The sequence below is a fragment of the Geotrypetes seraphini genome, chromosome 14, assembly GCF_902459505.1.
Source record: "Geotrypetes seraphini chromosome 14, aGeoSer1.1, whole genome shotgun sequence".
Classification (NCBI taxonomy): domain Eukaryota; kingdom Metazoa; phylum Chordata; class Amphibia; order Gymnophiona; family Dermophiidae; genus Geotrypetes; species Geotrypetes seraphini.
Genome location: NC_047097.1, coordinates 27334464 through 27578256, shown reverse-complemented (window position 1 = coordinate 27578256; position 243793 = coordinate 27334464). Strand labels below are relative to the sequence as shown.

General features: G+C 41.8%; 1 protein-coding gene across 1 annotated transcript; it reads left to right on the top strand.

Moving 5' to 3' along the window:
• The first annotated feature begins 4033 nt into the window (after positions 1–4033).
• Positions 4034–205720, top strand: PPIP5K1 (diphosphoinositol pentakisphosphate kinase 1). The gene is given in 34 exon segments (XM_033919568.1): positions 4034–4538; positions 18824–19086; positions 25749–26274; positions 41911–42106; positions 46372–46462; positions 52827–52912; positions 53208–53362; positions 60823–60924; positions 63886–64047; positions 65055–65176; positions 70243–70344; positions 75600–75686; positions 78146–78221; positions 78975–79084; positions 84212–84297; positions 92242–92367; positions 97613–97734; positions 104515–104697; positions 106951–107092; positions 108789–109012; positions 111663–111790; positions 117647–117761; positions 120763–120870; positions 122133–122249; positions 125680–125844; positions 127918–128067; positions 135889–135979; positions 151634–151722; positions 151724–151763; positions 163548–163610; positions 192714–192893; positions 198377–198514; positions 200134–200220; positions 202949–205720. Coding segments are annotated over 32 exon segments (4515 nt in total). The 5' UTR covers positions 4034–4538; positions 18824–19086; positions 25749–26115; the 3' UTR covers positions 203662–205720.
• Positions 205721–243793: the final 38073 nt, after the last annotated feature.

The window sequence follows — 243793 nt, the reverse complement described above, 5'->3', positions numbered from 1 at the left end:
GAGCCCCAATCTGAAGTTCAGGCTGTCCAGAGTGCACTGCCCCGCAGCCAATCCCCTTGAAGCAGACAATGTAAAGTCTGCGATCTCCCACAGTCAGAGCAAGTATGGGAAAATAACCCAATAGTCCAGGAATAGAGTGGGATTGTACAAGAATATCAGTCTTGACCAGCGGGAGGAAAAAGTGAGCTTGCAGTCCTGTAAAACTTGGTAAAAGACCACGTGGCTGCCCTACAGATTTCTTCAAGTGAGAAAGCTCTAGCCTCCGCCCAGGACTAGACGTTGTAGAGAGTAAGATTGAGGAAATCAAGCCCAGCCCAGAGTTAGTGGAGGAGAAGCAGAATATGTAAATTAGGCTCTTTAGATTTCATGGTAAAAGAGGGTAAATACCTGCTGGTCAAGACTAATATTCTTGTTGTACTAGAATTGAGGCTTACCTCCTCCTAGCTACAGAAACCCGCTTACCGCACTTCTGACTGCTTCATAGTTTACCAGCACTTAAAATTCAGGTCTTTCTGGGACTTTCAAGATGAAGAGGAGGGGGAAGACCAAATTCTGAATATGATTTGGTCTCTCATTTGGCAGTGCAGTAGATACCAGCTGGACCATTTTGAATTTCACTATCTGTACAACAAATTCTAATTAAGAAAGGGTCTTCATGTTGGTTGGTATTTTCCACACGATGGCAAAACTGAACCTCATTTTAAGTCAGTGTGGGCTATATAGGATTTCAAAGTTTTAAATTTACTTATAATATTCTTAATACTTGATTGTGCCAAAAGAGATTCCTTCTAGAACTCATTAAAGAGTGACGTTCATTCCTATTTTGGTATGTACATAACCCGTCAAGAGTTTTGGAGGAAAGGCAGGAGAGGGGAGATATGATAGAGACGTTTAAATACCTATGTGGCATAGATGCTCATGAGGCAAGCTTCTTTCATTTGGAAGGAAGCTCCAGAATGAGAGGGCATAGGATGAAAATTAAAAGGTGATAGGCTCAGGAGTAATCTAAGGAAATACTTTTTTACTGAAAGGGTGGTAGATGTGTGGAACAGGTCTCCTGGTAGAGATGGTAAAAACAAAGACTGTCTGAATTCAAGAATGCATGGGACAGGCTCGTGGGATCTCTTAGGGAGAGGAGGAGATAGTGGATGTTACAGATGGACAGATTGGATGGGCCATTTGGCCTTTATCTGCCATTATGTTTCTATTTTCACTAGGAAAAATGAGGGCAAGCTTTCAAACGTTATTTACATTTAAAAGGGCTCTTATACAGTTCGGTCATGCCTAAAAGTATGCATAAAGCTAGTATGTATTTGTAGGCTTGTCAGGGGAAGAGTTTAGGCTAATAGGCAGTCACAATTTTCACAAACCTACTCTACAAGTACATGCTAGCTTACATCAGTTAATAGAAAAAAGTGGGGTGACTAATATAGAATATATAATGAACGATTTCTAATCATATTCTGACTGCCATTATGACAACACTTCCATGATCAGTTAATGATAAATATTTTTAACCATGCCGTTTTTTTATATATATACTGTTTTTTTCTTTGAGCAAGTCATCATTTGAGAAAAGTAGTAAAAACAGCCCAAGAGAAACACGACCCACAGAGGATATATTTCCCGTTAAAGAAGTTGAGCCATGCGCCATAAAAGTTGGTAAGCGTAGCACACTTTTTTCTGCACATGATTTTGCTTTTTAGGGAGTTTTCAAATTTCAACAATTTGACTGACATATTTTTACTCTCCTTCCCTGTAAAAAGATACGACATAGGTTGTCGGTAACAAATAAAGGTGTTTGTTCACACACGGTTTGAAAAGATTGGAATAACAGCATAGATATCTAAGGTAAGCAATATGGTGGACTTTTGGTGAAGGAAGTCTAGTAATACGGAATGAGTAACGGATAGTGAGTAAAAATTATTTAGGATGTTTCATTCATTAGAAGCTTTTTCAGCTAGTGGACTCTCATGCATTTTTGATTTTAACAGTTGTTGAAAAAGAATTTTCACGTTACCCTTTTAGTTTTGCATACATTTTTTTATACACACACTCTTCAGTTTAAATATAGATAATTAATGATATAAGGACACAATGCAGTTGGTTTTCCAGGAGGTGAGAGGACTTATCACAGTGAACAGTTTAAACACATGCGTAAGGATAATCTAGATGATACCATTAACAATGCTAGAAAGTTCCACCATTAACTGCTCTTGAGAATTGTAACTTAAAACATGTCATGGAGTACCTATAATTGTTATACACACTTTATTTATATCCAAAAAAATTTTTTTGTACAGAAAGGCAGCTTACATGCTACACCCCCCTCTGACCATTTGGGGTTGAAACACCTATAAAAATCAAGGGCGTCGGGAACCAGGAAACATCAACGTCGACGGTGGCAGGGTCCACCAAGTTCAAAGATAAGTTTTGCCTTTCGTATATTAATTAAACATCAATTGTTATATAAATTTATTGAGAGTTTAGCAAAAATAGTAAAAAATATTTAAAATAGTTATTGGTAGGTGGAGTGGGCATAAATGATTATAAAGTCTTACATGACAGGAACTTGAAATGATATACATATCATAAGAGGTTCTAAAGATCGATGTCTGTAATATTTATGATATACCCACCAGTTTTATTGCTCAAAGAAAAAAACTATATATATATAAAAAAACAACACGACTTTCACCCTTGTCTGGGTTTTCTTTCCTGTCCCTCATCTACTTCTAGCTCCACTGAAATGTAATCTTCAGGCCTGCTGCTGTCAGCCTGCCTGGAAGTCACCTCTCTGGAGCATCTTGCCTATATGGGAACAGTAAGTCGCTCCAGAAAGGCAGCTTCTGAGGCAGGCCGATGGCAGCAGGCTCACTTTAGTGCTGCAGCCAGCCAACCCAATGATTACATTTCAGCAGAGCTAGAGGCAGGTGGGGGATGGAGGGAGAGAGAGAAGCACCATCCTTTTGGGGGGAGGGCAATGAGGAAGGAGAGAGAAGTATTCATAGGAAGGGTTGGAGGGAGAGAGAGAAGAACCTGCATGGGAGGGGGGTTGTGGGGACAGAGAGAAAGAAAAGCCCCCTTGGGGGAAGTGAGAGAGGGGGGTTGGAGGGAGGGAAAGAGAAGCAATGAAAGCATTGATCATTTTACTACAGGCCTTATATTGAAGAATTTTTCTATATTCCTTTTCATACTACAATTTTTGTACCACTTTGTACCATGCAATATGTTTGTTACCTTTGTTGTATGTTTATTTATTAAATTTCAGTAAAATAATTGAACTTAAGAAGATACAATACAATCTTTATTTATATACCACCAATACCTCAAGGAAGTTCACAGTGGTTTACATAAAACAAACAAACAAATACAAAAATTGTGAACTGGTTATCCTACAGTTATAACTTCTTAAGTACAAATTCCTCAAAATGAAAGGTCTTCAGATCTTTTTAAAACTCTTAAAGTTAATTTGTTGAATAAGATGGGAAGGGGGATTAAGAAAGAGGTGAAAAGTGGGGTGGGTGAGACTGCTGGGAGGTAGGCCCAGGATGGCGTCAGGGGTGAGACAGGTGTCATGTGTCCTTTTTTTGACTTTACAAATAAGGTAACCCTAGTTCAGAATGACCTAACTGCAGAAATGGTACCTAGTGTCGCTTGAGGGCACTGATGTTTATGCTTGCTCAAACGGACGGATTGTGACATCCGGGTTTTATTTCCATTGCTTTCAATGGAAGTAAAACCCAGATATCTCAATTTGTTTTCCTTTTTCTGGAGCTATATGGTAACCTGAGCAGACCTAAATATGACCAAGCATAAACATTAGTGGCCACAATCTATTCCTCAGCAAGCACCATTTCTTTTTTTTCCCCCCAATTTTTTATTATTTTCAATAATTACCATTAAGTGTCAGTAAATACAAACATTTTATATCCAAATTCCACACTTAATATTCTTATAATATCCATTTCAGAATTATATCCCCCTTTGTGTGTTTTTATAAAATAGGCTTGCAAAATAAGTTCCCTCAATATATCCTAGCAAAATGAATGGCTGATGGCACCCATATCTTTCAGTTCTCTCTTCTTGGTATATGCTCCTTTTCTGTCTCTTTATCTACTGATACTTTTAGTCAGCAACCTTCTTGTGTGAGGTAAGACTTGGGGGGGAAAGTAAAGGACGGATTCCCCGGATCCTCTTGCTTTATTTTATACAGCAGAATTGAAGTGGTGGCCCCCCCTATGGCCGAAGCACAATACTGCAAACTTTTGCACAGCACAGTGATTTCTTTTTATAGGCAGTGTCATGTGTGGTTTTGCAGGGGTTTTAAAGTACAATCTTCGAAGCTGGCGAATAGCACGAACCAGAAACTACCCCTTTAAGGACAGGCCTGCACCCGCATACTGATTCCCTCACGTCAGGCGGCAGCCACCGGGGTCAGCGTTAGCCTCGCTGGAGAAGCAGCTCGAGCTCGGCTGCAGCTCGCACACGTCACCTGGAAACGTCGGGAGCGCGGCAGCGGGACGGCCGGCGCAGAGGTGAGCGTCCGGGGCGGGGCGAAGGGAAGGCACGCTCTCCGGACTGCAGGGAGAAGGCGCCGCAGTTGCGATAGAGGCGGCCCTCGGCGAGGAAGGGAGGCCGGGGAAATTGCGCTCGGGCAACGAGTCTGGCGAAGTGGAGGCCGCCTCTGCGCTGACGTCACGTGCTACGGAAGGACAGGGTGGCCACGTTTGTAGTCCCGTGAAGGACTACAAACATGGCCGCCCCATCTCTTCCTTTTCAGCCTTGAACGCTAGTTTCCGGACATCTGAGCAAGCCTTTACGGAAGAAGAGAGCGGGGAGAGCGGCCTAGAGTAACAAGCCCTCTGGTTTCCTAAGCCAACTTCTCCTCTGCAGGCCGCACAACTGTTAAAGGGCTTGTTTAAGAAATGATCTTTTTAAAAGGGCAATTTAATTTACGTTGGCGTCTTCTGTCCCGCTCGATACCTTACAGTGCTGGGCGGTTTGCAAGAAATTAGTCTGGGCGTTCCCGGGATCTGAGAAGGGTCGATACGGTTTGGTTAGATCATTTGACAAATTTCTTGCATAGTATGGGTTTCAGTTCTTTCCTGAATGTTTTGTAGTTGGGCGTTGTGGTCAGCAGATTTGAGAGGGGGGGGGGGGTCTAGGAGAGCTGAACTTGAGATGTAGTTATTTGTTTTTGTTTATTCGTTTCTCAAACAGTACTAAAACAGCAGCAAACAGAAACAAACAATACTAAACTGATTAAAAATGTATGTTAGTGTAGTATATTTAAGCTGCTGTTTACTAAATGATAGTTAGGTCAAGCAATATTTACCATACTTTGTTTGATACACTGCAAAATCTATCAGAAATCTAAGCCACATCTCATGTCATTGGCAATTGAAAAGCAGAAACCTCCCCTAAACTTAAAAAATAAATGTTTATCAGTAGTAATGTAGCACACACTTTCAAAGAGCATGTGCTTTGTCCTGATAATGTATGCATGTTCAAGTAGTGTGTAAATGCATGCGTGCAGTATCAGGAAAGCGCTTGCATTCTTAATGAAATTTCTCCTGTGATGACAAAATGGGATCCTCCCCCCCCCAAACAAAACAGATATTTCCAGAAACAAAAATTTTTTGACAGCGCATCTATCATAATAAAACTCTTAGCACGCATGCACACTTAAAACGTGATCCCTGCATCCGTGATCCGTAGCTCGGTGTCTCCGCATGCGTAGTAGAAGGACCCTGTGGCGTTTTGCATTCAGTGGGTTTTTTTTTTGCTCCTTCTACTGCACATGCAGAGGCATGGAGTTTGAAGTGGCGAACACCGCGGCAGTGACTCCCCCCTCCCGCCCTCACTTCGTCTAACACTAAAGATATCCGCCGATGAGGAGGACTGTGTACTGGACCAAGGAACCACGGGGAAGGAGGATGGCCAAACAGCCCATGATCCTCAACGTGTACGACATGGTGAGGAAAACCGCTAAAACTTTAGGAACCCTGCAGGCAACAGGGTTGCTTACCGGCATCAGGGCACTCAGCACCAGAGTGACCAAGTGGAATAATAAAGTGTTTTTGTAATTTGAGAAGGAGGGTAGTATAATAGGTTATTAAGGGGAGAGAGACAGAAAGAAAGACACACAGACAGTGGCCAAGGAGAGAGATAGAAAGAGAGACAGACAGCGGTCAAGGAGAGCGATAGAAAGAGAGATGGACAGCAGCCAAGGAGAGAGAGAGAAAGAAAGAAAGACAGTGGCCAAGGAGAGAGACAGAAAGACACACAGACAGCGGTCAAGGAGAGAGACAGAAAGAAAGACACAGACAGTGGCCAAGAAGAGAGAGACAGATGGACAGCGGCCAAGGAGAGAGATAGAAAGAGAGACAGACAGCGGCCAAGGAGAGAGACAGAAAGAAAGAAACAGCGGCCAAGGAGAGAGACAGGAAGACACACAGACAGCGAGCGGTCAAGGAGAGAGACAGAAAGAAAGACAGCAGCCAAGGAGAGAGACAAAAAGAAAGAAAGACAGATGGACAGCAGCCAAGGAGAGAGACAGAAAAAAAAATAAAAGACAGAGAAGGGGGCCAGGGTGAGAGACAGAAAGAAAGGGGGGTCAGGGAGAGAGAGAGAAGAACAGAAAGAAATAAAGGAGACAGGGAGAGAGAAAGAAAGAAATGCCTAAGTCTACACATCTATTCTAGCACCCGTTAATGTAACGGGCTTAAACACTAGTCCTTACTAAATGGTATAAAGCCTTTAGTAGATAAGGTATTCAAGCCAGGGCAAATCTTTCTGGTCATCGTGGTATGCTGGCATGCATCTTTACTTATATGGACAAGATAACTAGGCAGGCTGAATGAGCCAAGTAGTTTTTTTTGCTTAGCTGTTAAGAGTAATGAGCTGAGAACTAGTAAAGACTGTTCTTTAGCACTCTCCAGACCAGTAGAGGTTAACTTTACGAATGGGTATATATCTAATCATGACCAGCAGGTGGAGACTGAAAACAAAACTTTGGGACAGTATATACTATCCTCCCTTCTCTATTTCCCTCAGTCTTCTTTCAGTCTCCAGCAGGTGTTGAGTGATCTGTACCCATCTCTCTTGGTAGGGCTGTTGGAATTTGTTTAGGGGTTTATTGTCCCTGTTTTTGGCCGGACGGAGCTTGGTCGGGCCCTGTTTGGGGGTCCGTCCGACCTCGGGGGTGTCAAACCCGGCGGGTCACGAGCGGGGTCCCTCCCCCCACTTCCTCCACCTCCCCACATTTTTTTAGAGGAGCCTCAGCAGTAAGCCTTGCCCCCTAAGTCAAGCAAGGCATATTGCTTCGAGAGCCTGTGGAGTCTGTTCTGTAAAAAAAAAAAAAAAAAAAAATCCTGAGGTAGTGCTGGTCTGAAGGGTTGTTTCCCTTTAAGAAAACTGTATTTTACTGTATTTTTTCATGTAACCAGCACTTTTTTATAGCTAGGTCGCGTCTGGAGCAATTGTGCCCTTCTCCGGGGGAGTAGGCCACAATTTTAGTCCAGCCGCGAGGCACTCGCGGCCGGCCTGAACTCGGCGGTTTGGGTCGGTGAGGTGGTGGAGCTCCGTCGGCAGCGGCTGCAGGCGCCCAGAGCTCCCCGCCGATGGTGCCTCGCGAGTCGGCTTGGAGCAGTGGGGAAGCCCGGTCTTCCACAACCGCCCACGGAGGGATTCCCCGAAGGATTCCCTCTCAGCTGATTTTTTGACAGCTGATGCCGACTTGCCTGTCTTAGCGGCTGGGACTGTTCAGTCTTCTCAGCCGCTACAGGCCATGGAGGGAGCATTTTTGGCGGGAACTTCGCCATTTTCTTTGTCTGGCCCCTCCATTTTGTCTGCAACCTCAGGTGACCTTCCCCCTGTATGGCGAACACAGGGGCAGGTTTCAGCATGGACCCCTGCTGGGGCAGGGAGTCCCTGGGGACCCCCAGGGGTTTTTTGCCCCCAATTTATTTTCTTTCTTTGTGCGGACTTTTGGGGGTCCCACGTGCGCCTGGGGGGTTTCGGGGGGGGTTTCCCTCCGCGCCCCCTATGGCTTTGCCTCCCTCTTTTCGTTTGGCGTCCCCTCTTCCTCCTCCCTCATCCAAGCGCCCGCGGGGGGGCTTGGATTGCGAATTGGTGGGCGGAGGAGCGTGTTGGCCTGGTTGAGGACCTGGCTGCTTTGGCGGGCTTCCAGGATCCTCTAGAGGGGACGCCTGTTGGCAGCGGGGCGGCGGGTTTCCCGTCTTCCAGAGCAGATGCGTCCGTGGTGCGCTTTTTTATTCAGAGGGATGAGCTTTTAGACCTGTGTAGCAGGTCTCCTTGGTGCTGCATTTTTGCAGTGGCGCCGCCGGAGACCCCGCGTATGGGGGCCCCTCTGCTTCAGGGGGTCTGTCCTGGTTCCCGCTCTTTTCCTGTGCGTCAGGATTTGCGGGATTTTGTGTTGGCGCAGTGGCCTATGGGCGCAGTTTCGTTTGGTGTGCGCCTTGGCTCTTGGGTATCCCGTCCCGGAGGGAGGTAGGGCTACCTTAATTTCGCCAATGGGGAACGCGGTGGTCTCGGCACTTCCTAAGCGGCATACCGTGCCTGTTATGGACGGTTCTGCTCTTAGGGTCTCGGAGGCGCGTGCGTTAGAGACTCTTCTTAAGTATGATTTTGATGTCTCTGCCTTTGGGGTCCAGGCGGCTGTTTGTGGGGAGCTAGTCGCTCGCGCCGTGTTTCGGTGGGCTGAGCGTGTCCTGGATCGGGAGTCTGATGACTGGTCTCTAGTGGATCAGGAGGTAGCGAAGATTGCGATGGCTGCCTCGTTCCTCTCAGATGCTCTTTATGACTTGGTGCGGATTTCGGCTAAGTCTATGGCATGGCCGCGCGGCGTATTTTGTGGCTGCGCGCTTGGGCGGCGGATTCTGCGTCCAAAGCTAAGTTTACTAAAGTTCCCTTTAGGGGGTCTTTTTGTTTGGAGAGGAATTAGATGAGTTGATTCAGACTCTGACGGACTCGAAGGTGCCCCGTCTGCCTGAGGACCGTGCCCGCCCTGCGTCTAGGTGTGGGGCTGCCCGGGGGCGTTTGCGGGAATTTCGCAAGTATCGCCCGGGGCGTGGGGCTGCTTCTTTCCCGGCTCAGGGTTTTTCCCGGGGTCGGTTCTTCCAGCGCATGCAGCCCTTTTGGGGGGCCCGTCGGGGGGCAGGGAATCCCTCCGCCGGTTCCCCCGCTTCCCGTCCTGCGCAATGACTCCTTGCCGGCGCCCCCTTTGGTTCCGGTGGGGGCCCGGCTGCGCAAATTTTTCCCCAAATGGGCCGAGATCGCGTCCGATCAGTGGGTCCTTGAGGTGGTGCGGGACGGTTACGCTCTGGAGTTTACCCGCTCTCTGCCGGACCTTTTCCTCGCTTCTCCATGTCAGACTCCATGGAAGACGCAGGCTTTTCGTCAGACCCTTCAGCGTTTGCTAGATCTCGAGGCAGTGGTGCCGGTGTCCCCTACGGAGTGGGGCACCGGCAGGTACTCCATTTACTTTGTGGTGGCCATAAAGGAGGGGACCTTTCGGCCCATCCTGGATGTCTCTCGATCTGACGGAGGCCTACTTGCAGGTTCCAATTCGGGCCTCTCATCAGCACTTCCTTCGCTTTGCGATCTTGGGGCGGCACTTTCAGTTCTGTGCGCTTCCCTTTAGTCTGGCCACGGCTCCTCGGACGTTCACCACGGTAATGGTGGTCGTCGCGGCAGCCTTGCGGTCGGTGGGCATCCTGGTTCTCCCCTACCTGGACGACTGGTTGATTCGGGCAAAGTCGTTGCAGGAGAGCTCCCGGGTTACGGCTCGGGTGGTGGAGTTTCTCCGGTCGCTGGGCTGGGTGGTCAACCTTTCCAAGAGTCGGTTGGTCCCGGCTCAGCGTCTGGAGTGCCTTGGGGTTATGTTCGACATCTCCTTGGGGAAGGTCTTCCTTCCAGAGGCCCGGGTGAGCAAATTGCAATCTCAGATTCGCCTGCTTTTGGCGTCCCGGGGTCCTCGGGCGCGAGATTTCCTCCAAGTCCTGGGGTCAATGGCGGCGTCCCTGGACGTGGTGAGGTGGGCGCGGACCCACATGCGTCCTCTTCAGTATGCTCTGCTCCGGAGGTGGTCTCCCCGGAGGCAAGATTTGGATGTTCCGGTTCCCCTGCGAGGCTTGGCGCGCTGCAGTCTGCGCTGGTGGCTCCGGACCCCTCACCTGGTTCAGGGGGTGGGTCTGGATCTCCCGCAGTGGACGGTGCTCCTTACGGATGCGAGTCTCCTCGGTTGGGGGGCTCAGTTTATGGGCCACTCAGCTCGGGGCACCTGGTCCGCGGAGGAGGCCTCCTGGTCGATCAACGAGTTGGAGACCAGAGCGGTCAGGCTGGCGCTGTTAGCTTTCCACTCCCTTTTGCTGGGCAAGTCGGTCAGAGTCCTGTCGGACAATGCCACGGCGGTGGCTTATGTCAATCGTCAGGGGGGCACCAAGAGCACTCCTGTGGCGCAGGAGGCGGCTCGGCTCATGGTTTGGGCGGAGTCCCATCTTCTGGACCTCTCGGCTTCTCATATAGCCGGGGTAGAAAATGTTCAGGCAGACTTCCTCAGTCGTCACTTCCTGGATCCAGGAGAGTGGTTTCTCGGCGCCGGAGCATTTCGGTTGATAGTGCAAGATTGGGGGCAGCCCCTGATGGACCTGATGGCCACGAGTGGCAACGCCAAAGTGCCCCGCTTCTTCAGTCGTCGCAGGGAAGGGCTGGCCGAGGGTCTGGATGCTCTGGTCCAGCCGTGGCCAACGGAGGGGCTGTTGTATGTGTTCCCTCCTTAGCCGCTGGTGGGCAGAGTGCTTCTTCGCATTGTTCACCATCCGGGTTTGGTGGTGCTGGTGGCTCCGGATTGGCCTCGACGTCCGTGGTATGCGGATCTGGTGAGACACCTGGTGGCGGTTCCTCTTCCTCTGCCTCTCTCGGACGACCTTCTGATGCAGGGTCCCATTCCCTTGTTCGACCCGTCTCTCTTCTGTCTTACGGCGTGGCTCTTGAAAGGGGTCGCCTTAGCAAGAAGGGATATTCAGACAAGGTGATCGCTACACTGTTGGGGTCCCGGAGGCTTTCTACCTCTCGGGCTTATGTGCGGGTTGGGCGTCTCTTTGAGGAATGGTGTCGGGCGCGGGGAGTGACCTCTTTTCGCGCTTCTCTGCCTAACATTCTAGAGTTCTTGCAGGATGGCCTGGATAGAGGCCTGGCTTGGTCTTCTCTCCGGGTTCATCTTGCGGCCCTGTCGACCTTTCGAGGGTTGGTGTCAGGTCAGCGTTTATCGGCTCTTCCTGATGTGATTCGGTTTCTGCGGGCGGCCAAGTTGCTTAGGCCTCCCCTACGGCCCTCGGTTCCCTCTTGGGATCTTAATCTGGTTCTCTCTGTTTTGGTGCGCCCGCCTTTCGAGCCCTTGGACGACTGTTCTTTGAAGGACCTTACTTTGAAGGCGGTCTTTTTGGTGGCCATTACTTCTGCTAGGAGTATTTCTGAGCTGCAGGCTTTCTCTTGTAGGGCTCCCTTCTTGGAGTTGTCTAGGGAGCGGGTCGTCTTGCGGCCTGTTCCTTCCTTTCTGCCGAAGGTTGTTTCTCCTTTTCATGTCAATCAATCGGTGGTTCTCCCGGTCTTGGGTGGTCGGGAGGGCTCTTCTGAGCAACGGCAGCTGCGCAAGTTGGATGTCGGTCGGGTCCTTCGCTCTGATGTGCAGCGGACCCAGGAATTCCGGAAGTCCGATCATCTCTTTGTCCTCCTGGCTGGTCCTCGTCGGGGAGCTGGCGCTTCTAAGGCTACTATTGCGCGCTGGATCAAGGAGACGATTGCTTCCGCTTATCTTCTGAAACAGCAGCCTGTTCCGGAGTTTCTCAAGGCTCATTCCACTCGGGGTCAGGCGGCTTCTTGGGCTGAGTCGTCGCTCGTGCCTCCGGTGGATATTTGTAAGGCTGCGGTTTGGTCCTCCTTGTATTCTTTTGTTAGACATTATCGGGTAGATGTTCAGGCGCGTCGGGACGCGGTGTTCGGTGAGCGTGTTCTGGTATCGGCCCTTCGGGGGTCCCGCCCGTGAGAGGGACTGCTTTGGTACGTCCCATTCGTAAAGTTAACCTCTACTGGTCTGGAGAGTGCTAAAGAAGGAGAAATTAGGTTCTTACCTGCTAATTTACTTTCTTTTAGCTTCTCCAGACCAGTAGAGGTCCCCACCCTGTCTGTTGTTGTTGTTGTTGTTGGGGCTGTTTTCGCGGGCAGTTTTTGTTTTTTGCTGCGGGTTCTAGTATTTTTCTAGGGCCGGGGAGAATTAAAGAACAGCGGCTGTGGCTCGGCTGGCTTAGCTGGCGAGCTGTGGGGACATTTTCCTTCGGGTATTTCTCCTCTGCATTTTCCAACAGCATTTGGGTATGTTATTTGTTACTCCTGTTCGGAGTATTGTTTTCTTCCTGTTTTCCAGTTCTTGGTTCTGCTTGGCTATTCGGCAGACTGAGGGAAATAGAGAAGGGAGGATAGTATATACTGTCCCAAAGTTTTGTTTTCAGTCTCCACCTGCTGGTCATGATTAGATATATACCCATTCGTAAAGTTAACCTCTACTGGTCTGGAGAAGCTAAAAGAAAGTAAATTAGCAGGTAAGAACCTAATTTCTCCTTTCTTCCTGTGTGATCTTGGACAAGGTACTTTCCTCCTCTTTCCATTACTGGTCACCTAAATGTTATGTGAAGTCTTATATCTTGCCGAATCCTATAGAGTTCTAGGTGGTTTACAGGCAACATATTGTTACATAGAATTTTGTATAGAGTTAAATATATTACAAAAATATGTTAAAAAAAGAATTATATATGCTACATAAAGTTATCAAATTCTACATCATAGTCTGAGGTAATATATCATAAATAGCAGTTGACCATTAACACTGTAGGTTCTATTTGTGTGCTAACATTTATAGACTACTGACATTTACTTGGGTATTTGTACACTTAACGTTGTAAATGGTAGCAAGCTGCTCAGTGTTTGTTTAGTAATGTACCACCCTTGACAACACTAAACAGAGAGGTTTAGAAAACTAGAAGAAAGGCAGAACAGGAGTGTAGGCATGCAACTTGCTTAGGATGTAACTGGAAGGGAGCATAGTGGAGCTTAGGTGAGGCATGAGTGTGTCTCTAATTACCGGTACATTGAAAGTGGACACACCAAAAGGTTGGCATGCCAATGCTGACTTGTACTAGTTCTCTGGTGCTCACTGCTTAGATGTGGTTACAGAATTAGTGCTTAGTGTGGCATCAAGGTGCCTACACTGGGGCACCTAGTTATAGACTTGCCCCCCCCCCCATCTCGTACTAATTTAGGCCCTCTTTTACTAAGATGCAGTAGACGTTTCTACCGTGGCCTACAGTGCTAAATGCTCCAACGCTACTCCGACACTCATAGGAATTCTATGAGCATCGGAGCAGTTAACGCTCTGGGCTGTGGTAGAAACCTCTTCCGCAGCTTACTGAAAGGGAGGGGGAAGGGTTACATTGCAAGCTCACTGGAGCAGAAACATAGGTATTCAGGTACAATATCTTCACTATGAAGCTATGTATATGTTTGCTTGGGTTGCTCCAAAATTTTGGAATATATTACCAAAAGTTATTAGGGCGCAGTCTTCACTTAAAACATTTAAAATTGCTGACGATATATTACTTTGAGCTACCTTTTAATTTGCAGCCTAATGGGGACTGCAAGATTTATTAGCGTACTGGAGGAAAAATAAAAAATGTTTAAATTTTTTTCCCCTTTTTCTTTAGGTAAAAATGATGTAGGTCTTTCCTGTTTTGAAGTGGCATTCTTTTCTTCATTGTTTGATATTTTTTAGTGTTCTGTAAACTGTTGGGCTTAGGCAGTACAGTAAAACCTTGGATTGCAAGTAACTTGGTTTGCAAGTATTTTGCAAGACAAGCAAAACATTTTATTAAATTTTAACTTGATATATAAGCAATGTTTTGCAATATAAGTACACACAGTCTACACATGTCACAACTGAGCCAATGGTTCTTCTCTCTCTGACACTGCAATAGTGTAGTGACTGTTCTAAACAAGCAAAGTCTTGCAATACGAGTACATCAACACGTGTCACATCAGAGTAACATAATAACATAGTAGATGACGGCAGATAAAGACCCGAATGTTCCATCCAGTCTGCCCAACCTGATTCAATTTAAATTTTTTCTTCTTAGCTATTTCTGGGCAAGAATCCAAAGCTCTACCCGATACTGTGCTTGGCTTCCAACTGCCAAAATCTCGGTCAAAACCTACTCCAACCCATCTACACCCTCCCACCCATTGAACCCTTTCCAGCCCATCCTCCCCCAAACGGCCATATACAGACACAGACTGTGCAAGTCTGACCAGTTCAATATTTAATATTATTTTCTGATTCTAGATCCCACGCTTCTTTGAACTCAGTCACCGTTTTCCTCTCCACCACCTCTCTCGGGAGCGCATTCCAGGCAACTAAACCGATGGTTCTTCTCTCTCTGACGCTGCGGGAGTGGAGTGACTGTTCTAAACGAGCGAGGTCTTGCAATACAAGTACATATAGTATTTTGTATTAAAGTTTTTGGGTTGTGGAACAAATCGTCTGAGTTTCCATTATTTCCTATGGGGAAATTTGCATTGATATGAGTGCTTTGGATTACAAGCATGCTTCTGGAACGAATTATGCTCGCAAACCAAAGTTTTACTGTATATCAAATTTAAATAAACTGTAAACTGATCAGCAGTGCTATAAAAATAATAATTTGTGTTCCTCTCTAAAGTGATTGGACCCATTACTAGCCACAATAATCAGTACCGATGGAACTCTGATTCCTCTCTCCCTGAGAATTACTAAGAACTAGATGCACTAAACAGGCTTGAAAAGACCATGTGGGTTTTCTCCGATCCGACTTTTGGCTGATTTTAAAAGAGCTATTGAATGGACTAAAAATTTTGCATGCAAATAATTCACATGGAGGTTCGTCATAATTCCTGTTTCTCCCAAGCGATTGATCACTGTGAGAGTGACTCTCACACATGTGCTGAGCCAGCAGTGGAAGCCCCCTGCCACTAAGCTGTTCGGGGCAGGAAGCCTTTTTTTTAATAGGCAGATGTTGTCAGTGTGTTATGCTAGTAAAAATTGTCTAGTAAAAATTGGCAGGAGGAATGCCCAATCTCTTCTGCCTTGCCATGAGAAAAAAATGACAGGAGGTATGCCCACTCCCTTCTGCCTTGCTGAACCCCCCCTCCCCAGTGCAGGAAAAAATCATCAGGAGGAATGCCCACTTCCTCCTGCCTTGCCAACCCCCCTTCGCATGAGAAAATATCAGCAGGAATGCCACCCTCTCCCAGCCACCCCCCCCCCCCCCGAGCCACCCGTGCCTTTTCAGAAGTTAGGAGCAGAAGGGAAGCGTGGTACCTCCAGCTCCAAGGTCCATCGATCCAAAATGGTGAGCCTGCCCTTCTTTGTGCATCATGTAGTGTACGGGAAGGGGCCTAAGGCCCGGATTGGCTCAGGTGCCTAAGGCACCCTTAGGCTCCTTCCTCTATATCCTGGGATACACAGTCAAAACCTTTCTACAGTTGTTGTATCTGAGAGGTTGAAGAACTAGATATTTAATTTTGGTAAGAATTCAGTTTGCAGTCAGATTACTAATGTTTGTGAAGTTTAAATTAAACTTAATGTTTGAGGTAAACCGTTGGTGGTGGATTGACTGTAATTGGCTTGGAAAAAGTAAGTAGAGATCACTTTGAGAGGTAAGTCTTTTTGTGTGGGAATAGAGGCAGGTATTTTCTTCCTGCTCATTTGTGCTAGGAGCTAGGGCTGGGAACAGCTCATTGAGTATTCATTGAGCATTTCTGGCTACTTGCGTGTTTTTATCCTTTATTTTATGGACCTAGTCGTCATAGCAGCAGTTCTGGTCTAGACATTTTGCACCAGGGCTCCTTTCAGATCCTGTAGGTATGTGTCCTATTCCAGCCACTAGATGTTGCTGTTGATTCAGATGCCCTAACTCCAGCTCTGGCCAATCCGAAGAATGGAAGTCTTAGCCTGGGGATTGAATTGTGGACGTCTTAAGGCAGTGCACAGTACTGCTACTGGTCTGGCCCTCAAATGTGAAGCATTTCATCCAGTTGGTACTGAAATAGTTCCAAAGAATATAAAAGGAAGACATCTTGGGCAGAGTCCATGGCTACATGACCATTGCCTGGTAAAAATGTTCACACTCTTGTACATTTTGCATTAAAGTAGGCATTTGTTTCATTGATCTGTACAACGGTATCCACTAATATCCACTAATAGTTTGACTTCAATTTATATAAGTATGTCAAAAAAAAATTAAGTCCCACAACTCCATGCCCATTTTAGTGACTAATAACGTCAGTATAATCATTTGTCCGTTTCCTCTCTGTGTTGTATATTTAATCATTTGTTAAACAGAAAACTGAAGCTTTATCATATTGGTTGTTTCAAAATGAACAGTTGTTCTGACACATTATTATGCTTTGAGCTTGCTACTCTGCCTCAGGTAACCTCCCTCCCTCCTCTCCTGCATGCCCTTACTGTGCTATAGGGATCATCTCTCCAGTCTTACAGCCCACAGTCAACACTGATGGGAGATTAGTTGATATTATTGTGCTGATAATTCTCCTGGGGTTAGTTGGATTATTTTGGGTTTCATTATGTTCATGACATATTCTAATTAAGAATAAGAAACAAAAGTGTTGATTTCTTAAATCTTCACAAACTCAAATTAGCTTCTATTCCAAAAATTGATAAGGCCTGTAATAAATGGAAAATAAGTTTAGCCAATGGTCCATAGTTACTGAAAACTCAAATACTCAAAACACACTAATAGAAATATGAAGCCTGCTAGTTGATTTGATTCAAATATTTCTATATGAAGACTCGGCATCTTCTATCAAACTGCGTTAGCAGTTTTTAGCGCAAAGAGCCGCGCTGAATGGCCTGCGCTGCTTCCAATGTTCATAGGAACTCTATGAGTGTCGGCAGCAGCGCGGCTCACCTCGCTACAAACAGCGCAGTTTGATAGAAGAGACCCTCAAGCTGCTAATAGGATGGTGACAGTGTGGTCCACTGCTGGCCTTGGGGCACTCTGTGAAGGGAGGTGAGGTGACATGCACCACCTAATTTGAAATAGGATAACAAAGCGAGTTTCCCCATGGGAAATAATGGAAACTCAGACGATTCGTTCCATTACCCAAAAAGTTTAATTCAAAATATTATACGTACTTGTATTGCAAGACCTCGCTCATTTAGAACAGTCCCTACACTCTTGCAGTAATCAGAGAGAGAAGAACCATCGGCTCAGTTGTGATGTGTGTATACTGTATGTACTTGTATTTCTTGTATACCAAGTTAAAATTTAATCAAATGTTTTGCTTGTCTTGCAAAACACTTGCAAACCAAGTTACTTGCAATCCAAGGTTTTACCGTAATTCGTATCATCTTGTTTGCTTTTTTGGCCACCACCAGTGTTGAATTTGTGTTGCCTTTGGCCTGCTCTGAAGCTTTTCCTCTGATCTGTTCTGGACATTCAGAAACAGGAAGTGATGTCAGAGAAGTGGGACGGGACAAAGAAAAAGCTCTGGACAAGGATGCAGGCAGCATAAGTGTAACGCTGCCATGGATCAACAGAAGTCACCTCTAAAATGTTAATAAAAAGGCTTAAACTCACAACTGTCAGATACATCCCTGTAACTGATGAGAGTACCGATGCATTCATGAACTTTAGACATCTTGGCTTTTATCATCTTTATCTGATTCAGCCTCCTCTTTGTCTTCTGCATGTATTTTCTCCAACAGTTTATAACACCTGGTAACCAGGTCTGTGTCTGTATATGGCCGTTCGGGGGAGGATGGGCTGGCGAGGGCTTCAATGGCTAGGAGGGTGTAGATGGGCTGGAGTGAGTTTTGATGGAGATTTCGGCAGTTGGAAGCCAAGCACAGTACTGGGTAAAGCTTTGGATTCTTGCCCAGACATAACTAAGAAGAAAAAATTTAAATTGAATCAGGTTGGGCAGACTGGATGGACCATTTGGGTCTTTATCTGCCGTCATCTACTATGTTACTTTAAAGGTAGACTAGCATGGGAGGGTGAGTGATGTTGAATCGCAGATGGGGGTGGAGGAAGATGTCAGTTTGTGCCAAGGATAGGGACTTGGAGCAGAAGAGATGTTTGGAGGAGACAGGAGATGCTACAATGTGCTTAACTTTTTAAAACACAATTAATAATTAATGCATTAATCGCAGCGTTAACGGTGATTAAAATGCAACCCTAGTTGGAATTGTTGCAGCTTTTGTCAGCCCATTTGGTATTTTGTAGTCTTTGTAGAGCAGATGTGGTAGCACACTGACGAGCAGTGGGTGGTCATCCACTTTAGTGGATGGTCCAGGAATTGGTTAGTAGAACTTGAACAAAATGTAAACTTCATTAATAGTTTTGTAGGGACACCCTGAAATATCAGTGACTATTCCAGGAAAATGAGCTTAAACAATTGTGATACATGCTTGATTTCCTCCCACCGGAGAGTTCAGCATTTGGTCTCTGGATTTATTTTCTCCTGTGAGCAAACTGATATTCTATATTACATTGCTGAGCCAGCTGTCTTTGTGGGAGGAGAACTGGGGGAATGTTTGGGAAGGGGTTTAGAGAAGTTAACTGCTTTATCAGTGTGATCTGCTGAGTTTGCGTCTTCTTTTGCAAGGCATGTGTACACAGGAGCTCTATGTATGCGATTGTTTTTGGTGGCCTTGCACTGTCCCTTTTTCTGTGTTTTTTGCTTTCAGAACATCCTGTTTGAAGGGCCAGCGATCTCCTCTAAAATAGACTCTTTCCCTCAAAGGCTTATGCCCAGTACATCTGTATTTCTGTAAGGTATCTTGTGTCAGTTTGCCTGCTTAAATCTCATGGAAGCTCCAGTAGATGAAGTGAATTGAAAAGACAGCAATTGCAAACATGAATCGGAGAACTTAGGAGGCGAAGCAGAACAGCATCTTTGGCTGGTAGGGCAGAAGAACTCGGATCTTCTCACTTGTTCCTGATGAGAGAGGTAAAACTTCTCAAAGTTAGTCAGGAAATGTATTAAGCTAGCCCAATAGAAAGGGTCACGTGGCTGTCTATATTCTGCCATGAACAGATTTGTTTTTATTTGGCCAGAATGAGTATATCTGAAGCCTGTTGATTCTGGAGAAATAATACTTAATCATTTGTTGACTGTCTTGGTAACAGTATATGTTGGGATTGGCTCCTAACATCTGGTGAGATTTTTCTGTTTCGGTCCTTAAATCGCTAAACTTCTCTGTATCTTGTCATGTGAGAGCTGATAATCCAGTTTCATCGTTACATAGATACCCTGTTTATTTAAAACTTCTAGCCTACGTGATCTAAAAATCTAAGCAAGTTATAACTTATCTCCATCTAGTCTTTCATTTCTGTGGTGTACTTGCTACCTTTCCCCCCCTTCTTTTTAATATTGACTTCCATGCTACTTGTTTTCTTTTCCCTTTTCAATTTTACACTGCTCGAAAAGGAAGGTAGTCTGCAATCAGGGCAGTAGTCTGTTTTATCTCATTGTACATAACTCATAGTTGTGATGCCAGAGTAAAGAGGAGCCTGGGATTGTCTGCCCATAACATTTGCTTTCCACATACTGTACCTTAATCATAGAGTTACGATACGACACTCTCAAATTTCAAAATTGTGCCAAAGAAACTATCCATCGGTATGCTTTTGTAAAAGGCGAAAACATACAGAGAAAAAACAGGAGAATTTTTGATTATTTCATAATATACCACCTCTCAAACAAAATAGTTTATCAGTATTTACATTATAAAAACTTGTGTTCTAAAAAGATAAACATAAAACCAAACCAAGACAACACCACTTATGCATGGGAGACTCAGCTTTTATTTATTTTATTTTTTTAACAGTGCTGTGGTTGAAGTGTGTTTTAAAAAAAAAGTGAATAAGATTGTGTGTGGATGTGTGTACAGTACACCCCCGCAAATTTGCAGACTCAGTAATTTGCGGGGTTTTCCGTGCTAGCGTTACCACTCTCTCCTCCCTGTGGTCTACCATCGCTTCCTGGTCTCCTTCTCAGACTGCCGGATGCGATCTGCCAGCTCTCCTTCAGACACCCTCTTCCTTCACCGCCTATCTCATGTCCCGCCTTGCCGGAAACAGGAAGCAACCTCGGAAGAGGGCGGGACCCCAGAGAAGGGAATGATGCGGGTGAGAAAGTACTACACAGGGTAATTTACAGTATTTGCGTTTTTTTGAAATTCGCAGGGACTCTAGGAATGTAACCCCTGTGAATTTTGGGGGAATACTGTAGTAGCGAGTACTGGGGTGGCAAATGCAGCACAGTCCAAAGGAATCGAATGGCATTACATTTGCTATACAGGAATTGCAACTGGATCGGTTTCATGGGGTCCGTGAGGGTCAGATAAAAATGAACATTTATATTCACTATATAGCCTGGTACTGTGGATAATTCTCGCAGATAACGAGAGAGTAGATTTAGTAGTAGTAGTAATGGTAGTAGAAAACGTAGGAGTAATAAATCTGTTTTAATTTGCATAAGAGGATTGAATTTCAGATTTATAATGAGTGGCCATTACTCTTTGCATAAAAAAGAAGTATTGTTTTTTTTATTACTTTAAAGTTTAATAATACTTTGTGTATATCATATATGTATGAGACAATGAAATCTCGATAAATAAAGTACATTATATTCATTCCATGCAAAGTTGTGTTTATGTGAATATTTCTGGGGAAGCGGGGCCATAACTTATATCAGATTATTAAAGGGGTCTGTGACTCAAAAAAGGTTAAGAATCACTGCCCTAAGAGATCCCACGCTTTCTTGAATTCAGACACAGTGTCTCCACCACCTCTACCGGGAGACTATTCCATGCATCTACCACCCTTTCTGTAAAAAAGTATTTTTGTAGATTATTCCTGAGTCTATTGCCTCTTAACTTCATCCTATGCTCTCTTATTCTGGAGCTTCCTTTCACACGAAAGAGACTCGCCTCTTGTGCATTTATGCCATGTAGATATTGAAGTCTACAAAATCCTAGGGGACACTCGATGAAGTTACAGGGAAATACTTTTAGAACTAATAGGAGGAAATATTTTTTCACTCGGAGAATAGTTAATCTCTGGAACGTGTTGCCAAAGGTTGTGGTAAGAGCAGTTAATGTAGCTGGTTTTAAGAAAGGTTTAGACAATTTCCAGGAAGAAAGATCCACAGACATGGGAGAAACCATTGCTTGCCCTGGATGGGTAGCATGGAATGTTGCTACTACTTGGGTTTTTGGCAGGTACTAGTGACCTAGATTGGCCACTGAAGATAGGCTACTAGCTTAGATGGACCATTGGTTTGACCCAGTAAGGTTTTTCTTAGTTTTGAATATCTCCCCTCGCTCGTCTTTCCTTCAAAGTATACAGTACATATTGAGATATTTACATCTGTCCCCATACGCCTTATGATGAAGACCACCAACCATTTTAGTAGCTTTCCTCTGGACAGACACCATCCAGTGTTTATCTTTTTGAAGGTGTTGTCTCCAGAATTGTAGGTCTCACAAGCGTCTTATACAGTCCATCACAACGTGATGTAACTATCTCCCCTTCTTGCAACAATGGAACCTTTCTCTATAATATGTTGTAACTCTTACCCCTATTGTAACACTGTAACCTTCCTCTACAATGTGATGTAACTAAACTAAACCTTAAGTTTATATACCGCCTCATCTCCACAATCGTAGAGCTGGGCACAGTTTACAGGAGCTTAGTAAAAAGAAGGAACTCATAGTAGGGTTACAGGAGCTTAGTATAAAGAGGGAACACCGTATTAAGGGTTAGAGGAGGATTATAGAGGGAGGATGCTGCATGGGCCTCTTATCTTGTAAATTGCCTTGAAACCTGTACTGCATATGTGCGATTAAGAAATCCTGATTAGATTAGATTATACAGGGGCATCAATAGCTCCTTTTTCTTACTGGCCATTCTCCCTATGCACCCTAGCATCCTTTTAGCTTTAGCCATTATCTTTTCAACCTGTTTGGCCACCTTTAGATACTATGAACCTAAGTCCCGCTCCTCTTTCATACACAGACGTTCTTCACTCCCTAAGCTGTACCATACCCTCACGTTTTTGCAGCCCAAATACATGACCTTGCATTTCACAGCATTAATTCTTAGCTGCTAAATTTAAAGTCATTTTTCAAGGTTCACTAGGTCCTTCCTCATGTTGTTTACTCCATTAGGGGTGTCTACTCTATTGCAGATTTTGGTATCATCCACAAGGAGGCAAATCTTACAAAAATGTTAACGAAGAGGCCCCAAAACTGAACCTTGTGGCACACCACTGGTAACATCCTTTTCCTCAGAGCTATCTCCATTGACCATTACCCTCTTGTCGCCTTCCTGTTCCTGACTCAGTCTGGGGCCCATCCTGAGGGCACTCAGTCTATTTATTAGACGCCTGTCTGGAACACTGTCAAAGGCTTTGCTAAAATCTAAATTCACTACATCTAGGGCACTCCCTCTATCCAATTCTCTAGTCATCGTGTCAAAGAAATTGACTATTGATATTTGAATATGTAATGAAGAAGTGCATCATTTTGTATATTTTCCAATAAAAATTATTTCAGCATAAAGACTTGAGTTGGAGGTGCAGTGTTGCCTTTGCTGAGAACTTCCAGCCTGTACAGTGTATAGTGACTTTTTTTTGAGAATGGGACTATTGGAGATTCAGAGGAGTTTCCCTATTTTAGTCTCTCTTTGGCAAGCATTTATTTTGATTTAAAGATGGATGCTTGCAGGAGAAAAATAGGTCACAGAGCATAGAAATCTACCAAGGAAAAAAAAAAAAAGTAAAGAAAACTAACCTTCATGAATCTGTGTAAAAATGCATGCTTAGAACTTTTTAGCACAGTTGTTTGAAGTTCCTTATGTGGTAAGTGATCTTTACAATGAACATCTACTGTATAGTACATTACATTAATGACTTTTTTTCCGCCTGTACCTTGCAGTTCTGGGCGGATTACAAAAGAAACAGCTGGGCAATAGTAGAGTCTGCAAAATGATGAGGATTATTTTTGTAAGGATGTCACTTTGTTTCAGTACGCTAAAGGCATTTAAAAACAGAATGTTCCTCAGCAGGAGAAGTTTGTTGTGCTTGAACATACAATGATTATGATTAATTGGAATTGCAGTCAATTGTAAAAATAAATTGTGGGAACGCCTTAAGGGGAGATTGTTTCTGGCTGTGACCTTGTGAGAAGAGGTGTGCTTTATTGTGGTTTAAGAATGGTGTGCTAGTTACCATTTGCCAAGTTTCATCGTACTGCCGTTGGTTCGGTATCTCCAGATTTACAAGACTACGACTTCCACAGCTTAGTGGGAGGAGTTATTTATTTCTATGGATTTATTAACAGTCTTTATGAAGAGATTCGCACAATTAATTTTTGGTTTAGGTGTATGTCCAAGCACTTGATCAAATTTTTGTTTGTAAAATAACTTGCACAATTCTCTTGCCTCCATCCACTCCGTCACTGAAATGGTAGTCTGTCTTTTTTGTTGCGTGACTTTACTAATTGATTTATCTTGAAAATTGCCATCATATAACACAAAAAAGGGGGGGCCACATTTGCATATAGTCTGTGCCCTTGTAAGCCTTTGGCGTGGAGGAGGAGCCCAGCGGTTAGTGCAGTGGACTCTGATCCTGGGAAACTGGGTTCAATTCCCACTGCCAGTCACTATGGACCTGTATATAAGATGAGAATGTAAACCACTTTGTGTGTGTGTTGTTTACTTTCCTTACCTCAAATTCATCTAGTTTTGAAATCAAACTGCTATTTGTTTTGGAAATGAGCACTGGTGATTATTTTTAGCCATTTGAAATTAGCATAATCCTACATCTCCTGTATACATAATAGTACAGAGCCAATATATAGTGAATTATTTCTCATGACCTTGGAGAAGGGAAGGGAGAATTGACCGTTCAAAGGGTGGGAGCATAGTGTAAAGGAAGCTACTGTACCTTCAAGGGAGAAACATGAAGGATTTCCACTTCCACAATATTCACTCACCTATATGTGATGATGGGAAATGCTATAAGTCTGCAGCAGTACTGGGAAATAGTTTGAGGTTGCAGGCTATGGTATTTTATCATTGTCAAATCCTATTTTAAAAGAATTATAAGTGTTGCATCAAAATCAAGTTTTGAACATGATGTGATTCTGTGTATACATTATGGAAATGCTACTTTGCCAGTGTCTGCTTGTTGATTGGTTGGTTGTATTCTATTTTAATGTAATAAAATTTTATAGCACAGTGGAACCTTGGTTTGCGAGCATAATTCGTTCCAGAAGCATACTCGTAAATCAAAGTGCTCATATATGAAAGTGAGTTTCCCATAGAAAGTAAGGGAAACTTGCATGATTCGTTCCACATCCCAAAAAGACCCTTACAGCCCCTCCAAGGCCACTGGTGCGCTTCCACCCCACCACATCCCAAAAAGACCTCTGAGGCCACTGGCGCGCTTCTATCGCCCCCCCCCCCCCATGAACCGGCATTGCCCCCCCCCCGCTGCCCGCCCAAACCCTTACCTCAATCGGGCACCGGCACGCAGCACCAACCCACAGGACATGCCAGTGTCCGATCGCGGTAAGGGTTTGGGCGAGGAGGCAATGCCGATTCGCGGGGGCGATGCCTCGCATATCGCATCAACACTTGGTTTGCGAGCCAATATTTGCGAGAGTGTTAAATGGAACATACCTTCTTTATAAGAAAGAGTAGCTCTTTGTACCTCTTTCTGTCCTGGTGAGATTTTAAAAATAGAATGCTTGAATTTTAGTTTTGCAGGCCACCACCAAGGGATATTTAATGGCCATTGCAGAATGTGGTTATAAATTCAATATGTTTGAAAATGTATTTTTCAAGTTTCAAGTTTATTTTAAAATTGGATAAAACACTTATAAAAAGAATTTCTAAGCGAAGTACGTAGAAATAAGAATACCAAACAATTAAGAATAAAACAGACTTAACGAATACAAACAGAAATAAGGCGGAAAGGGGGGATAGAACTTCAGTGTTTATAGGAGAGATAACACTAATGGAAAGAGGAATGTGTGATATGCTGCTCTTCTTACAATGTGAACCAGAGCAGTTTACATAGCGACGTTAATCATAAACAAACCATAAAATGCATATATAAAATTAATTATGACCTCCCACCCCCCTAAAAAAATGGGAGCAATTTCTATTATTTGATTATTGTCTCACCTTAAAAGTTTGTACTGGTATTGTACTATTTCTTTGTTTTGACTAATAACTATGTCAATATTATAAAATGAAAATAAAGAATTAAAAAAAAAAAAAGAGGCAAAGCCTATTCCCTCCAGTACTGATTTGTCATCCAGAAAAGCTGGATTGAAATAATATGCTTTGACACGTAAATGTAAATATTAGTTACCATTGGCCTTAATGTATTCAGCAATTTGACAACAAGACAGTAGTTCCCTGAAGCAAAGTCATTAAGGGCTTGGTGGTAGAGGTGAGGTTTGGAATGTAGTATAATAAGCTGCAGTCCAATTATACAGGGAACACTTTTCAAATGTTTGCTACAGAACTCTGCTTTTCTTTCTGTACCTAAAAAGCAATATAATAATGTGTTCAATCTTTCTTTCTTTCTTTCTTCAGCTCTTCTTGATGGATGTGATAAGAATTTCTTTGGTGCTTTTAGAACTCCTACAAGACCCTTCTGGTGCCCTCAAATGCTAACCTGCTTCCATAATTTTAGCCTTTTCAAATCCAAAGCCTCTGGCTCCTAGCAGCTTTGCCATAATTGCACGTTTTCCCTCTCAGACCGTGGTGGCACGCTTACACATGCAGGTTAATCTTTGTCCTCCCCCACACTTAAAGTATATGCTTTGCACTAGCCTCGCTCACCTACAGCTGATCCTACTCATCTTCTTCATCAGAGGGCTTAAAAACAGTTTGTTTTTTTTCATCACTGTTGTTTCTAAGTGATGATTTTGGAGCGGGATGGTAGGCCTGCTCGGCTGTGATGTCATCCCTGACTCCCCCCAGTGAGGGCGACAGCTCTGCTCCCAAGTTTTTTGTCGGTGCCCGAGATGATGAGACAGACTTCCTGGAATCTAGCATGAATCTGGATGAAGTGCACTTCTATGAGGATGAAGAAGAAGATGATGAGGAAGAAGACTTGGTAAGAAATTTACTTATTTTCTCTGACTTTTCAATCTGTTTTGAAGTCATTTTTATGCTGCTGAGAAAGTTGTCTTTCCATAATTTCTTGCACTGATTCTTGTTTAGAAAACTAACGTTTAGATTAATTTTAAACATAGTAGAACAACTGTGGTATGTTCTTGCAAATTTTGAATGGATTGAAGCTTTCACTCAGGAAATTATCTCCATGTACAATCAAGTAGAGAAGTGCTGTACTCTATACTCTGCAACATTTGTGTTGATATTTCTGTAAATTGGTATATATCTATAGACTTCAATTTATGTGTGTGAAAAGGGGGCAAGAGTAATAATGCTTAGCTTGAAGGATCTTTTGTTTACTTTTATGATTGAGTAAATTTGTAAGAAAAAACAATATAAGGACATGAGAAATTCTGTAAAATGTTAGCTTTGTCTTTTTTTTAAATGTTGGCGTCTTTTTGGTATATTTGTCTTTTTTTAATCCTCAAATAATGTAAAAGGCATTGTGTTTTAAAACTTTCTGGGGATAAGATGTGCACTCTTATTTCAACTTTGGCTTCTGGTTTCAAAATTCTCCTTCATAATATCTGTAAATTATTCACACTATATTCAAACTTTGTAAGCATTACGAGGATGCTTTGAAAAGTTTGGTCCAGTGAGTTTCCAGGTTTTTTTGTATCGTAGGATAAATAGCTTACGAAAAAACTAGAAACTCATTGGACTAAGTGTACAGTATAGCCCTCGAAGGCGATTACATTGTTTAACTTGCTTTTTTTACCAAGCTTTTCAAACCACCATCGTATTCTTCATCTTACATGGGGTTCTGCAATGCACCGATTTTGCTTTGATTCATAATAAACAAAGGTAGGTGGGAGAAGTGTGTCCAAAATCTCTGCGTTCTAATATCTCTGCTGCTATTATTGTATATAGAAGCAAAAAGAATGATTTTAATGTCATTTCAAATTGCAGCTAGATTGTCTGGTGTTGTGGGTTTGTGTGTGTGTTTTGGGGGGTTGCTATTACTGCTTTAAAGTTCTATATTTTATTTAACTTTAATAAAAGAAAATAACGATGCTATACTGTATTGCAAATAGATTACTGAAGCTCACGTTAGCTTTATGCTTCTGTCAAATCAACACAGTATCAAAAGACTCCAAGAAAAAACTGCCAGAAGATACATATGTAAAAGCAGTAAATAAGTCAGTAGGGTCTGAGAAATGTGTGAGCACAGGGCAATACTTAAAATATTTTATTTATATATATATATATATATATATATATATATATAAATAAAAAATTTTTTTTGTGAAGCGGGATATCCTCAATGTGAGAGGTCAGCGAAGGGAGGAGAACCTCCAGCGCTTAGAACGGCAAGGCAAAGGCTAACAAACCCCTACCGTACACCATCATCAGATATCTCTCGTGTGCCTCAACAGAAATAGTGAAAAACAGTGTAATAAATCATTATAATAATCACACAAGTGAATTAAAGCCAGAATACCGCTCTGAGAACCCCCCAGCCAACTCCCCAAAATAAACTCAGACTTAGCTTGGATTAGATGAAAACAATTTCCTTCGATTAAACAGGAAAGTCCAGGAACTTCTGTCAAATCAACAGCACCAAGAAGATGCTGCAAAAATTGAAAAAAATAGTTCCCTTTTCTCTAATATTGGAGTGATAAAATACAGCTTTAGATGCTCCATTTTCTGCGAGGTTTAAACATCTTGGTTTTGGTCAGTATCCAGCTAGGTAACTACACCAGTGTGGTTTAAATTGTAGGGTATTAAGTCCTCATAATAAGAGATCAGGTTGATCCCAGGGGAACTTAGCTTTGATTATCTTGGTTTAACCAGAGCTCATATAGTTTCATTTTCCCAATAGGGTTAGGTGGCAAAATATTAACTCCCCTCCCATACCGTATTATCTGGATTCTTTTGTTTTGACTAAATGACCAAGCTAGGACTCTCTCTTTATGAAAGAATTTCACTTGTACTTGATCTTATTCCAGAAAGAGGCTAATCATCTCTTTTTTTAAGTAACAGGCTTATTTCTGCTTTGGCCATGTTCGATTATTGTAATGTCATTTGTTCTGTCTCTCCACAATTTGCCCTAAAGAAACTTTAGAAGCTCCAAAATGTAGCCATTTGGCTCCTCTGCCATGCTTGTAAAAGAAACCGGGTCTGTCCCTTACTGAAAGATAACCATTGGTTATTTATTTAAAAATGTACTATCTGCAGCATCCTACACTTCTGCGCAGGGTATAATAAGAACATACTCGGTAAGATCAGGACATATAAAGTTCTCCTATTAACATTAAAAGCTTTTCTATCTATCCCCTATACCTTTGCTCGCACAATGCACTCTTATCAATGACCACTGAATGGTTCTCCCTGAACCCAAAATGGCACAAAATGAACAAACCAGACACTGCACTCTCCCCAGCCCCATTGTCTTCTTCCTTTGAAACAGCTTACCTTGTGAAATCTAGAGTGAATTATCACTCATAAGTTTTAAGGCAGCCATCGAGTCATGGTTGTTGCAACATGCTTCTGATGTAGAGGAAATTAGGGATTGTCCATGTTTGCACTTCTTCCCCTGCCTAGCCACGCACTTGTTTCTCTTTGTGAAGCATGATACTCTTGGTATGTATGTGAACTTTCCGATCCCCTTAGTCTGTACACCACTTTGCTCTGCGAGAAAGTTTAAAGCATTATAATAAGTACAAATCAAGTAAAGTAAGTAACATTTTTATTTTCTCAGTGGGGTTAAGTTAATGAATTGAATTCTCAAGTAAAGTTCTGGGTGTCATTATAGACTCAACACTTTCATTCAATGCTTCTTTAATCTCCATATGCTGAGGCAGGTGAGATCCTGCTGTCCTTGTTCAATCAATCATTCTTTCGAGGTTGGATTATTGTAATTCGGTCTAAGTCTAACCAAGAAAAGTCTCTAAACCGGAAGTTGCGTCAGAGAAGAAGCTTCCGCCCACACACATGCGACTCCAGGGTGGCACAGACAGGCTTCACCGATTTCAGTTTCTTTTCTAAAGCGCTGTGAAGGTAAGGGGGAGGGAGGGAGATAGATTTGGCCGGAGGTAGGGAGGGGGCCACGCGCCTTCTCTCCCTTAACTGCGGGGACAAGGCCATTCACCACTCTACGGGGCGGTGGATGGCCTTGTCTCCGTGCCCGCAGTGAGCACTTCCCCCCCACTGTTTCAGCGGGTTACCCTTGGCTAGCCGTGGGTAACTGCCACCATGTCATTCTCTAGTTAAAACTTGGATGATGGGGATAGAAAGGGAGTAGTGAGGGAGGAAAAAGAAATAGCTGACAAGTTAAATGACTTCTTTACGTCGGTCTTCACGAGGGAGGACACATCCAACATTCCGGAACCAGAGGAAATAGAAAATGGAGATCAAGATAACAAGCTGGTCAAATTAGAGGTGAGCCAGGAGGATGTCCTCAGGCAGATAGACAAGCTAAAGAGCGACAAGTCGCCAGGTCCGGATAGCATTCACCCAAGGGTGCTCAAGGAATTAAGGAATGAAATAGCAGAGACACTTCAGCAAATATGCAACCTATCCCTAAAAACTGGAGAGATCCCGGAGGACTGGAAAATAGCTAATGTCACGCCCATCTTCAAGAAGGGTTCGAGGGGCGACCCGGGAAACTATAGGCCGGTAAGCCTCACATCGGTCCCGGGAAAGATGATGGAGGCACTGATTAAGGACAGCATCTGTGACCATATCGAAAAAAATGGACAGCTAAGGTCGAGCCAGCATGGGTTCTGCAAGGGTAGGTCGTGCCTCACAAACTTGTTGTACTTCTTTGAGGGGGTAAACAACCGGGTGGACAAAGGAGAACCCATAGACATAATTTACCTAGACTTCCAGAAAGCCTTCGATAAGGTACCACATGAGCGGTTGCTCAGGAAGCTATGGAACCATGGGGTGCACGGGGAGGTCCACCGATGGATCAAAAACTGGCTGGCAGACAGGAAGCAGAGGGTTGGTGTAAAGGGCCATTACTCGGACTGGCAAGGGGTCACGAGCGGGGTTCCTCAAGGATCGGTGCTGGGACCGCTCCTGTTTAACATATTCATTGACGACCTGGAGGAGGGAACAAAATGCGAGGTCATCAAATTTGCAGATGACACCAAACTATTCAGCAAGGTTGAAACCACGGTTGACTGCGAGAATCTCCAAAGGGATCTTACGACATTGGAAGAATGGGCGAAAAAAGTGGCAAATGAGCTTCAATGTAGGGAAATGCAAGGTCATGCATATAGGGAGAAGGAACCCGATGTTCACTTACAAAATGGGGGGATCAATGCTAGGGGTCAGTAATCTGGAAAGAGACTTGGGAGTGATGGTAGACACGACATTGAAGGCGTCGGCACAATGCGCCACAGCCTCGAGGAAAGCAAACCAAATGTTAGGTATCATTAAGAAGGGTATCTCGACCAGAACGAAGGAAGTCATCCTGCCACTGTACCGGGCTATGGTGCGCCCGCATCTGGAATACTGTGTACAGTACTGGTCACCGTACCTCAAAAAGGACATGGCAATGCTTGAGGGAGTCCAGAGAAGAGCAACTAAACTGATTAAGGGTATGGAAAACCTTACATACACTGACAGACTGAAGAAGCTGGGGTTGTTCTCCCTGGAAAAGCGGAGACTCAGAGGAGATATGATAGAGACCTTCAAGATCCTGAGGGGCATCGAAAAGGTTGACAAAGACAGATTTTTCAATTTGAAAGAAACCACAAGAACAAGGGGTCACTCGATGAAATTGAAGGGGGACAGGTTTAAAACAAACGCAAGGAAGTACTTTTTCACACAGAGGGTGGTGGACACATGGAACACCCTTCCGGAGGCCGTGATAGGAAATAGCACAGTACAGGGTTTCAAGGAAGACCTGGATAGGTTCCTGGAAGACAAAGGGATTGAGGGGTACAGATAAGAGCAGTGGAAGGTTTAGAGATAACTGTAGAGGTAGGCAATAAAATTAGTCAGGGACCGCTGACCAGGCAATATGCCTGATGGGCCGCCGCGTGAGCGGACCGCTGGGCTGGATGGACCTCTGGTCTGCCCCGGCGGAGGCGACTACTTATGTACTTATGTACTGGCTCCCAGTAATCTCTAGGGTTTCCTTGAAATGTGCCTGCCTAACATTTAAGATCTTGCATGGCACTCTTCCTCCTTTAATTCCTCTATCCTGGAATTCTGCGAGACCTGATATTACTAGATCTATTCAAAAGCTTAAATTATCCTTCCCCTCGTTAAAAGGCGTTATCTATATTGGAAAATTAGGGAAATCTCTTTACTTTAAAATTACTGAGATTTGGAATAACTTTTCTGTCCAGCTGCGTAACTTGGGCTCTTTCCAATTATTTCAAAAACATCTGAAAACGTGGCTATTTTCAAAAATGTAAATTCCGCTGCTCTCCATACAATCACTAATTCTTATTATATTTTCCACTCTTCCAAACTCTTGTAAACCGTGCCGAGCTCTATCCTTATAGAAAAAATGCGGTATATAAGCTTAAGGTTTAGTTTAGAGTAATGGGCGCTAACCTTCCCTTATTGTACATTCTTTTTTAGCTAAAAGGCCAAAAAAGGACTTGCCTTTGATTTTAGCCAAAAAGAGATTGAGAGGCGATCGGCAAATGTTCATATTTTTGATTGCTTAGGCTGCACATTTAAGTGTCATGCCATTGGTGTTGTCACACCCTCCTTTTAATCTTTCTCGACATTTTGATCAAAAGGTGGCCATTATGCTTCATTATTTCTCTGTATACCCAGCTTTCTTTCATTTATGTTTCTATATCTTTTTTTTTTTACTCAGCAATTTCCTTTTGCTCCTTTAAACGTTTTGCTTAATAAAAACCAGAAATTTAATCTTGCACAACAAGCCTTCATTCACAACTACCGGGAGCCTCTTTTTTTGTTTTTTCTGTTTTATGCCTCTGAAACACACCTAATGTGATCATTTGCAGTGGTAGTACTTGGCAGGAAGCCATACACCGGTAGTAACATACATGCCACTTGTAAACCACAAAACCATATAGATCCTTGCAGTTTACAATAAGCAAGAGAAGCTAAACCTCAAACAGCGAATTATAATTAGACATAGCATAAATTATCATGTAGATAAGTCTTGAGTAGTTTTCTAAAATTCGCATAAGAAGTGGAAGTGGAAAAGAATTGGCAAAAACAGGATCCCAAGTAGCTGCCTGATATAAAAGTAATCTGTTATGGAATCTTTAGTAAAGCATCCCCTAACCGACGGAAAGTCAAATATTGTTGGTATTCGTAAGGAACGTCAAGCACTAGAGGAATTAAAATGCTCAACTAAATACCCTGAGGCCAACCCATACACTGCCTTATAACGTAGACATCCAACTTTAAACAGCACCCTCGCCTCAAAAGGTAGCCAGTGTTTCTGGAACACTGCAATCATGGGGTTTGAAGCCAACCACTAAATATTAACTTTATTTTCATGTCATCACCCAGCCTGCTCTCTGTTTTCCAGCAATTTTTGTTCTATGTGTCTCAGTATGAAAATTGTTACTTTATAGTTTATTTATTTGAATCTCACCTTTCCCAAAGCAGGTCACAACAAATAACATATATAACCAACAACAAACAATTACAGTACAAACAGTAAAAAGGCTGATTAAAGGGCCAGCACTCTTTCATACAATTTGAAATGCAAGATTCAAATTCCATACTTCATTTTGCAAAAAAAGGTGTGTTCAGTCATTTTAAAAAATTCTGTAAGTAATTCTGCTGGCAGTTATATAAATGGGAGCCCAAGACCCCTGTGTTGATGGGTGGAATGTAACACGGGGCTGGTTGGCCCCAGTGTCGCCCATTGGCCGGGGGTGGGGGGGGTTGTCAGATAGTTGGATGGGGTGAGGGAGTAGTAAAAAGCAGGGATTGGGTGGTGAGCCCATCAGTATAGGGAATTTAAATTAATTGGTGGCAGGCAGGGCAGCGTGCGGGAGCAAGGTGATAAAGCTGGGACCCTGGAGGACTAGGCTTCTTCTGGGGTCCTCCAGGGCGGCTTTTCGGCACGTCAGTGGTCCGTTGCGGTGTGAGGGGCGATGATGGCGCGTGGGATTGAGGCAGCGGTGGAGTCGGATGGTGAGGCCGAGATGTCGATCCTGGCAGGAGATTCCTTTAGGGAAGGCCTGGAGGAGTAGGTGGGTGCCAGCGGTGCGAGGGAGTGTGGCAGGCCTGAGCGGCAATCGAAGTTGGAGGTGCTTTCAGCCCTTGTGATCGCCGGCTCTGGGCAGGGTCTGTGGGGCTTGTGGCAGCTGCACATTGTGGATGGGATACGTCGGGCGGGAAGAGTTCTTTCTGGTTGTTGGACCGCAGCTCACAGGCTTCTCCTGCTGAGCTGGAGCAGGAGGGGCTGGAGTGTGCAGCTATGGGGCGTCCTGCTTCCTCTATGGTGGAGGAGCAGATGAGAGCTGATGAGGCAGGGTTTCCTCATGGGGCAGCAAGGGTTTCAAGGGATAAGGAGGGGGGTGAGGCCCCCCCTTGGGTGAGGGGAAGCGTTGGTGATGCTGGTGGTGGGTCAGGGATGTTGCTGTCCCAGCCCCCTCCCCTGTTGGGTGGGGGGTCAGGGCCATGGTATGGGGGTTCTCCTGGGATGTGGGGAGCTCAGTGGGGTCAACCCCCTTGGTGGTCTGGGCTGCCCAGCTGGGAACCTGGTTCGTCTGTCCCTGTTTGGGGGAGTGGGGTGTCCCCAGGGGGGTCCGGTGTCAGGTGGGGTCTGTGGTTCTGACTGGAGAATACCTGGGGGTGGCTTTCTGGGTGCTGCTCCTGGCTTTGGTTTCTTTCCTCAGGGTTCTGCATTGGCGCCAGAGTGACCCGTCAGTTCGGCCGGGTTGACGTGGGGAGCTTTGTCCAGCAGCGGCAGCACCTCGGAGCATCGGCAAAATGAGATCGCAGCGGTGCGGACAGCGAGGGATTCTGCTTTAGAGGTCGCAGTTGCCGATGGTGACGCTACAAGTTCTGCAGAGGATGTGGTGGCTGCTGGCAATGGCGCCACTGGTTCAACGCAGAGGTCAAGGAGCAATGCAGGGATTGCTGCAGGTGGTGTCTCTAAGGCGATGGCTGCTGATTCGGGAGCTTCAACTTTGGGTAAAGTGGTGTCTGCTTCGGCTACTGGGGGAAAGAAGTCTTGGCGGTGGGGGAGGGATCGGCATAGGTGGTGGAGGGGGTCCTCGGTGTCGTCTGGGTCTTCCTTGTCTGTGGCTGCGCCCAGCGGAGAGAGTGGGTCCGTGGCAGGGGGGGGTGTGGCTCGGCAGGGGGAGGCCAGTGCGCGCCAGTGCTCGTGGCGTTGATGGAGCTTTGGGAGAAGGTTCCGCACGACTTGTGACTGAGCTCGGATCTTTGCTGGCGGCTTAACAAAGCTAGCTGCCCCTTCTCTGACTGTCAGTTCTGGCATGCATGTTCACAATGTGGTCATCCACATTCTGCCCTCAAGTGCCCCAAGAGACCAGGCAGTGGACCTATTGGTGCTGGAAAGCGAGACGAAGTGAGGAACAGTGCCCACGCCGGTGCGGGTTGATGTGCAAAAGCCGTGGTTGCGATGCTATGGGAATGTTCGCACGGCGGGTATGTTGGAAAGGGGTTTTCGAGTGGTTTTGAGAATCCTTTTCGGGGTGAATTTTCTGCTTCCCGGGTGCGTGCAGTGGTACGTAGTAAGTTGGGGGAGGAAGTGCAGTTGGGGTGGATTGCAGGTCCTTTTCGGGTGTGGCCCTTCCCGGTTATGATGATTTCGCCTTTGGCGGTGATACCTAAGAAGGAGCTGGGTAAGTTCCGCTTGATTCACAATTTGTCTCGACCGTTGGGGACTTCTGTGAATGACACTATTCCACGGGACTTATGTTCGGTGCGGTATTCGTCAGTGGATTGTGCGTTGCGACTGGTTCTTAAGGCTGACCGGGGTTCCTTTGATTGGAGGGAATAGTAGTTTATGTATTTACCTCATAGAATCAGAACGATTGGAATTAAACAAACGTGGAAATAGTGGGGAAAAGATCCCATATAGACTATATATGCTATATTTACCTTAAATGATGTAGAGATGAAGGAACTTAGAATTATTTACTGTATTATTCTGAGCTAGATGAGCTTTTTGGCTTCTTAGGCTCACTTGACTATATCCACAGGGGGACGAGCAGACATTACAGGACAAAAAAAGTCAGCTTTGAGCTGCTTCCTGCTTTCCTACTGCTCCTGGATCACAGTTTCTCATAAACCTCTAAAATGTTAATAAAAAGGCTTAAACTCACAACTGTCAGATACATCACTGTAACTGATGAGAGCACCGATGCATTCATGAACCTTAAACATCTTGGCTTTTATCATCTTTATCTGATTCATCCTCCAATGAAGTCGTCGGCACAGTGCGCAGCGGCCACTAAGAGAGCGAATAGAATGCTAGGTATAATCAAGAAGGGTATTACAACCAGAACAAAAGAAGTTATATTGCCGTTGTATCGGGCGATGGTGCGTCCGCATCTGGAGTACTGCGTCCAATATTGGTCGCCGTACCTTAAGAAAGATATGGCGATACTCGAGAAGGTTCAGAGGAGAGCGACACATTTGATAAAAGGTATGGAAAATCTTTCATACACTGAGAGACTGGAGAAACTGGGACTCTTTTCCCTGGAGAAGAGGAGAATTAGAAGGGATATGATAGAGACCTACAAGATCATGAAGGGCATGGAGAAAATGGAGAGGGACAGATTCTTCAAACTTTCGAAAACTACAAGAACGAGAGGGCATTCGGAAAAGTTGAAAGGGGACAGATTCAAAACCAATGCTAGGAAGTTTTTCTTCACCCAACGGGTGGTGGACACCTGGAATGCGCTTCCTGAGGGCGTGATAGGACAGAGTACGGTATTAGGGTTCAAGAAGGGATTGGACAATTTTCTGAAGGAGAAGGGGATAGAGGGGTACAGATAGAGGACTACTACACAGGTCCTGGATCTGTTGGGCCACCGCGCGAGCGGACTGCTGGGCACGATGGACCTCTGGTCTGACCCAGCAGAGGCACTTCTTATGTTCTCTTTGTCTTCTGCATGTATTTTCTCCTCCAGTTTATAACACCTGGTAACCGGGTCTGTGTCTCTATATGGCTGTTTGGGGGAGGATGGGCTGGAGAGAGCTTCAATGGCTAGGAGGGTGTAGATGGGCTGGAGTGAGTTTTGATGGAGATTTCAGTAGTTGGAAGCCAAGCACAGTACTGGGTAAAGCTTTGGATTCTTGCCCAGAAATAACTAAGAAGAAAAAATTTAAATTGAATCAGGTTGGGCAGACTGGATGGACCATTCGGGTCTTTATCTGCCGTCATCTACTATGTTATCCTTAAATAAAATTTAAAATTACATTGGTCTACACATCCTTTTATGCAGCATATGATGAAAATCAGTTGCTTCAAAATCTTTAAAGTCATATTCAGGATCAGTGTCGTTCAATAACTTTTTCCAGCTGTTGGCTGAAGTTGTGAGTCATCTTGTGCTTCCATACAGCTGCAAAGTTCTGAATTTCCGACTTTATATTGTAACTTTTAATGTTTTGAAGAGATTTTTGACCTCTAGCATCATGTAACATGTCCTTCTTCTCCAGCACAGCAAGCACTTCTTGCAGGTATCTTCTCCAATACAGGTGCTTATTTGATATAATAACACTTTGAGCCATGCGTTGGATCATAAGAACATAAGAATTGCCATACTGGGACTGACTGAAGGTCCATCCAAACCCAGTATCCTGTTTCAAACAGTGGCCAACCCAGGTCCCAAGTATGTAGCTAGATCCCAAGGAGTAAAACAGATTTTATGCTGCTTGTCTTAGGAATAAGCAGTGGATTGCCCCAAAACATCTCAATAATGACCAATGGACTTCTCTTTTAGGAAAATTGTCCAAAACATTTTTAAACCCCACTAAGCTAACTGATTTCATTACATTCTCTGGCAATTAATTCCAGAGTTTAATTGCACATTGTGTGAAGAAATATTTTCTCTGGTTTGTTTTAAATCAACTACTTAGTAGCTTCATAGCATGCACCCTAGTCCTTGTATTTTTGGAAAGAGTAAACAAGAGATTCACATTACCCTTTCCACTCCACTCAGTATTTTATAGACCTCTTATCATATCACTCTTAAGCTGTCTCTTCTCCAAGCTGAAGAGCCCTCGCTGCTTTAGCCTTTCCTCATAGGTAAGTCATTCCATCCCTTATATCATTTTCATCCACCTTCTTTGTGCCTTTTCTAGTTCTGCTACATCTTTTTTGAGATACGGCGACCAAAATTGCACACAGTGTTCAAAGTGTGGCTGTACATTTTCATCTTTTCTTTTTCATTCTTTTCCTGATAATTCCTAACATTCTGTTTGCTTTCTTATTCACTGCCTTACATTGAGCTGAGGGTTTGAATGTATCCTCAACGATAACACCTAGATCCTTTTCCTGGGCAGTGACCTCTAACAGGGAACCCGGCATCACATAGCTATAGTTTGGGTTTCTATTTCCCATGTGCATCACTTTGCACTTGCTCACATTAAATGTCATCTGTCATTTGATACCTAGTCTCCCAGTCTCCCAAGGTCCTCTTGCAATTCTTCACAACACTCTTGCGATTTTAACATCTTTGAACAATTTTGTGTCATTGGCAAATTTAATTATCTCACTATTTAATCCCATCTCTAGATCATTGATAAATATGTTAAAAAGCAGTGGTCCCAGCACAGACCACTGGGGAACCCCACTGTTTATAATCAATCCAAAGAAACCCTTTACCAGCCAGAGATGATATCAATAACAAAAAAAAAGCTGATAGATTAATGTTTGAATCGAACATGCAGCATATAAACACTTGTTTCAGGAGGAAAAGCCTCAGATCCCCATTAGGGAAAACCTCTCTCCAAAAGCAAAGGATTAAATAACATCACTGGCAAAAACCTCCTTCCCATCTGTGTTTACAGGTTTTCCCTAATGGGGATCTGAGGCTTCTCCTCCTGAAACAAGTGTTTATATGCTGCATGTTCAATTCAAACATTAATCTATCAGCTTTTTTTGTTATTAAATTCCACTATTTACCCTTCTCCACTGAGAATATTGACCATTTAAACCTACTCTCTGTTTCTGTCTTTCAACCAGTTCTTAATCCATAATAGGACATTACTTCCTATCCCATGGCTTTCTAATTTACCCAGAAGTCTTTCATGAGGTACTTTGTCAAATGCCTTTTGAAAATCCAAATACACAATATCAACTGGCTCACCTTTATCCACATGTTCATTTACCCCTTCAAAGAAATGGTCAATGAAGTGATTTTAAGGGGTAGAAGAAGAATGATTCAAAATGTTATGTGATCGTGGCACCGAGGTACCCCCCCCCCTCTTCAAACCCAACATGCACCCAAAAAGAGGGAGAAAAAGCCTCAGAGTAATATAGCAGTATAGAACCAAAAGGTACAAATCAAAACTGCTTTTGATACTTTCACTGGCAAAAAAACTCCCTCCCAGAACAGCTCATGTTTAGAAAAGGGCAAAGTCACCTGGAGGCACGTTCAAGGACTTAGCTGACAAAAGACGACTTGAGCTCCAATGCTGTCACGTCTTCTCCGATCTTCCCAACAAGCGACTTTGTTTCACCAATGTTTTGGCTCATTGGGGGAACAAACAATACAGCCTTGAAAAGTGCAGTCATGCTGAGACCATCCACGATCACACAATATGAACATATTATAGGATGTGCGTCCTCGTATAATTTGTTAACACATTGGTAGAAAAAGAATGCAATTCTCATCAAGTACCAATTTGCCTGCTTGAGGCGAGCTGGTGGATTATGCATCTTCTGCAATATTCCTTAAAAGCTCCGTTTGATAGAGATGAACCTCAGGAACAAAGTGATTGAAAAATCACCAGAGGCTGGTTTGATTGCTCGTGCCCAGCTCATGGCAGTTAGGTGTTCAAATGCAGATATTCTATAACGCTGCCTAATTTCTGGCGCTCCCCTGACTCGCTCGTGCCCCTCCCATGGCCTCACTGCCTTTGGAATCCCTTGCGATTAAATTTGGGCACTTAGGTTAAACAGTAGGGCATAGGGCAGATCCGCATGTAACTCTTAATTACTGCCAATTAAGTGCTTTTTAATACTAATTATTACCTAATTAACTAATTTGTGCGCAAACCTGTGATCCACACCCAACTTTGGACGACCTGTACGGAATCTGAGACTTTGTGCTGGAAGAATGATTGCAAGTGTTTGCTGCAGTTGGCTTTTTTTTTCCTGCTCTCCTGTAGGAATTCTCCTTTGGCCTCTGGTATGCCTTTCAAGTCTAGGGTTATTTGGACCAGCTGATTGTAGAACAAATAGCTGAGAGGCGCATAAGCTGAAGAACTTTACCCTCCTGCTTAGAGTATAAAAGGAAGGGCAGCTGACGGGTAAGATTTCAAAGGTTTACTGGTAAAGGCTGCATCTCTGCAGGAAGCAGAGCTGTGAAAACAAAGTGGATCCAGTTTCCCTCTGAGAGGGAGGAGGGTGGGGAAAAAACTTCCTTTGTAAAGAACGCAAAAGAAACATATACACACAAAAAAAAGACTTTTGGGTTGTGCTGAAGATGAACCATTCTGCTGTGCCAGATTTTGAGAAAAGGCTGCGCCCTGGAGATAAGGTTTCAAATTAACCAAATGAATTCATAGGAGAATCACTGAATGGGTCCTTCCATGCTCTAAATACAGAGTAGTTTCGATATTGTCAACAGGCCGAGCTTTCTCTGTCTTTCTTGTCTGATTTGACTTGTTGGTTTTCTTTCTCTCTCTGCCGTTAACTATATATTTTTATTTATAGTTGCCTACTATATTAGGTGAAAATAATGATAGACCATGACAGTGCATAGTTGGCAAATCTGGACGTTTTAAAGGACTTTGCCTGTAAAAGCTGATGATAGCTGAAGTACATTTAATGAAAATGTTTGCACATATTCTTGAATATAATTTGAGGATTTTAAGTGTGGTTTGTGTGTTTGCATGATATTTTGTTTGTGCACAATTGACATGGAGTTTGCAAACAGCTGCAATGGGTTGTGATGCATGAACATTATTATGCCCATAGGTCTCGATAACTTTCAATCATTCAGAATATATAAAAATATAGTCCTAGGTCAGTCCACAGTGAGGTGCTTTTAGTGTTCTTTATTAAACTGTTCGAAATTCAGTCAGTATAATAACATTTCACTAAACCAAATCGTTTAAAGTTTTTTGCCTCTGTTGAGCATTATGGAAATAAACCAGTGGTCTCAAACTCACGGCCCGCCAGGTTCCATTTTGAAGCCCTCGGTATGTTTATCATAATCACAAAAGTAAAATAAAACAGTTTCTTCATCATATGTCTCTTTAGCTATAAATGACAATATTATTATTAAGACTTAGCCAAAAGGAAAGATTTAATAAGACATTAACTATTTTTTCTGAGGCCCTCCAAGTATCTACAAATCCAAAATGTGGCCCTGCAAAGGATTTGAGTTGGAGACCACTGAAATAAACATACTGAAAACAATAGCTATTTTCTTGCACTCCGCTCTCAGATTGAGCTAGGCACAGCACCCTGCAATATGACCACCTTGATGAGCATTACTTGTACAAAGCTCTAGATCCATCACCAGCCTCAGACCCTGAATTGAGAGAGAGTACCTTTTGGGGGATTTTTCTTTTGGTTCAAAATTCTCTTTTCTCTTTCTCGTTTGTTTAGTTTGATGTAAAATGATGATACTTCTATGGTCCTATTTACTTTAGAAAAAACCTTTGAGTGAGATGTCTCTCGACTCTAGTGGCTCAGGGGTTTGAAATATTTTGAAGATTTCTAAAGTCCTTTAAGAAAGGAATGGCAACTTCATTATTGTGCCCAAAAGACCCAGCTTCTGCTTTTGGCCCAGTAACATTATAATGGATAAAGTATGTGCTCTTGAGGTATCAAAGTGCCACTCTAATATACAGTATGACCAACCCCACCTGCCTTCAAATGATAGTGGAAAGATGCCATCAGGATTTGGAAGACTGGCTTTAAAGCCTCTAATCTAAAAGGTTGCTTGAGAACCAGATCCTTAGTGGAAGAGTGGCCTAGTGGTTAGAGCAGCTGTCTCAACTCCCTGAGGTTGTGAGTTTAATTCCCACTGCAGCCCCTTAGTCACTTAACACTTCATTGCCCCATGTAAACCTCTTTGATTGTGTAAACCACACAGACAAAGCAGTATATCAAATCCTATCCCCCTTTACCCTGAAACTTCTTGAGGGAGTCTCTGCATTTCTTGTGACCCTACTGTGGCAAATAACAATTAAAAACTGTAAGGCCCCTTTCTTTCTACACACATGATCAGGTGTCTAGGCTGATATTTTCAGCACACAAATGTTTTATGTATAGGTGCTGTCAAGGAGGAACAATTCCCAAATGCTGGTTCATGTTGCAGGGGGGAAGCCAAGGAAACAGGAAAAGACACTGAATTTCTCTTGGCTAACATCAGCATCTTGAAGTAAACATTTAGACAGAGAATATTGTTTGAGAAAGCTGCTGTTTCTTCATGGATTTCTTTCTGTCTGTTTGTGATTTCTCATGCAACAGCCTCCAGAGCGACAGATTGTGGTGGGAATCTGTGCCATGACCAAAAAGTCCAAATCTAAGCCCATGACCCAAATTCTGGAGCGGCTCTGCAAGTTTGATTACATCACTGTGGTGATCATGAGTGAGGATGTCATCCTGAACGAGCCTGTGGAAAACTGGCCTATCTGTGACTGTCTCATCTCTTTCCATTCCAAAGGCAAGTGTCATGGTTAATGTTACAAATTGCACTGCAAAGATCATACATGGACGCTACTTTCAGATGTGAAAAGATACGATTTGATTACTGGGCAGACTAGATGGACCATTTGACCTTTATCTGCAATCATGTTTCTATGTTTTCCCTACAGAAGTAAGCAGAAAGATCTGAAAATGCAATCTGTGTACTTTTTCCTTTCCTGAACTAAATACTTCCCCAGATATGCCTCATCTCAGTATGGCTAAAAGATGACATGTCTTCAATGCGCAAAATCTAAAATGTATGAGGAAGGGTGATTTTCAGACAGCTGATTGATATGGATAGAATACACTGAACACTGAGCCCTTTATTCTCTAAAAATGAAATGATTTAGCAGTTGTATCAGTGTTTTCTAAATTGTGGGTTGTAACCCCAAAGTGCACATTTGGGATCATGACCATGATTTGGGGGGGGGGGAGGAAACACCATTTTCCCATGCAGAACACGATAAGTAGGCTTGCATAGGCTCGATGGGAGATGGGGATTACAGCAGCAATAGAAGAGCTGAGAAACATGACACAGGCACAAGATAGGACTAGGCGTTGAGGGTTTTTGTAGCCACATAACATTTGACAAGCACTAAGTTGCACAGTGTAATGTTTCTTTGAAATTTGGTGTAAAATCATTGGGCATTGTGGATTTTGCATTAAAGTGGATAGTTTTGTTTTTTTAATTGCCTCCTTATAATGTTCAAAGCCAGTGTCTTGTAATGTAACCACATGTTAAATATTTATCTTCAAAAATCACCTTATATAGGTACCAAACAGAGGGAATAAACTTTAGGAAGGAACTTAAAACTATTCTATTTCTGCGTACTTATAGCAGTAAGTGAATTGCCAAGAGTTATTTCTCAGTCAAAATATGGGAGAGTGAGAATTTGCCATGCTACTGGGATATTTTATGTGATGTTATGTTATGTTATTTTAGGTTATTAGTTTAAGGTTATAATATGTTACCTGTATGTTCATGATTCTGAATGTTTTACTGTAATCCACATAGGATTGTGGGATATGTGGAATATAAAATTTTAATACAAATAGAAAATAAAACAAATTACAAAAAAAGCAGCATAGTCCACCAAAAGAAGGGATAAAGGAAGCAAATTTATTGAGGACCTGACACGGCCTGCGTTTCTGCAAATAGCTGCATCTGGTGTCATTCGATTAGAGTAAATCTTAATGCAATATGATGAAAAACACCAAAATGATGGTATATTGGATGGATCCTCTATCAGTCTAACAAACAATTTCAAAAACACTTCAGTGAGGCAACAATAAGTTCCCTGTCAAAGCGGCAGTAACTTATTTTTTTAATATATTCACAAATGTGAGAGACACTTTTTTATCCTACCCAGTTTGTCTCGAGGAGTTAATACATTTCTTCTATGTGCACAGGGTATGAAATCTACAATCCTTTTGGGAGTCTGTGGGTGTAGAGATATTTGTACCTTTTTTGTTGAGAGAAGAAATGTACAGTGAAATTTTTCTGGTTGATGCATGAAGAATTTAAGAACTGTTCATCTAGCCCAGTATCCTGTCTTCGCGGAGGCCAATCCAGGTCACAGGTACCTGGCAAAAACCCAAATAGTAGCAGCATTTCATGCTACTGTCCCATGTCTGTCTTGACAGCAGATTAGAATTTGCTGTTTATTTTGTATTAGATACGCTGGGCTTCATTTATTCAGAGCATGAAAAAGAGAGTCCTGGGATGTGTTTTCCAGAGTCTCAAAACAACAAATTTTAAAGGTTTTGTTGCGATTAGCATGTAAATTGTGCATTTTAGATATTTGTCCTCCTGTTTTACTACCACTAATTCCATCTGAGATTTTATATTGGTTGACTAACTTCCCCCTCCTTTATTAACACATAGCGCGCGTTTTAGTGCCAGCAGTGGCTGTAACTGCTCCGATACTCATAGGAGTTCTGTGAGCATCGGAGTAGTTACCATGGCTGCTGGCGCTAAAAGGAGGGGGTTTGTTAATGAGGTGTTAACAGAAGGAGAATATCCTGTTCAGTTTATACTTATACCAATACCAAATGCATCAAATGTTGCTTTTAAATAAAGTTGAATTTTATCGTCCAGTGGCCAGTATTGCATAGCAGGCCAAATTGTTGGAATTTGTGGTATAGTAACATAACATAGTAGATGATGGCAGATAAAGACTCAAATGGCCCATCTAGTCTGCCCAACCTGACTCAGTCTAAAAATTCAAGTTTCAAGTTTATTAAAACCTTATTATACCGCCAAATCAGACTTCAAGGTGGTGTACATATCTTATTAAAATACAGTGTTTAAAAAATACAGGGTACAACAAAGGTATATCGTACAAAGATTTAACAATACAAGACTGACAGACAAACTGGTTTAGAAGGGAGGTGGTAGAACTACATTATTTAAAGAGAAATAACAAGTGGAACGGATAATAGGAGGGGAGCAGATATCACATGAATCAATCATGTTCAGAGAGAAAAAAAGCGTCCTTAACAGGACGGTTAAACGTTAAAAGGTTTTGAGATTAGACTTGAATTCTAAAATAGTCATGTTTTCTCTTAAATACTTTGGAGCAGCGTTCCACAAAGTGGGAGCAGTAATTGAAATATTTGTTGGGTTTTTTCTTATTTTTATCTATTTCTGGGAAAGAACCCAAAGCTCTGTCCGGTACTGTTCTTAGGTTCCAACTACTGAAGTCTCCATCAAAGCTCACTCCAGTCCATCTGAACCCCTCCCTGTCATTATATCAACAATTTTTTGATTACATATTTTCCAAAGGTTATTTACATACAATTTGAGCTACAAAGATCGCCTCAGAAAACTGGGATTATTCACCCTTGAGAAGAGAAGACTGAGAGGGGATCTGATAGAGACTTTTAAATTGCTAAAAGGAATCGACAAAATGGAGCAGCAGGGGGAAAGGATGGTGAACAAGAAACAGCGTTATTCACATTGGCAATTGTGACCCAGACTCAGACCAGAGGTCATGGCCTGAAGCTGAGAGGGGACACGGCCAGGACAAATGTCAGAAAGTTCTGCTTCACACAGCGAGTGGTGAACGCCTGGAACTCTCTCCCAGAAGAAATGGTGGAGGAAACCACCATTCTAGGATTTAAGGGAAAATTGGATGCACATCTTCTTGCAGGACACATTGAGAGATACGAGTGACTTAAGATATTCGCCAGGGTACGCCTGGCTGAGCCTCCGCGTGTGTGGAGCACCGGACTGGATGGACCCCAGGTCTAATCCGGTGCAGGCATTTCTTATGTTCTTATGTTTAACCCAACATGGTTTTTGTCCACTCCACAGCACGGAAACCTTATTGTTAATTTTGGTCTCTGAAATTAGAAAAATTAAAGTTCATGATATATAGAGTAGAACAAGTTATTTCAGTTCAGGAGTTCAGCAATTGAATTGATTTATATTGGTAGACTAAGAAGTGGCCACCTTTGAATTCCAAGGACCCAAAGTCTGGACCGAACACCCAAGCAGCTTACGACGACTTACCACACACTTCCAATTCAGGAAGGCGCTGAAAACGCATCTATTCACTTCACTCTGCATTGCCCAGTTATAACGTATTCATGTGAATGTGGTCTATACCTCTGTATCATTTCTAATATTATGTAAGCCGCAATGATTCCTAGTTGACATTTGCAGGATACAAGAATCAGTATGGTATGGTAGAGGCTCATTTAAAGGGGGCTACAAAGGGCAGTTTTCAAGTAAAAGAAATAATTGAAAATTGCCTCCTTGAATGTACTTAACACTATATGTGCTCTTCCCCTAATGGGTTTGGCTGAGAGAGACACTGCACATACACCCCCCCCCCCCTTTTTACAAAACTGTAGCACAGTTTTTAGCGGTGGCCGCAGCAGTTACAGCTTTGACCACTGTGGCTGGTGCTAAAAACCACGCCGTAGTTTTGTAAAAGGGGGGGGGGGATAGTTTTGTATTTTCAAAAGTATTCCTCCATTCCTCCCACCCACCCCCCAGAACAAGCTGGTTCCAATTTTAGGCGGGGGGGGCACTGTTTTCGGAGAAATTTTTCAAAGAAAGTGTTTTATTTCTCTTTCCCTCTGAAAACTGGTGCGAAATTCAGGGGTAAAACACATTTGTGGACTTATTCTGGCCTGCAGAGTTTTAAATACCCAGCAATGTACTTTATACTGTGAATCCTCTGCCAGGTTTTTTTTTCATGTGCTGTTAAACTATATTGTCTTTGTATTTTTTAGGATTCCCTCTGGATAAGGCAGTGAAATACTCTAACCTGCGGAACCCAATTTTGATTAATGACTTAAATATGCAATATTATATCCAGGATAGGTAAGGATAAGCTAATCGGATCTTCTTCATTACCTTTTCCTTCTCCTTTTTTATTGGTTTTGCTTCTCTCTCTCTTTTGGCTACTCTCTTATCCCCTTACCATTGTCTTTCTTTGTTCTTATTTTTCCTTTAAACCCTCTTAGCCAAAGACAATATTTTATTTTGGGCAAACTTCTTGTTATTCCTGACAAACAGGAATTCATCTCAGGCAAAAATCGAGCCCAGCTGCAGTATAAATGATTTCTTCTTTAAACATTTCTAAATTAAAATCTAAGTGAGCATCCAGTTTATTTATCTAAAAATGTAAAAAAGAATTTAAACTTCTTAACACCAAATGATGTGAGAAAACATCGTACATTTGTCAGTACCCTAGTGTCACCAAAACTTCATGAGCCCTCAAAATTGCTGAAGTATCTAACTGTCCTTTTAAAGGGAAATTTTCCATATATTGTGTGATTGACAGCTAGGCATTGGAGGTAAAGTTTTCATTTACAAAAGATTATTGGAACTATCCCAATATTACAAACTTCTATTAAAACTGTATTTCTTTTTTTTTTTAATAATAATCTTTATTCATTTTTTACATCTTACAAGTGTATCAATAAATTGACAATTGAAATACTTAAAATAAAATAAATTTCTGTCTACCTTTATTGTCCAATTAGTATAATTTGAAAGTTAGATATATATAAAATTTCTAACCTAAATTCAATAACTTTTTAATTTAAAACTCCATTAATGTTCCTTTTATTTTTGTTGCGAAATATTTGAACTCAAATCGTACTGATTCTGTCACCAAATTCCACCAGTGCAAGCTCTGCCTGAGTTAATGGCCCTTATTTTAGAAGCAATCCAGAAACTGGCTGTAACAGCGCGAGCAGGTTTTGGGTTTTGGGCCTGTGCACACAGCCAGACGCAACCATTAATAGTACAGAAAATCTCTTTATTGACTTAAACAAAACCTTCCTGAATCCTATTACTGTATATACTTGAATGTAAACCTATCTCAATGTAAACCAAGGTACTATTTTTTTGCCCCGCTTTTTAGGGGAAAAATGGTAATTCAAATATAAACTGAGGGTTTATGTTCTACCATTCCTTCGTTGTGATGCCCTACCACCCTCCCTCCCGCTGCAAGCCTCCCCCGAACCGGCAGACCTTTGATACAGCGATCAGGGCATGCCCACATCCCGCCTATGCTCCAACCCCACCGAAATGTCAGCTAATGCTTCCTTCTTCATTCCCAAGCAAGAGTAATGCCTGCACCTGTGCCCCAACCCCCACTAGAACATTCACTACTGCTCCCTCCCAAGACAGAGGAACACCCGCACCCCCATCTGTCAGCTAGCACTCCTGCCCTCCCTAGCAAATGAGACTGACACCCCACCAAGCCTACCACGATCTCCTGGTGGTCTAGCGGTGAGTTGGTGCAGAAGTGATGCCCATTCTTCCTCCACAATAAAAATGGCTGTCTGGACTTCCAGCAGCAGTCTCACGAGTTCATGGATTCTGTGATGGTCAGTAATCCTAAAACCCTGCCTGTTAGCAGGCCCTCTAAGGGTTCTGGTCGCTCTAATTTTCATGGCTGCAGGTATTATCACTCGTATTCCAGCACCATGTCTCAGATCAGAGCTCCAGGCAGAGGTATTCCAGCTACAAACATGCCCAGCCATCTGGCTCCCATTCTGCGTCCCCTGCAAGAAGGTGCAATGTCACCAGGCTGGGGGACCCCCCTCTACAGATAGGGGGCAGGCTGTCAGTTTTCCTGCTGGCTTGGGTTCTGGACTTTATTTGGTCAGGCTCCAATTGGAATTTGCCCAGCCTCTAACCAATTGGTTCATAACTCTCCCGCAGGGCACCCAGGCAAGACGCTTCAAGTGTAGGCCACTGTACAGCACTTGCTGGATATTCAAGCTCTAGAGCGGGTGCTGCTCGACTTTTCAGGCTCCAGCAGATACTCCATATACTTTATCATGCCAATGAATGGCTCAGATGGTTGGAGGCCTGTTCTGGAGCTGCAGCATGTATATGAGGCTCACAAGTTTCCACACTTTCGCATGGAAACAGTGCGATCTGTCATAGGAGTAATAGCCCTGGGAGAGTTCCTTGCCTCTTTGGATTCATGGGGGCATACTTGCACATTCTGATCTTTCCAGCCCACTGCAAATACTTCTGGTTTTGCACAGCCATTACCAGTTTTTGGCTCTGCCCTTTGGACTAGTGGCTGTTCCTCACTGAGGCGATGGTAGTCATAGCGGCTTATTTAAGTAAGATGGCTCTGCAAGCACACCCTTTCTTGGACAACTGGCTAATCAGAGCTCCCTCATTGGCCGAGGGTCAACACACGGTGAATCTGGTGATCCAAATGCTAGAGGACCTTAGTTGGATTGTGAATTACAGAAAGGGCAGTCTTTCACACATGCAGTCTTTGGAATACCTGGGTGTTCTCTTTGACACTCCTGCGGGCTGCGTCTGTCTTCCAGGGGCATGCAGACAGAAACTGTGTTCCCAGATTTCTTCCCTTCTGGGTCTACCAGCTCCTGTGTGGGATTATCTTCTGGTCCTGGGATCCATGGCTGCCATGTTGGTTGCGGTTCCTTGGGCAAAAGCGCACATGCATCCTTTCCAGCATATCTTACTCTCTTGCTGGGCTCTGCACAGAGATGTGTTACAGACCAGTCTTCACTGCACTCTGGAGGCTCAGGCCAGCTTCTCCCACGATTGCTATACAAGGGCATACCACTGCGGATTGCATCGTGATGATGATAGATGCCAGCCTTCAGGGCTGGGGGAGCTCACTGCACATGGTGTCCCATTCAGGGGTATTGGACGCCTTCTCAGTGGTAATGGTCGATCAACCGGTTGGAGCTCAGAGCCATTCGGCTGGCTCTAGTGCACTTTCAGAAGACTCTGAAGGGCAAAGTGGTCAAAGTCTTCTCTGACAATGCAACCACAGTAGCCTATGTCAATTGCTAAGGAGGTGCCAGGAGCAACTGTCTGGCTCAGGAGGCCCGCCTTCTCTTTCTGTGGGCAAAACACCACCTCTAGGTGCTCTCAGCAGCGCATGTGGCGGGAGTCGACATTGTTCAGGCCGACTTCCTCCGCAGACAGCCCTTGGATTAGGGCAAGTGGGCCCTGGCCTTGGTGGTGTTCTGAGCCACTGTGCGGCGCTGGGTTTGGCAGAACAGTTATTTATCTAATCTAATCTAATCCTTAGGTTTGTATACCGCATCATCTCCACGTTCGTAGAGCTCGACGCGGTTTACAGTAGGAGAAATAGGAAGGAACTACAACAGAAGGTTAGAGGTAGAAGTGTGAAGAAAATTTAGAGGACTTGGGATGCCAAGATATAAGAGTTTCCTTGATTCCTATGTTGGAGGGAGACTTACATTTTTTGAGAAAAGCCAGGTTTTCAGATGTTTGCGGAAAACTTGGAGAGAGCTCAAGTTCCGAAGAGGGGAGGTAAGGTTGTTCCAGAGCTCAGTGGTTTATGACCTTGATTGTTATGGGAGTCTACTTCATGTTGGTTTGGTGGCTCTTGGTGATTGGGTACTAACTGTAAGTGGAGCTACGGAGCTCAGTGAAGTACAGAAGAGGCACAGAGAAAAATTTGAACTGGATTCCTTCTGCAGATGGCATGCATCCACGAGGATACTACCCACTTGTCTAGAATGTCTCACCTATCTACTATAAAAGAGCTTACCAGGGTAAGTACATAATCTTTTTTTTTTTTTTTTTTTGTATGGCAAAATGGGCAAAGTCAATTCTAAAAGGGAATACCAAGGATTAGTTTTCGTGCAGTGTGTCTAGTGGTCCTGAAACAATAAGGTTCTGTATATCAACTTGCAAGTTGCTTGCATGAAACTATTAATCATGTTTTCAACTCTGCCTCCTTCCCAGGTTGCTGCTCCTGCCCCCTCAGTTAGTTTTCTGCAAGCAAGTTGCTCAGAAGTGCTTCTGATCTACTCTGAAGTTTTATTATTTTGGGGTATTTTTTCTCAGTGTTCTTTTGGAGGCTCAGTGCCCAGAGGTTCCCACTTGTTGGGTCTTCTGCCTGGAAGAAGATGCAGATCTGCATGGTGGAGGTCTGCTGCTAGCAGGATCAGCCCTTGGGGATACCTAGCTAGCCATCCTATTTTATATTTTGTGAGCTCAGGAGCCATCCCCTGCATAGCTGCTTGCATCCCTGATTTACTCAGAAGCTTGAGCACAGGCTGTTTGGCTCCTTCCTGGCTTGGCCGAGACTAACAGTGGGCCAGACGCATGGTCATCCCCCTGGTCTTTTGGGAGTTGAGGCTCAGTCTGATCTCGGTCCAACTGGCAATCATAAGACCTGGTTCATCCAGCGAATCTGTAAGGCAGATTTCTTCTTCATTGATTCCAGCTGAAGCAGGCAGGCACCACATGGCACAATATATAAGGCCTATGGGGAAAACCAGGAGGGTCCCCAAAAGTTAAATCCCTTTCCCTATGTTATTTTTCTTTTTGGGGAAGTCTTCACAGGCCATTTTGGTGCAATTTTTCTGGCAGAGATCATCTTGGATTTTAAATGATCTTTTTTTCTGTAGCCTTCATCTACCTCAAAACCCATCACTTTTACTTAAAATTGACAGGGATGGTATCCATAGGCCTTTTTACTCCTGTTTCATGCCAGGTTTGTGCTGGATGGCTGGCTGAGGAGTGTCATTTGTGGTGGGGTGGGAATGGGGAGTTGTCGTTGCAATGGACACCCAGTCCAGGGACATTGGTTCAACAGAAGTCCATAAATTGCCTGGAACTCAGAGCCATTCATTTAGTGCTTCTGGCACTGGAAAAGTCTCTGGAAGGTAAGACAGTCAGAGTCTTCTCGGCCAATGCAACAGTGTAGCATAGCTCAACAGGCAAGGAGGCACCAGAAGTGCCCCATTACACCTAGAAGCTCGGCTCCTCTTCCGATGGGCAGAAGCTAATTTGCAGGCTCTCTCAGCTGCACGTGGCAGGAGTAGAAAATGTACAGGCTGACTTTCTCAATCAGAAGACTCGAGAACCAGGGGAATGGTCATTTCTCCACAGGTGATTGACACCATAGTTCGGTGATGGGGGGGGGGGGGGTCTCCACAGATGGATCTGATGGCCTTAGTGGTGAATGCCAAGATGTCTCACTTTTACAACTGCAGGTATGAGCTCGGACGTGAAGGATTGGACGCTTTAGGCCAACTGTGGCCAGAGAATAAGTTTTTGTATGTGTTTCTCATGTGGCCCATGCTCAGTCGGATCATTAGCAGGATCATAATCCATCCTGGATTGGTAGTCCTAGTGGTACCTGATTGGCCTAGCAGATCATGGTATATGGATTGGAGGGCTCAACAGTAGAATTTATGGCCGAGAGGGTGATCTGGGGATGGGATTTGATATACTGCCTTTCTGTGGCTATAATCAAAGCAGTTTATATTGTGCACAGGAACTTATTTTGTACCTGGGCAGTAGAGGTTATGTGACTTGCCCAGAGTCACAAGGATCTGCAGTGGGAAATACACAATTAAATAAAATAAATAATCACACAAGTAAAGGTCTTTTAAGCACAATGCAGCTATGGTCTGTTTATAAAATGGTTGCAGTTGCTGAGCATTCTGACAAATACACATGCACTCCTGCATGTTCTTATAGAGAGTTTTAAAAAAAGGGCCCCGGGTTCACCAGATCTTTTGTAAAATATCACTGGAAATGTGCACATCCTGACCTAGACTTCTGAATTCCAATTCTGTGTAAACCGGTCTTTCACATCTAACATAGAAACATAGAAGATGACGGCAGAAAAGGGCTACAGCCCATCAAGTCTGCCCACTCTGCTTCCCCACCCCCTGTCTATGCCCTATTGACCCAATTTCCTTATCTTGACCCTCGTAGGGATCCCACTTATTCTTCAAGTCTGGCACGCTGTCTGCCCCGATCACCTGCACTGGAAGCTTGTTCCAATGATCAACCACTCTCACTGTGAAGAAATACTTTCTGGTGTCGCCATGAAATTTTCCATCCCTGAGTTTGAGCGGGTGCTCTCTTGTGGCTGAGGGTCCCTTGAGAAAGAAAATATCATCTTCCGCTACCTTGCATTGTGTACCACAAGCCCCGTTTATGCAGTAGGAACTATTTATTATTAATGTGTTAACAGCATTAGTGTGCTTGAGTAAATCTGGCCCTAAATTTGTATCTGATGCAATGAAGGGTCAAGTAACTTAGTTGCCCAAGGTTACAAAGAGCATCAGTTGGAGAAATGGGATTTGAGCTCTGACTTCCCTGGGTATCAGTCCATTTCTCTAACCCTAGGCTTCTCAGCTTGTGGTTGCATAGAACATATAATTCATATTGCCCTGGGTTTTCTTTGCAGGAGGGAGGTGTATCGGATCCTACAGCAGGAAGGAATTGATCTACCACGTTATGCTGTACTGAATCGAGATCCTGACAAACCGGAAGGTAAATACAATGTAGGATTACAATTGCATCTCCTCCTCTGCCACGTGAATTGTTAAGCTGTTGAAGAGGATAGGTGTACCGTGCAGGAAGGCTTGGACCTGGTTTTTCTGGGTTATCTGCAGGTGATGGTGCAATGTGTATGGAATAAGATTAAAAGTAGCTTTTCCCATCCATGAATCGTGTCTGCTGCTCTTCCTCTGTACTGCTTGCATTGAACCTGCTAGATGTGGTTTCCCTTCTCTGTGTCCCTCTGCTTCACCGGAGCTAACTGCAGCTGCTATGCTTCCATCCTCAGAGTGTAACCTGGTGGAGGGGGAGGATCAGGTGGAGGTGAATGGAGAGATCTTCCCAAAGCCCTTTGTAGAAAAGCCGGTCAGTGCAGAAGATCACAATGTATATATTTACTACCCAACGTCAGCTGGTGGAGGCAGTCAGCGACTCTTCAGGAAGGTAAAAGAGAAATACTGCTAAAGGACAGCCCAAGTTCAAGCTGCTGTTGGTCTGATCTTTGTGTTAAGAGAAGCAAATTTTGTGCAGTTTTTTTCAAATTCGCATGCCAAAATTCAGCTAAACTGCTCTCTCTTTTTCTGTCCGTGTTGTTTTTTGATTCATCTACTTCAGATTTCTTCTATAGAGTTTGGCTCTTGCACATTTTAAGCTGCATGCATCCTCGGGACATTCCTTTATTACTGGGCTTGGGTTCTCCATGCCTGTGCTGGCTTTAGGATCTTAGCTGTGATCTTTCAGGAGATCCTCAGGCTGTCACATTCTCATTCAAAACACTTTGTTTATTAATGTATCCTCTTTTGGGACTGTTGTAAGGTTATCTTGATGGATTCTCAAATTAGTTTGGATTAAATTAGGGGCATGTTGGGGTAAGATTGGGGTTGTGTGGTTTCAGTGGTTGTTTCTTACATTTTTTGTTGTTGTTGTTGTTTAGGGGCTCATTACAAAACAGAAAAATGTCCAAATGGCACAAAGCAGCAGGCAGATGGTTTTTCACAAGAATGTGCAAATTGCTAGTTTCAGAATTTATTTTAAAGATGTTTTTCTCTGCAGTTCGTCTAAATTTCAAGGGGGCGTGTTTTGGGCAGAGCCAGGGCAGACTAAAATTTTGACATTTTACTGCGATAATGGAGTATTGTAAAAACATCCAGGGCAAAAATATATGATGTTTTTGGCTAGACCTGTTTCAATAACGATTAAGGCCTCCTTTTACAAAACTGTGATAGCAATTTCTAGCGCGAGGAGTCGCGCTGAATGGCCCACGCTGCTCCCGACGCTCACTGAGTTCCTATGAGCATCGGGAGCAGTGTTGGCCATTCAGTTCGGCTCCCTGCGCTAGAAACTGCTATCGTAGTTTTGTAAAAGTTTCAAGTTTCAAGTTTATTAGGTTGCTTGTTAAATCGCTTAATCAGATTTCTAAGCGATGTACAATAAAATATACATGTAAGGAAACAACAACATTACATACAATTTCAATTATAACGTAAACAAAGGGTAAGAGGGAAAGAAATACATTTTTTATAGTAAAAAAAGAATTTACAGGGAGAACACATAAGGAGATTAAAAAATGGGTAAAAAATAATTAACTAGAGTAACACTGTGTAATAAAATTTAATTAATTTGCAAATGCGTCTTTAAACAAAAAGAGGGGATAAGTGCCAAAAAAGGTGCCCAAACTGACCAGATGACCACTGGAGAGATAAGGCATGACCTCCCTCTTACTCCCTTGGTGCTCACTGACCCCCTCCCACTCCCTCTAAGAGGTGAAAGTGCAAACCAGGCTCTAGAGCTGCAAACCCAGGTCCCTAGAGTAGCCTAGTGGACTATAGGGAAGGGGACTTAGACCCATATCCCTCTTTAACTGGCACACTTGTGGTATAAAGTGTGAGTGCCTAAAATTCACAAAATGCCTACTGAACCCACCCATAGGTGACGCCTACAAGCTTAAGGACTCTTGTAGTGGTGTACAGTTGGGTACAGACGTCAAAATAATAGAAGGTCTAGTGGCACAACAACTATCCATGTACCTAGAAGCCCACAACATCCTACATCCATCCCAATCTGGATTCAGAACTAACCACAGTACAGAAACTCTTCTGGTATCTTTACTAGACATAACCCGAAGACACCTCAGCCAAGGAAACAGATTGCTAATCATCCAACTTGATCTCTCAGCGGCTTTCGATCTAGTGGACCATCCCATACTTCTCCAGATTCTAGACGCAATAGGAATCTCAGGTAAAGTGCACAACTGGTTCCAAGGCTTCCTTAAAACAAGAACATATAGAGTCAAGTCAAAAGAAATTCTATCAGAACCATGGTCTAACCCCTGCGGAGTGCCACAAGGCTCTCCCCTCTCTCCCACACTTTTCAACCTATTCATTGCTTCCCTAGGCAGCACCCTAGATGCCCTAAACATAACTTCATTCAGCTATGCGGATGACATAACCATCCTCCTTCCATTCGACATCCACGACCCCATCTCCACAGGACGCCTGAAAACTATAATGGAAACAGTAGAAAAATGGATGACAAATCATAAGTTGAAGCTGAACACGGACAAAACTAAATTCCTACTACTAGAGAAGGACAAAAAACCATCCCTAACAGAACTGGAAGTAAACTCAATCAAGTACCCAATACAGAGTTCCCTCAAAATCCTGGGAATACAACTAGACAGATGCTGCACTATGCAAACACAAATCCATAAAATCATCCAAAAAGCATTCTTCACAATGCGTAATCTGAGAAAAATAAGAAAATTCTTTAATAAAGACCAATTCAGGATCATTGTCCAATCCCTCGTACTAAGTATGGTAGACTACTGCAACAGCCTTTATCTACCGTGCCCAATCAACACAATAAAAAAACTACAGACCGTCCAGAACACAGCCCTCAGACTCATATACTCACTCAGCAAATACGACCATATTACCAAAGCATACTTAGAATCTCACTGGCTACCAATAAAAGCAAGAACACAATTCAAATTCTACTGTCTCCTATTCAAAGTAACCCACGGCACGGCACCCAGCTACCTAAATAACCGATTTCACTACTATCTCTTATCCAGAAGAAGGAGAACACAGAACATTTTCACCTACCCTCCTCTCAATGGTACTCGACGTAAGAAACTTTATGACAACCTACTAGGGACACAGGCAGCTAATATTGACTCCGACATCTCAAAATTACTGATCGAAATTACAGACATAAAAGAGTTCCGAAAAGAAATAAAAACACTACTGTTCAAAAAATATCTCCCATCAATCTAAACCGCCATCTAATGAGTTCTCAATCAACTCCTTGGGAAAAGAATCTCTTTACCCAACCCAAACTAAACACCACTACTGTCCATATCAACAACATTAATTAACCAACATCATGCAATCATCAAAACAATAAATACACCCCGCTTATAGGCATATGATGCTACTCAACATCCTAAGAAACTTGACTCAGCTCATGTAACAACTTCTGTAATCTAGAACATATTGTAATTCCTTATTCTCCACCAGTAGTAAATTGACTCAGCTCATGTAACATCTTCTGTAATCTAGAACATATTGTAATTCCTTATTCTCCACCAGTAGTAAATTGACTCAGTTGCTATTAACATCTCCTGCGATATTGAATGTACTATAATTCTTCAATATAAACTGTAATTATCTCTTCCTATAATGTAATTCTACTGGAAACGCCCAGATATTTTCTTTATTGTAATCCGTGGCTATGTTACATCTGCTGCGATATTGAATGTATTGTAACTCTTCACTGTTACTTGTAATCTACTCTTCTCCTGTAATGTAATTCTACTGGAAATGTCCAGATATCATCTTTATTGTAATCCGCCTAGAACCGCAAGGCACAGGCGGAATAGAAATCCCTAATGTAATGTAATGTAATATTATTTCCTTTTTATTCCTGGAAGGCTCACCATACAATATAAGAGAGTTGTGATATGATGTGTGAAATTTTGGGCAGTATACCCTAGGCTGCCCTACTGCTCTGCTGGGATGTTTGTGGCCAGTCTGTTAGGACATCCCAAAGCCTTGTTATACATTTTCCCCTTGGGCGTTTTTGGTTAGAAAATGGCTCTTAAAGATGCACTGAGCATAAAAACATCTAAAATAGGACACTTTTTTTTTAACCAAAAAGATGGATGTTTATCTGGTTCAAAATTGACCATATTTGGCACTGGATTTTTGGATGTTTTTTTGCAAAACGTCCAAAATTGGATTTGGATGCTATATTCAGAAATGTCCCTCTTAATTTGCTGTATTTTCATCCATTTGATTTTGATAGTTTTATATTTCTTATATTCTAGTTTTCCATTTTTATAGCTTTGCATGTTGACTGCCTCTCATATAAAATTTCACTGCAGGAGCATTAGCTTTTTGGCATGTGTGAATTTTAGCATGTCTTAATGTAAGGGTGATAACTGCAGTAAGAAGACATCACACTTCCTAACCAAGTCAGTACCATGGTAAGTATTGAAATTCACCCAGATTTTTTTAATCGGAAACTCAGCAAGTGCAGAAAGGAAGCTTTAACTGATTGAATACCAGTGAAGGAGAACTGTGAAGCACCACATGACACTTGCAGTTGTGGCAGGTTTTTTAGTTTGAAAATTTAGCTCTAATTGTGTGAATAAAGCTTTATTTATTTATTTTTACACTTTGGCACCCACAGGCCTGATTTGTTTCTGTTCCAGATCATTTCTTGGGCATTCTTTCACAAAGTGTTTTCATAACATTTTTGATCTTTATCTCTTGCCCTGCCTCTGCCATTAATCATTTAGATTGTATGTGGGTGGGTGTGGATTTTAAGTCTGGTTTACCTTTGTTCTTTCTTAGATGCTTAAACCTTACACAATTTATTCTGAGTGCTCACCTTGAATTTTCTTCAGATTCTACTCTTTAGAAAACAATTGCATATGCAGTAGACTTTATATGGAAAATGATACAAAATAATTCAAGGTCCTTGATTTCTTTATCTTGCTTTTATATGAGTTGTAGTACAGTCGACTCTGCTTAACTGCATGCCCTTCGGACCAGGTCGCCACGTGCGCTTAATAGGAGTACCACTTGTTAGTCATAAAGAATTACAGTACGCTGTAGTCAAATGCAATAAAACTTTTATTCAACCAAAAACGCACCAAATACAATGTAATATGGTACAGTTGTAGAAACAATACTGTTCATTCTAATGCAATACAACTTTTTTTTAAACCAACATTCTACTGAAATAATCAGTCATTGTTTTCTGCACGCAGATTGCATGATTCAGGCTGCGTATTTGCCTACTGATGCTGTAAATCTGTCCCTAGTCATGACAGCCATTTGTCTCCAGATAACAACGCAGCGTGTGTAGGGACTTCAGCGCGTCCTAGAAGGAAACAACCTCTGCAGGTGGTTCATTAGTCGTGATGACAGCAGCAGCAACTCCGTCATCATCAGACTCTTGGTTATCTGCAGTGTCCTTTATATGACTGTACACATCGACACGTTCAGCCAAAGACAATGATTTTTGTCCATGCGACACCATGGTACAGTACTGTAGTTCCGAATACCTGGCTAGGCCTAGGCTGCAGTTCCAAAACATGTGGCTTATCCACGTCAGAACATGTGATTGCATTTAACTGGCATGAGTGAATGGTGATTGGACCTATAACATATGTGCGCATAAGTGGATTGTGTGCTTATCAGAAATGCAATTATCTGGAGTTTACGTCCATTGACTTTAATGTAAAAAACAAACAAACGGGATCATGGTGGTCATGTGCGGATAACCGAAGCTTGCGCTTAACTAACATGCATTTAGGTGGAGTCGACTGTATATCACAGTATAACTTTGAGTCACCCTCCTTTTCTTTTATCTGTGAAGACAATTCTTTTAACACAACGACATTTCTCTGTTCTTGATTAGTATATGCATCATTATTCTGTTGACCTCTTAGCTGGGCTGTAGTGGCACATTATGGGTTATGTTGCAAACCTGCATGTTTTCCTTTATTGATGTCTTTCTCTATCTGTAACTCTGAGCATTTCTGTATTCCTGCTGGTTACATTAGTGTCTGGAATTCTAGGTACATGAGTTTTTAACATAGAAACATTATGGCAGATAAAAGGCCAAATGGCCCATCCAGTCTGCCCATCCGCAGTAACCATTATCTCTTCCTCTCTCTAAGAGATCCTACATGACTATCCCAGGCTTTCTTGAATTCAGACACAGTCTCTGTCTCCACCACCTCTTCTAGGAGACTGTTCCACATATCTACCACCCTTTTTGGAAAAAAGTATTTCCTTAGATTACTCCTGAGCCTATCACCTCTTAACTTCATCCTATGCCCTCTCATTTCAGAGCTTCCTTTCAAATGAAGAGACTCAACTCATGCACATTTATGCCACATAGGCATTTAAATGTCTTTATCATATCTCCCCTCTCCCGCCTTTCCTCCAAAGTATACATATTGAGATCTTTAAGTCTGTCCCTATACGTACGCCTTATGAGGAACACCACGCACCATTTTAGTAGCTTTCCTCTGAACTGACTCCATCCTTTTTATATCTTGAAGGTGTGGTCTCTAGAATTCTAAATGAGGTCTCCCCAGAGTCTTATACAGGGGCAACAATACCTCCTTTTTCCTATTGGCTATATCTTTCCCTATGCACCCTAGCATCCGTCTAGCTTTCACCATCATCTTTTCAACCTGTTTGGACACATTAAGATCATCACATACAATCGCACCCAAGTCCCACTCTTCTGTCGTGCACATAGTTCTTCACCCTCTAAACTGTACCGTTCTTTTGGGTTTTTGCAGCCCAGAGGAAGGCTACTAAAATATTGACGAACAGGGACAGACTTAAAGATCTCAATATTTATACTTCTGGAGTAAAGGCGGAAAACAGGATGTTTGATAGATGTTTAAATACCCATGTAGCATGAATACACATGCAGCAAGTCTCTTTCAATTGAAAGGAAACTCTAGAGTGAGAGGACATAGGTTAAGAATTGATAAGCTCTGGAGTAATTTAAGGAAATACTTTTTTATAGAAAGGGAGAGGGTGGTAGTTGAGTAGAGTAGTTTCCTAGTAGATGTGGTGGAGACAAAGACTATGTCTGAATTCAAGAAAGCGTGGGATAGGCATGTGGGATCTCTTAAGAGAGAGGAGGAGTTAATGGAAGTTGCAGATAGGCAGACTGGATGGGCCATTTGGCCTTCACCTGCCTTCATGTTTCTATGTCGTGCTCTGGTTATTATGTGTGAATGGTATGTAGTATGTCACTGTTACGTGTGTTTATGCATGTCAGTGTTGCATGCTCATGTTTATTCATATCAGTTTCTTTGTATATGTTGGTATAAGCTAGCTCTTGTCTGTTTTGATGCTTTGGGTTGCTGTGACATCTGTGACTTTTGGTTTATGTATTGTTTCATGAGGTTGCACTTCAGTTGAATGGATGTGTTTAAGAATGATATGCCCTTGCACATGCTGGTTTTCTTGGTTGTTAGGAAATAGATATACTAGCTCTATGTATATACACTAATGAATATTTTGGAATTCATGCTTGCTGTTATTAGCTGACTGTGTAAGTAATTTGCAGGCTGTGGTTCAGTTCTTCCCGCTTCTTTCTTTTCTGCTTGCAATTCTTTGCAGGCATTTTCTTGTGGAGCTTAGCTCTGCTAAATGATCTTCTAGTCTTCTTGTTCTGAGATTATTTCACAGTTCCTTTTATTGCAAAGTTTGTTGTATTTTAGTCTCTGTGCTCTCTCTCCAACTCTTCCCCACATTTGTAGCCATCTAAACTAGGTTTTTCTATGAGTTTCTATCATTTTGTGATGTTTTTCTTCTTTTCTGTTTCTTAGCTCCTATTTGCAGACAAGTTCTTTCCTTTCATTTCAGATTGGTAGCCGCAGCAGTGTCTATTCCCCTGAGAGCAGTGTACGCAAAACTGGCTCTTACATTTATGAGGAATTCATGCCTACGGATGGCACTGATGTGAAGGTATTGAGGTGTAGATAAAAGAGAATGTCTTGCTTCATTCAGAGGATCTAAACTTTCAATTTTGGGCCTCCAGCTCAAATAGTGTCAACTAACCAGTTTTGTTTTTTTCCATTTTTAGACATCCTTTAAGCAAAGACTATATGAACACTTTTAGGTTTCTGACTACTTGTCTTTCTTTATGATTATTTTAAATCAGCTGTTATCCAAGCTTTCTGTGTATAAATTATCTAACAGAAAGACACACAGGTAATGGGAAATCATGCCAGTAAGTTTAACACTATAGATAAGAGCGGGAAGAGCTGCTGGCCCTATGAGCCAAAGATTTACCCCCTTCACATTCTTCCCCACCCACATTTCAAAACACCTTCTTTACATACACTGGCAGCCCTCTAAGCTACCCCACATGTACATTTCAAAAATACAGAATTAAATAGCACAATACTTAATATAAAGTACTTATTTGGAAATTGTATATACAATTGAATGATGTTAAACTTGTATTGTGTTTTAATTAATATTAATGATAATAATAACAGTTTATATACCGCAGGACCGTGAAGTTCTATGCAGTTTACAATGATTATAAGGTATTACAGATTGAGTGGAATAAACAAAGTTCAGAGTGAATAACAGTTCTAAAGATCATTTGTTGAGGACTAAGATTGTATAGAACAGTTACCTAAGTACTTCAGGAACAGATGTGTTTTTAGGCGTTTCCTGAATTCCCTATAAGTAGTAGGCACGAGCAGTTGTTCCAGGTCTTAATTTTATCATCTGCTTTGAATAAAAACAGAATATAAATAATAAACTAGAAATGGAATACACTTTTCCAATTTATTAAAACTGTACCACCTCCATATTCTAGTACAGTTCTTGGATCACACTATTTGTGTGGCCTGAGTCTGACTACTAAGTATTGTTGGTGAGAAATGGCTCAAATTGCAGAGTATAAGATGCCCAGCTCTGGTATCAGAGCCAAATTTCTCACATCACAGTGTGTGACTCTACTACTGACACTTTGAGCTGGATACTGCTCTAATTTTAAGCCTGGGCCTCCAGCAAATGTCTTGAACTTTGAACTGATCTCTGCTTTGCCTTAAGGCATATGTAATTCACTGAAGATAGAATGGCAGCTGCGCTGCTCGATGACATGATAAATAAATTTATGGGATTTGGTCATAGGACAGTTGGTCATAATTCTATGGACAATTGGTCATAAGCCATAGTCACTCATGTTATTTGTCATAAGCATGCAGGTCATCATGGTTTATGGTTGTAGGATTATTGGTCACTTGAAATTGGAGTCTTCACCTTGGGTTTTGGCCAGGTACTAGTGACCTGGATTGGCCATCGTGAGAACGGGCTACTGGGCTTGATGGACCGTTGGTCTGACCCAGTAAGGTTATTCTTATATTCAAGACATGGGGGAAGCCATTGCTTGCCCTCGATCGGTAGCATGGAATATTGCTACACCTTGGGTTTTGGCCAGGTACTAGTGTCCTGGATTGGCCACCGTGAGAACGGGTACTGGGCTTGATGGACCGTTGGTCTGACCCAGTAAGGTTATTCTTATATTCAAGACATGGAGGAAGCCATTGCTTGCCCTTGATCGGTAGCCTGGAATCTTGATACTCTTTGGGGTTCCAGAATGTTGCTACTCTTTGGGGTTCCGGAATCTTGCTATTTTTTGAGACTCTGCATGGAATCTTGATACTTTTTGGGGTTCTAGAATCTTTTGTTACTCTTTGAGATTCTGGAATGTTGCTGCTGCTTGGGTTTGGGCCAGGTACTAGTGACCTGGGTTGACCACCGTGAGAACGGGCTACTGGGTTTGATGGACCATTGGTCTGACCCGGTAAGGCTATTCTTATGTTCTTAGTGGGCCAGTTAATTGGTGTTAATTAGTGCCCAAATAAAGTTGCACATGGATTTCCCTTGCATACCATTCTGTACCTTGGTGCCTAACTTTTCTTATGTGCAATGGAAGGGGCATGGGGGGGCCGTGGGTGTTTCCAGATGTTAGGTGCCAATTATAGAATTTGACCAATCTGTACCTAACTTTGGATGCAGGACTTAAAATCCGTTTCTGTCAGTAAGGTGTGCTATACTGGTATTCTATGAAGGTTAGGCACTCTGATCCTTTCAGCACTTAAATTTTGGAACTATTTATAGAATTTCCCTCTATGTGTAGAAGGTACCAGATGCTAAGGACACCCCAAATTCCATAATTTACACATAAGCATAATTTAATTAAAACCACTACAAGCTATCCCCCCTTTTTTTTACAAAACTGCATAAGATGTTTTTAACGCCAGCTGGCGCACTGAATGGTCTGCGTTGCTCCAATGGTCATAGAGTTCCAATGAGTGTCGGAGTAGCACAGAGCATTCAGCACGCTGGGTGCAGCTAAAAACCTCTTGCACAGTTTTGTAAAAGGGAGGTACATGTTGAAAGAAATTTGAAGATGCTTTCAGCATCTAGGGATGAATTGAAGCTGAATAAAGTGATAAAATTAGAATCCTTTAACCCATACCCAGAGTATACTATTACATTTCTAAAACATTCTGCAACCAAGACTCCTAGTGAGTTAACTTTTAAAATATTAAAGTAAATTTCTTGTTCTTTATGACTGTTTTTTCAGCTGATTGAGGTGAATTGTTTCTAGAACTCTTTGTAATGTCAACCGGCATTTTTTATGGCGGGTCGTAGCCTCCTGATGTTCTGGCGGTGCATCAAAGGCCCGTCGCAGGGCTTGATTTTTCTCAGCTGCTGCTAACACATGGAGGGCTGTGTGCTAGAGTATTTCAACAATGTATTTGTGCTCATTATTTTAACACCTGGGAGATGCATTGTAATCCTTTAGATTTTCATCTTGTGTTTGCCTATGTAGCTCTGTGCTTGCTCATGCAAAATGTTTGTGAATGTGGAAGTGATGACGTACATTTTAAAATCTATATTCAGGTGTACACAGTGGGACCTGATTATGCTCATGCTGAAGCTCGTAAATCCCCAGCTCTAGATGGGAAAGTAGAGCGGGATAGCGAGGGTAAAGAGATTCGCTATCCAGTCATGTTGACAGCAATGGAAAAATTGGTTGCTCGCAAAGTTTGTTTGGCATTCAAGGTTAGTAACTCTCCTTTTAGAGGATCTGGAATTTTTCATTTTTTTTCCTTTGCTCTAAGGCTCAGATTCTGTAAACGGTGCCTATATAAACAGCGCCGACCCATATCATTCACACTTAGGAACTATTAACAGAATTGCAGCTACCAACACCTAAGAAAAACTTAGGCGCCAGTAATGTAGGCCAGAGTTTTAAAGGTCTATGGGCAAGATTCACAAAGCAAACCGATCGATTTGCGACCATATTTCCCTCAGGCCCTATTCACTAACCTCTCCTGCGATCCGTTCATGTAAATGAGGAGAAACGCATGCGGGACGCGATTCACTACATTTCACGATCCGACCAGGTTGGCCGATCAACTCAAGAAGCTACTGCTGGAGACCAGTCGCAAACCTTCTTTTCCCACTGTCCAGCGCTGCCCTGCTCTCTGCTGCCCCGATCTCGCTGCCTTTAAACTGTTTCAGGGGCTGCAGAAGCCCTGGGGCCGGGGGGAGAGCAGTGCCTGTTGGCCAGTGGCGATGCAACTTTAAAATTCCTCTCGCTGCCGCAGTGTAGCCCTGCTTTAACCCGCGGGCTCGCACTGCATGGAAGGTGGCAGAGAGCAGGAGAGTCTGGGCGGTAAGAGCAGGGCTTGTTTAAATTATTTTTTCCCTCCTTTGTAATTATACATCTGCAATATATCTGGCTGTTCAGTAGTGACAATCCTGCTTGGCTTTCTTCCTGTCTCTCAAAACAATTTGCTAGTAGCTGTCGGCGCGTGTCCACATTCCAGTGAGGGGAAAAAAAAATCTATGTCGGGCCTGGAGGTCCATCTACAGATGGTCTTCACATGCGCTGAGATCGCTATCGAGCAATCCGAGCAGGCAGATGGGGGCATTTGAATCGCATCCAAGCATGCATACATGAGCTATCCAAGTGGTAGTGCTTCTTTAGCCAACATACTGCTCCCAGTATATCTTATTTGTGGGGGGACCTTCTCCTCAGTACTGCTTTCCTTTGTCATTCACAGCAAACTGTGTGCGGTTTCGACTTGTTACGAGCAAATGGACATTCTTTTGTTTGTGACGTGAATGGTTTTAGCTTTGTGAAGAACTCCATGAAATACTATGATGACTGTGCAAAAATACTCGGGTATGTACACTCTTGGGATGTGATTTCAAAGAGGGATCAGGGACCACCTCAGCTAGTTCACTTATTTCAAAGTTGGTAAAACACGTACAGTCTTTTTGTTCATGATATTTGAGATTTTTGAACTTTCCTCAGGCTAAAAATTTCTCATACAGAAGAAATGTCAATTGCTCAGAGTTAGTATATTTCACAGTCTTCTCGAGTAGAAAGTTCCATTGAGGGTGCCATGGACACAATAGGAGGAGTTAGTTTGATCTTACAAATTTTCTTGAAAGTTCTAATGATATTGTCTCCACTAGAGTTAATCTCCTAGTGACTTTCACCTCTGAGAAGAATAAACTAATAAGTAGGGTATTCTCTCCATGCTCATAAGCCGTGCAGAAAGAATCCATCCTGGGTTTTCAACTCCTCCTCCTCCAGAGGGCTCTGCTGCCCCCTTCAGTTTTTCCTTCTACATGTGAGCCGGAAGGTGTCTTTCTGATCTGCACTGTATATTTCTTTAATATTTTGCCATTTTTTGCGGTTTTTGTAGCAAACGGTGCACCAAATCTCCCCATTGCAGGGGAAAGCTCTGCCTGCGTGGAGAAGAAGCAAACTTGGGTTTCCAGCTGGCAGGTTAATCACTGGGGGACTTGTTTGACCAGCCCGCAGAAAACTTTGTGGAGCTCAGAGTTCGTATCCCTAGTAGCTTAGCTTACCTACTGAATTGCAGGGCTTGAGCATAGGCTGATTATCATCCACAGGGAATTGAGCAGGGCTCATCAGGGTGCCGGCTGCGATTTTGCCTCCCTCCCTTTGCGTGCATAGTTCCGTGGGGTTTTAGGATCAGTCTGACTGGCAGCCTGACGATCTTTTGCATTTGGAGAACTAGGTGATTGAGGCAGGGATTCTTTTCCCAGATCCAGCTACTGCTTAGAGCTGAGGCAAGCTGTAGCATCGTCAGATCACATGTCACAGTGAATAAGGCTATTACAGCCTATGGGCAAAATAGGAGGGGTCTGAAAAACTTATTTTGAAGGTTTCTGCCACATCCCCTAGGGTTCCCCACCTCTAAAGTCCTGTTTTCTGAGATTTTACTTTTAGTAAAGTAATTTTTTAGCTTATTTTTTATGCCAAGATGTGCCGCGATGGCCATCTTAGATTGCCTAATTATTGTCCAAAGTTTTCTAGATCATTCAAATCACCTCGCTTTGCTTCAAAACTGTTAAGAGATGGAGCCTTCAGGTTCTTTTACCCCTAATTTCTGCTGGATGGATGCCAGAAGAGTGCCCTTGCGCCGCACAGTACATGAAAGGGGGGCCAGAGCATTGGGCTGAGGAACTTTTGGGGAGCCTGTCTACAGGGAGAAAATACCTCCTAGAACCCCAGAACAGCGGTGAACCTAAGCTGGAGCCCAAGAGACATAAGGTGGAGTTACCTAAAGAGTACACAGTTCAGCCTAAAAAAGCCTTTTCTCCTGAATTTGTTAATTTGATGTGGAGAGCTTATTTGGATAGCCAGGATGCTCACATGAGGTTTGGCAGTGAACCAGGGGTCATGCAAGGAGACTTTGGCTCCTAGGGCACATCAGTGCATTGGTAGAGGCTGACCCAGGATCCTGTGAACCTTTCTGACAGGGCTTCAGAAGGTGAAGGATCAGTTTGTATGACCTTGCTGTCAGGGCAAATCTTCCCTGATGGGGGATATAGGGTTGCAAACAGGAGCAAGTGCACAGGAAGCAGTAGTGACCCTTGATCAAGGGGAAGATCCCATAGTAAGCCAGCTGTTCAAGCCTTTGACACTATTAGAGCTCATTACTGATTCTCTACGGGAATTAGACTCCTAGCAGGCCTCTTCCACTCAGTGTTTTATCCCGAGTGGAGTGAGAGCGCAACCCACATCTTTTCTCTGGCATCCTGAAATGAGAGTTTTAGTCACGGAACATTGGGATGCTCCTGATGGCTCTTTAAAGGTAGCCAAAATAATGACTATGCTGTGTTCTATGGCACAGGAGTGGCAACAGATGTTTGCTCAGCCTAAAGTGGATTCCTTGGTAGCTCAGGAACCAAGTGCACATCCCTTCCAAGTGAAGGATCCCTAGTCTTACAAGATACACAGGTTTGCAGAGTGAATGTAGTCCGAAAAAGGCAGTTTGTAGCTTTGGCCTTAGGGATCAAAGCAACTGCAGCAGTCTCTTTTGTGGCACGTGGTTGTCATACCAAGATGCGTGGACTCGCCCTAGTAGAGGGTGAGCCTTTGCCTCAGCTGCTGCTAGCAGGAGTGGATTATGTGGCCAATGCTCTCTACGACATCATTTGAGTCATGGGCAGTCTCAGCTTATTCCATTTCTGACTTCAGAATGCTCTGAATCAGGCAATAGGCAGGAGATTAAACCTCCAAGGCTACTCTCAGCAGAATCCTTTTCAAAGGACAGATGCTGTTTGGAAAGGGTCTGATGGACATTCTGATGGCCAGTGTGGCAGATCACTGGCTAAAATCTCTGCCTGACAGCAGACTGCAAACCTCTGGAGGTTCTGGGCGGTCTAATTTTCGTAATTCCGGGCGCTTTTGACAGTATGGTAGAGGATAGTGGTTAGAGCTACAGCCTCAGCACCCTGAGGTTGTGGGTTAAAACCCCGCGCTGCTCCTTGTGACCCTGGGAAAGTCACTTAATCTTCCACTGCCCCAGGTACATTAGATAGATTGTGAGCCTGTTGGGACAGGTAGGTAAAATGCTTGAAGTACCTGTATGTAAACTGCTTTGAGTGTGGTTGTATAACTACAAAAAGGCAGTATACAAGTTCAAATCCCTTTCCCTTCTCAGGAGGAGCTTCATATCAGAGATTCTATCAGGGATCTACAGGATCTAGACGAAACCAAGCCTCCAGTTCATCCCATTCAGGAAGTCTCTATGTACCCCTCCTTCTTATGTGTTCCCATATAGGGCTATCACCTGCTTTGGTACAAACTAGAGAATGATACAGGGATAAATTTGTCTCCATTCCCATCCTGTCTCCACAAGTTCTATCCCTGTCCCTGTTCTCATCTCTGCAAGCTCTGTCCTTTTCTGTACAAGCCTTAAATACTTATGATTTTAAATTGTTTGAGGCTTTTGCAGATGAGGACAGAGTTTGCAGGGATGAGACAGAACTTGTGGGGATGGGGCAGGGATGGAGATAGATCCTACAGGGATAACCTGGAATGGATTCCTTCTGCACGGCTCACAAGCATGGGGAGAATACTCTACTATCCAGAATGACACACCTATCTAGGAGAAAAATTATTAGCAAAGATGTTTTGTTTTGTGGCCATAAGATTCATGTCTTTCCTGATGTGGCTAAGGTTATTCAATTACGTGAGAAAATATTTCTAGGTCTTAAACCCTAGACCTTGGCATTGGGAGCCACTTTGTTTTTTTAACAGTTCCCTTGCAAATGTCTAGTGGAATGGCAGGGGAAGACTTTTATGTATTTTTTGACTCAACTCAATTAGAAAGTTCTGGATGTTAATAAAGATACTTCTAATCTAATGGCTAATTAGGTGGTATACGAGTTATGTTCTTATCATTTCATACTCTAAGAGATGAGTTAGAGTAGAGCCTCCATTTGTTGGGGACATTGTATGATTTTCCTAGCTTGTTTTTTCCCCTTTTTTTGTTAACTTATCTTGACTTTCTTGATGTAGACTAAACGGACATAATGCATTTCTTAAGAAAAGTTTTTTCCCTTGTTTGAATTTCATCCCATGTTTCTTGCCACTTATGCATACATATAATTTGAAAAATTCACATTCTAAGGTACTATACATTCTTTGAGGAAGTTTCAGTACAGTTGTAGCAACAAGTAAGGCTAATACAATATAAATGTAAATAGCACAAATATTAAAGAAATACTGTACTTTCTAAGCAGTGAAATGTGGACACCATTTTTTCTCTTTCTATTTGCCTGCACTGAATGAATTTGGGAGCAGAGTTTCCCATTTGTCTAAGGTTAAGATTGGAGTTGAAAGGGTAAAGCTGTCAGACTAATGCTGGGTGACAGGTCAATTGCGCGCAAGACAATCACGCACGGACAAAAACGCAAAGACAACTCAGCACAAAGACAATACCGCGCCTGCGCACAATTGTCTATGAACCCTAATGCTGTGTTAGTATGGTGTAGACAAAGTAACAAAAGTACAGGCTATTTTGAGAACAAATGAATTTTTTTTCCTTACAGGTAAAAGTATTTTATTTATATTCATTCTCATTTCTGGTATACCACTGAACAAACAATTCACAGTACAAATCACATTATAAAATGTCACGCATAAAATTTATTTAACCTAAATTGAACATACTATATACCTGCCTGTGGGTATTTTGTATTCATGGCGCGTATATTGTCCACATTTTAAAAGAGAAACCTCATGGGGAATGTTCTCTTAGAAATGAGTACATAATAATAATAACTTTATTTTTATATACCGCAATACCACAAGCAGTTCAGAGCGGTTTACAGAGGAAGAGACTGTTATACAGACAGCGATGTTACAAAAAAGACTTTCAAATTACATTAGCATGCCAAGAGTAGTCAAGATTTGTCCGGAAGCATTTCAGAGACAGCAAGGCAGGAAAGGAGTCAGAGAAATTTATCTAGGAGATAGGTTTTAATTGATTTCCTGAAGGTTTGGTAGGAGGGTGCATTTGAAATGAAGATGATTAGCCATTTTTTCCATTTGCCTGCTTGGAATGATAGTGATCTGTCAAGGAATCTCTTGTAGATACAGCCCTTCAAGGATGGAAAAGCATACAGGTAGGCACTATGTGTGCAAGTGGTGCCTGGAAATTCAAAATGGTGCGACAGGTATGGGGATGAATCAGTTATGGTTTTGAAACAGAGGCAGGCAAACTTGAAAATGACCCTTGCTTCCATCAGCAACCAGTGTAGTTTTTTGTAATAAGGGCTTACATGATCTGATTTTTTGAGGCCATAAATGAGATGTAATCCTGCAGGGACTATGAAAAGTATCCCTTTTGGAATAAACTGACCATCATTTGTTCTTTCAAAGTAGAGAAGATGTTTTCTTATAAGTATGTTCTTAATTTCTAGGAATATTATCATGAGGGAACTGGCTCCACAGTTCCAAATTCCGTGGTCTATCCCAACAGAAGCAGAAGATATTCCCATTGTGCCAACTACATCAGGCACCATGTAGGTAACTGATATAGCTCCCTATTCTGTCTGAACAGTTCTATAAAGGGACTGAAATGAGTAAATGAATGAATAACTGAAATGTAGTGGTGTTTTCTATGCTACAAAACGATATTCAGGTTAGCATGAGTTTTAAATTTTGCTTTCTTCTATCGATTGTTGATCCTAACATTGTGAAAGGGACTTGTCTGTCTCCATCTCAACTCCATCCAACTTCTAATCTAATCTTTAATGTCTGAGTTGCTCTTTACCTATCTAGGTGACTTACAAATTAAGGGTTTACATTATAAATTGGAGTTACATCAATTAAATGAAAATGTACTAGGAGGAAATTGCCAGATGTATTAAGAAATGTACACAGTTATGCCATTAGAGATTACAGTAAAGCGGTTTAAAGTACCATACAGATTATGCAACATAGGGTTTGGGTGGGTGGAGGGCTGTGTAAGTTGATGTATATTTAAGTGTCAATACTGCATATTTTCTCAAAAGGACAGGTTTGTTTTTTTGTGAAATCTGAGGTAGGTAGGTTCTGTCTTGATGATTATTGGAAGATCATTCCAGGTCTTGGTGACAATATAAGTGAGGGAAGAATAAGTTGGAGTGTTTTGCGGTTTTTGGGTAATGTGGACCAGCAGTTGGTGAAAAAGTTTGAGTGGCTTTGCTGAGTTCGCGTATAGAATGTGATATATTACACATGATAGTTTAAGGATAATTTGAGCATTGATTGGTAGCCAGTGTAATTTGCTATAGTAAGATGAGATGGAATCATATTTCTTCAGTTAAATATCAACCTCTCAATGCTGTGTTTTGGATCAGTTTGCAATTTGTGCATAGGGATTTAATTGATGCCAGCATAGAGAGAGTTACAATAGTTGAGTTGGGATAATATAAGCATCTGTGTCAGTATGGTGAAATGATGTTCATGGAAGAAGGATCTAATTAGTCTAAGTTGTCTCATGGTATAGAAGGTTTTTTCACATAAGTGATTATTATTTGGTAACAAATTGCACTCTCCAAATTAATGATAAATATTACTAGCCAGCAGTGAACCACATTTATTAAGCTCCAAGAGAATCACATTTATCAAAAGAGTGGAGAAAAAGTCTCGGGGTCTTTTAATAGAGACAGCAATCAACATAGATGTTTAGCCGCTCATTTTTATCATAGGCATAAAAAACTCCACTTCAGAAAAATGCCAGTCTCAACCAGGAACTAAGCCCACCACTGAATGTTGACATTCCACATAGAGAATGACACGGGGAAAAAATTTGGCCCCCTTGACCACTGTCCCCGCGACTACTGTCCAAGCAGCATCCATACAAGCCTCAGTACTGCAATATTTAGCTTATTCCTTCCTTATAAATCAAAGTTCTGGCTGCTGAACTAGAGAAAGAGATGTTCAGCTGGCAGGGCTTTGTTTATAAATTTTTATCAACACAACTAATATACTACTTTATCCTAAAGCAAAAAAGAAAATAAATATAATTTTTTTTTCTACCTTTGTTGTCTGGTTTCTACTTTCCTCATCTTCTCATTGAATTCCTTTCATCCACTGTCTGTCTTCTCTGTGTGTCTTCCATTTGCTCTGTTACTGTGACCCTCCCCCCCCCAACACACAGTGGTCTGGCACCCATCTTCTTCTCTCTGCTCCCCCCATAGTCTGGCATCTTTGTCTTCTTCCCTTCCAGCATCTTCTCCCCACTCTCTGTTCCCCATTTCCCTTCAGTGTCTGTTCCATTCCTTTCAACCACCACCCTTCCCTCTAGCCACCCCCTTCAGCACCTCTCGCGCAGTCCTACCATCTCCCTCCCTCCCTCCCTTCCTCTTACCTTCGTGGCGCGTTACAATGTAATTTGTGCAAGCCGCTGGAGCATGTGAGCATAGTCCCCCGTCCCATCCCCATAAACCATCTCACTTCTGTGTTCCTATTTTTCCCATTTCTAATATCTCCCCTCTGTATCTGGCATTGCCCCCCTCCCCCCTGTGTCTGTATACCATCCCCATGTATGTTCCCTTTATGTCTCTGTCCCTATGCCCCCATGCACATAATTTCTCCTCTTTTACCTTCCTGTGTCCAGATTTCCCATCTCTTCCACACCAATGTGTCTCTTCTCTCCAACCCCATCTAGCTTCTTTCCCTCTTTCTCTCCCCCCACCCTGCTTCCAGCATCTGGCTCACCTGCCTGTCCTCCCCTTTCTTTCCTGCCTGTGGGATTAATATTTCTCTCCCTCTTCATCCCCTTGGTGCAACATCTCTATTTCCCTTTCACTCCCTCCTTCATAGTGTGAGGGAACATGTGCAATCACGGATCAAGCCCCCTGCCGCCCGATCATCGCATCCTGCCATCTCCCTCCCTCCAACTTAGGTGCTGAGTCCGACTTCAATTATTCTTCTCCCCCCTGCCGTACGCTTTCGATAAGCTGAGTGTGTGGCTGCTTGAGCTATTGAATCTTCCCCTCTAACCCAACTTCCTGTTTCTGGTTGCGTCAGAGGAGAAGATTCAACAATTCAAGCAGCCACGCACGTGTGGCTTATTGAAAGCGTGCGGCTGGGAGAAGAAGAATTAAAGTCGGACTCGGCACCTAAGGTGAGGTGGAGGGAGGGAGATGGCAGGACGTGGGATGCGGCGATCGCCTAGACTACTACAACCTGTTTCTTACTGGCCTTCCACTAAACTATCTCTCTCCCTTCGTTTTGTTCAGAACCCTTCTGCACATTTCATATTCTGCCAATGTTGCTATGCCAACGTTACCCTTCTCCTCAAGTCACTTCATTGGCTTCCTATGTGTTTCTGCTTACCATTCAAACAACTCTTAATGATCTACAAATGTATGCGCTCTGCATCTCCTCGGTATCTCTCCTCTTTCATCTCTCCCCACACTCCCCCCCCCCAAACACTCCACTCATTGAGTAAGTCTCTCTTATCTGTACCCTTGTCCTCTAAGGCCAACTCCAGACTCCATCCCTTCTACCTTGCTGCACTGTATACCTGGAACAAACTGCCTGACCTGGTATGTCAAGCTCCATCTCAGGCAGTATTCAAATCCAGACTCAAAGCCCACTTCTTTGAAGTTGCTTTCAAGTCCAAATTTGAACCCACCTGCTAAGCACCTATATCTGTAATTTCCCCACCTGAGCACTGTGTATTGATGCATCTTCTTGTCCAGTTTATCTATCTTGACTAGATTGTAAGCTCTTTTGAGCAGGGACTGTCTCTTCTGTGTTTTCATGTACAGCGCTGTGTATGTCTATGAGCACTATAGAAATGATTATTAGTAGTAGTACCTATGTTGCATTTATAAAATAGATTTAGAATAGGCACCTTCTTGCTCTTCTCATATGTTAAGTTGCTATCGACTTGTTTTCGAGTCCTAGCAACTTGATGAAAATCATCATGTTTTCGAGGCAAAATACAGAAGTAGATTGTCGGGCCTTTCTTCAAACACAATCCTCCACCTCCAACACTGCCCATCTGCTGCTGCCCAGATGAGTGGTGCATCGTTAGTCTGACACCTCTGTTGAAACTTGTCCACCTTGGGAGTTCCTGCTGGTAGAGAAACTACCGACAGCATAACTTTCAGCTTCCCAGAAATGCGCAAGCCCCAGTGCCACAACAAGCCCATGCACTGTGATTTCTCATATAGGTATCCTTTTTTTAAAATCAAGCTCATATGTAGCAGTACTTATATGTGCAAAACCCTTCTTAATACCACTCCTTTTTTTTATTTATTTATCATTTCAAATAATTACATACACAATTGTATAGGAAATACTGAATACATTTCTTCAATTCATCATATGATAAATGAATATGAAACATAAAAAGAAGAATCTTTAACATAGTCCACCTGTGGAGGGAGAAAAAGCACAAGGTGGTTTCTTGATGCTAATACCACTCCTTTTCTGAACCTTTTCTTTTGTAAACTGGTGTCTTCTGGTATGCATGCCATGAAATACATATTTTTATGGCAGCACCGATTGTATCTTATAAAAGACTCCTTGTTCAACAAGCCTTTATAAAATGCTAGCGGTCTTTAGAATGCATAGAGCTAAGCATTAGAGAATGACATGGGGACAAATTTTCCCCATCCCCGCGGGAAATAAATTTCCCGTCCCTGCCCCATTCCTGCAAGCTCTGTCCTCATCTGCACAAGCCTCAAACACTTTAAAATCCTAAGTAGCGACATTCTAGAGCTCAGATTGTGATGTCATAATGCCTCATTCCACCAATGCCTCAGCTCCGTCCTCATCTGCACAAGCCTCAAACACTTTAAAATCATAAGTAACGACATTCTAGAGCTCAGATTGTGATGTCATAATGCCTCATTCCACCAATGCCTCAGCTCCGTCCTCATCTGCACAAGCCTCAAACACTTTAAAATCATAAGTAGCAACATTCTAGAGCTCAGATTGTGATGTCATAATGCCTCATTCCACCAATGCCTCAGCTCCGTCCTCATCTGCACAAGCCTCAAACACTTTAAAATCATAAGTAGCAACATTCTAGAGCTCAGATTGTGATGTCATAATGCCTCATTCCACCAATGCCTCAGCTCCGTCCTCATCTGCACAAGCCTCAAACACTTTAAAATCATAAGTAGCAACATTCTAGAGCTCAGATTGTGATGTCATAATGCCTCATTCCACCAATGCCTCAGCTCCGTCCTCATCTGCACAAGCCTCAAACACTTTAAAATCATAAGTAGCAACATTCTAGAGCTCAGATTGTGATGTCATAATGCCTCATTCCACCAATGCCTCAGCTCCGTCCTCATCTGCACAAGCCTCAAACACTTTAAAATCATAAGTAACGACATTCTAGAGCTCAGATTGTGACGTCATAATCCCTCATTCCACCAATGCTTAAGCTCCGTCCTGACCTGCACAAGCCTCAAACGCTTTAAAATCATAAGCGGTCAAGGCTTGTGCGGTTAATGCAGAGCTTACAGGAAGGGGGCAGGGACAGGAACAGTGACAAAACTCGCGAGGACAGAATGGGGAAAATGAGTTCCTGCATGAATGGGGAAAAATTTGTCCCCGTGCCATTTTCCACTAAGCATCTCTCTCTCTCTTTCTTATTCCTAAACGCGGTATGCAAAGTTACGTATTAATGTTCACAGTTTTATAATGCCCTTACTTGCATTTTTCCTGTATTTTGATTGAACAGATTTTGACTTTTCCTATAAGTTCTGACTTCAAAACTCCATAAGTGTTTTTGAATATTGACCTCCTTGTTTTCCTCTCTCTGTAGGATGGAACTGCGATGTGTGATAGCTGTCATTCGTCATGGAGACCGAACTCCAAAACAGAAGATGAAGATGGAGGTCCGGCATCCCAGGTAAAAGACAGAACATTTACATAATTACTTCTATTATTTACTACTACTATTTATTATTTCTATAGCGCTGAAAGGTGTACGCAGTGCTGTACATTTTAACATACAATAGACAGTCCCTGCTCAGAAGAGCTTACAATCTAATTTAGACAGGACATTTCAGGGTTGGGGATGTTATAGTGGGTATAGTTAAGAGTTGAAAGCAGTTTCAAAAAAGTGGACTTTTAGCTTGGATTTGAACACTGCCAGGGACGGAGCATGACTTATTGATTCAGGCAACCTGTTCCAGGCATATGGCGCTGCAAGAAAGAAGGGACAAAATCTGGAGTTGGCAGTGGAAGAGAAGGGTAAAGATAAGAGGGGCTTGCCTGACAAGCAGAGATCACAGGGTGGGAGCATAGGGAGAGATAAGCGAGGAGAAATATCGGGGGGGCTTCAGAGCGAATGCACTTGTAGGTCAGCAAGAGGAGTTTAAACTGTATTTGGGAATGAGCGGGGAGCCAATAAAATGACTTGAGGAGAGGGGTAATGTGAGAATAGCAGCTCTCACGGAATATGAATCGCGCAGCAGCTTTTTGAGAGCTTTTTGAGATTGGAGAGGCGAGAGACAGGCGCGCGGGAGGCCCGCGAGAAGTACGTTGCAGTAGTCTAAGCGTGAGGTTTTGGTTGTGTGTTCAGAGAGAAGAGGACGGATTTTGGCAATGTTATAGAGGAGGAAGCGACAGAATTTAGGGATCTGAGCAGAGCAGGAGAGAGAGGAGTCAAAGATTCTAGGAGCCTGGGCCAATCAGGCCTTAGGCTTATTGGGGATGGGTCGGAAAGGAGCGGGTCCGCCTCATTTTGATGAAGTGGTAGCAAGACCTGTCCAGCCGGCCAATGATTAAAGGTAGTGGTGGGGGAGTTAAGGGGGGGCCCGTAGGGGGGGTCCATAGGGGGGCATCCTCCAGCAGGAGGGTTTGGGCACCCTCCTGCTGGCGATTGGGGGCGTTGGTGGGGAGGGGTGGAGAGACAGGTGGCCACAGCCTCTATATCTGTTGCGGCCTGGAGAACCCTTGCTGCAATAAGTGTAGCGGCTGCATCTACTCTAACCCGATTCTGTAACCGGCGTCGGTTACAGAATCGGGGTTAGTGTAGGCCTGATTCTGTATAGGACGGTCCTCCCTATACAGAATCCGGGCCTTTGTATTCGAAAATGACCAAAAAAGGTAGATGTACTAAGGGCCAAAATGTCTAGATAGATCATTTAAAAAAAAGATAGATATCTTGCTGTTTTGAAAATGGACATTTTTTCTACTGGATTTCTGGATGTCATTCTCAAAATATCTAAACTTGGATGTCCTATCAAAAATGCCTCTCCACATCTCATTACATAAAATGGAACCTGTGCTGAAGTAGCACAAGTTAGAGGTAAAATGCCCACATTGATAACTACATCCTTTAGTTGGCAGTCGTCATGATCTATTTAAAATGCTCATTGCCACAGGTTGAATATTGACCCATCTTGCTTTTAGAATCATTTCAGGAGTCAAGGTATAGATCAGGCATGTCCAACGTACGGCCCAAGGGCCAGAATCTAGTCCACCAAGTTGTTATTTGTAGGCTTGAGCTGTGTGGTGCTGGAGTTCAGATTGGTCTTGTGGTTGTCAAATTTTGTGAGACTTCAAACCACAAGACCAACTTCCGGCACCATGTAGCACCACAGAGAGCTGTGTTACGATGGGGAGTTAGAAATCCTGCCATTACTTCTGCACCTAAAGCTAGGTGAGGGGAAAGAGACTAGGCAAAGATGAGGTGGGGGTCTGTATGTGAGAAAAAGAGAGAGCGCATAAGCGAGACTGGGGAGGAAGAGGAGGCAGTGCTTCATTGTACTTTGTCACTGTTTGACAAAACATGTGGTGAAATACAACAGTGCATATTTTGACCCTCCATATGTTGTAAACTCTAAAATGTGGCTCCTGATAGAAAAAGGTTGGACAAGCCTAGTATAGATGGAGTAATATGTCTTAGAGAACTTTCTAAGAATTTACTTAGTAATGCAGAGGCAGATGTATGAGATTAAGTTTGCTGTGTGTTTTCAGGAACCTACTGGAAAATGTCCTAGTGTAGGTTTATAATGTAAATAGAAAAATGCGTACAGACCTCTGTTATGCTACTGAAGATTAAAGATAGACCATACTTGCATCAGAGACGGTCTATAGTTCTTTGACATTTCTTAGGTAGATTTTCATCTTTTAAGCACTACTTTCTTAGGTTTAAGAGAAAATTCATGCAGAAAAGTCTGTTAAAGCTTTAACTCGAGAATTAGTTAAAGATGTGGGTGTTTTGTATTAGGCAGAGGTGGGAGGAGTATTATATATATATTGGATAGGAAGACTGGAGGGAGTAGTGTTGATATATTCCATTAGTAGAGAGGCTCCCTATTTAATTGAACTGACAGGAACTGTCTTTTGTTATTTATTTAGATTTTTTGAATTATTTGAACATCATGATGGTTATAAAACAGGGAAATTGAAACTGAAGAAACCAGAGCAGCTTCAGGTATTTACAGATATTAAATTCAATTTTTGTGTTTTGTATAAAATGACACCTTGTGAGCATGACGATATTACAGCGGTGCAAGTATATGTGTCATATCCGATTGCGTCGGAGGATTCAACTGAAGCAGCCGTGCCCGTGCACGACTTGCTGAAAGCGTGCTGCTGGAAGAAGAACAATTCGGCACATAGGGTGAGGGAGGGAGAGAAATGGCAAGATGTGGCAATCGGGCGGGAGAGGGATCCTAGACCGCGTGATCTGTGACCGTACGTCGTGTTCCCTTCACTGCAGAGACAAGACCATTCACCACTCCACGGGTCGGTGAATGTACTTGTCCCCGTCCCCGCGGTGACTACTATTTTCTCGCTCCAAGTTTCAGCGGGATTCCCATGGGTCCCCGCAGCTAGCCACGGGTATCAACCACCATGTCATTCTCTAAGCACAATATTGAAGCATCCCTCCCCTCTCGACAGCAATGCTGTTGGAGAGGATATTGTTTATAAGTAGTGCTTTTATGGACTGTTAACCATAAATAGCTCCAGTGTAAATTCCTCATTGCACATAAAGACTTTGAAACCACCAGTGTTTAGTATGGAAGCAGGTGTCAGGTTGTCAGCTGATAAAATAATAGCCCCTTTAGTCAGTCACCTGTGAAAGGACATCTCTTCCTGTGTGGTGTAAAGCACTTTCATGTTCTGTGATTGGATGTGTGATCTCTAAATAAGAATTTGAGAAAGCTGCTGTTCTAATCCACAGGAAGTTCTGGATATTGCTCGCTTGCTGCTAGCAGAACTTGGGACTCATAATGACTGTGAAATAGAGGAGAGGAAAAGTAAACTGGAGCAACTTAAAAATGTCTTGGAAATGTAAGTACGGGACCACCATCGTAGTAAATCACTAAAAGTTTACACTACCAGCATCTTTCTTGACAAGCTAGAAAGCTGGTAGTCTAGCATTAAGGAGCATGTGACAGGGCATTTATAAGATTAGGCTTGTACAGTGACTCATACAAATTTACACATGTTCCAAAGAGGGAGTAAATGTGCACTTGTGCTCTATTCACGTAAATGTCATATATGGATGCATTTTTAAAAATACACAACTCTACTCCAACTTCAGAGTAGTGTCCCATTTTGCACATGCTTATACATGCATAATTTTATAATACAGTAGACTGTTAGTTAACCGGCAATCTCAATCAACCTGAAAAAAAATTGTCTCTTGCTCTTCTCAGACAATGTCCAAAGTCGTGCTCTAGACCCAACACCTTCCTTCCAGGACAGTTTTCCCAGTGGTCAGAACTGATGTAAAGTTTTGAGCATACCATCCTTAGTGGTCTCCTCAGTGGCTGTGAAAACAAAGGAGAAGGGTGATGGAGGGAGAGAGAGAGAGTTGTCAGACTACTGGAAGTGGAAAGAGAAAGGAAGGAGAGGAGAGAGATGTTAGACCATGGGAAGAGGGAGGGAAGGAGAAAGAGATGCCAGACCATATGAGGGGATAAGAGGAAAGACAGAGATGTCAGACCATGGGAGAAATAGGGAAGAGATGGAGGGGAAGGGGAGAGCGAGGGAGAAGAAATTCTTCTTATGGGATAGATGGAAATAGAGGAGAAGAAAGAGAGAGAAGATGGTACACATGGATAGATGGGAAGGGAAGGTAAGACATGGAAAAGTAGATTTTGAGAAGAAAGCAGAAAAATGTAACAAAGTTAAATGTTAAAAGTTAATGCCAAAGATGAATGTAGACAAAATACCAAATACCCAAAGGGGAATATCAGAACTAAGGAAAACACAAAAATCCCCAGATATAAACCAAGAAAAGGAGGTAGCACTGCAAACAAACTACCAAAACCCCCAAATAAGGGGAACAATAATATATAAATATATATATATAAATGTGAGGTCTCAGTGCGATAGTGAAAGGACCCGCGGCGACAAGAGGGCATCTGGAAAATCAAGGATGGGAAATTTCATGGCGATACCAGAAAATACTTCTTCACCGAAAGGGTGGTTGATGGCTGGAATAATCTTCCACAACAGGTAATTGAGGCCAGCAGCGTGCCAGATTTTAAGAAAAGATGGGATTGACATGTCGGATCTCTTCATGGAGGTAGTTAGGGGGTGGGCCATTAGTGTGGGCAGATTAGATGGGCCGTGGCCCTTTTCTGCCGTCATTTCTATGTTTCTATCACTACCAGTGCTCCTGGCTTAACATATTAAAGCAGGCTCTCTCTCAAGCCTCGCTGTGCACCATCACGGGCCCCACATGTGCACAAATTATAATGATATAAATTTAACAGTAAAGTGCAAGTGCAATAAATAATTAAATTTCCACAGGTATTAGAATGCAGTGCTATCAACATTTCAAGGTTAAGACTCAAAATCAGCGAAATACATGGACTTATCTGCGGTAGCTGGCAAATGAAAAGTTTGTGTTCAGCATTTTCAGAATATTTTTTCAATTTCCAAATGAGGAGAACCAAAGTCACAACATTGTATGTTCAACAGGTCCAGTTTCAAGTAGAATAGTCTTCTTCAGGAGCTAAGGAGAGAAAAAAACCTTTTGTAAAGTAGGCATTATGTCGCGTTGCAGATCTTCGCAATCCCCCTTATCTTCACTACTCTGAATAACTTTGTATCATTTGCAAATGTAATCACCTCACTCGTCGTACCTATGTACAGATCGTTTATAAAGATGTTGAAGAGCAAGGGTCCAAGCACCAAGCCCTGCGGCACCCCACTTGCGAGTCTCTTCCAGTCCGAGTATTGTCCATTTACCTCCACTCTCTGTTTCCTATGCCCCAGCCAGTTTTTAATCCATATGAATATTGGCTTGCAATTTTTCAAAGAAGTCGTTCATGGGGAACCTTGTCGAACGCCTTCTGAAAATCCAGATATATAATGTCGACCGGGTTGCCCTTGCCTATCTGCCTCGAAGAAGTGCAGCAAGTTCGTCAAACAAGATCTGCCTTTGCTGAAACCGTGTTGGCTGGTCCTCATCAGACCGTGTCTGTCAAGGTGATCAATGATACGGTCCTTTATCAGCGCCTCTACTATCTTTCCAGTACCAAGGTCAGACTCACCGGTCTATATTTTCCCGGATCTCCCCTCAAACTTTCTTGAAGATCAGCGTAACATTCGCCACCTTCCAGTCTTCCGGAATCTTTCCCAATTTGATCGACAGATTGGCTATTAGTTGAAGCAGTTCAGCTATAGCCCCTTTCAGTTCCTTGATGACCCTCGGATGGATGCCATCTGGTCCCGGAGATTCATCGCTCTTATCCAACTGCACACCAAGAATTTTAATAGTGGATAAGTTCTCCTAACCAGAACTTAGACTGCATTAAAGGCCTTCTCAAGAACCATCTGTTTAAAGAAGCCTTTACTATCTAATCCCTTTTCATTCTTTTCTACATCAATCCTTTTAAAGAAACAATAGGCAGGTTCTACCCTCCTCATGTCCTTCCCTTCAATGTTACCTTTCCTTTTTTATAATTGTATTTCCTCCCTTTTCACCTTTCGTTTCCTGTATAATATTAAGTACGCCATTTAATTTATTTTGTTTTTTATAATATTGGTGATTTTTTTTATTTTTTATGAACCCCTTCATTTTAAATTGTTAACTCGCTTAGAAACTTGAGAAGCGATTGTATCAAATTTTAATAAAAACTTGATATTCAAAGGCACCATCCAGATGTTGGCTCGGAACATCCTTACAGATTGCTTCGGTACTGTGGAGGCAATTCTATAACCAGGTGCCTCCATTTAGATTCCATGGTAAGATGGGGTGAGAACCTGAACCATATGGACACTTGGGCACTCAAATCTTATTGATTACCTGTGCACTTGTAGGCATCCCCATTTCTGCTGACATTTTTCTGGTGCAAGTGGGGTTCGTACATATAGCAGGCATGTGACTCATGATGTCTAATGTGGGGAGAGCTTGGAGGAGATAGGCATAGTCTGTACCTACCCCTCTCTTGTTATTTTAACTGCATTCTTAATCTTTGAAGATTTTTCTTGTAGTCTAATGGTTAGTGCAGTGCCTGGGGAACCCCGGGTTCAATTCCCACTGCCACACCTTGTGAATCTGGGCATGTCACTTAACCGCCCCATTGCCCCAGGTGCAAAATAAGCACCTGTATATAATATCTAAACTGCTTTGATTGTAACCACAGAAAGGCAGTATAACAAATCCCATCCCCTTTTCGTTTGCTGGGAAGGGCAGTCTATAACATTGCAATAAATCGTTCATAAATTTCTGTCCTGCTTATGGCTTGGCCAAGCTGTCCATTAGTGAATACCACTTAGGTGCCCAAATTACATTTTTTACAGGTAAATGTGCACTTAGGGACATAAATGTCCTTTTTATTCTGCACATTTTGGCACACAGTTAGTATGTAAATGTAAGTGATTTGTTATAGAATTGCCCTTTACTTGCAGATCCTGGAACTATTTCGGATATTGGCAATATTCAGTTTCTTATCCAGATAACAGGACAGAGAGAGGTTGTCCCAAGTTATGCGGATAAGTCGTCCAGATAGTATAGTGAATATTACCACTGTCTGGATAATTTCCAACACTGATCACTATTCGTATAAGTTGAGCCCTGGCCACTAACTGGCATTGAATGTTTGGATAAGAACATAAGAACTGCCATCTCCGGATCAGACCCATGGTCCATCGAGTCCGGCGATCCGCACACGCGGAGGCCCAGTCAGGTATACACCTGATGTAGTTTTACCACCCATATCCCTCTATGCCTCTCATAAGGAGATGTGCATCTAATTTGCCTTTGAATCCTAGCACAGTGGATTCCTTAATAACCTCCTGTGGAAGAGCATTCCAGGTGTTCACCACTCGCTGCGTAAAGCAGAACCTCCTGACATTTGTCCTGGACTTGTCCCCCCTTAGCTTTAAACCATGTCCTCTTGTCCGTGTCACGTTGGACAGTGTAAATAATTTGTTTTTCTGCTCTATTTTATCGATGTCTTTCAGTATTTTGAACGTCTCTATCATGTCCCCTCGCAGCCTCCTCTTCTCAAGGGAGAACAGTCCTAGTTTCTTGAGTCGTTCCTCATATTCCAAGTTCTCCATACCTCTTATTAGTTTCGTTGCTCGTCTCTGCACCCTCTCCAGCAGTTTTATATCCCTCTTTAGTTTGGGAGACCAATGTTGGACACAGTATTCCAAGTGTGGTCTGACCATTGCTCTATAAAGCGGCATTATGACTTTCTCCGATCTGATTGTCACAGCCATAATTTAAAACAACAACAAAACACTGACCACTGGAGCTGAATATTGGCCTGAAAATTTCTGTTGAGCTCTGGGTACCATCTAATGGAAAAGATTGGGTGGTAGTGCTAGCAAAAGCGTGTACTACTGTTTTATTTCAGCTCATGTACCTCGTGTGTAAAATCATTGTAATGACTCAGACACCATAGAATCACTTTGGAATGGAATGGTAAATGAAACATCATCGATGGGAAGAGTATGAAGTGGGTATTAATATTAGCAGCAGTAGCCTGTCCATGATATTGACAGCAGTTTCTGAGTGAGTTTACTACACCTGGCTGACTAAGTGATCCTATCAATCAATGTTTTTTTTTTTTTTTAAGATCATATTCAGTAGTGCAGTTAAGAGATTGAAACCCCTCAATGCAGGTAGTTTACCGAAACACGACCCGTGTTGGGTTCATTCGAATTTTGCTGCAGACTTTGTCATCAATAAAGTATCACCAGCTTGGAGCTCACTCTTTTTGATTTTTTTGTGCACTTTTTTCTTTCCTTTTTTTTCTCATTTTGAAGTTTTATCCACAGTTAAGAGTTACTCTGGTCATTAGTATATGTACAGTAACTGTTGAAGGCAATGAAAAATTGCATCACGTTATTTTACTTTGTGTCTATAGTTCTGCAGAATAAAAACAAGTGTGATGATGAGAGATCAAACCATAAGTATTATAACTAGCTGAACTACTTCCCTTTTGTTGACAGGTATGGACATTTTTCAGGCATTAACAGGAAGGTACAGCTGACATATCTGCCTCATGGGCATCCAAAGCCCTCCAGTGAAGAAGAAGGTAGGTGATCCATTACCCATCTTAGCTTTTCTTCTGAATTCTCTGTTTAGTTGTGTGTGTTATGTAAATTGCATAGACCTTAAGCAGTTCTGCCTATCACTGTTCTTCACTGCTACTAAAAGACACATGCTTAACTTTTTCTGGAGTTTCAGTGCATATGTTTGATTATAGCTGACAATTCATGAGTCAAAAAAAATTAAAAAATCTTTCTGGTAATGCAGTTGTCTACTCATGGGCAAAGTTCATTTCTTTGCATTCATTTCGACTAGGGACGTTACCATTTATTTTCTGATTTCCTGAGCCAAGATGAGAATGGGGGGGGGGGAGAATAAGTCTTGTCTTTATTCTATTAAGTTTATTGTGCTGTAATGTTAATATTATATGTAAATGCATCATCTCTTGTGCACAATTGAAGTTTAAAAATGAATAAAGAATTTTTTAAAAAAAGAAAATGTCTCAAGTTTCATGAAGTCCTTCTTTCTCAGAATTTTCTTTAGCATCCTGCCTGGTATCCTTGGAGTCATAACTCCAGTAATTGTCAGCTGGAAGGATTTTTATCACACAGAGCACGTGTAAATAGTATGCACAAGTACCATGAGATTTTCAAACTGAAAGTATGCGTGGATTTCTGTTTTGAAAATTACCCCAGAAAATTTATGTGCATACGCTTATACCTGTGTTTTACTAATGCAAATATTATACAAAACCACAGATTGCTGAATCTCATGGTAAAACAATAGACCTAGTTGCAAGCCAGCTTGCAAGCAGTATTATTTTATGTGCCTGGGAGCTTTGGGCCTGAAATTCAAACTCCACCCCTCCCTCAAAGACATCCCTCCCCACCTTCAGCAAGGGCCTCATGACCCTTTGCCTGGTAGTCCAGTAGGTCCTGGACAGGAGCGTTCCCCTTTGCTAATGCCTGTCTGCCTGGCACTACCTCCAAAATGGTGCCATAGGGGTGGTTTTCCTTTACTATTGCCAGGAGTCATTTCTGTATAAAAGTCCAAGAAGCGGGGGGGGGGGGGCATCAAGCCATGGGGATGAATGGTGGGGTGCAGGGGGGGGAGGAGGGGATGCTAGACTGTGAGGGAGAGGGGAGAGAAGGCGGAAATTAAGATAGCTGGGACCTGAGGGAGAGAATTGGACCTGGGACTAGAGGGAAAGGGTGTGGGGAGAGAGAGAATTGTACCTGGGGCTGCTTGGGGAGAGGGGGGAAGAGGGAGTGTTAAGCCAGGTAAAAGAGGAAGAGAGAGAACGACCTGGGAGTGAGGAACTGAAGAAATGAAGATATTGGGGAGCCCCCTGGAGACCTAGGCTCCCTCCAAATTTGCAGTACCTGTTCAATAGCTGGTGGAGTAGCTAAAGCCCCATCAGCCAAAGAAATGTGCAGCCTAAATTTCCCTCTTCCTCCCCATACTGCCTTTGGAGCAGAGAAGTTGGTGGTATGCCTCTAACCATTAACATTTGCAATCCCCAAGCATGCTCTGTTTGTGCATGAACTGTGCATGCTTGAGGAGCACTGGCATGGCATCTGGAGGTGCCTTGCTGACTTACCCCCTTGTGCTGTCTCAAGAATGAGCAAAAGTATGAGACCTAATGTGGGAGGAGGGAGAGGACATACATGGTCTCCTAGTCACCTCCTGTGCCCCACCCCCATGGAATGCTGGCTATGTCCTGCCTTTAATCACAATTAAATATTTTAATCAAAATATAACTCTAGATTTAATACTGTAATGCTGATGGAAGTAGCTGAGCGACTTAAGGAAGCACAAAATAGGTTTTTGTGTAGCTGCATTTTAAGCTACTAATTAAAAGCTATTTATTTAGGAAGGAAAGCCTCAACTATTGTGTTTCCATGGGTCAGAACCCAACTATTGTGTTAATCCATGGGTCAGAACCCAAGTACTGGGAATTCCCTATATTCTAGTGCAAAAGACATGAATCTTGAACCAGTGACTTATTCTCCTTTACTCGTGAGTTTGCAGAAGGCATCCTCAACTTTTTTCTCTCAGCTTCACCTCTTAAATCTCTGGGCTGTGCCCCATCTCCTTAAGTTTTTCCTTCTTCAAATGAGTTGGAAAGTGTCTTTCTGATCTGCTGTGATTTAGATTTTTTTATTTTGGGGTCTTCTTCCAAACTGTGAGACTTGCTGTGCTTTAGAAGTTCCCAGTTTGACAGAGGCAGCTCTGCCTGGGAGAAGACAGACTCTCTGGTCAGAAGTCTGTAGCCAGGAGAGCAACCCTTTTACAAGGAACCTGCCTGGTCAACCTGCCTTAAAACTGAGCACAAGCTGTGAGGCCCCATGCTGGTTCTGAGGGCTTTAGTGGGTGCTGGCTGTGTTTCACCCCCCACAAGATGCGTGAGTTGCTGTGGGGGTCTGGCGTTTAGGCTCTTTCAGGATCTGACTGGCAACTCGGAGAGAAGTTTCTTGCTTGTCTGAGACAACAGTCACCTCCAAAAACCACTTTGTTGAATTTTCTATGCTTTTATTTAGCTCTCCTTTTTTATTTTGGTGCTAAAATGCTGTGGTAGCCATCTTGGATTTTCCAATTTGATTTCAAAAGCCTCTTTTTGTCTCAAAACACCTCCGTTTTGCTTAAAATCATTCCAGATTGACTCTTCAGGCTGTATTAATGTGGATTTATGCCAGATTAGCGCTAGATAGCCGGCTGAGGAGCGTCTGTTTCACGTGCCACGGGAGCACTGGGCTTAGCCTCCTCTGGTCTCTCAGTTTGGGGGTCAAAAAATCGCAAAGATTCCTCAGGTAGGGACTTGGTGTATTTGGCAAAACACAGATGCCTGTGGACCCACGAGGCGACAAGGTAAATTCCTGCAGGAGTCCTTGGCTCCCTGGTCAGGGGTTTACTCCAGATTTTGTGAATTTAATGTTCTCAGCCCATTTAAATTATCAGAGGCTACAGGCAGCATCTGGGGGTCACACATGTGATTGCGCAGGGGGTTTTGCCCTCTAAGAGTGTGGTTTTCCTGCTTAAGAGTCAGCTGTTGGACACAGAAGTCCAGTCGGTGAAGGACTGGGAGGAATAGGGATCAAAGTCAATGCCCTTAATACCCCAGCCTGAATCCTCAGCCAGGAGACCTGGAGAGCCCTGGATCAGGGGGAAGACCCGATGGTGTGCTGCCTTTTTAAGCCAGCGGCATTGCTAGAGTTAAATACAGAATCCTTGCAGGAATTAAAGCTTGAGCACCTCCCCCCCCCCCCGGACATCGGAGGCTTAGCTTTCAGTTATGAGCAGCTCTAAAACTCAGACCATATTTTTTCCTTCATATCCAGATATTACCAAGATGCTGACAGAGCATTGAGTGACTTCTGAAGATCTCTGGAGAGTTGCCAGGATGGCTCCAGATTTTCAGCAACTGTTTGTCTCGCCTACACTGGATTTACTGGTAGTGTAAGTGACTAGACTAGATGTATTTCACTGCCTAGTGAAGGCAGAGTAATTTTAAAGGATATGCAAGACTGCAGAATGAATTTAGTCCTCACAAATCAATTTGAGGTCTTAGCCTTAGGTCTAAATGCAACAGCTGTGGCTTCTTGTGTTGCACATACTTACTAGAGAATGACACGGGGACAAATTTTTCCCTGTCCTGAGAACTCATTTTCCCATCCCCGCAAGTTCTTTTCCTGTCCCTGCCCGATTCCTGCAAGCTCCATCCTCATCTGCACAAGCCTCAAACACTTTAAAATCATAAGTGTTCGAGGCTTGTATGGTTAAAGCAGAGCTTGCAGGAATGGAACAGGGACAGTGACAAAACTCACAGAAACGGGATGGGGAAATTGAGTTCCTATGGAAACATGGACAAATTTGTCCCTGTGCCATTCTCTAATACTTACCATACCAGATCATGTCAAGCCCCGTTGGCGGAGGACAACACATATTCACAGTTCTAATATCGAGAGTGGATTATGTAGCAGATGGTCTATACAATGTTTTCAGAGTTATGAGCAAGGTTTCTGCTTATTTGATCTCTGCCCATAGAATACTCTGGCTCAGACAATAGGCGGGAGATTCAGTGTCCAAGGCCACTTTCATCATGTCCAAGAAAGACTTCAATGACTGGAGACCAATCTGGGATCTGAAGTCAGTTAATGTAGCACTCAAGTGCCCTGATTCCTAATGGACACTGTGTGTTCAGTCATAGCTTAGGTGGCACTGGGGGAATTTCTAGCCTCTCTAGATTTGGCAGAGGCGTACTTACCTATTCCCATATTTCTGGCTCACAGGAAGTTCTTGAGGTTCCATGTACTAGAAAGACATTACCAGTTCACACAAACTGAAACTAAAATGCCAGATTTAGGAGATCTTGGTGATACCAGCTCTCGTGGCTTGGCACTATCTTCAAGTGCTAGGGTCAATGGTGGCGACCATAGAGATTGTTCCAGGGGCAAAAGCTCATCTGTGTCCTCTCCAAGACATACTTTTTTCTTGCTGGTTTCCACAGGCAGCTTCTATACAGAAGCCACTGACCTGGACAGCCGAAGCGCATCAAAGTTTGTGTTTGTTTCTCCAGCTGGAGTCGCTGGAAAAAGACGTGCCGCTTTGCATATCCTCTTGGGTAATCCTCAAGATATTGTGAGGGTCACTCAGCTCAGGGCTGATAGCCACCCTTGCAGAGGAACAACCGTTTGGAGCTGCAAACCATTTGACTGACCCTACAGATGTGGGAGAACACCTTGGAAGGCAAAGCGGTCAAGTTTTCTACATCAACAAGCACGGAGGCACCAAGAATGCTCGATTGAAACTGGAGACTCAGTTGTTGTTTCACTGGGTAGAAGTCCACCTGTAAGCTCTATCAGCAGTGAGAATGGACAATGTACATGCCAACTATCTCAGCTGACAGACCCTAGACCTGGAAAAATGGTCCCTGTCTTATAGGGCCTTCAATAACCTTGTGTGTTAGTGGGGGGCATCCAACATTTGATTTGATGATATCAGCAGTCTACAAAAAAGTCTCTAGATTCTTAAGCTGAAAATTCAAGCCAGGAAGCGCAGGCATGGATGCTGTAGCACAACAGTGCCCAGAGAACGATCTGTTGTACATTTTCCCTCCCCTCCCCATGGCCCATGGTGGGCCAGGTCTTGTGAGGAATAGTGAACCATTTGTTATTGGTAATCCTGGTTGTCCAGATTGACAGTGTCAGCTTTGGTATGCAGATTTGCTTTGTCTATAGAGGGACAAGTGTCTTAAACTGCCACTTCATCTGATTCTGCTCTTGCAGGGTCCAGTTGCCCTGGAGAGCACTTTAGGCTCCCGGCATGGCTCTTGAGGACAAGGGCTTAGCGTAGAAGAGTTTCTTGGAGGTGGATGATGCTAGTCTCCAGCGGCTGTCACGGCCTATGCTAAGGCTTGGAAGATGTTTCAAAGCTGTTGTGTTAAGGAGAATATGGAGCCGGTAAAGGCTGCAATGTCAGTGGTCCCAGTGTTTCTCCTGGATTGTCTTGAGTGGGGTTTTGCCATTGGCTCCCTCAAAATACAACTAACAAGACTCATGTTTTAGGACTTGAGTACAAAAGACCAGATGTCGCCAGATCTGAAAGGTGCAATGTGGCTGCGTCCTCATCCTGATGTGGAATCTTAACTTGGTTCTGCAGGCCTTCAGTAAAGCTCCATATGAGCCTTTGTGAGAGACGTCTCTGATATTACCATTAAGACTTTTTTTTCCTAGTAGCTGTTGCTCCAGGAAGAAGTGTTTTGGAGCTACAAGCTGTCATGCAGAGAGAGCTCTTCCTCAGGTTTATGGAGGCAGGGGTCCCCCCTCCCCCCCCCCACTTTCCCTTCTGCCAAAGTGGTCTCTCAGGAAGTCTGAATACTCGCGTTCCTTCCCACAAGTTTGCATGCTGCTAATCCAGAGCAAGCAGTGGCTTTTCCCAATCTGTCTCAATAACAGATTATGGATTTTTCCTCCTGGAAATTGTCCAAACTTTTCTTAAAACTAGCTATGTTACCTGCTCTTACCATAACTTCAGGCAATGCTTTCTAGAGCTTAACTATTCTCTGAGTGAAAAAAACATTTTCTCCTATTGGTTTTAAAAGTATTTCCCTGTAACTTTGAGTGTCCCCTATTCTTTGTAATTTTTGATGGAGTAAATAATCGATCCACTTGTACCTTTTCTACACCACTTGGGATTTAGTAGACTTCAATCATATCTCCCCTCAGCCGTCTCTTTTCCAAGTTGAAGAGCCCTAACCTTTTTAGTCTTTTCTCATACAAGAGGAGTTCTATCCCCTTTATCATCTTGGTCACTCTTATTTGAACCTTTTCTAGTTCGGCTATATCTTTCTTGAGATAAAGCAACCAGAATTGAACACAGTATTCAAGGTGAGATTGCACCATGGAGTGATACAGATAATTTAATAATAATTTATTTATATACCGCAAAACTGTGAAGTTCTATGCGGTTTACATCATTTAAAATACTTCATTTAGTATACAATAAAAGTTGAAGAGAATTAAAAAAACAATGGCTAAAAACTCTAAAAGATATGATTATTGGCTAATAAAATTTTTTTATTTTTTTTTTTACAAATTAACCATCTAAATACTTCAGAAACAAATGTTTTTAGATATTTTCTAAATTCCCTATAAATCTTGGTAAGAAGAAGCAGTTGATCTAAATCTTTGCCCCATGCTGCTGCCTGATATGAAAGTCTTATTTATTCAATTTTCTATATCATTCTCCCAGGGGAGCTCAGAACGGTTTTCATAAATTTATTCACGTACTCAAGCATAATTCCCTGACTGTCCCAGTGGGCTCATAGTACCTTGGGCAATAGGTCTTGCTAACCATTCCTTTTTTAATAATTCCTAGCATCTTGTTTGCTTTTTTGGCTGCCACCACATATTGGGTGGGAAGATTAGGTTCTTACCTCGGTTATTTATTTCATTTTGTATCCTGTTTTCCCCAAAGAGCTCAGAACGGGTTACAGGTTAACATACATAATATACAATTAACAGGTTACAATTTACCACTAGTTATAGTACAAGTTGTTTGAAACAAGTTTTTCTCCTAACTTGATACATACTAGGGACCTAATACCAATATACATAATATACAGTTTACAGGTTGAATTTGCCATAGTTATAGTTCAAGATGTTTCAATACAAGTTTTATCCTAATGTGACGTATTTCGAGGATCTAGTTCCAATATATATTGCTTTTGGTCCATCAGTCGTTGCGGGAGAGTTAGGTGAAGAGGTACTGCTTTTCTAAAGTTGAGGAGTCCTTCAAGGGATCTGATCTGCGAGGGCAGACGATTCCAGTGGCTTGGTATGAAGTGGGAGTAAGAACGTCATTTGGCAGTTTGCAGTTGAAGGGTATGACCAGGGAGCATTTTGAGGTGTAATTTTCTTTCTAGTAGAAAGGTATATGAGTCTTGAAGGCTCGCCCTGTCAGATTTCAATTAGTTTGTTTGCGGGCTCAGACATGTATGTATTTCTGGATGTTGGTGTCTTTCAGCAGACAGGTCTGAAGAGAACCAATTTATCTCTGTTTTAATGAGAAAAGCAAGAGACTGGGGAGCTACATAAGTGTTAGAGCTGATGGCACTCAGGTAGGTGGCTTGTTAATTTCCACCTTGTTTTCAGTTATGATTACATTGATATTGACTTGTTGCAGATCAGAACAGAATTGGTTTGTATCTCTCCTCTTATATGAATTAACTGCTTTGAAACAAACTGAGGAGATGGGGCACAACCCAGAGATGCAGGAGGAAAAAGGTAGATGATGCCTTCTATAAACTTGTGAGTAAAGGAGAATTAATTATCCATTGATTCAAGACTCAAATGTCTTTCTACTAGAAAGAAGATTATCAAGGTAAGAACGTAATCTTCCCTTCCACAAACTTTTGGAACAATTGATCTGGTTTTACTAAGTTCTAGTTCTTCTAGTCTTAATTTGATACTTTTTTGATTTATTTTTAAAGCTGCTCGTAAGGAGGGCCCATCTTTACTACTGGTGCTGAAGTGGGGTGGTGAATTAACTCCTGCTGGACGAGTGCAGGCAGAAGAGTTGGGACGTGCATTTCGTTGTATGTACCCCGGTGGTCAAGGTGAGGACTATGCAAACTAATTTCATGTTTTTACTTTCCTCTGCTTGTTTTTGACATTCTCTGCTTATTTCTTTCTCTATCTCTTTTTGTCTGTCTCTCCTGTTTTTAATTGCCTCTTCAAACATCTGCTCATTCGTTCTGTAGCCTTTCACTGCTGCTCCTGTTTCACTCTGATTCTTCTCTGATCTTCTCCTTCATTTTCTGTCTGTTTTTGCCTTCTTTCCTGTTCTTTTTACTCTTTATTCTTGTATTTTTTGGCCTCTTCCATTTTTCCCCTTCCTTCTTCTGTCTTTTCCCATCTTCTGTCATATCTTCTCTGTCTCTCTCATTTTCTATATATATTGTTTTTTGTTCCCTTTCTGTCGGTCATTTTTATCCCTTCCCCTCTCATTCCCACAGACATGATTTATTCTCTGGTGATGAATGATTCAAGAGATTTTCCTGTCTCTTGGCTTATAAGGGGCTTATGTAATAGGATAAGGGCTAAGTGAAGAGTTTAACTCTTTGTCATCTCTTTCCTGCCTTTGACCTGTTTTAGTGGATGGTAACAGCAGGGCTGTGGGCTGTAGCTCTCCTATTGACTGCGGTAAGGGTGCTGAATGCTAGTGTGGTCTGTATAGTTCTTATAACTGTATTTAGGAGAATCTGCTTCCATCACATACTTAACAAACTATTATCCTAACACCATCCATTGCATAACTAATTCCTTTCCAACTCTGGGGTTTTCATTTTCTTAACCTCTTCCTTTAACTATTCTGCATCTTTCATCTATTTTGCTAGAGGCAAACAAGAACCAAGAATATACTTAAGGAATTAGTGGAGCTGTTCATTGGCCATGCACGCAAGTGTGTCCAAATCCTTTTTTGAAACCATGCCAAGTCGTAGAACGTAATTATCTCATTTCAGTATGTATATCCCAGAGATCATAAATATGTGACATCCATTATTTTGATCTTGTTGAAGGATAGCTCAATATAACTCCCTTTCTTTTTAGGGAGTTTCTTGGTTTATATTAAGATATATTAGTAAATCTCATTATCAGTGAAAGAAATATAAAGTGCCAAAGAGAACTCCTGGAAGATGAAATTGAGTATTTTTTCTATCAATGATCATGGGTATGTTTTTTTGCTTCCTTGTGTCTGTTTTACGGCTATGTTAATTACCGTATATACTCGACTATAAACTGGGATTTGGGGGCAAAAAATTTGCCCAAAAATAGGGGTCCCAGTTTATATTCGGGCCAGCACACCCCCCTCCCAGACTTATTGTAGGCCACCACCAGACTCTGCACCTTGCCCCCCTCCCTTGTCCATTGTACCTCTTTGGTGGTCCAGAGGCACAGTGGGCAGAAGCGAGCTTTCCGTGCTCCTGTCCCGCTGCTAATCTGGTAGGTCGGTGGCTGCCTCGAGTTCTGGTTTTTTCAGCCGTTGAGCAGCTCTGAGCCGGAGCAGCTTCCTGAGCACTTAGCGGTTAAAAAAACCAGAACTTGCGGCATCCACCGACTGACCAGGTTAGCAGCGGGGTAGGAGCGTGGAAAGCTCGTTCCTGCCCGCTGCACCTCTGGATCACGAGGGATCAGCAGAGGAGGTATGACAGACAATGCAGGGAGGGAAGGACAGGGTGCAAACCTGAGAGGGAGGGACACAGGGCGCAGAGTCAGACAGGGGAGGGAGGGGGGCTGGGCGCAGAGACTGACAAGAGAGGGAGAGAAGGGGGCTGGGTGCAGACCTGACAGGGCAGGGCAATTGAATATTAAGCTGCCTGACTTATATTTGAGTCAACCATTTTTCCTCCTTTTAGGGGAGGAAAATGGGGGTTTCAACTTATATTCAGATCGACTTATATTCGAGTATATACGGTAAGCGCTAGAGCCAGATAAACACATTGGAATTTTGCTTAATGAAAACCACCAGTAAATCTGGTTTGTTGTTTTTAATTATTGATAATCAATAATGAATGTCACATCTGAACATTATATCATTTCAATTTTTATATAGAAAATATTTAATAGTATATAAAAACCAAAAAATAACCAAAAAACCCCAAACTAATGTGTCAAGTATCCAGTGGTGGCGATTATCAGCTAAATTAGACTCAGATATTCAATGCTAGGCCATGTCTGGGCACCAGCATTGAATTTCTGGGTCTTCAGTGACCCTAGAAGTTTTGTGGATGCCAGCCAATAATCAGAACTGGTATGTGCATAGCTAACTGGGCAAAGACAGGATCCAATTTACGGGGTCCTATTTGCTTGGCTAGGTATGCATTCACTGGTATTACATATAGCCAGTGTTGCCATAATTTGTGGGTCAGCTGCAACTCTGCTCCTGGATTGTGCTGGGCCAGTCAGAGCTGATATTCTGTAGCACTACCCGGTTAAGTGTCGCTGAATGTTGATGGCCGGCCAGTTCAACGTGGTTTAAGCCAGAGGTATGGAATAAGGGCCGCAATCCAGTTGGGTTTTCAGGATTTTCCCATTAAAGCCTCACAAATCACTATTTGCTACAATATTAATTATTCAAATTTTAATATATTCACAATAATTTATCAGATCAATACAATCATTTATAAAACAAATTAATTCACACAAACTGAAAAAACACCATGAACACCTTCTTTCACATCAGGCAGCATTATGGGGTAAAGATCTAATCTAAATCTAAATCTAAACCTTAGGTTTGTATACCGCATCATCTCTACATTCGTAAAGCTCGACACGGTTAACAAGAGTTAGGGTAGAAAGGAACTCCAGTGGAGGGAAGAGGCAAAATGAAGAGAAAATTTAGAGGACTAGAATAACCAGAGAGGGAGGAGGAGTTATATTTTTGAGAATAACCATGTTTTCAGATGTTTACGGAAGAGTTGGAGGGATCTAGAACAATTACTCTCGCCCACTACTTACGAGTAATTCAGAAAGCGCCTGAAAACATATCTGTTCCTAAAGTATCTAGACAACTGACCCAATCATCTCTCTCTCCTCAACAGTTCTTTTGACCTATTACCACTTTCTTTCTTTCACCTTTTTTAAGTTCAATCAATTTGTACCTTCTTTTAGTCTTTTGTAAACCGCATAGAACTTCACGGTACTGCGGTATATAAACTGTGTAGTGTTGTTGTTATTATTAATTTATTTATTTAACCCATCCTCCCAAAGCCCAGAACGGGTTACAGGAGTACATTCATAGTATGGATAGGACAAACTTTAGTGAGAAATAGACTTTACAGCATTTACAGTAAAGACAAAACATACAGACTTAGTAGGCATAGGGTGGATTAAATTGCAGTGTTTACAGTGTAGTTATAACATGGAGGAACATTAGCTTTCCTAGCAGATGGGTTCAATTCAATCACCCAAGTCCACATTTTCACCAGTTAGATCTTCTTGTGAATCAATGCCATTATAATCCCTGTCAGATTTCTCCGGTTTCAAACATATACCACAGTCTCACTCTCAAGATTTCTCCTTGTGATTTTGTATTCTCTAGTTTTTAAGGAGCATTTTCAGCAATTCAGCCCGACATAGTCCTATGTTTCGCAAATGATTCATCTTTAGGAGCTGAAGCCGGGGGGGTCTCCTTCGTACTACTTCACAGCCTAAGTTCGGGTTTATTCCAAAAACGAGTGATCAGCTCAGATCTATTCCAAACATGGGTGATAATTATTCTCCAACATTTTGTCACCAGAATGAGTATCACCCGTGTTTGGAATAGATCTGAGCTGATCACCTGTTTTTGGAATAAACCCGAGCTTAGGCTGTGAAGTAGGAGGAGGGAGACACCCCCAGCTTCAGCTCCTGAAGACGCATTACAATATTTGCATGACATACAGTTTAACTCTATTAGGAGTCAGAGTGGTGTCGGCACATTTTTACCAATTCCAACTCCAGTAATCTAAATATTGCCTCCGACTCCACAGTCCTGCTTCTAGAGGCATGACTCTGTGCTTGATGGACCTTTTCATCTGACCCAGTATGGCATTTATCTTATGTGACAGCAAAATTGATCTGGATAAACACAATATCCAACAAACATTCGAGTTTCAGTGGGTGACCTGTATAGACCAGATTAGTTGGCCAGATTGAATGGACCACTTAGTAGTTATCTTTCAGTACTATCTTAAAGGGATTGCAATGACCTGCCTGTTGCTTTAGGACAGCCTCTGCAAGTTGAAATATGTTCGTCAATGGAAAGAAATAGGACGTTAGTGAATGCACATAAGAAGAAAGAGAAGTTAGTAATTTTAAAAATAAAGCTTTGTGGTGACTCAGAGAGAGAGAGATGATCTAGTTCACAGCATTTTTTCAGTAGTTGAGGCAAGTTACATGTGGAGAGCCTGAGCTGCTGTGAAGGCTTTATTTATAAACTATAAGGACAGGTTCTGGAAGGAACTATTAATTGTGATCCTAGACAAAGACCCATTGCTGCAATGACTGGGCTGAACTGGGTGGGGAATTACAAGGAGGAGAAAATTCCTCAAGCTGTTGCACATGATGGTTTATGATCCCAGAACATAATAAAAGCTGATTTTGATCGAGAAGGTGAGGGAAACTGCTGGGCTAAAACATAAATAAAGTTGTGTTCTTTAATGTTTCAGAATTGCATAGAAGAGACTGATTCTCATTCTGTGTCAGACAAAATTGCTAATATGTTGTCGAAATTGTCAGCATTATCAGCACTACTGCAAAAGTGATAGCGTTTGCTATGGCTGGCTCAAGGGACTGTGGCACCCTGAGTCCCCCCTACCCCCATGATCTATTAGCTCTCCATCTATCTAAAGTCTCCCTCCCTAATGCTGGTGATAAAAGGTGCCAAAATCCTGAATCCCAATCCAACATCTCTCCTTCTCCTCCCACAGAAAGGAGGGAAGAGAGAGGGCTGGATGCCAGACTGTGATTTTGATGTCCTTTATCGCTGGTGCCCTGGGCCAGGGCCTCACTTGGTGCATAGGTTGAGCTGGCCCTGGCATATGCCAGTGAATCCATTGACCAATCTGGAATTCTCTCCACTCTTTTGTTGTGGCTTCCTGTTCTGCAGGATGAAAGACAAAGGGAATGAGACAGGGGGAGTGGTCAACCCCAGAAAAAGAGAGGTGCTTCATGTTGATATGCACCCAAACTTTTATCTTTGTATTGTGTTTTGAGATGCACCCTAAGGATGTGAACCTGCCCTATATTTAGTGGTGTTTTGAGACTCTCTACATGATAAATATTTGAGATATTTTTATACTCTTTTGTATATAATCACAGGTGACTATGCCGGTTTTCCTGGTTGTGGACTGCTCCGTCTGCACAGCACCTACCGGCATGACCTCAAGATCTATGCTTCAGATGAAGGACGTGTGCAAATGACTGCAGCAGCCTTTGCAAAGGTACTTCTGGCTATTTAGTGTATGCCTTCCACACACCACTTGACCTAGCCATGGTAAATGTTGACAAAATAAGCCAATCTCCTATAGAATCACATACAAAATTGCATCAATAACCTTCAAAATCCTACTATCAAATGCACCAATATTTCTTGACCGTCTTCTTATACCATATACTCCATTTAGGACATTAAGATCAACAGAGCAGCATCTATTGACTATTCCTTCTCTAAAAGTTATTGGTACAAGGAGGACTACTATTTTTTTGGTCTTAGCTCCTCAGCTATGGAATACTTTCCCAAGCTATTTGCGTGGAGAAACATCATTAGAAAAATTCAAAGTCTCTTTAAAAAGCTTTTTAAGATATAGATAAGACGATCAGACTATGTTTAAAAAAAAATTAAATTTTATATTTTAACATCCAACATATAATCAGGACTTAAATTTTTATCTTTCTCCCTTTTTCATTACTCTTCCCTTTTCCCCCCCCTCGATGTGTTACCCATATATGTTCTCTTTTTTTTCTTTAAGTATTGTAGTTTATCTCTCCTTCCTTTTGTACCTGTATTGAATTTTTGCATGTATATATTAGTCTGTATTAATCCACTATAATAAAACCCTTAGCGTGCATGCACAGTTGAAACTCCATGCGGCCGTGATCCGTGGTTCCGTGTCGCCGCAATTGCAGTAGAGTTGAACTCTGCCTGCGGCAGTTTCCCCATCGCCCTCCCTCAGCGACGCTGCAAGCGTCACGCTGCCGACCGCATGGGTCCCTGCCCACCCCCTGAAAAGGCCCGCTGAAGCACCTGCTGGACAGGGGGAGCAGGGAAGGGGTGCTGCTGGACAGGGGGGAGAGAAAGAAAAAGAGAAATAAATAAAAGAAAAGCCTAGGGAGTCACGTGATGACGTGAGCCGGCGTGCACGCAGCTCAGCCAGCTCCGGAGCTCGTTCCCCGCATTTGCCGCGAAACGGGACGAACGGCGAAAATACACTTAAAACAAAACTCGGCGCTTCTAGTGGAGAAGTATATGGACAGATTTCTTATACAACCGCAACAAATCATGTCCACTAAATCGGCCAAGAAAGACAAGGAGAGAGGCAAACCTGCGGAGGACAAAATGGCGGAAGCAGCATGCGGGGTCCTGAGACAATTCACGCCAGAGACGCTGGCGGAGCTGAAAAGTATAGTCACCCAGGCATTATCCCCCAGCATGGAGCAACTGTCTGCCCAACTTACAAAACTCGAAGGAATAATGGAGGACCACTCAGCGAGGGTGACTGAGCTGGAGGAACGAGTGTCTGCAGTGGAAGATGAAACCCACAGTGTAACGTCTGACCTGGCCAGCCTGAAAACACAGATAGACCAACAACAAGCTAAGTTGGAGGACCTAGAAAATAGGTCTCGTAGGGGGAACTTAAGATTTATGGGGTTCCCAGAGACAATTGCAGATTCATCTCTTATAAATGTGTTGGAAACATGGCTAGCTAGTGAAATGCAAATGCCTGCTAACATAGGCCCAGTGCGCTTTGAAAGGGTACACCGCGTGGGACCAAGACCAGGAACTGATCAAAGACCAAGGGTGGTAATTGGAAAATTGCATAACTACAGGCACAAAATGGAGATACTTAAAGAATTTCGCCTAAAAAGGGAGTCCTTGAATTATGAATCCATACCCATTCGAATTGGACAAGATTATTCTGTTGCCTTGACAGAAAAGAGGAAAGTATTTTACCCTCTGTGCAGGAAGTTGGCTGATCTTAAATACCGATTCCTTTTTCTGTATCCAGCTATACTGAAAATCCAATTGGAAGGCAAATGGCATGTGTTTGAATCAGACGTACTGGCAGGGGAATTCATAAATAGGCTGGGGAATCCAGGACCTTCAACAACTTGACTAATGGAAAGCTCACCAGAACTCTATATGATATCTCACTGTATAACTATGCATTTGCTGTTTCTCCCATACTGATTCTTTTTCAGCTTACTAAATGAGGGGGACGAGTTTCCAAGCATCAGAGACGTGCTCTGCCTTCCTGTATCCTAGTGCTACAGGATGGGTCTCTGTATTGGGGGGGAAGTTCAGGAACAGGGGATTCAGGGGAAGGTGGGGGGGATATTGGTAAGGGAGGGGAAGAATACACATGCTGATTGTTATGTATTGTTAGATTCATCCTCTTATGTAGTATATCAAAGAGAATTCATCGCATTGTGCGGGTTCAGGAAAGGACTGAGCACTGAGGATCCCTCAGGTGTAGGCTGGGCGCCTGGGGTTCTCCTGTTAATAATGTTGCGTTATGCATGTACCTCAGGTTATGATGAGCGGTAGGACGCTTAGAATATTGTCCTGGAATGTAGGGGGAATAACATCACCTATGAAAAGGACTAAGATCCTTGCCAGATTGAAACATCACAAGGCAGATCTTGCTTGTATTCAGGAAACCCGGCTGACTGTGACCGAACATGCCAAATTACAACGAGGGTGGGTGGGACAGATTTGTTCGGCCTCCTCTCCTAATAAACACGCAGGAGTGGCACTACTGGTGCGTAGAGGATTTCAAGGGAAGGTTGAACAAATATATGCTGACCCTATGGGGAGATCTTTGCTTTGTAGGGTGACCACACCAGATCAGAAATTTCACCTTCTGATGGTATATGGCCCTAATCAGTATGATCATAAATTTTTCCAAGGTTTGGTTAAACTAGGCCAACATGACCCAACAATATCATTGCTACTTTTGGGGGATTTTAATCAGGTCATAGACCCGGTACAGGACCGTACTGGACCGGGAATGACTCATTCTTCAGCACCACACAGGGGCATACCTTATTTGTGTGACGCCCTAGACTTGGTGGACCCCTGGAGGTTATTGCACCCTCGAGAGAAAGATTTTACACATCAATCTCGGGCCCACCAATCTTTTTCCAGAATAGATTACATATTAGCGTCAACTTCCTTCTTTTCTCATGTTGAGACAGCTGAAATTGGTCCTCTCTCTATATCTGACCACTGTCCGATATGGTTGGATCTGTTTACTGGGATATCTCAGAATTTGGGAGGGTGGCGGTTCCCTTCTTATTTAATTGATAATCAAGAATTCAAAAATTATTTAATGGAAAAATGGGAAGATTATCTTCGCTTTAATGCTCAACATAGAGACACACCCCTTCTGTTTTGGGAGGCGGCCAAATCAGTCCTTAGAGGAGATATTATATCATATGTAGTGGCCCACAGAAAGAGGTTGGCACAGGGCATCATACATTTAGAACGGCAATGCTTACTTCTTAAAAAACGACACCTAGCACATCCGACGCCCCGCTCAAATGAACAATTGACATCAGCACAGATTGCACTGAACGCTTTGATTCATGAACGCACAAAAAAACATCTCTACTTCCTACAACACAAATACTATAGATACGGGAACAAACAGGGCAGATTGCTTGCCTCTCTAACTAAGTTGAGACGGCCAGATAGGTATATTTCTTGTCTACATATGCCGGATGGCACGAAAGTGACGAAAACAGGGGAAATATCGGAAAAATTCTTTAGTTATTATAAAAGATTTTACTCCTCGGTAGAGGATGTTGGGGGACCAGACTCTGTGGATTTTCTGGAGGATGCGGGGATGCCCAAATTGACATCCACTATGCGGGACACACTAAATAGACCTATCCAGGGGAAGGAAATACAACTAGCGATAAAACAACTAAAAAATAGAACATCCCCGGGCCCGGATGGGTTTACTCCGGAGTTTTACAAACTCCTCATATCGCAATTATGTGGACCATTAGAGGCGTATTATCACGCAGCAGACGAGGGGGGAACGTTTCCGGAGGGATCCAATCATGCATACATTACACTAATTCCGAAACCTGGGAAACGAGAAACGGATATAGAATCATACAGACCAATATCCCTACTAAATGTAGACATTAAAATTTTAGATAAAGTATTGTCCAATAGGTTGGCGACACTGCTTCCCCAATTGATTGTCCCAGAGCAGGTAGGCTTTGTAAAGCAACGACATTCGGTCCTAAATGTTCGGAGATTATTGACGGCTGTACACAGAGCTCAACTAGAGGGACAGGAGGGAATATTAGTAAGCCTAGACGCGGCTAAAGCCTTTGACAAGGTTAACTGGAAATACCTATTTTCAGTGTTAACATATATGGGAATTACAGGTTGGTTTTCCGACATGATTAGGTTATTATACACATCACCCACAGCTAGCATATTGGTAAACGGGACACGGACTCCCCCGTTCCCGATTGCACGGGGAACGAGGCAGGGTAGTCCTCTCTCCCCTTTGTTATTCTTGCTATATTTAGACCCATTTCTGAGAACACTGCAGAAGGATGATGGCTTGCAGGGCCTCCCGGAAGGGAACTCTCAATTATGCGTACTAGCGTATGCTGATGACATGCTACTGACATTGGCGGACCCCCAGGCCTCTCTGACCAGAGCTTTAGCGATACTGGATGAATTTAGTCTATATTCAGGAATGGTTCTCAATTTGCAAAAATCATTGGTACTTCCTTTATCCCGAGATGTCCCAAATAATTGGAGGGGACCGTTTCCATTGCAATGGGCAACCACGTCACTGTCTTATTTAGGAATACACATACCTATGAATCTAGCTAGTTTATATTCCTTGAATGTCCTACCGCTCATCACTATTACGAGACAGAAATTGTCAATTTGGAGGGACTTTCCTATATCGTTAATGGGTAAAATTGCATTATACAACATGGTGTTGCTTCCCAAGTGGCTATATATATTTCAAATGCTCCCACTCTTGTTGTCCTCTAAACATGAGAAAGAAATTAGGAAATGTTTAGCATCATACTTGTGGAATGGTAAAAAGGCAAGAATTTCCCTGTCTATTCTGATGTTGCCAAAACAGCAGGGAGGATTGGGACTGCATAACCTCCGAATGTTTTCTCAGGCGTGCCAAATGCGCCACTTGAATGACTGGTTCAGAGGGACGAGTCATTTTTCGGCTACTCCTGCGGAACTGGCATTATGCTACCCATACCACTTCAGCTACTTATTGCACACCTTACGTATTCCAGGGGGACCACCACCAGTTGGCAAACTATTATATCAACCGCTGCGTCAGGTGTGGAGGCGTTTATGCAGACAATTAAAGATAAATCCTACAGCCACAGCATATTTGCCATTTATAGATAACAATGATTTTCAACCTGGGACCTCGAGATTTCCTACTTCGGTGTGGAGAACTTCTCACCTACAATATATTTCACAGGTGATAACAGCACAGGGACTGGTGCCATCATTCACTGTTATGATGGCTGAATATAACTGGACTTCTAGGGACTGGTTAGCTTATGCACAGATGACATCTTATGTTAAATCACTACCACCGGCAGGACTTACAAGTCATAGTCAGGAAGTTATCTCGGAAGCGCTATGCCTGACGGCCCAGACTCATATCCCATTGAAATTCCATTTACGTTTTTTGAGAGAGAGTTTGGAGCCCATTTCCTACGACAACTATGCAGCCCGTTGGTCAGGGGATATACATTGTGAGGTGACTGGACAGCATATCCAACAGGGTCTTCAAGCAATCTTTAAAATAACGGGACAAGTGACCCTTATTGAATTGAATTATAAATTCTACCTACGACTCTATAGAGCACCGACATATCTATATCGTGCTAAAATCAGTGCGACGGACACGTGTGCTAAATGTGCCCAACCAGGAGCTTCTTTGGGACACCAATTTTGGACTTGCCCCCTGGTACAGGGCTTCTGGAAACAATTACAACAACACATCGCTTCCATGTGGCACCATGGCTATGTTAATTGTCCTGAACTGTTATTCTCAATGGACTCCATTCCTCGGTTCTCACCGAAGGGATTTCGAGGTTTTATGACCCGAACATTCCTTTTGGGTAAGAAAACAATATTACACTGTTGGATAACATCAGATCCGCCGACAGTATCACTCTGGAGAATCTTGATGCTTCGTCAAGCATCAATGGAGCGATTATCCTTGACTTCATTGGATACCCCCACAGGACGAACATTTAGTTCTATTTGGGAACCTTTCTGGTTAACACTGACTCATAAAGCTCGAAGTAACCTATTGAACCCGTAATAATTGAACTGATGGAGGATGGAATCTTGTTCGTTTAGGAGGTTGGGGGGGGGGGAAGAGGGCAGGGAGGGGGAGGAGGGGGACTCTACTTGTTTGGAATGATATTTACTGTTAACTTTGTTAAAACCAATAAACATATTTCAACATAAAAGAAAAGCCTAAATCTACACATCTATTCTAGCACCTGTTAATGTAACGGGCTAAAAAACTAGTCTACTATAATGTTTTCCCCCCATTTTTAAATTTGTAATACACTTTGAAATATTGACAATGCATGCGCATCAAATTTTAACAAAAACTTGAATAGCTTATTTCAAGTCCACAAGATGGCCGGATTATTTGAGGGCCTTGGTTTGTGTTTTGGGTAGAACATAGTTAAACTCAGAGGTTTTTTGGGGTTTTTTTTTTTTTTTTGAAGCCTTGAGTATACTGTATATTTTGTTAGGAGTTTAGGAAGGAACACTTTCTCTTTCAAGGAACACGCCCTCTGATGGTACTAGGAGTCTCTTCTGTCTTCTCTTTCAGTGTGCCTCTGTACAATTCAAATAAAAACTACTAATTATAAAGGAGGTTCTGGCTCTTGTAATAAATTGCTGTTTGTCTATGTTTGACAAAGAGGTTCTTTTTATTATTTTTGATAACTCTTTTTAACCTTTGAAGGGTCTCCTTGCTCTGGAAGGGGAACTGACCCCAATCCTGGTGCAGATGGTAAAAAGTGCAAATATGAACGGTCTGTTGGACAGTGACAGTGACTCTCTCAGTAACTGTCAGCAGAGGGTAAAAGCACGTCTCCATGAGATCATGCAAACGGATAGAGATTTTGCTGAGGAGGACAACGAGAAGGTAATATTAATTTCTTTAGCAGCTTTCTTCAGACAATACACAGAGTCAGTATTTTCACTAGTGCAGATTGTCTACTGAAAAGGAATGAGCTAAGTCTAAATAAATATTATATTTATTTCCTTGTTGCACCTACACTTCTCCCTCCGTATCCACGAGGGTTAGGGGCAGAGCCGGCCCGCGAATATTAAAAAAACCGTGAATAATATTCAGGCCGGTTCTGCCCCCTAACCCCCGCTTCCCCCCGGCTATTTTAAGCCCTGTAAGCTCCCCCCCCTTAAGCCTTACCTGGTGGTCTAGTGGGTTTTCGGGGCAGGAGCGATCGTCCCACGCTTCTGCCCTGTGCAGATCGCTCACAGAAAATGGCCGCCTTGAGCTCCCGTAGTCTCCCGAGCCATTTCCTGTGAGCGATCTGCACGGGCCAGAAGTGTGGGACGATCGCTCCTGCCCCGAAAACCTGCTAGACCACCAGGTAAAGCTTAAGAGGGGGCTTACAGGGCTTAAAATAGCCCCCAAAATTAAAATGGGTTTTTGGGTTTAAAACCGCGAATAACCGAATCCGCGGATGCTTTATGTTCTGTTAAATTTTGCTGTAACACATATATGATCTATTTGTTTCTATATCAAACCTCATAAAATATACTCCAAACTGTGTAACAACAGTGGAGGCAATGGACATCTTCGCACCTTAATGGGAATGGACAGTAATGTGACTTGTCTGCCTTATTTTCATTTTGTTGAGGGGGTTTTCGTTATTGGATGTATTGTTATAGTTCAGTCTTATATTGAATGCTGTCACTGATCGACAGACCAACGAATCCCACAAGCTGCCTGATGTTAGATATCTTAGTTGGGGGAAGCAGTACCAGATTAGTATCTTAAGAATAAAAAGATTTTTATCAGCCTCATTTATCCTTTTTATTAAGCCCAACAGCGTGAGTCAGCACGGTAAATGCTCCAATGCCCATAGAAATTGAAAATGCATTTGCTGGAAAGCACTCGGCTGCATGGCTTAGTAAAAAGGGATCTATGTATAGTATGTTGCATTCTTATACTGCGATGTATGTTATTATGCATAGTTTGATGTATTTTTATGATGCATTCTGTTGTATAGTACTTATGAATTACTGTAAACTGCTTTGGGAGGTCATTTGTATGGTACTAGAAAGGCAGCATAGAAGTTTGGAATAGAAATAGAAGTCCTAGCCATGTGTTTTGCTGATTTAGTGATGACCACAGGCGTAAATTTAAGCACATTTGCTCATATCTCTCTTGCCTTATAATAATTTCTGAAGAAATAGCTATAATTTCCTTTTATTTTGTGAATAGAGAGGTCTTTACCAACTTGCTGTAGTGATAGATTCCTAATATTTATGGACACTTCTGTTCCAGGGCAGTAATCACCCTTTATACGAGGTCTGTTCAAAAAGTTCCAGGACGGTTTGACTTGTGCTCCAACAAGAAGTTCTTTTGAGATGCAATAGGCGGCGTTGAGTAGCTTGAAACCTCACGAGTAACCTTCTTTTTTTCCGTTTGTTGATATCTGTTTTGTCTCCAAGCTAAAGCAGTTTTTGTGAAAATATGTTTTCATGATCGTCTATTTCTCATCATGTATGACCACCATGAGCAGCACTATAGGGTGAAGCTCTGTTTTAAATTGGGTAAGACCACTACAGAAACTTATGAAACGTTGAAAGTGGCTTAGGGGGAACATGTTTTGAATGTGTTAAACTTAAAATTCACAAATTTTTGCACAAATTCTTCTCCAGCCACCTTACTCTTCTGACTTTGGCCCCTGCTGACTTCTTGTTTCCTAAACTTAAATCCACGCTGAAAGGAAAGCGATTCAACGCCATTGAAGACAAAAAAGCCAAATTCAACGCAGCAACTTTTGGCGATTACTGGAGATGCGTTTAAGGACTCTTTTCAGAAGTGGGATAAGTGTATGCCTAGGGAAGAGGACCCAATGAAATAAGTTGTAAGATTGTTTAAGAAATTTTTATATAATCAGTCCTGGAACGTTTTGAACAGACCTCGTATATATTAAGAGGTCCTGATGAAGAGCAAGCCAACAGCAGTCTGGTTCACTGCCATTTTTAGAAGAAGGATACTATAACATATATATCGTCCCTACAGTGGGATGCAAATCAGAAGGGAAAAGAGGGTTTGTAATAGTTTTAACAGCCAATTGAATTAGGTAATAAATCCTGTTTTACTGGTTCTGTTGGGTTTGTTTTGGTTTTTGTATTTTTACAGCTGGCTCCCACAAGCAGTTCCTCTGTGCTCAATTCCATGACACACATCAAAAATCCAGTCAAGATCTGTGACTTGGTGTATTCCCTGATACAGAACCTCACCTCACAAATTCAGAAAATGCTGGAAGACCCCAAATCAGCAGGTGGACACTACCATTTACATCACTTTCTCAGCTCAGTTAATGCTTTTGAGGTCTGACCCAGGCTGCTTTCATTAGTGTTGCCATATTTCTAAACTGAAGGGTCATTCACTTTGGAAGCTAATATCGTTTTGGTTGCTAATTCAAGCCTCCTTTTACAAAGCATTTTAGCACGGGCCGGTGCGATACCTGCCTTGAAGCCGCTTTGTGAAAGGGAGCCTTAGTGTTTAGGAAATAGTTCAAAATTCAGAATTAAATAAAGCAGAACACGTTTTGGTACAGAATATAGCTCTTTCAGACTTTTTAAAAGAACTTTAATATGTTGTATGTTTTCAAATTCTAGGAAACTCTTATCTATAATTTAAATGTCTAAAATAGACCATTAAGGATTAACTGCATCTCTGAAAAAACAAACAGACAGCCGATCTGCAAAATCTGTAAGATCCAGTCCGAACTAGAGGTCTGCACGGGAACGGGGATCGCGGGAGTCCCGGGGATCCTGTGGGAATCCCCCCTAACCCACGGGGACCCCCCACTGGCACACGGGACTCCCACGGGGATGGAAGGCTTTGAAGCAGGGTTCATCCATATAATATAATGGACACGTCAGCCTTAGTAAAAGAGGGGGTTTATAAGTTAATTACCTGAACAGAAAACAAAAAAAGGGTTCCACCAAAGAGATTCCACAAGGAAAACAGCAGCGCAAACACAAAAGAAACTGTGGAATTGATGATCCTGTCAGAAGGAATTGCTGCTTTTTATGGGGACGGGCGGGGATGGGTGGGGACAGAGAAGATCCTGATGGGGGCGGGTGGGGATGGAGAGGATCCTGGCGGGGACGGGTGGGATTTCTGTCCCCGCGCAACTCTCTAGTCCGAACTTAAACACAGCAGATGACCATGATGGAAATATAAACAGTATTTATTAAAGCACTTCTTAACCCGACATGACCATGTTTCATCCCCCCACCCCAAACCTTGGGGCTGCATCAAGGACTGAATTACACTAGAAAGTGCTAATCCAAGAGCTCATTTATCTGGCAGTTGCAAGTTGTTGCCAGTCCGATCTAGAGCACAGCATACTATGTAGGAGATCAAGGGGGGGGGGGGCGAAACATGGCCATGTTGGGCTAATAGGAGTGTTTTGATAAATATTGTTTATATTTTCATCATGGTGATCCGCTGTGTTTTTTGTTTGGACTGGATTTAACTGTTCTGCCCTCCCCTGAGAGAATGGTATAGAAGATTGAATAAATAAATATAGACAACCCCCTGATATTCAGCGCTATTTTAACTGGCCAGGATCAGCTGCTGGCTGGTTAGTCAATGCAAGTTAGCCGATTATCTCCACTAAATATGTTTCAAATGAATAAGGATCTTAAATAATTGTTGTGAATATCTTGAAAATCAAATGTAGTAGAAGGTGTTGGTTACATTTAGACGTTCCTGCTTTACTTTCTTCTGATAGGCTTTGTGAACGCTTTCACTAGATTGGGGGCAGGTCTGCCTTCTCAGTATTGGCCTTGGAGAATCCGTGTTTTCATATAGGAAATGAGAGTTCAGTCTTAGGCTTTAACCTCATCCTGTTCCACTAATGTCTGGAAAGGGGAATCCATCTTTGTGTGCTGTCTTTTAGTTCTACTTGAAAAAGAAGGCTATAACTTCTCTATTTAGATCTGATTTTTGTGCATATTCCTCAGATCTTCAGCTGTACCACAGTGAGACCCTGGAGCTGATGCTGCAGCGCTGGACCAAACTAGAGCGGGATTTCCGCATGAAGAATGGGCACTACGACATCAGCAAGATTCCAGATATCTACGATTGTGTGAAATATGATGTTCAGCACAACAGTTCACTGAAGCTGGAGGGCACGGTTGAACTCTTGAAGCTTTCCAAAGCACTGGCAGATATTATAATCCCTCAGGTAAACCCTACAGGATATTAAAGTGCCTTAACCAAAAATAGAACGAGACCTTCAGCTCCTTTAATAACGTACAGAATGCTCCTGATTTCAGTCATCAGTCCCATATAGGTAAAAAAAAAAATGGTAATTAGTATGGAATAGCAAAGGTTCATGTTTTTGAAAATGGATGTTCAGTGCTAGAGGCCTGCACAAGAACAAGCTTATTTCTTTCGAGGTTTGACATGATACATGCTGTCACCGTTCCTGTCTCCTGCTCGGCACCAAATATTTAAAGTGCTGTGTCAGGGGTACAGTGTAGCTCCTTTTTTTGTAGTTTTTTTGGGGGGGTTATCATAGTGTGGCATGCATTTTATGCAAAAAGGATATTGTACTTTATGGAAATTACATACCATTAGATCTTATTTTGAAGGTACAAGGAGATCAGACATGTTCACAGTGATGGGACCACAATGGTGGAACGCCCTCCCTCAATACATTAGAACTGAAAAAGACATCGCAACATTTAAAAAACTTTTAAAAACTGATTATTTATCGATGCTTTTAATATCTGAAATCTTTACATGCTTCAGAGATGCTTTTAACTGTGCTTTGGATTATAGCCCCTTACCTCTTGTTTTTTTCCTTTTTCTACCAAATTTAAGATTGTAACTTTTAATTTTTCCCTTCCCACCTCATGTTCGTAACAAAAATCATATGCACGAATACAGGATGTCCGGTGCTATACTCGGAGAGAGCCCCCAGGAAAGAGACTTGGGAGTACTGGTCGACAAGTAAATGAAGCCATTCGCGCAATGTGTGGCGGTGGCAAAAAGGGCAAACAGAATCCTAGGAATGATTAAGAAGGGGATCACAAATAGATCTGAAAAGGTTATCATGCTTATATATCGGGCCATGGTACGCCCCCCCCCCACCTGGAATACGGCGTCCAACACTTGTCGCCGTACATGAAAAAGGACATAGTACTACTCGAAAGAGTCCAGAGAAGAGCAATGAAAACTGGGGGAGTTGTCGTACAACGAGAGGCTAGAGAAACTGGGCCTCTTCTCCCTTGAAAAAAGGAGACTGAGAGGGGACATGATCGAAACATTCAAGATATTGAAGGAAATAGACTTAGTAGAGAAAGAGAGATTGTTCACCCTCTCCAAAGTGAAGAGAACGAGAGGGTACTCGCTAAAGTTAGAAGGGAAAAGATTCCGTACAAACGTAAGGAAGTTTTCTTCACTAAGAGAGTGGTAGAAACTTGGAACGCTCTTCCAGAGGCTGTTATAGGGGAAAGCACCTTTCAGGGACTCAAGACAAGGTTGGATAAGTTCCTACTGGAATAGAACATACACAAGAAAGGCTAGACTCAAATAGGGCACTGGTCTTTGACCTAAGAGCTGCCGCTTGAGCAGACTGCTGAGCACGAAGGACCACTGGTCTGACCCAGCAGCGGCAAATCTTATGTTCTTACGTTCTAGGTGATCTTTAAATTGGGATGTTTATATTATAAAGTCACCTTTGGAGCTGCTCCGTTATATCTTGCCGACAGGTTCCTCATAGTGTCATACAAGAATAGAAGAAAATCTCATTCCCTCTTTGTATTTCTGGCAGCTAAGGGCTGTAAAAGTAAGAAATATCACGAGCGCACTCTTTCATATGATAAAGGTTTCTGTCCACTGCTACTTTAATCCAGCTCTTATGAACATTTTAGAAAACTATTGAAAACCTTTCTGTTTTCCAAATTTGTGACTAATTAGATCCTTTGCATTCTTCACATTATAACATGTATTTTCTTAATATAATTTTTTGTTAACCGCATCGAACTCATGGTTATGTGGTATAAAAATTTGCTATTATATTATGTTATTTTGTCACCCTTCAAGTTACGTTCTTCCAGTATCCATCCTTTTTTCTTCCCAGACACCATTCTTTCTCCATCTTACTCATCACAAGTGACTGCATGCTCATCTCTGTCTGTTAACACATCTGGCAGTGAAATATTATGTAGGGAAGGGAAGATATTTGTAATTTTTGGCTTCCAGAAGTTATTATTTATGAGTATTTGCACAAGCACTTTATGACACCAGCTGCTTATTAAATGACCATCGGAGAAGCAGTAACCACTACAAAGATAAGTTTATTTTACAGTAATTGGATGTTGGATTGTTATATGGTGGTACAGACATTAATAGTGCCATGATGGTCTGATGGCAACTGTGGTTGTGTGTCTTTACACTAGAACACTAAGGTTGTGGGTCTGAGCACTATTTAAATTATTAATTAATTCTTTTAAATTGTGATATGAATATTGTTATTTAAGTTGTTATCACAATTGAAAAAAAAAATATATGTCCCTATATTTATTTATTTAACGTAAAAATATTGTTGCCATAATATAGTAATATTAAATATTTGCAATGCACAGTACCAGCTTCAGGTTTATTCAGAGATTCTGCTTAGATAACACATGAAATAGCATTGAACTGGTAAAAGGCATAAGCATTTATATAACACCACTACTTCTGATTTTTATTGATCTTTATATGGGGAATGCCACTAGCTATTATGATTTCAAGATTATGAGTCTATCTAGCTTCAAGTTATTGTCTAGACTTGGTTTTACAGAGCATCTACCCCTTATTCTCTTCATCTTATCATCCCAATACAGGAATATGGAATTAAGAAGGAGGAGAAACTAGAGATTGCTGTGGGATTCTGTCTCCCACTTGTCAAGAAGATCCAGTTGGACCTGCAAAGAACTCATGAGGATGAGTCTGTAAACAAGCTCCACCCTCTGTAAGACCTTTGTGTAATGCAATGAGCACGTTGGTCCTGTCTTAGATTTTTTTTTTCCATGACCCCCTCCCTTTCCTGCTCCATATTTCTGTCAGGGTAGGAAGACACTGGGCCGGATTCAGGAAAATGGCACCATTTACAAGTTAAATTTGTTCTCAGCTCTGTTCTGTAAAGGGCGTTCTGGGCTAAATGTTCTTTATAGAATAAAGCTTTAGCATGCAGTCCAGTGCCCAACTTTGGGCGTGAGCACTTATACCACCTGAAACCTGGTATAAATCCTGACACGCAACTTGGGCATGCAGTCCCAAATTCTATAATGCTTTGTATAATTCTTTGAAATGCCCCTGACCTGCTCATGCCTCTTTTAGCTGTACCCCCTTTCAGGTTGCGCATGAGAGGGTTTGGGTGAGGATCTTTATAGAATTGCACACAGCCAGCTCCACACAAATGTCATCAAGCAAGTGGGTCTTCTAGATTACCTAGATAAAGGTGCAACCATCAATGCAAACTGAAGCAGCAACTGATCTCCAAATATCGAGGCAAGCTTCCAAATCCAAATTAGAGCTAATTAATGTCAATAATTAATTTTTAACATCAATAATTGATTTTTAACAGCCAATTATTGATTGCTAGCCACTTAACTAATTTATTTGCAGAATTGTACCCAAATCTGGACGCTATGGGACTCATAATCGAAACTTAAATACCTCTAAAAACCTGCCCAAGTTGGCACTTAGACGACCTGTCTTTTAGATCATCCAAGTGCAGATAATTGAAACAGCTTTTTAGATGTATCCAGGGACTTTTAAGGCCTCTGAATCCCACTGTGCACCCATAGCTGAAAGGGGTGGTTTTGGAGTAGTGGTTAAGGCAGGATGTGGGCCGTCCTAGACTTAGTTATCCTGCAAGGATAATCAAACGTTTAATGAGACTGCCTAGGTGGAACTTATACGTTGTGAGTTAAATGATGTAAAGACAGGTGTAAGTGCCCAAATGGTATCCAAAGTGATTAGATAACCACTGCAGGGACAAAGTAAAGAGACCCCCCCTCCATGTTCACTGACCCCGTTGCACCCCCACAAAGTTCAGAATAAAAACGTATATCCTGCCTCCGGAACATTAGCACCTGACATAGGAAAGCCTATTAGAGCTGCTCAGAGGTGGCTTAAGTAATCCTGGGGTGGTGGGGGGTGGGCTAGTGAACCATAGAGAAGAGGACCCAGGCCCACAAGCCTCTCTAACCATTATATTCATGGTCAAAAATGTGAGCCCATCAAAACCCCACTCTATTGCCATATATGTGCCACCTGCAGCCATAAGGGCTATTGGGGCTGTAAACAGGTGGATATAGTGGGTTTTGGGGCTGTTTTAGGGGGCTCATCATAACTTATAAGGGAGTTCTGGTGAAATGTTTATGCCACCCTTTTTGTGTAAGGTGTCACGTCTGGGTGGCCAGTCCATCACAATGCTGTCCCCTTCCACGTTCAAATGGTCTTGTTCTGGACGTTTCAGACTTGGATGAATTTTTAGTCGAGAATTCCTGGACGTATAGATAGACGATTTCCCCCCCCCCCAAAAAAAAATGTAGACATGCTTTTCGAGAATGGACATTTTGCTGCTGCCAACTTTGAGTGACTAGCACCCTATGTCCAAATCGGATTCAGATGCTTCTTTTGATTATGCCCTCCACGTATAGAATCCATGAGACTGTTTCAGAAAGATTGTCATCATAAGACCCTGACATACTGTTATCAAAATCTTAGTATGCATTCTGAAAACCTTCTGCTTTCTCTAGCTGTCTTTTTAAATTTACTTTATTTCTTGTATTGCCTTATTTTAGGTCAGCACTGTCTTATATCGTACATATTGTTGCACTATCACAAATCTCAAATCTGCTTGGAAGACGATACCGATATCTTCCTGTTGCTCTAATAATGATGCTCATGAAAATAGATACCAAAATTGATTTGAGAGTTGAGTGTCTAAATTGGTCCTCTGAAAACTTATTAGGTCTTTATCCTAGGACAAGAAGGCAGCATATTCTCACATGAGGGTGACGTCATCCATAGAGCACACTATGGACATTGCTAAAGTGTACTGTCACTGTAAGCTTTAACAAAGTTTAGAGACTAGAGAATGACACAGGGAAAAAATCTGTCCCTATCCCCGTAAACTCTGTCCAATGCGAGTTCGGTCCCTGTCCCATCCCTATGAGCTCAGTCCCCATCCCCCACCCCAAACCCATGAACTCAGTCCCCGTCCCTTCCCCGCAAACCGTCTGATCCCATCCGCACAAGCCTCGAATAGTTATGATTTTATATTGAATTAATTTTACTAAAGTATAAAAAGAAACAATATTCTGTACAGTTATCATTTTATAAATACAAATAATACAGAGCAAGGATCAGCAAAACCCCTGTCTCCCCACCCTTCCTCTTAACAAATATCCCCTCCACTATCGAGAAAATTGAATAAGCCAAATTACTACAGAATACTACACAGAAAAATCATGCTAACAATACAATCACACATGACAGGAATAGTGTTAGGAGAGTGCGACTAGGGCAACTTGCCCCCTGATCAGAGAGAGCCCTAAGCCATCTAGAAGCTAAAGAAGCACAGCATGGGCTTTGCGGTCTCAGTTATGTCTAACACTAGCTCTAGCAGGATACATATTTCAAATCTGATATATTCTAATCACAAAATAGAAAATAAAATTATTTTCTACTTTTTGTTGTCTCGTCATTTTATTCTTCAAATCATGTTGGTCTCAGGCGCAAGTCTCTGTTTTATTTTGTCGTCTCTTAACTCGCTTGCCAGGGTCTCCTGACCATTTGACATTTCTTCTTTATCCATGCTCACCATCCATCTTCTATCTCTGTGTATGTATTGTTCTCAATGTTCAGCATCTCCCTTCTCTATGTTTCCTATATGTCCCGTTCTAGTATTTCCCCTGTGCCCAGCTCCCTGCTTTCATCATCTCACCATTCTATGATCCCATCTCCTGTGTACAGTATATCCCTATGCCCCCCTGTCCAGCATCTTCCTTCTGCATTCTTATTCTCCCCCATATCTAGCAATCTTCTCTCTGTGTCCATATACCCTTCCATGTCTACCATTACTCCTCTGTATCTGTATACCACCCCCATTCCCATTCCACCAGCATTCCCCTTTTTTCCCTGTTTCTATGCTCCCATCCATGTCCACCATCTTCTCTTTTTTTGTATATCTCCCTGTGTCCAGCTTCTCCCCTCTCTTACTCACTTATACCAATGTGTCTCTCACACTCTCTCTTTCCTCCCTCCCTCCACTGTGTTCAATATTTCACTCACTCTTCCTTCATCCTCTTGGTTCTGCTTTTCTCTTTCTCTCTCTCTTCCTCCCTGCAGGTCCTGCCAGTGCAGCGCTCTCCCTTCCCTTCAGCTCTAGCTGGTCCAGCAGTACAAGAAACCCTCCCCCCTTCACGGGTGCAGCAGCAACCCCCCCCCCACATGTCCATCAGCCTCCCTCCCTCCCTATTGTGGGTCCCACAGCCCCCCTCCCTTGATTGCTCCAGATCACAGGTCAAAACTGGCAGGGGGAAAAAAACCCTGTGACTCCCCTGGGTCGGCCCCTTTGTGCTTCCCGCTCCAGCCCTATCAGCCTCTTAAAAGCTTCATGGATGGAGAGGCAACATTGCAGGTTTGCTCTGGGAACCTTCTTCTTGCCAGCTCTCTCCTTCCGATGTAACTGGGCCGACCCAGGGGATTGAACTTCAAGCACTGATTTGTGACCTACCTTATACACTGTTTCATCACGACAAGTTGGTCTTCAGAACTCATCCTAAATTCCTTCCAAAAGTCGTCACAGAATTTCACCTTAATCAATCCATTGTGCTACCTGTTTTTTTTTCCCAAAGCCTCATTCTCATCCTGTGGAAACAGCTCTTCTCACATTAGACTGTAAATGTGCCTTGCTTATTATTTACAAAGGACTAAAAGTCACACAGGTCTTTACCTCAACTGTTCATTTCTTTCGATCCTAACAGATTAGGAGTGCCTGTAACCAAATAAACTAGTTCCACATGGTTAGTGGCCTGCATTTCCTTTTTATGCTCAGACTGGGCTGCTGCTCAAGGGATGTGTTACAACACACAATGTCCGAGCTATGGCAGCAGCTATGGCAGCTTTTTGCTTTCCATTCTCATTGAGGATATTTGCAAAGCAGCTACTTGGTCCTCAGTTCACGCATTTACATTTCACTACTGTCTGGAAAATGATTCCAGACAAGATGGTTGGTTTGGCCAAGCAATGCTACAGAATTAATTTTCTTCTAGAAGGCCAACTCTCCCTCCATCCCATTGTATTCAGCTAGAGAATCCCACATGTGATAATATGCTGCCTGCTTGTCCTAGGATAAAGCACAGTTACTTACTGTAACAGGTGTTATCCGAGGACAGCAAGCAGATATTTTCACATCCCTTCTTCCTTCCCTGGTTGGCTTTTTAGCTTGCTTACAGAACTAAGGAACTGTGAGCCAACGGGCAGGAAGGCACTCGTGCGTGCATAGTGCAAGCAGTCTCGAAACTTCGCTAAAACTTAAAGTGGCAGTACAGTTTAGCACATGTGAGAATATCTACCTGCTGTCCCTGGATAACACCTGCTACGGTAAGTAGCTGTGCCTTCTCAGACTATACCATCTTATAAATACTCTTAAATTGAAATGTTTAGAAGACTTGCTGAGCATCAGGGCAGGATTAATCCTTTGGTAAGCCCTAGGCAAACATGCCCATTGGGCTCCCCATAATACATTTCAATAAACAGAACTGAAAAAAATACATTTCAAAAGTCCTACAATGGAGCCCTCTTGGTTCTCACTGCAGAGAACGACACAGCTGCTGGCTGCCTCCTCTGTTGCCTGGAGAACAATGTCAAGGGGGGTGCACTGCTCTGGTCTCCCCCTAGCAAACCACTCTTTCTACAACTTTCTTACCAAGGCTTTGGAAGCAATTGAGAGCCCCCCTTAAACAATGGCACCCTAGACACATGTCTAGTTTGCCTGTTCATTAATCCTGCCCTTCTAAGCACTGACTGACCTGTTAAATCATATCCTTTTGTTTTAGCTTAGAACTGACAGACAGATGGACAGATTATGTTCCTCATGAGAGCCTGGTTTCCATCCTCTATGAGCAACAAACTCACAAACTATACCCGCACACAGTTTGAACCGTGGGTCACCTTAGTACTGCAAAACAAACCATGGTCTGTACCCGTTTTATGAACCATATTTCACCACAGTCTGAACCCACTGTGTGAAGCATGCTTCACCTCAGTATTAGGAGAGAGACCCACAACCTTAGACACTGTATGAATCATGGTTCACTCTAGCAATGAGAAAGGGTTCCTTGTTAGGTTTGATTAGAAGGTTTGATTAGAAGGAAAGCCTTTTGCAGCTATTTGGGGCTATGGACCCACAGAGACTTTGAAGATTGATGAACAAGGTATCCTCCTGACTTAAGAGGCCAGTTAGTGACGTTTAACAGACGTTTAAATCTGCAAAACTCAAGACCATTTAAGGAGCCATTCTCCATTCTGTATGGCCTTTTATTATGTACATGCTCTCTGGAAATAGGCTGCTAATTAAAATTTAGTGTGCACAAAAAATGTGTTAACATTGCTTATAGAGTCTCTGTCTTTATATGAGGGGACCAGTCTACAACAGGGAATCCTTTCTCTTTACAGGCTTTGTGCTCTCGGTAGTGAATGTGTAGCCCATCTTTTGAATGGTGAAAGTGATAGCTCAACTAGGTATTCAGTTGCCTGTTCATGGCATTTACTTGCCCTCAAGTACAGTCATTGATATGGGGTTTTTGTTTAGGTATTCAAGAGGAGTTCTTTCCCCAGGACGGCATGTACGGACAAGGTTGTACTTCACCAGTGAGAGCCATGTTCACTCCTTGCTCAGCATATTCCGTTTTGGAGGGCTCCTGGATGTAAGTGTGATCTTTAGTTTCAAAAAAAATTTTCTTCTCTTGTGGTGGCAATTGTGTCAAAGTTGGTTAGAGTCTAAAGATGAGAAGGCCATCAAATCCTCACAACATAGGGGAGATACCATCTGACCGAATCCACATGGGAAAAAAAGCCTCTCCAGCTCAGAAAAGATTTGCAAGACTTTCAATCTCTCAATGTTATATGGTATATTCTCAGACTTTTTTCCACTGGAGTTGGTAAGAAGCACTTGGCTCTCCTTTTGTGAGAATTTTTTCTTTCTGCAAAGTATTCATTGTCTGCTACAGGCCTTTTACTTTTTTATCTTTATGTTTTTTGTTAAAGCCAACCTGTAGCAGGTAGTCTTCGGATAGCAAAATACAAGCGCTCATGCACCCTTTCTTCTTGCTGTCTCCTCCCCTTGGAGTTATGTTTCAAACTCAGATCTTTAATGACTGAGGAAGTCCTGTGCTACATTGTAAGACCTGCATATACATGGTTATGCCTCTCAAAAGCTTCCAAATCTCCTGACCGAAGTTGGGGACTTGGATTGAGTTTTCACGTGTCTTAGTGGAGTGTTGGTATTGTCTTGCAAAACATCACAACCCTAGTGCTTGCTCACGTGATGTTACATGTGATGTATTAGTGCCCAGTGCTAACAGCAACCTGATTGCTTTGGAGTCAACTAGACCTTTTACAATTCAGTTTTTTCAGGTTTGTATTTGTACCTTTATGATCCAGCCAGATTTTTTATTTGCTAAAATAAAATCCATGCATTATTTTTATGAATGTATTATCATATGGAATTAGGAATATTGATAAAAAGGGGGGTATATATTTTATCTTACAAGAATATTTGTTTGTAAATACAAGTGATATGTGAAAATTGTTTGTATTATGTTTAATTCACTTGTTGTAAGAATTCAAAAATGAATAAATAATAAAAAAAAAAAAAAAAGCTTCCAAATCCTTTCTAATCTGGAGAGGCTGTTTCCCATGTGAGTTCTTTTTTTTTTTTTTAATTCTTTATTCATTTTTTAATCTTAAATCAAGTGTACAAATAATAAAACATTTGAAATTAAATACATCACTTGAATTTCTTTCTAATATAACATCAAATACATAAATTTATTCCCTTCCCACCCACCATTTCTGCAGTAGATTAAATTATACCTTCTGGTGGAATTTGTTCTGTCACATTTATAGAATGGAAAGCATAATTGCTATACAAAAAGGGAATTATAATAAATTTAAAGAGATCTGGGGGCCATTGACAACTTACTGCAATGAATAGATACTATTTTCTATTGAAAGTATATTTCCATAGGGGGGGAGGGAGGTGGTCTAAAGTTTACTGAAGGTTTTATCAATAAGAAAGAATATATTTGTATATTTTTGATTCCCATGTGAGTTCTGTGGAATGACATCTCCCACACCATGAGGGTTTTACAAGTTGGGAGATTGTAGCTCTTTGTCTCTGCCATAAAAGCACTGTTCTCTCTTGATCTGTATGCAATGTCCAAATCACCATTTCTCTAGAGTAGTGGTGTTGTAGAAGTGATACAACCACCACTAGCTATAAGATAGAGATATGCAAACAGTATTGTCTTCTCTAGATTTATTATACTGCAGTTTTATTAACCCCAGCTCTGCAAGTAAGCAATTCTGAGTTCTACCCCTTATCAATATAAAGTAACTACAAGAAATAAATATAGCAGTAAAAAAGACTTTCTAGAAAGAAATAAGATGTATGAACAAAGCAGAAATGATAAGAGCAACTTTTGAAATTTTTTAGAATATCGCAGAATAAAATAGAGAAACAGTTCTTTGTAGATACTCACCAAATGTAGAATGGATCCAACGCTCCCTTCCTGGATACAAAAAGAGTATCGCCTGTGTTATCTGTAAGTGATTACAAAACCCAGAATCAGGGTCTGTAGCCTTCCCGAAATGCAGGCAGGGACAGCTGGTAGCATTTGACCGTTGTTCGAACAGTAATGTTGACAGCTAATGCAGTAAAGGTGGAAATAGATAAGCATAGAGCAAGCAAGTTAGAGTTGGAGTTGTTTGTCTGTAATAGTCCAAAATGTTGAATAAGATTGTGGCAAGTGATTAGCTATGTCACTCCTTTATCACTTCAGTGACCACAGGAAAGTCTTATGGCATTATTTTTAGAAGGTTTCTTGCAAGTTCGGCCTCTTGCATAACTGGGAAACAACCTGACCCTCAGTTTGGGGCAAAGTAAAGATTTTATGCAGAAACAGCAAGATCATCTGAGGTGAGGTGCAGCATTTCACATCAGAGGACTCATGGTTCAAGAAGGCCTGGTAACCACCCTTCCCCTAAGATTGCCTGGTCCATGGCATCCTTTCTTTTGCAGGTTCAACCCTAGCAGTGAGTTTTGACACATTGTTAGCGGGTCAGGCACCACTATAATCCAATTTGGCAGCAGGACAAGAAGGATGCTGCTGGATACCTCCCTAGACCGGGGCAGGAGGCTATTAGGGGTGGAAGTATTTGGGAGCCCATTGGCCACCAGGGAAGTTTTGCAGGATGGGAGTAAGGGTCATGGAGACTGGCCTTTTGGCTTTAAATATCTCCCCTCCCGTCAGTGTGCGAGCCAGCCCTAGTTCATGCACTGAGAGAAAAGGAAACATTTTACTCCTGACACAGCAAAATGTCGAAGATTCCTGTGGTGAGGTGAGTGTGCATTCTGTTTTCTGTCACCCCATATGTAATAATGCTGTGGTCATTTTTGTGCCATTAGTTTACTGCATCAGTAGCAAAATATTTTTTTCAGTAAGGGACCTCAGAAGGGCACAATGCAATTTTCCTGTGTAGTTTGATAGTGGTCCAAACTTGTCTGTCAATTAAGAACAAAGTACACTATGGTTCTGGAGTTCTGTGGACTCGAAGCTTTAATGACAATCCACAGATCTAATAGCCTTTAGGCAGCAAGCTCTCTTTACTATATGACTTGCATGTCTTTTTGTTTGCATATGCTAGGAGTCCAAGGACCAGCAATGGAAGAGAGCCATGGACTACTTAAGTGCCGTTTCAGAGCTGAACTATATGACACAGATTGTCATCATGCTATATGAGGACAACAACAAGGTAAAGGATCAACAATAAAGGCTCTATTCCTCCTTAATCTAGAACTGATATGAAAATTCTGAGCTCTCAATGGCATCTTGTATGGCTAAAAACCTTCCTGCACTCTCAACTAGACATTAAATTCCATGAATCAAAGAGGTGTTCTTTCACAACTCCCTAGGAAAAGTAAATGCATGTTTGTGTGATTTTTAAAAATTTTTTTTAAATCAGGCTTTACAGACTATAATAGCTTTTATGTAGGGCACTGGTTATACTGTATCTCTCACAGATGAAAAATCTTCCACTTTTTTTAGCGAGTTAGAAGGGGCTTTATAGAAACATGATGGCAGATAAAGGCCAAATGGCCCATCCAGTCTCCCCATCTGAAGCATCCACTATCTTTCTCCCTAAGAGATCCCACATGCCTGTCCCATGCTTTCTTGAATTCAGACAGTTTTTATTTTCACCACCTCCACTGGACGACTATTCCACACATTTACCATCCTTTCTGTAAAAAATAATTTCCTTAGATTACTCCTGAGCCTATCACCTCTTAAATTCATCCTATGCTCTCTCATTCCAGAGTTTTCCTTCAATTGAAAAAGACTCACCTTCTCTACATTAATGCTATGGAACTATTTAAACATCTTTATCATATCCCCTCTGTCCTGCCTTTCTTCCAGAGTATTCATATTAAGGTGTATAAGCCTGTCACCATATGCTTTATGATGAGGACCACTAACCAATTTTGTTGTGGCTCTCTGAATCCATCCTATTTATATCTTTTTGAAGGTATGGTCTCCAGAATTTCACACAGTATTCCAAATGGGGCCTCACCAGAGACTTATACAATGGCACTATCACCTCCTTTTACCTACTGACCATTCCTCTCCTTATACAATCAGATGTGTATGTCTTGTAATCAGATCCTGCCATACTAGCAATTATAATGCATGAATATATTCCATGTTATTTTCCTTCTAAACAATCTCCCTTCTCCTGATGTTTTCATAGTGAAAATCCCCATAAAAATGATACAATTTATATTACCATCTAACACTTTATATGGCAGAACCTACATGTTTTGCTCACCTGATGGGATTTGTATGGGCATTCAGTATAATACTATGGATAAAATCACTATTTTTATGCTTTGCAGTTTTTTCATTAAGTCTTTGAGTCTGACTTTAAGTAAACTATTTGAGTTTGTTGGTTACAGAAGGATTAAGGTTTTGGATATCAAAGTTCAGATCCCAAGCAATGTTTTATTCTTGTAATGTCAGGATCCTTCTTCAGAAGAGCGTTTTCATGTGGAGCTGCATTTCAGTCCTGGTGTGAAGGGCTGTGAGGAAGATGAAAATGCACCCACAGGATGTGGATTTCGTCCTGCATCAGCAGAGGTAAGGGGTCCCATTTTAAATCTGGGTTTGTATTTTGTCCTACATTTGCTGCACGTACTCTGCCTTCGGAATAAATTTACTGTGCAAGAACACGAAATAGGAGCAACTTTAGTGAAAGCACATCTGTTTTATTTATTTAAAACATTTATAAACTGCTTAAAATCAAAGCGATGAACAAAATAACATACATATTCTATCCCAGGACAAGCAGGCAGCATATTCTCACGTATGGTGACATCACCGACGGAGCCCCAGTACGGACCTCTTTAAAAGTGCATCGCCACTTTAAGATCTTAAAAAGTTTGTGATAGCCCAAACCGCGCATGCATGAGTGCCTTCCCACCCGACGCAGGGCACGCGGTCCCTCAGTTAAGATAAGCCAGCTAAGAAGCCAACCTGGGGTGGCGGGTGGGTTGTGAGAATATCTGCCTGCTGTCACTGGATAACACCTGTTACAGTAAGTAACTGTGCTTTGTCCCAGAACAAGCAGGCAGCATATTCTCACGTATGGGTGACCTCCAAGCTAACAGAAATGGGATGGTGGGAGAGTTGGCCGGAAGAAAAATTTTTTTTACAATATAGATTGGCCGAAGTGCCCATCCCATCTGGAAAAAGACTCCAGACAATAGTGAGAAGTGAAGGTATGAACTGAGGACCAGATGGCAGCTGTACAGAGTTCCTCAATAGGAGTAGATCTCAGGAAAACCACAAAAGCTGCCATAGCTCTAAATTGTAGGCTGTGACACGACTCTCCAGTGCCAGTCCATTCTGAGCATAATAGAATGAGATGCAGGCAGCCCAACCAGTGGGAAATCGTTATTTTAGAAACAGGATGCCCCAACTTATTAGGATCAAAAGAGATGAACAGTTGGGGAGATGTTCAATATGGCTTTGTCCGATCAATGTAAGAGGGCAAAGCTTGTGTACAGTCCAAAGTATGCAAAGCAAGTATTCCAGCATGATAAAGAGGCTTAAAGAAAAACACTGGTAGAACAATGGACTGATTAAGAGTGACAACGTTTAGAAGAAACTTTGGACGTGTAAGCAGAACCACCTTGCCATGATGAAAAACTGTGAAGGGTGGATCTGCTATTAATGCAGAGGTGAAAGCAATAAGGAAGGCCACTTTCCAGGTAAGAAACTAAAGATGAGTTGTGGCCATTGGTTCAAATGGGGACTTCATCAAACTGGAAACGACCACATTAAGGTCCCAGACGACAGGTGGAAGCTTGAGAGGTGGTTTAACATTGAAAAGTCCTGTCATGAATCTGAAGGCCAAAGGATGAGCAGTAAGAGGTTTACCCTCAACTGGCAAGTGAAAAGCTGTAAGAGCGCTGAGATGGACTCTTGACAGATGTAGATTAGAGGCCAGAAACATACAGAAGAAACAGATAATCCAACACCAAATCTACTGATAATGAAGTTGGATCATGATGATGAAGAAGAAGACCTAGTCCACTTTTGTTGATAACATAGCTGAGTTGCTGGTTTCCTGGATGCATCAGTCCATCAGTGACATCACCCTTACATGAGAATATCTGCCTGCTGTCCCTGGATAACACCTGTTAAGGTAAGAAACTGTGCTATAAAGACAAACCAAATGATGGCAGAGGTGATAGTTGGTTTTCAGCGGCTGCAGTTTCTAGTCTAGATAAAGTAAATTACTGATACCATCTCTTTGTAAATTCAGCAGTGCTGGATGTTTAAATGGCGCCTGTGATAGTATGAGCAAGGGTTGGGGGTGGGCCCGTGGACACACAGTCAGACACAGTCATAAAGGTAAAGTCTTTATTAACTCGAAAAGGATAAATCTTGTTACTTCGCAGGTTCAGGATTGAATGATTAAAGTCTCTGTAGATTCCAAGAAGGCCGAGTTTGGGCTTATGACTGACGGGCCCTGCATGCGCTAGTCTTTCTCAAGTACTCCAGTGATGCTCTGGCTCCAGCCAGACCACAGTTTTTCTCTCCAGTATTAAATCAAGAATTGGCTTACCTCAGCCAGGTTGTGAAGGCGCATACTAGGGATCCACTTCCTTCTTCACCCAACTCTGGCCCTGCTTTTATACTTTCTGGCAGGTGTTTTCCTGGCTCAACCCCTCCCAGGTCATTTCCCCCCTTGGGGATGGGCTGTGGATTTTAAGGTGGCTTTGACACGTGAGGGAGTATGCATCAGGGGGAGTGGTAGACACTGAATATATGTCTTAAGTAGTAATCACATCATCATTTCTATATATAGGAAAGGCTTAACTTCACCACTATACATATAACTTTATAGCCTGCCTCTGGCCCACCTCAAACACCCCTCTTGCAGACTATGCATATATTTTGTGCATACATAGGATGTGAGTCAGCCACACAAGTCCTTTTAAATATCATGCTTATGCTTTTTCTCTGAGTGAAAGGCAAAATAGGATTTTTAGGCTCAATATTAAAATAAAAAAAGCCGAGCTCCTAAATTTAAGTTGCTGCAAGGCTCCTAAATTTGTGCTTTACTTTCAGCCAAACTTAGGAGCTTAAGTTTTTTCAATGGAAACTTCATCTTCATTTAGGAGCTTAAATATTATGCTCATAAATTTAGGCCTGCCATTCATTTTTAGATTTAGGAACCTAATTTATGAGCCTAGGGCTGAAAACCTTTGCTAAGCTTTTATCTCCATCCTAATACCCCTGTTGCCACCTACTTTTCATATTAAATTTAGGAGTTTAGTGAACTTATCAACATACTAATTTTCGGAGAGGCCAATTTAGGACCATAACACTCAAAGCAAGGAGCATAAATCCTTTGAATATCAGGCCCTTTCTTTAGTTGCCAGAACTAGAGGCTGATTGAAATCAGGTCCTGCCTTCAAACAGCACCTACTTTCTCCCCTCATGAGCAGTCGAAGCCTTCCCTTCGGATCCACCCTTCAGCCCTTTCCCCCTCATTCCTTGGCCTACCTTAAATCCCGGTGATACAGTAACTTAACTGGGCAGGAGAGATCCTAGTCAGTTACTCCTGCCCCTGCCGACTCTGCCATCAAAATGGCTGTCAAAACCTAGAGAATCTGCCACTGAAGGTGGAGATGGCAGAGGCAGGAGTGACTAATGTTCTCTCCTGCCCCAGTTAGACTTCTAGACCACCAGGTCTCCCAAGTAAGTCTAGGGGTAGTGGGAGGGCATTGGTAGCTTTGGGCAACAGTGAAGTGGGTATATGGTTTCAGCCAGAAATACAGTGGCATTTTTGGCTGAAACTGAAACATGACCAAATTGGAATTTTGGGTTAGTTTTGGCCAGCCTCTAATAAGAACATCTATCTGTTGCAGACCCATTTCCCTTTCTAATGTCTATATTCCTTGTTCATGATCTTTCTTTTCTCGTTGTCTCTCAACTTTCTTCATTCTTCCTTTATTAGAGGTTTCAGTGTATTGCTCTTGATTTGATATCAATACAGAATGAAGATAAGAAGCCAAATCAGGGAAGTCTAGAAGATCTCTCCAAAGTGAAGGGAACAGATGAAGTGGACAGAGATTTACTGATGTCGCCTCTACCCTCTGAACCAATCAGTGTTCCACGAAAATCCCCACTGACCCGTTCTAGGAAAACTGGTTCCATGGAGGTAATTTAACGGAAAATGGGATAGAAGCAAAATCAGTGAAGCATATCTCAGAATATGTAACGTTTCCATTTCATTAATGAGTAAGCAGTTCTAAAAAATATTGTTACCTTTTTTTAATTTTTGGCAGATGGTGAGATTTAACACTGGCTTCTGTTTCCACAGTAATGACAAGCTCTTATTAAGGTCTAGCATTATAGAGCTCCTATTCAGTTATTTTGTCTAGTGTGAACTATAAACCATTCCATTGCTTCTTTGCTGTTGGATTGGAAGATTAACAATAAAATGGATCCGAAATGCTTGGTGGCCTGTCTGAGGGCAGCCCAATACAGTAAAATCTGTAATATTGGAACATACGGCTCTGTTCTGATCTGATTAATACACATAACTGATATTTGTTGAATGCATTTAAATCAACTGATTCTGTGACTTGAATCTTATTTTTGTAAGCTTCAGTTCAAAGTCACACTTGGTTGCAATGAGGTTGCCTAGAGCAGAAGATTAAATGGTAGAGGAGAGAACAGCTATAATTTTTTATTTTACCCTTTTCTTCAGCCTGAATCCCAACTATTCAATTTATTTGGTTTGACTGAGGTGCTGGGTGGGATGAAATAGCGTAATTTTTCACCCAAGTGTGCTGATCGGGTCTGGAGAGTAATCGACCATAAAAGGAAAAAGACAAGTTAAAGAGAATGTAAAAAGTCATCTGCTTTAGTTCTTCAGCAAAGGACAAAATTGGAAGCTGTATACTGGCTGGTGCTCAAAATTTGGGTTGGATCAAAGAAGTGAGTGTAATCTGTGTACAAGGTGGGGTTGGTCTGTTAGAATTATAAAGAATAAACTTTATTCTTGTATACCGCCATACCATTTAGTTCTAGGCGGTTCACATTCAAGAGAGACTGGACAGTTCAGTGACAATACATTCTTGGAGAATACAGAGTATAATTGACGTTTAATTTACAAATTTTTCAAAAAGATATGTTGTCATAGATTTTCGAAAGGTGTAATAAGACTGAGTCTGGGAAATTATTGTACTTAAACCAATTGTTCAATTTGCCTGCCTCAAATGCAAACGTTTTATCAAGAAATCTTTTATAACAGCAATGCTTTAGTGTAGGAAAGGCAAAGAAATTGATTCCTCGAGCAGACTTTTTTAAATCTCATATAGTTCAAACCGAGAACATAGGTAAGCTTGAGGTTAAAAATAAGTATGTATTTATAGAACATCTATAAAAGAATTGGGTACATTATAAAAGTCATGAATGCTGTTTGGTTGAAAAAAGCTGAAGAGTAGAATCCCCTTAATTCTGGAAAAAATTTTTTTTTAAATTCAGGAAACTATTTTATAAAAATTCACAGATGAAGATACACACATTTCAGCAATAGCATGTAACTAAAACAAATAGTGCTGAACCGAAATTAATAATATGTGTGTCCAAATTTCTGACTAGCATGCAATTTTGCTTGTGCAACTTCTAAGTTCAGCTTTGCACATAGCTTAATATAATAATGAGCTGCTAATCAACCTTAACAACCATTATTGTTTACAATTGTCATTAATTGGTGCTAATTGGCGGTTTACGTGTAACCACCCACAGGCTGCGTGCTCAAATTCCAGAGCCCGCAACTTCAACCCATCCATGCCACCTTGGAGGGTCATGGAAGGGTTGGGTACATATTAGGCAGTTACAAGTACTTACCTTTAATCTTAGGCACATAAATGCAGACTTATGCTAGTCTTCTGTAATAGATTGCGTGCATAATTGCTGTAATAGAATTCTCGCTTAGCATTCATCATCCCAGCACTTAACTTTAGGCAATCTATAGAAGACTACTCCAAATAGGTCCACGAGTCATACATGTAGTACAAATATAGAAAGACAAGTGTTTAATTTGGGGACATTTATTTAGAAGCATTCAGGTAGCATACGCAAAGAAAAATGGATTTTACCATATGAAGTACATCGGGCAGGAAATATGATGTTTGCTATAACATGGTGGTCTCATGGTTTTCCAAAGCCTGTTTCCAGATAGCTATAACAGGGTTGTACTCTCTGTTCCTGGGTTTGATTGCAGGTGATGAACATCCAGTGTACAGGGAATATCGAATTCACGTCCCAAAAGGGGCGGCGGCGGCGAAGATCAGGAGATCCCCATCACTCCCCATCTTCCATCACTCTACAGCCCCGGGCCATGTCCATCACTAATCTGGCATCATGGCGACAGGTGTCTTTCTTTTTCGTTTAGTTACTCAGATTTTTCCTTGGATGTTATCTTTCCATAACATTCACCTCTTTTCTACCTCTTCAGTTGCTTTTCTCTGTGTCTCATGTGCTGAAAACCCTCACAGCTTGAAAACTGGGAGACACAGCTAATGTCTGGAGGTATAAAAATAGAAATCAAATGTTTTGAGAGTTTCTGTTTTTTGGGGTTTTGTTGTTAATTTTTAGGTTCCCATTCAGAGAAGCAGAGTCTAACTTAGGACTAAAATTACTTTGTTGAGTTACCAGCATTCATTTGGGTCAGAGTCTCTATTTCCATTGGTAGATGAGACCATTTGAACACAACCCTTTCTGGGTTTCTTGTACAGTGTATTAATAAACATAGCTAATTTTGAATTACCATTGAGCTTGAGAGCAGAAAAGGCCCTATTTATTGACTGAATCTCCCTGTTTCATATTGTAATACCATAGATTTAAAGAGTTGCTTGTCTAAAATCCAAGTTAAACTAACTACTGTATTACGACAATATGAATTCAATATTTAAATAGCTGTCCTTTGTGTTTCAGAGGATAGTGTGATCATAAAGGGGATACTCTGTTATCTCCTGCTCCATATCTTTTGTCATTGTTGCACAAAAAAAACATATTAAAAAGAGCCACGTACCAATAACAAGCCAGATGCAGTGCTGCCACTTGGCCTGCATCAAAACTTGCAGGCTCCTTCTGTCTACAATCAGGTCTTTGTATCTACAGACACGTGAATGTGGAATGTTTAAGAAATAATATTTGCCATCTCATCAAAAATGACTTCTCCACATCTCAATTTTCTAAAAAGCATCTAAAACATTTTTAAAGTGTCTATGAAGAGAGTGCATACAATTCAGTTCAGGAAATGAACAGCTGTAATTGTACTTTTTTTCAAGAATTAGCCAAAAGATCTGATGTTGAAGATGACGAAAATCAATGTTCATATCAATATTATCTACTAAAGATGGCTATAGTTCAGTCCTGTCCTGTCAAAGAAGCTCCTGATTTGTGAGGCCCAACTTTAGTACAGGAAGAGGTGGTCGGAGCATACCGCGAGTGATTTCCTTCACTCGTCGGCGCTCCAGCTGCCCTCTCCTGCCCAGTAATTCGCAGTCGGAAAATACCGCGAATGACCGGGACCGCAAATTCACGGGGAAGCACTTTATTGCCATTCACTGACAGACAAGAGATTTTTGTTTTCTCTTGAAGAACTTTTTGTGTTTGACTAAGATCATGTTTAGCTGCGTTGATGTATGCACAATTGTGGAGGTAAGAACATAAGAAGTTGCCTCCGCTGAGTCAGACCATAGGTCCATCCTGCCCAGCAGTCCGCTCCCGCGGCGGCCCATCAGGTACTTCTCAGAGATGCAAAATGTCTGAATTTTAAACTTTTCTTTTTTGAAGACCATGAAAATGAAAACCCTGTGCATCTCTCAGCCCTTTCATCTTAGGTCCTTCTCCTTCTCCTCCTCTTTCTATTTTCTTTTTGTATATCGTGTCTCTTTAAATCTTCAGCTCAGTGTGCAGTGATGGCCCCAAAAAGCAAATGGAACATTACGAATTATTAGGAAAGGAACTGAAAATACAACGGAAAATAATACCCCTGTATTGTTCCATACTGAGACCACATCTTGCATATTGTGTGCTGTTCTCATCACTTCATTTCAAAAGAGTTGTAGTGCAATTGTGAAGAACCAAAATGATTAAGGGATGGAATGACTCTCATACAAGGAAAGACTAAAGGGGTTAGAACTCTTCAGCTTGGAGAAGAGATGGCTGAGTGGTGATATGATACAGATCTATGAAACTTGAATGGAGTGAAGCGGGTAAATGTGAATCGAATGTTTAATCTATCAAAGTATAAAGACTAGGGAACAGTCCATTAAGTTACATAGGAGAAAATATGTTTTCACCCGACATATAATTAAGTTCTAGAACTCATTGCTGCAGATAGTGGTAAAAGCATTTACCACGGATAGGTTTCAAAAAAGTTTGGACAGATTTCTGGAAGAAAGTAACCTGGGCAAACCCCGAGGTTAAGTATCATGGAATCTTGCTACTTTATGTGACTCCGCCAGGTACTTGTGACCTAGACTGGCCACTGATAGCAGCAGGGTACTGGGCCAGATGGACACTTGGTCTAACCCAGTACAGCAACTCTCGTGTTCTTTCTCTTGGCCGATTGAGCAGGTGTTCACTTTTAGGGCTGCCTGTGCTCTCAACCTTTATTCAGATGATAGTCCAAAGAACCTGTTTGATGCTGATTTTATGAAGAACAGTTTTGACCTATAATGAATTAGAAAAGCCAATATTGGTTGATAGATGACACTATACTACTGTTTCAGTGGAGCCAATATTTAGATTTAACTCACTCCTCTTCTTTGGTAGCCAAAGGGAGTTACATGAAGGTGCATTAGGTTTTTCCCTCTCCCCTGTAGGTTTACAATCTAAGATCCTCATTTACTAACTCTTAGCACATTTGAGTTAAGCGCATAGTTAGTAAATAAGCTCCTTTTGAGAATGGGGCATGTATTATTTAAAAATGCATTAAATTATAATAGTAGATGAAAACCCAAATTTGTGCTTGAGGAATGACTTGCGTGGGATTGCAAAGAGTGTCATCAGGATTTAAATCCTGGCTTCCTTGGTTCTCAGCCTGTTGCTTTAACCATAAAGTTAATCTTTCACTCCAGAGGTAAAGGTTGAACTGAATATCTGATCAAAAAAAACCCAGACAAATCCTTTCAGTGTTGGCCCCTACTATTATAATTTAATGCAGCCGCACTCTTCAATCTCTCCCTAAGCACGGGGAGAGTACCCTTGGACTGGAAAACAGCCAACGTCATTCCTCTGCACAAAAAGGGTTGCAGGACAGAGGCTGCGAATTACAGACCGGTGAGTCTCACATCAATAGTGTGTAAACTCATGGAAACTTTAATTAAAAGCAAATTAGACACGATCCTGTATGAGGGGAATCTACGGGATCCCAATCAACATGGATTCACCAAGGGTAGGTCCTGCCAATCCAATCTCATCAGCTTCTTTGACTGGGTGAAAAGGAAGCTAGACTTGGGAGAGTCTATGGACATTGTGTACCTGGATTTCAGTAAAGCATTTGATAGCGTCCCACACCGCAGGCTGTTGAGCAAAATGAAATCGATAGGGTTAGGAGAAACACTAACTACTTGGGTCAATGATTGGCTAAGTGGAAGACTTCAAAGGGTAATAGTTAACGGTACCCTCTAAAACATCGGAGGTGACCAGCGGAGTACCGCAGGGTTCAGTCCTGAGTCCACTCCTTTTCAACATATTCATAGGAGATCTGACTCAGGGGCTTCAGGGTAAAATAACATTATTTGCCGACGACGCTAAACTATGCAATACAGTAAGTGAATGTAATTTACAGGATAGTATGGCACAGGACCTGCTTACATTGGAAAGATGGTCCTCGACCTGGCAGCTGGGCTTCAACGCTGGGAAATGCAAGGTTATGCACCTCGGTAGCGGTAATCCATGCAGAAATTACACCTTGAATGGAGAAACTTTAACTAGTACTTCGGCGGAACGAGACCTAGGAGTAATCATCAGTGCAGACATGAAAACTGCCAATCAAGTGGAGAAGGCTTCATCTAAAGCAAGGCAGATGATGGGATGTATCAGTAGAAGCTTTGTCAGCAAGAAGCCTGAAGTCATAATGCCATTGTACAGAATACTGGAATACTGTGTACAATTCTGGAGGCCACATTACCGTAAAGATGTGCTTAGAGTCGAGTCGGTTCAACGTATGGCCACCAGGAGGATCTCGGGTCTCAAAGGTCTCTCGTACGAGGAGAGACTAAACAAACTACAGCTCTACACTCTAGAAGAACGTAGGGAGAGGGGAGACATGATTGAGACATTTAAATACATCACAGGACGTATCGAGGTGGAAGATGATATCTTCTTTCTCAGGGGACCCTCTGTCACCAGAGGGCATCCGCTCAAACTCAGGGGCGGGAAATTTCATGGCGACATCAGGAAGTACTTCTTCACAGAAAGAGTGGTTGACGGTTGGAATGAGCTTCCAGCGCAGGTGATCGAGGCCAGCAGCGTGCTGGACTTTAAGAATAAATGGGATACCTATGTGGGATCCCTACAAGGGTCGAATAAATAGTCACTAGGTATAGACTTAAGAGGAAGGGACAGTAGGGTGGGCAGACTTGATGGGCTATAGCCCTTTTCTGCTGTCATTTTCTATGTTTCTATGTTACTACAAAAAGTTGCACTGGTTGCTAATGGAGGCGTGAATTCTGTTCAAATTTGCCTGTATTTGTTTCAAGCAGGTCTGCGGTCTAGCGCCTTTCTACCTGCTACCACACTTCATATTACACAACCCCACACGACCAATCAGAAACCAAAACATCTATACGTACCCAAAGATCACAGGCTGCAAATACAATCCTTTTTGGACAGGACCTTCATGTTCCAAGCAAGCAGGCAGACAGCAGTCCTGGCTGGATAACTACATAAATAGAGCCAGTCTGACCTACGGCGCATTCCAAAAATAAATTAAAACCGTTCTGTTTGACAAATTCATCTCCTAAACAGAAGCCTCTCCACTCTCAATGATATATTCCCCCTCTCTCTACCTCGATGTAATTTGCTGTCCTCTACCTATTTCTTATGTAACCTTCACTTCTTGCTTCCTGTAATTCGCTGATTGTCCAGCCTTCTTCGAATGTGAACCGCCTAGAAGTCTTTCAACTATGGCGGTATAGAAGAATAAAGTTATTATTATTATATTTCTAACTGCATTTTGTGAGGAAAGTAATTACCATATTTACCTTCATAATTTGTACAAGTCTTTATTGGCTTGATCACTCTGAATTACTGACACCCAGTGGCTACCAGTGTTGTAATTCCACCCCAACAGACCTTCAGTGTTTGAGCACCACATAAAAGGGGGGCTTTATTTATAACTCAGACCTTCTATAGACCAAGGTGAATGCTAGTGGATATTTTCATGTCCTAGATTATTCTGATCTCTTGTCTGGCAGCCCATCAAACAATCAGTAGCTTTTGAAATTTATTTCCTCCTTTTGGGAATAACAGTAAGAATATCAAGCTGCTCATCTTTGGCTATAATTGGAAAACTTGGGGACAATAGTCTTAAAATTCAAGATAAAAACCTCTGAAGTATACACAGGGAACATACGTGACTGGAACCTTGAAGGTAGAAAGGTCTTGCGTTATGAAGGATGGGTTTCCAGCTAAACAGAGCTGCTATTTTAAAATGCTTGTGTTTTTGCTATTTGAATCTTGTTCTTCTTTGTAAGACAGTGTCAGATAGAAGAACAAGTTCACACTGATTCCAGTGTGTTCTCCTACTTTTCGACTATGGTAATGAACAGGGTGAGTAGAAGTGGCAAACTTGTCATAATCTTTCTAAAGTATGGTCTTTGAGAACAGTAATATTAGAGGCTTTAAACCAGAAGGGGAAAAAAGTTAAATTAGCAAAATCTTATTTCCTGTAGTCTTGTTGCGGAATCCACCATTCTAGGACTTAAGGGTAAACTAGATGCACATCTCCTTATGAGAAGCATAGGGTGATATGGGGACTAAATCAATGCCAGTGTACACATGGCGGGGCCTCCGCGTGTGCGGATCGCTGGACTTGATGGACCTAAGGTCTGATCCGGAGTTGGCAATTCTTATGTTCTTATGTTACTATGATCATGTGTCCTGTAGGATGAACCTGGTAATTTGAGACTGCAGTCTACTTGCTTGTGAATTTTTATGATGATGGGCCCCAAATTGTGGAATTCTTTGCTTTTAGCATTGAATTGTTGTTTAACTTTGAAAAAGAAAATGACTTGACTTTATGGGAAGGCATTTGATCAGATGGACCAATTTAAGATAATACGAGTACAAAGATAGTGAGAAAGTTAGAGGTTGTTTTCTTGTAACTTGCTTCAAGCTATTGTGGTGATGGGTGTGAGGCTTTGCAAAGCCTCATTTGTTGAGTCCACTCCTGTCTCGGATGCATTAAGATAGGGTCCTACAAACTTTGTTGAGCCATGGCACACTAAACATAGTGGCCACGGCTCGAGCCATCTGGAAGTACGCGGACGTGTTTGTGCATGTATGTTGTTATCACGTCAACGTCCATACTTGTGCGAAGGCCCTCCAGAAGGGCCCTAAGCTACCAGTGGGGCGTGCCGTCAGGGAAGGTGTGCGGAGAGGAGTAGAGGCACTGGTGCCAGCTGATTGCCTACAGGATGTGCCTCTCGCCATCAGCCGGCACCTCTCGTCTTCCTCAGCGTCTCGTGGCACACCTGAAATCTCAGGAGGCACACAGTTTGCGATCCACTGCATTAAGGTGATTGGTTTTTACAGATCATATTCCTGACTGACTCCTGACTGAATCCAGAGGACGTTGCGCTCATAACTATAGACTGCACTGGTCCCTCTACCCAGTTAGACCTCCCAGTGAGGCCCTTGGGCCAAAACATTTGCCCACCCTTGCTTTTAGAGCAGGGGTTCTCAATTCATTCCTTGGGAGACACATAGCCAGTTACACTTTCAGGATATCCACATTGAATATGCCTGAGAGAGATTTATATAGAATGGAGGTAGTACAAGCAAATTTAACTTGTGCATATTCATTGTAGGTATTTCAAAAACATGACTGGTTAGATGTCTCCCAAGGACTGGGTTAAGAACCTGTGGTTTAAAGTATCTGTCTTATCATTCCATCTGTAATTCCCTCCCCACCTGAGCACTGTTTGCCCAATTTGTCTGTCTTGACTAGATTGTAAGCTTGTTTGAGCAGACTCTATCTCTTCTATGTTTTGATGTACAGCGCTGCGTGAGTCTAGTAGTTCTTTGGAAATTATTAGTAGTAGTAGTAAAGGAATAGCCTTAATTCTCCATAAATCCTTCCATCCCTTCCTTTTCCTTTCTCTATCAGCAGAAAGAGCCTTCTTTGACTGGGAATGTTGTCATGCTGCCTCTTGTACTCTTCTTTCCTTAATCTCTCCCCAACCCCAGGTGGAGTTGACTAAATCTCTGTCCCACTTGCTGCCATTATGAAGCCAGTATTCATGGTAGGAGCTGAGAGATCTCATAGATCTTATTCCAAGACTTGGCTCTACAAAGCAGTGAGAAAGAGAGATTATGCTTCACTTGCTGCTGCTATCCGAGCTCCACTGAGGGGAAGGAAGGGTTAAGGAGAGGATAGAAGGCAAGGTGGCACCGTGACACGTGGCCTCTGCCATTGGGTTGCCCTTGGTTTTTAGCCAAGTTTGCTTAGTGGGGACTAACCTACTGGTGAGGTCTTGATTAACTTTAGAAGTGTTGAATAGTAGGCTTTGGATTCGTTATGACAAGGAGGAATGCTAGGTATGCACCTTACTGCATGTTATGTTGGATATGCTCCTTGCTTAATTGCTCTTTGTCTTTATTGACTACTGATGTGGTTTAACTTATTTTCTATGACTCTTCTCTGCCTGGCACTGGCAGATCTCTTGCTGAACTTTTGGTTTGCTAGGCTTCTTGAAGGGCATTAATGTACCCAAGATATTTTCTAAGTGTTGGGCTACATACGTATGGTTCTTTTTGCTAATTTAATCTTGCAAAACATGCTTCTGCTTGTTGATCTTTGGGGTTTGCTGGATACTGAAGTATAAAGTATACTTGCTGAGCATTGGAATACAAGTTGATTATTTAGCATTGTGTTGCAAATTCAGTGCTGAGCTTTAGGGTTCCAGTTCATTTTCCGTGGAAGATTATGATTAAGGAATTGTTTTGTTTTCTGCAGGTTCTTTCTGAGACCTCTTCAAAATCTGGAGGGTACCGCCTCTTTACATCTTACTCCAGGCAGCCCATAGATATGAAGCAAAGCGGCCTAGGTATGAATCTCTATATGATTGGTCCATAAATAGTTAATATCTTAGGCTGAGTTATACAGACTGTAAAAATTTCATGGGAAGTGTGAGTTTCAGTGATATTTACCTGTTTGCCTGTAAGTGGGTTTTTAAAAAAAAAAGAACAACTTTCCTGTGCTGTCTTTGTAAGTTTGAGTGCCTATTAATTTTCCTATTGAATTTTGGCATTCCTTTCCACTCTTTCCTTTTTCTTAAAGAGTCTAAACAACCTTGATCTGTTTGCCAGAAAAAGGTAGCATAGGAAATGCTTAGTAAGCATAATAAATATTGATATAGTATGATGCTTAATTCAGACTGAATGCACTATTGAAAACTAGCCATATAGGTGTATCTAAATGCCCACATTTCATCATATGTGTTTGCTGTAGACAATACTAGGAATGTTGGATCTTTCTTATATTGGGAACCTTAGTGTATGTCAGTAAAATATATCACTGTAACCTCCTTGGATCTGTTCCCGAAAGAGTTTTAGGAATGGCATTGGGAGAGCAATTATGAAACCAAACTAAAATAGTGCTTTGGATTTAATTGCTTACAGTACCTATCCAAATTTGAACTCAAGATAAGTTATGTATCAGGTATAACATTTGGATCCCTGCTCCAGAGGTTTTATGCTCTAAAAAGGGGAACTATTAATGCATGTTAAGAGAATAATCCATAACTTTTGCTATTTAATGTGCATTAAATGACCAAATCAATCATTGCTTGCCCTTAATGCATTTTAATTTACTGCATTGCAAGCAGCATAATAATGAAATGCAAAGTATCTCATTGTTAAGCAAATGTAATAACAGCTTGCAGTTAACTTTGCAAGGTGCATAATTTGTGGGAAAATAAATGCCTGCTTTGAACTGAGATTGTTTTCTCCTAGCAGCTTCAAACGGTATCAACTCCTAAAATTGTTGACCATATCCACGACCTGATTTTGGCAGATTGGCAAATATCGGCTAAAACAATTGCTGAGACACTACAGGTATTCATGGAACATGTTGGGTGTATAATCTACAAGCAGCTGGATATGCAGAAGCTGTCAGCCAAGTGGGTGCCCCAATGTTTGAATGCTGACAAGAAACTACTTCAAATGTACACTTCCAAGTTTATTTTACAGCATTTTCAGCAAGCTGTGGTGCCAGCCTTTTGGATGACTAGTTACTGTTGATGAAACATGGTTACAGCACTATGATCCTGAGAAAAACAGTCCATGAAATGGCGGCATTTAGGTTCTCCAAGGCCAAGGAAATTCAAGACCCAAGAGTTAGCAGGAAAGGTCATGGCCACATTGTTTTGAAATCAGGAAGGTTTTGTAATGACTGACTATCTTCCAAGGGGGCCAAACAGTTAATGCAGAATACTACTGTAACTTGCTGTGTCGATTTAAAGGAGGCATTGAAAGAAAAAAAAAGGAGAGGAAGCTGTGGAAAGGAGTTATCTTTTTTCACCTGCTCACAAGTCTGGCAAAACAATGGATGTTTTGACGCAGTTAGGGTTTCAGTTCATAGACCATCTACCCTACTCGCCAGATTTTGCTCCATCTGACTATTCTCCAAACCATAAAAAGTGTTTGAAAGGGCGACAATTTTCGAGTGATTTGGAGGTGATTGCAGCAGCAGAGCAGTATTTCAGTGACCAGACATCAGAGTATATTTTGGAAGGGTTACAGAAACTTCAGACATGATGTGCCAAGTGTGTTGAACTTAGGGGTGACTATGTGGAATAACTTGTAAGTTTCATGGCTCCACGTCATTCCCTTCTTGGTTGGGTTGAGAACTTTTTAGCACCCCCTCATATGGTCAGTTTTCTTTATAAATGTGATCAAACGTGCAGCCGTATTTTGAGCTAACTTTAGTCTCTTGAGATCATTTTTTTGAAAGGCCTCTCTACTTCTTTCCAATTCCGCAGACGAAACTTTCCGATCTTCATCCGGTAGATTGAAATCACCCAGCAACAGCACCTCTTCTTTCTTTTCCAACTTTTGGATATCTGCAACAAGATCTTTATCAATTTGCTGTGATTGAGTTGGAGGTCTGTAGACAACACCAACATAGATAGAAGCTCCATCTTCAATTTTCAAAGCAATCCATATTGCTTCTTCCTTTCCCCAGGCCCACTGCATTTCAGTCGCTTGGATAGTGGTCTTTACATAGAGAGCGACTTCTCCACCTTTTCAACTATCTATGTACTTCCTAAAAAAACTATAGCCTGGTATGTTTGCGTCCCACCCTAGGAATCACTGAACCATGTCTCTGTGATGGTTACAGTATCCGCCTCTAACATCATGGCTTGCAGATCATGATTTTTGTTGCTTAGACTATGAGCGTTTGTGGTCATTGCTTTCCAGTGGCAATTTCATTTTTGTCTAGTTTTTGTTTAGTCTCACTTCCTGTTGCCTTGCTAAGAAGTGTATTACTAATATTGTTGTTTACATTGCTATCTTTACTATCGTCACATCCTGTCTTTTGCTGGGGATAGTCACCGTAAGTGTCCTTCATACATATGCCATCCCCACCTTCTAGTTTAAACATATTGCCTGAAATTCTCAGCAAGGATTCTTTTACCTGCCATAGTAGGATGCAGCCCATCATTACATTATAGTTTCTTGTCTTTCCATGTATTTCTTTATCCCTTGTTGATGACATCAGCTCTGAGCCACCTATTGAAGTTGTCAGTATTTACCGTATTTTTTTGTCTATAAAATGCACCTGACCGTAGACGCACCTATGTGTAGAGGAGGAAAAACCAAGAAAAGCCCTCAGCCCCCTGTACTGTTATTTAAACGCTGGTGGTCCAGCATGGTCTTGCCAGGAGCTTTACGCGCTCCTGTTGGACAGCTGCTTGCTTTGTTGCTGCAGAGTGGCGAATAAGGCAGGAGCGCAAGCTTTTTGCTTCCTGCCTGGTCCCGCGCCGCTCAGTTAATGGCTTCCGTCAGTTCTCGCAATTCGCTGGACAACCGGCATTTAAAAAACGGTGCAGGGGAGGTGTTTAAAAAAATTGTATTCGCTCCATAAGATGCACCCACTTTTCCACCCACTTTTTGGGGGTGGAAAAAGTGTGTCTTATGGAGCAAAAAAATACAGTAATACTTTTTCCTTTCCTTTTCCATATGTATGCAATATTCCAAAAAAGCTACAGTCTTTACAAAAGTTTTAAATTCTCCCCCAGCTCCCGAAAAGCATTCTACGTCGCAAGTGGGTTATTGCTGGCTAGATCATTTGTTCCCAAGTGGTTAACAACATCATCTGTAGAATTCTTAGTTTCTTCCCTAATTATAGACAATGTTTGTTTGGTGCTTCTGGTAGCCAAGGATCCTGGGAGGCATTTCACTATTTTAAGTTCCTTGACTTATGTTTGATCAGTTCTTTTTTTCTTGAGCATTGCAATGCTCTAATAGAGCCAAAGAATTATATAGGCTAGGGCTGCCCAAGTCTGGTCCTTGAGATCTACTGGCAGGCCATGTTTTCTGGATATCCACAATGAACATGCATAAGAGAGATGTGCATACCAAGAAGGCAGTGCAGACAAATCTCTCTCATGCATATTCATTGCGGATCTCGAGGACTGGACTTGGACAGCCCTGCTGTAGGGGCATGCCCTCTAGTACACGTATTTTTGGAAAGATTAAACAAGTGATTTACATTTCCGCTCCATTCAGTATTTTATAGACCTCTGTCATATCTTCTCCTAGCTGAAAATCCCTAATCTCTTTAGCCTTTCTTTGTAATTTTAGTAGAGCGAATCAGAAATTAAAGGTAATTGTTAAATTATGTGATAACTGGAATAGAGCTAGCAAAATGCAAGATAGGTACCCATACATTGCCTGTTGGATAGCTCATCCACACACAGTGCAGCGCTCAGCTTTTGGTCATGTGACAGACACGAGGTCAGAAACATGGATGGCCCGGTAGTGCGCTTTTTTGGGGTAGAGGGAGTGAAACCTGTGGAAATTCACCATCAGATATTGGCTCAGTATGGAGATAGCACCATGAATCAATAAAAGGTTTATTAGTTGGTAAAAAGATTTAAAATGGGAAGAAAAGGTGTAACAGACGAAGGTCATTCTGGCTGGCCATCAACTTCGCGCACACAGAGCACATTGACAGGGAGGATGCCTCGATTAGAGAAGACCAATGGATAATGGTGTCTCAACCTGGCTGCAAATTTGAATATTGGCTATGGATCTGCATTTGCCATAATTCATGATGACTTTGGCCAGTGGCGTAGTAAAGGGGGGAGTGGTCTGCCTCAGGCGCGATCATCATAGGGGCGTGGCACCCATACTCCTCTCCACCCCACACTCCTCCGCCCCCTCCCCCCACTTCTGCGCTTGCACGCTGCTTCCCTTCCTCCATACCTGTGTAACATTCCTGGTTCGAGCACCAGGGTTGCTACTCGTGCCAGGAACGGTACAGAGGTACAGGGGAAGGGAAGTGGTGTGCGCATATGGCAGTGGGGGAGGGCAGGGAAGGAGCATGTGGGGGGTAGGGGGGGCGGAGAGCAGGGTGGGGGAAGGGTGCAGCCGCCTCATGTGCCTCTCACCCTCGCAACGCAACTGCTTGGGATACAGGAAAGTGCGCGTGATGGTTTCCTAAACTACTTACTAATTTGCACAATCAACAGCGTATGGAGGTTGTGGCCCAGTTCTTGAGACGGTATGAAGAAGATCCGAGTGTGCTGGAGAGAAGTGTCACTGGCGGTGCGATATGGGTGCATCACTGCGACTGGAGAGCAAAAGACAAAGTATGATGAAGTAAAGGAAGTGGGGCTCGCCTGGCTTTGGGAGCAGCCGAAAAACTTCTCCTCTGCAGCAATCCAGAAAAGCTAGTTGAGCGTGCACAGGAACTATATGGAAAGTGATATGTTCAATTGTTCACAGTTACTTCTTTTTTTTTGTAATATCATTTTTATTGAGACATAAGGAAACCAAAGGTACGAGTGCTGAACGGAGAAAACAGTTCCAAAACTATACAAAGTCAGAACAGCGATACAATAAGACACAACAGGGCCAAGTTCACAAAATAGCGAGCAAGTGGGTATCTTCCCCCCCCCCCCCAAGGGAGAAGCCACCAGGCCAAACAAGATGTGGTTCGATCCAAAGAAGAAGCGGCCACCCTTGTCCACAGTTACTTCTATTAAAGTTGTAAATTATTTTGCCTTTACTTTTTGATTTACCCTTGTATAAGAGCCCATTTATATCTTTAAAACAGCATCTTATGTACAAAAATGGTTTATAAAATTATCACTGAGGGTAATTGTATAAGAAGATGCCTAATGTAAGCCCTTTGGGTGGTGGCTTTTTTTTTGTTGTTTAAAAGCAGACTCCTCTCTGTCTTTATAAATTAGCAGATACTTTCACACCAACCGGGACTTTTATAAACGGCTGTTTATGTGCACATGTGGTATGGAAATGTCTTCATAGAATTATGAGAAAATCAAAAGGTAGCTTGGAAAATATCTTGGAAAATGTTGCTGTATCCTCAACATTTACACTCTTAGTTTGAGCAAAATTCTATTTTTAAAAAAGTGGAGTGTTTTAACCTGTGATGTACTGTCTCACTTGGAAGAATTTTGAAGTAAAGCAAGTCCTGATGGGGTTTATTTTTTCTCAACTAGGGGTGTAAATATTAATTGATTTGAGGATACAATGATTCAAAGTACACTTTCCAAAATATTTGAAATAGTTAACTACTTTTTGATTTTCTTATACTGTTTCTCTCTTTTTTTAATGATTTTTTTGTTTATAAAATTGTACCCCCGCGAATCTCAAAAAACTGCAAATATGGTTTTTCAAGGGGGAGCCTGAAGAGCTGGAAGAGAGCAGCAGGAGCACCACGAGTGCAGGAAATCACTCGCGGTTCGCTCCGACTGCCTCTTCCTGCACGAAGTCGGGCCTTATCCAATCAGGAGCTGCGTAACTGCAGGGGTGAAGTATGAAATGGGCATGTGACATTGAACATATGAACACTATGAATCAAATGATGTACTGTATATACGAATAGAGGGAAAAGACCTCATGGATGAGTGAAATAAGGCGATTGTTGGACATGAACCAGCAACTGTTCAATTTTTGGCACGTTCTACAAAGGCAACAGGGCACTTCCCCAGAAGAAGCCAATAAAGCATGAAGCGGGTTCGGCCTCTCTTGGGAGAAAAGATAAGTGCCTGGTCATTGCATTTTCCGTTTCAAACGTCGTATATGCTCTAGAAGAAATTTGCTGCGTATCAGTATTTTGGCAGGGTTGCTCATCCATCTTTGACTATGAGAGTTAATCAACATTATCCCAGGACAAGCAGGCAGCTATTCTTGACTGATGGGTGACGGCACCGACGGAGCCCCGGTACGGACAATTTTAGAGTGATCTCACTCTAAGAACTTTTAGAAAGTTCTAGCTCGGCCGCACCGCGCACGCGCGAGTGCCTTCCCGCCCGACAGAGGCGCGCGGTCCCTCAGTTTCTTAGTTTCCGCGGAGCTAAGAAGACGCGTTTTCAACGGCTGTTGAAATTTTTTTATAACTTGCCTTCCCGCTCGCGTAAACTTTTGACTTTATTACTTTCTTTTATTACTTTACTTTTATTTTGGTAAAAAAAAAAAAAAAAAAAAAAAACTTCTTTTTTCTTCAATTTCGGTTTTTCCCCGGCGGGGCCTTCTGCCACCATCGAAGCCTCGGCCTTCGATTTGGCGGAAGCCGTTTTCCCTTTCATGCCCCCTCAACCGGGTTTTAAAAAGTGCCAGCGGTGTGCTAGGCCTATATCTCTCACGGACCCACACAACTGGTGCTTGCAGTGTTTGGGTCCTGAGCATCAGGCCTCTTCTTGCACCCGCTGTGCTACTTTAAAGAAAAGAACATTAAAAAATCGCTTAATTCAACAGCGTTTGTTATTCGGTGCCGAGATGTCCGACCCCGTTCCTTCGACTCCGGCTTCGGCACCGCTTCAGTCGGCACCCTCGTCTTCGACGCCGCGTGATTCCACACCGGCATCCCAACAGTCAGGTAAGCCGGCTAAGAAGCCTTCCCCGCTGGAACGTCTTCCGGCCTCGAGTGCAGTGAGCCCAGTCCTGCCGCCGGTTAGACGCCAGCGGAAGCGCTCCGCCCCTATTGAGGTGAGTCCCTCGACATCGGGCTCCTCATCTCCGGGGCGTAGAGCGGCACCGCAGGTACCGCAGAAGAAAAAAGCGGTACCGGTGCCATCCCTCGATGACCGCATTACGGCCATCCTTCATGTGCAGCTTAAGGAGCAATTAGAACGACTCCTTCCTGCTATAATGACACCGAACCTTCCGGTGCCAGTCCGCACCGAGCCATCGGTACCGGTTGTACATCAACCCGTGTCGGTACCGGTTGTCGAACCTGTTTTACCTGCTTCTACTGTCTCGGTACCGCTTCACCTAACTTCATCGGTATCGATGCCAGTCCTTGCACCGGAGCCGACAGCTCACCATCAATCGGTACAGACTTCGGCACCGGTGCGACCGATAACATCGCCTGACTCGGTATCGATGAGGTCGGGTAAGTCGGTACGCAAAACCCGACACATGCAAACATCGACACCTGAGTCTCGGGACCATTCTTCCCATGTCAGAGACCCTGATCTGTGGGGGGACTCAGAGGAACCCTTTCTTTCTGAAGGAGAATGTTCCTCAGAGGAGGAGGATTCGGCTCTCCCTGACCCATCCTCCAAGCAGACCACTTCCTCTTTCTCCAATTTCTTGAAAGAGATGTGTGAGTCTTTGTCCATTCCTTTGGAGGCTGAATCCAAAAAGTCTAAAGCTTTTTTGGATGCCCTTGATTTTGATCAGCCTCCAAAGGAATTTTTGAAGCTTCCCCTTCATGACATCTTGAGGGAAACTTTCTATAAAAATTTAGAGACTCCTTTAACTGTTCCAGGGGCCCCACGTAAACTGGATTCTCTATACAAGGTAATTCCCATTCCTGGGTTCGACAAGCCTCAACTTCCACACGAATCCTTATTTGTCGAATCCACCCTTAAAAAGACTTCAGGAGCCAGTGTATATGCATCTGTCCCTCCTGGCAGAGAAGGAAGGGCCATGGATAAATTCGGTAAGAGGCTCTACCAAAACGCTATGTTAGCAAATAGAGCTAGTAATTATGCTTTTCATTTTTCTTTTTATTTAAAGCATCTCCTTACCACCATGGCTTCCTTCGAGAAGTATCTTCCTTCAAGAAAACATCCATCTTTTCACTCCTGCTTGTCGTCTCTATTCCAACTTCGTAAGTTTATGGTTAGGTCCATATATGACACCTTTGAACTTACATCCAGAGCGACAGCTATGTCGGTGGCTATGCGCCGTTTGGCCTGGCTTCGGGTATCCGAGCTTGATGTTAACCATCAAGATCGGTTAGCCAACGCCCCATGCCTAGGGGATGAGCTCTTTGGGGATTCCATGGACTCTACCACCCAAAAGCTCTCGGCTCATGAGACGCGCTGGGATACCCTGCTCAAGAATAAAAAGAAGCCTCCTCCACCGAGACCATACAGGCAGCAATCGGCTTATCAACGCCGTTTCACAGCCCGTCCATTGCCTACCACTGCTCAACAACCTCGACGTCAGAGGCAACAGCAACGTCAGCCTCCCCGACAGCAGCAACAGCAGCAACCTGCGAAACAACCTCCTCAGCAGAAGTCACAGCCCTTTTGACTTCTTTCTCCGCAGTATAGCCAGTATCCCTGTTCCTGTTCTCCTGCCTCAACCAATAGGAGGTCGACTTTCTCTGTTCTTCAGCCGGTGGGAAGTAATCACTTCGGACCAATGGGTCCTCAACATCATCCGCCACGGCTACTCTCTCAACTTTCAGACTCTCCCACCTCAAAGCCTGCCAAAAGAGTCTGCTTTGAACAGTCCTCAATCAGCCCTCCTTATTCAGGAGGTCCAATCCCTCCTCCTTCTGAACGCTATAGAGGAAGTTCCTCTAGATCAAAAGGGGCAGGGATTCTACTCCCGTTACTTTCTAGTTCCCAAAAAGACAGGAGATCTCAGACCCATCCTGGACCTTCGCGATCTCAACATTCATCTAGTAAAAGAAAAATTCAAGATGCTTTCTTTAGCCATACTTTATCCCCTTCTAAATCAAAACGACTGGCTATGCTCCCTCGATCTCAAAGAGGCTTACACTCACATACCGATCAATGTAACCTCAAGACCATATCTCCGATTCATGATCAATCATTGTCATTACCAGTACAAGGTGCTGCCCTTCGGTCTTGCCTCATCTCCAAGGGTATTCACCAAATGTCTCATTGTGGTGGCGGCTTTTCTGCGCTCTCACCACCTGCAGGTATTTCCTTACCTGGACGATTGGTTGATCAAAGACACTTCTGCCCAAGCGGTCCTTCTGGCCACCAACCAAACCATCCAGTTTCTGCAACTTCTGGGATTCGAGATCAATCTACCCAAATCTCATATCATTCCCACTCAGAGACTTCAATTCATTGGAGCGATCCTGGACACACTCCTCATGAGAGCTTTCCTGCCATCCAATCGGCTTCAGACCCTTCAGTCTCTATGTCACCAGGTACTTCCTCTGCCGTCCATCTCAGCAAGACAAATGATGGTGCTCTTGGGACACATGGCATCCACAGTTCATGTCACACCTCATGCCCGTCTTCACCTGCGCACTCCTCAATGGACCCTTGCGACCCAGTGGTCCCAAGCGTCGGACTCTTGCTCACGACACATATCTGTGACATCATCTCTTCGTCAGTCTCTGCAATGGTGGTTGGTATCCTCAAATCTATCCAGAGGTCTTCTGTTCCATCAGCCTCCTCATCAACTAGTCATCACCACCGACGCCTCTCTGTACGCATGGGGAGCTCACTTGAACGAGTTCCAGACTCAGGGTCTTTGGTCAGCCCAGGAAAAGAAGCATCAAATCAATTTCCTGGAACTCAGAGCGATGTTTTACGCCCTCAAGGCCTTTCAACACCTTCTCTTTCCTCAGGTCCTTCTGTTGTGCACAGACAATCAGGTTGCGATGTACTACATCAACAAACAGGGTGGGACAGGCTCTCGCCTGTTATGCCAGGAAGCCCAGAAGATCTGGAATTGGGCCATAGATCATCATCTCTTCCTGAAAGCTATTTACATTCAGGGGAAACAGAATTCATTAGCGGACAAACTCAGCAGAATTCTCCAGCCTCACGAGTGGACACTCGACCCTGTAACTCTACAGTCTATCTTCACTCAATGGGGCACTCCTCAGATAGACCTCTTTGCAGCTCCTCACAATCACCAGCTGCCCCGTTTCTGCTCAAGACTTTACTCTCCACACCGTCTCACAGCAGATGCTTTTCTCCTCGACTGGTCGAATCTGTTCCTGTACGCCTTCCCTCCTCTACCTCTCATGTTGAGAACCTTGTTCAAGCTCAAGAGGGAACGAGCCACCATGATTCTGATTGCTCCGAGGTGGCCCAGGCAACATTGGTTCTCCCTTCTACTTCAACTCAGTTCCAGGGAACCTTTTCTTCTTCCTCTGTTTCCTTCTCTGCTTACGCAACAGCAGGGAACCCTTCTGCATCCCAACCTCCAGTCTCTACACCTGATGGCTTGGTATCTCTCGGGCTGAACTCGACTGATACTCTTTTGTCTCAGCCCGTTCGTTCCATTCTGGATGCCTCCAGGAAACCAGCCACTCTACAATGTTACCATCAAAAGTGGACGAGGTTTTCTTCCTGGTGTCTTCTTCATCATCTTGATCCCACTTCCCTAGCGGTGGAGACGTTGTTGGATTATCTTCTTTCTTTGTCTGATTCTGGCCTGAAGTCCTCTTCCATCAGGGTCCACCTCAGTGCCATTGCAGCTTTTCATGAGCCAGTCCATGGAAAACTTCTTTCAGCTCATCCCCTGGTATCCAGGTTCATGCGTGGGCTTTTCAATGTGAAACCACCTCTTAAAGCCCCTCCGGTTATCTGGGATCTCAATGTGGTTCTTTCCGCTTTAATGAAACCTCCATTTGAACCTTTAGCTACCTCTCCTTTCAAATTTCTCACTTGGAAGGTGCTTTTTCTTATTGCCATTACCTCTGCCAGGAGGGTCAGTGAGCTTCATGCACTGGTTGCAGATCCACCTTTTACGGTTTTTCACCATGACAAGGTGGTTCTGCGTACACATCCAAAGTTTCTCCCCAAGGTTGTTTCTGAATTTCATCTCAACCAATCCATTGTTTTACCTGTTTTCTTTCCAAAACCTCATTCTCATTCTGGGGAACAAGCTCTGCATACTTTGGATTGTAAAAGGGCTCTTGCTTACTATCTGGAGCGTACGAAACCCCACAGATCAGTTCCCCAACTCTTTCTGTCCTTTGATCCGAATAAATTGGGACGTCCTGTTTCTAAACGTACGTTGTCTAATTGGCTTGCAGCGTGCATTTCATTCTGTTATGCTCAGACCGGACTGACACTGGAAGGTTCTGTCACAGCCCATAAAGTCAGAGCAATGGCAGCATCTGTAGCTTTCCTCCGTTCCACTCCTATTGAGGAAATCTGCAAGGCTGCTACTTGGTCCTCAGTTCACACTTTTACATCTCATTATTGTCTGGATACATTCTCCAGAAGGGATGGTCACTTCGGCCAATCTGTTTTGCAAAATTTGTTTTCCTAATGGCCAACCTTCCCTCCATCCCTCTTTTTGTTAGCTTGGAGGTCACCCATCAGTCAAGAATAGCTGCCTGCTTGTCCTGGGATAAAGCACAGTTACTTACCGTAACAGGTGTTATCCAGGGACAGCAGGCAGATATTCTTGCGTCCCACCCACCTCCCCGGGTTGGCTTCTTAGCTGGCTTATACTAACTGAGGGACCGCGCGCCTCTGTCGGGCGGGAAGGCACTCGCGCGTGCGCGGTGCGGCCGAGCTAGAACTTTCTAAAAGTTCTTAGAGTGAGATCACTCTAAAATTGTCCGTACCGGGGCTCCGTCGGTGCCGTCACCCATCAGTCAAGAATATCTGCCTGCTGTCCCTGGATAACACCTGTTACGGTAAGTAACTGTGCTTTAAGGGTTCTTTTATTAAGACACACTAACCGCTAAGACGCTCATACAATATAATGGATGCTTTAGCATTTCATGTGCGCTAAATTAGTTATTGCGCCTTAATAAAAGGACCCCTAAATTATCAAATGATATAAAAGTTAAAAGAACAAAATGTGGACAAACAGACATACTTTTAAATCTTTTTTTTTGGATTTCAAATCATTACATCAAATATAAATTTAAGAGCAGCGGTTTTTGACCAATGATAGTACTCTCAAACCCTAAAAAAGAGGTGTCTTTCAATTGATTTGGCACTGGAGTGTTCATATGTTCAATGTCACTTGGTGTATGTGTTTTGAACACTGAATTAAAGTCTTCACTTACTGTATTGTAGTTTCCAACGTTCATATGTAAGTTAGCCAGGTTGCAGAGCATGTGCGGCTGTGCCCCTTTACACCTGCCGTTGTCCTGGCACCTATATGGGTTGACACGAGTATTCTAGAATGGAATCGGGGCGGCCAGATGCCATTATAAAATAAGTGCTCCCTGCCCATCATTGCGATGCCTAAATGGAAGCACCCTGTTAACGGAATTGTCCCAAATAGCATGTGTGGTTTGTACATGTTCCTTGCTCTCTGGCTAATGTACATATGGAGTCCATTAGTGTATTGTCATGTCATATAGCGATGGCTTATCTCATGGAATGTGTTTGGATATGACAGCGTTTGCATGTTTGGGAGAGAAAGCCTGACTTTACTAAATATAAAACCGTGCTGTTGGACCATACTTGTTCAACTAAATCTGACTGCGTTGATAAGCTGATAGCCCAGGAATTTATTTAACTAACGCACAAATGGTGACATTGTGTTCTTTTTATCTAACTCCTGAATGTATTTATTTCATTTATTTATACATACGGAGCAGCATTTTAGAGACGACCTACAGATCAAACTAAACATCCAGGTTGGACTATCTCAAGTTCCACAAGTATTTTAGAACAGGATCCACTGGAGTAGAGGAATGGATGACTAGGCACCAGTTCTAAGCATCCATTTAGAGTCATAAATATCACACGGATGCCATGCCCTAACATACATGTTTGTTGATCATTTTAGAAGAACATGACTGTATTTTTCTGGAAGCTGTCCCAGAACTCAGCATCCCTTTTCACTTTGGCTTTTGGGGGTGTGGGGAGACATAAACCACTGGGGGATTAAGGAGGCAACTTCTCCTAATTCCCCTCCCCCCCAGTGGAGTGCTGTTTTATATGAGCACCTTTCTGAAATGACTTCTTAATAGGTAGTAGGTGTAAATTAATAATTTTTCCGTTTAGTTAAGTAGCCATGATGGTCTTGTAATGTGTTTGGTTCAATACATCATATGGTTTTTTAATCATTCTCCACTAAGCCATAGTCTTTCTGGGACTAGAGCTCTGTGTTCTTGTCTTTTTTTCATTTATGTCTTGTAATTAGTCACCTAACATGTCCTATTGTTCCATTTGTGCCATTTTTTTGAGTCTCTCAGCACTGACTATTAGATTTTGAGGTTAAGCTACATTTTGTAGCTTGGACATGGAGTGCCTTCTAAATGTAAGCGATGTACTATTACTTGACAGTCTTAAATTTCGTTCCAGATAGAGCAGTCTTTTTGCAAATGAAATATTTTGGGAACCCTTCTTAACTCCTCTCACCTTGGGTTCTGCCTCCCCAACCCTATACGTCATGTCTGTCTGTCCAGGTTAGATTGTAAGCTCTTCCGAGCAGGGACCGTCTATAAATGTCAAAATGTACAGCGCTGCGTAAGCATTTCAGCGCTATATAAGTGATTAGTAGTAGTAGTTCTTAGAGTCGGTCTTAAACTATGATGACTCAGGTGGGGGGGGTCAATATTCAGCCGGTGGTAATCAGCATTTTTTTGGCCGCTCCTGACAGTATTAGTGGATATTCAATGTAGGCCATGTCTGGGCACCAGCATCAAATATCCAGTCATACATGGGGCTGCGTCCAGGAAGGCTGGAGAGTGGAATAATCTGAGTCTGATACATAGGCCAAAGGTCCTTCTTGTGACAGCAGCTTTAAGATTTCAGTTATCTTTTTGTGTGTATATGAGAAATACATACACCATTCATGGAACCAAGCTATGTTCATGCATCATTAATTTCACATCTTCTCGGAGATTCTTGCTTTTGATTCTTTTGCTTATGCCTGTACCGGTCTTGACTTGCATGCAGGCGTCTCCCATACCCTCAAACGTAGCTTTACATCCACTTTTTATTTCTAGTTCTAGTCTTTTGTTGCGATTCAGTACTGGCATTTTGGTCCCAGTTTTGCTATACTTTTGTTATCCATTTAGTTCTGTTATCTCTAGCCCAGTACCTATGTTTTGGTTCTGTTTGTCTGCCATTTTGTTTCAATAAATGAAGAGCTGCTTCAAGTTCTGACAGTTCTTCTGTTCCCTTTAGAGGTAGCTGATGTTGCGGGTGTTTCTTGATATGGATCCCTGTCAACTCTCACAAATATTCAGAGGCATTGCTGAGGGTGTTGAAAAGATTGGTAATATATTCTTCTTCTAGGCATTTGTACTTCCTTTGACAGAACCACTTCATTTACCTGGAAAAGAAGTGGAAGAGTCTCTAAATGAGGAAGCTGTCTCTTGGTTAAGACCAGATATCCAAGCCTATCATGCTGCTAGTAGAGAATCAATTGTGAGAAAAAGATGATGGTATTTCCAGAGAAAACATCTCTCTCATGCTATAAGAGATTCTCCAAGAAGTCACAAGCTATGATACCAAGAAAGATGATTATTACTGTAGCGATAATAGCAATGAGCACTACAAAAGTATGCAAAGAATTGTGTGCATTGGTTTAACATTCTGTTTGCATAATCAAAGTATCACCACCCATCCCCTTAATCTCGGTTGAACCCTTGAATATGTTATAAAGCAGAATCTCTTCAGCCTTTTGCTACAGTGCTAAGGATATCCTATGGAAAGGAAGAATTGACAGTATAAGCAGGGGAGATCTCTGTATGTTCTAACGTTAACCTACTTGGGCCAGTAATTTAAATGGGCAGTCCTTATAAACTGCAAATAAGTCTGGTGTTATACATATAAATTACGCATAGAGGTTAGAAAAGTTTGGTATGGGTAAGTCGGACGAGATTACCTGTGATGGAAGTTTATCGAGGTCATCATTCTTACATTTCAAGAGGGGGGTGGGGTCTTTTCTGTTGCCACCTTTACATATTCCAGTGCATTCCAGTTTAATCAAGAATATTGAAATGGATGAATAGAGCAGGCGAGGTAAAATATTATGATCATTTCTTTACTTTTCCAAATTCAGAATAGCTTAGCCAATAATTTGGAAAGACTACATTTGTCTTAAGAAAGTCATTATCATACAGAAATCTCCCTTTCCTAGCTTTACTCTTAACATGTTTTGAGATGGAACTTTACTTCTCTGTGCAGTTTTGGGCATGTATAGTTCATAAAATTAGGAAACGGGGTTTGACTCCAAAAGGAGCGATTGAAGACTGTATGCTTCTTGTATGGGAAAGAAAGCCCAAGACTAATCCTAGTGATGTGTCTTTAATTGCATGCAGTGGAGATGCGTGTTTACTAACCCACTCCCCGCCTTTCTAGGGTCGCAATGTACTGGGCTGTTTAGCACCACAGTGCTTGGAGGCTCATCCAGCGCCCCAAATCTTCAGGACTACGCACGCGGCCACCGCAAAAAAAATCAGCGCCGCTGCCAGCCTGACTTACAAAGACGGTATGTGTGTAAGAAAGCAGCTGTGTTCTGTCTTCCAGCACTCTGGTGTACATTAATGCTCAACCATTAGAAAAAGACAAGGGATTCCCTAAGCATTGGATAAGTACCGCAATACGCTTCACAGAGCATGTCTGGGAAAAATACAATATTAAGGTGGCCAGGAAACAAGGCAGAACAATGAAAGTTGAGCACTAGGATCACTAAACAAGAAGGGAAGGATCAATTAAAAAAAAATAAGTGAGAGGTATAACTATAGGTATAGATATGTATTAACCTTTTCCTATCGTAATGAATTTTACGTTACGCTGGTTCCAGTCGTAATTATTTTAGCAAAGTTTTGTATTATTCACCGTTATCATTTACGGCTATTGTAAACATAATGTAAATAAGTCATAAGTCTGTAAATTCAAATATTTTGTGTTCCTGGCTCTTTATTAGTCCATTCAGACTGTTTATCCACTGTCTGTGTCGTTTTTGGAATGTCCCGTCATCCGAGACACACGATAGGAAAAGGTTAAGTTACCACTTCCTCACCATTCATAAGTGAGAAAGGTTTTAGGTTCTTCTTTAAGGGAGATGAAAGGAACAGGCATTTCTGTTTTGGGTTAGTTAAGGTGGAAGAGTGCTTCCATTCTAGTAAAAGTGAATAGAATGATACATTTATTTCAATTTGGGCAAAGGAGTGAAATATTTCCATTAAGGGCACTGCAAGATGTGGTTGACTTTGACAGTAACACTTAGAAGGGTTGGAAGTTTTTCATAAGTTAGGCTCCCTTCTACAAGAGGTGAGAGACCTGGGAGTTTCCCTTCTAGATCATACAGAAGAAATAGAGCAATATGTGATCAAAGAATAAAAGCCAACAATATAATTAATTCAGCAAATGATTATACAGTAGGTGCCATGAGCCATGACATAGCATTGGTTGCCAGAGAGTGCCCAATTCAGAAAGAGCCAAGTACATCTTAATGAGCAAAACATAAGGTAAAAAATAATGTATGTACAGTAAATGAATGCCATCATTTGACTCATGAAAATATTGATATTCAGATATCTAATTATTAAGCTTATGTTTTGCTTATAAAGGTAAGCCTGGTTGATTTATGAGTTGGGGTTAATTTAAAACTGTTCCCACAGGTGAGAAATACATACTCTGTGATCTTTGCCAGGCTTTCAAAGTAAAACTACACTCATATTTTCATTTTGAAAATTATCCTTCCGAGAAGTACCTGTTATACCCCACACATTAACACCTACTAACTTGAGTGATAATTTTTTCTGAGTTAAACTATGTACATTTAGAAATGTGAGTTTGCCTACTATAGAGCATGATTTTGTAACAGGATCCCTAGGGAAGAAGGTCAAAAAGATGAATATTTTAAGCCCTATTTAGTAAGGCAATGTAGACACTTACATACTTTTGTAAAATGGGATCCAAGACTTACTTCATCCAACGTGCAAAAACTGATGTACCCATTTACACCTGCTCTGAATTTGGTGTAATTGTGCACATGAACTCTATGCATATACCCATGTATTTTATAAAATATGTACATACTTATTGTAAATCCACACCTGCATTACCAAACTACACTTGTGGGAATGCCCACACCCAATTACGTGAAGGTAGATATACAGTTGAACAATTTTAGAAACCCGTTTGCTGAATGTGAAATCAAAGTCTAATTATATACGAAGGAGCCTATGTGAAGAGTCCAAAAAGGGATCTGTTTTATAAAGGCAGAATAGGCACCTATATAACTTTTAAAAAATAAACTCCTACAATGAACTCCTGTAGAACACAAACGATCTCACATAAATCTACGCTTATTCCAAAGAAGGGGTGTATATGGGTATGTACTCTGTACTTATATATTTCATAGAATACCTTTGTACACATAGCTTCACACTTGCACTGCACAAAATGTATTCCTGGGAATATCTAGAGGGGCATAATTGAAAGAAACATCTAAGTCCGTTTTGGGCCTAAGTCGCTAGTTGTCCAAAGTCGGCAGTGTCTAAAGTCCATTCTTGAAAAATACGTCCAAAATATTTTGGTTTTCGAGAGTCGTTTAACTGTACATCCAGCTGTTTGATCGCCCAGACCGCTAAGTCGTCTATCTTTATACCCCATTCTTATCCAAAAGTCCAAGTCAAAAACGCCTAGAAAAGGACATTTTAGACATGGGAGGGGCCAGCAAAGTAATGGACTGGACACCTAGACATGGCAACAGAGAAGTGGGGCATCTTACAGGGCACTGCTGTGAACTTCACAAAAAGGGTGCCACATAAACATCGCACCATAACTCCCTTATAGGTCATGGTGAGCCCCCCAAAACCTACTAGACCCACTTGTCTACCCCCCCAATAGTCATCACGGCTACAGGTGGCACCTATATGGCAGTACAATAGGGTTTGGAGAGTGCACATGTTTCACCATAAATGCAGTGGTTAGAGTGGCTTATGGGCCTGGGTCCTCCTCTCTATGGTTCACTAGCCCACCCCCACACTACTTAAGCCATTTCTGTGCTGCTCTACTAGGCTTTGCTGTGCCAGGTGCTGATGTTCTGGAGGCAGGTATGTACATTTTTATTTCGATTTTTATGATGTTGTGGGGGGTCATTGATCACCGGGGCAGTGTGTGGGGGTCTGTACTTTGTGTCTGCAGTGCTTATCTGGTCACTTTGGATACCTTTTTGGCACTTAGTCCTGGTTTTACATGGCCTAAGTCACAACATACAAGTTCCTTCCAGGCAGCCTCGTTTAACTTGCAGTACGGCTAAGTTTAGATCAGCCCAAATCCTGCTCTCACCACTCCTCCTAAAACGCCCCTTTTAGTTCTGGTCGTACAGCAGCACTGAAAAGGCCTAAGTCGTTTTTAGATACGTCTAAAACTCAGTTTGATTATCGGCACGTGGACGATTTGTCTTACTGATCATCCAAGTGCCAATTTAAGACGCATTTCTGTTTTGATTATGAGCCCCCTAGGCGCTTTAGTGTAAATTCAAGAACTATCGCAATATATAGGTGATGGAATAAAGCACAGTAAGTGTGATTTCTGTCATGGAAGTTCCACATTTAACTGCTGTTACAGAATGTTAGTATAAGTCCGCATTTTCATGTCCCTTATATTGTAAGCAACCCGTGCATAGACTTGCTCTTCACATTTCTGTACCGACATAGAAACATAATGGCCAGTAAAGGCCAATTGACCCATCCAGTCTGCCCATCCATAGCATCCACTACACCTCCTCTCCCTAAGAGATCCGACCAGCCTGTCCCACGCTTTCTTGAATTCAGACATAATCCCTGTCTCCCCCACTTCTACTGGGAGACAATTCCACACATCTTCCACCCTTTGACAAATTCATCAGAGCCTTCTTTAGCATTTAAAATCCTATTCTACATTCTTGATCCTTTAAAATGCCACTAGTAGTTCCACACGTCACCTCCAGGAATGCCTCTTCCTACAGTGGCTAATTTGCCCATGAAATGGCACTGCTAGAAGGCAGAGTTGCCAGGATCTAGGATAGCACCTAGACATTCATGGTGCTTAGGCACCTCTGCCAAACCCTCCAGAATAGCTATAATGTAAAAAATTGGTATAATACAATAATATATTTAAAAAATCTAGGCTACCTCACTAAAATTATGTGCATTGGCTTAAAACTGTAATGTGGCCATGGAAAGTGGCTAAATGCATTGCAGGTAATTAAGTAAAACAAGAAAAGTAAAAAAAATAATAATAATAATAAAAAACACGAAAGGACATGTTAGTTGGTGCTGTAGTTTGTGTGTGGTATTTTTAAAAATCTCTTTGCTTTCCGACTTGTACTTTGTGCTTTTTCGGTATTGTGCACAGTGGTGAGAAAATTTCTACATAGAGTTTGCCTTTGAAAATTAGCTTGCAAAGTAAGGGTTAATTCTCCACTGCCCCAGGTACATTAGATAGATTGTGACCCCACTGGGACAGATAGGGAAAATGCTTGAAGTACCTGTGTGTAAACCGCTTTGAATATGGCTATATAACTACTAAAAGGTGGTATACAAGTCCCAATACCTTTCCCTCTCTATAGGGGCTACCAGTCATACTCTTTTTATGTATTATTTTCCATGATAGATGAGAGGACGAGAAGGATGGGAAATTTCCTTCTAAGCAAGTGATAAAGAAGGGAGATTATTGGGTTGGTGATGGGTGAAGATTTCTCACAGAAGTGGCAAGAGAGACGGGAAGTTTATCATGGGTCCAGTAGAAAGGATAGGAAGTTTTTTGAAGGACTAGCAGGAAGGTTGGACAGCTTTATGAAGACAGGAGAATCAAATAGGTTCTTTTCACAACAGAAGTTCTCAAACTATGGGTCAGAACCTCAAATGAATTCACTGTTTTTGAGATCATGACCTAGGTTGGCTTTCCATAGGTGTGTCGTCATTCTGTACCTCCAGCTGGAGGGAGGTGGGGGGTGGGATCGTCACGCAGTTTTCTTTGGCTATAGTCATTGGCACGAAAGGGTTGGGAAGCATTGGTTTACAAGGCAATAAAAAGAGTAGGTAATCTATGCTCTGGTGAGATTGATTACTGGTCAGATGTATCATAATTTTCAAGTACCTTTCCTATTTCTAATTTTAATGTATATTTTCTGTAAACCGCTTAGAACCTAACGGATGTAGCGGTATATAAGAAATAAATTACATTACATTACATTACATAATCAAAAAGTATAATTGTAAATACATTTTTCTTTTGACTAGCTCATCTGTCTTTGAAAAAGCATTGCTCATCTTTTGGCAGCCTCAAGGGAAATGGTTAGAAGGCTAGACCATTATTTGCTTGTGTAGTGCATAAAGCTACATGATTTACTGGAATAAACTCTTCTATTTTGTTTTTATAAAAAGATATGGGTGGAAAATGAAGGTTAATGACCTGCAGTTGTTTAGAAGATGCAACCAGTTAAGTGCACGTGAACTGTGCCTTGATACCTTCCGTGTCATCAGTCTTTAACCATTCTGCTGTGTGTTTCTCATTCTCATTTCTCACCCTCTCTTTTGCTCCTGGGTCAATTTGTGTGGTTATACAGTCATGTGAAAAAATGAAGACACTCCATGAAATATTCAGTTCTTTCTTAAGAAAAGTTCACATAACGATATCAAACCTTTTTTTAAAAAAATTTATCTCTGGAAAAGAAAGTGACGTAATTGCAGGTAAACAACAAAAATTTTCCTTAATTTACTCATGAAACAAAAGATATCCACAAAAATGTGTGTTCTAACTGAGGAATAAATTAGGACAGCCTACACCATAATTACTAGTGTTATCCCCTTTGGCTGAAATAACTGCAGTGAGACACTTCTTGTAGCCATCTACCAGTCTCTGACATTGGTCTGAGGAAAGTTTGGCCCACTCCTCAATGCAGAATTCTTTTACCTTTGAGGGGTTTCTTGCATGTACAGCCTATTTCAAATCACCCCACAGCATCTCAATGGGATTAAAATCAGGGCTTTGACTAGGCCACTCCAAGAATCTCCATTTCTTAGTTTTCAGCCAGTCCTTGGTGGATTTACTGGTATGTTTTGGGTCATTGTCATGTTGCAGGGTCCAATTCTGCTTCAGCTTTAGTTTACTTACAGAAGGTCTCCACATGTTCCTCAAGCAACCTCTGATACATGGTAGAATTCATGGTGGATTCTATGATGATGAGCTGGCCAGGTCCTGCTGCAGTAAAGCATCCCCAAACTGTGACACTTCACCTCCATGCTTCACAATTGGTATGAGATTCTTTTCCTGCAATGCTGTATTTGCTGTACGCCAAGAAAACACTAATGAAAAGAAAAATAACTTCCTCAATTGAATAAGTTCAATTTTAGACTCATCTGTCCATAGATTCCTCATTTTTCCAGAAGTCCTGGTGTTTGTCTACGTTCTCTCTGACAAACTTCAGTCTGGCCTTGATTTTTCTTTTAGAGGACAATGGTTTCCTCTTTGCACACCTCCCATGCAAGTTAAATTTGTACAGTCTCTTTCTGATTGTAGAGGCATGCACTTTCACATTAACAGTAGCAAGAGCCTGCTGTAAGTACCGTGATGACATTTTAGGTTTTGGGAGACTTCTTTTAGCATCTTGAACTTGCTGCACTTCTTTGAGGGAGTAAACAGACAGATAGACAAGGGCGACCCATATATCTGGATTTTCAGATGGCGTTTGACAAGGTTCCACATGAACAACTACTTTGGAAAATTGCGAGCCATGGAATCGAGGGTGAAAAACGTGGATTAAAACCTGGCTGGATCATAGGAAACAGAGAGTGGGGGTAAATGGACAATACTCGGACTGGAAGAATGTCACCAGTGGGGTGCCGCAGGGCTCGGTGCTTGGACCCGTACTCTTCAACATCTTTATAAACGATCTGGACATTGGTACGACGAGTGAGGTGATTAAATTTGTGGACGATACGAAGTTATTCAGAGTAATGAAGACACAGGGGGATTGCGAAGATTTACAATGTGACTTAATCATGCTCGAGGAATGGGCATCAACATGGCAGATGAGGTTCAACATGGATAAGTGTAAAGTGATGCATGTAGGTAATAAAAATCTCATGCACGAATACAGAATGTCCGGGGCGGTACTTGGAGAGATCTCCCAGGAAAGAGACTTGGGAGTTATGATAGACAAGTTGATGAAGCCATCCACGCAATGTGTGATGATAGCGAAAAGGGCAAACAGAATGCTAGGAATGATAAAGAAAGGGATCACGAACAGATCGGAGAAGGTTATCATGCCGCTGAACCGGGCCATGGTGCACCCTCACCTGGAGTACTGCATCCAGCACTGGTCTCCGTACATGAAGAAGGACACGGTACTACTCGAAAGGGTCCAGAGAAGAGCGACTAAGATGGTTAAGGGGCTGGAGGAGTTGCCGTACAGTGAAAGATTAGAGAAATTGGGCCGTTTCTCCCTCGAACAGAGGAGATTGAGAGGGGACATGATCGAAACATTCAAGGTACTGAAGGGAATAGACTTAGTAGATAAGGACAGGTTGTTCACCCTCTCCAAGGTAGGGAGAACGAGAGGGCACTCTCTAAAATTGAAAGGGGATAGATTCTGTATGAGCGTAAGGAAGTTCTTCTTCACCCAGAGAGTGGTAGAAAATTGGAACACTCTTCCGGAGTCTGTCATAGGGGAAAACACCCTCCATGCATTCAAGACAAAGTTAGTCAAGTTCCTGCTAAACCAGAACATATGCAGGTAGGGCTAGTCTCAGTTAGGACGCCGGTCTTTGACCAGAGGGCCGCCACATGAGCGGACTGCTGGGCACGATGGATCACTGGTCTGACCCAGCAGCGGCAATTCTTATGTTCTTATCTTGCGGTCTGCTCTGGAGGTCAGCTTGCTTGGACGGGCCAGACCTTGGCAAGTTGGCAGTTGTTTGGAAAGTCCTCCACTTGTACACTATTTTCTGGACTGTGGAATGGCTAATATCAAATTCTTTTGAGATCTTTTTAAATCCCTTACCAGACTTGTAAGCTGCTACAATCTTTTTCTCTGAAGGCCTCAGACAGCTCTTTTGATCTCACCATGGTGTTCACTCTCACCGCAGCAGTCATGAGCACACCAAACTAAATGTCTGAGGTCTAAGTGGGGCAAACCTCTTTTAAAATGCTGAGTAACAATGTTCTAATCATGTGCACCTGATCTGATACACCTGTGTGTGATTTGAACCACTATAAGTAGGAGGATATGTAGGGGTGTCCTAATTTATTCCTCAGTTAGAATACACATTTTTGTGGATATCTTTTGTTTCATGAGTAAATCAAGGAAAATGTTGTTGTTTACCTGCAATTACATCACTTTCTTTTCCAGTGATAAATAAAAAAAAGATTTGACATCGATATGTGAACATTTCTTAAGAAAAAACGGAATATTTCATGGGGTGTCCTAATTTTTTCACATGACTGTATATATGTAGGTTCTAGCCAATGTGCTGGAGCTTTTCAATGTGGGTTAGTGCCCAGATTATGCCATTTACCATTCAGACTTGTAGAAGACTTAACAGAAAGATCTGTACTGGAAATAGTGCTTTTTAATATGTATATCAAAAATCTGGGAGAGAGAGTAACAAGGGAGGTCGATTGAATAATTTTGTGCCATTTGTAAATTCAAAGTCATTAATTTAATCTTTTGACTTAATTTGCTGACCCAGTGTATAAAATGGTCACCACGTGCTTTTCCATGCATTCATATGTTCTCCAACTCTGCCATACAAATGAGGTAGATTGATGCCCTAACATCACTTCAACATGCACTAAATTTAGCAATTACCTCGAATGACCCTAAAAAACCAACAGGTGCAAACCTGTCAGTAACTGTTATCAACAGGTCTGCCATAATGTTTTCTTTTTTTTTTTAATGGGCACAGATGTAGTGCATTTGTTACCCTTACATAATATCTGTCCCCATAAAAAATGTTGTGCCATCCCTACTCCCCCTTCCGATGACAGCCACCGCCCCCCCCCCCCCCCGACAATGACATCAGCTAGCCCCCAATGACAGCAATGGCCCCCGAAAAATAAGAGAGATGGGAGGGATTCCCACTCCCTCCTGCCTCAGCAACCCTAGTAGCTCTGAGCCTCTGGACCACCCACCCCCCCCCACCCCACCATACACACACACACACACACACAAAGGCCCCTGTCCCACCACCCCACCAACAAGTACCCAAAGAAAGGCCCTTCTGGTCTAGTGGTCAGCTCAGAACCTCTCAGCTCAAGCATATACTCCCTCTGTTCCCCCCTCCATAACTTTTTTTTTTTTTTTTAAGATTGACAGTAGGGGTGCCTACTCCCTCCTGCCCGCAGGCCTGCCTCTTCAAAATGGTGGGCCTTCCCAGTCATCCTAAGATGTACTGGGAGGGGCCTAAGATTCCGATTGGCCAGGATGCACCAGGAAGGGTCTGATTGGCCTAGGCACTTAAGGCTCCTTGCTATTCAGGTAAAGTCTTATCTTCTTGCTTTCTTCTTCCAGTTTCAGGATCAATATCTTGAAGTCCTTCTCATTCTCTGCCAGCAGGGTAGTATCATTTGTGTATCTCAGATTGCCGATGATTGTTCTGCCTATTTTCACCCCAACACTTGAATCATCTAAGCCCAGCCTCCTCATGATTACTTCTCATGCCCTATAGCAGGTGAAAATGGTGATGGGATTTAAGTACATATACATTTCTATTGCAAAATAGGAAATACACAAATACAGTGCCATTTTAGATAGGTTATAGAAGTAGGAATTGAGGCATACAGGTCAGTGTGTCTTATTTTTCACCTGTATTTTAGAACAGAATCTGTCGACTAGATCCTGTTCTAAAATACAGGGAAGTGTGTCAGATGTGTGTAGCAAAAATATCCATTTAAAAAAAGATATAGACTATATATATATTAAAGTTGACACATAGTCAGTTATGTTTCTAAGATTGCAAAGATAACCATTCTTAACCAATTCTGTTCCCAATACGGTAATAGTGACCTGTTATTTTGCAGCGAGTGGTTAGTACAGTGATCTAAAAACCAGGGGAACCAGGTTTGATTCCTTGTGACTCTGAGCAAGTCACGTAACTCTCTAATGTCCCAGGTACAAAATAAGTATCTTATATAATATGTAAACCACTTCGATTACAGAAAGGCAGTATATCAAATCCCATTCACTTTCCTTTTGGCATTGGCCAGGACAGATTAGTTTACCACATCTCTGGCAGTTGTCCATTAGGGAATTGATCTGGTTGGTGGGGGGTAGTGCTTTCCCCCAACATCTCTCAAATCCTTCAGGCTTGTAAGAGAGAGTTCATCAGAAGGTGTTATGATTTTAAGTGAAAGAGATTTCTCATCCTTTGCGACAGAAATACCCTTTATGCCTTTTCCTGTTCTACACAAAAACTGCTTGATGCTTTCTACATTATCAGAGCCAAGTCTGAAAACCTGTTCTACTAAGGTGAACCATATCACCACAATGCAGAAGGAAAACCCATCTCCCCATAGCCTTTAGAGCTTCTTAAAATTATTTTTATGGGGCTTGCTTCTATTGAAACCTTCCATTCAGCCTCCTGCTGTTTCTTGGGGCCTCATTCTGTTACTTACCTAGCTAATGAAAATACCTTTAGAGTCGCTAGACTCTTGTGACCTGAAGTTCCTGCCAGTATGTAACCTGGAAGATCTTATTTTTGGTGGCAGTCACTTTATGACATAGTTAAGTGAGTTCCAAGCCTTAGTGACTGATCCACCCTAATCTTGTTTTTCAATAATAAGTTGTTCTTGCCTAATACAATATTGGATTTTCACCTTAAAACAGTCAATTGTCCTCCCAATGTTTTTTCCCCAGACCACTTGACCATGAGGGAGAATGTGTTTTAACATTAGAATAGAAATGAACGTACTGATTTAACTGAAACTCAGGGATGTATAATAAACAATATCTTCATACAACCATCTTACATCCCATACAAACATTCATTCAGTAGTTTCCTAGGATCATCGGTATAGTGTCATCAAGATGTCTTCATCAGTCCTCACTGGAAGCTTAAGTCAACATTCAAATTCTCTTGCAACATACATTCTTCAGTCTTATTTAATTTGAGCAATCTGTCATGTGGCATTTCTCTCAGGTTTAAAATCCAATTCCATTCTTGAAAGGTTCATTGTTGCTATTTCCAGGTTGCCTTTGTTGAAGAGAAATTAGAATTGTGGGGAGGTTTTTTTTCATTTTGCCCTTTCATTTTTTTGTTTTTAAAGGTTCCTGTAGCTAAAGAGTCCCAGTTGTGAGGACTATATAATAAGTTGCTTATCTGTAATGGGTGTTCAACAGGGAGACAACAGTCTTCACAAAAAAAGAAGAAAAGAAAAACTTTATCATAGAAATGAGGTGACACAATGAGATCTGACCAGGACAGGAGGACCCACATACATGGGTCACCTAACTAGAAACCTTGCTAGGTTGCTGTACAATCTTGGGGAGCTTTGTTAAATTTTTTTCCTTTATAGCCTGGGATCTTTCAGATGACATTACCCTGTCATGAGGTTTAATATCTTACTGCCTTGAGAGACCACTTGTTACGGGTAAGCAGCTGTGCTTTAACAGAGCATGTAGAATTAATATTGATGGCCGAGATTTGTATAGAGAACACAGTATTTACCAACAGTAATTTGGAGCATAGAGCAAATAGAAGAATAAACCAGCACTATGTATGGAAAGATCTTGTAGAATGGCAGAATTTCCAGTGGCGTATGGGAAACCATCGTTAGGAGAGAAATAGATCTCAGTAGTCATGGAAACCAAAAGGATAACTGCTGAGGCTGAACAGGTCATGCAGAAAGAACATATTTCCATCCGTGATCTAGAGGAAGCTGTACATAATGGAAGAATCTGCACTAGAGCGGAACTGGTGTGATAATGTGAACAAGGTGTGCATAAGAAAAGAGCGACTGATGACATTCTGGGACTGTATTTGGACAGTTCAGTATGGAGAAAATTCCAGAAGAAAGCCCAGCTTCTATAAGCACAGAACAATAATATAAGCAGAACAGAGAGATTTGTAGCAGCAAGCTAAGATTAAACATTTCTCTTTTTTTGTGAGTTGGGGTTTTGTTTACTCAGGGCGACTAGGCTAACAAAAAAGATATATCTTGCATCAAAACAGGGTGGCTATGCTACGAATTGTGAAATATTTTTTGTAGGCATGTGTATGTGCGCTTGTGTTTGCTGAAGCAGAATGTTAATGCCAATGCCTCTTTTTTATTTCCTCAGAACTGTTGTCTATGCCTGCCGTAAAACGATTTTCTGTGTCGTTTGCAAAGCATCCGACTAATGGTATGTTCGCTCCCTTGATTTGAAGTGTTACCTCACACTATTAACTCCATTTTCACCTTTTTTTTGTCATTTGAACAGCTCTTTTCCCATTTCAGAATTGCAATGTGGCCCTGCTCCTCTGTTTTCTCTCATCTTTTCTTGTTTCAAGTGTGTGTTTGATGTCTGGTCGTAATCTCTACTTTCTGACCATCATCTTGTCACGGGAGTCTAAACCGCCCTTTCATCTTTCATCCTGCCATGTTTCGGACAGAGAATGAGCACAGCAGCCCATGGCATGGTGCGTGTATAGCAATATATACACAAGCCTGATAAGAAAAGGACAGATCCTGGTCTCTTTCTCCAACTGATCCACAAGAATTCAAACTCATTAAGAGACTCATTTTCAAAGCTACATATGTTTCTACGTAACTTTGTAAAGTGCTTTGAAAATGAGCACCTACATCTTTTAAGCAATGATTAAGATGTTAGATGGCAAAAGAAGCATAAAAAAAGTCGGAGGGTGCCGTTTCAGGCTGATTTTTTGTCTCCGTTTTCTGATGAAAAGTGATTGTAGGTCACAGTATGGGGACATGTAGTCTCATAAAGGCATTTTCCCTCAACATTTCAGTCGGTCAGGAAAAAAGATCTCTATAAACCAAATTATTTGTAGAAGGAGCTGATGTGATCATAAAAGTTCATTCTTAAAATATGCTGATTGGAATTCAGATGTCGAGGTCAGGAAGACGCTCAATTTCATCCATATTTTACTTAAGCTTTGCAGGACGTGGCACCCCTTGTAAAATACCCATGAGGAAGTACAGGAACGCGTGCAGCCGTTTTACAAATTTACAGGTGTCCAAAATGAGTATCACCAACTTGGCATCTTCATGGCCACCTCCATTTGTAACTTCCAACACTTGACATGTGTAGCCTGCTCCCATTTTACAAACCTATATGTCCAAACGCCAACAATTTAAATAGGCTGCAATTTGGGGTTTGGAGGCAGAAATAATCTATAATGGTTTAGGGACAATTACTCTTGTAATCTCTTATGTAAAACCCCATCAATGTTTCCCCTTTGATGGTGCAAAAACGAAACATGGAATATGGGGAATGCACATCTAGATGTTTAGCTTGTCCAAGCCACATCCCTTAAAATGTCTGCAACCTCTTGATCTCTATCTGTAAATAGAAGCTTTCTGAAATCACCATTTACTTGTGTAAATACATATCTCTGGCGTTCTTAGGTTGATCTGATAAGTTATCACAACTAGCAAAAAGTCTAATTTTTCTCAAGATTTATATAACCACTGGAAATAATAAGCCAAACATAAATTATATGTAGTTCTAGAAAAGAAATTAAAATCACTACAATCTGTCCCTAAATTGTTTTCATCAATTTCTTTCCTTAGGCAAAGTTAGCTGCAGTCCACTTCAAATGCGCCTGTCTAGCGTTCAAAATCCTACATGGGATCCTCCCTCTTTCTTGGAACTCCTCAAATCCTATTACCACCAGATCCACTCACAAATTAAAACTATCCTTCCCCTCAGTAAAAGGCATCTCCCATAAAGGAAAACTAGGGACCTCCCTTCCCTTCAGAATCACCGAGCTCTGGAACAACCTTTCCTCCCCTCTACGGAACATGAGCTCCCTCCAACTTTTCCGCAAACATCTGAAGACCTGGCTATTCTCAAAAATCTGATTCTTTTTCCATGTATGACATCCTAAACCCTCAAAAAACTCTTCATACTTGATCCTCTAACCCTTCATTGTAGCTCCTTTTTTTCCCCATCTCCTGTAAACCGTGCCGAGCTCTACGAATGTGGAGATGATGCGGTATACAAACCTAAAGTTTAGTTTAGTTTAATTGAATTACAGCTACATTTTATACAGAGCTTTCATATTAACAGATTCTATATCATTCCTTAGCACTAGCAGTTCGTTTTGCTTCGTTTGCTTATGTGTTCTTTTTCAAATATGCAAGACAAGCATTTTAAGTTAATGTTTAAGTTGAAGCCGAATACCGATCCAATCGAACAAGGCTTTTCTCTTTGTTGTGTGCGAACAAACAGGGATAAATTTGCATCATGTTGCATTTCTAGGAATGGCAAGGTTTAGCTTAGCTGTTTGAATATTTTGCTTCGCACTTCTTATTCCCTAGGAATACATGCAGCTGTCTTTTAGGATCCAGTTTGACTTCATATCTGTGGATGTGTATGATATAGGTATATGGTTCTAATTCAGACCCTTTTTAAACATTTATTTCTTCCCAGATCGTTTTTTCCACAGGAACATAGAATATGAAAGCAGAAAAAAACCACACTATCAATCCAGCCTTTTCCTTTTATACTTCTAACTTTTCATTTATCATCGTATTGCCTTGTTTCATTTCACTTTCATCTGCTGTAACTTTCTGCTAAGCCATTTTGGGCACTCTTAACTCATTGTTACTACTTTTTTCACTATTTATTCCATTTTCTATACCGTTCTCCCAGGGGAGCTCCGAACGGTTTACATGAATTTATTCAGGTACTTAAGCATTTTTCCTTGTCTGTCCCAGCGGCCTCACAATCTATCTAATGTACCTGGGGCAATAGGGGGATTAAGTGGGGGTGGGAACCCACAACCTCAGGGTGCTGAGGCTGTAGCTTTAACCACTGCGCCACACTCCCCCCCCCCATACTCTCTTTTTAATCCTTTCATTTTCCCTCTTGTTGCCGTCCCTATTTTATCTTTGTTCTTCTAGTAGAATGTTTCCTTTAAAAACGATTCTGCTATTTCTTTTGCTCTTTCTTCCTCTTTTCCTTGTGTCTCTGGTTTTTAGCTTTGTCCTTTCTTACTTGTTTAGCTGTTCTACACTCTGCTTTGTGGCTCTCTCAAGAGTCTTTTTCTCGGCCATCTGCTTGTTATCTTTCTGGGTCTCCTTCTTCTTAGCTAATAGTCCTCTTGATCCTTTTTGTTTTAATTTATTGATATTGCTGAAATCCAGGCACTGGATCTTACACTTGCAGCAGTATGCCATAGACTCTCTGTTCCATTGCATTCTACTTCAAAGCGACTTCACTCTAGTAAGGACTCTTGAACATCCAGATGGAATGTCTTAGGCCTATTGTATTCTTGTGGGCTGGCACAATTGTGACCCAAATGGACACAGTCCAGTACTGAGTATTCCAGTGGGACATTTGAGTCAATTATTTCATTAGCTGTTGTTCATGTTGTAAAATATTCAGTTGACTGCATTAAGTTAGAATAAATAGTATTAAAAGAATTTTGCCCGTTTTGTCATTTTTAGACCCCACGTATGCATACAGCATAGTGAAGATCTTCCACTAAGCCTTTAAAATGATCCATTTCATCAAATTGTTTGCCAAAAAGGCAAAAGTATATTTCAATGAAGTTTGGTTTCCCGTTAATACCCTAGTATTAATGTGTCCCATCATGCTTTGCTCATTCATTTTTCTGGTTATGTTGTACATTTCGTTGGGCCCTGTTATTCCATTGTCGTGCATTTATGGGGCTGCGTTTCAACTACATTTCATCTCTCCAGTCTTCTGTATGCTCAACAGTGCCATTAAAAAGTGTTAAATACTGTGTGTGCTCTGGTTCTGGACATAGTTGTTTTGTCAGTGTATTTCATTGTGTAGATACTGTTTGAATGTGTTTATTGTGATCACTATCTCTGCTTGATGTTGCTACTAACATAATAACCAGTCTGTAGGTATGTAATTATGAAAGCAATGTGTACGCTAGCTATTAAACCTTTAAAACTACCCCCTCCCTTTTTGTTTCTAAGTCATGGTAGAGGTTTCTACTGTAGCACGGGGCGCTAAATGTTCTGCCAGAATTCCTATGAGCGTCGGAGCAGCGTTGGAAAATTTAACACCCCGGGCCGTGGTAGAAACTTCTACTATGGCTTAGTAAAAGGGGAATAAATTAGATAGCAAGATAACTGATGTATAATCACTGTATTTCAATGTTGGGTTTGCACCTGTATTGTTTTACTATTTTGTTTGGAAAAGATCTGATTGGAGGAGTCGTGAACTCACTCAACTTTATTTATTTTTTTAGGATTTATTTACTGTTTTTTTAAGAAATTCATCCAAGACTGTACAGCAAGAATAAGTTGGACATAGGCAATAGACATTATAGCAATAAAAATATCTGACAGTACATATTATGACATAGAATATTCTACTTAAAAGTAGCATTTCTATACTTGTCTCTGTTTTATAAATTGGGAAGAACTAAGAAAAGAGTAGCTGTGAGCTCTTAACCATCTCTTACTACAGGAGTGGCCACCTCCAGTCCTTTAGATAGGTATAGACAGATAGATTCATTGAGAATAATCTAAACATTCCATTCCATTAGAGATTTCTATTCCGCCATTACCTTACGGTTCAAGGCGGGTTACAAAAGAAGATCTCTGTTCAAGTTTATTAAAGCTTTTGATGAATCGCCTATTACAATTGCTAGGCGATGTACATAGTCTAAGTAAATAGATAAAAAAACTTAACATAATAACAATGACATTACAATTGATACTTACATGAGGGGTGAGGAAAGGAGTTAAAAGTTACAATATTGGGTATGGTAAGAAAGGAAGGGAAAAACAAGAGGAAAGAGTACAAAATACCAAAGCACAATCTATATAGTGTTATTAAAACAGGTAAAAAGGTTTCAAGAGTTATAGGCATCTTTAAATAAATAAGTTTTTAAAAGTTTTTTAAATGTTACAATGTCATGTTCTGTTCTAATGTACTGAGGAAGGGCATTCCACCATTGTGGACCCGCCACAGTGAACATATCTAATCTTCTAGTCCCTATGATTTTCAAGGAAGGTACGGAAAGTAAGTTTTGATCTGATGATCGCAAAGAGCGTTGGGTTTTATATGGGATCAATGATCTAGAAATGAATTGTGGTTCCACTGGATGCCAAGGTCTTAAAAATGAGAAGCATTATTTTAAACAAAATCCTATGACCGATTGGTAGCCAGTGAGCGTCTATTAATAGTGGGGATAAGTGGTCGAATTTTTTTGCGTTGTAAATTAGTTTTATGGCCGTATTCTGAATTATCTGTAATCTCCTTTTTTCTTTTTGTGTAATGTTTATAAATAGGGCATTACAATAATCAATTTTTGATATTATAAAGGAATGGATTAGTATCTTTAATGAGGATGGACTAAGAAATTTGGCAATTGACCTAATCTGACGTAATTTGAAGAAACAGTTTTTAACAGTGAGAGAGATATGTTCGTGATAGGTTAATTTGTCATCTAGAAGTACACCAAGAATTTTAACTGAGGATACCAAATTGATTGGGATGTTATTGAGATAGAACGGTTTAGAGAGTGATATGTCTTTTTTCCAGTTGAATAGCATAGATTTGGTCTTATTAATGTTTAAAGCTAATTTATTTGTGTTAAGCCAATTTTGTATTTGTTCTAATTTTTGATTAATAGAAGAGATTTCTATGTTATTTTCCGGATCCAAGGGGTGTATAAGTTGAATGTCATCTGCGTATGAATATGGAATGAAGCCTATAGCCTGACAGATCTCTAATAATGGTGAAAGGAAAATGTTAAATAGTAAAGGGGACAAAATGGATCCTTGCGGGATCCCAAATGTTGATGTATAAGAAATGGAATCTTCGTTATTGAATCTAACAAAGGAAGTTCGATTAGCAAGATATGAGTTAAACCATTTTAAAACTCTCTCATTTATTCCTTTTTCCTCAAGTCTGTTTAAAAGCAAATCGTGATCTAGGGTGTCAAAGGCAGCAGATATGTCTAAAGAGAAAAGAATAACAGATTTGTGGTGGTCTAGATAGTATTGGATATTCGAGGTTAGTCCTATTAATGAATATTCGGTGTTGTGGAATTTTCTGAATCCAGTTTGATTGGGGTGTAAAGCATTTGTTTTCTCGATGAAGTCGGAAAGTTGATTAAAAATCAGTTTTTCTGTTAGTTTTGCAATAAATGGTATATTTGCTATCGGGCGGTAATTAGATACTTCATTGATGCTGATTTTATGATTTTTGATGATAGGGGTAATGGAAGCAGTCTTCCATTGATGTGGGACTGTAGATTTGAGTAAACTATTCTGAATGATTGATAATATGAATTGGCCAAAATGTGAAAAGTGTTTTTTCAAATAAAAGTGTTTTTTCAAATAAAAAGGTGGAATTATTTTGAGTCGGGAACTTTTTTAATTAACCTGTTGAAATAAGGATTCAATATCTTGAAGTGAGGGGATTTTGAAATTTGAACATTTTGCTGTCGGAATGAGTTCTGGTTGAACTGTGACATTAGAGTTGGTTAGTGTGTTTTGGGAAAAGGAATTACAAATATTGTTTATCTTTTGAGAGAATGTGTCGGCTAGTTCTTGAGCTTTTAATGAGGATTTTTGCATGGGATTGTTTAATTTATTTTTTGGGTCCATAGATTTTAAGATGTTATAGAGTATAGAAGAATTTTTTGCTTTTTCAATTTTATTGGAATAATAGGATTTCTTTGCCAGATTGATTTTGGTCTTATATAATGAAACATTTTCCCTATATTTTTGGAGATTGTTGAGTGTTTTGTTTTGTCGCCATTTTCTTTCTAGAGAACACAATTGTTGTTTGATCATTTGAAGCTCTGAAGTGTACCAAGGATTAATAATTCTACGATGAGAAATAGTTTTTGATGTTAGTGGGGATACTTTGTCAAGAAGGGATGTCAAAGATGAGTTCCAGATAGACAATTGATTTTCGATGGAGTCAGATAATGCGATTAAGATTTCTGGGTCAAGAATTGAAGATATATCTTTGTTGTCGAGGTTATTAAAATCTCTAAAAGTAATGGTTTTAGTTTTAGGAAGTAGATGTGAAAGATTAAGTTTAGAACAAGTGAAAGTAAAAGTTATGAAATGATGATCAGGCCAGGGGACGGGCACGACCGACAGATCTGAGATGTTAGGCTTTTGGGACAATGGTACAAAGATCATGTCTAATGTGTGATTGGCTATGTGAAGGTAAATAGTAGATCGGGTAGATTCGGGGAGACGGGAAGAAGGAAGGTATTTGTGGTGTTAACACCGGACCCGCTTGCTGCTTTTGATGGCTGAATTTGCCACTTCTTTCTCTTATAATGTCAAGACTGTTCTCCAGCAAGCTCCTTATGAAAAGAGACCAACAGAGACACGGTATTACGAGGCATTGGCAAGTTCTTTCAATTTATATGACAATATTCTTTCCAGCCCTAGTAGCTCATTCTATTTTAGTTTTACACACATACTTTGCTGGGGGGGGGGGGTTGAGAGAGGAAAATAATTCTTTGACAGCATGGATGGGCTGGTTTTCAATGCAAAATCTACAGTTAAAGAATCCAATGCTGCCAAAGTTCTATTCGAAATAATGTATTCAGAAATATAAACAATAAAACCATTACACTGTTTCATCCTCAGGACCAACAAGAGCATACCCAAGTATTCATCGATAGATTACTCATTCCTTTTGCCCGCAACTCAAACACTTCGCTGCAGCCACCTTTATGTCACATCACGTACGATACAACCTGTCACGCAATATTTTCTGTGACTGCACCCACTTTAGGGAACGCATTCTCAGCATCTCTCCATCTCTAAACATTCTTAACCAAATTTAAGATTGGTCTCAAATCTTTCCGGTTCCATGATGCCTATGACTTACCTCTTCCCTTAACCAGAAGATAACGATCATCCTTCAGTAATGCCTGTCCCCATGTCCACCATGATGAAAGCCTGTTTCCCATTCCCTTTTCCCCCCTCACTCTTTCCTATCAAGGTTTAGACAGTTTCCTGGAGGAAAAGTCCATAGTCTGTTATTGAGAAAAGACATGGAGGAAGCCACTGCTTGCCCTGGGATTGGTAGCATGGAATGTTGCTACTCTTTGGATTTTTGCCAGGCACTAGTGACTTGGATTGGCCACCATGAGAACAGGCTACTGGGCTAGATGGACCTTTGGTCTGACTCAGTAAGGCTAGTCTTATGTTCTCCTCCTTCCATCTTTCTAACATTTTACCCAATTGTGAGCATTGCTCTTACTATATCCTTTTCCAATCCCCTGCTACTTCCCCTTTTATTTAACCCATTATAAATATACAGAAGGTTCGATGGGTGGTATATCAAGATTGTAATAAACTTGACATTTATTTTAGGGGGATTGTGGCTCAGATGTATGATCTGCTTTTTTTTTTTTTTTACTTCTGTTCAATTGGAACTGGTCTTATTTGAGTCATGGCACTTTCCTCATTCCTCTCCCCGAGTATTTAATTAAGCTATTGCACTGATAGTTATTAGCCAGGGATCATAGATCACAGCTCCCTCCAGTACATATGAACCATGGGCCCAATATTCAGCCAACGCCAGGCAACTACCAACCTATTACTGGCCGATTTAATAGTTTTGAATATTGGGGGTGAGAGGGGCCAATCCTGGTCGGTTAAATAGTGTTGAATGTTGGAGGGTATGAGTCTAACAAATCCTTACGTGGATCTTTCCCTCATGCTAAAGCCACTTTTTGCTGCAGCTGGAAAATGGCTGATTTTCCATTTGCTGGTTTAATGGCCATGTGCTAATGTTCAAGAAATATCACCCAAAGTGGCTCAAAGGATTCAACCTATTATATATGCATAAACATACCACTTTATAAGGACAGTGCATCTACTGACATTACTTTTTATAATGTCATATAAGAAATGAACTCAGGAAAAGGCCTCAGAATCGGAGCCTACGCACAGTCCTGATCACAGACTGAGATTGTCAGCGTGGTTTTTTTAGCTCCTTAGCTCCAGTCATTGGCCGGAAAAACCTGAGAATTTGTTTTAAATGTTTTTAAATAATTTTAATAAATATTTTTAAATACTCTAAATGACTAAATATTCTATAGATAGATGCAACTGTTCTTCAGTATTGAAAAACACCAGCAACTGAGCACTTATCTCAATCTCATGTGCTTCAGTATTGCCTCAGCTTCAGATGTTACATTGTTTGCTGTTAAATTGTTGCCACTGCCGTTTCATGGATACAATGTTTTATTCCACTGCTTTCATGGATACAATGAGGCACATGAGATTGAGATAAGTACTCAGTTGCTGGTGTTTTTCAATACTGAAGAACAGTTGCATCTATCTATAGAATATTTAGTCATTTAGAGTATTTAAAAATATTTATTAAAATTATTTAAAAATATTTAAAACAAATTCTCAGGTTTTTCCGGCCAATGACTGGAGCTAAGGAGCTAAAAAAACTACGCTGACAATCTCAGTCTGTGATCAGGACTGTGCGTAAGCTCCGATTCTGAGGCCTTTTCCTGAGTTCATTTCTTATATGACATTATAAAAAGTGATGTCAGTAGATGCACTGTCCTTATAAAGTGGTATGTTTATGCATGTGCTAATGTTGCCATTAGCAAAAATTAGTACGTGAGCCCTTACCTATTTTTAAGGGGTAAAGACTCAAGTTAATCTCGTGCTAATCAGTGAACAGTAAATTTAGCTTCACTAAGGGTCTGATTCTAAAAACAGCACCTGCAGTGGTAGACAAATGAAAATGGGCACCTATGACATGTCAATCACCGGTATGCGCCATGTCCAGAACCGTGTCTGTTCCTTCTACAGACATCTTAAATGTAAGCCAGCATTTTACAGGCCTACATTTAAGGCATCTGACTCTTGTCTGTGAGAAGTACCTAGACATGTCTTTGGATGCATAAGGTCACTTCCAGCATAAACCACACATACAATGGCCTTAGACATCCATAGGCATGCCTAGACAAATCCATACGTGCGCGAACGACACCTACATTGTAGGCATAACTTCGCCCCATCGATTTATTTATTTATTTTCATGTGTCCCCTAATTGGTCCATAGATGACAGTAGGACACCTACAATCGGGACAACGTTTTTAGAATTAGGCCATAACTGATTAGTTGAGAAATGCCCATTCTCTGCCCCCAGACATGACTCCTAGGTTAAAAAAATAAACATTTTTTAGAACATGGGTAACGTGTGCACATTCATAACTTATCATAGGATGGAGGTGTAAATTGGCATGCTTAAGTGCATAATTTGTAGTTCATAGAAAACTGTGTGTGTAATTAGGGTAGACATTTATGACTGTCCATTCTCTACCCATGTGTACATCCCCTTGCAGTTAGGTCTCAGCATGACGTATTCTGCCAGGCCTAACCCAAATTTGGCCTAACTGAGGCTTCAGGCTTAGTTTCCAAGTTTATTTGACATTTGATATACCGTGCGGTTTACATATAAAAACTAATAGTTAAAATAATATAAGTAAAGGTAGAACTACAATATAGTAAAGGCAAGAAAATAAAGAATTAAAGAGTTAAAAAACTGATTTTGTGCTCTTCGTTTCAGACTAGTCTCCGTTAGGCTCCTTAGTTCATTTTCCAAATCATTGGTCAAATGCATGTATGAACAGGAAAGTTTTTAATAATGTTTTAAAGCGTTTAAGATTGTTTGTTTGAATGTAATTTGGGAGAGCGTTCCAGAGTTGAGGACCAATGACTGTGAAAGAACGATCTCTAGGGATGAGTATACAATTTGCCTAATCGCTGGAATCCCTAATAGGTTTAACAGCGGAATCTGGATAGGCCCGCTACCTATATATATTTCAAACCCTTACCCCTCCCCTACATTATCCCACAAAAACTCCACACTAATTATGGTGAAAAATAGCCGCAGCCCTGTTTATTGGTCATAACAGGTTGTTAAATAACATAACAATGTATAAACAATATAAACATTATAACACAAATTATTTCGAGCTACTGTAAAAACAAGTTATGCCCCCGACCCCGCCATGAAGCAAGAATCTGGGGGGTGGCATGTCCCCCACATGCCCCACTAACCCGGGTCACCTGACCCACCAGGCACGGCTCCCAGCCGGCCCACCGCTCATCCCCTGATGAGCCCAGCCAGTAGCTCGAGATACCGCCATAGGGCCTGTAACCCTTACAGGCCCCCCCCCCACCAATGAACAGAGCTGCGACTAAGATAGCGCCCAACGCTCGCAACCCGACGAGAAATCATCCAACAGCAAATCCCAGCCCACATCTGACAAATGTACCCGATCCCTCACAAACAAACCTAAACAGGACACATCCACCCAGTCGTGTCGTAGTTGCACCCCCCCCCCCCTAGACTCCACCTAGTGCCCTACCTGACGGTTAACCTTGCACAAACCCCTGGTCCATCTCCAGGACTCCAGCCGTCGTGGTCGAGGAATAATGTCCGACCACAGCAGCGTCGTGCCAGGGAACCACTCCAATACCATCCTAAGATCACCCAGTATAGTGTCAATCAGGTGCTGGGAATCCACGTCGTTACCACCCAAATGCAGCAGCAGGATATCCGGACGACGAGGGCGACGACGGAAGTCAGCCAGCAACGGTAACAGCTGATGCCACCGCATGCCCCGCTGACCCCACCAGGACACGCAAATGCCCAAGTGCTGCAGACCCAGGTGCTGACCCCCAGGCCGGATCGCGGCACGCTCTCCCGCCCAGTGGATGAAGGAGTGCCCGACAATCCACACCGTACGCTGTCGCCGCACCGCATCTGCAAGACAAACCCAACAATCAAATCCAGCCCAAATCCAAACACAAAACCCTGGTTAGTAAAGTGTCAGACCTGAGCATGCACCAACCAACTATAGCCACCCACTTCCCCGAGACCAAGGTACCCATCAGTGGAAACATTAACTGAGCAGCCCAACCTAGGTCCCTCCCCGTTCTAAACCTCGTGCCACCCCGTGAGGCCGAATGTAACTCCTGTAACAGTCTGAGGACCAATGCCCCAACCTTTGAATCCCTTCACCCGGCACCCCAGCCAGAAAGGCGCAAGTGGCAGCCCCAATCCGAAATGAATGAGTACCAAAGCGCGCCGGATCCTCACCACATTGGCGCAAAACTAGACGCAGCACAGCTAGAAACTGATAACGAGTAAGGGGCCCACCGTCTTCATGCAACAACAAGGCCAACCCCAAAGGAGGACGAACCGCCATATAGGCACACAGAGCCGTAACCGGGCAAGTAACACCCACTATCTTATGCAAAACCACCGTAAGGCCCCTGCCCAGCTGGTCCGTCTTGGATCTGGCAAGATATAAACTAACGGTACTGTCACCGCACTGTACATGCCGCAATAAAAGGCCTCGTGCACCCACCGAATCAGCAGGATGCACTAATAGCTCCCCGACACGGAAGGCTCCGAAAAAGCTAGCAAAAAAGCAGCAGTGAACAGCAGCACCTCGTATCGGGACCGAGCCACCGCTGGCAACTCCACGATCAACCTCATCAACAAGTCATGAGAAATTGGCCGTCGTGCATCGGGTTGCTGCGGCGCAATCCTAGCCATAGCCGTCAGAAGTCTACGCACTAGGAAACCCGAGGACGGGCAACGCCACCCCAAGGCCCTGGAGAAGAATGTAAAACCAGCTAAGTGGCCAGCCACAACTCCCCGCGACAAACCCCCACAATGCGAATCCAGCACAAATTCCGCCAGCATGGTCTCGGATACTGGTCCCGGGGACCAACCCCGGGAAGACAGGAAGGCGAACAATCGACGGAATCCCGCATTGTAGCGAGTCCAGGTGGTAGGAGCCACTGACAGTCTCAGCAAGTCCCAGAGTCCTTCCCGACCAGGCTCCATAAATGATCCGGCATCTGCAACCCACGGAGCTGCGCGTCTGGAGCCAGCCGACGAAACTGCGAAAAGTTAAAGCGAGAAAGAGCATCAGCAATACAGTTGCGACTCCCTGGCACATGCCTAGCCCTAATGTACAAATTGAGCCGCAAACAACGCAGAACGATCTCACGCATCAACTGATTAACCCGTTTCGCCAACAATGGCTTTTTCAAGGGTTCCAGCAGGGAGCACTATATAATATAAAATAAACAAATTATAACATAGAATACACATAAAATAAAATGGTTGTACCCTAATGTCCTGAGAAATACTGTATTTTAACTTTATTACTATTTAAAGACCATATTTAATCTATAGGATAATATATAAATAAGTAATGAATATTAAATTGATCAATTGTTAAATTATTATCTTTCAAATTCATCATGACTCAATAAATATCTTCAATGTAGATACTAATGTTGAATAATTACATATAATAAATGATGTAATAAATAATATAGAATAATCAATTCACAATTACATATTGAATGATGTATGGATATTGAATAAATACCAATCAAAGACAAAAATAAAATATTAAATATTAAAAAGCCCATATGTTAATACATAGATAATAATCATAAACACATTTAAAAATATTCTAAAGAAATTATTATATATTAAATAGTGAGTAATAAATTTAATATAATATAAAAATAGTATAAATATGCAACCCAAAAAAACTTTTTATAAATATTTTTACACAAAACATATATATATACATATATTTAACAATTAATATACATAATAATGATAATTAATAATTAATTTGAAAATTAATAAATCACTATAACTGAATTATGAATAATAAAAAAATATATAAACAAAATGCTTAAAAAGTTTTTAAATTAAAGTGCTTAAAAAATTTTTAAACGTGCTAATAGATATCAGTGTTAATACATAAAGAATGAGTTTCATCAACAATCAATTAGTTAATTATTTATTGAAATATAATATTAATTAGAAATTATTAATTAAAAATTTTTAAAGATTTACAAACTTGAAAATTTACCAATGAGCAAACACCTGTGTGTAATCATGAAAATTAATCAGTTAATTTTAAAAAATATACTATTTGCTGACTCTTATTGATAAATTAATAACTTCTTAATACAGATTTTAATTATTTAATCATTTTTAATCTCACAAACCAGAATAATTACTAGTGAAAATATAAATTATTAAAAATTTTTGTATAAATTTTAAGAATCCAACTCATTCAATGATTATTATTCTATGAAACGTTAGCGGGTTAAAAATCAATTAGAATGGAAACTACTAATCATGATTAATACAATTAATTGATACAGGCTTAACTCTACACCCTGGTTTACTATTACCGCTAGGCTATACAGCAAACGTCTGTCCTATGGATTAAACCTATTCAACTCATTAGAGGGTTAGCACTCATGTATAAAGCGGCTATAAATAATTCATGAAGATAACATTAGACACTGGATAAAAAGCCAATGAAATACCTCTTGCGTCTACTTAAAGAGACAGCAGTAGTGGTGGCACAACTACTTAAAAAGCCAATTTAACTCATGAAGACAAATTTAAACAATAATTAGAAAATACCCTGAAGGAAGCAAAGCTCGCGTCTGATTTAGATAACAAACCAGGTGATGGCTTAACAATATCGAGAGGCTACGCTCCTGTTAACTCTTATGAAGGAGCGATAATTTATCTTATCAATTCTCTAAAACTCTAGATAAACGTAAGGCAGTAGCCTCCGGCGGTTAATCTATTTAATATTACTTTTAAAGTTACCAACCTTATTTTGGCTTCCTCATAATTCCAGGGCAGGAGCGTGTGGCGGCCATATTGCTTGGGCTTATATAGTCACAAGCGCATGCGCTGACCAGTGGAAAACCACCATGTGGTCTATAATTAGAAATAGCGCATGCGTTTGCTGTAGCAAGTAAATTGTACTACCAAAACAATGTTAAACACTCGTACTCCCTCAAATAACCCAAAAAATTTTTAAAGGAATAATAAAAAATTTAAATCTAGACATATAAATGTAGGGAAAATACTCCTCGTGTTGATCTATACAGCGTCTATTGGCACCAGGCCAATGTATAAGTCATTTCAGCTGATATGAGTAAGAGAAGCCTGTAATCCATAAACTAAACAAAACAAATGAATTATTAACTAATTAATTTTCATGATTACACACAGGTGTTTGCTCATTGGTAAATTTTCAAGTTTGTAAATCTTTAAAATTTTTAAATTAATAATTTCTAATTAATATTATATTTCAATAAATAATTAACCGATTGTTGATGAAACTCATTCTTTATTTATTAACACTGTTATATCTATTAGCACGTTTAAAATTTTTTTTAAGCACTTTAATTTAAAAACTTTTTAAGCATTTTGTTTATATATTTTTTTATTATTCATAATTCAGTTAGTGATTTATTAATTTTCAAATTAATTATTAATTATCATTATTATGTATATTAATTGTTAAATATATGTATATATATATATATTTTGTGTAAAAATATTTATAAAGTTTTTTTGGGTTGCATATTTATAGTATTTTTATATTATATTAAATTTATTACTCACTATTTAATATATAATAATTTATTTAGAATATTTTTAAATGTGTTTATGATTATTATCTATGTATTAACATGTGGGCTTTTTAATATTTAATATCTTATTTTTGTCTTTGATTGGTATTTATTCAATATCCATACATCATTCAATATGTAATTGTGAATTGATTATTCTATATTATTTATTACATCATTTATTATATGTAATTATTCAACATTGGTATCTACATCGAAGGTATTTATTGAGTCATGATGAATTTGAAAGATAATAATTTAACAATTGATCAATTTAATATTCATTACTTATTTATATATTATCCTATAGATTAAATATAGTCTTTAAATAGTAATAAAGTTAAAATACAGTATTTCTCAGGACATTAGGGTACAACAATTTTATTTTATGTGTATTCTATATTGTAATTTGTTTATTTTATATTATATAGTGCTCCCTGCTGGAACCCTTGAAAAAGCCATTGTTGGCGAAACGGGTCCCGTCGGGCAGTATAGCTTTGAGCAAGAATGTTTGAATTTATGAAGAATTTTCAATAAAGAAATAAGAAGAAAGATACAAAAAAAAGGACCCCAGCTCCTCTTATATGTTTAGATGCCTGTCCACCATATCTGATAAAATCAGCTTCAAACAATTTTTTGTGACATAAAGAATTGAATAAATTATCAGTTGACTTTAGGCGGGCTTCCAATAGATGCTGGAAATATAATATTGATACCAATTATTAAAAATGATAAGGCAAAAAGTTCTGGCATTACTAATTACCAATATCCTCCAAAAAGTCGTGAAACACACAAAAAAACCTTAAAAAAGGCTAAATCGCAAGTAGGAAAGGATTCTAATAAGAGCTCAAGGAGAGTATAGAAAGGGTCTCAAGCGCTCACGGCTAAAAGCTCGATATTACTAATTACCACCCAGTTGCTTTAGTTCCTTTATTTGTTAAAGAAATTGAAGATTTGGTTAGGGCCCCTTTTACAAAGCCATGGTAGGGATGCTGCTGTGGTAAACGCACCAAAGTCCATTCACTTCCTATGAGCTCTGGTGCATTGCTACTGCTTCTTTATAAAAGAGGCTCTAAATGACTACCTGGAGCGGATTTTCAATATGGTTTTAGAAGGTATTCCTGCATAGAAACGGAAGCCAATGCCTTGCTAGCTGAGAGCAGAATGCCATTAAGTAAGTAGCTTAGAGCAATAGTCCTGCAGTTTGATCTATGTAGTGCCTTTGACCTGGTAGACCTTCAATTGCTACTAGGAATTTTGGATAGCATTGGTATTGGGAAAAATATTTTATCCTGGTTCACCAGTTTTCTCACATAAGGGACATATAAAGTTAAATTTAAGGGAATACAGTGTTCCCCTGGTCGTTCACGGTCGGCAGTTCGCGGTCCCGGTCATTTGCAGTATTTTCTGACTGCGGACCGCCAACAAGGAGAGGACAGCTGGAGAGGCAGGAGAGAGCAGCCAGAGTGCCGTCGAGGAAATCACTTACCAATCAGGAACTGCTTTGACATGTAGCTCCTGATTGGTAAACAGCGAATGATTTCCTGCACTCGCCAGCTGCTCTCCGGCCGCCCTCTCCACTCTCCCCCATGAAAAACTGTATTCGCGGTTTTTCAAGATTCGCGGGGGTTCCTGGAACGGAACCCCCCGCGAATATCGGGGGAGTACTGTATTATTGGAATCATGGCAAGCTTGACTGTGGAGTGCCACAGGGCTCTCATTTATCGCCGACATTGTTTAATCTATTATTACCTCCACTGAGATTAGCACTAAACTCTGCTGACTACAGAGCTTTTACCTATGCCAATGAATTCACTATCCTATTATCTTCTACAGCAGAAGTTACTGTTATGATAAGGGACTGGATTGAATTTCTTGAATCGTGGATCTGGTCTTATTGATTGAAACTTAAGAAAGAAAAGACTAAGGGCCCAATTCTATATATGTCACTTAAAAGAATTGGTGCTGATTAGCTCTGTATATAAAATCACCTAAGCGGCATTTGGCATCACTAGGAGGGACATATTCGGTAGGACATCTAAGTCTGAGTTTGGATGTTTTAGGAAAGACATCCAGAAATCCAGTAGAGGAAATGTCCATTTTCAAAACCACAAGACATAGCTTTTTTTTTTTTTTATGACCTATTTAGACATTTTGACCCTGGTGCATCTATCTTTTTGGGTCATTTTTGAATACAAAAATATCCAAACGAAAAAACTCACAAAAACAAGCAATGCAAAAGACATATTTATGAATCATTCTCCTTTACTCGTGAGTTTCTTCAGGCATCATCTATCTTTTTTTCTCTCTGCGCTGCCTCCTGCATCTCTGGGCTGTGCTCCATCTCCTCAGTTTTTTTCCTTCAAGTGAGTTGGAAGGTGTCTTTCTGATCTGCTCTGAATTAATTTTTTATTTTTGGGTCTTCATCTGACCTATGAGGCGTTCGGTGCTCCACAGGTTCTTGGTTTGACAAGGACAGCTCTGCCTGGAGAAATGCACAGACTCTATGATCAGAAATCTGTAGCCGAGAGGGCATCCTTTTTACAGGGAATGTACCTGGCTAGCCTGCCCAAACACTTTGGTGGCTCAGGGACCATTCCTCTAGGAGCACAGCTTGTTCCTGGTTTTTACCTGAGCTTGAGGGCAGGCTGAGTGGCCCTGTGCTGGTCCTGAGGGCTTTAGTGTTTAGCGGGTGTTGTCTGTGTCCCCCCAAATACACTTCAGGAGCTTTGGAGGTCTGGGGGTCTCAGGCTGGTACCCTGAAGAAACAAGCATTTGGAGTGAAATTTCATGCTTGTCTGAGGCAATTTTCTTTTCCTTTGCTTTGTTCGGGGGGTGTCAGTGCTTTGGGGAGAGGGGAGGTGTTTGGGGAGAGGCCGCAGCCGGCTCAACTGATCGCAGCAGGGTTATTCTCCTCTCCCCCCCCCCCCCCCAATCAGCTGAGCTGGCAGGACTCTCTGAAGTGCGGCTTTAGGGAGTCCTGCTGGCTCAGCTGATTGAGGATTTCCTTGCCACGATCAGCTCAGCCGACTGCATCTACTTTTACTTTTTGAAATGTAGGCTAGTGTTTGCTGGTCTACATTTCAGACATCTGTCATGGGTCTAGGGAGATTCCTAGGGCCGTTTAAACTCATCCAAGCCACGCCCAGCCTTGGGCAAGCTTAGGTGTCCCTACCTGTCTCCTTAGACCTGCGGCAAACGCCTACAGTGTAGGCGTCCTGCTGGGGTTTTTTTTTTTCTAAAAACGTTCATCCCAATTGGCTGCCTGATGATAGTAGGACGCCTACCGCCGCCTACAATCAGGACGCCCGTTCATAGAATCAGCCCTTTAATGTCTGTCCTAAGCAGAAATTGTGATAGGGGCTATGCAATAAGCTGATTGTCACATACCATCATAACCATGATACCTAGGACCTAGGCAACAAACCCTGGGCAAGTCACTTAATCCCTATTGTCCCAGGTACTTTAGATAGAGTGTGAGCCCACCGGGACAGATAGGGAAAAATGCTTGAGTACTTGAATGTAAACCACTTAGGCTATAAGTGGTATAGAAATACTAAAATAAATAAAGAGACTTGAGAAAAAAGTCCAAGCTAGGCCTGTTTAAGCTAGGTAAGCGTTTGAAGGATAGCATGGTGGATCCTGACAACCAATGGATGATGTCCATCTGATACCCTCTACTCTGCAGTTACAGAAAGTAAGTAAACTTTTCACTATTACTGTCTTCTTGGTATCTGTATATAGCATTCATGTGTACATACCCTGATAGTTTAGCATTCAATGGCTGTACTGAGTGACTCTTGTAAGTCTATAAAAGCTGATGCCTTATAGCTGACAAGCATGAGACAGGATCTCATGTATTCCATTTGGGGACCAGTGTTATATCTGATGGGACCCAGGGCAGAAATTTGGAAGGGGACCTAACACTTACTGGCAAGTTGCGCCTCCTTCAGCTTTGGGCAGGATTGGAGCCCCTTATGGCATGATGGCCCAAGGCAGTTGTCCTGTTGCTCCCCCCCCCCCCCCCCATACCAGCCCTGCTTCTAATATGTATCTGTCTCTTATAGAAGAAAAAAGTTTGTATAGTTAGCATGACTGTGTCTGCAACTTGATATTCTCAAGGTCACAGAGAGTTCTTTGACTCACATCCCACTTTTAAAGATACTTCTCTATGTCTTCTTTGTGAAAGGGATGATCCTAGTTAAATAGCATTCTTAGATTGTTAAAGATAATTGACTCATTAGTAAAGGCAATCTATCCTTTCATGCTTCTATGTATACTGAGTTCCAAGCTGCATGAGCAAATAAGAAGACTGTTACATACTTTTCCTACCTGCAGGAGAGGATGTTGTCCCAGATAAACTACAGTGTTGCAGTAATAATGTTCTAAGATCTGCCATATAATCACAGCAGTAGCCAAGCTCAGTGGAGGGGGAGACCATGTGGAAGAAGTCATAGTTATAGACGGCAAACGAGTTGGAAGAGGAGAAGGTTATCATTCCTGATGATGAGACAGAGTGCAGCAATGAGTATCCATCTCCTCTAAATCTTTGGGACAGGCCTGTTTTGCTGTGGCATTGCTTGATTTTTATGATGTTTGTCTGAGCATGTGTAAAAAAACAACTCATTGCCCAGATTGATCAACTGCTGCAGAGGAAATTAAGGGTAAGATCTACAAAACTGGGAATAAGGATGGGTGCTCAACCAACCAACTTCCTAAATTCTGAGTTATTTTGTCACTGTAGCTGCCAATTTGCAGAAACTAAATTCTATGTTTTAGCATTGTTATCAGATCATTGATTGAACCATATCCACTTCATTCTCTTCTTGGTTGGGCTGAGATCTTTTCAGCATCCTCTCGTATAATGGAGAAAATATTGGTGCATATGTTTCTGGTCAAGGTAGATCTCCTTTCCATCTTCCTCCCAATGGAGGTGGTGGAGACATAAACATAAAAGCTTGGGACAAGTACAGAGGAGCTCTGAGGAAGATAGATGAATTATAGAGCTGAGTGGTAGGTGTGGATAGACAGACTGGAGAAGTCAGAGGGCCTTTTTCTGTTGCCATGCTTTCTGTTTCCTCCTTTGCTTCTTTCTTGACCCCTGGTAATGATACCAACAGAGTATTTTCACGCTGGAAGCATTCACATCTTTCCCATTATTATCCCAAATAACAGCTAAAAGCAAATGTTATGTCTGAGCAAAATCCTCTGTATCAGAGCGCTATAGTGGATCAGATCAGGAAGTCAGTGGTAGGAGTCAGAAACTACTCTGTCGACCAAATGTTGCCAAATGAAAACGTATTTGTTGTAAATAAATATGGAATTGCTCGTTAAAAATGTTTCTGTATCAATATAGTTCTTGTGTGGATAGTCTGATTGTCAGCATTTCTTTTCACTCCTCTTCTGTCTGCACGGTTTAGGGACTGGCACATTCCTTGAGAAGGAGGTTGATGGTGAATCTTGGCTAAATTATAAAAAATGTGGCACGCTAAAAATATGAGTCTCTGTGGAGTATTATTAAATATCAGAAATCCTCTGTATTACAGCCTGGACTCCTGTGACTTGCTTATAGTACTCTTTCTGTAAAGGACTCTAGCAATATGATATGGGAATCATGAACCACTTTTCAAGGCAATAGCATCTACTTAACTGGAGTGTGGTTTCAAAGCTCTTTCCTTACCTAAAAGCCATCCCCCCTATGATTTTGTCATTCTCAAAGCTGCCATGCGTCCCAGACCATGACAGAATGCAAATATTTGACATGAATCGGAAACCTTTGAAATGAGTCAGTGATGAGAACTATGGCCTTGCACCCCACCTGCATATGTGTCACAGTCTAAGGAAAGGTATCAAGTCTTAGTGCAGGTTTACTTGAGAAACAAGGCAACAATGTTGGTTGGGTTCTACAGTTTTTATAACTAATTTTTTTTTTTTTTTGCCTATCAGATATGTCTCTGGCAAATGAAATGATAGAAAAATGTGGTTTGTTGCATTTGAATCGTCATCTTCTTGATTACGTAGCCAGCTGAATAACTAAGTTTCTAAACCTTGATCCCCTTTTTTTTATTTGACTTGAGCAGAACAGGCATAGCCGCAACCAAACTAACTGTACCAGGCAACCTATCAGTAGGAGGGAGGCTTAGCTTTTTCCAAGAAAGGTGGCCCTTTACAACCTTCGACCAGTGGGTTTTACTAATGTTCTGTCTCAGTTCCACTCTTCACTGGTGACAAAGACCACTAAATTGCCCCCGAGAGCAACTTTCTACACTCTCACGACAGGGAAGTACTAACAGAGGAACTCTCCGCCCTTCTAAAGGCCAATGTGGTTTAGCCCGTACCACCAGGGAAAAAAGGGCAGGAATTTTATTCCAGGAACTTACTTGTACCAAAGAAGACGTAATGTTTTACTGACAGAGAGTGAATGACCTGTAGAACCCCATTGCAATGGTTGGAAAGCCAATATTTGAATCATAAGAAGGGGCTCGAATAGATCGTGGATTATTCTAAAGATCAGCACTCAATGTAGTCTTTGCAAAAAGGGTGTAACTGAGTCTGACTTGTATTCTGTACAGTTTGTAAACACTTTTTCAATTAACTTGTGCAACCCATATACACAGTACTACACTAACACACCTGAGAATTGAATAAGATCCTAAATAGTAATTTTAAAATATTCATATTGGAGAAATAGCGTAATGGTTAATGCAATGGCCTGAAAACCAGAGGAACTTGGTTCAGTTCCCACTGCAGCTCCTTGTGACTGGATGTCACTTAACCCTCCATTGCTCCAGTTACAAAATACATGAAATACCTGCATATAATGTGTAAACCACTTTAAATTGTAACCAAAGAAAGATGGAATATAAAAAAAAAATACTTTTTCTCTTTTCCTTTCAAATAAAAAGTATTTTTGATGCAATGTAATTGATGAAGTTTCCAAAATACCTCTTTAAAAAATAAATTTATGTGAGTAACAAATGATAAAGTTGGAAGTAGAGCAATACCTAAAACCTTTAAAGAGGGTTCACAAGGGATAGTTACAGGAACATAAGAATAGCCTTACTGGATCAGACCAATGATCCATCTAACCTAGTAGCCAATCCAGGTCACTAGTACCTGGCAAATCCCAAAGAGTAGCAACATTTCATGCTACCGATCTAGGGCAAGCAGTGGCTACTCCCATGTCTGTCTCAATAATAGACTATGGAATTTCCCTCCAGGAAATTGTCCAAACCTTTCTCAACACCAGCTACGTTAACCGCTCTTACCACAACCTCTGGCAACATGTTCCAGAGCTTAACTATTCTCTAAGTGAAAAAATATTTATTCCTATTGGTTTTAAAAGTATTTCTCTGTAACTTCAAGTGTCCCCTAGTCGTTATAATTTTTGACGGAGTTAAAAATCGATCCACTTGTACCCATTCTATTCCACTCAGGATTTTGTAGACTTCAATCATATCTCCCCTCAACCATCTCTTTTCCAAGCTGAAGAGCCCTAACCTTTTTAGGCTTTCCTCATATGAGAGGAGTTCCATCCTCTTTATCATCTTAATCGCTTTTCCTTGAACCATTTCTGGTTGAGCTATATCTTTTGCCTTTATATCTTTCTTGAGATAAGGCGACCAGAATTGAACGCAATATTCAAGGTGAGGTTGCACCATATTTTTAAATGCGGGGCCTTACCTAACATAGAATTAAAAGAAGGGTCAGGGCATATCAATTTGATTTTATGAGCAATAATTAAATCTTTTTTAATAATTGTTATGGAACAATCTATGTTGTGAGATATGTGGCCTCCCGGTTTCTCCTGCCCAGCAGGAGATTGACATGTTTCTTTCAGCAAAACATCGGTTTAATTTCATTTAGCTTTGTACCTCTGTATTATGCACGTTTACACTCTCATTATGTAAATTTTTTATTGTAAGTCTAGATAGTTATTAGCATCATAAAACCAATAATCCAGAGAGCTGAGTGTAGTCTTGATCTGAGGCTAAGATACTGTAACCTATTGAAAGGGCAGTTTTTATTGATGTATTTACTGTTCTGTATTTTATGATGATGGCAACTGTAAATGCTTGTGCTTAATATATGGGGACATATTTGACCTGATATACTAGTATTCTTTAAAGAAAAGTAGGGGCTTCAAATAAGTATGTTAAAATAGACAGACTGTTATAAAATTACCCCCTGAGGCCCTGATTCTATAAAGTTACCTAAAGTTAGGCCCATTGAACAGTGGACTTAATCAGTGCCTATACTGGCACCTAACACCTCAGAATCAGCTGTAATTAGACTTAATTGAAAGTTAGGGGCCTAACTCCAAAAACTTGATTCTATGAAAAGTAGGCACCTAGCCAAAGCAGCTACACTAAAAGTGAGCGTGGTTAGGGGGCGGATCATTGCTTTTTTTTTTTTTTTTTCAGTTAGGCGCCTCTTTATGAATCAGATGCTGCTAGGCATAGAAAACCCCTAATCACGCTTAGGTGGCACTAAGTGTGATTCTATAATGGGTGCCTCAGTTTTATAGAATCGGTGCCTATATTGGCGTGTAATTTTAGGCAGAGTTTAGAGAATCAGAGCCTGGATGTATAACTTCCTTAGTTGTGGAATTTTAGTCACTACAGGGTCCGATGCTATCCCTGTAGTGAAGGCCTAGGTTTGGGGGAAGGTGGGCCAAAGAAATTATCCAAATAATGGCAGAAAATCACTCCTATTTGGATTAACAAGCTTAAACCATATAGATCGCTTAATAGTAAGTCTAAACTAAATTGATAGCAACAGCAGTATTAAACATACATTCAGCACCACTGTTTGTTTGTATAGCAAAGCTGAGTATACGAGTGTATTCGATTAAACTCCAGCCTTGGCTTTAAAAATAATGCTGAATATCAGTCTCTTAGTGGACAATTCCATAACGTCACCTGGTAAAAGTTCATTCTAGAAGGGAACATAGGTACCACTTTCCTATATAGAATGCCAGCGTAACCTCTTAAATACACGGTACACCGACGTTTGAGTGCAGGACAAAAGCACTCCGCCAAAGCTGCGCCGACAATTGCGCGCAGGGACGAATGTGTGCTGTCGCCTGAAGCCATTATTACCAATCCCGTTAGCACTGTGAGAGGGAGTTTGCGCTCACGTTGAGGGGTGTGGGGGGGATTCCCCTACCACCACCCATAAGAGTGGAAGAGCCGGTGTTCGGGAGAAGAGTGGAACTTTTCAGTGTATTGTTAACTCACGGCAGCCATTTTGATGACTTCTCTGCACGGGGCAGGAGCGTAGGACAATTGATCCTGCCCCGTGTCGCCACTAGACCACCAGGTATGGTCTGGGGAAGGTCCAGAATGCAGCGTTTCTTTAAAAAAAAAAAAAAATTTGCAAATAACCAAATCCGCGGGTACTGAAACCGCGGATTCGGTGGGGGTACTGTACTTTTGTTTTGCTGCAAGGAAGAGGAACTGTGGATCAATTTGGAAAGAGGGAACGGTAAATATATTTACATTGGTGTGATATACTTATACTGGTGTGATGTACAGGCTTCCTTCACAGACGGAAGAAGTGGACAGAGATTTAATAGTAGACATTCAGAATATATCTAAAAAAGGGGAAGTTTTACTAATAGGTGACTTTAACATGCCGGCTGTTGATTGGGGTATCCCTATTGCGGGGTATTCTAGAAATAGGGAGATCCTGGATTCTCTACAGGGAGAAATGTTCCAGCAGTTCGTAATGGAACCTAGTCGGGATGGGGTCATACTGGACTTAGTGCTTACAAACAGGGAAAGTGTTTCTGATGTTACAGTGGGTGATTATCTGGCATCCAGTGATCCTACATGGTACAGTTTAATATTAAGAAGGGTATAGTGAGGGCTCATTCAAAAGCAAAGGTTCTAGACTTTTAAAAAACTAACTTTGTTTGGATGGGGGATTACATCAAGAAATTGGATGGGAACATCTGGAAGAAATGGAAATGCAATGGGCAAAACTGAAAGGAGTAATTGTAAGAGAGACAAACCTTTTTGTGAGGCAAGTAAGTAAAAGTAAGAGGAAAAGAAGGCAGCTTTGGTTCTTAAAAGTAGTAGCTGAGAAGGTAAGGAATAAGAGGTTAACTTTCATAAACTTCAAAAGATTGCAGAAAGAGGAAGACAGACAAAAATATCTGGAAAAGTTAAAACAGGCTGGTCGAGAAGTCAGGAATGCAAAGATGCAAATAGAAGGAAAAAAAAAAAGCTGACACAGTAAAATGGGGAGACAAGACATTTTTTTTAGATATATTAGTGATAGGAAGAAGTATAAAATTGTCATTGTGAGACTAAAAGGTGAAAAAGAGAAATATGTAGAAGCTGATAAAGAAAAGGCTGAATTGCTTAGCAAATGTTTCTGTCCTGTGTTCACGTCTGAAGCACCGAGAGCGGGACTGCAGAAGACAAACAAATAGGGATGGAGGAGTGGTAGACCCTGATTGATTTTCAAAGGGTTGTTTTTCGTGAGGAGCTAGCTAAATTAAAGGGTAGACAAAGCGATGGGGCTGGATGGTATAATCTAAGAGTGCTGAAGGAACTTAAGGAAGTTCTGGTGGTTTCGCTGACTGACATTTTCAATGCTTCTCTAGAGTCGGGAGTGTTACCGGAAGATTGGAGAAGGGCGGATGTGGTCCCTTTACACAAAAATGGAAGTAAGGAAGAAATAGGCAATAATAGGCTGGCTAGGTCTGACTTCTGTGGTAAACAAATTAATGGAAACACTTTTAATACAGAGAATGGTAAAGTTTCTGGAATCCGGTGGATTACAGAACCGGGTGACCAGAGAATTGGTTAGAGGGAATGCGCTAGATGTGGTGTATTTAGATTTTAGCAAAGCCTTTGACAGTGTTCCACACAGATGTCTAAATAAATTGAGTGCCCTTGGGATGGGCCCCAAAGTGACAGGCTGGGTCAGGAACTGGTTGAGTGGAAGGCAACAGAGGGTAGTGGTCAATGGAGATCGCTCTGAGGAAAGGGATGTTACCAGTGGTGTGCCTCAAAGTTCTATTCTTGGGCCTGTTCTTTTTAACATTTTTATAAGCAATATTGCTGAAGGCCTGTCAGGTAAGATTTGCCTCTTTGCGAATGATACCAAAATCTGCAATAGAATAGACCCCCTGGATGGTGTGAATATCTCGAAGAAAGACCTAGCAAAGCTTGAAAAATGGTCTGAAATTTGGCAGCTAAAATTTAATGCTAAGAAATGCAAGGTCAAGAATTTGGGCTGCAAATCCCCGAAGGAACAGTACAGTTTAGGGGGGTGAAGAACTCATGTTCATGACAGAAGAGTGGGACTTGGGTCTGATTGTATGTATTGATCTTAAGGTGTCCAAACAGGTTGAAAAGGTTGAAAAGGATGCTAGGGTGCAAAGGAAGAGATATGGCCAGTAGGAAAAAGGAGGTATTGATGCCCCTGTATAAGACTCTGGTGAGACCTCATTTAGAATATTGTGTACAATTCTGGAGACCGCACCTTCAAAAAGATATAAAAAGGATGGAGTCGGTCCAGAGGAAGGCTACTAAAATGGTGCGTGGTCTTCATCATAAGGTGTATGGGGAGAAACTAAAGATCTGAATATGTAAACTATGGAGGAAAGGCGGGAAAAGGGAGATATGATATTGACATTTAAATACTTATGTGGTATTGAGACACATGAGTTGAGTCTTTCATTTGAAAGGAAGCTCTGGAATGAGATGGCATAGCATGAAGTTAAGAGGTGATAGGCTCAGGAGTAATCTAAGGAAATACGTTTTTACAGAAAGGGTGGTAGATGCATGCAACAGTCTCCCGGAAGAGGTGGTAGAGACAGACACTGTCTGAATACAAAAAGCGTGGGATGGACATGTGGGATCTCTAAGAGAGAGGAAGAGATAATGGTTACTATGGATGCGCTGACTGGATGGGCCATTTGGCCTTTATCTTCCATCCTGTTTCTATGCTTCTGTGCAGTATATACCCTGTATATACTGCACCCGTTTAACTAACTAATAACAAGTGAAGATAGCAAGGGTGAAGATTGCATGGAATAGCATTCTAGTGGAGGTAAAAGTGAAAGAGTAGCCTAATGATTAAAGCAGCTGGCTAAGAACCAGAGGACCCATGGTTCAAATCCTACTTGCTTCTTTTAGTGACACCATTGTGCCCCATCCTAAATGTAGGCCTAGGCAGATGCTTCTGTTGTCAAATGTTGGTAGGTATCAGAGTATATGGGACACCACAGCCATGCCTCCGTCTGGCTCTGCCACTCGCCCTCCAGATTGATACTGAACACTGGAGCACAGCAGCAGCAACTTGGAGAATAAAATTCAGCATGAAGTCTACACTTCTTGCATGGATTTGAATAGTAACATGAAACCCTTGCATGAGATGGGGGTGTGGAGTGTTGCTGGGCTTGTAACCTGTGAAGGCTAGCAGATCCTGCACTGCCTTTTCTTTCCAAGATTGCTTTTCAGGGGTGGGCTGCTGGAAGAAAGGAGGATTTTGGAAGGGGCAGTTGGGAAGAGGGATTTCCTACTCTCCAAATGCTCACGGGTGCCTACAATTTAAAGCAGGGTTTGCTAATGAGCTTGGGTATGTTCTTTGTTCTCCGTTGCCTCAAGTACAGACTTCATTTATTAACCTGTGTTAACTCATTATTTACATATTTATTGCATTAATATCAGGTAACGTGTTATTTTAGCATGAGCCCCATTATTACCATTGAGGCCTATTACTAACCAAACACATAAATAAGGATGTTATATTTTAAGCCCTTTGGACATATAAATACTTATTGTTACCTAAATGTAATTGTCTACGAGCTTATGTTTGGAAAGTAAAATCGAAACTACACAGGTGATCCTGAGAACCGAAGATCAGGTGGGTTCTTTGTAATTGGGTGTCTGGGTGGACCTTATGGACTGTATCTGCCATTATATTCTTACCTTGAGCAATGATATATTGTTTGAGAAAAGTAGAAACCAACAATTTTACTTTCTAAATGTGTTCTGTTGAGCCTTGTTACGTGAATTATGGCTTAGTGCTGTAAATGTGATCTGGGATGTGCCTCTCTCAACTTCCATTTTAAAGAAGTATGATCTTTTAAAATCATGTATATGTTTGGGGGCTTATGGTAGTAAAATTGATTTGACTTGATTTGGATATTAATGTTAAATCTCTTACATGATCCTTGTATGTGCTTGCATAGACACATCAAATACTGTAACATATACTCATTAGTTGATTTGTGGACTGCTATTTCTCTGGCTTTCATAAGCATTTCTATAAAAGTCTGCTACAACCTTCCAGACGATAGTGGTCCACTAGCCATAAAAGCCATTTGCTGCCTCATGTATGTTCATAGAGCTTTTATGGTAATATCAGTGATTCATTTTTTTTATAGGGCTAAATATACCACAAGGTGAACTGAATACCTGGATAGTTTCTTAAAGGCATATTGCAAATCGCTATATTTGACAGCGGTCAAGATAGTAGCACTTGATATCTTTGATAAATAAACACAGTAATTGAGATACCTGGGAAAAGTTTCTTAGGTAGCTTATATCCACTGAAGAGCAATGCAGAGAAAGCTCAGATAATCCTGTTCATTTCTCTTAATTAGAATGAGTGTTGTTGGGGTTTTTTTTTTTAAATTTTGATGTGGGGAAAGGAGATACGTGCTGATACGTGACTCTCCCCACAAACACGATCTGTCTTTACATTGTCTCTGTCGCTTCCCTGCCTCTTCTTCCGCCTCATGCCTTCTTTCTCTCCTTGTTGCTTGCTTGGCCCATTCTCCTCCAGAATGCCTTGAAGACCATGAGGTTGCCCAGCTGCTGCGTCGCTTTTCCACAGACGGTGCTTTGGGTCGGAACGTCTGCCTGGATGGGGCCTTGGCTCACCACCTCCACCAGTGCTCCTACCATCTGCGTCTCTTCAGGAACTGGCTGGTCTCGGGCCAAGATGACTTGGAGTGCCTCTACGGTACTGCCCGCTTGCAGTTGCACCCTCTGCTGTGGTGACCTAGGCATTTATGCTGTCTGCTTTTGGAATGCAAAGTGCACTAAAGAAAATTCCAAAAATGAACCAACGAGAAGCAAAAAAGACATTTCATTTTTACTCTGATCATTAACCTCCCCATCCCTTCCACCTCCCTGCAGTTATCAGTCTGGCATTGCACTGAATCATGTATGGCTGTTGTTGAAAGGTTACTGTTGTTCTTGGACAGCTTTGCCTGGTTGTTGTGGCGGATCGCAATGCAGAAAACTAGGGGCTGCTGTATTTTTATGTGCATCAGTGTCTCTTGTGCATTCGTCACATTCATAGTAATGTTCTTTACATCCTCTTCCTGCTTTCTTCCATCCTGCATTTCTGTTGTAGCTGGAAGGAAAGGATAAGTGGGGCAGGAGGTGCTCTTCATGTTAGCCCATGCCGCAGAATATGCAGGAAAGCACAGAGCAAGCTTCTGCTTTGATATGGAGAGGGCGGGGAAACAAAACTTACCGAAGACGCCTCTTTTGTCATCGTCTTGGGTTACCTGTTTCCAAGTAAGAGGAATAGGTAAAGTGCCTTTCATATTCAGATTTGTTGTTCAGAACCGCATTTCTGGATGATGAGAACAGTTTTTTAAAGGTTGAAATAGATTAAACTAAAATAGATTAGCATTCTGTGACAAATTAGTAGTAAACTGGAGCCCTAATCAAGGAAACTGAGCTCTTGGCAGCAGCCCAGGAGAGGATTTGCCATTGAAGGCTCTCTTTGGAACTTGGTACTGTAGTGTTGAACCAGCGGGGAATTTGGCATATTACATGATTACTTATTGTTATTTTAGAGACATAACGCTTAAAATCTAACGCCAAAGAAATTTTGCTAAGCCTTCCCATAAGGCTGTTCAGCTTTTAAGTTAAAATCTTGACATTTTAGCCTTATGCTTTATTCTAAAATAGCATTGTAAGGAAAGACATCTAGAGCTACACTCCTCTGTCAGGAATCGGGCTTAGCGGTTGGCAGAAAGGATACCGATTTACAGTGTTTAATGCATGTGGCTTGTTGAAATGCCTGTGTTTGTGGTTTTGCATGGATCATATATTCATCTTTCAGTCGAAGAAGGGCAAAGGGGGTTTGCTATGACAGCAGACATTTCATGTTTGGTTTACACGATACACTATCCAACTGCTATATGGAAGAAAGACTTCAGTTTCAGAAAGTGCGGATTTTGGTACAGTATTTTCACCAAGTTTAATTCATGTAACTTCTTTCCTGATGTTTATCTACTAACTGGAAATTTTAGCATTAGTTGCTGTTGATCTTATCATGCTATATGGGATGAGTGCAAATTTTAATCTCCTGCAAATGTTATGAAGGTAGACAAGAACTGAGTATGAAAAGGAAAGATGAAGCATTTCTATTTGGCGTTACTATTCTAGGCATCTTCCAATATACGGTAGTTAGTAGGAGTGAGTGCTACGCCTACATTAGTGTTTCAAACATCATCACGGTTGCTTCATGGCTACAGAATGAAATACTCCTTGAACGGGAAATACTATCCCTCAGTCAATAACTTGGCACCTAAAATTAGGTATCATGGCGCATTAGAGACGTCAGCAATTGGCAGTTTGGCTCTATTCTCAAAATTGCTTAGTGCATGTGGGTGGATCAGGGGCGTGTCACCAGGTGACACATTTATTTATTTATTACACATTTTCCCCCTCTTCTACGAAACCGCACTAGCAGTTTCTAGCGCAGGGAGCCGCGCTGCTCCCGACGCTCAGAGGAACTCAATGAGCGTTGGGAGCAACGCTGCCCATTTGGCGCAGCTCTCCACACTAAAAACTGCTATTGCATTATCCAAATTCTAGCTGGTTCACAACATCTCATAGTTCACATTCTATTTAACATAAAATAAATTTAAAATAGTCTCCTAAGTGTAAAGAATGTCCAGTCTTCTAGAAGTGCATTCCAAAGCTTTGTGTCTTTTACATAAAAAAATCCTGGATCTAATATCATCTAAGCCAGTCATTTTAAAAGAAGGAACATTCAAAATTAATTCCACAAGTTGCTCTGCATAGCACACTTAGGTGCCAACTTGTTTCAGCCATTGGGAAAGCCTAAATTTTGGTGCACAACAGATCTCTAATATTTTATAATGTCTTAGGTGCACTGTGAAGCCGTTATAGAATTTGGTGCTAAGCACGCCCCATTGTGGCACCTGTATCTTGGTGCCAGGTTATAGAATTGCTCTCTATTTTAGTAAAATATATTTTTGGGTCACAATTCAGGGTCATTTAAGAGCAATGTTGTTGGTTACCATTTAAGCCTCTGCAAAGCCTTTCATGGATATACTTCAGGGGAAGGGATCGGAACTTATATAATGCCTTTTTGTAGTTATAGAACCACACTCAAAGAGGTTTACATACATATAGGTCTTATTTTGAATCTTACTGAATTTGATAGCATGCCTCACCCAAAAACTCTGAAGCGCATTACAAACAAAATAATATAACATAATCAAATGACAATAACACATCCTCTCCCTACATTGATCTAACTTTGTAACCCTCCTTCTATAACTCTTTTTTGCAATCCGCATTGAACCGCAAGGTAATGGCGGAAAAGAAATCTGTAATGTAATGTAATAGTCATTCACTCCTCAACTCATGTCCCAACTATTTCTACAATCCTTCTCGGCTACCAATGGTCTTACAGTGGAGTACTGAGATCACAAATTCAAGTACACCCCAAGTCCTAAAGATTGTTTTTTTCTTTCCTCAGATTTGTAGCCTTCTACTCCCTTTATGTTGGCTAGGCTGAAGTATGTTTATTTGCTAAATGGCTCATTCCCATTTGTCACACACAGACTAGATGAGGTACTTTATATGGGGAAATAAAGTTACTACATACGGCTGCAATTTTAGGTTCCTTGTATAGCATGTAAAATATACTGTATATGTTTTTTGCCTCAGTTTTCCTAATTATGCTGCTCTATTTCAAACTTTCATCTCCTAAACTCATTCTTGCTCCCTTGGCTAATTGTGCTCTTAACTAACCCATTTGATGAAATTCCCCATGTGAGACTCTATTATTAGAAAAATGGCTCAATATAGTGATAGTATAGTGATTTCTAGCCTGAATCCACAATATCCAGAATGAATATGCCTGGAACCGGTTTAGGATTGCGGGTACCTGCTTGTTGTAAGTAAAAATAAGTTAGTATTATCCTGCCAGCACTTAAATGTTTGTTATAGAACAGCTTTTTTATTCAAAAACATACTGTAGATTAGGTTTAACAGAAGGATTTCATTCATTCACATCAAAAGATACAACAGACAAAAAATATAACAACAAGATGGAGAAAAACAGATTGGACTGAAATAATTTCTTTATATATACTTTGATACTTATGACAAAATGAATTTTGAAATATAAACTTTGAAATGAATGAGAAGATATTTATATATTCATGTATGGAGTTTGTGTAGTCCCGGCTGCCTGTGTATGAGGTTTGTTTTTCTCCGTCTTGTTGTTATATTTTTTTGTCGTATCTTTTGATGTGAACGAATGAAATCCTTCTGTTAAACCTAATCTACGGTACGTTTTCAAATAAATAAGTTTTTCAGATAATTACGACTGTATCCCTATATATATTTGTTATAGAACACGACATAAACATCTATTTTTCCTGAAACTCCTTCTCTTGCCAGTTTCACTTTTTGGGGGAGAGGGACATCAACCACTGGAATGTTAAGGGAGCAACTTTCCCTTATCCTTCCAGTGGAGTGCTGCTCAATAGGAGCAAGTTCTTTGAAACTTAAAGTTCTGCATGGTGAAACCTGACTAGAGCCACTAAAAATGTGAATGAAATAAAGCACTTTGCCTATCAGGGCCGTAAGTTTATGCATGTGGCATGAGGGGAAGGGCTGGGCAGACTGGATGGACCATGTATGTCTTTAACTGCTGTCATCTGCTATGTTATTATGTTAAGTGACTTGCCCAAGGTCACAGAGTATCCTCCAAGATTTGAGTCCTGGCTAACCCTTAGGCTATAGCTCCACTTCAAGCTAGCCATTAGAGATTCTGCTCATTGGAAAAGTGCATGTTTGGTTTTCTTCATTTGATCTACAGATAAAGGTTGACATTCTGGGATCTTTACCTAAAATCACACTGACACATGGTGATTATTTCAAGATAAAATACAAGTGGTACCATAGAATCCTTATCAAGAAAATTAAACAGTGTCCATCTGATTTGGAGACATCTTTGATCCACATTTTATATAAGGGGATATGGAAGAGGCCTTTTGAGCATATTTGTGGAAAAAAGGTTTGTACTTAAGGTTAGTTATCTGATAGCTAGAAAGTTATCCTAATGTGTCTGTTCAGGCATGTTAAACAGATTATTCCCTATTGGAATAATTTTGAGGTATCTAGATGTTCATAATCTCAGATTTGATGAGCTGAATGAGTTGTAGATAGGCAGATCTTTACATCCTATTGTATGCAGAGAAAGACTTGTGCATTCTTCATGTATAGCATCATATTTTAATCCTTGGTTTCTGGTGGCAAGAAAACTTAGGAAGTAATTCTAGAATTTGGTGCTTAGTAGAAGCTTATTCTATAAAAGAATAAAGGGGCGAGCAATCCTTTGTAGAATATTAGCATAACAGCAAAAAAAGTATACAACTATAATTTAGGTGTGAGCACTTACGCCAGCCATAGAGCTTAATGCTGGACATGCATGTATAATTTATATTATTCTATAAGTTATGTTTTTAGTTAGGAGTCCCATCTAGGTTCCATCTATGCATATGCCTACCTGTAAAATATGCACTCTAAGATATGCTTATATTTATAGAACATCACTTAAGCACATTTATGGTATTAGTCTACTGATGGAACTCCCAACTTAAGTGTACAAGGACACAAAATCAAACTACAAATCAAACTCTTAATAGCAGTCAACACACTCACCATGAAGTGTGCAAAAGGATCATCCCTGGTGAGGAGGGGAGTGTCTTGCGGATAGGGTCAGAAGGCTTGTCTTTGTTCCAGAGATACATTGGGGGGCAGGAGAGAAGAGAAATCTGGTGTCAACTTGGTGATAAAGACCATCAGCAAGAAAATTCATTACACCTCATGAGGTAGTTAACTTTTCTGCCTTAAATGGCCCCTACATTGACTGTTTTAGATATTAATGCTGGCTAATACATCCAGCACATAGACCTAATAAGTCCATTAGAATACATTTCTATTTTATTTCTATTTGCTTGCATATTAGTGATGCATTCAAGGAACTGACAGTATTGTTAATGGGCTTGCTCTTATAACCTATTACCATGCCTCATGCATGAGCATTAGCTAACACATGCATCAGCAGGTATCAGTGCTAACACCAATTAGAACTCAGTTTCTTTAATGTTCAAATATTTCTTTGAAGAATATGCTATGATTTTTTTTCTTTGTTTTTCCCAGGTTTTGAGGGTTGTTCCATGGTGCCTACCATTTACCCACTAGAGACACTTCATAATGCGCTGTCCCTCAGACAGGTCAATGAGTTCCTGACTGCTGTGTGCAAGAGTTTTGTTGACTCTCATTCAAGAGGATCCACAGGTACCTGTAGAGGATTTATTTAATTTGAATTTTTATGTACCATAAATACAAACTAAATTCTGTTCAATGTAGTTTACAAAAGCCAGAACATTGGGATATGCTCCATAGACAAACATTTTAAATCCAAGAGACTTCAAGTGTTAATAAGGGTGAGAGAAAATGATTAAAGAGAAGGGGTGAAAGTATAGAAGCCTGTGCTACTTCTGAATCTTTGATAAACGGAGTAGAATGGAATTCAAAGAGTGAACCATATGAGATCGATTTGAAAGGTAAGACATAAACCGTTGGAGAGAGGGATCTTTCAGCCTAGTTTGTTTAAGTCAGTCAAGTAAATAAGAACGATCAATAAGATCAAACGCCGCTGAAAGGTCAAGTGATTTTATCAAAATGTTTCTAAACTAATCTAGGACACTGTAGACCTAGGTGGTGAGTCCAATTAACAAAGTCTCAGTATTGTGAAATGGTCTAACTGCAGTTTAACATGGATGAAGAGCGTTAGTTTCATTAATAATATATTGAAGCTGGTGATGGACAATAGCCTCAGTTACTTTAGAGAGAAATGATAAATTTGCAGTAGGGCTATACCCCCACAGATCAGATCCCCCGAAGGAAAGCAATAAAAAACTTACCTCTTCACCTGATCCCCCTGCCTATTGCCTTTCAAAACAAGATTCTCTGTCAGTGGCATACCAAGGAGGGAGTGGTGGGGGGGTGGTCCACCCCTGGTGCAGCCTTAGGGGGGGTGCACATCCGGACAGGTCCAGAAAATTCCTGGGCTGCGATGGCACTCAGAGGCATCAGCGGCCACCCCCCCCCTCCGTGACGGCACTCAGCGGCATCGGCGCCCTCCTGACCGCGACAGCACTCAATTTCGGCCTCCTTCTCCCGGCATCAGCAGAACTTCAGATCGGCAACAGGTGCTCAGTCAAACGCATCCCCTGACTGAACTGCCTGGACGGAAACAGGAAGCTGAGTCAGGGGAAGCTTTTGACTGAGCTCTGTTGCCGATCTGAAGTTCTGCTGATGCCGGGAGAAGGAGGCCGAACTTGAGTGCTGTCGCAGGGCAGGGGAGGTGCCGATGCCACTGAGTGCCATCGCAGCCCAGGAATTTTCTGGACCTGTTCGGTTGTGCACCCCCATAAGGCTGCACCCGGGGCGGACCTCCCCCCCACTCCTCCCTTGGTATACCACTGTTCTCTCTGCATATTAGCTAGCATAAACACATTGTATTATATATAAGACAAAATGAGGACCATTTGACTGTATCTTATACATGTTATTCTGTAACCTGTTCTGAGCTCGTTGGGAAGAACGGGGTAGAAAACTATATAAATAAAATAGTTATTGGAATCTGAAGTGTCTGATGTTATAGTTTTTATTGTTTATTTCTTACTATTTGAGCCACCATTGCATAAATTTCAAGTTGAGAATTCTCTCTCTGTTTAATTGTTTAAGTCCTACCTTCTCTCTCTTTTTGCTAAACAATTGACGAGCCTGTCCTTAAATACAAATTGTGGAGAACCTCGATTGAGAATTTTGAACCTGTTGGATGTGCTGCTTGCTTTCTTACACATTTCTTGATTTCTCTTGGCTTCTTCTGTTTGTCGTCTGTATGAAAGCCTTGACATCAGGTGAAAACTACATACCTCAGAGAATCCTCTCTTCCTCTTTACCGTTGCGTCAGCGCTCAGAAAGGCCACCGTGGTGTAAGTTTTATGCCTCCCCTTTTTGTTTCTTTTAAAATGTGCATTATTGGGTCAATATTCAGCCACCATAAAACAATGGCCACAGCAGCTAAAAAAAACCCCCACTAATATTAAGCAACTTTATCCCAACTGCAGCTGATGTTGAGTTTTTAGCAGTAACAGCACTGTACTTTTGGATAGATTTAGGACAGCAATTTTTCAGGATTGAATAGCGGCCTACATATCTCTTTTCTGGGTAACAGCCCTCACCTCACCTCTGCACTGTTCAGATAATGCTAAGACAGTCTATATAAAGATATTCAGCGGCACTCTTTGGAGAGTGCTGCTGAATAGTCTCAGCCAGTGCCAGCAAAGACATTTATCTAGGTAACAATGGCCGTTATTCGGATAAATGGCTTTGAATATTGATTTGAGTGTTCCTTGTTTTAAATTATGGTTGTGGTATTTGATGATGATTTATTCAAACTGGCTTTGTTTTTAAATTACCTGATATATTAAATATATTTTTGTTTCACATATACATATATATTGATTTATGAACAAATCCTCATTTTTTGGCTTCAGTTGAAACTAACAGATTAAGAAGTGTTCTGCTGTCTTTTTGCAAGATTTTAATGCTATTATCTTTTTTCAAAGGAAAACGGAAGTTTCCCTTATTGAATAAATGATCATAAATAGATCTGTGTTATTGCGATATCTAATATATCATGTTGCATCACCTGGAAAGCCTATGAGGGGGTGCTGAAAAGGTCTCAGCCCAACCAACTTCCTAACCACTATAGCCGAAAAGAGTTTTATTTTATTTTGCAAAGTGCCAATTTGCAGAATCGTAATGCTATGTTTTGGACATTGTTTCAGATCATTGATTGAACCTTGTCAACGAAAACTGTGGAATTTTCAAGTGTGGAACTCCAAGCCATCACGAAGTTCATATTCTTGCAGAAGAAAACACCAAAGGAAACCAATGAATGTATGATGCAAACATTGAGTGACAAATGCCCATCATACTCTACAATGAAGAAGTGGTGTGCAGACTTTCAGTGTGGAGATTTCGAGACCGAGGTCTGGGAGGCCTCGAATGGTGTCAACACCTGAAATTGTTGGCCATGTCCATGACCAGGTTTTGGAAGATTGATGAATATCAGCTAAAACAATTCCTGAGACACTACAGATATCCAGGGAATGTATTGCATGTTTAATCCACGAGCAGCTGGGTATGCAAAGCTGTCAGCCAAGTGGGTGCCCAAATGTTTGAATGCTGATGAGAAACAATGTCGAGTAGACTCTTCCAAGTTGATTTTGCAGCATTTTCAGCGAGCTGGTGCCAACCTTTTGGAACAATTAGTTACTGTTGGTGAAATATGGTTACACCACAGTGATCCTGAGACAAAACAACAGTCCATGCAATGGCGGCCCTCTGGTTCTCCAAGGCCAAGGAAATTTGAGACCTAAAAGTCAGCAGGAAAGGTCATGGCCACAATGTTTTGGGATCAGGAAAGTGTTGTAATGACTGACTATCTTCCAAGGGGCCAAACAGTTAATACAGAATGCTAAGCCAATTAAAGGAGGCATTGAAAGAAAAAAGGAGAGGGAAGCTGCAGAAAGGAGTTCTCTTTTTGCAAGACAATGCACCTGCTGACAAGGCTGGCCAAATGATGGATGTTTTGATTCGTATATGGAAATGTAGATCTTCCTTTTGATTTGGTGCTGAATCTGGTAGCAAGAAATTTGATGTCACAGCGAATGTTGATAGATATTATAACTTCAAGCTTCCTTTATATGGTTTATGTCGTTTTAGGTTTATTTGATATTAATTGGCTATAGATCAAGGACATTTAAACAGTATACATAAAATCAATGTGTTATCAAATTTTGATAAATAACACCCCCTTTTACTAAACCACGATAGCGGTTATTAGCACAGGGAGCTGCGCTGAATGCTTATGCTGCTCCCGACACTCTATATGACAGTAAGTTTGGGCAGTATGTCCTTCAGAATCCTGAGGGATAGAGCCCAACTCAAGTCTCCCCTCCCCCCAGCACTCTTCCTTTTCGAAGATAGCTGTTAGGTATGGAACCCCACATGTGTGACTGATATGCTTGGCTTCAGAGAATGTAAGGTTTCCTAACTAAAATAAGTATTCTTTGAGGACAACACATCGCCACTGAGAGATATCCATCTTCCTTCTCTCGGGAGTTGAACTGAGTAGTGTGATGCCAGTACTGAAGCACACTGCAAATACACAGCTGTGCAGGAATTGGTATAGGCCAGGGGTAGGCAATTCCAGTCCTCGAGAGCCGGAACCAGGTCAAGTTTTCAGGATATCCACAATGACTATGTACGAGATGGATTTGCACGCATTGCCTCCTTGAGATGCAAATCTATCTCATGCATATTTATTGTGGATATCCTAAAAACCTGACCTGGCTCTGGCTCTCGAGGACCGGAATTGTCTACCCCTGGTATAGGCTTAGAAGGTATGCAAAAGCTTCTGTATAAAGCCCTGGAAGAGGGTCTGTTTGTTTGGTGACCTCATGGATGACAACATGCACAGGTATGACTAGTGAATTGCTTTCCTCTGAGAACACCTATTTCAAGTAAGTAACCTGATTTTCTTTTACCAATGTACCTATTTCTTTCTCTTCAATTACCTTTTAAGTATCTTGAATTATTGTGCATAATAGATTTCTAAGTTTTCAGACTCTGATGTTTACTTTTTCCTTACAGACAGCAGTGGTCCATCAAGTACTGTATCTAGCGCTGGTCCTTCTTCACCCACCTCTACTGATAATTCAAATCGATTCAGCTACAGTGAGAAAACATCATTTAGCCCCCAAACGAGTGAAGAACATTCAAACAAATTATCCATAGAAGAAGATCTTCTAGATCAGCAACATTCAGAGGCAACTTATCAGGAGAAACAACCAGCCAAGGAGACAGAACTTTCAAACCAGCAGTTTCCCAGTGAAGCTGCTCATTACAGCCTGTATTCAGCTGGAGAAATAATTCTTCAGGGCCCTGATATGCCCAGTGAAGCAGCTGTGCCATGTCAGCAGCTCCCTGATGAGGCAGCAGTACTAGAACAGCAATCTACCAATGAAGCAACTTTAATGAATGAGCAAACAAGTAGCATAGCTACTCTGCAAGACCAGAATCTTACCGATGAAATGATTCCAAATGGTAAGCAAGTTGGGACAGTCGTTCTAAACCAGAAACAGTACAGTGAGACAGATTTTCAAGATCAGCAATCATCAGAAGAGGCAGCACTTTCAAGTGAACAGCTGTGTAGCGAAGCTGCTCTTGGAGGCCAACATGTGCCTATTGAACTAACTCTTCAAGACCATCAGGCATCCATGGAAGTGACCTGTGTTAACCAGCAAAGTCCCATAGAGGCAGCTGTGCAGGAGCTAACTCTGCAATTATCTAATGAGATTGTGTAGATATTATCAGCCTTCAAAATACTTCATGGGTTTTTGGGGGTTTTTTTGTGGGCAGTGCAGTGAGTAAAGTCTCCAGAACCAATGCTCTGCCATTCAGAAGAGGCTGTAGAATAAACACACCTCCAGTTTGTAGCTTTTTAATCAGTGGACTCCGGTGACAGTAGCCTTCCAGTTAATAGATTCTACACGACATGAGATTTTTGACTGAGATGATGCTGTTGGACTAGCAGGCTTCCCAGCAAATGTTTTAACCCCACCAGCATTCAATTGAACAGATACTACAGAACCAGCAGTCGTCTTTCAATCAGTGTCTTTTGCAGAATAAAGGGCATCCAGTTTGCAAACAAAGCAGTATCTGTCCCGTCTGGACTGTTTTGAGCAAGCAGTTGTTCATTATACTGGTTCTGCAAGTTGGCAGGTAGGAAGAAACAGTAACAGTCAATAAGAAATTTCAAAAACATTTTACTCCAATAAGTGATTTTTGAGATGGTATCCTTTTTCTTTAAGGGAAAGGGGATGAGACTTGCAAACCGCCTTTTTTATGGTTACGCATTCAAAGCGGTTTACATATGTGCAGTTGGAAAATTGCTATCCTACTGGCTGATATTCATGCTCTCAGAATCTAAGGAGACATTTTTACAAAGGGAGCTGATCGGTAACAGTTAAGGCAAATTTTCTCTATAGCTCAGCTCAGTGAAAGCAGTACATTTCTGAAAATAACGTGCTTTATTTTTTAGCAATTCATAAAGGAAGGTGAGTTTCTAAAATAGTTGTCTCCTCTAAGAGGGTGGCCAAGAAAAGGATTACATTTTAAATGTAGATCACCAGCTCTTAATCCTTCCAGTCACTGATGGGCCCACCAAAATAATGTCTTCTTTTATATGTGGGAATGGATTGCTGACTATACCAAGGATTTATTATATAAAAACTATTCACACTGCCATCCTTTTGTTGGTTTCAAAGGGAAAGGGGAAACTAGTTCTAACAATCAGCAATATGATCTTCTAAAACTGTGAAAATATAACCCCTAGGATGCATTTGATATTTTTTACCTGCGCGGGTATGAACATATCTGCTGAGCTTTATATAAAACTAGGAAACATTTAGCTGAATTTAGATTTGGTTTTATTTTAGATTTAATTAGTCACTCTTCCAAATCTGAGCTCAAGGTGAGTTAAATTCATATACGTGAGTTATTTCCATGCCTAAGTGGGCTTCAAGTGTAAGTCATAACTGAGGCAGCATAAATAAAATAAATTTGAACATCTGAACAACAAAAGTAGCTGAATAAGCATACTATGCTTTTCCATAGTCAAGTCCAAAGCAAGACTGATATAATGTGTTTTTTAGAAAATCCCCTAATGTGATTACATTAGAATGCAAGACAAATGACACTGTGTTTGGAAACACATTTTGGTCTGTATGAGGCATTGGAAGTGAAAGAATTTTGGAAGCAAGACACTTGTGTACATTTTTTCTCCTGGCTCTGCTTTCCTTGCATGAACTGTCAAGTGCTTTCACCTCCAGCTACAGTTTGGAAATGTCTCAGCAGAATAAATTCGAATCTTTTAGTATTCCAGCTCTTCCTCCGAACTCGGGCCATAGCAGAGAGATTTTCTGTTCAAAATGCAAGCGATATCCTTGTTAAATGAAAACATAATTAGTATAGTGCTATATAACTTCCTTATTTTTTTTTTTTTTGCTGCCACTTCAGTATCAAGAAATTTCTCGCTGTATTTTGCATTAACTTGAAATATCTTTGGATATATTTGAACTGCCTTTCACTTAGGCTCATGAGACCTTGCTAATGTAGGGATGGGCAACCTATATACCCAGTGGGCCATATGAATGTCTGTACTATTCCTAAAGTATATTCACCCATTATATCATCTGGATAAATGCAAAATGTTCAAATATTTTTGGGAAGCCTCAGCCCCACCACTCCACCGCTAAATTATCTTGTATCTGCGGGGAGAATTATGTGGTGCCTTTGGACAATGTTGTAGCCAATAAAGTCCAAAATGAAATCCAATCTATAATTGTCTAACACACTTAATCCCTCGGGAAGAATGTCTGAACTAGGAAGAATACAAAATCATTACAAAAAATTCTTTAAATAGTGGACATCAGTATGAGCCATTTAGTGTACAAATGGGAAATTGTGGCTTGGGCAGTACCTCAGGTGACCAGCACCAGCCCAAAGTCTAAATGAGAACTGCCCCATACATCATTTAGTCCTTTTCAAAATTATCAAACTGGTAAATCCAATCACACTCCCAATTTTAAATCCTAGTCAGACCTACACACCGAGGGAGAAAGGGTGAAAAATACACAATAAATAAATACATTCCCAAGAAACCATCACAATAGCTGATAAGAATTAAGTATAAAGTGCAAGGTGCTCACAAACAATTCATACTCCATTGCATAATATGCTTAATAATTAAGAAATCTGATAAAATTGAATAACTAACTTAATAAAACACCACTAGATAATACTGTTATTATAAAACAAAAAATCATGAAATAATAAGCAGAAAAATACTGAGACCCTTAAGATGAAATAAATAAAGTTCATATAAAATTCATAAAGAAGTGAATGAGCACAACCACAATTTATAAAGTAGGCTAGGAAAAATACTTTTTCTATATAGAGTCCGTGCTTTCTCACAATCGTTCATGGAACCACTTAAAGAGTCCTATATGGAGTTCATGCTTTCTCACAGTGGTTCATAGCACCACTTAAAATGTAAAAAAATCAAACTGGAACCCTTCAGTTATCCAAATTCATAAAGAGATCATAAATCCAGTAAAAAAAAGTTCATGTCCATAGCACCACTTGGTACTGTTTAATTCATGGCGCCACTTGATTCATAACACTGCTTGATTTATTTAAAAAGTTCATTCATAATAATTTCATTTAAGGAATACTTAGCTCTTATTCGAAAAATCACACAGAGAACGAATATCACCACTCGACAGAGCTCCGTTTCGCCACCTTCGTCAGGAGCGGAGATTGCCAACGATAGTGTAAGAAGCTGACATAAGCTGCTTAGGCCTGTCGGTCAGAGCTTCCTCAGCGTGTAACAATCAAAACGCTAGAAAAAAGGGACAGTTCTCATTTAGACTTTGGGCTGGTGCTGGTCACCTGAGGTACTGCCCAAGCCACAATTTCCCATTTGTACACTAAATGGCTCATACTGATGTCCACTATTTAAAGAATTTTTTGTAATGATTTTGTATTCTTCCTAGTTCAGATATTCTTCCCAAGGGATTAAGTGTGTTAGCCAATTATAGATTGGATTTCATTTTGGACTTTATGTAATTTCAGAACTGAAAATGCACAGAGCTCCATAGACTTTCTAAGATAAAAGCTATTCTGAAAATATTGGCAAAATACAGTATTTAAAATTGCCAAAACTCTGGTTAATGATGTTTTCTGTCCCACGGGCCACATAAAATTCAGTGGTGAACCACAAGTTGCCCACCCCTGAGCAAGTGACATCTCCTGCTGGGTTTCTAGGATCAGCATCCGTTGCTAATTTTTTAATTGGTTACGCAGCTTGCTAGGACCTGCAAGCTAATTTTGAAAGGGTAATGCCTTGTGGCATGTCCCATGATAAATATAGAGCCTGTAGTTTATCTACCGCTAACAGTAGAGGAAGAGATTGCTTAGAGCTGTGGACCTCAAATCTTGTACAGTGACTGTGAAAGGGTAAAAGGTCATGGATTTGACATACCACCTTCCGGAAGTACAACCAAAACAGTTTACATGTACTGTATTATATGCAGTTACTCTCTGTGTTCCTAGTGGGCTCCCAATCTAAGTTTTGTACTTGGGGCAATGGAAGCTTAAGTGACTTGCCCAGGGTCACAAGGAGCTGTAGTGGGAATCGACGGCATTAATTATTAGTCTACTCGTCTGAGACGAGTAAACAGCAAATTCATTTCAATTGCTTTTATGCGCACTGATACCGAAAAAGCACACTGCCAATAGAACAAAGCTTTAGGACAGGAACAGGAAAGCTTTTATTTATTGAAACCGAGATGACATAGCTCCTGTATATATTTTCCTAAATATCTTGAAAATTGGTTGCAGTTTGCAATATTTAATGAAGCTTTGGAATGACTTGAACAATGTTTTAATATTCTTCTTACATAGGAATTTGCACAGGGATAGGGTTTAGCATTATTGAAAATATTGGTACTGAAAGGGAATTTAGTATGGTAAGTGATGAAATATAATTGTGAATAGAGGAAGAAATGGGAAATTTCCTTTGATTGTAAAAATAAGAATTTTTACAAATCAGATTTTATTTGTATTAAATCAATAATAAATCAATATATATGTATGATTATGTATATATACAGATACATAAAATATGTAATTAATATATTTATGTGGCCCTCCAAAATGAATTCTGTTTAATGCTTAATCTTTACCACTCCAGAATTTGTTGATGGTAACCATAAGAAAATACATGTAACAGTTTGAATGTTAATAAGCTCAGTCACTTTTTCATTTCTGTGAGGTGTTAGCTTTCGAGGACTGTGTATCATTCTCCAACACATGCTTGGATGTCTTCAGTGCGCACATGCCACGGCTGGTACTTTTTGGCGTTTATGGTGATAAACTGTGCCCAAAGATCTCTGCATAGAATGTTACGATCAGTTTATCTGTACATGTGTTTGCAAAAAGTGAACTTTGTGCATCGGTGCACTGTATTTTGGTAGCTATTTTATGTACTGTAAATGAATCACCTATTTGTATAAATAATATGAAATGATGAACTCTAATTTTGGTGTCTGGTTAAGAAAATAAAAAAGCAAGCCAAGTGGAGGGAACGTTACTAGAAACTTTGCTGTCTAGTAGAGTATGAGAGGGTTTGTATTTTGCAAGCTGTGCATCCTGATACCTACAGAATAATCAGACTTGTACTGGTTCCATTCTTGTAAACAGTTCCATGTACAAACTCATCTCCCACTTCCTTCAGTTCAACTGTTTGCATCAGTTGAGATTTGTACCTTTATGAAGTCTTATAAATGCTGCAATGTTATCACAGAATGGTGAAAATATATCTTTTAATAGGTCTTATGAGTGTGATTTATTTTTTCTTGGGTCATGTATTTTCAGTTGGGTTTTTTGTTTTTTTTCCAAAATGAGTTTTATTGAAATCCAACCAAGATCAACAAGATAATACAATATATGATAGAAATGATCCAGACAGCAATCAGCCAATGATTTTTTTTGGTTTATTTTATTGTAAGCCCATCTAAGGTAAATACTGAAACCAGATGTTGTGATCATAAGAACATAAGAAGTTGCCCCCGCTGAGTCAGACCAGAGGTCCATCTTGCTCAGCGGTCCACTCCCGCGGCGGCCCATCAGGCCTAGTGCCTGAACAGTGATCCCTGATTAATTTTATAACTTACCTCTAATCCCATCCCTATAATCTACCTCTACTCTTATCTGTACCCCTCAATCCCTTTGTCTTCCAAGTACCTATCCAAAGCTTCTTTGAACCCCTGTAGCGTGCTCCTGTTTATCACATCCTCCGGTAGCGCGTTCCATGTATCCACCACCCTCTGTGTGAAAAAGAACTTCCTAGCGTTTGTTCTAAACTTCTCCTCTTTCAATTTCTCTGAGTGCCCCCTTGTACTTGTTGATCCCCTTAATTTGAAAAATCTGTCCCTGTCTATTTTTTCTATGCCCTTCATGATCTTGAAGGTTTCTATCATGTCTCCTCAAAGTCTCCGCTTTTCCAGGGAGAAAAGCCCTAGCCTTTTCAGTCTGTCAGTATATGAGAGGTCCTCCATACCCTTTATTAGCTTAGTTGCTCTTCTTTGAACTCTCTCAAGTACCTCCATGTCCTTCTTGAGGTACGGCGACCAGAATTGAACACAGTACTCCAGGTGCGGGCGCACCATAGCACGATACAGTGGCAGGATGACTTCCTTCTTTCTGGTCGTGATACCCTTCTTAATGCTACCCAACATTTTGTTTGCTTTCCTTGAGGCTGTTGCACACTGCGCCGACGCCTTCAATGTTGTGTCTACCATCACTCCCAGGTCTCTTTCAAGGTCGCTCACCCCTAGCGCTGATCCCCCCATTTTGTAAGTGAACATCGGGTTTTTTTTCCCTATATGTACGACTTTGCACTTCCCTATGTTGAAACTCATTTGCCATTTTTTGGCCCATCCTTCCAGTGTTGTCAGATCTTTTTGGAGATCTTCGCAGTCCTCCATGTTATTTACCTTGTGATATAGTTTGGTGTCTGTCATTCTCACAGCAAAGCCTGTAATTTTGCATTTCTTCAAATCTCTTTGGCTAAGCTTTAAGATCTCTCTTCCGTTTAATGGCCATCTTTGTCTAGGGCAGTGTTCTTCAATTCAAGGCCCCAGGTTGCACTCATTTTGCACTGGCTCCCAGTGCCTTTCTAGGGTTGTTTTTTGTTGGGTTTTTTTTGTTTGTTTGTTTGGTGTTTTTTTGTTTTGTTTTTTTTGCTTCTCTGCCTTTCTATGCAAGCTCAGGACAGAAAAGGAGAAGTAGATGGGAGAGGAGTACATGCTTGAAGGACAAGGCATTTCTCAGTAGACAAAAAATAATGCATCTGGAAATGAAGTTTGAAGGTGAGCTGTGGGGATGGATGCCATTGACACACATTGGTCAGTAGTGCTGTGGCTCCACATGAGAAGATACTTGGTGGCTCTCCTTCAGCTCATTAGAAGCCAAAATGGTCCCAGCTTAAAAATGAATGAAGACCACTGATCTAGGGGAACTGGTAACATAGTAGTGACGGCAGATAAAGACCCGAATGGTCTATCCAATCTGCCCAACCTGATCCAATTTTAAAATTTTTTTTATTTTTTATCTTCTTAGCTATTTCTGGGCAAGAATCCATCTGGTTCTGTGCTTAGGTTCCAACTGCTGAAGTCTCTGCAAAGCTCACTCCAGCCCATTTACACCCTGTTTTATCAGTGGCTGAAAGAGGACATACCGATATATATTTATGATGAAAGTTTTGATTGCATGCCTCTTCAGTTACCATGAAGAGTGGTACAACAAAAATAGAGGGTCCAATCTTTAAAATGATTTTGAAGTGCTAGAATGTCTGTCTTTCTTTTCTGTCTCTTTCTTGCTTTCTTTCTGTCTCACTCTCTGGCCCCCTGTGTCTTTCTTTCTGTCTCTATCCCTGCCTGCTGTCTTTCTGTGCGTCTGTCTTTCGTTCTCATGTGTTGCCTGCCTGTCTTTCTGTCTCTCTCCATGGCCCCCTTCTGTCTCTCCCCCCCAAAGCAAACCAAGATTTCTCCCTGGCCCCCCTATCCTTCTTCCCCCCCCCGCTTCCCTGTGCTGCAGCAGCATTGCCCCTCCTTCCCTGTGCAGCAGCAGCATTGCCCCCCTTCCCTGTGCACCCACCCCTTGCTTGCTCCCCCTGTCCTGCAGTAGCCCTTCTCCCTTCCTTTTACCTCCCTCTCCTCCCGGGTCTCACACAGCCGTTGGCAGGAAGCGATGTCGGCAATGGGTAAAATCGGCGCTGCAGGCTCCACACATAGAACATAGCCATGGAAGCAGAAATCATGGCGGCAGAGATCACACAGTTTCAACTACGCATGCACGGGTAAGGGTTTTATTATATTAGATGCCTAGATCCAGGTGCCTAACTTTTTAGTTAAAAATCTTAATTGGTACCAATAATTGGCAATTAACTTGTAAATGATGTTAATTGCACTAATTTGGGATAGTAGGCGCCTAACCTGATAGGCATCTAGTCCAAGGCACCTACCACAAAATAGGTGTGGCTAGGCGGAGGGAGATCATGGGTGTGTTTTACTTATAGGTGCCTGTTTTGGATTTAGGCCAAGAAAACAAGGCATAAATATGTTGCGCATAAGGTTAGGATGCCTATCGATGCTTAAGACACTTTGGCCCAGATTCTGTAACCAGCACCATTGGTGGCCGTCTTAAAAGCGGCCAATCAGGGCCTTAGACCTCTCCCCAGTGCATTTCAAGATGCACCGAGAAGGGGCAAGCCCGCCATTCCAGCGAGGGCTGGCCAGATGCAGGAAGGACCTGTCCGGCCATCTAAAAAAGGGGCAGTCCGGTGGGGGTGGGCTTAGGGAATCTGGGTGAGCTATCTTTGGAGGGGTGTCGGCAGGAGAGGTTGGGCATCTCTCCTGCCATCGAAGGTTGCGGTGGGGTTTGGGGGTATCCAGCAGGAGGGACTGGATATCCCTCCTGCCGGCGATGTGTGGGGGGCGTTGCAGCAGATTCAGGTAGGAGGGACTGGCCATCTCTCCTGCCAGCAAACATTCGGGGGGGATCACGACAAGTTCAGGCAAGAGGGACTGACCATCCCTCCTGCCATGATCGTTGTGGGGGGAGGGAAAGGTTCCACGATTCTCTAACTGGCGCTTGTGACAGATGCCAGTTAGAGAATTGTCATTTTAGGTGAGGTGTTGATTTGGGCGTTTGGGACTTGGGCGAAATTTTTGGGGACAATAGGACTTAAAGGTAGACATAATGGCAGTCTGGGAACTTAGATATTTTTTTTTATTATTATTATGCCCTTCCACATGTTATTTGATTAATATGATTTATTTACTGTCTTTTTGAATTTCAGGTAAGGCAGAGTACAGCAAGAATAATCTGTAGACATAGAGGGGTATTTTCGATACTGCATCTGTGTCCGACTTTGGACGTATCCTGCAAGATGTCCAAATAGCAGGTATAGGAAACAGCCATTTTTGAAACCGCTAGATGTCCATGTTTTAATTTCAAAAATGGCCTATCTAACATTTTTGGCCATTTTCGAATACAAAAAGGTCCAAATTCAAAATGTCCTAATCCAAACCATTTGGACTTGGGAGGGACCAGCATTTTAATGGACTGCCCACCTAGACATCCCTGCAGAGCAGTGGGGCACCTTAGAGGGCATTGCTGTGAACTTCGTGTCTCACCATAACACCCTTAACATTTATGGTGAACCCCCCAAAATATACCATACCCACCTTTGTACCATTCCATAGCCCTAATGGCTGCAGGTGGCACCTATATGGTAGTATGGTAGGGTTTGAGTGGACTCACACTTTTTACCATAAATGTAGTGGTTAGAGTGGCTTATGGGCCTAGGTCCTCTCTATGGTTCACTAGTCCACCCACACCTGATGCTCTACTAGACTTCCCCATACCAGATGCTGCTGTTCTTAGAGCCAGGTATGTACCTTTTTATTCTCATTTTTGTGTGGTGGAAGGGGGTTAGTGAGCACTGGGGGAGCGTGGGGGTGTCTTATTTTGATGCAGGCAGGGGTCACCTGGTCAGTTTGGGCTTTTGTGGCACTTAGACACTTCTAAAACAGGTCTAGACCCAAATGTTTATGTTATGTCCAGGACATCTTGCAAAATGTTTGATTATCAAGATGTCCAAGTTTCAAGTCAAGTTTCAAACATTATTTTAATTTGATGAGTCGCTTAATTTAATTTTTACGAAGCGAGTTACAACACAGGAAAAATAACATTTATTTTAGCAAAATGTTTTTAAATAAATTTTAAAACAGTAAATAAGACCAACAGACATACAGACCAACCGAAACACTAGGTAAAGAGAGAGAGAAAAAAAATGGGTGGAACTACAATTCAATATTTTTAAGGTACAGAAGAGAGCCATAAATGGAAAAAACAATAGGAAGGGACTAACTTGCTCTTAAATATGCCCAAAGCCTGCTCATAACACACCTTCACCATGCCCATCTCGAACTCTGGATGCACAGAGACTAGGACACCTGACTAGCAATCCAGAAAAGTGGTTTTGCTTATCAGCACTCGTATGTCCTGACGATTAGGATGTACAAGTGCTGATTTAGGATGCTTTGGGTATGTTTATATCTGCTGACGCCACACAATATGCAATAAAACATCTTTATATAGGCAGCATGGGTTGTAAGAAGAGGTGGAACAAATAGATGGGGACGTTGAAAGTAAGAGGACTAACAAAGAAAGTTGTACATGAAGGCAGCAAGGTACATGAATTTGTTCATTTAGGAAGAGATACTACATTTGCAGCAGTTTAAAGCAGCAACAATTAAGGATAACACCTTAATTCATAGAAAATTGGAGCAGATAGAAAATTTTAACGTCGGTTAAATCTTCGCTTCCTGAATTTTCCACAGGCCCCGGGTGTTTTACCTATTGATTTTCTTAAAAGGTACTTGTCTGAGAATTTAATAATTTCCCTAAAAATATCCCTTCAGTTAATAAGATTTATTACCTGCCAAATAGAAAAGCTTCTCAAAAAGAATTGGGTAAAAAGAATGGTCGAGACTCAGATTGATTTTGAAAATGTGTCTGCTCTTCTTGAACAAACTCTTAACAACTGACACTGAAAGAGGCTACCCTTTTGTTGTCCTTCGTATTTGAATAGGACACTAATATGGTTTTGAAATTATATTTTAAGAATTTTCAGAATTTGGGGGTCAGAAAATATGGTTATACCCTGATGTGTCTAAAACTACTTCATTTCTTCTCACATATCCCTGTAAATGCCTGGTTAGGTACTTGGGAGTTAAGTACACTTTTTTTTCCTCCAGATCACTTGAAGCAGTTTCTAGATGTCGAGAAGATCGTTAAGGAATGAGTAAAGAGGGATTTTTCAAATAATTCAGACATTTAAATCACATTAAGCCTTTCTTTAGAATGATATACATTTAATTTCTCCTTTTATATTCATTGATGGCCCCCACCGTTATTGTAGTCTAAGAAGGGTGTTCAAGATTTGGTTATATTGTAAGATTGTTCTTTCTTAATTTCCTAAAAAAAATTTTTTTCCTTCTCTGTTTCATGTAGCAAGATGTATTCTTGTAAAAATTATTTGAACGTTATACAGAAATAATAAACTATTACATATTAGATTCCCTGTCCTTCCCTTTCTCCACTACCCCTCCTGGACTTGAATTCCAGAAACTATCTTAATACAATATTACTTAGTATATCAAATCTCTGGAAATAAATAAATGCTATTTAAATAGATTAGCATACACAACCATGTTATTATATAAATGGAAAAAATGAGCCAGTGTAACCGGGGTGTCGTGGCCAAAAAGTTAAATTTTGTTGGTTTTTTTTATTTCAGGTTGATTTTTTTTTTTTAGTTTATATATATTTTTTGTTTGTTTTGGGTCATCATTTGTGTGCAATAATCTATTAACGTGCTGTATTGTGCAGGAAAATGCCTATTGATAAAGCTATATGCCTTCTTGTGTAATATCATATGCTATCAATGATAGGGGAAAAATTGGATATTTTCCTGGGAAGCGTCATTAACATTTTGTATATTGTGTCAAACGAATGCACATTTCTGTTATGTAATGCATTAAAATAGTGCAGATAATAAAGAGGGTTTTGAAGACCAGGCACGCTCTGCTCTTTTCCTGTGGACTTGGCTGCTATTTGTGCAGTGGTGACTGTCTCCATTGTGGTTGCTGAGGCATGAAAATAGTGTCATTTGTAGTTGAAAAATCTAAGGTCTGATATTGCCTTTATGTTGGGCTGTCCCAAGGCCTCTTCTAAATGCATTGGGGAGGGGGGGGGTCTCAGAGGGAACAAGATTTCTTATCAGTTTGAACATACTTTTGATCGTTTTACAGATGGAAGAAAGGGTTGACCATTACATGATCCTTAAGGATCCAAGAGATCACACTGAGATACACTTTTAGGGGTCCTTTAACAAAGTCGTGCTAGCGGTTTTATCGCACACACCGTATTAGCGCACGCTAGCCGGAAATTTACCGCCTGCTCAAAAGGGCTAGCGTGTGCGGAAATCTAGCGCGCGGCTTTGCAAAAGGAGCCTTTAGTGTAACAGTTATTCAAAACGAATTTCCTTTTGCTTACCAAAATCTCATTTTCTGCTGAGACTCATTAAAATACGTGGTTAAGAACATAAGAAGTTGCCTCCACTGGGTCAGACCGAGGTCCATCTCGCCCAGCGGTCCGCTCCCGCGGCGGCCCATCAGGTCTGCGACCTGTGAAGTGGTTTCTGACCACTTCTATAACCTACCTCAAGTTCTATCTGTACCCCTCTATCCCTTTATCCTCCAGGAACCTATCCAAACCCTTCTTGAATCCCTGTACAGAGTTCTGGCCTATCACTTCCTCCGGAAGCGCGTTCCATGTGTCTACCACCCTCTGCGTAAAAAAGAATTTTCTAGCATTTGTTCTAAACCTGTCCCCTTTCAATTTCTCCGAGTGACCCCTAGTGCTTGTGGCTCCTCTCAGTTTGAAGAATCTGTCCTTATTTACTCTCTCTATGCCCTTAAGGATTTTGAAGGTTTCTATCATGTCCCCTTTAAGTCTCCTCTTCTCCAGGGAGAACAGCCCCAGCATTTTTAACCTGTCAGCGTATGGAAAATTTTCCATACCTTTTATCAGCTTAGTCGCCCTCCTCTGCACTCCCTCGAGTACCGCCATGTCCTTCTTGAGGTACGGCGACCAGTATTGAACACAGTACTCCAGGTGCGGGCGCACCATTGCGCGATACAGCGGCATGATGACTTCCTTCGTCCGGGTTGTGATACCCTTTTTGATGATGCCCAGCATTCTGTTTGCTTTCTTTGAGGCTGTCGCACATTGCGCCGATGGTTTCAGTGATGAGTCGACCATCACCCCCAGGTCCCTTTCCAGGTTACTCACCCCTAGCAGTGTTCCCCCCATTTTGTAGATGAACATCGGGTTCTTTTTCCCTACATGCATGACCTTGCATTTCTCTACGTTAAAACTCATTTGCCACTTTTTTGCCCATTCTTCCAGTCTCGTTAGGTCCCTTTGTAGGTCTTCACAGTCTTCCGTGTTTCTAACCCTGCTGCAGAGTTTGGTGTCATCAGCAAATTTGATAACCTCACATTTTGTCCCCGTCTCCAGATCGTTAATAAATATATTGAATAGTAGAGGTCCCAGCACCGACCCCTGCGGAACTCCGCTCGTGACCCATTGCCAATCTGAGTATTAGCCCGTGACTCCAACCCTCTGTTTCCTGCCCGCTAGCCAGTGTTTAATCCATCGGTAGATATCCCCTTGCACCCCGTGGTTCCACAGTTTTTTAAGTAGCCGTTCATGAGGTACCTTGTCGAAGGCTTTTTGGAAGTCAAGGTAAATGATGTCTATGGATTCACCCTTATCCATCTGACTGTTTATTCCCTCAAAGAAGTACAGCAAGTTCGTGAGGCACGACCTTCCCTTGCAGAAGCCATGCTGGCTCGCCTTCAGTTGTCCATTGTTTTCTATGTGTTCGCAGATTGTGTCCTTTACCATTGCTTCCATCATCTTTCCAGGAACCGAGGTCAAGCTCACAGGCCTGTAGTTTCCCGGGTCACCCCTTGATCCCTTCTTAAAGATGGGCGTGACATTTGCTATTTTCCAGTCCTCTGGGATCTCCCCAGTTTTTAGGGAGAGGTTACATATTTGGCGAAGTGTCTCTGCTATTTCGTTTCTCAATTCTTTTAGTACCCTTGGGTGGATGCCGTCCGGGCCTGGTGATTTGTCGCTCTTTAGTCTGTCTATCTGTCTGAGGACATCCTCTTTGCTTACCTCTAGTTGTACCAGCTTTTCGTCGTGTTCTCCGTTTATAATCACCTCGGGTTCTGGGATATTGGATGTGTCCTCTCTGGTGAAGACCGACGAGAAGAATTTGTTTAACCTTTCAGCTATCTCTTTTTCCTCCTTTTTCGCTCCTTTCCTGTCTCCGTTGTCCAGTGGTCCCATTTCCTCTCTGGCTGGTTGTTTCCATTTCACATACCTGAAGAAGGGTTTGAAGTTTCTTGCTTCTCCTGCCAGTCTTTCCTCATATTCTCTCTTTGCCTTCCTGAGCTCTCTATGACATTCTTTCTGGTGTCTTTTGTGCTCTTCCTGGTTTTCCTTTGTTGAATCCTTTTTCCATTTCTTGAAGGATGATTTCTTGTCGCTTATTGCCTTTTTAACCGCAGATGTTAACCATGCTGGTTGCTAGGATACAGGTTACTATGGAAGTGACAGCATCCTCTACAATGGCCTAAAGCAACAAAATATTGTTTTAGCTTCCTGTGTCAGCATAGAATCTTTTCCCTTCTTAGATTCCAAATTGCATTGCTTTTGCATTTCAGCCTTAACAGGCACACCTAGGGAATGCATAAGATATGACCTTGCAAGTTTTTGTCCTTGTTTTTAAGAGCATCTCTGAAACAGAAAAAGCTTTCAGTTCCCTTGATGGACACCAGAGGGGGTTTAACACTGACATTTTCACTGATTGCCTTGCACTGCCTTGCACCAGAAATTCACCCTGGGAGATGGAAGAGATCTGGAATTTTCCTGCCTTTGTGAAATGTTGTCAGACTATTAATATCAGCTCTAACCACAAGAGCCCGCTAGGCTTTAATAATAGGCTCGCTCTCGTAAAGTGAGGGAAATTGGCACAAAATCATTTATACCTATATCTAGAGCATAAATGTATGCGTCTTAATGACAGAATCACGTCCTTCGGTGTTTTGTCCTTTGTCTCAGCCAACATCATGGTCAGAACATAAGAGATGCCGCTGTTGGGTCAGACCAGTGAGGACACTTTCTCTGCTCAGATGTTGGTAATAGCAGAATGACTCAGTAGATCGGGAGAGGAATAATAACGATCACATATATTACAATACACATGGAATTTGAATAATTTTAGGAAAATAGAAATAAAACAAAACAACACAGAAAGATGATACCTTTTTTATTGGATTAACTTAATACATTTTTTGATCTGCTTTCAAAGGTAATTCTTCAGATTAGAAAAAGAGAAATTAATATCTGTATGCCCAAAAGATCTACACGTTCCCAATTTGGATCACTCAGCTCTCTATGACTTTAACTATGCAGCTGAAAAACTATTGGTGAGACAAATATTGCATCTGGATGCAGTTGTAAAACAAACACAGAAGTCATTACAACAAAAATAAATCATTAGGGATGGTTTGTCAAACACAGGAAATGTCTCGCTATATCCCATGTCGTTGCATGTTAACAACAAATGAAAATGAACAGAAAAAGCATGGCATTTTCTGTTTTTGTTTTTTCTCATTCACAGATATTAGGGTGCACCCTTCCCTAAAGCATGTACACTATTGGCAAAATGTTTGCATGTTTTCCCCGATGGTTTGTACATGTGTCATGGTTTGCCTTTGTGTGCACAGTCAAGAAAAAAGTATACCCTTTTTCCAAATGACTTGCAGTCTTTAGGAAGCATGCACATTCTTGATGACAGTCATCCAAACCAACAAAACATTCTCATAAATGACATGGGAAACGACACACACGTTTTTTTTTTAGCTGCCCATCCTTCCAGTTAGTGTAATAACAATATAAGAATGCCATTCTGGATCAGACCACTGGTCCATATATGAGGGTAAATCAAAAAGTAAAGCCAAAATATTTTTAACAGCTTTAATAGAAGTAACAGTGAGCAATTGAACATATCACTTTTCCACATAGTCCCCGTGCAAGACGACACATTTGTTGTATCGTTCAAACTAGCTTCTGCATTCCTGCAGAGAAGAAGATTTTTCGGCTGCTCTCCGGATTGTAGTGATCCATCCATGTCTCGTCACCGGTGACAATTCTCTCCGGAATACTCGGATCTTCATACCATTTCAAGAACTGGGTCGTAACCTCCACACACTGTTGTTTGTGCAGCTCGCTGTTTGGGACCCCGTCGTGCGCAGACTTTCTTGTATCCCAAGTCATCATGCATTATGGCAAATGCAGATCCATAACTTATCCAAATTTGCAGCCAGTTGAGACACTTATCCATTGGTCTTCTCTAATAAAGGCATCCACCCTGTTATTGTGTTCTTGTATGCGCAATATTAATAGGCGACCAAAATGACCTGCGTCGGTTACACCTGTTCTTCCCGCTCTAGACCTTTTTACACACTCAAACCTTTTGATGATTCATGGTGCTATGTCCATACTGAGTCAATATCAGACGGTGAATTTCCACAGGTTTCACTCCCTCTGCCCAAAGAAAGCACACCACTGCACATTGTTCTTCAATGGGGCAATCATGCGACAGCGTCCATGTTTCTGACCTCGTGGCTGCCACACGATTATAGGCCGATTGCTGCTCTATGTGTGGATGAACTATCCAACAGGCAATATATGAGTCCATATGTTGCATTTTGCTAGCTCTGTTCCGGTTATCTTGTAATTTAACAATTGCCTTTAATTTTTGATTCACTCTTGAAGTTTCCAACAGTGGCCAATCCCAGTCACAAGTACCTGGCAGAAACCCAAATAGTTATAGTCAAATAAAATAATTAGGGAGATTTATGGGAGGGATGGAGGATCAACGTAGATGATTATACGGCAATGTATCAATTCAGAATAAGGACCTGAAATAACATATATGTTATAAGAGGTTCTAGGTTCTAAGCTCATAGCCTATTTATGATACTTCATCCTCTTAGTTCATTTATTACTTGGGAAAGTTTGTATGGGAAGTTGGAGCGCTGTATGATTAGCTCAGATAATATATATTAGCTATATTTGATAGATGATATTTAGAGTTTGTAACACTGTAGGTGCAAAAAAAGTGATTTGATTAATTTACCAGTTATTTTAAAAAAACCTTGTGTTTGATGATGCTATTTTTGTGGGTTGGATATATGATGAAGTGATCCACATCATTCTTTTGAGAAACCCGACTAGTAGCAACATTCCATACTACTGATCGCAGGACAAGCAGTAGTTATCTCAATACAATGGACTTTTCCTCCAGGAACTTGTCCAAACCTTCTTTAAACCCAGATATGCTCACCACTGTTACTACATCCTCTGGCAATGAGTTCCAGAGTTATTAAAACAAATAGGAGGAAATTTATTTTTCAAATTATTTCCATGTAATTTCATTGAGTGTCCCCTAGTCTTTGTATTTTTTGAAAGATTAAGAAATCAATTCACTTTTACCCGTCCTACACCATTCAGGATTTTGTAGACCTTGCAGTGACTAAATATGTATCAATTTGGTTTCAGGCCAAAACACTCCACTGAAACTCTCCTTATCTCTGTATTTCATTCTATTAGAGCAGGATTTGACAGAGGGGTTGAATATTTTATGGTAACTGGACATTTTGGCAGCTTCTGACAATTTGCATCTCAGGATATTTCTTGACAATTGAAAGCACTGGAGATTGGGGTAAATGTTTTTAAGTGGTTTTCCTAATTTATTTCTCAAAGAACTTTTAATATTTAGATGGGGTCAATTGGCTATGTTTTGTCTAGCTTTGATGTTCACTTCTGCTTATACATAGATCTTCAATTTTGTTTTCACATTGAAGGATCAGTTGAAAAATACTTTAAAATTCCTGAGTGTTTGACTTCACTCAATAAAAATGTGGATGACAACAAACATTTAAATCAGATGTCGCTAAATTGCAAATATTTCTGTCTGGAAAGATTTCTCCATCAGAAGTACCAAAAAGTTTTTTTGCTGAATGATTTAAAAGTACCCATTGTTATAAGTCTAAAATATTTAAGTATATGTGTTGACAGTTCTCTATCCTTAACCAAGCAGCTGAAAAATACTATTCAAAAAGTATTTCAAATCGAAACTGATAAGAAAAAAAATCTTAATCGTCTAATCTGAATTTTAAGACAGTGGTTCAATACCTGATCACATCGTTACAATAATCCAGTAACTCATGCTTAGGTTTATCAGCTTACAAATGCAGCTGCTTAACTTAACTAATGTGTCTCAGTCAACTCATTTTAAACCTATTTTGATGAAGTTGCACTGGTTTCCTGTGGCATGGTGTGTGCAACTTCTCACAAAACCCTGACTGACTGACAACGCCCCCTTGGTTACTGTGAGATCCTTGAGAATCTACAGACGTTCTCAGCTGCTGCTATCTATGTTTAAGTTACTATTGGTTATTCCTTCTTTCCCCTAGATATGACTATCAGAATATCAAGCTTCCATTTTCAATATGATGGATGGATCATGCCACCAAGTCGACCACATGCATGGTAAGGAATCTACCCCGTGATGTTTCATGGCAGTGGTTTGCCATTGCCTTCTCTGTTCAGTGTGTGGCTCCACTGGGTTGCTGCCAGATCTGACCCTGCTTAGCTTCTGATGGTGAGGGTGGGCCTACTCGAAAATGGGCCAGGCTGTAGGCCCATTTTCAATATGGCAGGGGCATATATGTGTATTCTGAAAGACCGGAGAGGGGAACCCATTGATGATGTCATATACTGTATATGTGTAAGTGCACATGCATATATATACTTAAATGCTGAAATTCCACTTAAGTGCTATTATGTAAATATTTGCATGCCTTAAATTGCACTTATTTATAAGGTATCTATATGTAATCAAGCACGGCTCCTTAATAGAAAACTTTTTCAGCAGTAGAATTCTATAAATCTCAATTATCTACTACTACAAACATTTCTAGTCACATATATCTATATCTATATATCACAATAATTACATGACCTCAGGGATGCCACTCTTATTGGCTCAAAAACTCATTGCCGATAGGGATTTAAACATCCATTTGTCACCGGTCCTCATTAATTCACCGTCTTATGATTATTTTGCTTTTAATTATTTTCTTCAAGTTCAAATCTTCAACCTTTTTAACTTATTTAAAATAAAAAACAAAAACTATCTTTGATGAAACAAAACCGGGTAGGGGCTATAATCACCGACATGACTCATGTTTCACCACATGTCTGAATCTAGGCATCTCTCCTATAATACACAAACATCTCCCACCCCCCCTATAGCGACTCTCAAATCCATTAGTTCTTCAAAGCATATTCTTCAGAAACACTATAATAATATTCAGAATTACCTCTTTTCAACGCCACTGTCATCTTGCAGCTCTCTTCATCTGCTGTTCAAAATGGCGGCAGTGTTCTTTCAGCCATTTAAGCAACAGTTTAGAAAACAGCTGACTTCCTTCTAACCTATCACAAAACTCTCCTAGATATTTAAATTAGATATGGTTAATTCAAAGGGACTTAATGCTGAAATTGATTGGATGATGCTGATTTGAGAAGAGCTCTGTGATATCATCTCTCTCAGCGGTTTCTTTTCCAAACTGCAGAGGCCTAATCACATCAGTCTTTCTTTATAGGAGAGTTATTCCATCCCCTTTATCATTTTGGTCACCCTTCTCTGTACATTTTCTAATTCCACTATATCTTTTTTGAAGTGTAGCAACCAGAATTCCACACAATGCTCTTGGCGTAGCCACATCACGGAATCCTACGGACAGTGGCGTAGGAATGGGAGTGAGGGGGACGGTCCGCCTTGGGTGCCATGTTGGTAGGGGCACGACACCCCTCCTCTTCTCTGCCCTGCTTCTCCCTATTCCTTCCCGAAACTAGGATCCTTGTTGGGACTATCCATTTCCAATAAAGACAGTTTGGTTGGCTGAATAGAAAACCCCCTTGCCTGCTTCTTTTGTGTTGTCAATGTCTATAACTCAAGGCGAGGTGTTCTTTCTTCACCTGGTCCCTCATTAGTTGTTGCCATGATTTACAGATCATTTATAAATATGCTAAAAAGCAGTGATCCCAGTAGAGACCCCTGGGGCACTTCACTCTTTACCCATCATGTCTAAGCAGTGGCGTAGTGAGAGATGTTGGTGCCGAGAGCAGTGGCACCCGGAATTTCCATGCCGTGCGCCCCCTCACTCTTCCCCACCATGCTGTGCGCCCTCACCCACACATTTTTCCTCGACGCTTGAGTGCCCCTGCCCCCCTGCATACCTCTTGACATGTTTGCTGGCATGAGCAGCATGTCCACCTGCTGCTTGTGCCTGGCTCGCCTTCCTTCTGACGTCACATACTAGTCCCGAGACCTGGACGTGACATCAGAAGAGAGCTGAAGTTGACCAACATTTAAAAAGGTATGCAGGGAATGGAGAGGAGGAGACATGCTGGCACCCCCACCCCCGTGAAGACAGCACCCGGAGTTGTCTGCCATCCCTGCCGCCCACCACCACACACACACACACACACACACATACTATGCCTCTGTGTCTAAGAGATCAATACTTTTCACTAGAAATGGAATCTTCCTTTGGCTTATCTTGGAGACTTAACTATCTTTTAGAGGTGCAAAGCAATCAAGTTATCTTCCCCACCAAGCAGAATATCTCTAGGTAGCCAAGAGAATCAGTGTATATTCAGCTATGAGTGTGGGCCTCATATTAAAAGAAGTCAAAATGAGTGGCTCTTGGATGTTTGGTTGACGTTCCCATTAGAAAGAGATGGGAGTAAATCCAGTGGCCTTGCTTCATTACTGTCCCGGCATTCTCCATAGCATCTCTACATTATCTGAACATTTGTCCAAAGCTACAACCCAGCACATTTCTTGCTTTGCTGTTTTCTCTCAGTGTGTGTATGGGTGTAGGGGAGTTGCCTGGAAATAAAACACTGAAAACTCTTATGAGCCTTTCACTCCCCTACCAAGCTCCAACCAAAGAGTCGCTTTCCAAATATGTTGAAATGGTCATACCGTCTCCATTACTGTGTTTTGGGAGATAAAACAAGAGAAAGTGTATATGTTTTGAGTCTCTATTTGGATAAATAAAGAACTACAGCACTTTGAGGTCACCTTCGCTGTTTTCTTTGAGTACTTTCAAGGACAGGCATGAATCACCTAATGGCTTTGTTACTGTTGCCTCTGTTACCAGCTTCTCGTCTGATGTGGCTTCATTTTGACAATTGTTTTCAAGTGTTTACCGTATGGGGTGGACTGTTGTTTTTTTTTTTGGGGGGGTGCCTTACAGTATCTGCTCGTTGCAAATGGGAATTGGGGAGTGAACGTGATAGAGACTTTCAAGATCATGAAAGGCTGATAGACTCTCATTGGCTTCCTATTATCCATCGAATTTCGTTCAAAATATTACTGCTAGTTTTCAAATCTTTGACCTATAATGAACCCCAGTTCATTACTAGAATGCTCATTCCATACAACGTTTCACGGACCCTCCGATCAGCTTCAAACAATCTATTAACAGTTCCATCCCTGAAAATAATTGGAACCAGAAGACAAGACATGTTTTCAATTATTGCCCCTCTTTTGTGGAACTCTACGCCCCAGTACATAAGAGACATAAAGGACCTCATTTCTTTTAAAAGAGCTTTAAAAACTTATCTTCTCAAGGATGCTTTTAATATATGACCCCCAGACTTAGAATTTTTTGTCCCTAGGCCTGACATCCTACAATTTTTTCTTTTTTCTTTTTTTCCCCTCCTTGTGTTATTTTCCCTTTAATGTATTTTTTCTTCTACAAACATATTGTAACTTTCCCCCCCAATCCTCACGACTCATGTATGTTAACCCAATATGTTTTTATTTAAAGTCATTGTATTTGTCTTTCTATTTTATTTGAATTGTACATCGCTTAGATACTCAATAAACGATTTATCAAGCACTAATAAAACTTGAAACATAGAGAAAGTAGAAAGGGACAGATTCTTCAGCCTATTGGGAACCACAAGAACAAGGGGGCACTCGGAGAAATTGAAAGGGGACAGGTTTAGAACCAATGCCAGGAAATTCTTTTTCACACAGAGGGTGGTGGACACCTGGAATGCGCTTACGGAGGTTGTGATAGGACAGAGTACACTACCGGGTTTCAAAGAAGGATTGGATAAATTCCTGAAGGATACGGGGATTGAGGGATATAGATAGAGGTAGAGATAGGTTATGAAAGGGTATAGATAGAAGGACAAGGGGGATTAAAGGATTTAGACAAGGATCACCTTACAGGTCATGGACCTGATGGGCCGCCGCGGGAGCGGACTGCTGGGCACGATGGACCTCTGGTCTGACCCAGCGGAGGCAACTTCTTGTATTCTTATAAGTTCTGCCTTTATCTACCATCATGTTTCTATAACCATAAAGTTCTATGACATCACAATGCAGGTGTAAAGAGCCTTAGCCAATAGGGAGCCAATTGGCCTTTATCTGCCTTCATGTTACAATGTTTCTACATATAACTATTCACATAGTCCTATTTTGATTACTTACTTGTTCTTGTAAGTTTAGAAGTTTAAGTTTCTGAATCACCTTTTACAATTTTTGATCTTAATAATACATTTATATATCCAGAGAGAAGCATGGCCCAGTAAAACTGTTCCCCATCTGTACAGCTGGCACCACATCATCCATTCCCAGATCTGCTGTGCTGAGTATCTCACAACAGCACGGAGTGACTCCTCCCAGGCAATCGCTTGACTCTCATCTGTATTCTGCATTGCACATTCATGTGGGATGAAGCTCCCTAGAATATTTATTATCCTAGCTTCGTCTCATTACCAGACATCTTTCTGCAATAAATTACACCAGCCCCATATCTGTCCCCAGCCTCATTTATCCTAGTCATTCTCCATTTACATCCTCTTATCCTCTGCATTTGCAATCTTTGTCTTAGCTCTTCACTTCCCTTTCATTGTACCAGTACTTACACAAAAGAATTATGCATTGCAATGGTTTTATGGCCAAACTGGTAACTATTTATTTTAAATTCTTACCTACCACACCACTTATATAGTACACAGGTTGGGCTAAAACAGAAAAATGATCAAATTAATGCAAAATAAAACTGGCTACCCAACAATACAGATTACGCCATGTGCTAGTTTCTTCTGATCCGTTATTTGTACATCTACTGTTTGTTTCCTGTCATTTAACTGATCTTTGGTACATTGTGATATGAAGTCATTACTGTTGTTTCTTTCTTAATCACTAATGTAACTAAATGGTTGATTCACTCACACGTTCTTCTGTTTACTGTGATAGAATTTTACAATTCATAGAAACATGATGGCAAATAAAGGCCAAGTGGCTCTTCCAGTAACTATTATCTCTTCCTCTCTCTAAGAGATCCCACCTGCCTATCCCAGGCTTTCTTGAATTCAAACACAGTCTCTGTCTCCACCACCTCTTCCGGGAGACTGTTCCACACATCTTCCATACTTTTTGTAAAAAAAAAAAAAAAAGAAAAGTATTTCCTTAGATTACTCTTGAGCCTATCACCTCTTAACTTCAACCTATGCCCTCTCATTCCAGAGCTTCCTTTCAAATGAAAGACTCAACTCAGGCGCATTTACGCCATGTAGGTATTTAAACATCTCTATCATATCTCCCCTATCCCGCCTTTTCTCCAAAGTATACATATTGAGATCTTTAAGTCTGTCCCCATATGCCTTATGATGAAGACCATGCACCATTTTAGTGGACCAACTCCATCCTTTTTATATCTTTTTGAAGGTGCGGTCTCCAGAATTGTACATCCTTCTAGCTTTCGGACAAAGGCTGGAAGGCAGTAAGGGGAACATGAAAGGAAGAGACAATTGTTGGGCCTGAGGAAGGAAAGAAAGAAATCATCAGACAATCAAAGGTAGGAGAAATGATTTTATTTTCAATTTAGTGATCAAAATATGTCAGTTTTGAGAATTTATATCTGCTGTCTATATTTTGCACTATATTTGTTTATTTTTCTATAGTTGTTACTGAGGTGACATTGCATATTTTTAAAAAGTCATCTGCCTTGACATCTGTGCCCTGGCCCTGCCTACCACTAGACCACCAGAAGGAGGACAGGGTACAAAGCCTGGCAGGGAGGGTGGGATAGGGTGCAGAGCCTGGCAAGGAGTGTGGGGTTGGGTGCAAAGCCTGGCAGGGAGAATTTGGTTCAGAATGTTTTTTTCTTGTTTTCCTCCTCTAAATTTAGGGTGTGTCTTATGGTCAGGTACGTCTTATGGAGCGAAAAATACGGTACATGTTCAATGTACAGCACTGTGAATGCCTTTAGCACTAAAGAAATGATAAATAGTACTAATAGTTCAATTTCTTACCTCAGATTTATACATGGGGGGGAGAGAGGGTTCTTATAAAATTTTGTAAAAAGTAGGTGCATGAAAGAGTGCACCTTTTTTGAGATAATACTGCCTTGGCTGGTGATAAAAAAAAAAAAGCCTAACAAGGCTTCATAAAAGGGGGCGGGGGTGCATTTTACTACTGCCTGTTCTTTTTCAGCAAATTGTATAGCTTCAGATGCAAAACTTGGACAGTAAGGGACTAAAAAAAAAAAAAGTACAAAAAATGGCCTAAGTCGGTACTTGGACAATCAAAAAGACAGATCGTGCAAGTACTGATAATCAAAACTGGTTTTAGACCTATCTAAAACCAGCTTAAGCCTTTACCCTGTTTCTGTATGCCTAGTGCAAAAAGGGGTATTTTTGGAGGAGTGGATAGGGCGGGAGGTGGGCCGACCTAGACTTAGTCATCTGGCAGCCATAACCAAAAAGGTTTAACAGATTGCCAGACTGAACTTATACATTTTGACTTAGACCAAGTCAAAACAGGTATAAGTTCTGAATCGAGCCACTGAGCTGATTGCGGTTGCGGCGATCAGCTCAGCAGTCCAGGCAACCTATCTCCCCCGCACCAGTAACGATCATTTCTCCTGCTGCAATTTCTCCTAACCTCCCTGGCAGGAGAGATGCCCAATCTCTCCTGCCGGACACAAAGTAACCCCCCACAACATCCACACGATTACCGGCAGGAGAGATTGGGCATCTCTCCTGCTGGGGAGGTTAGGAGGGGGGGGGGGTGGGCTGTTTCCTTCTGACAGGAGAGATTGGGCATCTCTCCTGCTGGTAATCACAAGGGTGTTGGGGAAGGTGCTTTGTGTCCAACAGGAGATATTAGGCATCTCTCCTACCGCGATCGGGGGGAGGGGGGCAGTTCCAGGATTCTGTAAGCGGCGTTGTTTATGACAGACGCCGGTTACAGAATCCTGCTTTTAGATGAAAGACCGGCCCCTCCTTCGCCTAAAAGGTCTTGTTTTGGACATTTGGGACTTGGGTGATTTTTTTGGTCGGGAATATGTGGTAAGGATAGACGTGGTGGTGGTCTGGGTGATTAAACTGCTCAATATAGAGGTCAGTCATGCAAAATGCACTAGATTTTTATATTAATTTTTCAAAGGATATATAGCTTTCAAACAATTGATCATCAAAATAGCTGCTGATTTTCAGCTACTTTGTCCACAACCCCTTTAGTATCCACTTTTTCAGGATCCTCAGCGGCACCACTTAGAGCTCAATATATTCATTGCACTAAGCTTTACATGTCAAATCGTCATCGGATCCGACTTAATTATGCCTTTAATTGTAATTTTAGATTTGCTTCTGTTTATTTTTGCTATTTATATAAAACTTTTAAGCATATACTTAGCTTAAATCGTGCGGTCTCTGGCTAGGGATGTCAATGCCGACATGTTTCGCTTTTTCAGCTTTCGCAAGACTTAACCCCTAACTGCTATACCGCCAGTAACTGAGGACATAGTGGCTCCCAGTGATTTCCAGAATCCGTTTCAAATGCTCCTCGCTGGCTTTTAAGATCATTCATGGCATCCTTCCTCCCACTCCTCGAGTGCTGACTCCACCAGACCTGCCCAAAGATATAAACTATCCTTCCCCTCTATACATGGTATTCTCTATGCAGGTAAACTGGGAAAATCCCTTCTCTTCAAAATCACAGGTCTTGGAACGACCTTACTATCCCGCTGCGGAACCTGGGCTCCCTCCAATTATTCCGTAAGCAACTGAAAACTTAGCTTTTCACTAAAATGTAATTCTCTCTTCCCCCCTGTACGCAACCCCTACCCTTATTCTTCTCTTACTATATATAAGTTCATGTAAATCTTTTCCTTCTCTTCCTATATTTAAGTTCTTGTAAACCGTGCCAAGCTACACATCTATGGAGATGATGTGGTATATAAACTTAAGGTTTAGTTTAGTTTAGGGAGGTACCTATTGCACCTGAATGGAAGTCATCCTGAGCTTGGGTTTGGAACACCAAGTAGTTAAATTTAGAGTCCAAGTCCAACTCTTGCTGTATTTGCGAACTGTACAACTTCCTTAAAGATAATTTGGCAGACATATAGGGCCGCACTCAGATATCCTGTGGTAGTTTTGGGATTGGCACATGGTACTTGCATGATAAAAAATGTAATTTATTTTTATCACTGGGGACATGTCTGGGGGTGGAGAGTAGACATGTTCTATGCTAATCAGCACAGCTGCATCACCATGCACTAACCAATTAGTGAGTGGTTAGTGCAAAAACTCTTACCGCCTGCAAATTAGGTGGTGGTAAAGGCTCACTTTCAAAGTACAGTACTCCTCCGAAATTCGCGGGAGTTCTGTTCCAGGAACATCTGCAAATTTCAAAAAACCGCAAATGCGGTTTAGGAGCTGATCGAAGGCAGGAGAAGGCAGCTGGAGTGCCGGTGGGTGCTGAAAATAATTATTGGTATTTTCCTACCACCCCTAATCTCTCAGTGTTTTTTGTCTCATCCAAAAGCGATAAAGCAATACTAGCAAAGGATATTGTGCATGGAGATGGCTTCAGAAAACATGGATTTGTATGTTACTAAAATGGCCGACATACACATATGGGTTCTGAAATAATAAAATTCATGCCGAGTTGACCCCCATTGATAGTTCAGACACTGATGTTTGTAAAATGGATGCTTGCATTGCATGTAACCTGTGCATACACATCCATTCCTGGATACATTTTGGAAGAGGCTCTGCATTGGCAGATTCTCTTTGACAATAGTAGCAGAGCTTGACATGTCCTGACCTGGACGTCTCAATTCTGATTTGATCATTTGATCTAAAATGAGTTTCTATAAATGTGCACTTCTCCACTTGTTTATGGTGTGTAGTTTTTAAAGCGAAACAAAAAGCACCACACAAGCCAAGAAAGCGAGCTTATTACTTAAGCGAAAGAAAAGCCTCAGACAAACAGAGAGGTAGACCCATGCTCTTCCACCAAAGCAGCAGTTAGGATCTGCGTACTGATAGCCTGGATTTGGCGCTAAGGCCCTGAAGCAGTAGTTACCGGCCACGAAATGATCGTCAGCCTGGCCTGTTTGTGTTCAGTGGTTTTTACCATTAATCATTCTCGGCTATTTTTTGCTCCTACCTGTAACTTCAAACTTGTGTGCAAGTTTTTTGCCTATGATGCTTTGGTGGAAGAGCGTGGGTCCACCTCTCCGTTTGTCTGAGGCTTTTCTTTCGCTTAAGTAATAAGCTAGCTTTCTTGGCTTGTGTGGTGCTTTTGTTTTGGAGTAATATTTTTTGAATCTTTGTACTATACTTCCCTCCATTCCTCCCTGTTTTTTTGTGTTTTTAAAGCGATACATTTATATTACCATCTTTGAAAGCACAAAATTACCTGTGACCTCTCTGGTCCAGCCATTTTTCTTCTCAAACAGTAGAGAACCTAAAAAAGGTTCATGGCAAAACCCAAGGCCATATTAGAAACCTTAGTACTTTTAGTCGATATAACCTTGAAACTTTGCAGAGGTACGTGTAAAAACTGCACACTAAGGGGCTCATAATCGAAATGAAAATACATCTAACAACCCGCCTAAGGGCTAAATTCACTAAAGTCCCCAAAGCGATCTGATCTGTGTCTTTCAGGCCGATCAATTCAGTAAAGCTTGTCCATGCAAATGATTTGATCGTAAGCATGGCCCCCATTCGCGCACACGGATCACGGTAAGAGCGATCAAATAAGGCATGTGCTAGCTTTTAGGACTTCACTGCATAGTAATGGGGTGGGGTTTAATCGCGCATGTCATTGGCAGGCTCCGAATGTGCCGACCACAAAGCATTGTTGCCATCATAAATGCAATATAAAGAACTGTAGTTTAGAGCAACCTCTTCTTTTCTTAAGTTCTGTTGCAAGCTGTAGAGGCTGTGACCGTAGCTTTTTTGAAAATTTTGGATTTGGAGGTTTTGTAAGGAGCAATCGCATCGGAGGTTTGTGAGCGAGTTGTTGAAGCTGTGACTGGAGGAATTCTTTGATATCATCCTTTTTTTAGGGAATGATCTCGAAGTTTGTAGTGTGTGCTTCGAACCAGCTTAACAACTCTCCATTTTATTTCTCTTTCTTTTGGTAAGTTTATTTTAAAAGTGTGGGCCGTTTGCTTGCAGATCAGGGGGAGGGTATGAGGAGACCCGTCAATTCAGTCGATACTGTACTTGATACTGTACCCTCGGATAGGGGGTTATTCGGTGTAACCTGGCAGTTCTTTTAAATTCCAGGACATATACGGGCATTTTTGTTTCTAAACCTTAAAGTTGGAGGGTATGGCGATATGAGAGTACTCTGTGTGGAGGGGGGGAGAGTCATTATTCTAACCTGGCTGTTACTTTCAATTGCAGGAGATATGGAGGCACAGGGGGTGTTCAACACTAAGGTCAGAGCACACAGATTCACAGATGAAGAGCTTGATGTTCTTCTCGATGGTGTGGTGTAAAAGTATAAAGATCTATTCCAGAACACAAGGCTTTCCTCTGGGATGAAACTGGCTATTTGGTCCAAAATAGCTTCTGATGTCAGCACCCTTGGTGTTTTGTAGGAATACCACACAGGAAACACACACACACGGTCTTAGAGTCGGGAAGGAGGCACTGCCAGGGGCTATCTCCAAGTCCCTTTTTATTATGCTTCTAAGCTAATGACATCATAGTAACTCCCTCTTTTACACATCTCATGATTGGTGGATACAAAGAAAGATATATGCTTATACATCGTGATCACCCTCCCTTTACTTCGTGCTTTTACCTCGTGATCATCCTCCAATTCAGCACTTAGACAAGGGCCTGATTAACACATGGACAGAGCCTGAGTCTTTGCACATATACAGTGCCTGTCAGCTGATGTCCTTTCCAAATAAGGACAGCTCAAATAAGATAAGCATGTGACAGTCCAAAGGTTATAATGCATGCTCCTTAAGCTCTTAAGCTCAGGGCCTGCACGTAGGCAAAGTCTGATTGTTGCCCATATAAGGGATAAGGGTAAACCTGTGTCAGGTTAATATGTGGCAAGGGTCTTGTGACATGATGCTAACATTTTTCTTTATGTAGAATGGCTGCATGGCAAGAAGGGAGAGGAAATGGGAATAATTCATAATTCTTTCACAGGGGCTCAGATCCTCACACACGGCCTAGATCCGTACACAGGGCCTAGATCAATGTGCCAACCTGGCCTGGTTCAGAACTGCCTGTGTGCTAACCCTGACCTTGCCTGTGTTCTGATGCCCTGGATCAGAACTTATCAGATCTCCATCCCTACAGTATTTGAAACACACTGTCCCGCAATGCAAGCACTGTTGGCAGGACATCCATGGCGTGGTAAAGGCCAAGTCCAGCAAGATATACAGACATGGAAAGGGTACCGGCGGTGGCCCTCCATGTGCTGTACAGCTGACTGACCGGGAACATCCTGTTCTTCAGACCTTGCGTCCTGAACAGATAGTGGGTGTCCCTGGTGATATGGACACATCAGCGCCGTCCAGCGATGATGAAAATGGTGAGTTTTGTGTCCTTTTTTTGGATTAGTTCACATTTCTACGTTCCATATTATATGCTGTTGTTCCAACTGATTTGTGTTTTATCTTATAGTGGAAATATATTCTCTTGTGTCTAATGGCCAGGCAGGTGCTGAAGGCACCCTAGACCCTTCAGCATTTCCCGGGGGAAGAGGACATATAAGAAGATTGTATACTGTTGAACCTGTTGCCCCTCCAATGTCTAGGAATGCAGGGAAAGGTGAGCTGGGATCTAGGGAGGATGGTATGTTTTCTTGTACTTTACATATATATGTCTGTCATCTCAAATACCGTTCTCTATCTTCCTTCAGAGGAGGCACAGGAGGAGACATCGGGTGTTGGAAGAGGACAGAAAAGGAGATGTACAGCAGTTGACCAAGTTTCAGCTACGCCGAATATGAATCTTGAAGATGGTGAGTTGTGATTTCAGGAGGGTGGGATGTGTTCTTGTACGGTGCATATTTAAGTCTATTATCTAAAATAACTGCTTTGTTTCTTCCTTCAGAGCATACACAGGAAGGGATGTTGTGTGTTGCTTTATAGCAGGGGTCTCAAAGTCCTTCCTTGAGGGCCGCAATCCAGTCGGGTTTTCAGGATTTCCCTAATGACTATGCATGAGATCTATGTGCATGCACTGCTTTCAATGCATATTCATTGGGGAAATACTGAAAAAACGACTGAATTGCGATCTCAAGGAGGGACTTGAGATCCCTGCTTTACAGGGTCAGATCGGGGGACCATCATCTTGTGTGTCACTGGACCTTCATGCAGACAAAGATGAGTTGTTTGCATGCTGTTTGCAAGGTGTGAGTCTCATGTGAATATTTCTTTGTTTTTAACCGATTTTTTAAATCTTTTAGAATGTTCTCAATTATCCTACCCTGTAGATCAAATTCCGCCCACCATGCAAGATGTTGAAGATGAAACAGTGGACCAGACAGTGTTCACACAGCAATCATGCCCTTTGTCTCCTCGGCTTGCCCTCCCGGGTGTCCCCTCGATGGCAAGGCAGGTCCTAGGGAGAGAACGTGTGAGGGCCCATGGGGACATGCAAGCTCGGAATGCACGTATTCATATCCTGCAGTCTGCTGTGGCTGATCAGCAGAGGTGGAACATCGATGCACATATTGTATTTAGAAACATTGGTAATGGTGCACTTGCAATGTCTCAGAATATTGGTAGCCTTACCACAGTGATGCAGACACACACTAATGCCATGCTTGATCTCCATAGGCAGAACCATGAGCTCCATAAAAATATTATGGATCTCCAGAGGCAGAACCGTGAAAACACTAATGAGATTAAAGATCTGTGGAGACAGAACCATGTGCTGATTAATGTGATTGTGGAGCAACCGAGGCATAACTAGGGACTGATGAAGGAGGTCGTTAGACATAGTGAGGCTTTGCAGACCTTGATGCAGTCCCGCACTGTGACCCCCACTTGTACTCCACAAGCTTAAGTTATTCAATTGGTATACTTTTTTAGATTTTTACTTTTTAGGTCAAGGGGTCAGGCTACAATAACAATATGTGCAATGCTTTATCTCCACAGGTTCGAACCATCATGTGTATACTGTGGCTCCACCAGCGGAACACCCTATGGCTCCCCCTGCTGCACCCTGTATGGCACCTACAGTTTCTTCTAGCCCTATCATGCATGGTGAGTATACTCCCTGTTTGATGTTAAGCACCCCCCTACCCCCCCCCCTTCAGCATATGTGTACACCATTCCGCATTGTAATTTCTCCTTTCGAGGTCAGAAAATACTAATCTGTCCACTGCTTTATATCCACAGGTTCGAACCCTATGGCTCCTCATGTGTCCACCACTATGGCACATCCCTTATGTTCAAGCCCTATCATAAGTAACCTCCATGTGCAAGATGTTCAAACCCCTACACTCCATCATTGTAATTTCTCCATTCTTGGTGTGCGAGATACTAATTTGTACACCGCTTTATCTCCACAGGTTCAAACCATGTATATAGTTTGGCCTCCAACTGCGGAACCCCCCCATGGCTTCACATGCGGCCCCCACTGTGGCACATCTGGTATCTTCTAGCCCCATCATACGCGGTAAGTAACCTCCATGTGCAAGATCTTCAAACCCCTACCTTATGTGTACCCCATTTCTAATTGTGATTTCTCCTTTGCAGGTGTCCAAGATACCAGTGCTTCATGGATGATCATCTCCATCATACGTGGGTAAGTTATTAGTTTAATGGATTTCTTTTGTATTTGTTCTATCTTGAATCTTGAAGGTGCCACCCAGCGTCAAGCAATAATAGATTTGGGTTTATTTTATTTACTAGGACCCGCAAAGTCAACGCCTGTGCAACCAACTAGGCCACCTTGTGGGCCCCGCAGAAGCTGTGTATCGAGGTATGTAGCGCTCATTTGCTTCCCTTTCTTTAATTGACATTTTGGTTTTTGCAATCCTTATCCCCTATTTTTTCCTCTTACCTTCAGCGCTCTCAGCGATGTACACTGAGGACGCAGAGTTGCACCTATTCCAATGAGGTTCAGCATGGGACACAGCTAATAAGGACTGCACAGTTATTCAGTGTGGACTCCCCAAATAATTTTCCCGAACTTCATATCTTGTGTTCTTCTTGTTTTTATGTGTGTGCACATGCCCAGAGATCCTTGAGCCTGGTCTACGATCCTTTTTTGCATTGTGAAATGTTTGAAACTTAGGGAATTTGTCATGGTCCTTAAAGTTATGCAAGGCTTACACAGTTCCTGTCTAAACCTTTTTTTTCCCCTTCATCTAGGACAGGCTCTTGCCACGTATGTTCAACCAACCAGGGTCTCAACTGGGCCACGAGAAGCTGTCCATCAAGGTATGTAGCGGTCCTTGTCCATTCCTTTATTTGGGGTTTTTTTTTTTTGTGGTTTTCAAGCCTCACCCATTGTTCCGTTTTTTTCTGTTCCCTTCAGCACTATCGGCAGTGTACCAAGAGTAACGATCCTTGTGTAGTGGTTCAGCGTGGGACAGTGCGGACCCTTGATGTTGAATCATCCCCGAATTTAACACACCTTCATCTTATGTGCATTTCATTTTTAACTTGGAGTGCGCAACCAATGAGATCCTTGAGCCTGATAGGATCCTTTTTATTAGGTTACAAATGCCTTAATTGTGCAATGGCTATAATAAGGCTTTTGAAACTTGGATGGGATGGGGGTGGGATAGTGGAGGTTGGAAAAAGGGGGAAAGGGAGTAGTAGAGGATGGGAGTGTGGAGGAGGGATGGAGAGTTTGGATGGGGGTAGCGGGAAGACAGGGATGGAGTGTGGATGGGGTGGGAGATTGGTAAGTGACAAAAGGTGCCAGGAGAAAGAAAATCCAGATACTGTCAAAGGGTGCTCGGACTCTATGAATGATGACAGGGAAACTGGAGATTGCCAGCAGACTGGATGCTGCCCCCCCACCTGACCCCGCCACCCCTTTGAATGTCTCCCACTGTTGAGGAGGGAGCTGCACCTTCCAATATCGTCGGTCATCCTGTTTGTTGCTCCTACCCCCCATGCTCTCAAAGTTGGACAAGTGTGCCTGACCCCATCCTCATCATCTCCACCGCCCTCCTTATATCAACCACTGTTGATGAAATGGGCGGAGGAACAGTAGAGGTGGCATTGTCCACAAGAATGGTGGCTGCAAAAGAGGAGGTGGCAGAAGTCTGGATGGGGTCGGGGGCGCAGTCCACAGTAATGGGTGCTGCAACAGGGGAGGAGGTAGGACAGAAAGGTTGCGCAATCAACCAGGGAAAAGAAGGGTGGTTGCTGACAGGAGTGGGAGGGTATGGGTTAGGTTGGTACGGAATCATGGATGGGGGATTGAAGGGGGGAGTTGAAACTGGTGGGGGTGCTGATTCCACAAGGGTGGTGGATGACAGGGTCTGGTGGCAAGAAAATGGAGGACGGCGAGAAGCTTCACGAGACCAGACACTGCATGTGAACGAGCTGTTTTGGGATCGATGTCGGCTCTAATTTCACCATAAAGATGCTAAGACGATAATCATTCATTACTTTCTGGTCCGACATCCTATCCAGGGCAATTCTCTCATGAAACACACACGGGTAGGGAGGTACTCGCCTTCTCGTTTCTCTACCTCCATCTTCCTCATCATGCTCATGTTCTAAAAGAAGAAGATAACGGAACCGACAACCGCCATCCAATTCACTAAGAAAAACAAATGTTAAAAGTTGCTAGCAGGCACAACAGTTAACAGCCCAGGGATCACGCGCAGTTATAATACAGCATACGAATCCCATGAGGCTGTGTGACCCCGTGATGTCATATGCACGCGACAATTTTGCTGGAAAGAAAGAGGGAGGGATAGGTGGCCCTAAAAAAAAGGAATACACCAACTTTTTAGCTGAATTTTTTGATTGTTATATTAACTGTCCAATGTGCATGGAGAGGATAGGGTTAATCCACAATTTTCTCACAGTGCGCATTCGACATCTGCGATATACTCCCACGCTCGCTAAAATACTGTAGCAAATGAACACACTACTATGGATATAGTCCAAAAAACACACACTTATATTCACCACTTCTTTACAAATAAAATAATATTTAATATATGGTTCATAAAACAAACTAAAAACCACATTTCTATTTCTAAAAAATAAAAATTAATGTATATATATCTTATCTATCTATCTGTAAATAATGTATCAAAAGGACCCAAATTTCCTTTCTAAAAAGCTAAAGGTAGCAACAAGTAAAACAAAAAGATATATACAAAAATAAAACTAAAGATGAAATTAAAAGTAAGATTAAGGGCTCCTTTTATTAAGCCACATGACTTTTCATCATGCGTTAACCCCCGCGCTGGCCTAAAAACTACCGCCTGCTCAAGAGGCGGCGGTAGCGGCTAGCGCGTAGCGTGCAGTATTACGCACGTTAAACCGCTAGCGCGCCTTTGTAAAAGGAGCTCTAAATCTCAAAACTACATCAAAATCTAATCATCTGGCTAAAAAATAGGTAATCCACCAGATAATGTTCATCATTAATAAATTAAACATACCTTGCCAATCTTTTGTTGAAATTGAAAAATCCACACAAAAGTTCATTCAACTTAAAAAAAGAAGAAAGATAAAAACTCATGACATTAAAAAAGCAAAAATGGAGCCACATGATAACATTCAAATAAAAAAAGGAGTACAAATAATAAACAGACCAGCAGTAAATATCTACGGTAAAAAGAATAAGCATGAAAACATGAGGCTCCAAACAAAACACCAAATTAGCGAACAGGCAACAAACGTAGCCAGTGAACTTTATACTTTAACGTCTTTCCTTAAAATAAAACAAAAAAAGGGGGGTTAAATGTGAAAAATAAGCTATAAGAAAAATCTCAAAAAGATTATAAAAGCTAAAAACCAGCAGGCAAACAAAACTTAAAGCCAAAACTAAAAAAAAGACCAGCAGCTATCTTTTTGTTTTACTTGTTGCTACCATTAGCTTTTTAGAAAGGAAATTTGGGATCTTTTGATATATCATTTACATATATATATATATAAACATTAATTTATGTTTTTTTAGAAATGGAAATGTGGTTTTTAGTTTGTTTTATGGACCATATATTAAATATTAATTTATTTGTAAAGAAGTGGTGAATATTAGTGTGTGTTTATCCATAGTACTGTGTTCATTTGCTACAGTATTTTAGGGGTGTACATTATCCTCTGGCTATTATCTTTTGCCAACATATATATCTTGAACATTTTGTATGATTAAGTATAATGTCGCTTTTATGAAATTTTTTAATGTTTATGTGCATGTAATGGTGCGTTGTTTTTAGTTTGTTCTGTAATGTTTTATTTTCTTTTTCCATGATACATTTAGTTATATATGAACATAAGAATTGCCGCCGCTGGGTCAGACAGTGGTCCATCGTGCCCAGCAGTCCGTTCATGCGGCGGCCCTCTGATCAAAGATCAGTGCCCTGAGACTAGCCCTACCTGAGCACGTTCCGGTTCAGCAGGAACTTGTCTAACTTTGTCTTGAATCCCTGAAGGGTGTTTTCCCCTATGATAGACTCTGGAAGAGCGTTCCAGTTTTCTACCACTCTCTGGGTGAAGAACTTCCTTACGTTTGTACGGAATCTATCCCCTTTTTATTTTAGAGAGTGCCCTCTTGTTCTCCCTACCTTGGAGAGGGAGAACAACCTGTCCTTATCTACTAAGTCTATTCCCTTCAATACCTTGAATGTTTCAATCATGTCCCCTCTCAATATCCTCTGTTCGAGGGAAAAAAGGTCCAGTTTCTTTAATTTTTCACTGTACGGCAACTCCTCCAGCCCCTTAACCATCTTAAGTTGCTCTTCTCTGGATCCTTTCAAGTAGTACCGTGTCCTTCTTCATGTACGGCGACCAGTGCTGGACGCAGTACTCCAGGTGAGGGCGCACCATGGCCCAGTACAGCGACATGATAACCTTCTCTGATCTGTTCGTGATCCCCTTCTTTATCATTCCTAGCATTCTGTTCGCCCTTTTCACCGCCGCCGCACATTGCGTGGGTGGCTTCATTGACTTGTCGATCATAATTCCAAAGTCTCTTTCCTGGGAGGTTTCTCCATGTACCGCCCCGGACATCCTGTATTTATGCATGAGATTTTTGTTATCTACATGCATCACTTTATACTTATCCATGTTGAACCTCATCTGCCATGTTGATGCCCATTCCTCGAGCCTGATTGTCACGTTGCAGATCTTCGTAATCCCCCTGTATCTTCACTACTCTGAATAACTTTGTATCGTCCGCAAATTTATCACCTCATTTGTCGTGCCAATGTCCAGATCGTTTATAAAGATGTTGAAGAGCCCTTGTCTATCTGTCTGTTTACTTACTCAAAGAAGTGCAGCAAGTTCGTCAAACACGATCTGCCTTTGCTAAAACCGTGCTGACTGGTCCTTATCAGCCCGTGTCCGTCAAGGTGATCAATGATGTGGTCCTTTATCAGTGACTCTACCATCTTTCCCAGTACCGAAGTCAGACTCACAGGACTGTAGTTTCCCGGATCTCCCCTCGAACCTTTCTTGAAGATTGGCGTAACATTCGCCACCTTTCAATCTTCTGGAATCTTTCCCGATTTGATCGACAGATTGGCTATTAGTTGAAGCAGTTCAGCTATGGTCCCTTTCAGTTCCTTGATGACCCTCAGATGGATGCCATCCGGTCCCAGGGATTTATCGCTCTTAAGCCTATCAATCTGCCTACACACCTCCTCTAGACTGACCGTCATTCCTGTCAGCTTTCCGTCTTCGTTTCCAGCATATGCTTTTGCTGTGATGAATTACTTTTTCCTCTTTTTTGGTGTATGCAATCTTTTAACTGTTTATATCTTTTTAATATTCACTGTTATGAATTTTGTTTTAATATGTCTGTCTATGATTGTAGACTCCTGAGGCAGGCCATTCTGGCCAAAACATCTAATCTAATCTAATCTAAACCTTAAGTTTATATACCGCATCATCTCCATGAGAATGGAGCTCGACACGGTTTACAAGAACTTAAAATAGTTGTTGAAATGTTTTATTGAAGAAATAGAGGATGTTTGTGGAATACATTTGAGTTCACCAGTCTACTTTGGACCATTCCACTTCTTTGCGGTTGAGTAAGGAGTTCAACCAATCAATCCAGCTAAGGATCGAAACGGAGCTCTGTTGGGCAGAGACTTTGATTCCTCTCTAATTCAGATAAGTTTTGGTTTTCATGGCTTGTGATTTTTTTAAAAAAAATTGATGGTCACCCTATATGATTTTTCAAGTAGGAGTGGCACATGGACAGTTTGTCTAACATATTCACTGGGACTTTGATATTTGTTGTGCATTAAATCTGATGTATGGAGTGGACTCATTTAGCCACAAGTATTACTAGTGCCACTTTTGAGATACCGGTTTAGGTTAAACTGCCTTTGTTACCTAGAACAGTCCCCCAGTCCTGAAATCTCTTTAATCAAATCTCGTATTTTGAAGTCTGTCAAGTAGGTGCCTTTATTTGAGATTAGCCCACGGGGTGTTTACCCTTTAATTCATTTTTCTTTCTGGTTTTGTTTTGTAAAGTATTTTGAAACCATGTTTTTATTTCTTTATGGAAAATCTTTTTATTGAATACAAGAACCACTTATATCCTAAGTGGTTTACATTTGGGTAATTTATCCTATTTCCCATCTGTCCCGATGGGCTCACACTCTATCTAGTGTACCAGGGGATTAAGTGACTTGCCTAGAGTGCTGAGGCTCTAACCACTACACCACACTCTCCCCTTTTGCAATATATACTGTAAGATATAGACTGCCCGTATTCCTTGTGTTCACAGTTCATGCACGCTAGGTTCAGAAGCTACTAAATGTTCATGAATGTGTTTATTCATGTGCCGACGGCTTCATTGTCAATGGTGGACATGACAATGAAGCCATCGGCACAGTGTGCAGCGGCCGCTAAGAGAGCGAATAGAATGCTTGGTATAATCAAAAAGGGTATTACAGCCAGAACGAAAGAAGTTATCCTGCCGTTGTATCGGGCGATGGTGCGCCCGCATTTGGAGTACTGCGTCCAATATTGGTCGCCGTATCTTAAGAAGGATATGGCATTAGTCGAGAGAGTTCAAAGGAGAGCAACACGTCTGATAATAGGTATGGAAAACCTGACATATTCTGAGAGATTGGAGAAGCTGGGTCTCTCTTCCCTGGAGAAGAGGAGACTTAGAGGGGATATGATAGAGACTTACAAGATCATGAAGGGCATAGAGAGAGTAGAGAGGGACAGATTCTTCAAACTTTCGAAAAATAAGAGAACAAGAGGGCATTCGGAAAAGTTGAAAGGGGACAGATTCAAAACGAATACTAGGAAGTTCTTCTTTACCCAACGTGTGGTGGACACCTGGAATGCGCTTCCAGAGGACGTTATAAGGCAGAGTACGGTACTGGGGTTCAAGAAAGGATTGGACAAATTCCTACTGGAAATGGGAATAGAGGGGTACAGATAGAAGATTACTGCACAGGTCCTGGACCTGTTGGGCCGCCGCGTGAGCGGACTGCTGGGCACGATGGACCTCGGGTCTGACCCAGCAGAGGCATTTCTTATGTTCTTAGTTCCGCATCTAAATAAAGAAGGCCAAGTGCAAATGATAGCAGAGATGATGCAAAATTTCCAAACCCCCCAGGTCTCCCTGCTTCTTCCTTAAGCTTCTCTGATGCAGAAACAAGAAGGAAATCGAGTTCCAGTGAGGAAGGAATGCAATCAGTTCATTAGAATTGCAGGCATGCTGCTGGCTGCAAGCTGCCATTGTTTGTTGAAGTGATAATTTGTTTTGCTGTGTGGGTGCTGTTCCACGCAGCCGGCTGCCTTTCACAGAGCCTGCGCAGGGATCTGGCGAGAACAGGGCGGCATTCATAAGGGCTTTGTTTAAGGGAGGAAAAGGAACGAGGCGCAGAAAACCGTCCGTGCCGGAGCATCTGTCACCTTCCCAGCAGCTCATGACTCAAGTGATGTCACTGCGTCATACAGATCTTGCTAAGCCAGTCCATTTAGCAAGGGCAGGACGTACCTTGGAAAAGGTTAGGGAAAGAGAAATTGGGCAGCGGGGAGGTCGCACAGAGACTAGAGAAAGGGGAACTCTGGAGGAGGGAGAATTCCAGTGATTACAAATGGTGAGGCATCTACCTTCCATCATAGTCATAGGCGGCCCTGATTTCTCCCCATGTCTGCCTCTCTGCTTCCTCCCTCGCTCCTCTGTGTCCTATTGTGTGAGCTGCAGCTGAACAGTACAGAGCTGCCTTCATGGCAGGGGGATGAACTCAATAAAGGACTTCACAAATAATACTCTTTCAGCACTGGTCATCTTTTCGTGCTGCTCTGAACAAACAAAATTGTTTTCTGTTGGGCTTCAATCTCTTATTTGCCCTCCCCCCTCCCCCTATCTATCGTGTTCCTTCCCTCTCTTTCACATTTTTCACGCAGTTCTTTCGCATTCTGATCAGGCTACACATGAATCCGAGCAATTGCCCCAAAATCTGAATATTGAATTCTATAGTGGAGGCATGAATGCACATTGTTACAAGGGGATCTTACTACAGCAGGGAATTTGCCCACTAATAAAACTGTGCAATGCAATTACCAGAGAAGGGACTCTGCCCCTAATTTATCAAACTTTGCTGTTTCTGTTTTGTGACCAAGGGGGGGGGGGGGGGAGTGTGGCACAGTGGTTAAAGCTACAGCTTCATCACCCTGAGGTTGTGGGTTCAAACCCATGCTGCTCCTTGTGACCCTGGGCAAGTCACTTAGGGCTAGATTCACTAAGCAAACCGATCGTTTGCAAGCCCTTTGCGAACCAATTTCTCCCCAACACGATTCACTAACCTGTGTAGCGACCCTCTTCCAATCCGCACATGTAAATGAGGGGAACTGCATGCAAAATAGGCAGGGCTGCGATTCACTAAACATTTTTTCAAATCTGACTGGGCTCGGAAAAAGTGACTGCTGGGGACCAGTCGCAAATGTCTTTCCTACTCTCCTGCTCCATAGAAGTCCAGTTCACAGCCCTGCTCTCTGCCGCCCCGAATCTCTCCTGCCTGTCACCCCGATGTTCTTCCCTGATCTCTCCTGCCTGCTTTGCCCTGAATCGCCGCCCTGCTCGTCCCCGGATTTCTCCTGCCTGCCACTCCAAATCTCTCCCGCCCTT